The sequence below is a fragment of the Pristis pectinata genome, chromosome 3 (assembly GCF_009764475.1).
Source record: "Pristis pectinata isolate sPriPec2 chromosome 3, sPriPec2.1.pri, whole genome shotgun sequence".
Classification (NCBI taxonomy): domain Eukaryota; kingdom Metazoa; phylum Chordata; class Chondrichthyes; order Rhinopristiformes; family Pristidae; genus Pristis; species Pristis pectinata.
In genome coordinates this window covers 9539940-9828297 of record NC_067407.1, presented here as the reverse complement: position 1 = coordinate 9828297, position 288358 = coordinate 9539940, and the positions used below count along the sequence as shown (strand labels likewise).

The 288358-nt window shown below is 45.0% G+C and overlaps 2 protein-coding genes across 3 annotated transcripts; one reads left to right on the top strand and one right to left on the bottom strand.

Moving 5' to 3' along the window:
* Window positions 1-79469: 79469 nt before the first annotated feature.
* Window positions 79470-131460, top strand: st6galnac5a (ST6 (alpha-N-acetyl-neuraminyl-2,3-beta-galactosyl-1,3)-N-acetylgalactosaminide alpha-2,6-sialyltransferase 5a). Its single transcript, XM_052010706.1, is given in 6 exon segments — window positions 79470-79611; window positions 79860-80048; window positions 112478-112861; window positions 112863-112888; window positions 122041-122148; window positions 130534-131460. Coding segments are annotated over 6 exon segments (960 nt in total). The 5' UTR covers window positions 79470-79596; the 3' UTR covers window positions 130772-131460.
* Window positions 131461-169270: 37810 nt separating this feature from the next.
* Window positions 169271-285111, bottom strand: pigk (phosphatidylinositol glycan anchor biosynthesis, class K). Of its 2 annotated transcripts, none has more exons than XM_052010703.1 (11): window positions 284988-285111; window positions 274582-274635; window positions 273661-273752; window positions 271574-271709; window positions 270198-270309; window positions 267435-267531; window positions 266673-266790; window positions 264787-264897; window positions 248098-248270; window positions 229544-229619; window positions 169271-169879 (listed from the first exon to the last, which is right to left on the bottom strand). In XM_052010703.1, exons 1-11 carry the CDS (start codon window positions 285087-285089, stop codon window positions 169763-169765), a joined length of 1188 nt encoding a protein of 395 aa, XP_051866663.1. In that variant the 5' UTR covers window positions 285090-285111; the 3' UTR covers window positions 169271-169762. The 2 variants fall into 2 exon arrangements, with proteins under 2 accessions (XP_051866663.1, XP_051866664.1); XM_052010704.1 differs by lacking the exon at window positions 284988-285111 and adding an exon at window positions 283352-283619.
* Window positions 285112-288358: the final 3247 nt, after the last annotated feature.

Sequence of the window (288358 nt, the reverse complement as noted above, 5' to 3'; positions counted from 1 at the left end):
AGGTTGTGCTGGCTGCTTTCCTGAGGCAGTGGGAAGTGAAGACAGAGTCCATGGAGGGGTGGCTGGTTTGAGTGATAGACTGAACTGTGTTCACAACTCTCTGCAATTTTTTGTGGTCTTGGGTAGAGCTTGGCCATTTGGATAGAATGCTTTCTATGGTGCATCTATAAAAATTAGTAAGAGTCATCAGGGATATGCCAAATTTCCTTAGCCTTCTGAAGAAGTAGGGGCACTGGTGAGCTTTCTTGGCCATAGCGTTCACATGGCTGGACCACGACAAATTGTAGGTGACATTTATACCTGGGAACTTGAAGCTCTCAACCATCTCAACCAAGATTGCAGAGGGATATTGATAGGATGCAGAGCTGGGCTGAGAAGCGGCAGATGGAGTTCAATCTGAAGAAGTGTGAGGTGGTACACTTTGGAAGGACAAACTCCAAGGCGGAATACAAGGTTAATGGCAGGATTCTGGGTAGTGTGTATGAGCAGAGGGATCTGGGGGTTCATATCCACAGATCACTGAATGTTGCCTCACAGGTGGATAGAGTAGTTAAGAAAGCTTATGGGATGTTAGCTTTCATAAATCGTGGGATTGAGTTTAAGAGCTGCGAGGTAATGATGCAGCTCTATAAAACTCTGGTTAGACCACACTTGGAGTACTGTGTCTAGTTCTGGTTGCCTCATTATAGGAAGGATGTGGAAGCGTTAGAAAATGTGCAGAGGAGATTTACCAGGATGCTGCCTGGTTTGGAGACTATGGATTATGAGGAGAGACTAAGGGAGCTAGGGCTTTACTCTTTGGAGAGAAGGAGGATGAGGGGAGACATGATAGAGGTACACAAAATATTAAGAGGAATAGATAGAGTAGACAACCAGCGCCTCTTTCCCAGGGCACCAATGCTCAATACAAGAGGGCATGGCTTTAAAGTAATGGGTGGGAAGTTCAAGGGAGATATCAGAGGGAGGTTTTTCACCCAGAGAGTGATTGGTGCATGGAATGAGCTGCCTGTGATAGTCGTGGAGGCAGGTACGTTGGTCAAGTTCAAGAAATTGTTAGATAAGCATGTGGAGGAATTTAAAATAGGAGGATATGTGGGAGGAAAGGGTTAGATAGTCTTAGGTGTGGTTTAAAGGTCGGCACAACATGGTGGGCCGAAGGGCCTGTATTGTGCTGTATTGTTCTATGTTTCTATCTCCACTCAGGGTCCAAAAGTCAGGAGACACTAGCACAGCTCTGGTGATAAGTAGCCATGGAAGGGTGCTCCACTGACTGAGATGATACAATTGCATTTATCCAGGATCCAAACTCACATATGGTCACCCAAGTCCAGTTCCTAAGCCTTAAAACCAAAAGTGGAGGAACTGAGCAAATGAAAACTGAAGGGTGTTGCTGAAGGTCCAACATGGTGATTGGGGAGCTGCACTGGTGATTGGGAAACTCCATCGGTAGTGATGCCCAAGGTGGACTCGAAAGTGCGGATATGTGGAAAGTTACCCAGAGTCGATCTGTTGATGATGCACTTCCCACCCCACAGAAATTTTCACGGAGTTGGCAGCTCAGGATATTTAGTGATCTGGACCTGTCCCATGCCCACATGTGGTTAGATGTGGATTCAAGGAGTCTACCCAACCATCAATACACACCAGTGCTTACACCAAGTTGCCATAACGAGCTAAGGTCTTTCAAAACCCTGCAAGATGTTACAAAGGTGCATATAGAAGTGCATCCATGCACAATAAATATGAATTGTTCATTTGAAAGAAATAGCCAGAGGTTTTGGCGCTGGCCTGGGATTGATCCATTGATCCAGGACGTTGGTATTGGTATTGGTTTCTTATTGTCATGTGTACCAGGATACGGTGAAAAGCTTTTGTTTGCATGCCATCTAGGCAGATGATGCCAAACATAAGTACACTGAGGTAGTAGAAAGAAAACAGAATGAGAATATACTGTTACAGCTACAGAGAAAGTACGGTGCAAGTAAACAAATAAAGTGCAAGAGCCACAATGATTAGAAGATCAAGAAGTCATCTTTAGCGTATGAGAGGTCCATTTAAGAGTCTGATAACAGCGAGGTAGAAACTGTCCTTGAGTCTGGTGGTTCCTACTTTCAAGTCTTTGTATTTTCTGCCCGATGGGAGAGGGGAGAAGAGGGAATCATGGGTGGGATTGTAGATCTGGTGAAGTCCTGCTTGGTGTGTCAGGACTCTAGACCATAACTGCTCACATTTCAGTGTAAATTGAGGTGGCCAACTCATCCCTTCCAATGAACGCACATTGACATTGACTTCTACACAGGATGGACAGAAGTTTTGAGGTCAGTTATTGGGAAACAATGGCTTTAACCCATTGACTCTATCACATATAGAACATAGAACAATTACAGCACAATTCAGGCCCTTTGGCCCACAAAGCTGTGCCGAACATGTTCCTACCCTAGAAATTACTAGGCTTACCCATAGCCCTCTGTTTTATTCAGCTCCATATACCAATCTAACAGTCTCTTGAAAGACCCTATCGTATCAGCCTCCACCACCGTTTCCGGCAGCCCATTCCACGCACTCACCACTGTCTGAGTAAAAAACTTACCCCTGACATCTCCTCTATATCTACTCCCCAGCACCTTAAACCTATATAGCCTCCTAGAGGAACTGGTTTCTGATTATCATTTGGGCTATATGTCAGCACAATCTATTAAGTTCCTTTATTCCAATGGAATCCAACATCTCCCTGCTCACCAGTGTTTAATGTGGTCACTGAACATTCACTCCTTGCGATGAACCAAAGAACATCATGACAGTAATTGGACAAGGGCTCCAAGGAGCCTTTGAGTCAATGGCTGGCATTGTCTCCGAATATGTACAGGACATCCCCCACACCACCAGAAGACCCTAGCGGAGGTGCTGATGGATCACTGATTGCGGACATGGCTGAGGTTGGTGCAGCCGAATTTGGAAGGAGAAGGAGATGAGCCGAAAGGAATGGCACAAGTCACAAGATCGGGTGAGCTGAGGTGACTGAGAGTGTTCTGACCACCGACCATGATGGGTGGCAAGATGGATCCAAGTGGAGGTTGTAGATTTAGAAACAGTATGGTGAAGATGAGTGATAGGTGTCAGAAGATGCATGTAGATCAACAGGTGAATGCATGTAAAGGGTGCGTGTGATACCCAAGAAGGCGGTGATTAAAAACGTGATGTGCAGGATGAGCTTGGGGTCAGATTGCAGGGTTGGTTGTATAATACAGTCGAGACATGGATCAGGAGTCGCTGGGAACTGAAACCCAGTGCATGGCACATTGCTTACAGATCCCTCAGAACTAGAGTGGGTACTTCAAGAGTAACAATAAGAAGATCATGTAGATTAAGAAAAGCCATAGATCGAATGAATTTATAATAAATAGCAATGGAAATTTAAACCTATGTGTAATTCCTTGTTTGTAAATAGTTACTGAATGTAAGTAATATATGTAGCTAGGGGTCTAACGCAGGCCTGCAATTTTTTTGTTAAGAAGAAGGTTTGTGACAAATATGGATTTGAGTGTGCCTTTAAGAGCTCTGTGCACCATGTGGTAGAATTTTGATACACTGTTGAGCCAGCCACTGCTACTGGTTGAGCACTGACTATTTTATTGGCGGGAGGGGTCCTTGATTATGTTGGCTGCTTTCCCGAGACAGCAAGAAGTGTAGTCGGAGTCAATGGAGGGGAGGCTGGTTTGCGCGATGGACTGGGCTGCATTCACAACTCTCTGCAGTTTCTTGCGGTCTTGGGCAGAGCAGTTGCCATGCCAAGCTGTGACGCATCCAGGTAGGATGCTTACTATGGTGCATCTATAAAAATTAGTAAGAGTCATCAGGGACATGCCAAATTTCCTTGTTATTTGCTGCAGTAAACAGCAACACAAAAGAGCTGATGGAGGTTGCCAGCAATATAATTCTGAAGTCAACCAAGCAACTCAGGAAGACCATCCATTTGGTCAATGTTACTCACCTTGGCTTTGACAACCTATGCATCGTATGCCTTTGCATCACAAAGACTAGGTCTGAAAAGCACACAGGCTGGTCTATCAATGTTCCTTAGCATCTTATTTCTTTATTTTAAAATCGGTAAATTGGTTTATTATTGTCACGTACCGAGGTACGGTGAAAAAACTTGTCTTGCATACTGTCCATACACATCAATGTATTACAACAGTGCATTGAGGTAGTACAAGGTAAAACAATAACAGAGTGCAGAATAAAGTGTTACAATACAGATTGTAAGGTGCAAGGTAGACAGTAAGGTGCAAGGTCACAACAAGGTAGATTGTGAGGTCAAGAGTCCATCTTATCATACTAGGGGACCATTCGATTGTCTTATAACAGCGGGATAGAAGCTGTCCTTGAGGCTGGTGGTATGTGCTTTCAGGTTTTTGCATCTTCTGCCCGATGGGAGAGGGGAGAAGAGAGAATGTCTGGGGTGGGTGGGACCTTTGTTTATGTTGGCTGCTTTACCGAGGCAGCAAGAAGCGTAGACAGAGTCTACGGAGGGGAGGCTGGTTTCCGTGATGTGCTGAGCTGTGTCCACAACTCTCTGCAGTTTCTTACGGTCCTGAGCAGAGCAGTTGCCATACCAAGCCATGATGCATCCAGATAGGATGCTTTCTATGGTGCATCGATAAAAGTTGGTGAGGGTCGACGGGGACATGCCAAGTTTCTTTATCTGTAATAGCTATAATCTCAAGGGAAGACTGATGTTATCAGTCATGCTTTCCCAACAGCAAAGGCTATAGCTGGAGAGATGAGCTACATGAAAGTCTGTGTCCACTACTACATAGTGATTTATCACCTGCTTATACAGGGAATAACAGGGCTGAAAGGTCAGCTCAGGGTCAAACCAGACTGGGTATGCAATCAACCTAGTTTAGCTGATAGCTTGCAATAGCTTTTCATCCATTAAAAGGAAAAGGCAGAAGAGGAGAAAATGGTATTAGGTCTGAAAAGGTCCAATAAAATGCAGCATAATGTAATACTTACGCAAGAGAGCATTATCTTGGAAAAACTCCACAAACCATTTCAAATACTGATCCAATCTTCTCAAATTGTCCTCAATAGCAGCTGCACTTGGATAACATAGTTTGAACAAATTACATTTTAATATTTTGGATCAGGCATCGAATTATTTCTTGACAGCCTCAGGGGGAAATGATGATGTAAATCTTGTTCAGAAATTGAGTGCCATGCATCAGCAGAAATATAATCCCAACCACACTGCATGTCAGGGCAGGGAAGGATTACTGAGAGGTCAACTTCATTAGCACAAGATTGGAGACAGTTTGTTACTGTGAAACGAGGTCATGCTTATAGCTGAAGTTGTATTAAGAAATCATCATGGATCCAACTTGTATTTTGCAACTGTAATAACAAAAAGTTAGGGATGAACTGATACAAAAACATATGAAAGCATGAGACAAATAAAGACCATAGGATGTAGACACAAGACTGCAGATGCTGGAATCTGGAGCAACACACGAGATGCTGGAGGAACTTAGCAGGTCAGGCAGCATCTGTGGAGGGAAATGGACAGTCAATGTTTCAAGTTGAGACCCTTCATCTGGACTGAAAGATAGAGGGGAGATGGCCAGTGTAATAAGGTGGAGCGAAGGGGTGGAGCAAGAGCTGGCTGGCGATAGGTGGAAGTGAGGCGGCGGGGAGGGGGTGTGTGATGATAGGCACATGGAGGACAGGAGAGTAAGAATGGCGTCAGAAGCTGGGAGGTGGCAGGTGGAGGTGACAAAGGGCTGAAGATGATGGAATCTGATAGGAGAGGAAGGTGGAGCGTGGAATCGAGGGAGGGAGGTAGGGATGGCAGAGGGGAGTAGTGGGGGAGAGGAACCAGTGTGTGGGTGATGGGCAGATGGTGAGGGTGGAGGAGGGGAAAGAGACAGAGTGACGTGGTTGGGGTGAGTGTAGGAGAAATTGGGTGGATCAGGAGGGGAGAGAATAAGAACAGAGGGGGAGTAGTTACCAATATTCACACCACCAGGTTGTAGGCTACCCAGGCAGAATATAAGGTGCTGTTCCTCTAGTGTGCTGTAGAATGTATTGGTATTGGTTTATTATTGTCATTTGTACCGAGGTACAGTGAAAAACTTGTCTTACAAACCGATCGTGCAGGTCAATTCATTACACAGTGCAGTTACATTGAGTTGGTACAGAGTGCATTGAGGTAGTACAGGTAAAAACAATAACAGTACAGAGTAAAGTGTCACAGCTACAGAGAAAGTGCAGTGCAATAAGGTGCAAGGTCACAACAAGGTAGATCGTGAGGTCAGAGTCCATCTCATTGTATAAGGGAACTGTTCAATAGTCTTATCACAGTGGGGTAGAAGCTGTCCTTAAGTCTGGTGGTATGTGCCCTCAGGCTCCTGTATCTTCTACCCAATGGAAGAGGAGAGAAGGGAGAATGTCCCGGGTGGGTGGGGTCTTTGATTATGCTGGCTGCTTCACCAAGACAACGAGAGGTAAAGACAAGAGTCCAAGGAGGGGAGGCTGGTGTCCGTGATGCAATGGGCTGTGTTCACAACTCTCTGCAGCTTCTTGCGGTCCTGGGCGGAGCAGTTGCCGTACCAAGCCGTGATGCATCTAGATAGGATGCTTTCTATGGTGCATCGGTAAAAGTTGGTGAGAGTCAAAGGGGACAAACCAAATTTCTTTCGCCTCCTGAGGAACTAGAGGTGCTGGTGAGCTTTCTTGGCCATGGCATCTACATGATTTGACCAGGACAGGCTGTTGGTGATGTTCACTCCCAGGAACTTGAAGCTCTCAACCCTTTCAACATCAGCACCATTGATGTAGACAGGTGCGTGTACACCGCCCCCTTTCCTGAAGTCAATGACCAGCTCTTTAGTCTTGTTGACATTGAGGGAAAGGTTGTTGTCATGACACCATTCCACTAAGCTCTCTATCTCCTTCCTGTACTCCGACTCATCACTGTTTGAGGTACGGCCTACAACGGCGGTATCATCTGCAAACTTGTAGATGGAGTTAGAGCAGAATCTGGCCACGCAGTCATGAGTGTATAGGGAGTACAGTAGAGGGCTGAGGACACAGCCTTGTGGGGCACCAGTATTGAGAATAATCGTGCCGGAGGTTTTGCTGCCTATCCTCACTGATTGTGGTCTGTAGAATGTCAGATCAATCAAAAAGAGAGAAAGTGAAAAGAAATTGTAGGCAGAAAGTGTGAATTCACTAGAATCCTGTAAAAGATGTAGCATCATTTTGTGGTGATGCAGCAGTTGTGAGCATCATGGTTTTCCAAGTCAAAGGGTGTTGCCAAGATGGAGATCAACCACACTAAAAGCTTCTGAATAGCTCAGAAATAATCTTCTACCCTGACTCATTATGAACTCATAGAATGTGGCAATCAGAACTTCAATTAAGGGAAGACAAGCTATTGGCAAATGACATCCCAACTTTCATGCCTCTAGGACAATGCTTTAAGTTTCAGGAAGGGTGGTGTAGGATAAGGGATGGGCAGTGGTGGTTGGGATGAGGGTGGTTGGGTGTGCATTCATGAACTTAGTGACGAGCAAGTTATCGCTTGAGTTAAGGCTGACACAAACAGCAACCTGAACTCTGCTACATATCCCAAGCATGCAACATGCTGCCAGGAGAGGTGGTGGAAACAGATACAATTACTACGTTTAAGAGATATTTAGACAGGCGCTTAAATAAGCAAAAAACAAACTGCTGGAGGAGCCCAGTGGGTCAAGCAGCGTCTGTGGAGGGAAAGGAATTGTTGACGATTCAGGTCAAGACCTGCATCAGGACTGGTCTAGTTCCATTGCCTCCACACATGCTGTTCATCCCGCTGAGTTCCTCCAGCAGTGAGCTTTTGGTTCCAAATTGCAGCATCTGCAGTCTCTTGTGTCTCCACTTAAATAGGCAGGGCACAGAAGGATGCAGAACTAATGAGATCAGTGTAGATGGCCAAAAAGATTGGCATGGATGTGGTGGGCCAAAGGTCCTGTTTCTGTGCTGTATGACTCTATGACTCATGGGGCCAATATTACAGAAAGACAATGTCCATAACAAATGTAATAATTCCATTTGCAAATTAAAGAGAAAAAGGAGATGTGGTGCATGGATTTAATTATTACAGTGAACCATTGACACCACAAAATCTATTGCAACTTTTCCCAATGAAAGAACAGCTTCCCCAGAAAATGCAGAGTGTGGATGATTGTCACATTCAAATCACATGCATAAAGATCAGTCTTACACAGTGGTGTCATTAACTTTGACTGATGGGGTAATTACCAATCTGCCTGACTGTTGCATTCTCATTATGCAGGCAAGGTAGTGCAGCGGTTAGCGCAACGCTATTACAGCGCCAGCAACCCGGGTTCAATTCCGGCCACTGTCTGTAAGGAGTTTGTACGTTCTCCCTGTGACTGCGTGGGTTTCCTCCGGGTGCTCCGGTTTCCTCCCACATTCCAAAGACGTACGGGTTAGGAAGTTGTGGGCATGCTATGTTGGCGCCGGAAGCGTGGTGACACTTGTGGGCTGCCCCCAGGACACTCTATGCAAATGATGCAATTCACTGTGTGTTTTGATGTACATGTGACTAATCAAGATATCTTATTGGATTGGTTGGATTGGTTTATTATTGACACTTGTACCAAGAAACAGTGAAAAGATTTTGTTTGCATGCCACCCAAGCAGAGAAGGTGCAGTGCAGGTAAATAAACTGCAAGGTAGATTGGAAGATCAAGAATTCAAGAGGAGATTGGGAGATCAAGAGTTTAAGAGTTCTTCTTTTAGCATATGAGAGATCCATTCAAGAGTCCAATAATCGCAAGATAGAAGCTGTCCTTGAGTCTGGTGATTTGTGTTCTCAAGCTTTTGTATCTTCTGCCCGATGGGAAGGGGGAGAAAAGAGAATCACCAGGCTGGGACGGGTCCTTGATTATGTTGGCTGCTTTCCTGAGACAGCAGGAAGTGTAGACAGAGTCAGTGGAGGGGAGGCTGCCTTGTGTGATGAATTGGGCTGCGTTCACAACTCTGCAATTTCGTGCAGTCTTGGGCAGAGCAGATGCCATACCGAGCTGCGATGCATCCAGATAGGATGCTTTCTTTGATGCATCTGTCAAAATAGGCGGACAACGTTGTCAGTGGAACTTCAAAGGATTCAGAGGAAGAGAAAGCCGTTAAGCCTATTAGAGTTCAAGGCTGACTACATTTCTCTTAAAGTCCTCCTTAGCTTACTCCATCACTTTTTGCCTTCTCCTACGTCATGCTCTGAAGAGTCAGCAGTGAGATAATGGGCTGAATGGTTTCATGTCCCATGATTAATGAACTTCTTTTCCCTCTTTCTCCTGATTAACAAAATATCAAACTGTCAGCCAGTGACCTCTGCTCTGAGAAGGTAAGAAGTGTTTATCGAATCTTGGCAAGGCAGTTGGAGAAGGCAGAGAACAATTCTGAACCAGACTGTGAAGGATGCAGGGAACTCATTTTGAGGAGTCTGGCATTTCTTCCAGACAATGTCAGGAGGGCAAGAGAGACGTGTTGAAAAGGAGAGTTTGGAGTATGTCCAGAGAGTGGTATCTATGTTTTAAAAGTGGATAGAGTACTACTAAGTATTGATGCAGGCAGCAATGGATTAAAAAAATTACATTTGCATTGCATTTTGTCATTATCTCTCATACACCTCAAAGCACTTCCTGTTCATTGAACTACCTTCAAGTGCTGTGATTTATGGGGGCAAGTCCCAGCCATTTTGTGCTCAGGCAGAACAGAGAAATAAGATGAATAATCACAATCTGTTTTGTTTAATGGTGTTTCTTATTACAGTTATGGCTCTTTTCCAATCTTCCCTGATCTGGAATACATTGCTTGAAAGGATGGTAGAGAGAGATTCATCAAAAGAGATTTTAATTTATAAACAGAAGAAAAAAATTGCAGAACCAAGGAGAAAAAGTAGAGGAGTGGGATCTAAGCGGGGGATTGTGGAATTATTTAAATGGCACTTTCCAACATAATGAGCCAATGGCTGCTTTAGAACATAGAACACTATAGCACAGTACAGGCCCTTTGGCCCACAATGTCGTGCCAACATTTTATCCTGCTCTAAGATGTAACTAACCCTTCTCTCCCACATAGTCCCCCATTTCTCTATCATTCATGTGGCTATCTAAGAGTCTCTTAAATGTTCCCAATGTATCTGCCCTCACCACCTCTGTCAGCAGTGCGTTCCACACACCTGCCACTCTCTGTGTAAAAACTTGCCTCTGATATCCCCCCTATAACCTTCCTCCAATCACCTTAAAATTATGCCCCCTCGTGTTAGCCATTTTCGCCCTGGGAAAAAGTCTCTGACTGTCCACTCGATCTATGCCTCTTATCATCTTGTACACCTCTATCAAGTCACCTCTCATCCTCCTTCTCTCCAATGAGAAAAGCCCTAATGCACTCAACCTATCCTCATAAGACATGCTCTCCAATCCAGAAAGCATCCTGGTAAATCTCCTCTGCACCCTCTCTAAAGCTTCCACATCCTTCTTTACGTTGTCTGATATTCTTTGATATTCCTCAAAGATGAGCAGGAAAGGATTGTTCCAAAAAACTCCAGGAGCCATGTCAGAAAAAAATTGACTCAAAGCTGCATCAAGAGATATAAGCGCAGATGGTGAAAAATTTAGCCAAAGAGATATATTTTAAAGAGAATCTTAGAGGAAGGAGAGGTAGGGTGGCAGAGATGTTTCAGAACTTCAGGCTTGGAGAATTGAAATGTGGCTCCAATGTACCCAGTTCTCTCGAGTGAAGGGGATGGAATGGATTACCAGGAGTGTGAAGCAAAGACCACTAAATTGGTATATTGGTTTATTATAGTCACATGTACCAAGGTACAGTGAAAATCTTTGTTTTGCACACCATCCATACAAATCATTTAATCACATCAGTGCATTTAGATAGTACAAGAGAAAACAATAACAGAATGCAGAATAAAGTATAACAGTTACAAAGAAAGTGCAGTGCAGGCAGACAATAAGGTGCAAGGCCATAACGAGGTAAATTGTAAGGTCAAGAGTCCATCTTATTGTACTAGGGGACCATTCAATCATCTTTTAACAGTGGGATAGAAGCTCTCCTTGAGCCTGGTGGTACATGCTTTCAGACTTTTGTATCTTATGCCCGATGGGAGAGGGGAGAAGAGAGAATTTCCAGGGTGGGGAGCGCCTTTGATTATGTTGGCTGATTTTACTGAGGCAGCGGGAAGTGTAGACAGAGTCCATGGAGGGGAGGCTGGTTTCCGTGACGTGCTGAGCTGTATCCGCAACTTGCTGCCCCCACCATCTCCCCGACCCCACCAGTCAGGTGTTGGCCCACCTGCTCACCTCTAACAGAGCTCTAGAGGTGCCAACCTCCGAATGGCTGGCAGAAATCAGAATGGTCTACATGTATTTGGCTCCGAGGTTCTTTCACCATCTCAGTTCATCCCAAACATTTTTTATTCTCTGAAATACTTTTGCGGCATGGTCACTGTTTTACTTCAGGAGGTGCACTGACCAATGTGTGCACTGCAAACTCACGCAGAGAGGTATTGACCAGATAATCTTTCTTTTAGTGATTGGTAAATTGGTTTATTATCACATGTTTTGCATGCTATCTATACAGATCATATTATCACATCAGTGTATTGAGGTAATAAAAGTAAGGAGCAGATCTGATGAAGGGTCCTGACCCGTAAGGTCGACTGTTCGTTTCCCTCCATAGATGCTGCCTGACCTGCTGAGTTCCTCCAGCATTTTGTGTGTGTTGCTTATTCAAATATCCACACTTCCAAATGACCAACATTGCCTACAGGTCCTATTGCGCAGTGCGATGTTTTCAGCTGGAGAATTGAATCTTGCTTTTGGTTACCTGCTGAAAGAACAGGATTCTCATTTTGACATGTCACCTCAGTATCTGACACATGGAAACCCTGACCACAATGAATAATCTTCAAACCAGTTTGAAACGGGTGGATCTGTTCTGAATCTATTCTCCTTGTCAATGAGATTGCTTCCATCATTAGATAAGAGCTGGGAAAATTCCTAGATGATTGCAGTTTTCAGTTCTGTTCTTAACTTCACACATATTGAGGCAATCTGTGTAGCAGGACATGGACACCGTCAAGCATGGGGTGCTAATTAGCAAATAACGGCAAAAAGTGTGTTCAATGCAAAGGAAAGGCAGCACAGTGGTGCAGCAGGTGGTGTCACTGTCCCTCAGCTCTTGTGATCTGGGCTCAGTCCTGATCTCTGCTGTTGTCTATGTGGAGCTTGTATCTTTTGTTCCACATCTCAAAGGTATGCAGGTTGGTAGGTTAATTGGCAACCGTAAAATACCTCTTGTGCAGGTGGATGCTCGGAGAATCAGGGTGGTAGGGAAGAGGAGGTCCTTTTCTTAGGGTCAAAATGTCTAATACCAGAGGGCATGCATTTAAGGTGAGAGGGGGTAAGGTCAAAGGAGATGTGCGGGGCAAGTTTTTTTTACTTAGAGAGTGGTGGGTGCCTGGAATGTGCTGCCAGGGGTGGTGGTGGAGGCAGATACGACAGAGATGTTTAAGAGGCTCTTAGATAGACACATGAATGTGCAGAGAATGGAGGGATATGGATATTTTGTAGGCAGAAGGTACTAGTTTAGTTAGGTGTTTAATTCCTCGTTTAATTAGTTCAGCACAACATTATGGACCAAGGGACCTGTTCCAGTGCTGTACTGTTCTATGTTCCAGAACAGATTGCTGTGAGGGCTGGCATAGACCTTTTCTTCTTCGTTTTGTTTTTCTTCCCCCCCTCCCCACTCCTTTGTCTTCCCTTATTCCTGTGGTTCACTTCCCCTGCCTTGATGACCTGCCCATCTCCTCCCCTCTCCTCCCCCATCCTTGATTCCATGGTCCACTGCCCTCTCCTACCGAATTCCTTCTTCTTCAGCCCTTTGCCTCTTCTACCTATCACCTCTCAGCTTATTACATTTTCTCCCCCTCCCCCTTCTAACCTGGACTCACCTATCACCTGAACTCACCTGTCCCCTGCCTGCGTGTGCTCCTCCCCCTCCCCCACCTTCTTATTCTGGCTTCTGCCCTCTTCCTTTCCAGTCCTGATGAAGGGTCTCAACCCGAAACATTGACTGTTTATTTCCCTCCACGGATGCTGCCTGACCTGCTGAGTTCCTCCAGCACTTTTTGTGTATTGCTCCAGATTCCAGCATCTGCAGAATTTCTTGTGTCTGCTACCTTTTTTTTAAAACTTTATTTATACAGCACAATAACAGGCCCTTCCAACCCAAAGAGCCTGTGCCACCCAATTACACTCATGTTAACCTACTAACCCATATGTCTTTGAAACATGGGAGGAAACCGGAGCACCTGGAGGATACCCACGCAGTCACACGGAGAACGTACAAACTCCTTACAGACAGCAGTGGGAATTGAACCCCAATCGCTGGCGCTGTAATAGTGTTAAACCGCTGCTCTACCGTGCCAGCCTACCTGATGGGCCAAATAGCCTCCTCCTTTGTCGTAAGAAAATATGAGAAAATATAGGAACTTGTCTCCACAAGGAATGTACAGTGGTCACTCCTACCAGTGTTGACAAGGACAGATGCGTCTACACTATGGGAGCAGGTTGGGACAGAGGAGTTCAAATAAGTTTAAAGAAGCTGCCCAGCCACTTTTGCAATAGAGTTTGAAGCATCCCACACTTGAGTACATTTTGTGACCTTGATACTTCCGGCCTTCTACTATGTATGCTAAGCATGGTGGTGTACAAATAGACCCAGGTATCTTCAGCTATTCCATCAATGACCTTCTTGTGCCTGACATAGTGCTATAGGGCCTAACAGGGTCAGAGTCAATATTGAGGAATTCTGCACACCATTGTGCAGTCACCTCCTTGTTTATGTCCTGCAAGGATTAGCAAAAAGATCAGAGATTACAAATTAATCCAGGTAATCTGCCTCACCATGAAAAGATCTGTCCACATGATAAGTTACGTGAGTGAGGACTGACATCCTTGACTGATTGGTAAGGGACATGGCATGGCAAAATTAACAAGTTTGCTAATGATACTAAATTAGGGGGTCTTGTTGATAGTGAAGCAGGTTACAATGAATTGCAAAGAGATCTTGATCAGTCAGGGAGATGGACTGAGGAATGGCAAGTGAATTTCAATTTAGATAAGTGTGAGGTAATGCATTTTGGACAGAAACCAGGGTAGGACTCATACAGTAAATGGCAGGGCACTGACGAGTGTTGCGGAACAGAGGGACCTGGAATACAAGTGCACAGTTTGCGGAAATCGGCTGCACAAGTAGGCAGGGTGGTGAAGAGGGTGTTTAGTATGCTGGCCTTCATCAGTCAGGGCATCGAGTTTAGGAGTAGGGACATTATGTTGCAATTATGTAAGTCGTTGGTGAGACTGCACTTGGAGTACTGTGTAGTTTTGATCACCCTGTTATAGGAAACACATTGTCAAGCTGGAGAGAGTGCAGAAGAGATCTATGAGGATGCTGCCTGGACTGGAGAGCCTCAGTTATAGGGAGAGGTTGGCCACGCTAGATCTTTATTCCTTGGAGCGCAGGAGAATAAGGGGTGAACACAGAAGTTTACAAAACCATGAGGGGTTTGGAGAAGGTGGACAGTTATAGTCTTTTCCCCAGGGTTGGGGAGCCCATAACCAGAGGGCACAGATACAAGATAAGAGGGAAGAGATTTAAAAGAGACCTGAGAAGTAACTTCTTTACACAGAGGGACTAGCAGGGAGGATGCTGTGGTCGGTATGGCCCAGTTGGGCTGAAGGGCCTGTTTCCATGCTGTATTACTCTATGACGCTATTTCATCGATCACTGTGTCACTGGGGCACTGAGTGCAATTTCCACCTGTTGAAGCTGAAGTGCAAAAACCTTCTCTGGTATTGTGATGAATTGCATTGGCATCTCAGTGTGTAGATGGAATTTCCCTCAGCAACAGAACTCTGTGGACCACCTCTTCCACTACCATGAACTCTGTTTATTTTTGCTCTAATGTCTTGTTTTGCACTATCTTCTTCACTGTCTTGTATAATTTATGTATAACTTATGGTCTGAGTGTTATCTGAATCTGTGTGCTGGTGATCAAAGTCAAAGCTGAGTTTATTGTCATCTGCAGGTCCACGTGTGCACAGGTGCAATGAAAAACTTACCTGCAGCAGCATCACAGGCACAGAGCATCAGATAAGCGGGACTCACAAGGAAAAGACTAAATTATACACAATTTTTACAAGAAAGAATACAAATAGAACAAAAAAAGTCCTTTTTAGTGCAAAGTGGTCATAGTGATGCTAAACTGTAGTGATTAGGGTTGTGCCGATTGGTTCAAGGACCAAATGGTTGAAGGGAAGTAGCCGCTGCAAGCAATTTTTTTACTGTACCTGTACCTCACCATAGTTATTAAAATAAACTCAACTTGACGACTTGACTTTCTACAGATGATGGTCAGGATGACAAGCTGAGAGAGCTTGAGACAAGAGGAAAGGTGCAGAGGGATCCTGGGTGGCACTGGCACTGGCACATCGAGGAGAGCCGCTGCTTCACAACTCCTGCGACCTGGGGTCAAACCAGACCTCAGGTCCTGCCCGTGTGGAGTTTGCCCATTCGCCTGTGGGTTTCCTCCTGATGCTCCGGTTCCCCCCCACATCTCAAAGACGTGTGGATTGGTAGGTTGATTGGCCATTGTAAATTGCCCCTAGTGTGTAGGTGAGTGGTAGAATCTGGGGGGAGGTCTGGTGAGAATGTGGGGAGATTTTAAAAAGTGGGATTGATGTAGGATTAGTGTAAATGCATGATGGTCAGCAAGGGCTTGGTGGACTGAATGGCCTATTTCCTTGCTTTATGTCTCTAGGACGATGTCTCCAACCAGTTGGACTATGTCTCCAATCGGACTTCTTCCCAGTCCGACCAATGGCTAACACGAGGGGACATAATTTTAAGGTGATTGGAGGAAGGTGTAAGGGGGATGTCAGGGGTAAGTTTTTGTACACAGAGAGTGGTGGGTGCGTGGAACACACTGCCTGCAGAGGTTGTGGGGGCAGACACATTAGGGACATTTAAGAGACTCTTAGATAGACACATGAATGATTGAAAAATAGGGGGCTATGTGAGAATGGAAAGGTTAGATAGATCTTAGAGCAGGATAAAACATCGGCACAACATTGTGGGCCAAAGAGCCTGTACTGTGCTGTAGTGTTCTATGTTCAGGTACAGGACAATGTATGGGCCATGGGTTAGCTCTATGTTCAGATCTTTGGCCTGGCCAATAACTGTTTCGTCTCTCTTTGGACAGAGAAGCTGCAGCTACCACACCGGCCAAAAAAACCATAACTAAACTTATTTAGCCTGGAGCAGTTTAGGATCACACCTGAAGGCTGGCACTTGCAGCCACACACCCCGCCACAACCTACATGTTAAAGCTAGGTCAGGACTTCAAAGAACAAGGTTCTCCGATGAGAATGGCCACATCAGTGACTGAGAGGAACTGCTGCCAACTTGGCCCCAGTGCATTTGTTTAGCAATGCACTGCTGAGGGTGAAGGAGATGAGCTACATGGTCGACCAACCAAGCCTTAATTTCTAACAGCTTTGAGCGTGATCAGCCTTTTCATATTCATCTGTTATTCTCCCTTATGCAATATTACAAGCTTCATTGCTGATTGCATTTGTGACCAACATGCAAAATTTTATACTTTGATGCATTGTATTAAACTGGACAGGCTGGTAGTGAAGTTAATTTGTTGCATTAGTATAAATGTCATCTCTGTGCTTTCCAGGCCATTTTAATCTTTGATTCCAGAGGCTGCAGTCTGTGAGGAGTTCTTGCATTCAGTATAACTGTGACTAGACTGTAATGCATTTTAAACAATTTAAAGCTAAGGTTATTTTGTACCATTCTCACCTACTGAGACAGAAGATTGTGGGTTGAAGTCTTCAGACACTGGAGGACAAAGTCTAAGCTGACATGCCAGTGCAGCACTGAGGGATTGCAGTGCTGTTGGAGATGTTACCTTCCAGGTGGGATATGCCACTGAGCCCAGAGTTGCTCACTAAAGATGCCAGGGCACAATTTGAGAAAGGCCGCAACATCCAGGCCAATTTTTATCCCTCAAACATATTGTATGGTCTGCTATTTATGGAAGTTTGCTGTGTGAAAACTGGCTGCTGTTATAACCAACGTGCTACATTACAACCGGCTGCTCTTGAAAAATATTTAATTGCATTAAAGTGCCGAGACCATGTAAGGCAGCACCTAAGTTCAATCCTTCATTCCTCTCTATGCAACTGACAGTAAACAGCAGGCACTCCCAATAGTTCCCAGTCCCTGTGGGAACACAAAGCTTTTCTGGTTTTGTGTTGCAGTCTCATCAAAGGTTAGATGTTTCTTTTTATTGGCCTAAAACTGCAAGAGATTGCAGGGAGTTGTGAACGCAGCCCAGTCCATCACACAAACCAACCTCCCCTCCATTGCCTCCGTCTACACTTCCTGCTGCCTTGGGAAAGCAACCAACATGATCAAGGACACCTCCCACCCCGGTCATTCTCTCTTCTCCCCTCTCCTGCCAGGCAGAAGATACAAAGGTCTGAGAGAACGAACCACCAGACTCGAGGACAGCATCCATACTGCTGTCTTGAAAGGACCTCTGATACCCTTAACTCTTGAACTCTTGATCTCCCAATCTACATTGCCATTGCCCTTGTACCTTATTGTCTACCTGCACTTTCTCTGTAACTGTAACAATATATTCTGTTTTCTTTCTACTACCTCGATGTACTGATGTATGGCATGATCTGTCTAGATATCATGCAAAACAAAAGCTTTTCACTGTCTCTTGGTACATGTGACAAGAATAAACCGTTACCAATTATTATGCAGCAAAGCAGGGTGGCAATACTGACAAATTATCTCCAGTGAGCATAGAGAGTCATAGAATCACACAGCACAGAGAGAGGCCCTTCAGCCCATCAAGTATACACTGACCATCAAGCACCCATTTACACTAATCCTACACTGATTCCATTTTATTCTCCCCTAATTCCCATAAATTTCTCCCAGATTCTGCCACCCACTTACATACTGAGGGCAATTTAAAGTATCTAATTAACCTACCAACCCACACCTCTTTGGGATGTGGGAAGAAACCAGAGCACCCTGAGGAAAGCAACACAATCACAGGGAGAATGTGCAAACTCCACACAGGCGGCACCCGAGGTCACGATTGAACCCGGGTCACTGGAGCTGTGAGGCAGCGGCTCTATGGTGTGCCTCCGTGCTGCCTAGGAACCAGATCTCAATGGGAGCCAGAAGAAAATCTTTTTAATTGGAGAATAAATTTCAGGTGGGAAAATAAGATTTCCTATGAGATTTCAAGCTTAAGGTACCCTCCAGCAAATTCATTCGTATGGCGAAAATCCCAAATTTTATTACAACATAGAAGGAGACCATTTGGTCCATTGAGTCTATGTTGGTTCTCAGAGCAATCCATTCAATCCCATTCTCCCACTTATTTCCCTGTAACCTATTCTCTCTCACATTCCCAGCAAGCCTCACACCCCCCCCCACCCACCCAGATTCTACCACTCATTTGCATCAGAGGCAGTTTACAGCAGACAATTATCCTATCAACGGGCACATCAACCAGCAGGCACGTTCATGTAGCAGTTAACATAGCACTATCACAGCGTCGGTGACCCGGGTTCAATTCTGGCCACTGTCTGTAAGGAGTTTGTACGTTCTTCCTCCGTCTGCGTGGGTTTCCTCCGGGTGCTCCGGTTTCCTCCCACATTCCAAAGATATACGGGTTAGGAAGTTGTGTGCATGCCATGTTGGCGCCAGAAGCGTGGCAACACCTGTGGGCTGCCCCCAGAACACTCTATGCAAAATGATGCATTTCATTGTGTGTTTTGATGTACATGTGACTAATAAAGATATCTTATCTTATCTTACTGGTTTATTATTGTCACATGAACAGAGAAACAGTGAAAATCTTTTGCTTGTATGCCATCCAGACAGATCATTCCATACATAAGTATTATGTATTAAAACTAAATTATTAAAAAGAATTAGAAAGAACATGTATTAAAAAGAAAAACAGAATGCAGAATATGGTGTTGCAGTTACGGAGAAGGTGCAGTGCAGGTGCAAGGTCCATGATGAGGTAGCAGCAAACTATCTGCAGGAAGAACTCAGTGGGTCAAGCAACATCTGTGGAAGGAACGGAATTGTCGATGTTTCGGGTCGAAACTCTACCCAAAACGTTGACAATTCCTTTCTTCCCACAGAAGCTGCTCGACCCGCTGAGTTCTTCCAGCAGATTGTTTGTTACTCCAGATTCCAGAATATACAGTCTCTTGTGTCTCCGTAATGACATAGATTGAGAGTTCAACTTTAGCAGATCCATTCAAGAGTTTGAGAACAGCAGGATAGAAGCTGTCCTTGAGCCTGGTGGTACACGCTCTTAAGTTTTTGTATCTTCTGCCCAATGGAAAGGGGAGAAGAGAGAATGTCCAGGGTGGGAGGGGTCCTTGATTATGTTGGCTGCTTTCCCATGGCAGAGTGAATTATGTCTCTGAGGGGAGGCTGGTTTCCATGATGTGCTCAGCTGCGTCCACAACTCTCTGCAATTTCTTGCAGTCTTGGGCAGAGCAGTTGCCATACCAAGCTGTGATGCAGCCAGATAGGACACTTTCTATGGTGCATCTGTAGAAATTGGTAAGGAGTCATCGGGGACATGCCAAATTTCCTTAGCCTTCTGAGGAAGTGGAGGCGCTAGTGTGCTTTCTTGGCCATAGTGTCCATGTAGCTGGACCAGGACAAATTGTTGGTGATATTTACACCTGGGAACTTGAAGCTCTCAACCATCTCCACCTCAGCAGTGTAAAACTTTATTATTTTATTCAATTAATATAGAGCACTTCAGAAAACCCTAATGTAGTCTACACCAATGAAGTAGCTCTGAAATGTAGTCACTATTGTGACACAGGAAATATGACCACCGATAGGATACAAGGCGAGCTCTTTACAATCAACAATATGATTGATCTGTTTTTAGCTTTGTTGATTGGAGGCATAAATATTGGCCAGAACACTGAGGTCTCTTTTCCCCCTCTTCAACTCGTTTTGCGGGATCTTTCACTTGGGTCTGACGGGGTTAACTTTCAAAATACAGCACATCCCAAATTATCAGCCTGGATTTTTGCTCACACAACCTTTTCATTTCAGAAGCCAGTGCTGCCAACTCAACCACAGCTTACTTCTTATCAATTGTTTTTTAGTTGTTGGTAGTTGAAGTGTTGACTTAAGGGACTGCATGGCAACAAATAAAATTTACATGACTGATGCTGGCACATATGAAAAATCACTCTGAACCAAGAACACATAAATTCAAGACAACAATAAGTCAATGCTGAGACCTCAGTACTGATCGTACTCAGATGGATCCAGACAGATTGACTGAAGTTGCTGAGGTTAAAAGTGTGATCACTACTGAAAATTCCAGATACCATGTCCAGAATTTTTTCTTACAGCTTGAACTGGAAGGAAAATGGAAGCATTTTGCATTTATATAGCACCTTAAATCAGGCAACACATGGCACCTACTCAAAAAAGGGGGAACTACAATGGGTGTTTGAACACTTGGTTAAAAGAGTAGATTTTAAGCAGTGAACAGAAGAAGGAATAAGAGATGAGAGGTTCAGGAGGGTAATTCTGTAATGTATAACCCAGATACGGGCACCAATGATAGGTGAAGGTAGTCAGGAAAGGAGAACTGGCCAGTGCAAGACATAAAATTACAATAAATTACAGAACTAAATAAATAGAGCAAAAAAAGGAATAACGAGGAAGTGTTCATGGGTTCATGGACCATTCAGAAATCTGATGGCAGAGGGGAAAAAGTTGTTTCTGAATCATTGAGTGTGGGTCTTCAGGCTCCTGGACCTCCTCTCCAATGGTAGTAACGAGAAGAGGGCACGTCCCAGATGGTGAGGGTCCTTAGTGATAGATGCTATCTTCTTGAGGCACCGCCTCTTGAAGATGTCCTCGATGGGTTGTGCCCGTGATGGAGCTGGCTGAGCCTATAACCCACTGCAGCCTCTTGTGATCCTGTGCATTGGAGCCGCCATACCAGGCGGTGATACAACCAATCAGAATGCTCTCCACTGTACACCTATAGAAATTTGCAAGAGTCTTTGATGACATACCAAATCTCCTCAAACTCCTAATGAGGTAGAGCCACTGGCGTGCCTTCTTCATGATTGCATCAATGTGTTGGGCCCAGGATAGATCCTCTAAGATGTTGATGCCCAGGAACTTGAAGCTGCTGACCCTTTCCACCGCTGACCCCTCAATGAGGACTGGGGTGTGTTCTCCTGACTTCCCCTTCCTGAAGTCCACAATCAACTCCTTGGTCTCACTGACATTGAGTGCGAGGTTGTTGTTGCAACACCACTCAACCAGCCGATCTATCTCACTCCTGTACGCCTCCTCATCGCTATCTGAGATTCTGCCATCAACAGTGGTGTCATCGGTGAACTTATAGATGCCATTTGAAGTTGTTATTGAAAAATAAGCTCCTTTTTATTTTGACATGCCGAAGAAGATATATATTGTGATCGTGTATTTTTTTGTTGCAGCATTTATGGGAAACAGCAGGCAATCACTTTGCATATGCAGTAAGCAAATTGTCTGGAATTGAAAACATTGTGTTTTAAATTGAGAACGTTTTCACAAGATCACAAGACAAGGGAGCAGAAGTAGGCCAATCTTCTTTTCTTGTCCGCCGTTTGATCCACTTCCCACTGTGAATGAGACCAAGCGTCACCAACTCACCAGACCCCACGCCCGCCCCTCCATCTCAGACTCTGATTGTGTTCATAAGGATTGTGTGTCTGCATGAGCTGGATGTAAGAGATAATTGATATTGACTCTGACAGTGCAGCAAGCTACAATCAGCAAATGCCGGAAATGCTCAGGTAACATCTGTGGAGAGAGAAAGAGAGTTAATGTTCCAAGCTGACGACAAAAAGAATACAGATAAAATACCTTCAAGGTTCCAGAAGAATGGAAATGGCTGCATCCATTTACCAGGGCCGAGCACGGACTCAGTGGGCTGAAGGGTCTTCTGCTGTGCTGCAAAGACATTATGATTCAGAGCTAGGGAAAGTAGGAAGGCAAGGAGAGAGTGCAAAGCGATGCCAGTGATAGGGTGAAAGGCAGGAGATCAAAGACAAAGGGAACGAGCGCAGGCCACAGCAGGGATTGAAACAAAACAGTGGATATATCGAGCACAGTTGTAAAAAGCAGTGGTAGAATCATTGCAATCTCCTCATACAGCGGGAGCAGTGATTATCTGAAATCATAAGAAAACTGAAGTCCACCGATAAGGTCAGAAGCGGGGATGTTCGCTGCTGTTTGCACAATGTTCCATTTGCATTTGCATCTCCTTTGCAGATGGGGCAGTCCATGTCCGCGGGCAGCATGGCCCAGACAACATTCGGGCATGAAGACAAAAGAGCTGGCAGATGCTGGAATCTGCAACAAAATACAGAACACTGAAAGAACTCAGTGGGTCGGTCAGCAGCTGTGGAGGCAAAAGCTGGAGACCCTACATCAGGACTGAGAGAGAAAAGGAAAGGTTGCCAGTATATAGCAGTATGAGGTGGATGGATCAAGGTCAATAGGTGATAGGTGGTACCAAATGGGGAGGAGACGATGGGCAGGTGGAACCAGGTTGGGGGGGGATGGAGAAGGTGAACAAAGGGAGATGAAAACTAGGTGGACAGGTGAGTGTGGGAGGAGAGCAAGGAGAGCACCAGGGGTGTGGGTTACCTGACAGGATGGGGCTGAGAAGTAGCAAGTGACATCCGTGCCACAAATGAGGTGGTCAATGACCACATCCAGCAAGAGACGGTCGAACCACTTAAAGGATAGCACGTAGAACAGTGCAGTGGTGACACAAGAGACTGCAGCCGCTGGAATCTGGAGCAACAAACAACCTGCTGGAGGAACTCAGCAAGTCGAGCAGCATCCATGGGGGGGGGGGGGGGGAGTGGTGGGGGGGTGGTGTAAGGACCTGTCGACGCTTTGGGTCAAAACCCTGATTGGAACAGCACAACACAGGAATGGGGCCTTCGGCTCACGACCGTGATTGTACCTGCTTGCACCACACCTCAATGTGCACAGTCGTTTTCCCAGCGTTGGGGATTCAAGAACTAAGGTGAGAGGGGAAAGATTCAATAGGAACCTGAGGGGCAACTTTTTCACCCAGAGAGTGGTCAGTAGATGAAATGAGGAAGTGGTTGAAGCAAGTCCATTAACGACATTTAAAAGGTACTTGGACAGGTAGATGGATAGGAAAGGTTTAGAGGGCTATGGGCCAAATGCAGGCAAACAGGACTAGCTGAGGTCAGAAACTTGATCGACATGGACGAGTTGGGCTGAAGCGCCTGTTTCTATGCTGTATGACTCTATGACTCTGAAGACTACAGCGGTTCAGGAATGTGGCTCACCGCCAACTTCTCATGGGCAATCAGGGAAGACCCAGAACCCAACAATTCAAGACAAAATGTTGCTAAAGCTTCCACCCAATAGTGAATCAATAACTTTAGACTTTGATCTCTGCTCCTGTCTGCCTGGACACCAGGTGAATGGTAATGCCTCTGCTGTTCACCTACTCTTTCCTACCTTCTACCCAATCATAGGCCTTGTCTTTCGTTCACTTCTCTCCAACTTTCCTTGCCTTGAAATTTGCTAAAATCTGTTACATCCTCAACAATTTCCAGTTCTGATGAATAGTCACTCGCTGAAAGATTCTGTCTGCTTTTCCCTCCACAGATCCCGATTGAGTTGCTGAATATTTCCAGTATTTGTTTTCATACTTCTAGTTTCCATATTCTGCAGAATTTTGTCCTGATATTACCATGGTTCTGGGGCTCTTTTCTAAGATATTACAGAATATTTCTCATGGAGATTGAGAGACTTACAGCTGGGTTAGTAACTTAACTGAAATTGTAGAAGGCACTTTACAGCCTCCTGGGCTTAACACTTATAGCAATTTTGGATCACAATCATCACTCACAATCTCACTTGGAGATTCTGTAACCATTTACAGCTCCTCAGCACCCGTCTACATTTATTATCATTATCACCACCATAGTAGGCAATCTTTCCTGCCCTGCACCATGTCACAGACCTTCCGAAAAGATACTGTGAATGCTGGAAGTGTGACGTATAGCAAGCAACAATCAATCTGCTGCGTCCACATCTCTGCAGTTTCTTGCGGTCCTGGGCAGAGCAGCTGCCATACCAAGCCGTGATGCATCCAGATAGGATGCTTTCTATGGTGCATCGTTAAAAATTGGTGAGGGTCAAAGGGGACATGCCAAATTTCTTTAGCCTCCTGAGGAAGTAGAGGCGCTGGTGAGCTTTCTTGGCCGTGGCGTCCACGTGGTTGGACCAGGACAGGCTATTGGTGATGTTCACTCCTAGGAACTTGAAGCTCTCAACCCTCTCGACCTCAGCAACATTGACGTAGACAGATGATGTGCACATGCACCACTCCCCTTCCTGAAGTCAATGACCAGTTCTTTTGTTTTGCTGACATTGGGGGAAAGGTTGTTGCCGTGACACCATGTCACTAAGCTCTCTATCTCCTTCCTGTACTCTGACACATTGTTATTTGAGATACAGCCCACTACTGTGGCATCATCTGCAAACTTGTAGATGGAGTTAGAGCAGAATCTGGCCACACAGTCATGGGTATATAGGGAGTAGAGTAGGGGGCTGAGGACGCAGCCATGTGGGACACCAGTGTTGAGAATAATCGTGCTGGAGGTGTTGCTGCCTATCCTCACTGATTGCGGTCTGTTGGTCAGGAAGTCAAGGATCCAGTTGCAAAGGGAGGTGTTGAGTCCCAGGTCTCGGAGTTTGGTGATGAGTTAGTGACAGGAGACTGGAAGCTCAAGAGTCTCCCTTGCAGACTGAACAGAGGCGCAAACTACAAGCTCCATTTGGTTTCCCCGATGCTGTGATGATATTGAGTTTACCCGTTCTAGAGCCCTAAACTAAACTCAAGGCCTTAAGCCTTATCAGTCATATGTATCTGCTGATGCCCTCACTTTAGGGAGATTATACTGTATCAACTTAAGTTTTTCAAAGACTAATGTACTTAACTAGTTCAGTCTCTTTTCTGAAGGGGTTTAGCTGTCAATAATCATTATTTTGAGCAGTGGGTCCCCCCTCCCAACCAAAGAGAAGATAGTTGCAGCTAATGAAGCAGTTTAAACAGTTATTTTGTTTTAATTGGAGCACATTTTATTTTGAGGAGTAAATTCTAACAGATTATAATTCTACAAAGGGTTTCCAAAACACAAGTCCAATTCTTACAAACCAGAAAAACGTACCAATGAGTTGCAGAAGAACAAGTCGTCCATCACAGAAGGATGGACCTAGGGAGAGATCCCTTGCGGACCGAGGCTGAGGAGTGGATTCTGTGTCTTCATCTCTGTAACTCCAGACAAGCCTTACTGCCTTCTAACATTTATATTACTCTTTGACCAGTCATCTCGTAATGACCTCGTCTGCCAGTAATGTCGTTTCTGCTGATTAGGTAAACAGGATAAGCAAAGAGTACCAGTTAGGAATTTAAATTATTTAATGATAAACAATTTAATCCTTGGACTGTTCTTCTGTTGATAAGCACCTTAATCTCTGGCCAGTCTTTTCTGCTGTGCTAAGAAGCTGATGCTCGCAGTAAGCATCCGGGGCCTGGAGAGTGAATATCCATCAGAATGCAGGGGGCGCCGCATCGTGAACTCTGGGCACTAGAATAGAAGTACAATCGCTGCGTCGCCTGGGAAAAGCGTTTGTGTTTCTGAGTGTCTGGAAGGGAAGAGATAGATAAGATAAGATATCTTTATTAGTTAAATGTACATTGAAGCACACAGTGAAATGCATCTTTTGTGTAGAGTGTTCTAGGAGCAGCCCACAAGTGTTGCCACACTTCCGGCGCCAACATAGCATGCCCACAACTTCCTAACCCGTACGTCTTTGGAATGTGGGAGGAAACCGGAGCACCCGGAGGAAACCCACGCAGACACACAGGGAGAACGTACGAACTCCTTACAGACAGTGGCCGGAATTGAACCCGCTGTAATACCGTTACGTTAAGGACAAGTGTTCCATCTCACATGGTGGAATGGGAAGAAGGTGGAAGTAGGGGGGGTGAGTGTTGGCTGAGAAGGAAGAGTAGAGCAGGGCTCGGAGGAGGGAATGGTCCCTTTGGAGTGTTGGATAGGGAGGGGAAGAAGTGTTGATGATGGCATCACGTTGGAAGCGTAGACAATTACAGAGGATGGAATGCTGAATGTGGAGTCTAGTGGGGTGGAAAGTGTAGACAAGGGGAACCCTAAACCCCCTGGGTCAGAACAGGCATGAAGTGGAGGGAGGCACTGGGAGAATGGACTAGGTGGGAGGAAGTGCAGTCAACCCGCAGGAGTCCATGGACTTGTAGTGGATATGGTCTCCAAATTATCCCCTGGAGTAGAGACGTTCAGAAAGAAAAGTTCAGAAGTGGACCAGGTGGAAATGAAACAATGGCGGAAACTTAACTTGAAGAATGAAAAATACGCTGATGCTGGAGGAACTCAGCAGGCCAGGCAGCATCCGTGGAGAAAAGCAAGTGATCAATGTTTCGGGTCAGGACCCTTCTTCAGGACTGAAGATAGGAGAAGCCCAATATATAGGAGGGAAAAGCAGAGCAGTGACCCGAAACACTGACCGCCTGCTTTTCTCCACGGATGCTGCCTGGCCTGCTGAGTTCCTCCAGCATCATCGTGTTTTTCATCTAGATTCCAGCATCTGCAGTCCTTTGTTTCTCCAGAAACTTAACTTGCTCATATTTCTTTACAGCACAGGAGGCTACTTGCCCCATCAAGTCTATGCTGGCTCTCAAGAGTATTTCCATCAGTTCCATTTCTTCACTTATCTCCCTGTCGCTGGTGCTGTAATAGCATTATGCTATCCGCTACACTACCGCGCCTTCCCTGCCCTGCCCTGCCCTACTGCGTCTGCTGTTTTCCCAATGAAAGCAGAACAGCTTCCCCAGAAAATGCAGTGAAAATGACATGCAGAAAAATCAGTCAATGTTATTTCCGTTGTGGTGTCATTAAGCTTGACTGACAGGGGGATAGCCAATCAGCCTGACTGTTACATTGTCATTATGTTGGATTGGATTGGTTGGGTTGGTTTATTATTGCCACATGTACCGACATCCAATGAAAAGCTTTGGTTTGCGTGCCACCCATACAGATCATTCCATAGATAAGTACATCAAGGTAGTAAAATAAGAAAAACAGAATGCAAAATACATTGTTGCAGTTACAGAGAAAGTGCAGTGCAGGTAGACAAATAAAGTGCAAGGGCCACGACGAGGTGGACTGAGAGATCAAGAGTTCATCTTTAGCATATAAGAGGTCCGTTCAAGAGTGATAAGTGGGGGATAAAAGCTGTCATTGAGCCTGGTGGTACATGCTTTCAGGCTTTGGTAACTTCTGTCCGATGGAAGAGGGGAGTAGAGAAAATGATTGGGGTGAGAAGGGTTCTTGATTATTTTGGCTGTTTTCCCGAGGCAGTGGGAAGTTTAGACGGAATTCATAGTGGGGAGCCTGGTTTGCGTAATGGCCTGGACTATGTTCACAACTGTCTACAATTTCTTGCGGTCTTGGGCAGAGCAGTTGCTGACCCAAGGTGTGATGCATCTGGGTAGGATGCTTTCTATGGTGCATCTGTAAAAATCGGTGCGAGTCATCGGGGACATGCTGAATTTCCTTAGACTTCAGAGGAAGTAGAGACGCTGGTGAGCTTTCTTGGCCATAGTGTCCACATGGCTGGACCAAGACAAATTGTTGGTGATACTTACGCCTTGGAACTTGAAGTTTTCAGCCCTCTCCACCTCAGCACCATTGATACAGACAGAGGCGTGTACTCCACCCCGCTTCCTGAAGTCAGTGACCACCTCTTTTGTTTTGTTGACATTGAAGGACATTGAAAACTGGTGTATCGATATTTCAGTGGAACAAAGGAAATTACAATGGTATGAGAGAGGAGTTGGCCCTAATTGATTGGAAGAGTAAGCTGGCTGGAGGGACGGCAGAGGAGAAATGGAAGGAATTTCTACAGGAAGTAAGGAAATTGCAGGATAGATATATTCCAAGAAAAAAGGTTTTTAATGGAAAAAAGGCACAAATGTGGATAATGAGAGAGGTGAAGGCTAAAATAAAAGCAAAAGGGGCGGCGTACAAAGAAGCAAAAATTAGTGGGAAACCAGAAGACTGGGAAGCTTTTAGAAACCTGCAGAGAGAAACTAAGAAGGTCATTAGGAAAGAAAAGATGAATTATGAAAGGAAGTTGGCGGATAACATTCGAAAGGATACTAAGAGTTTTTTTAAATACATAAGGTGTAAAAGAGAGACATGGGTTGATATAGGACCAATTGATAACGGTGCAGGAGCTATTATAATGGACGATAGAGAGATGGCAGAGGAATTGAATGAATATTTTGCATCAGTCTTCACCGTGGAGGACATCAGCAATGTGCCAGTTAGTCAGGAGTCTCACGAAATGGAATTGAGTTCAGTTAAGATTACTAGGGAGAAGGTGCCAGGAAAACTAAATGGACTAAAGACTGATAAGTCTCCCGGACAGGATGAGGTGCATCCCCGGGTTCTGAAGGAGGTGGCTTTAGAGATAGCGGAGGCATTGGCAATAATTTTCCAGAAATCGATAGATTCCGGCGTGGTTCCGGAGGACTGGAGGGTCGCAAATGTAGTTCCGTTGTATAAGAAAGGTGGAAGGCAGCATAAAGGAAATTACAGACCTATTAGTCTGACGTCAGTGGTGGGAAAGTTATTGGAATCTATCCTCAAAGACGGGGTTACAGAATACCTAGAGGTGCAGGGCAGGATAGGTCCTAGCCAACGTGGTTTTGTGAATGGAAGATCCTGCCTGACCAACCTATTGGAGTTTTTTGAAGAAATCACAGGTAAGGTGGATAAGGGAGAGGCGGTAGATGTTGTGTATTTAGACTTTCAAAAGGCCTTTGATAAGGTGCCTCACAAGAGACTGATTAATAAGGTCATGGAATTACAGGTAGGATAACAGAATGGGTGGAGCATTGGCTGGTTGACAGGAAGCAAAGAATGGAAATAAAAAGATCTCGATCTGGTTGGTTACCGGTTACTAGTGGTGTGCCGCAGGGGTCAGTGTTGGGACCACTCCCTTTTACCTTGTACATTAATGATTTGGATGATGGAATAAATGGTTTTGTGGCTAAATTTGCGGATGACACCAAGATAGGGGGAGGAGTAGGGAGTATTGAAGAGATAGGAAGGTTGCAGAGGGACCTAGACAGTTTAGGAGAATGGGCAAGGAAATGGCAGATGAGATTCAATGTAGGGAAATGTGCAGTTGTACACTTTGGAAGCAGAAATAAGCGGGCAGATTATTATCTAGGAGGAGAGAAAATCCAAAGCACGGAAGTACAAAGGGACTTGGGGGTACTCGTGCAGGATACCTTAAAGGTTAACCACCAGGTCGGATCGGTGGTAAAGAAAGCGAATGCTATGTTGGCATTCATTTCGAGAGGTATAGTGTATAAAAGTAAGGAAGTGTTGAGGCTCTACGGGGCACTAGTGAGGCCTCATTTGGAATATTGCGCGCAGTTTTGGGCCCCACATCTTAGGAAGGATGTGTTGACGTTGGAGAGGGTTCAGAGGAGATTTACAAGGATGATTCTAGGAATGAAAGGGCTTAAATATGAGGAGCGTTTGTCGGCTCTTGGACTGTACTCGCTGGAGTACAGAAGAATGAGAGGGGACCTCATAGCGACATTTAAAATATTGATAGGAAAGGACAGAGTAAATGTGGCTAGGCTGTTGCCCTTGGTGGGTGAGTCCAGGACCAGAGGGCACAATCTTAGAATTAGAGGGTACAGTTTCAAAACAGAGATGAGGAAAAATTTCTTTAGCCAGAGGGTGGTGAATTTGTGGAACTCCTTGCCACGTACAGCAGTGGAGGCCAGATCAGTGGGGGCGTTCAAGGAGGAGATAGCTAGATATCTAAATGGTCAGGATATCAAGGGATATGGGGATAAGGCCGGTAATTGGGACTAGAATAGTTTTTTTTTTCTTCTTCTTCTTCCCCCATTCCCCATTTCTCATTTCTATTTCCCTTTCCTTGGAGCAGACTCGATGGGCCGAATGGCCTGCTTCTGCTCCCTTGTCTTGTGATCTTGTGAAGGAAAGCTTATTGTCTTGACACCATGCCACTAGGATCTCTATCTCCTTCCTGTACTCCAACTCATTGTTGATTGAGATCCTGCCCTTAGGGTGGCGTCAGCTGTAAACTTATAAATAGAGTTAGAGCAGAATCTGGCCACACAGTCGTGAGTGTATAGGGAGCAAAGTAAAGGGCTGAGGATCCAGTTTTACGGGGTACCGGTGTTGAGGGTAATCGTGGAGGAGGTGTTGCCACCCATGCTTACTGATTGCAGTTGTTGGTCAGGAAGTCAAGTTCCACAGCAACTTCTTCTCATAGACGGCAGTGGAATTCCCTACCCTGAGAGGTTGTGGAGGTTAGATTACTGGGGGTACTTAAAGAGGAAGTAAATACTTTTTTGAAAGATATCAGGGAATTGAGGGCTATGAGGAACTAGTACAGAAAAGGAGATGAGGCTTGGGCAGATCAGCCATGATCATATTGAATGAGGCAGCAGGCTTGAGGGCCGAATGGCCTATCTGCTCTATTTTCTTATGTCCTGGTGTTCTAACATCTATGATGCCCCAATGGTTGAAAATGTTGATCACAAGCGTTTTTTTCCAGTTCTGTATGACCTGAAACATTAACTTTTATTTGCCTGTCCAGAGATGTTGCCCAATCCACTGAACGATTCCAGTATTCTGCTCGTCTCTCAGGTTCCCAATATCCACAATATTTGACTTTTGTTTTACTTAGCTTGCATAGCTTTGCATATTAACAAGAATGACCTAAGGCAGGCCTATGGGTAAGCACAGCAGTGGAAGATTAAGCTATACACAGAGAGAAAAATGCTTAGTAGCTCTCATGATTAATTATCTAAAAACACATAGAAATATGAGATGGGTTTTATTCTATAAATGTAAAATGCACTCGTTTTTGAACTTGTGGAATTAAACCACCTCCCTGTGGCTGTGAAGTAGATATTTTAAAGGAATGAAAAGGATTCTGCAGAAACATATTGGATCTTTGTGCAAACGAAACAAGGTGTCAGTGGTTGATACCCGCTGTACAGACCAAATAACAAGCAGAAGGGATTAAGGGATTCTTTTCAAGAGGTGCACGGCCCCAGAGTTCACTGGTCAACTTATACCACTGGGCCATTTGCTTTGCGCAGGCAGTGTCAGTCCCTCAGCTTCCCTGTCATTTCTAACAGCTTGTTGGATTTGCATGTTGATTGCCCATTAAGCTCACCGCAGTACGAAGTCAGGTACTAGCTGCACAAGTACCTCCTTCACTGTTAGAGCTGGTTGAGAAATTTAAACTGTTGAATCTCATTCCAGAACTGAGTGATTTTTTTCTAAAAGCATTTATAAATATTAATTGTTTAAAAAATCTTATTTTTTCCTTTCAGTATCTTTTTGCTTTCTCTTAGTCCAATCTATCTTTTGTTTTATCTTTTCCCCTGGTTCTACTTAACTCTTCTTGATTGTCGAGTCATAGAGTGATACAGCACAGAAACAGGCACTCAGAAGCACACTGACCATTTACTGACTTGCACTGAATTGACCACGAACTGACCCCTTTAAACTAATCCTACATTAATCTCATTTTTTAAAGTCTCCCCACATTCTCATCAACTCCCCCCAGATTCTACCACTCACCTACACAGTAGGAGCAATTTACAGTGACAAATTAACCTACTGACCCACATGTCTTTGGGATGTGAGAGGAAAATGGGAGTACCCAGGGGAAGCACACATGGTCACAGGGAGAATGTGCAAACGCCACGCAGGCAGCAGCCAAGGTCAGGATTAAACCCAAGTTTCTGGTGCTGTGAGGCTGTGCCACTGTGCTGTCCACAGCAACATATTTGTTTCTTTTCCGTATCTTCAACCTCAGTAGCCAGAGATTGGTCCCACAGCTCAAGAGCGAAGCCGCCGTCACCACATCATTCAGCCATACTTCCAGCATTTTGTAGTTCAATATCTTTTATCAACTGAAGGATACTGAAATAGATCAAACTAACTGGCCACACCACTAGGTGTGTTGGAATTTGGAATTAGAATTGGTTTATTATTGTCACATGTGGAAGAGGGATGGTGTACATGCTCCTGCCTACATCAATGGTGCTGAGGTTGAGAGCTTCAAGTTCACCAATAGTCTGTCCTGGTCCAATCACGTGGACGCCACGACCAAGAAAGCTCACCAGCGCCTCTACTTCCTCAGGAGGCTAAAGAAATTTGGCATGTCCCCTTTGACACTCACCAACTTTTATCGATGCACCATAGAAAACATCCTATCTGGATGTATCACAGCTTGGTACGGCAACTGGTCTGCCCAGGACTGCAAGAAACTGCAGAGAGTTGTGGACACAGCCCAGCATATCATGGAAACCAGCCTCTCCTCCATGGACTCTGTCTATACCTCTTGCTGCCTTGGTGAAGCAGCCAGCATAATCAAAGACCCCACCCAGCCAGGTCATTCTCTCTTCTCTCCTCTTCCATCAGGCAGAAGATACAGGAACCTGAGGGCACATACCACCAGGCTCAAGGACAGCTTCTAACCCACGGTGATAAGACTATTGAACGGTTGCCCTATAGGGTGAGATGGACTCCTGAGCTCACAATCTACCTTGTTACGACCTTGCACCTTATTGTCTACCTGCAATGCACTTCCCTGTAGCTGTGACACTTTACTCTGTATTCCGTTATTGTTTTTACCCTATACTACCTCAATGCACTGTGTAATGAATTGATCTGTACGCATGGTATGCAAGACAAGTTTTTCACTGTACCTCAGTACAAGTGACAATAATAAACCAATTCCAATACCAATACAGTGAAAAACTTGTCTTGCATACTGTTCGTATGGATCAATTCATTACAACAGTGCATCGAGGTAGTAAAAGGTAAAACAAAAACAGAATGCAGAATAAAGTGTAACTGCTACAGAGAAAGTGCTGTGGGGGTAGACAATGAGGTGCAAGGTCATAACGAGGTAGATTGTGTTGTAATAAAGCTGACATGAGGCCAGAACTGAAGTACCGTTATTCCTGCAGGATTACAGAACCTGCACTGTATCCGTACTGGGATCGCCACTAACCCACTAACCCAGTATGAAGCAGAGTTTAGAAATCCAAAATGAAAACAGAAAATGCTGTAACACTCAGCAGGTCAGGAAGCACCTTTGGAAGTAGAAATAGTTAATGTTTTTGACTAATTTGAAACAATAACTCTGTTTCTCTTCCCACTGAGTCACAGTCTTTGAGTCATACAGCACAGAAACAGGCTCTTCGGCCCAATTGGTCCATGCTGACCAAGATCCCCCATCTAAGCTAATCCAAATTGCCCGTGTTTGGCCCATATCCCTTAAACCTTTCCTACCCATGTACCTGTCCAAGTACCTTTTAAATGCTGTTAATGTACCTGCCTCAACCGCTTCCTCTGGCAGCTCATTCCATATACGGAATACCATCTGGGTGAAAAAGTTGCCCCTCAGGTTCCTATTAAATCTCTCCCTTCTCACCTTAAACCTACGCCCTCTAGTTCTTGATTCCCCAACACTGGGAAAAAGTCTGTGCACATTAACCCTATCTATGCCCCTCATGATTTTATACACCTCTATAAGATTACCCCTCATTCTCTTACGTTCCAATGAAAAAGTCCCAACCTGTTTCCAGGATTTCCAAGAGTATTTCTAACATTTTCTGTTTTTACACCAACAGGGCTCAAACTGAGCACAGATCAATCAGAAAGACTAATAGAGTGATTGTCTTTACTCATGTATCTGTAATAAAAAGGAGAGGAGGAATTGGAATTGGTTTACTATTGTCACATGTACCAAGGTACAGTGAAAATCTTGTCTTGCACACTGTTTATACAGATCAATTCATTACACAGTGCAATGAGGTAGAACGAGATATAACAATGACATAATGCAGAATAAAGTGTAACAGCTACAGAGAAAATGCAATACAGGCAAACAATAAGGTGCGAGGTCATAGAGATTCTTGCTTAGACACAGTCTGGAGAATTTTGTTCATCCTTGGCACTGCAGGAAGGATGATTGGATTTGCTGTGGGTGCAGCATAGATTCACAGGGATGAAACTGTGGCCTAAAGAGTTAAATTATGAGGAATCTTGGCCAGGAGATTAGGGATTGGGGAGAAATGTTTAAAATGTTGAAAGAGTTCAGTCAGGTAGATGGAGAGAAACCCTTTCCTCCAATTGGAGATTTCAGAGGGAGATGATAATCATAAAATTAGAGCAAAAACAAACTGCTGGTGGAACTCAGCAGGCCGAGCAGCATCTGTGGAGGGAAATGGGCACTCAAGACCCTTCATCTGGACTGAAAGATAGAGGGGAGATAGCCAGTATAAATAGGTAAGGGGAAGGGGTGGAGAAAGAGCTGGCAAGGGATAGGTGGATCCAGGTGAGGAGGGGTGACGGACAGATGATGAGAGAGGGGAGAGTGGATAAGCCCCCATCAGCTCCATCTGCCCATCACCCAGATACTCCTCCCACTGTGCCCCCTCCACATACTGTTCCCATCTGCCCACCTCACCTCCTTTATATGGTTCCATCATCTACAACCCTTTGTCACCTCCACCTATCACCTCCCAGCCTCTGTCGCTATGTCCACTCTTCCCTCCCCTCTGGAATAAGAAGAAATTAAAACCAGACTTTGAGAAAATAGAAAATATTCCTGCCTGCTGGAGATGGTCAAAATTTGGAACACATTTCTGCAAAAAAGAATTTTTATTCTGGATTTCCAACATCCGCAGTATTTTGACTCACCTCCAGCTTCCATTGTGCTCTGGTGTGACTGAAGCCCGTTAGTGGTGCCAACAAGCTCGGAGCTCTGCATGTGTAATTCTAATCTGCATTACCACCCAAAAGAGAGGATTTTTTGTGAAATTCTCTTGGCCTTCCTTTCCGCAAGGATTCGTCAGCCTGTCACACAGATTTAATTGTTGGCGACGATTTCATTATAAATAATAGAAAGGTAATTAGTCTCTCTTTTGAATCGTACTCAATTCCAAACTGTGGGTGGTTTGGAGATATTAAAGAGACCGTAGATAGACAACACATGTGTGTAATCTGTGATATTTATCTACATCTACACCACTGTTATCCAGGCATTACTCTGCTTTGAACTAATTGACTTAACAGTCACAGCACTCTGAAAGATGTTCACTGAGTGAAGTGGTGATACATATTTTCAATATGCAATAATGCATGACAGAACTGAACATTTTAGGTGTGAGGGCTGGATAAACTTGATTTAACTTGTTACATTGTCAGGGTCATGGACACACTTCCTGGTCAATAGTGAGTGACTTCATGTGGTATCTGATTTTGATGTAACGGTCAGAACCAGCGGATGCTCAATGTGGCCTCAGACCCAAGGCGATAGGGTGATTGATGAGCCGGTCTGTTGTAGTGGTGGCCTCAAGTTCCAGCTTCTTTGGTTCCCAGTTCACCATGCATCAAATACTCAAGTCCTCATCCTTATGAGCATCATCCAACATGACTTCCATAAGCTCCCGCAGCCCTGCTTCTCTCCTGACTCTCTCGTCTCTTCCAATTCAGGCATCTTCTGTGTCTATGATTTTTCTCAGGCACAAGTTTGCCTTCAGATTCCTAGATCCACCAGACCACGCCCTCAATCTGCTAAACCTTTCTGTCATATCTCCCTCTCTAATGGTATCGTCAAGGATGCCCGTCACCCTGGCCATCCCCTTTTCTGTCTTCTACCTTCTGGGAGAAGATACAGGACCTTGAAAGCCCGGATATCCAGACTTAAGAACAGCTTCTTCCCCACTGCTGTCAGACTTCTGAACCAATCACCTCTTTTACATCCCCTTCCCAGTGGTGCTGCCACGTTCTTGGACTCTTAATTCCACCTCTCTCAGTTATCCCATTATTGCCACTTTAGCACTTCTTTTTGCACTACTTCAGATTGAACCACAATATCTGCATCATTCTGCTGTTTTGTGCTTGTCAGTGTATTTATTGTTGTATTTATTATCACCATGTACACTATTTACTCCATGAGCTTCATGCAAACTATGAACTTCATTGCACCCTGGTGTATGTGAGAATAAACTGATCTAATCTAATCATGTTTGGTACGTTGCTCCTTAAAACCTAACCTTTGGTCAGTATCTTGTCATCCTTTATGTTGCTCAGTGTTAAACATTGGTTGAGAATGGACCAGCGGCACTCCTTGGGTATTTTGCCATTTAGAGGTGTTGAGGGAGGAATGTTGATCAAGGTACTTGGATAACTAATATTCTATATGCTGGAAATCTGAAATAAAAACAGGAAATGCTGGAAATACCCAGCAGGTCTCTGGAGTGAGAAGTAGATTTAACATTTCAGGTTGATGGTCTTTCCTCAGAACTATGAACGATTTCTCTTTCCATGAGTGCTGTTAGACCTGAGAAATAATTCCATCAGTTCCACTTGACTTCCAGTATTTGCAGTGTTGAAACTTTTAATTTATTTTAAATACTTTATTAAAAAGGACAGGCAAACAAAAACACTGTAACTGTATAATGCAATATCAACCTTGAGTCCTACCTTGTAGGCAGTGACCGCTGACCTCAAATGCTTAGTATATCATGTTTGAAACTATTTGATAGATAGTGTGTCCATTTATATGCTCCAGTGATCTACTTATTTTGCTGCTGCTTCACTTCAACAGTACTTTCCAACACTTGTGTGTGGAAATCATTCTCCTGCTGCTCGCTATGATAAGCTCTTTGTTGCCTTTCCTTTGTTTATCACCACCTTGAACTACATTGCATTTCCCAATACCAGAACCACAATAAACTGAATAATTTTATTTATTCATTGTTACAGCTTGTGTTTACAGGCCAGCGTGTATTACCATCCTTATTTGTCCTTGAGAAGATGGTAGTATGGCATCTTCTGGAACTGCTGTGTTCCTTCTGGTGAGGATACTCCCACATTGCTGTAGGGTAGAGTTCCTGGATTTAGACTCAGCCACAACGAAGGTATGGCAAAATCTTTCCAAATCACGATGATGTGTGACTTGAAGTGTTCTCCTCTCATGTTGATGTTCCTATGTGCCAACCTCCCCTGTCCATATTGGTAGTAGAGGTCACGGGTTTGTAGCATCTACAGGATGCACCGCAGCAACTCACCAAGGCTCCTCAGACAGCACCTTCTAAACCCACCACCTCTACCAGCTGGAAGGAGAAGGGCAGCAAAAACACAGGGAACACCACCCCCTGGAAGTTGCCCTCCAAGCCACACACCATCCTGACATGGAAATATATCGTCATTCCTCCACCGTTGCTGGGTCAGAATCCTGGAACTCCCTCCCTAACAGCATTGAGGGTACACCCACACCTCAAGGACTGCAGTGGTTCAAGAAGGCAGCTCATCACCACCTTCTCAAGGGTAACTAGGGATGGGCAATTAAATGCTGGCTCAGCCAGGAAAGCCAACATCCCTTCAATAAATTTTTAAAAAATCAAGAACATAATTTACTTGACACAGATTTGTTCTGGGAATATTCCCAATAATTGTGAAGAGAAATTCTAGTTCATTAAAATTCATTAATTTCTAAGCAAGTATTTTGAGACAGTGACCTTTCATTCCCTTTACTTCTGATTTTAAAATATTCAAAGACTGATTCCACTGTCATTTGAGGAAGAGAGTTCTGAAGACTCACGACCTTCTGAGAGAAAATAATGATCACCTTCCCTTTGTTTGAAATGGGTGACAACTGGTTCATCTCAACTTATCTGGTTAAAAAATGTTGTTAGTGAAAATGTAAAAGAAAATGTTGTATTTCCATGACACCCTTCACCACATGGATTTTTCCATGTAGGGTGATCCAGTCCTGATGCAGGGTTTCAACCCGAAACGTCGACAATCCACTTCCCCCCACCGAGGCTTCTCAACCCACTGACTTCCTGCAGCAGTTTGTTTTTTGCCCCATTCCTGCAGCCTCTTGTGTCTCCATGGAGAAGTCCCAAACTGCTTTACTGCAAATTAACTACTTGTGTAAAAGGCACAGTAGTACACATCACAGCTCTAGAAGCCCAGCCTCGATCTTGATCTCCAGTGCCGTCTGCGTGGAGTTCGTGTTTTCTCCTTGTGACTGCATGGGTTTCCCCTGGGTTCTCAGATTTCATCCTACATCTCAAAGACATGCAGATTACAGATGAATTATCCATGGTAAATTGCCACTAGTTCAAAGCTGAGTTGTGGAATCTCGGGGGAGCTAATGGGAACATGAGTAAAATAGGTTACAGGAAAAATTAATGGGGAATGGGATTGCTCTGGGAGCTGGCACAAACTTGTCTGAAATGGCCTCCTTCTATGTCATTATGAAACATAACACAGCCCCTGATTTAAGACAGAAAACTCTTCCAAACAACAATGTAGTCGGATGAGCTACTTCCATCATCTACAGACCTTTGTCGCTTCTACCTATCACCTCCCAGCCTCTGTCACTACTCCCACTCTCCCCTCCTCCATCTGCACATCACCCCTCCTCACCTGGAGCCACCCATCACTTGCTAGCTCTTGCCTCACCCCCACTCTTCACCTTTTTATACTGGCTGTGTATCTTTCTATCTTTCAGTTCATCTAACTATCTATCTTGTGAGGGGCAGGTCGTGCCTCAGGAGCCTGATTGAATTCTTTGAGGATGTGAAAAAGCACATTGATGAAGGTAGAGCAGTGGATGTGGTCTACATGGAAAGGTGTTTGATAAGTTTCCTCACGGAAGGCTTATTCAGAAAGTCAGGAGGCATGTGATCCAGGGAAACTTGGCTGTGTGGATTCAGAATTGGCTCGCCCATAGAAGACAGAGGGTGGTTGTAGATGGAGTGTATTCTGCCTGGAGGTCGGTGACCAGTGGTGTTCCACAGGGATCTGTTCTGGGACCCCTGCTCTTTGTGATTTTTATAAATGACTTGGATGAGGATGTGGAAGGGTGGGTTAGTAAGTTTGCTGATGATACAAAGGTTGGTGGTGTAGTGGATGGTGTAGAAGGGTGCTGTAGATTACAACAGGATTGATAGAATGCAGACCTGGGCTGAGAAGTGGCAGATGGAGTTCAACCCGGATAAGTGTGAAGTGATACACTTCAGGAAATCAAATTTGAAGGCAGAATACAAGGTTATTGGCAGGACTCTTAGCAGTGTGGAGGAACAGAGGGATCTTGGGGTCCACATCCATAGATCCTTCAAGGTTGCCATGCAGTTCAATAGGGTTGTTAAGAAGGCGTATGGTGTGTTGACCTTCATTAGTCGGGATATTGAGTTCAAGAGCCGCAATGTAATGTTGCAGCTCTATAAAACTTTGTTTAGACCACACTTGGAGTATTGCGTTCAGTTCTGGTGGTCTCATTATAGAAAGGATGTGGAAGCTTTAGAGAGGGTGCAGAGGAGATTTACCAGGATATTGCCTGGATTGAAGAGCATGTCTTATGACGATAGGTTAAGTGAGCTGGTCTCTTTGGAGAGAAGGAGGTTGAGAGGTGACTTGATAGAGGTGTACAAAATGATAAGAGGCATACAGTAGATCAAGTGGACAGTCGGAGACTTTTTCCCAGGGAAGGTATAGGGGGGACGTCAGCGGTAAGTTTTTTACTCAGAGAGTGGTGGGTGCATGGAACACACTGCCAGCAGAGGTTGTGGGGGCAGATACATTAGGGACATTTAAGATACTCTTAGATAGACACATGAATGATAGAGAAATGGGGAGCTATGTGGGAGGGAAGGGTTAGATAGATCTTTGTGCAGGATAAAATGGCAGCACAACATTGTGGGCCAAAGGGCCTGTATTGTGCTGTGGTGTTCTATGTCCTATGTTCTATTCTTCAGTGAAGATGAAGGGTCTCAACCTGAAATGTTGACTGTCCATTTCCCTCCACAAATGCTGCCTGACCCGCTGAGTTCCTCCAGCATCTTGCTTATTGCTCCAGATTCCAGCATCTGCAGTCTCTAGTTACGTTAATTGAGGAATAAATCCTGATTAGCAGTGGTGTGAACAAGGCTGGGTTCTCAAAGGAAAACTGACCTCCTTCTTCCAACAATCTTCTTCAATGCTGTGTCTCTGATGCTCTGTGCCTGTGATGCTGCTGCAAAGTTTTTCATTGCACCTGTGCATACACAGGTACTTGTGCACTTGACAATAAACTTGACTTTGACTTCAAAGTATCAGATTATGGACACCATTGCACATTATCACTTTATAACATTAAATATGCACAAGTCCCTCCAAAAGCTGGCAAATTTGAATTCCCACATGTGCCCCACTGATCAGGAGAGCAGGAGGAATTTCCCTGTCATTCAAGCAGTGCCTTGGGACTTTCATCAGCAGTCTGCTAGGTTCAAGGATGACTTGCCTCCACTCTGACTCCGTGGGCTCTGAAGTAGTTGATGCACTATGGTATCAGACAGATTCCTACACTTAAGTGTACAGAGTGGGATTTGAGCCCAGACCTTGCAGAACAATACCAACTAAACCATACCATTACAAGGGAAGGTCAACCTTAAGATTGCATTATTAATTCTGAACAGCTTATGAAATCCGCACAAAGAATCAGAGCTGACTGAAGACTCAGCGATGAAAATCTGCCTTCAGACCTCGTGCTCAGCAATCATCTGGCTTCCTGGTGAGAAAGTAACGGCTTGCTTTTTCTGAAGTAATTGTCTCAAAGCAGTCGTGGAGGGAACAGGCAGAGCCTCATCCAAATTACATCTCGAGCAGATGTGTTGCTGCTTGTCCACAAATTAAAGCATGGAACATTGAGTTTAAAGCTACAAACATCTTTACAGCCTGCAGGCTTGAGTTTAACAGCTTTAGATCTTAACCATCCTTGACCACCTGCTTTGTTTATCTTATAGCACCTCCACCCGCAGCCCCTCACACCCCCTGATTTCCTTCGGCTCCTTATATTTTAAAAGTTCTTCATGTCAAACAGCTCCCATCCTGTTGAAAATAAACCTTCTCTCTTCTGAAGTTGTAAAACATGCTAAGTAACAAGCAATCTGCTGAAGGAACTCAAGGGGTCGAGCAGCATCTGTGGGAGAAAAGTAATTGTCGACGTTTTAGGTCAAAACCCTGCATCACAACTGCTCCAAATTTGTTGTTCCAGATTCCAGCATCTGTCGCATCTTTTGTTTCTTACATTTTCTATTCTGATTTCAGACTCCCAGCAGTACTTTTCTTCCGTTTTGTGGAAAATCAGGTTTGCAGAATAATGCTGACTGCTAGGGAGATCAATCGTTGCTTCTCAATAGGAGCCGCAAGACATCAGCAGGGAAGAAAAAAACTTCTGAAAAGTCTAAGTTTTTAAACTTCTCCCCACTCTCCCAAGAAATGAATATGCCAACTGAATTTTGCAAATGGCAATTATTGGTATTGGTATTGGTTTATTATTGTCACTTGTACCGAGGTACAGTGAAAAACTTGTCTTGCAAACCGATCATACAGGTCAATTCATTACACAGTGCAGTTACATTGAGTTAGTACAGAGTGCATTGAGGTAGTACAGGTAAAAACAATAACAGTACAGAGTAAAGTGTCACAGCTACAGAGAAAATGCAGTGCAATAAGGTGCAAGGTCACAAGGTAGATCATGAGGTCATAGTCCATCTCGTTGTATAAGGGAACCGTTCAATAGTCTTATCACAGTGGGGTAGAAGCTGTCCTTAAGTCTGGTGGTACGTGCCCTCGGGCTCCTGTATCTTCTACCTGATGGGAGAGGAATTATCAATAAAAAGTCAATGTTATTTCTCCACAATGTCGTCCATCTTGTCCACAAGACATTTACGGTTGATTAAAGTTCGTCCTGTGTCTTAGGTGGGGCCTTCATAATAGTGTTAGTGTTGGAGGAGCAAAGAAGTGCCAGGAGAGAGTGCAGAAATAGGGAGGGATGCAGCCATCTAAAACTGTCCAGCCGCAACACAGATTCATAGTGAACCTCTGTTCAGCAACATATCTCTTAATGATCCCCCTCCTTGAACATTCATTTCTCCTAATTCTTTCTGACATCTCAGTTGTCAATAGCCCATCTACATCAGACCCTTTCATTGCTTTAGAACCTCAATGCAACACTCTGAAAATCTGAACCTTGTTATTGCAGCAATTAGCCAAGAGGGAATGATGGCCAATAACTGCAGTACTTGCTCTGAGTTATCACTGACTGTCCTCCCTGTTCTGTAGGTGAGGAACTGAGCAGCCTATTCAGGACCAACTTCAAATGCTGGCACTCGGGGAAAAGGAGACAGAGTGATCAGCCACGGTGTGAGAAGTCTCCCCTCTAACAAAAAGTTGCTCCAAAAGCCCCTACCTTCAAATGCTGACAATGTTATCAGTGGGTATAACAATGCTTTTAAGAAATAGGGTAAGTTTTAAGCTGTTCCCCACACCTCCCCCTGAAATGAATATGCCAACTGAATTTTGCAAATGACGTCAATAAAACTCAATATTACTTCTTTGCAATATCATTCATCTTATCTGCAAATATGCCACAATTTTTAAAGTCCATCCTGTGTCTTAGACAGAGCTTATAAATAGACCCAGGATTGTTAGAGTACAGAGATTTCAGAGAATTGTTCAAGGCAATTCTCAATACTAGAGTGTATTTTTTATTTTAATTCCATTGTCTTTAATGAAAGCAGGACAGCAACCACGATGTCGTTCCTTTACTTGTGCTAATCATGGTTTTAGACTTCAAATGAGAGTTGGCAGTGGAGTTAGGAAGTAGAGTGAAGGAGGTACCAGAGGCAAGGAGGGAAGGGTTGACTCTAAAGCTCGAAGCAGTGTGGAGAAATGGTTTAAGAAAGGTAGTTCACAGAGTGCTGATGGTGGAGTTGAAATGGACTGCCCAGTCTGCCAAGGATAGTGAAGTGGCAAGTGATTAATATCAGGAATTCTGCACCGAAGTTAAAAAAACATTCCACACAATGATGAGTTGACTTTCTTATTGTTTTCAAACCCCAGCATCTCATTTCAGTAAAATTAAACTGTCACTGATAAAAAATGGACTGCAAGTTTACAACGGGGATTGAACAGTCATAAGGATTAGTAAAAAGGTCAGGGATAACAAATTAATCCAGATAATTACTCAATCTGCCTCACCATGAAAAGATCTGTCCACATTATAAATTATGTGAGGACCTATTCCACTGGTGAAATTAACTGAGCAGGGAGTGATCCTCGAAAGGCCGGTTAAGGGACATTTCATCAACCATTGTGTCACTGGGGCACTGAATGCAATTCCCCACTTGTTAAAGTTGAAGTGCTAATGCCTTTTCTGGTATTGTGATGAATTGCATTGGCATCTCAGTGTGTGTTTTGCACTATTATTTGTTTATTTATTTATTTAACTTTTTGTACTTTTTATATTTTACACTGTCCTGCTGCTGCAAAACAGGTTTCACAACATATGTCAGTGGTAATAAACCTGATTCTGCTTCTGATTTCTTGACACAGGCGTTCGTCAGGGTGACAAATTTGGGAGGCTTGAGACGTGAGGAAAGGTGCAGAGAGATCCTGGAGTAAGTCCTGGTGAGGTTATTAGATCGGCTAACCCCACAGGTCCAGTGATCTGGGTTCAATCCTGACGTCCAGTGCTGCCTGTGTGAAGTTTGCCCATTCTTCCTTTGACCTCCCACTGCTCTGGTTTCCTCCCATGTCCCAAGACTGTGGGTTAAATGGTCACTGTAAATTGCTCCCAGTGTGTAGGGCAAGGGTAGAATTTGTGATTAGGGTTGGAGGTGAGTGGGGTAGTGGTTGATAGGAAAGTGGGGAGGCTCAGGCACTGATCTCATTTAAAAAGGAGATCAATAGATTTTTGAGTATTAAGGGAAACAAGAGATATGGGTTTAGTGCAGCAAAATGGAACTGAGGTAAAAGATCAGCCTTGATCTTTTTGAAGAGCAAAGCAGGCACAAGGAACCAAGGAGCCTATTCTTGCTTCTGTTTCTCAAGTCCTTGTGTGTTTTTATATTCTGGCTGAGAGATGAGATGGGGTGTAAAGGATATATTTTATGAACTCCACACATTGCAAAGAGCTTGAGCATCTCAAGACACTTTGCATTTTCTCGTGCCTCCATTCCAAATAGCTTTACATAGAACACTACAGCAAAGTACAGGCCCTTCGGCCCACAATGTTGTGCCGACATTCTGTCCTGCTCTAATATCTATCTAACACTTCCCTCCCACATAGCCCTCCATTTCTCTATCATTCGTGTGGCTATCTAAGAGTCTCTCAAATATCCCTAATGTATCTGCCCCCACAACCTCTGCAGGCAGTGCGTTCCACGCACCCACCACTCTCTGTGTAAAAAAACTTACCTCTGACATCCCCTTTTATACCTTCCTCTAATCACCTTAAAATTATGTCCCCTCGTGTTAGCCATTTTCACCCTGGGGAAAAGTCTCTGACTGTCCACTCAATCTATGCCTCTTATCATCTTGTACACCTCTATCAAGTCACCTCTCAACCTCCTTCTCTTCAAAGAGAAAAGCCCTAATGCACTCAACCTGTCCTCATAAGACATGCTCTCCAATCCAGGCAGCATCCTGGTAAATTTCCTCTGCACACTCTCTAAAGCTTCCACATCCTTCCTATAATGAGGTGACCAGAACTGAACACAATACTCCAAGTGTGGTCCAAACAGAGTTCTATAGAGCTGCAACATTACCTCACAGCTCTTGAACTCAGTACCCTGACTAATGAAGGCCAACACACCATAAGCCTTCTTAACAACCCTATCGACCTGCGCGGCAACCTTGAGAGGTCTATGGACATGGACTCCCTCTGTTCCTCCACACTGCTAAGAGTCCTGCCATTAACCTTGTATTCTGCCTTCAAATTTGATCTTCCAAAGTGTGTCACTTGACAGTTTTCCTGGTTGAACTCCATCTGCCACTTCTCAGCCCAGCTCTGCATCTGTTTTCTAGCCAGTGAAGAGCAGGTCAGGGTTGCAATGTAAGATTTGTCTGGAATGAAGAAATACAAGACACTCCTAAGAAGGTCTTGTATTTCTACAGCACCTCTCACTGCACCAATGGCTCCTAATGCATTCTACATCTCTGAATAGCCGTTATTTTTTATAAGAAATCCAGTACCCACTTGTACACAAACAGCAATGCAATATTAACAAGATCATGTATTTTATTGACATTGGTTGAGAAGCAAACATTGAGCTCTGTATTCTCCAAAATAGTGCCTTAGGATTTATTAAAGTAGCAGAATTTAAGAGAAGTTTCGACAGCTACATGGATGGGAGGGGTTTGGAGGGATATGGACCAGGTGCAGATAGATGGGACTAGGCAGAAGATCAGGTCAGCATGGACTGGATGGGCCAAAGGGCCTGTTTCTGTGCTGTAGTGCTCTATGACTCTATTAGTCCAGCACTGGAGCGTGAGCCTAGATGTTGCGCATTAGTCTGCGGACTGGGATTTGAACCGGCAATGAACTGATCAGGAGGGAATGCTACAACTGAGGCAGAACTAACACTTCTTTATGGCTGTGGTCAAGCTGGTTCTGAGAACAGGTCTTCAACCTGACTGGAAGGTACTGAAGTGGAGCTTTGGATAAAAGACAATCCAGGGAGAGAGCACAATAAAGGATAACAAACCAAAATAAAACAACCAAGCTGGCATATGGAAGATGCTGGTGAATTTCGTCAGTGATATCCGCCTTCACTGACAGGTGGCTCCTGAGGTATGAGAAGTGGGCCACACTTTCCAGGGCCTCACTAAGAACTTTTAATTGTAGGAGGGTGGAGTTATGGAGTCATACAGCACAGCACTACTGCCCCTGGCCCATTGGTTCTGTGTTGACCATCAACCACTACTCCTATACTGATCCTATTTTACTCTCCCTGCATTCCCACCAACTCCCCTGACATCCTACCACTGACCTACAGACTAAGGGCAATTTGCAGTGGCCAATTACCCAACCGAGCTGCATGCCTAAGGTGGTTGTGCAGTGGGGCCATGTTGGTAGGGGAAATTTGTCTTGCTCATATTGAGTGTGAGCTGCATCTTTTTGTATGCTTCATTCAGCAGTGGCTTGGGGCTCAGCCTTTGACTGGGCACAAATGCAAACTTTGTCTGCATGCTGCAGCTCATTAAACTCAACCGTAATCTGACACCAGACTCCTGAAACAGACAACCTATTCTGAGTATTGGTATTGGAATTGGTTTATTATTGTCACTTATACTGAGTTCCAGTGAAAAACTTGTCTTCCGTACCGTTCACACAGATCAATTCATTACACAGTGCATTGAGGTAGTACAAGGTAAAACAATACAAAACAAAGTGTAACAGCTACAGAGAAAGTGCAGTTTTGGTGTTGGTTTATTGTCACATGTTGCAGGAGACAGGGAAAAATTTTATTTTGCAAGCTATTCATACAGATCATTCCATACATAAGTGCATTGAGGTAATACAAAGGGAAACCAATAACAGAATGTAGAATATAGTGTTACAGTTACAGAGAAAGTGCAGTGAAGGCAGACAAATAAAGTGCAATGGCCACAACGAGGTAGATTGAGAGATCAAGAGTTTGTCTTTATTGTACAAGAGGTCCATTCATAAGTCTTATAACAGGGGGTTAAAAGCTGTCCTTGAGCCTGGTGGCATGTGTTTTCAAACGTTTCTGTCTTGAAAGGGGGACAAGAGAGAATGACTGTGGTGGGGGGGGGGGGGGGGGGGGGTCCTTGATTTTGTTGGCTGCTTTTTGGAGGCAGCAGGAAGTGTAGAGGGGAGGCCAGTTTTCATGATGGACTGGGCTGCATTCACAACTCTCTGCAATTTGGTATTGGTATTGGTTTATTTTTGTACAGTGAAAAACTTGCCTTGCATACCGTTCGTACAGATCAATTCATTACACAGTGCATTGAGGTAGTACAGGGTTAAAACAATAACAGAATGCAGAGTAAACTGTCACAGCTACAGGGAAGTGCATTGCAGGTAGACAATAAGGTGCAAGGTCAGACAAGGTAGTTTGTGAGGTCACGATTCCATCTCATCATATAAGGGAACTGTTCAATAGTCTTATTACTGTGGGATATAAGCTGTCCTTGAGCCTGGTGGTATGTGCCCTCAGGCTCCTGTATCTTCTGCTTGATGGGAGAGGAGAGAAGAGAGAATGACCCGGCTGGCTGCTTCACCAAGGCAGCGAGAAGTATAGACAGATGATTTCTTGTGGTATTGGGCAGAGCAGTTGCTGTACCAAGCCGTGGTGCATCCAGATGCATCTATAAAATTGATGAGTGTCATTGGGGTCATGCTGAATTTCCTATTTCGGAACTTCTTCCTCAAAAAGGTGGCGACACTGGAGTTCTCTATCCCAGAGGAGTGTGCAGGTTATGGTTTCAGATGCTTTCATGATGCTTTCAGGGTCCTAGGTCTAAGAGTTTGGAGAAGAGTTTGTTTGGAATGATGGTGTTGAAGGTAGAGCTCTGGTCAAATAGTTCAGTCACAGAAAGAAACTGACAGGTGGAAAAACTCAAGAATGTCCTCAAATCCTACTTGAAAAATGCCCCACCACCCTGACTCCTGGAAATCTCTTGGCCCATGACCTCTCAAAGTGGAAAAGGAGCAAGCAGAATGGTATTGGGAACCTCAAGTCCTTGATCAGGAGCACACAAAAGCCCAGCATAAACGGCGGAAGGAATGCACCACCTCACAAACATCCCACCCACCCACCCATCCTCCCCCGTGTATGGAACAGTCTGTGGTTCCCACATCGGTCTCATCAGTCACCTCAGAACCCACAGACCTCCATCCCATAGGACTACATAAAAAGATTGAAAGTAAAATATTGTCCATAGGCTTTCAATAGAATTGTGGACAAGTTAAGCTCTATGGAATTAAAGAGATCTTGGCAGTAGAGTTATATAATAAGCTGAAGAATGAAAACAAACAGTAGCAATGAACAATTGTTTTCAGACTGGAGGGAAGTATTGAGCAAAGTTCAACAAGGTTCAGTATTAGGACTACTGTCCTTTTGATATACAGGCCGCCCCTAGGTAATGAACAGGTTCCACTTTTACATACATCCATAGGTCGATTTTGTCCATCATAGGTCCATCTATGAGGGTCATACAGCACAGAAAAAGGCCCTTCGGCCCAACTCATCAACGCCAACCAAGGTGCCCACCTAAGCTAGTCCCACTTGCCTACGTTTGGATCATGTCCCTCTAACCTTTTCCTATCCAAATGGCTTTTAAATATTATTATTGTATCTGTTTCAGTCACCTCCTCTGGCAGCTCATTCCACACACGCACCACCCTTTGCGTGAAGAAGTTGTCGCTCAGGTACCTTTTAAATGTTTCCCCCCACTTTAAACTGTAAGTCGGAAAATACACAAAAAAAATCACTTGCTATAGTAACCATCCCTCCACAATACTGTTATGAATGGCATCAAAAGTACAAAAGGCTGATAAGAAAGAATAATCACTATGAGTGGAGAGAGAGAGGAAACTAGAGAAACAAAGGACTGCAGATGCTGGAATCTAGATTAAAAAACACAATGATGCTGGAGGAACTCAGCAGGCCAGGCAGCATCCGTGGAGAAAAGCAGGCGGTCAACGTTTGGGGTCAGGACCCTTCTTCAGGACTGAAGATAGGAAAAGGGGAAGCCCAATACATAGGAGGGAAAAGCAGAGCAGTGATAGGTGGACAGAAGGGGGGGAGGCGGGGTGGGCTCAAGGTGGTGATAGGTAGATGCAGGTGAGAGATAGTGATAGGCAGGTGTGGGGGAGGAGGGGAGAGCAGATCCACTGGGGGATGGGTCAAAGGTAAGGAGAGAGAAAAAAAAGGGGGTAGAAAAAGAGAGAGAGGCTAGGAAAGGGAAGAAAAGAAGAAGCATGTTTGGGGGGTGCGAAAGGGGTGTGGGGATTACTTAAAGTGGAAGAATTCAATGTTCATGCCAAGAGAAGAAAGTAGTTCTGCCATTTGTATGAACAAACATGTGCACGTACATCAGACTTTTGATTTTAAAAATGTTATGGGTGTTCATTCATATGAAGGGGTGTCAGGAAGTCAGGTGTTTGTAACCCAGGGACAGCCAGTATATTAGTGCCTAGTATGTGCTGTAGAATTTCAAAATTAGCAGATGACATGTGGTAAAGAGTCAGCTGGAAGTGGAAAGACTCACGGCAGATGAACTTTAGTGTAGAGAAGTGTGAAGTAATACTTCCAAGTCAGAAGAATGAAGTGATGCAATTTGAACGGGATGGTACAACCACAAAGTGAGAAACGCAGAACCAGAGACCTGGAAATAAATGTGCACAATCTTTGTAGGTGAGCAGACAATTTGTAGTTGCTAACTAAAGCACATGACATGGCTTTATTAATAGTACAAATAAAGTAATTATTGACAACACTACATCTGACAATGAGTTACACTTGAGGAGGTGTGACTCTCTCTACACTCATGACTGTGTGGCTAAGCACAGCTCAAACACCATCTGTAAATTCACCGATGACACCACTGTTGTTGGTAGAATCTCAAATGGTGATGAGGAGGTGTACAGGAGTGAGATAGATCGGCTGGTTGAGTGGTGTCACAACAACAACCTTGCACTCAATGTCAGCAAGACCAAGGAACTGATTGTGGACTTCAGGAAGGGGAAGTCAGGAGAACACACACCAGTCCTCATTGAGGGGTCAGCAGTGGAAAGGGTGAGCAGCTTCAAGTTCCTGGGCATCAACATCTCTGAGGATCTATCCTGAGCCCAACAGACTGATGCAATCGTGAAGAAGTACACCAGTGGCTCTATTTCATTTGGAGTTTGAGGAGATTCGGTATGTCACCAAAGACTCTTACGAATTTCTATAGATGTACAGTGGAGAGCATTTTGACTGGTTGCATCACCGCCTGGTATGGAGGCTCCAATGCACAGGATTGGAAGAGGCTGCAGAGGGTTGTAGACTCAGCCAGCTCCATCACGGGCACAACCCTCCCCACCATCGAGGACATCTTCAAGAGGCGGTGCCTCAAGAAGGTGGCATCTATCATTAAGGACCCTTGCCATCTGGGACGTGCCCTCTTCTCATTACTACCATCAGGGAGGAAGTACAGGAACCTGAAGACACACACTCAACGATTCAAGAACAACTTCTTCTCCTCTGCCATCAGATTTCTGAACGGTCCATGAACCCATGAACACTACCTCGTTATTCCTTTTTTTTACACTATTTATTTATTTTTGTAATTTATAGATTTTTCTGTCTTTGCACTGTACTGCTGCTGCAAAATGACACATTTTATGTCATATGTCAGTGATGATGAATCTGATTCTGATTCTGAATCTGACTCATGTTGTTCACCAAACAACATCAACTTACCCAGAAAAGGGTGCATTTAAAAAGTGGCCGAGACACAAACAGCAGCAGCTCCCAGTCAAAACGGGATAATTTCTCCAAAAATGTGGTGCATGGAGGATAGTTACATATAAATCATGTGTATGAGAAACAGTATCAGTGTGGTCAACAAGCATGTCTGGAAAGGGATCAGGAAGCTCTTATAAAAGGTCACTGACCTGAAAAGGTAGCTCTGCTTATCTCACCATAGACAGTCCTGACCTGTTGGGTAACCCTGGTATTTTCTATTTAATTTCAGAATTCTAATATCTGTAGTATTTTAGGTTGATTGCCACTAGGTGAGGCATAGTACAAAAGCAAGAAAGTTATGACAAACTCTCATTAAACACTGGATAGGCTTTCAAGGTCTTAGAAAAGTTGAAGAGGAGATTTACTACAATAGAACCAGGCAAGCGGGACTATGGAGAGCCTTGGGCAATTTTCATCCCGCAGTGGAGTTAAAAGGAAATTTGGCAGGGGTGTTGATAATGAGCAGCTCTGCTGTTTTTTTTGTTTAATTTAAGGAGAAACCATAACTAGTAGCAAAATGTTTAGATGCACACTTGAACTGGTTGATAAGGAAACTGAAGTGATATGAGGACACTTCAGCAGTGCATTGGCAGAGAATACCAAAGAACTAACATGGAAAAACAGGCTGAATGGCCTCTTTTGAGGTAACTTATTCTAGGGTTAAAGTTTGAAACTGTGTTTAAAGTCAAGGTCAAAGTCGAGTTTATTGTCATATGCACAAATACACGTATGCACAGGTGCAATGAAAAACTTATTTGCAGCAGCATTGCAGGCACATAGCATTGTATAAGCAGCATTCACAAAAAAAACATAAATTAAACATAAATTATACACAATTTTGCAAGAAAAACATAATTAGAACAAAAAAAAAGTCCATCAGCTGTTGGTTAAAACAGCTGCTTTTGTGCATTAGTCTGTGTAATAAGATAATCTAAATATAGCTTTTGAATATAATATTTATGACAAGTGCCCATTCAAACTTGCAATTGTTTTAGCAACAGACCGACTCGAGTATTTTACGATGTGCATGCATGGGTGTGTGCGCATGTGTCCGTGCGCAAGTCTGTGTCCGTGTCCGTGTCCGTGTGTGTGTGTGTGTGTAAGAGAGAGAGACAGAAAGAAGGAGCGAGAAAAGGAGAACTGTGTGCATATGGTAAAACAACTAAACAGAAGAACAAAGGGTTCCCTTGACGGTAGCGTGCGGAGGTGCAGGGTGTGAATCCAAGCCAGAGTGCGAATGGGATAAATTGTGAGGGATGAGATGAACATTAGCTCAATAATGTATGCCAGACTTTTGCACAGACTGTAGAAGAAGGTTTTGTATTTTATATCACAGAGAGAAGCCAGACAATAAGTATGAAGCTAATCTCACTTTGCACTGTGAATGGATTTATCCATGCTCATAATGCAAACACAGCCTAGTTACTGATTAATGTTACTGCATTGAAAGGAATAAATCTGTTTCTTTATTTAGATTTTCTCTGTGAGTCAGGCATCCATCACTGATGTCATCTGTGTCTCAGTGGGAAGCACTCTCATCTCTGATGTAGGAGGTCATGGGTTTAATTCCCACCCCAAAGACTTGCATGCACAACCTCAGCTGAGTCTACAGTTGTGAGCTTCACTATATTTCAGATGTTATTGTTAAACTTAGGTCCTGCCTTCTATCTCATGTAGGTGCAAGAGACCCCTGAGCATTTTCTTCACTATTTATAATTCGTTATTGGGATCTGGGCATCGCTGTCCCTAATTGCCCTTGAGAAGATGATGAGCAGCATCCTTGAACCGCTGTAGTGCCTCCAGTGAAGGTGCTCCCACAGTAATGCTGTCTCAGACAACACTCATAAAGCCATAAGGAGATACAGCATGGATACAAGCCCTTCGGCCCATTGAGTCTGTGCTGACCATCAACCACCTGCTTTACACTAATCCTACCCCAGCCCATTTTATTTTACCCACATCCATCCAGATGCATCACGGCTTGGTACGGCAACTGCTCTGCCCAACACTGCAAGAAACTGCAGCAAGTTGTGGACACAGCTCAGCACATCGCAAAAACCAGTTTCTCTTCCATAGGCTCCGTCAACATTTTCCACTGCCACAGTAAAGCAGCCAACATAATCAAGGACCCCACCCAGCCCAGACATTCTCTCTTCTCCCCCCTTCCATCAGACAGAAGATACCACCAGGCTCAAGGACAGCTTCTACCCCGCTGTTGTAAGACAATTGAACGGTTCCCTAGTATGATAAAATGAACTCTTGATCTCACAATCTACCCCGTTATGGCCTTGCACCTTACTGTATACCTGCACTACACTTTCTCTTTTACTATATTCTTCATTCTGTTATTGTTTTTACCTTGTACTACCTCAATGCACTGTGTAATGAATTGACCTGTACGATCGGTATGCAAGACAAGTTTTTCATTGTACCTCGGTACATGTGACAATAATGAACCAATTTACCAATTTTCCAATTTACTAGATACATCTTCCCCTTCCTAATCATGCAACCATAGGAGATGCAACAACTTCCCTTTTACCACTTCCCTTCCCACCCATCAGGGACCTAAACACTTCCTCCAGGTGAAGCAGTGATTCAGTTGTATTTCTTCCGAATCTACTGTCCTGCATTTGGTGTTATCAACGTGGTCTCCTCAACATTGGAGAAACCAAGCACTGATTGGCTGATCACTTTGCAGAACACCACCATTCCATCTGCAAAAACAACCCTGAACTTGCAGTTGCCTGTCGCTTTAATTCTCCATCTCACTCCCACTCTGACCTCTCTGCGTGGACTACTCTATAAGTTTGACAGTCTGCTATCTGACTGTTCATCATCTGGCTAAGCAGCTAATGTTTACTGTGTTCTCTCTCCATTCACTGGGACCCTGGCTCCCACACCCTCTTTCCACTCACCAACGCCCATTTCCCATGTTCATTTTCCACTCAGAGTGGCCCCAGCTCCTGTGCTCCCTTTTAACTTACCTGGTTCACTGGAAAATTTATTATCATTCTCTCTAACATCGAAAAATCGTGACTTAATAGAGTGTTGAGGTATCAATAGAAATAACATCTAATAGTCCAGAAAATCGGCCAATCCAGCACCACTAAAGTCCTGTGTGCTGGATTACTGGAGTTTTATCGTATTATACTGTACTAATGAAGACAAGGCTGGTGGCGTAAAAGGGAGGACAGGTTCTGGGTGGGAGCAGGAGGCCTGATGGAGTGGAACCCGGAGGTGAGGTAAAATGAAGATGTACCAAATGCATTGGTGTGGGAGATGTCATTGTTGGAACAACTGTGATGGAGATACAGAAACTGGGAGGACAGAGTGGAGTCCTTAGCGGAAGCATGTAGGAGGAAATATCGTCAAGGGAGCTGTGTGAGTGTTCAGTAATGGATATTGAAATGGAGATATAGAGGAGTCAAGATCACAAGATCACAAGACAAAGGAGCAGAAGTAGGCCATTCAGCCCATCGAGTCTGCTCCATGAGCTAAACTAAAACTATTCCTATCTAGCCCCAATTTCCCGCCATATCCCCATATCCCTTGATACCTTGACTAATTAGATACCTATCAATCTCCTCCTTAAATGCCCCCAGTGGTCGGGCCTCCACAGCTGTACGTGGCAAAGAATTCTATAATTTCACTACCCTCTGGCTAAAGAAGTTTCTCCTCATTTCTGTTTTAAACCGGTACCCTCTAATTCTAAGACTGTGCCCTCTAGTCCTGGACTCACCCACCAAGGGAAACAGCTTAACCACATCTACATTGTCCAGTCCTTTCAACGTTCTAAATGTTTCTATGAGGTCCCCTCTCATTCTTCTGTACTCCAGTGAGTACAGTCCAAGAGCCGACAAACGCTTATCGTATGTAAGCCCTTTCATTCCGGGCATCATCCTCGTAAATCTCTTCATAACCCTCTCCAACATCAGCACATCCTTCCTAAGATATGGGGCCCAAAACTGGACACAGTATTCCAAATGAGGCCTCACCAGTGCCCCATAAAGTCTCATCAGCACTTCCTTACTTTTATACATTATACCTTTCAAAATGAATGCCAACATAGCATTCGCTTTCTTTACCGCCGATCCGACCTGGTGGTTAACCTTTAGGGTATCCTGCACGAGTACCCCCAAGTCCCTTTGTACTTCTGTACTTTGAATTTTCTCCCCATCTAGATAATAATCTGCCCATTTATTTCTTTTTCCAAAGTGTACAACGGCACATTTCTCAACATTGAATCTCATCTGCCATTTCTTTGCCCATTCTCCTAAACTATCTAGGTCTCTCTGCAACCTTCCTGTTTCTTCAATACTCCCTACTCCTCCACCTGTCTTAGTGTCATCTGCAAACTTAGCCACAAAACCATTTACTCCATCATCCAAATCATTAATGTACAAGGTAAAAAGGAGCGGTCCCAACACCGACCCCTGCGGAACACCACTAGTAACTGGTAGCCAACCAGAACAGGATCCCTTTATTCCCATCCTTTGCTTTCTGCCAACCAGCCAATGCTGCACCCATTCTACTATCCTACCTGTAATTCCATGACCTCTCATCTTATTAATTAGCCTCTTGTGCGGCACCTTGTCGAAAGCCTTTTCAAGTCTAAATACACAACATCCACAGCCTCTCCCTTATCCACCCTACCTGAGATTTCCTCAAAAAACTCCAATAGGTTGGTCAGGCAGGATCTTCCCTTCACAGAACCATGCTGGCTTGGACCTATCTTGCCTTGCACCTCTAGGTATTCCATAACCTCATCCCTGAGGATTGATTCCAATAAACTTCCCACCACCGATGTCAGACTAATAGGTCTGTAATTTCCTTTATGCTGCCTCCCACCTTTCTTATACAGCGGAACTACATTTACAACCCTCCAGTCCTCCGGAACATAGCCGGAGTCTATTGTTTCCTGGGAAATTATCACCAATGCCTCTGCAATCTCTAAAGCCACCTCCTTCAGAACCTGGGGGTGCACCTCATCCGGTCTGGGAGACTTATCTGTCTTTAGTCTATTTAGCTTCCCTAGCACCTTCTCCCTAGTAATCTTAACTGAACTCAGATCTATCCCCTGAGACCCCTGACTCTCAGGTATATTGCTGACGTCCTCCACAGTGAAGACCGATGCAAAATACTCATTTAGTTCCTCTGCCATCTCTTTATTATCCATTATAATCTCTTCTGCACCGTTTTCAATTGATCCTATATCAACCCGTGTCTCTCTTTTACTCTTCATATATTTAAAAGAAGCTCTTAGAATCTTTTTGAATATTATCTGCCAACTTTCTTTCATAATTCATCTTTTCTTTCCTAATGACCTTCTTAGTTTCTTTCTGTAAGTTTTTAAAAGTTTCCCAGTCTTCTGTTTTCCCACTAATTTTTGCTTCCTTGTTTGCCCTCCCTTTTGCTTTTATTTTAGCCTTCACCTCTCTCGTTATCCACATTTGTGCCATTTTTCCATTTCTAATCTTCAAGGGAACAATGAGAGGTGGAGCAGTGACTCTGAGAGAAGGCAGCAACATTGATAAGGGCATGACAGAAAATATAGAAGCAGGAGGGGAGGCCATTTGGCCCTTTCATGCCTGCTTCATCATTCAACAAGCTCAGAGGGGAAAGATTTAAAAGGGACCTGAAGGGCAACTTCTTCACACAGAGGGTGGTACATATACAGATGGAAAGAGCTGTCAGAGGAGTGGTAGAGGCAGATGCAATAACAACATTAGCGCAACGCTATTACAGCGCCAGCGATCGGGGTTCGATTCCCGTCGCTGTCTGTAAGGAGTTTGTACGTTCTCCCCGTGTCTGCGTGGGTTTCCTCCGGGTGCTCCGGTTTCCTCCCACATTGCAAAGACGTACGGGTAGGTTAATTTGGGTTTAAAATGGGCGGCGCGGACTCGTTGGGCTGGAAGGGCCTGTTACCACGCTGAACATAAATAAATTAATAAATAAGATTTAAAAGACATTTGGACAGGTACATAGATAGGAAAGGTTTAGAGGGATATGGGTCAAATGTGGGCAAAAGGGACTAGCTTAGAGGGGCATTTTGGTTGGCATGGACAAGTTGGGCTAAAGGGCCTATTTCCATTCTGTATTACCCTCTGACTCTTTGCGAGCAGGAAGCAGAACTAATAACAGAGGCACTTAAAATCTTTCCAAATATATTCAAATAATTTAAAAAAACATGAAATACTAACAAATAATTAAAAACAATGAAATAAAGTGAAATCAGTCAATCACATGCCTACTCTTACTTTTCTGACAGGATTCCATTCAATGAGCAGTGTTGCCATTTGTATACTAGCCTTCCCTGGCGTGCAGTGTCTGGGACTGGCTGATGTGTAGAGTCTGTACTCAATCAGTGGGAGCATCCTGCCAGAATTACAGAGGGAGCCAAGCAGTGGGGAATGCCAAGCAGTTTCAGGTCAATTGCTGTCTCATTGGCTCCTGGAGAATAAGTAAACAATGACTTGTGTTCATACGGCACCTCGTGCAACTACAGGGGACTCCAAGAATCGGATGAACCATGTGACACGACAGTGGAAAAAACAAAGTCTGTGCACAGCAAAGTCCCACAAACAGCAATGACCAGGTAATGTGTTTGCAAGGCTATACTTTGAGGGATGAGCATGGGCGGCACAGTGGCACAGCCAGTGGAGCTGCTGCCTCACCGCTCCAGTGACCTCTGCTGCTGTCTGTGTGGAGTTTGCATGTTCTTCCTGTGACTGCGTGAGCTTGCTCTGAGTGCTCCAGCTTTCTCCCACATCTCAAAAATGTGCGCTTGGTAGGTTAATTGCCTTCAATGTGTAGACAAGTGGTAGAATCTGAGGGAGAACTGATGGATAAATTGGTAAAATTGGTTTATTATTGTCACATGGACCGACATGCAGTGAAAAACTTTAGGATTCCACCCATACAAATTGTTACACCACGTCAGTACATTGAGGTAGTACAAGGGAAAACAATAACAGAATGCAGAATGAAGTGTTATAGTTACAGAGAAAATGCAGTGCAGGCAGATAATAAGGTGCAAGGCCATAACGAGGTAGATTGTAAGGTCAAGAGTCCATTTTCTCGTACAATCTATTCAATAGTCTTATAACAGTGGGGTAGAGGCTGTCCATGAGCCTGGTGGCACGTGCTTTCAGGCTTTTGTATCTTCTGCTTGATGGGAGAGGGAGGAAGAGAGAATGTCCAGGGTGGGCGGGGTCTTTGATGATGCTGGCTGCTGTACCGAGGCAGCAAGAAGTGTGGACAGAGTCCATGGAGGGGAGGCTGGTTTCCGTGATGTGCTGAACTGCTTGACCTGCTGAGTATTTCCAACATTTTCTGCTTTATTTCTGATTTCACTGTACCTCGGTACAAGTGACAATAATAAACCAATACCAATACCAGTACCAATTTCAAGAGTCTGCAGCAATTTGCTTTAGATCAGGGGATTATCTGTTATTCAAAGAAGACATAGAATTAAGACAGTTAATAAAGGGGATGCTGATTTATTACATCCTAAAAAGGTAGTGGGAGTGGTTTCAGACAATAACTTTCAAAACAGATCTGGTTGAGCACTTCAACTGGAAACATGTTCAGTGCTGCGGGGAAAGAGAAGGGGATTGTTCTTTCAAAGATCTGACAATTGTACAATGGGCCAGGTGGCATCTTATATCATTCTGTGATTGTGATACCATTGTTATTGAACCAATTCAGGGAAGAATGAATTGGAGATCCCTCCCGATGTGGATCGTCCACACTCGGTACACAAGGACCGGCGCAGGTCCATACATGGTAACACCTGCAGGGGGCCCATGACCTGCCTCGTTGGGTGAAGTACTTAGTTATTACAACACAGAAAGAGACCATTCAGCCCATGGGGTCCATGCTAGTTCTCAAAGGAACAGCCCTATCAGTGCCATTCCCCTTCTTATCTCTGTCACCCTGCGATGTACATCACCATTCCCCCCCCCCCTCGTGATTCATAGAATGTAGAACACTACAGCACAGTACAGGCCCTTCGGCCCATAATGTTGTGCCGACATTTTATCCTGCTCTAAGATCTATCTAACCCTTCCCTCCCATATAACCCGCCATTTTTCTATCATTCATGTGGCTATCTATCTATTCTTTTCCTACTCAGCTGTACTAGGGGTAACTTACAGTAGCCAAAACCCACAAGTACATCTTTGAAATCTGCAGGAAACCAGAGCACCCAAGGGAAACCAAAGCAGTCACAGAGAAAATGTGCAAACTCCACACAGACAGCACAGGAGATCAGGATCAAACCTAAGTCACTGGAACTGTGCAGCAGCAATACTAACTATTGCAGTGTTGTGTCCCTGGCCCCCAATGCAGAGGCACCCATAGAACCATCAATCACAGGAGGGTGTAGGGATGGGTGTTAAATGAACAACAGGAAGTGAAGAACTTTAAGGTTTTTCCTTGCTCCACTTACAACCAGTAGCCCACACACAGGCATAGACAAGGTGAATGGTCACAGTCTTTTCCCCAGGGTTGGGGAGTCTAAAACTAGACGGCATAGTTTTAAGGTGAGAGGGGAAAATCTTAAAAGGGATCTGAGGGGCAACCTTTTCACACAGAGGGTGATGGAGATGGGTACAATTACAACATTTTCAAGACATTTAGACAAGTACATGGATAGGAAAGGTTTAGAGGCATATGGGCCAAATGCAGGCAAATGGGACTAGCTCAGCTGGGCAACTTGGTTGGCATGGACAAGTTGGGCCGAAGGGCCTGTGTCTGTGCTGTATGACACTGTGACTCTATTACACTGGTGTAAAAACTACTCACAACATTTGAGATCTGAACCAATTAACTGCTCTGTAAAATAAAGTCCTCTGTGCTTGCACATGATAAATTCACAACTTCAGAATGTGATAATTAAATTTATGGCAATATCTGCCTTATCTCTGTGGGTAGCACACACACCTCAAAGTTAGGAGGTTAAGGTTGAAATCCTACTTCCAAGATTTCAGTAAAAAATCTCGGATGAGGCAGCACAGAGAGGCTGTACCAACAGCAGGGCTGTCATCAGATGGGGCTTTTAATCTGCCCTTTAGCTGTCTGCATTTGAATCAGAACTGTCTACTTCCGCTGTGGGTCACCCACCTGTAATAAGTTTTGCTCTTTCACTACCATGGTTTGACTTGCTGAACATGTCCTACAGATCCATATTTCACAGCTTTTTCACATATCAAAGATCCCCACCATCCGGGCCATGCCACCTTCTCGCAGCTACCATCAGGCAGGAGATACAGAAGCCCGAAGTCCCACACCACCAGGTTCAAGAACAGCAACTTCCCTTTAACCATTCGGTTCTTGAACCAACCAACACAACTCTAATCACTACAGTTTAGCATCACTATGACCTCTTTGATCACTTTTGCACTACAATGGACTTATTTTATTCTAGTCTTATTTCTTGTCAAAATTGTGCATAATTTATGTTTAATTTATGTTTTTCTTGTGAATGATGCTATGTGCCTGTGATGCTGCTATAAGTTTTTCATTGCACCTGTGCATATGACAATAAACTTGATTTCGAGTTTGTCTTTGACTTTACCTTTGCTTCTGTTCTCTCACTTTCTAATCAACCCCATTATGTTATCAACCAAATGGCTTCATCAGCAGCTTATCCCATGGCAACCCTGGCCTCACCCTGTCAGAGATATTCCCTTTCTCCTTTCCATCCCTTCCCCTTACTTCACTGCAACTTCAAACTAACTTCCGAATTTCCTAATGAAGGATCTTCATCCCGAAGAGTTTACATTTGCTTCCCTTTCCACAGATGTTGCCTGACCTACCATCACTTTCCGTCTTTATTTTAAATCTGTTCTCTTGGGTTTATGTAAGCAATGCTTTACACTACTTCAAAAGAGAAAAAGAGAGTTCCTGCAGATGGCCTGGCAATAATGAACATCAGTAATAAACCACAAGTTCTTGCCGTTATCCTATTGCCATTTGTGGAACCTTGCTGTGTGTAAATTGCTATGATTCCTAATTAAAACATTGACTAACTTCAAAAAGTATTTGGTAGACTGTAAAATGCCTGGGGCAAATTGAGGCCATGAAGCACGCTGGAGAGTAGAAGTCTTTCCTTACTGCCTGCATCGGAAATCCTCACAGCTGTACAAACTTCCATGATCTCCTTGTTTTTCCATTCCTGGCATCCTGTGCCTCCTTGATTTAAGACCATTTGGCCCTCAAGCCTGCTCCACCTTTCAACAGGATCATGGCTAATCTGACATTTCTCACGTGCACCATCCTGCCATTTCTCCATGACCTTTAATTCCCTTATGGATTAGATATCCACCTCAGCCTTAAATATGGCCAAGGACTCTGACCCTACAGCCCCCTGTAACAACCCATTCAAAAAACTTGCCACACTCAGGGAAGAAATCCTTCTTTATCCAGTCATAACTGGGCTCCCACTTATTCTGAATCCATGCCCCCTGATTCTGGATTCCCTCATGAAAGAAAGCATCCTCTCTGCATTACCCTGCGGGCAGGCACGGTAGTGTAGCAGTTAGCGTAACGCTATTACAGCACCAGCAACCCGGGTTCAATTCCAACTGCTGTCTGCAAGAAGTTTGTACATTCTCCCCGTGCTTGCATGGGTTTCCTCCAGATGCACCAGTTTCCTCCTACATTCCAAAGACGTACAGGTTAGGAAGTCGTGGGCATGCTATGTTGGCGCCAGAAGCGTGGCGACACATGCGGGCTGCCCCCAGAACACTCTACGCAAAAGATGCATTTCACTGTGTGTTTCGATGTACATGTGACTAATAAAGAAATCTTATCTTATCTTAGTCCGGGTAAGAACCTTACATGTTTCAATACGATTGCCCCTCATTCTTCTAAAATACAATGAGAGGCAATCGTATTGAAACATGTAAGATTCGTCAACCCCTCCTTACCAACGGAGATACGGGCAAACCTCCTCTGAACACCTCCAGTGAAATAATATCTTTCCTTAAATAGGGAGACCAAAGTTGTTCACAGTGCACAAATGTGGTTCTCCTAGTGCCTTGTAAGTTCCAGACAGACTTCCTCGCTTTTAGACTCCTATCTCTTTGAAATAAGGGCCAACATTCCATTGGTGCTCTCCATTACCTTCTACACTTGTGTGCTAGCTTTCTGTTTTTCATGCACAAGGCCTCACCGACCTCCTTGTGCTGAAGTCTCCAGCAATTTTTCTTCATTGAATAGTCCTCCGTTCTTTTGTTCTTCTGTGGGAAAAGCTCCTTTAAGTTTCTCCCCTCTCACCTTCAACCTGGCCCCTCTAGTTCTTAAACCCCTGCCCTGGGAAAAAGACTGTGACTCTCTATTCTATCTATGCCCCTCATAATTTTATAATCCTTTATAAGGTCAACCCCAGCCTCCTATGTTCCAAGGAGAACAAACCCAGCCTCTCCAATCTCTCTTTATAACTACAGCCCTCCATTCCAGGCAACGTCCTCCTGCATCTCTTCTGCACTCTCTCTATTGCTACCACATCCTTCCTGTAGTGTGGTGACCAAAACTGTATGTAATATTCCAGATGCCATCTAACCCTTTGGGCTCCTTATTTAAGAAAGGATGTGCTGACGTTGGAGAGGGTTCAGTGAAGATTCTCTAGAATGATTCCGGGAATGAGAGGGTTAACGTATGAGGAATGTTTGACGGCTCTTGTGTTGTACTCCTTGGAGTTCAGAAGAATGAGGGGGGACCTCATAGAAACATTTCGAATGTTACAAGGCCTGGACAGAGTAGATGTGGCAAAGTTGTTTCCCATGGTAGGGGAGTCTAGTACAAGAGGGCACGACTTCAGGATTGAAGGGCGCCCATTCAGAACAGAGATGCGGAGGAATTTCTTTAACCAGAAAGTGGTGAATCTGTGGAATATGTTGCCACGGGCAGCTATGGAGGTAAAGTCATTGGGTGTGTTTAAGGCAGAGATTGATAGGTATCTGAGTAGCCAGGGCATCAAAGATTATGGTGAGAAGGCAGGGGAGTGGGGCTAAATGGGAGAATGGATCAGCTCATGATAGAATGGCGGAGCAGACTCAATGGGCTGAATGGCCAGCTTCTGCTCCTTTGTTTTATGGCCTTATGGTCGAACCAATGGTTTGTACAGCTGCAACATGACATCCCAACTCTTATACTGAATGCCTCAGCCTATGAAGGCAAGCCTTCTTCACTACCCTGTCCACCTGTGAAGCTGCTTTCAGCAAGTTTTGGACTTTACATCAATGCTGCTGAGGTCCCTGCCATTTGCTCTATATGTCCAACCAGAATTTGACTTCCCAAAGTGCATTATTTCAGACTTGTCTGGATTAAACTACATCTACCACTAGTCCACCCAACTTTCCAGCTGATCTATGACCCTCAGTATCCTTCGACAACTTTCTTCGCTATCTAAAACTCCACCTATTTTCTTTTCATCTACAGACTTACCAATCAGACCACCTACATTCTCATCCAAGTCAGTTATGCATATTACAAACGACAAAGGTCCCAACACTGGTCCCTGCAGTATACCCTTGATAACAGACTTCCAATCAGAAAAACACCCATCCGCCACTACCAGAGAAATAAAGGACTGCAGATGCTGGAATCTAGATGAAAAACACGATGATGCTGGAGGAACTCAGCAGGCCAGGCAGCATCCGTGGAGAAAAGCAGGTGGTCAATATTATATTGAGCTACCCTTTTCCTAACTTCAGTCCTGAAGACGAGTCCTGACCCGAAACGTTGACCGCCTGCTCTTCTCCACGGATGCTGCCTGGCCTGCTGAGTTCGTCCAGCATCATCGTGTTTTTCATCCACCACTACCCTCTGTCTCCAATCACCAAGCCAGTTTTGGATCCAACACGCCTTAACCTTCTGAACCAGTTGACCATGCATGACCTCTTCAAAAGCCTTACTGAAGCCCCTGTAAATCACTTCCAACACTCTGCCCTCAATTTTCTTTATTACCTCTTCAAAAAACTCGATCAGATTTGGGAGGCACGATCTCCCCTGCACAAAACCATTTTGACTCCCACCCGATCAGTCCCTGCCTTTCCAAGTGAACATAGATCCTGTTCCTCAGAATCTTTTACTCTGATGTCATTTATTAAACCTGCTTCATGAGCCAATACCAGGTCTGAGCTAGACTGTTCCCTAGTTGCACAATAACATATTGGTTTTGGTTTTTTGGTTTTGGCTTATTATTGTCACTTGTACCAAGGTACAGTGAAAAACTTGTCTTGCATGCCATTCATACAGATCAATTCATTACACAGCGCATTGAGGTAGTACAAGGTAAAACAATGCAGAATGCAGGGTAAAGTGTCACAGCTACAGGGAAAGCACTGTGCAGGTAGACGATGAGGCACAAGGTTATAAAGAGGTAAATTGCGAGGTCAATAGTTCATCTTATCGTACTAAGAGACCATTCAATAGTCTTATAAAAGCAGGATGGAAGCTGGAGGTACGTGCTTTCAGACGTTTGTATTTCCTGCCTGATGGGAGGGGGGAGAAGAGAGAATATCCAGGGTGGGTGGGATCTTTGATTATGCTGGCTTCTTTACCGAGGCATCGAGAAGTATAGATAGAGTCCATGGAGAGGAGGCTGGTTTCCGTGATGTGCTGAGCTGTGTCCACAACTCTCAGCAGTTTCTTGCGGTCGCAGGCAGAGCAGTTGCCATACCAAGCCATGATGCATCCAGATAGGATGCTTTCTATGGTGCATCAGTAAAAGTTGGTGAGTGTCAAAGGGGACGTGCCAAATTTCTTTAGCCTCCTGAGGAAGTAGAGGCACTGGTGATCTTTCTTGGCTGTGGCGTCTACACGGTTGGACCAGGATAGTCTATTGGTGATGTTCACTCCAAGGAAGCTCTCAACCCTCTCGACCTCAGCACCATTGATGTAGACAGGTGTATGTGCACCGCCCCCTTTCCTGAAGTCAATGACCAGCTCTTTTGTTTTGTTGACATTGAGGGAAAGGTTGTTGTCATGACACCATGTCACTGAGCTCTCTATCTCCTTCCTGTATTCTGACTCATTGTTATTTGGGATATGGCCCACTACGGTGGTATCATCTGCCAACTTGTAGATGGAGTTAGAGCAGAATCTGGCCACACAGTCATGAGTATATAGGGAGTAGAGTAGAGGGCTGAGGACGCAGCCTTGTGGGACACCAGTGTTGAGAATAATCGTGCTGGAGGTGTTGCTGCCTATCCTCACTGATTGCGGTCTGTTGGTCAGAAAGTCAAGGATCCAGTTGCAAAAGGAGGTGTTGAGTCCCAGGTCTCGGAGTTTGGTGATGAGTTTGCTTGGAGTTATAGTATTGAGGCAGAGCTGTAGTCAATAGACAATAGTCTAATGTAGGTGTCTTTACTGTCCAGATGCTCCAGAGATGAGTGTAGGGCCAGGGAGATGGAATCTGCCGCAGACCTGTTTCGGCGGTAAGCAAATTGCAGTGGGTTGAGGTTGTCTGGGAGACTGGAGTTGATGCGTGCCATGACCAGCCTCTCAAAGCACTTCACAATGGTGGATGTCAGAGCCACTGAGTGGTAGTCATTAAGGCACGTTACCTTGTTTTTCTTAGATACCAGTATGATAGTGGTCTTCTTATTGCTCTAGGATGGCGATGAGGAGGTACAGGAGTGAGATAGATCAGCTGGTTGAGTGGTGTTGCAACAACCACATTACTACCATCGGGGAGGAGGTACAGGAGCCTGAAGACCCACACTCAACGTTTCAGGAACAGCTTCTTCCCCTCTGCCATCAGATTTCTGAACGGTCCATGAACACTACCTCGTTATTCCTCTTTTGCACTATTTATTTATTCTTGTAACTTATAGTAACTTTTCTATCTTGCACTGTACTGCTGCCGCAAAACAACAAATTTCACGACATATGTCAGTGATAATAAACCTGATTCTGGTTCTGATTCTGAGGAAACTACCTGAATCTGTTCTGGTAGCTACCATTTCCAATGTGATTAACCCAATCTACACGATGATTAGTTTCCCGTAATTATTGTGCTGCTCTCTTTGTATACTCCCATAATTTATCCCTTTCCTACCATTGAGGGGTGCAAACATTACTCTTACCAGTGATTCTTTTGCATTTTATACATCCACTCAAAAGGATTCAACATCTCTGAATCTTTTACAACTGTACCTACTTCATCTCTCACTAACAGTACTCACCCCACCCCTGACCTTTTCCTGCCTGCCTGTCCTTCCTAAAAGTCAAATATCCCTGAATATTAAATACCCTGCTTTTGATCTTTATGCAAACATGTCTCTGTAATGGCTATCAGATCATAAACATTCACCTCTATTTGTGTCCGCAGTTCATCTGGCTTGATGCAAATGCTTCATGCATTAAGATGCACAGGGTGTCGGTTTGTCTTTTTGCCATTTTTAATCATCTTACCAATTTTTATACTGTGGCCCTATTTGCCTCTTGCATTTGATTTCCTGCTGTTTTGCTTTGGAATCTAGCTATTCTTTCATTCCTGAATTTGTTTCTCCCTCCTTTGTCATTCTGTTCAGGATCCCATTCTGTGTCATTCCAGTTCAATCCCTTTCCAACAGCGCTAGCAAACACCCCCACTCGGACATTGGTCCCCGTAATGCCTACTGCATATACAGGTCCTACCATCTGCAAAACTGGTTCCGGTGCCCTAGAACTGTCTTCAGCCACACATTCATCTGGTCTGCTCTCCTGCACATATACTCATCAGCACATCACACTGGAAATAATCCTGAGATTACTTCTTTGAGGTCCTCTGTAATAGCTTATCTCCCAACTTCTTAAATTCACCTTACAGGACCTTATCTCTTTTCTTACCTATGTCATTGGTATCGATATGTACAATGGCTCTCTTCAACCAGCCCATTCAGGATTCTCTCAGCAGTTCCATGACATTCTTGACCCCAGGACCAGGGAGGCAACATATCATTCTGGAATCACAGAGTCATAGAGTCAGGCAGCATGGAGACAGGCCCTTCAGCCCAACTCGTCCATGCCGACCAAGATGCTCATCTAAACTAGTCCCATTTGCCTGTGTTTCACCCATATCCCTCTCAACCTTTCCTGTCTATGTACCTGTCCAAAAGTCTCTCAAATCATTGTTATTGTACCTGCCTCAACCATTTCCTCGGCTGCTCATTCCATAAACACACCACCCTCTGTGGAAGTAAGTGGCCTCTTGGATTCCTCTTAACTCTTTGCCCTCTCATCTTAAACCTGTGCCCTCTAGTTCTTGATTCCCCAACCCAAGGAAAAAGAATGAGTGCATTCACCCTATCTATGACCCTCATGATTTTACACACCTCTATAAGATCACCTCTCAGTCTCCTACACTTCGAGGAGTAAAGTCCGAGCCTGTCCAATCTCTCCCTATAGCCCAGTCCCTCAAGTCCTGGCAACATCCTCATAAATCTTTTCTGCACACTATCCAGCTTAATGGCATCTTTCCTATAGTAGGGTGACCAAAACCATGCCCAAGTCATGCCAGAAACGCCCAACTCTTCCCCTTCCAATGGAATCCCTCTCACTACAGCTGCATCACTCTTTACCTTCTCCTCCCATACAGCTGACCCACCCCCAGTGCCTTGCACTTCCCTCTTGCTGCATTCCCTGAGAGACCAATAGTATACATAGCAGTACATCTTTGGGAGAGTGGGACGGCCCCAAGAGATTCATGCACCATCTGCCTTCCTCTACTCTGCCTGGCAGTCACCCATTCCCTTCCTGCCTGTGCAGCCTTTACCTGCCACATGACCACCCCAATAAACGCGTTATCCACATACATCTCAGCATCGTGGACGCACCACAGTGAATCCATCCACCTCCGTAATGCAGTTAGCCAATAAATGCAGCTGGATGCACTTCCTACACACATGGTCGCCATGGACACTGGAAGCATCCCTAACTTCCCACATTGTGCAGGAGGAGCATTCCGCAGGTTTGAGTTCTCCTGCCGTGAATTATCCTTACATTAAGCTCCTTAGTCACCTTCCTTAATTAAAGAATATTAGTTATGCTAGAAGCTTTATTTCACTTCAAACATTGATTACTATAATACCTTCCACTTCAGCTAATGAACTACAGAATTGGTAAAAATACCTACGTGATCATATTCACCCATCATCAGCCTGAAAGTTTTCTACAGATGTGCTGTTGGAAGTATCCTGACTGATTGCATCATGGTCTGGTACAGCAATTTGAGTGTGCAGGAACGTAAGAAGCTGCAGAGAGTAATGGACTCAGTCCGCTACATCATGGGCACATCCCTCCCCGCCATCGGTAGTACTTACAGGAAACACTGTTTCAAGAAGGCAACATCCATCATCAAAGGTCCCCACCATCTGGGCCATGCCATCTCCTCACAGCTACCATTGGGCAGGAGGTACAGAAGCCTGAAGTCCCACACCACCAGGTTCAAGAACAGCTACTTCCCTTCAACCATTCAGTTCTTGAACTAACCGGCACAACCCTAATCACTACAGTTTGGCGACACTGACCACCTTGATCACTTAGCACTAAAATGGACTGGTTTTTTGTTCTAATTGTGTTCTTTCTTGTAAAACTTGTCTGTGATTTACCTTAATTTATGTTTTTCTTGTGAATGCTGCTTACATGATGCTATGTGCCTGTGATGCTGCTGCAAGTAAGTTTTTCATTGCACCTGTGCACACATGGACTTGTGCAGATGACAATAAACTCGTGATTTTGAAATGTGTCATTTTTTTGAATCCTGACATCACCTCTGGGGTTTTGTCTCCTAAGTCAGTGAGGGTGTGTCGCACCGATCTTTTCGACTGCCCTCCATTGCAAAGTCACAAGTGTGCAATGCATCCTGGCCTCACACTACCAGATTCCCAGATTCCGTATGGAGCTGCACTCTGCAGCAGAGCAACCGATGCTGGAAAAACTGTCCTTCTCATACAGAAAACCAGTTCAAACCAGTTTCCCAATTAACTATGGCTGCTTTTTTATCTCCTACCAATAAATCTAAACTAGATGTACTGGAAGATTAAACCTTCAAACCTTCGCTCCACCACTGTTTTCATTGCTCAGAGCCTAGGCTCTGGAATATCTTCCCCTAAACCTCTCTTCCTTGCTCTCCTCCTCAAGTCATTCCTCAAACCTACATCCTTAGAACATAGAACAGGACAGCACAGGAACAGGCCCTTCGGCCCACAATGTCTGCGCCGAACACAATACCGAATCTAAATACCAATACTAAATCTCTTCTGCCTGTAGATGATCCATATCCCTCCATTCCCTGCATATTCATGCATCTAACAGCCTCTTAAACATCACTGTCGTATCTGCTTCCACCACTACTCTTAGCAGTGCATTCTAGGAGCCCAGTACTCTCTGTGTTAAACACTTGACAAAGCTATTGGTTAGGCTGTGAACTCATTAGAGAGGGTCCAGAGGAGATTTCCGACAATGGTTCCTGAGATGTGGGACTACAGTTACAAGGGATAGATTGGAGAGGCTTGGACGGTTTTCCTCGGAGGAAGATGAGGGGAGGTTTGATGGAAGTAGATAAAATGGTGGGAGGTCTGGATAGAGAGGAAAGTGGAGGGCCAAGGACGTGGGGAGGGGGGTCACAGGTATAAAACAAAGGAGAAACAAATTAAGAGTGACATGTGGTAATACTTCGTTGCTCCAAATATCCGGTGTCAGATGTTTTCTAGCAATGTTCCTGTGAAGTGCCTCAGAATGTTAAAGGTGCTATAGAAATGCAGGCTTTGGTTTTAAAGTCTTGGATTGCATGATTCATTCCAGACATCTGTTCATGGAGCCCACTGATAGAACAAGTGGAACATTGCACCTCTCACACTATGACAGATGTTCTAATCACATCCCACAGAAATATACAATTCTGAGGAGCGCAAACATATATTTAGCTGAGCAGATCCACTTTGAGGATAATGATGCAACCCTGTCTTCTCTCTTGAAACTTACTTGCTATTAATTATCATTCTGCCAGGTTGAAGCACTTGGCCTTCTGATATTTAATGTCAATCTCTGTCGTGGTTTAGTGGATAGTTTCTGAGACAAGGAATTGTGTGTTCAAGTCCCCTGCCAGAGACTGAAGCACATAAAGTATAGGTTATAACATGAAAATATTAGTAACCAGACAAGGCTACTGGAGGATTGCCAGTCATTTAAAGGAACAAAATGCTTTGTTAAATGCAAGGACTTACAGAAAGATAAGCAGTGTTTCTCTACCGCATCCCTGCTATTTCTCCCCAGAAATAAAAACAGGAGTTGCAGGTCAGGCAGCATCTGCAGAGAGAGTTAATATCTCAGGTTGATGATCTCCATCAGAACTCATTAGAAAGTCATCAACCTGAAATGTTAACCCCACTTCTCATAGCACCACACAGATGCTGCCCGACTTCCTAAGTATTTCAAGTATTTTCTATTTTTGTTTCAGATTTCCAGGATCCTTTTGATTTGCTTCTCCCCAAATGCAGATAAGGAGTTTCTGGAACATTCTGTCCATAACATCATTGCAATAAAAGCACAGCAAGCAATTTGATGATCTCGTATGATTCTTATAAGATAAGATTTCTTTATTAGTCACATGTACATTGAAACACACAATGAAATACATCTTTTTTGTGTAGAGTGTTCTGGGGGCAGCCTGCAAGTGTCCACTGCCAACATAGCATGCCCACAACTTCCTAACCCGTACGTCTTTGGAATGTGGGAAGAAACCGGAGCACCCGGAGGAAACCCACACAGACACGGGGAGAACGTACAAATTCCTTACAGACAGTGGTCAGAATTGAACCCAGGTCGCTGGCACTATAATAGTGTCACGCCAACCGCTACACTACCGTGCGTGCCTTCCAGTACTATATAAGCTACAAGCTCATGCATAAGTCACAAGCTTGATTCAACACTCATTAGACCTTGTCTAATCTATACCTCAGTTTTGTACCTCTTACCAAACACAACAAAATTTATCTTAAAATATCTGGGATCCTCTGCAGAAATGAATTCCAAATCTCAACTATCCTTTTTGTATAAAAACACTTCCTAATTTTTCTCCGAAAAGATTGAGCTCTAATTTGAAGATTATTTCCTCATTTTTGATCCTTCAATTAAAATGTTTCTCTTCATATCTTCTACTGAATCCTCCTAAAAATTTAAACATCTTGGTCTGATCTCCCCTTCATCTTCTATAATTCCAATTCAAATTGATGAAGTCCACCTCATGATTTAATTCCTTTACTTCCTGGGTCACTCTGTCTTGCCTCCCCACCAGCACCACCCCACCTCTAATCCTAACACACCCACCTGAGTCACAATGTCCAGACGTGAAATCATGTCTCCAGATGGGATTTTGACCAAGTATGAAACCTAAACTTCCTCCCTTTTGCAGTCTAGCTCCCAAGGGAAAATTGAGTGTAGTTAATTAAGTTTAACTCAGAAAATGTGAGGTGTTGCATTTCGCAAGTGAGAGAAAGATGACACATAAACAATGAAATGTGTAAACAGGCGATGAGACCGAGAGATACAGAACACTTCAATTATCGGAGGATATGCTAACAAAGCTGTCTAAAGTTGTGCATTGGATCCAAGTTTGCATTAACAGGAAGCAACAATGCTAAAGTAAAAGAAGTTGCAATAAATATAAACAAATATTAATCTGAGATAAGATGCAGTCGGAATGTCAGTGCCAGGTTTATGCATAGGATGGAACCCAAGGGGGGCATAACGCCCTGTTCTTGTTCCTAAGTGGTCCATCAGGATCAAGAATGAGTTCCTTCCACTTCAGGTTTGTGAATTTTGAGTTGACTGATGAAGCCAATCTGGAAACTGCAGACTCGTCCACAGATGGGGCAAGATGTGACCGATCAAGTGGGAAGGTGAATAGCTTATCAGTTGGTGCACTCTTTCCACCATTTACACTGTGCTTTTGCCAGTCAAAGCCTTACTGTGATTAGCTTAAGTGAGATCTTCATTAAAGATAATGTCCCTCGTTGTATGTACTTCAGTTCCCAGTCCAGGTGACACGAGGGAATGCAGACGCTGAAATCTGGAGCAACAATCGGCTGGAGACTCAATGCATCTGTGAGGGGAAAAGAATTGTTGATGCTTCAGATCAAAATCCTGAACAAAGTTATAAAGCAAAGTTATTGTTAGCTCAGCTGCTTTTGGAAGCATCAAGGCTAAGTCTTTAGAAGCACAAGAGAGACTGCAGATGCTGGAAATCTGGAGCAACACACACAGACACACACAAAATGCTGGAGGAACTCAGCAGGTTAGGCAGCATCCATGGAGGGAAACGAACAGTCGACGTTTCCGCCCGAGACCCTTCAGCAGGGCACAACAGTCCTGCCTGACCTACTGAGTTCCTCCAGCAGTTTGTGTGTGTTACTTCAATCTTTAGAGGTGTTCCAACACCTATTCAAAATTCTCATCCTCATGTTGAATCTCTCCTAACCCCCAGTTACCTCACCACTGACCAGCTCTACAAATTCTTAGAACTGCAGCACCCCCAGTAACTGTACATCTCCTTGCTCTAGGGCTTTGTGCACATCACCTACCCAAGAAAGATCCCGCATCATTCAGTTACATCTAGTGGCTCTACCCAGGCCTTAAGTACCTGATTTCTCACCTAAAACCTTTCCAGATGCAGCCATAATAATGAGCTTTGGTTTGATTGATTCTTGAGCTATGGCTTACATCAGCTTGTGTTTGAGGGAGTCTAGGTCAGAGTTGACATGCAGTTATTGGTATTGATATCACAATCAGAATCAGGTTTATTATCACTGTCATGAAATTTGTTGTTTTGTGGCAGTAGTACAGTGCAAAGGCATGAAAATTACAAAATAAATAAATAGTGTAAAAAAAGGAATAACGAGGTAGTGTTCATGGACCCATTCAGAAATCTGATGGCAGAGGGGAAGAAGCTGTTCTTAAGTCATTGAGTGTGGGTCTTCAGGCTCCTGTACCTCCTCCCCGATGGTAATAATGAGAAGGGGGCATGTCCCGGATGGCGAGGGTCCTTAGTGATGGATGCCGCCTCCTTGAGGCACCGCCTCTTGAGGATGTTCTCGATGTTGGGGAGGGTTGTGCCATGATGGAGCTGGCTGAGTGTACAACCCACTGCGGCCTCTTTCGATCCTGTGCATCGGAGCCTCCATACCAGGCGGTGATGCAACCAGTCAGAATGCTCTCCACTGTACATCATAGAAATTTGCAAGTCTTTGGTGACGTACCGAATTTACTATTGTCATATGTACTGAGGTACAGTGAAAAGCTTGTGTTTTACGTGCTATTCAGACAGATCATGCCACACAAGTTTATCAAGGTAGTAAAAAGAAAAATAGAATGCAGAATATAAGGAAAAAGAAAATCGTAATGCAGTGACCTCAACTCCCTGAACTTTACCCTTGCCTTGGAGAGGAATAGGAGTAGTCGGTATGGCAAAGTATTTAACTGGGGGAAGGGGAATTATGATGCTATTAGGCAGGAACTTGGGAGTGTAAATTGGGAGCAGATATACTCAGGGAAATGCACAATGGGAATGTGGAGGTTGTTTAGAGATCACTTGCATGGGGTTCTGGATAGGTTTGTCCCACTGAGGCAGGAAAAGGATGGTAGAGTGAAGGAACCATGGTTAACAAGAGACTTATAATATCTTGTCAAGAGGAAGAAAATGCTTTCCTAAGGTATAGAAAGCATGGATCAGACAGGGCTCTGGAGAATTGCAAGGTAACCAGGAGGGAGCTTAAGAATGGACTTAGGAAAGCTAGAAGGGAGCATGAGAAGGCCTTGGTGAGTAAGATTAAGGAAAACCCTAAGGTGTTCTACTCATATGTGAGGGACAGGAGGATGACTAGAGTGAAGGTAGGACTGATCAGGACAGAGGAGGAAACATGTGCCTGGAGTCGGAAGAGGTAGGGGAGATCCTTAATGAATACTTTGCTTCAGTATTCACCAGTGAGAGAGACCTTGACGTTTGTGAGGATGGCGTACGACAGGCTGATACACTAGGGCATGTCGACGTGAGGAAAGAGGATGTGCTGGAACTTTTGAAAAACATTAGGATAGATAAGTCACCGGGGCCAGACGGGATATATCCAAGGTTATAATGGGAAGCGAGGGAAGAGATTGCTGCACCTTTGGTGACATTCTTTGCGTCCTCACTGGCCACAGGGTAGTGCCGGATGATTGGAGGGTGGCAAATGTTGTTCCTTTGTTTAAGAAAGGGAGTAGGGATAACCCTGGGAATTATAGACCACTGAGTCTTACTTCAGTGGTGGGAAAATTACCGGAGAAGATTCATAGAGACAGGATTAATGGGCATTTAGAGAAGCATAGGCTGATTAGGGACAGTCAGCATGGCTTTGTGAGGGGCAGGTCGTGCCTCAGGAGCCTGATTGAATTCTTTGAGGAGGTAACAAAGCGCATTGATGAAGGTAGAGCAGTGAATGTGGTGTATATGGATTTTAGTAAGGCGTTTGATGATGTTCCTCATGGAAGGCTTATTCAGAAAGTCGGGAGGCATGGAATCCAGGGAAACTTGGCTGTGTGGATTCAGAATTGGCAGGACTCTTAGCAGTATACAGGAACAGAGGGATCTTGGGGTCCACGTCCATAGATCCCTCAAGGTTGCCGCGCAAGTTGTTAGGGTTGTTAAGAAGGTGTATGGTGTGTTGGCCTTCATTAGTTGGGGTATTGAGTTCAAGAGCCATGAGGTAATGTTGCAGCTCTACTGAACTCTGGTTAGACCACACTTAGAATATTGTGTTCATTTCTGGTTGCTTCATTATAGGAAGGATGTGGAAGCTTTAAAAAGGGTGCAGAGCAGATTAACCAGGATGCTGCCTGGATTGGAGAGCATGTCTTATGAGGATAGGTTGAGTGAGCTCGGGCTTTTCTCTTTGGAGAGCAGGAGGATGAGAGGTGACTTGATAGAGGTGTACAAGATGATAAGAGGCATAGATCAAGTGGACAGCCAGAGCCTTTTTTCCAGGGCAGAAATGGCTAACACGAGGGGACATAATTTGATCAGAGGAAAGTACAGGGGGGGATGTCAGAGGTAAGTTTTTTACTCAGAGAGTGGTGGGTGTGTGGAACGCACTGCTGGGGTGCTGGTAGAGGCAGATACATTAGGGGCATTCAAGAGACACTTAGATAGGCACATGGATGATAGAAAAATGGAGGGTATGTGGGAGGGAATGGTTAGATTGATCTTAGGGTAGGTTAAAAGGTCGGCACAACATTGTGGGCTGAAGGGCCTGTACTGTGCTATAATGTTCTATCTTCTGATATAGTGTTACAGTACAGAGAAAGTGCAGTGCAGGTGGACAAATAAAGTGCAAGGGCCATGATGAGGTAGATTGGGAGATCAAAGTTCAAGAGTTCATCTTTTAGCTTATAAGAAGTCCATTCAGGAGTCTGATAACAGCAGGACAGAAGCTGTCCTTGAGCCTGGTGGTACACGCTTTCAAGCTTTTGTATCTTTGCCTGACAGGAGAGGGGAAAAGAGAGAATGACCAGGGTAGGAGGTGTCCTTTATTATGTTGGCTGCTTTCCTGAGGCAGCAGGAAATGTAGATGCAGTCAATGGAGGGGAGGATGGTTTTCGTGATAGACTGGGCTGCGTTCACAATCTGCATTTTCCCATGGTCTTGGGCAGGGCAGGTGCCATCCCAAGCTGCGATGCATCCAGATGGGACACTTTCTATGGTGCATCTGTAAAAATTGGTAAGAGTCATCAGGGACATGCCAAATTTCCATAGCCTTCTGAGGAAGTCAAGGCGTTGATGTGCTTTCTTGGCTTTAGCATCCACATTGCTGGACCAGGAGAATTTGTTGCTGATATTTACACCCAGGAACTTGAAGCTCTCAACCATCTCCGCCTCAGCACCATTGATACAGACAGGGGTGTTTACTCCACCCTGCTTGCTGAAGTCAAGGACCAGCTCCTACATTGTGCTGGCATTGAGGGAGAGGCTGTTGTCTTGACACCATGCCACTGGACTCTCTATCTCTTTCCTGTACTCTTGTCTCATTGTTATTTGAGATGCAGGACCTGGAAAGCAATGTGTCTGCAGTCAATGCAACCTTGCATCACAGGGAGTCCAGCATTACTAGAAAGGTCTCTTTTCTCTCTACATGCTGGGGTCTACCAAGAAATAATAAAATATTGTTATCTCCCTTAGATAAAACATCTCAGTGCCTTCCCTTATCCAACAGTGGACATCATATCGTAAGGTGTTGTTCATATCAGCAGTTCCACTTTAGAAGGAGCCAGATGCATAAAAATGGTCACAGTCACTGCCACAGCAACTGACAATGCGGTCATTGCTCTGGTCTGATATTACAGTGGTTGCTACTACAGCTGGCAGCTGGCAGCTAGCAGTGAGGAAGTCCAACTTTAAGCCTGGAGGTTTACTGTTGAGATTTAAGGAAGAGAATTGCCTCCTAAACCAAGCTGGGCAGAGGCAACCTCCTGCTGAGAGGCTTCAACCCCTGCCTCCTCCTCTCTCTTCCAGAAGCCTGTCCTACTTGGTCTTCCCTCTGCAACTCTCCCAGTCATGGTCTGCTCCAAGCAGGATGTCTACCAATGCTTTTACATTGGAGAGCAATGGGATTGAAGTCAGCAAATGATCCTTCAGCACCTCACACAGCACTCCCTGTATGCTTCTGAAACTTTAAACAGGAGAAGGATTTGTTAGAATGGCACATTGGTGCACTTGGTAGAGCTACTGCCTCACAGCACTGGTGACCAGGTTCAATCCCAACCTCTGGTAATGTCCATGTGGAGTTTGCATGTTCTGCCTGTGACTGCGTGGGTTTCCCTTAGGTGCTCCAGTTTCCTCCCGCCTCCCAAAGACGTGCAGGTTGACAGTTTAATTGGCTGCTGTAAATTTCTCCTAGTGTGTGGGAGAGGGGTAAGATAAGATAAGATTTCTTTATTGCTCACATGTACATCGAAACACACAGTGAAATGCACCTTTTGCATAGAGTGTTCTGGGGGCAGCCCACAAGTGTCGCCACGCTTCCGGCTCCAACATAGCATACCCACAACTTCCTAACCCGTACGTCTTTGGAATGTGGGAGGAAACCGGAGCACCCGGAGGAAACCCACGCAGACACACGGGGAGAACATGAAAATGTGAGGACAACAGGTTACAGGGGAAGTTAGTGGGGGAATAGAATTACTCTATGAGCTGGCATAGACTCGATGGGCTGAATCACCTCCTTAGGTGGTCATAAGGAATTATAAAAATATGGAACCAAACACTTGTGGAATCATGTAATAACCAAAAAAAATCAACTAGCAATAATCCCTTTGAATAGTGCAAGAGGAGTCTTCTGGTGAACATGTAGTCTGCTAATGCAAGGTTAAGGGAGATTTGCTGTGAACACTGAGCTCTTAAATAGTTGTGCTTCCATCCTCCAAGTGTTGCATGTTGATTGATATTGTGATCAGGTACTCTGCTTACTTCTACTGCACACTCCTTGCCAATAATACCAGTGGTGTGAATTGTCTGCATGCGTGCCTTGGGTGCCATTTTGGAGCTCAGAGGGAAATTAAGTTCTAGTTTCTTTACGTGAGAGTGTCATCAGAAACTGTGGTAGAAGCAAAATGCAAAGCAGGTTTTAAAAGAGAAGTGGGAAAATAATTTTTAAAAAAGGATACAACACAGAGGAATGGAATTTAGTGGATCATTTTTTGGTGGGTTTCACACAGGTCTCAGCAGACCAGTGCAGTAACACAGTGTAGTTCAAACATCATGGTCTGTCATTGTTCCTTTGCCAGTTCTGCTTCACATTTCAGATGCAATTTTCGAATGCCTTCTTTTTTTTAAGAAAACAGCTGAAAGATGGATAGAAAATCTCCCCATCTCATTAACCACCTCAAATCTCGCTCGGATCCTGTCTGAAGAGATAAAGCTGGACCGTGCACTGAGATAGCACCTTTCAGAGCCACAGGATATCTGAGAGTCCTTCCAATCAAGGAACTACTTCCGATGTATAGTTGCTGTTGCAATTTGGAAAAAATGGCAGGCAATTTGCAAGCAGTAATATCCCACAAATGGCAATGTGATTACATTGAGTGAGTTGGAGCAATTTTTCCACAGAAAGCTGCATGTATTACATTGTCCTGAACTCAACAGTTTCAGATAATGATTCTGCCTATTCCTATTTACATCTCATCTCGACCCATCTTTTTTTGTCTTTACTTACCTCCTCCCCCACTTTTACCTTGAACTATCACCCTTTGTATCTTTTTATTAACCAAAATAAACTTTATTCATCATAAAGAACAAACTATATACAACGATAAAACTGCAAACCCTTACATTCGTGTACGGATCAATCATTAGTGTTACCTTTTTTATATAAAAAACCCAGCACCGATGCCACTCATGTGGCTCCCTGGGGGCTACCCCAATCCTGTATTTACAATATTTAAGGAGCTTTCTTGCCTGACCCCACCCCTCCCTCTCCAGTGGCAGAAGAACCCTACACTCTAGTCCTTCCCCACTGAGCCCTTGCGTTGGCTGCACCCAGCTTCAGTGCGTCCCTCAGCACGTACTCCTGCAGCCTGGAATGTGCCAGTCAGCAGCATCGCTCCTGCCTATCTCAGATCTTCCCTTTCATTCTTCTTGCCACTCCATCCTCTGTACCTCTGACTGAACCGGATTCAGTGATGGTGACTGAGGGCTAAGCACCAGGTCAGGATACCAGAGTGACAGCCGCTGCACCTCTTTGATATATGTTGCGGGATTCACATGAGTGGGCAGCCTGCCCCTCTGTTTAATGTCTCATCCACAGATAGGATCCATTTGTAAAGGATGCAATTAACCCAGGATATTGCAATAAACTGGACAGATCACTGACTGCAAATGAGTGATGAACAAAGGGTGAGATCAGAGCTGCTGGCTTTCACTCATCTTTCAGCAGTCACATGACCTCTTTATCCACATTTGAAACATTGCTGCATCCATCTTAATAGATCAGACACCCTTCCAACGTCTGCTCAGTAGATGATGTGAATGATTAGTACCAGACTGGCAAATTCTCACTAGGCTTGTAATTAAAGACAGTTTGATTGCACACATGCATGGGAATGGTTGGGGGTTTCAGGAAGGATTTGATGTGACATATTCTTCTGATTATTGAAAGACATCCTCTACTGCATCTCTTTAAGTTGCTCTCTCCGGGTAAAGTTAATAAATTTACTTTGCAACATGTTACCATAATGTAGCAATATGTCCAGGCCCTTCCTGAGAGGGTAATATAGATAGATAAGCTTATCACATTAAAAACACATTAAAATTCTTGAATGATGTTCTTGAAGAGTCAAGATTTGCAAAGCAAAGGATCAAGGTTTGTGCCATAAATCTGTGCCATAAATTTCTATATTCTGAGTCTTAATCCTTTTTTAAAGTACTTTACCATTGTCAGTGTTGAAATTAAGAGTGAAAACACTATTATTTTCCCTTATTTTACACAGGAGAGTTGTATTTTCTTCTTTTATTATGTAATCAAGGCAGGCAGTACTGGCTGTATTGTCTCTGGAAACAAAAGGTGTGACTAACGCATTTATTGCAATGCGTCCGTGTTGCAGCCGGGCGCTGGGACCCCGCGGAGTCCTGACGACTTCCCGAGTCCAGAGGGTTGAGTCTGCAGCATGAAGCGTGGAGATGCTGTTGGAAGAGAGAGAGAGGCAACAGTGCGAGATTCTCTGGCAGCCTGCTTCTCATCGCATCGAGTGCAATATTTGCAGAATGAGCGTGTGATTTTTCTGTGCAACCACTGCCGAAAAGCCAGCGGATGGAGAGGTGCAGGTAGAGAGATGGGATCGAAACCCAGGAGCAGAGAAACAGAATGAAGAAACTGGTGGTAATTTGTATACAATGTTTACCGGAAAAAAACTACTTTTTGATTGTAATTTGCTCCTTTTATTGCATTCATTGTTAGAATATAACACGTTAATTCACTCAATGCAAATTAAACTTTTTAAAATGCAATTTATGTAAACGGGTGGACGAATGCCTTTTGAAACTCACTTTGCATGTTTTCATTTGCAATATCAAACTGACTTTTGTGCTTGCAATTTTCCCATGTGTTGTGTGCGCACGTTTGTTTAGCGACCTCTAATCGCAGTGTTTTTGGGGCTTTCCACGTGCGGGACCCTACTGGTGCTGTACACCGCTAAAGGCGAGCGGGGTGCCGGCTCCAAGCCACCCTACAGTGCAGAGGGAGCCAGCAGAGTGACAGATGGGCATCCGGAGCCAGTGCCAGTGCTAACGGGATACATCAATTTCATCGACCGTAAGGTAATGGGGAGGGGGGAAAGGCACCCGCCTCGATTCGGGATGCCTTGTTTGAGTGCAAAGCTTAAACAAGACAGACTAGCAAGGTGCCAGGGATATTAGGCTTGGGAGTTGTTCTGCTTTTAGAGCGGTGGAAGATTAAGATGAGCAGGGTCGGTCAAAACTGTGAACGGTTTGTGAATTAGAACTGTTCCCGCTGGTGAGAGGAGCAGTAACCAGGAGGGACGCAGCTTGTAGACAACAGCAAGCCCAAGGGAGATATTGAGAACATATTCTCACTGTGTCTCTGTTCTCACTGAACCAGTAAGGGTGATCACTCTTCAGGATTGGTGAAGGCAGATGTAACTTTAGGTAGAGAATAGGGCATGAAGTGTCATAGAGGTGTACAAGATGATAAGAGGCATAGATCGAGTGGACAGTCGGAGACTTTTTCCCAGGGCGACAATGGCTCACACGAGGGGACATAATTTTAAGGTGATTGGAGGAAGTTATAAGGGGGATGTCAGGGGTAAGTTTTTTTACACAGAGAGTGGTGGGTGGAACGCACTGCCAGCAGAGGTTGTGGGGGCAGATACATGAGGGACATTTAAGAGACTCTTAGACACATGAATGATAGAGAAATGGTGGGGGGGGGAGGGCGATGTGGGAGGGAAGGGTTAGTTAGATCTTCGAGCAGGATAAAATGTCGGCATAACATTGTGGGCCGAAGTGCCTGTACTGTGCTGTAGTGTTCTATGTTCTATGAAGTTGGAAAATATAACCATCTGGAGGTCCTTTGGAGTGGGGGTAGGGGACTAATTGTAACCATTAAATGGTCTTCCTCTAATAGGGGAGGGGGGTGTAGACTGGGCCATGACAGCAAATGCAAAGGGGACTGGAGATTTACAAACCACTTGCCCTCCAAAACTGTTGATCAGCCAATGATTTCAAAATACAACGTAAAGAAAATAGGAGCAGAGTAAGCCACTCGGCCCCTCAAACCTGCCCTGCCATTCAGTATGATCACGGCGGACCTGCCCCAGGTCTCAACTCCCCTTCTGTGCCAGTTCTCCACAGCCCTCATCACAGGATGGTGGGTTTTAGTTGGGCACTGAAAACACGGTGGGTAAATGAAGTCAAAGTCGAGTTTATTGTCATATGTACAAATAAGAGGGGAGAGATTTAAAAGAAACCTGAGAGGTAATTTCTTTACACAGAGGGTGGTGAGTGCCTTGAATGAGCTGCCAGAGGAAGTGGTCTAGGCGGGTACAATTGCAACATTTAAGAGGCATTTGGATAGGAACATGGAGGGGAGGGGAGGGGCTTGGAGGGTTATGGGCCGAACGTGAGCAACTGGGATTAGTAGGGAGGATGCTGTGGTTGGCATGGACCAGTTGGGCTGAAGGGCCTGTTTCCGTGCTGTATTACTCTATGACTTTAAGTACATGTATGAACAGGTGCAATGAAAAACTCAGAGACAGAGCAGGCTTGGTCTGAATGAAGAGGAGGCAAATTCCCATGTTTCTGTGATGTCGGGGTTATCGGGAAGTATGGCAGTGTTCATGGAACGTGCTGTTGTTTGTGGTGTCCCTGACATCATGTGGCTGTTTTGAAGGGACTCTCAGAACGTGTGGACACACACGAGACTGCAGATGCTGGAATCTGGAGCAACGAACGATCTGCTGGAGGAACTCAGCAGGTCGAGCAGCATCCGCAGGGTGAAAAGGAATTGTCGACATTTTGAGTCGAAATTCTGCATCAGGATGTGTCACTATTTTGGGGAAAGTGACATGCTTCTCAGGAAATATTTACCAGGAGCCTGTGGAATTGATAAAGCGTCGTGAACCTTGGGAAACCAATATTTTCAGGAGTCCTGGGAGTGCATTGGTATTTACAAGATCTTGTGCCAGTATTTTCTCCTAGCTTCCTGCTATTGTCACTGAGGGCTCATGGTACCATACCAGTATTTACTGTGGTGTGTGTGTGTGTGTGTGTGTGTGTGTGTGTGTGTGTGTGTGTGTGTGTGTGTGTGTGTGTGTGTGTGTGTGTGTGTGTGTGTGTTCGTTCGTTCCTGGGAGTGCATCAGTAACTTTGAGCGTTCTTACATATGTCAATGTTTACAAGGGCCAGTGTGGGTCAATGTACTAGGTAGGGATAACAGATTTCCTACCCTGCAGACGTCAGTGAATGACATGGGTTTATACAACAATCCATGATTTCTGTTACTGAGACTTGATTTTCTTTTGTGTAATTATTTGATTTTAAGCTTCCCCAGCTACCGTGGTGGGATTTGCACTCATGACTCTGGATCAATGATCCAGAACACCGGTTGTTCATCCAGTAACTTAACCCCTATGTTGCTGCACCTGCTATGATTAGCCAGCACATCGAACTTCTAAGTTTAGAAATTATATCATTTGAATTATTGCTTAACATCAAAACGTAAGAATTAGGAGCAGGAGTAGGCCAGTCAAGTGTGTTCCACCATTTGTAAAACCATTGACTAATGCTCTACCTTAGCGCTTTTTTCCTGCACCATCTCCCTTGATCCATTTACTATCCAAAAATCTCTCAATCTTTGTTATGAATTAATTCACTGACATGTACTCGATAGCCGTCGGAGCTGGAGAATTTCAAAAGGTTCACCACCCTGCGCATGAAGGAGTTTCCCCTCATCTCAGTCCTAAATGGACTCCTCCTCATTCGAAAGCTGTGCTCCCCAGTCCTGGACTCCTCACCTGAGGAAAACATCCTCCCTGCGTCTGGCCCTGTTGAGCCTTAGAAGTATTTTGTGCAAATCTTTTCAGTCAGCTAAAACTCTACAGAATAAGACCATAAGACATAGGAACAGAATTAGGCCATTCAGCCCATCAAATCTGCTCCACCATTCGATCGTGGCTGATTTACTTTTCCATCTCAACCCCATTCTCCTGCCTTCTCCCCGTAACCTTTGACGACCTCACTAATCAAGAATTTATCAGTCTCCGCTTTAAATATACCCAATGACTTGTCCTCCACAGCCATCTGTGGCAATGAATTCCACAGATTCACCACCTCATCTCTGTTCTAAAGGCACGTCCTTTTATTCTGAGGCTGTGCCCTCTGGTCCTAGACTCTCCCACTACTGGAAACATCCTCTCCTCATCCACTGTATCCAGGCCTTTCAATATTCAGTAGGTTTCAATGAGATCCCCCCTCGTCCTTCTAAACTCCAGCGAGTACAGGCCCAGAGCCATCAAACTCTCCTCATACGTTAACTCCTTCATTCCTGGGGTCATTCTCATAAGCCTCCTCTGGACCATCTCCAACGCCAGCACCTCCTTCTTAGATATAGGGCCCAGTACAGGCCTATTCTGCTCATTCTTTTCTCATATTGCAAATTCTCCATCCTGAAATCAGTCCAGTGAATCTTTGCTGCATCCCCTCTGTGTCAAATGAATCCTTTTTTTAGGTAAGGCAACTAAAACTGCTAGATGTAGTCTCACCATGACCCTATATAATTGCAGTAAGACATAGAACATAGAACATTACAGCGCAGTACAGGCCCTTCGGCCCACAGTGTTGTGCCAACATTTTATGCTGCTCTAACGTCTATTGAACCCTTCCCTCCCACATAGCCCTCCATTTCTCTATCATTCATGTGGCTATCTAAGAGTCTCTTAAATGTCCCTAATGTATCTGCCCCCACAACCTCTGCTGGCAGTGCGTTCCACACACCCACCACTCTCTGTGTAAAAAACTTACCTCTGACATCCCCCTTATACCTTCCTCCAATCATCTTAAAATTATGCCCCCTTGTGTTAGCCATTGTCACCCTGGGAAAAAGTCTCTGACTGTCCACTCGATCTATGCCTCTTATCATCTTGTACACCTCTATCAAGTCACCTCTCATCCTCCTTCTCTCCAAAGAGAAAAGCCCTAATGAAGCCATTCAGGCAGATCATTCTATACGTAAGTACATTGAGGTAGTACACAGGGAAAAGCAAAAACAGAATGCAGAATATAACGTTACATTTACAGAGAAAGTGCAAGGTAGGCAAATAGAACGCACAGGGCCATAACGAGGTAGATTCAGAGATCAAGAATTTGTCTTTATTGTGCAAGAGGTCTGTTCAGGAGTCTTATAACAGCAGGGTAGAAGCTGTCCTTAAGCCTGGTGATCCATGCTTTCAGGCTTCTGTATCTTCTGCCCGATGGAAGGGGAGGGAAGAGAGATGACCAGGGTGGGGGGGGTGGGGGTCCTTGATTATGTCGGCTGCTTTTATGAGGTAGTGGGAAGTGTAGCCAGAGTCAGTGGAGGGGAGGCTGATTTTTGTAATAGACTGAGCTGTGTTCACAACCCTCTGCAGTTTCTTGCGGTCCTGGGCAGAGCAGTTGCCATACCAAGCCGTGATGCATCCGGATAGGATGCTTTCTATGGTGCATCTATAAAATTGGTGAGGGTCACTGGGGACATGCTGAATTTCCTATTTAGGAACTTCTTCCTATGAAAGGTTGTGACTCTGGAATTCTCTAAGCCCGGAGGACTGTGGAGGTTAGATCATTAGGGGCACTTAAAAAGGAAGTGGATACATTTTTGAAAGATCGGGCAATTGAGAGCGATAGGAAACTGGAGCTGAAGAGAAGTTGAGGCCCGGGGTAGATCAGCATGATCATATTGAACGGTGGGGCAGGTCTGAGGGTCCGAATGGCCTACTGCTTCTAGTTTCCAATGTCCTTATGTTCTCAATGATAGCAGTGCCCTTGAATGTCAAAGGTAGGTAGTTAGACCTTCTGCTGGTGAGGGATAGTTTTTTCACTGACAGTCTTTTAGCACTGTTAATACTCAGCCCAAGCCTGAATGTTGTCTAGGTCTTGCTGCATGCAGGCATGGACTGCTTCATCTGCTGAGCAGTAGTGAATAGAATTGAACATTGTGCAATCGTCAGCAGACATCCCCACTCCTGACCTTATGATAGAAGGAAGGTCATTGATGAAGCAGCTGAAGATGGCTGGACCTCGGACGTTGCCCTGAGGAACTCTTGCAGTGTTGGGGCTGGGACGATTAACCATCAACTACCACAGCCTAGGCATCCTGTATGGTTTTAAGAGTGGAAGGTCATGAACGATGAGTGAGTTGTATTTGTTTGAGGAAGCGACTGATCCTGTAGTCAGTGGGGAGGCAGTAATTGTTTTAAGGATTTGAGGAGGCTCTTGACACAGCTGCAGTACATGAACAACTCCACAAAACCCATTGAATAGCTGATAGTGGATGGGTAAATTGTTGATATATAATTATGTGCAAAAGTATGTGAGCTCGTACTTGACAGACAGTTAATAGTGGGAGTGCCTTTTGTTTCAGGGTTGTTCTTTATACATCTTACAAGTGATTTGGAGGAAGGAATTGTGTGTGGACCTGTGCACCTCATCAAATTGGAAGGAGAGACAGACATTGAGTATCAAATGCATACAAATTTAAAAAGACCTCATCAAGGTCAATCAGTAAATCTGGTTTCTGAAGTCTTCACCGTAGTTTTCCCAGGCAGATGATCAAGAAGCAAACAGGATCTTGAGGTGGGTGGAGAGGGCTGAGTTGGAGCACCATATCTGTAATACAGTGTGCATGTTTGGGATCAAAGAAAGTCACAGAGGAGTGATTCCAAAGCCTTAGACACTGACCTACAAGGAAAGACTGATCACCCTGCTAAAAACAAAAGATTGTGAGGTGCGATCTGTAAAGGTGCTTAGACCTATTAAATACTGAGATTTTTAACCCAGCACAGTGGTACAGCTGGTAGAACCATTGCCTCGCAGCCCCAGAGACCCGGGTTCAATCCTGACCTCTGGTGTTGTCTGCATGAAGTTTGCACATCTCTCTGTGACTGCGAAGGTTTCCTCTGGGTGCTCCAGTTTCCTCCCACGTCCCAAAGACGTGCAGGTTGGTAAGTTAATTGGCTGCTGTACATTGTCCGTATTGAGTGCTAGAATCTCGGAGGAGTTGTTGAGAATGTGGGAAGAATAAAAAATAGGATTAGTGTAAGATTCGTGGAAATGGGTGGTTGATAGTTGGCATGGACTAAGTGTGGCTGAAGGGCCTGTTTCCATGCTATGATACTTAGCCCGTGACCTTCAGACTCAGAGGCAAGAGGGCTATCACTGAGTTACAGCTGACTTAGTCCGGGCACCCCTGCCTAGATTCAGCAGCATGCTGCAGTTGCAACATCATTCCTTGACATGCTCAAGTCACTTTTCATCACCCTATTCTGATTCCCAGTTTAGGAACAATCTCCTGCTGTAGACTCACTGAATAGTCACAACTGTTTCAACAGCCAGCAGACATCAAGGTTTTCATCCTACTGGTGTCTCTATTGAATTCAGATCCAGTTATAGTGTATTGCTCCCCACCCCCCTTTTAACCTTAACTTCACTGATATACCTACTCAAAACTTGTTGCTCCAAATCATTGCCCACATACTTGAATTGCTCTCTCCATATTCTGGGGATTGTACTGAAGGATGTACAGTGCAGGCTTGTTAATGTTGTACCCTGTGCAGAACAGAATATTTATTGACAATACTGTGTTAGCTGATGTGTTTGGCAATGGAGTAGGACATATGACTTGAAGCAAACTGTCGGTCGTACAGTAAACATGGTCAATAATAGCTTGTCTATTCAAAGAGCAGAGAAAACAGGAATTATAACAACTTCTCCCAATAAAAGCTTGGTAATTACTCTGAGAAAAAATATGGTGAATGGAGGATAATTAAGTTAGTTGATTAGAGAGGTGTGGTCACCAAGCTTGAATAATGGGGTAATTGGTTAATTATCTGCACTCTGGCTGGCTACCGTCACTATAAACTACACGTTTTTAAATAAAATCAGAGCACAAGGGATAAGGGGTGATGTACTGGTATGAATGGAGGAATAATTAATGCACAAGAAACAGAGTACAACATTAACTGCACAGGGTACAACATTAACAAGCCTGCACTGTACATCCTTCAGTACAATCCCCAGAATATGGAGAGAGCAATTCAAGTATGTGGGCAATACATTACAACAGCATTACAACATTACAACAGCAGGCAGATAGGGCTAGTTCAGATGGACATCTTGGTCGGCATGGACGAGTTGGGCTGAAGGGCCTGTTTCCGTGCTGTATGACTCGAAGTGATCATCTTCACATTGGGAAGCAGTGATCAGAGAGTTGCTAAAGGAATCAGTGGCGGGGCCCCAGCTGTTCACAATCTTCATCGGTTGCTTGTATGAGTGGATCATGTGTAATATATCCAAGATGTGCTGATATATTTATACCAAGCTGGGTGGTTGACTGGGTTTGAGGAGGATACAGGCAGGCTTATACAGAGACTAAATGAATGGGCAAAACCATGGTAGGTGGAACATAAAGTGGTTGAATGAGAGGTCATCCACTTGAAATACAGAGTATTTTTCAAATGGTGAGAGATAGAAAGGTGTTCGTGTTCAGAGGAATCCGGGTGACATTGTAAATTGGTAAATTGATTTATTATTGTCATGTGTACTGAGGTACAGTGAAAAACTTGTCTTGCATACCGTTCATACAGATCAATTCATTACAATAGTGCGTTGAGGTAGTACAAGGTAAGACAATAACAGAGTGCAGAATAAAGTGTTACAGTTACAGAGAAAGTGCAGTGCAGGCAGACAATAAGGTGCAAGGTCATAATGAGGTAGATTGTGAGGTCAAGAGTCCATCTTATTGTACTAGGGAACCATTCGTAGTCTTATAACAGCAGGATAGCTGTCCTTGAGCCTGGTGGTACATGCTTTCAGGCTTTTGTACCTTCTGTCCAATGGGGGGTGGGGGAGGAGGGGGGAGGGAGAGAGGATGTCTGGGGTGGGTGGGGTCTTTGATTATGCTGGCTGGAGGGGAGGCTGGTTTCAATGATGTGCTGAGCTGTGTCCACAATGCTCTGCAGTTACTTGCGGCCACACACAGAACATACCAAGCTGTGTTGCATCTGGATAGAATGCTTTCTGTGGTGCATCAATAAAAATTGGTGAGGGTCAAAGTGGACATGGCAAATTTCTTTAACCTCCTGAGGAAGTAGAGGCACTGGTGAACTTTCTTGGCTGTGGCATCTACGTGGTTGGACCAGGACAGGCTATTTGTGATTTCACTCCTAGGAACTTGAAGCTCTGAACCCTCTCAACCTCAGCACCGTTGATGTAAACAGGAACATGTGCACTGCCATTGTAACAAATTACTAAAAGTTAACATGTGCTCAATTAACTGCAAGAGCATTTGGATACAGGAATAAAGATGCCATCCAACTACTTGGAAATCTTGATAGTCTGGTATCTAGCTCACCAGGTAATCTTTCCCTTCCCTCTCGCCAGGAACCCGGGTACTGTGCTCCCTTTAAACTTACTGGGGCCCTTGTACCCTCATTTTCTTTAAATTTGTCCAAGCTCCTTCACCTGATGAAGGGTGTTGGAGCTGAAACAGTAATTCTGTTTCTCCCTCCACAGATGCTGCCTGACCTGCAGAGTGCTTCCAGTATTTTCTATTTCAGATTTCCAACATTCATTTTTATTTTAATGGACCTATACACTCTTGAGTTTAGAAGAAAGGGAGAGATGACCCTACTGAAACATAAAACATCCGTACAAGCACAGGGAGTCTAGTACAGGGATCACAGTCTCAAAATAAGGATTCTCAACCAAGGTGACAAATTTCCTTACCAGAGGGTCGCAATTCATTGAAATTCTGCACCTAACAAGGCCACAGAGGTCCAGTCGCTGAGTATACTCAAGAGAGAGCTCAATAGATTTTTGCAGGAAAGCGGTTTTGAGCTCAACCATAATCTTTCAGCTGTGAGGAGAATGTGGATAGTCCAGCTTCGTTTACCTTGGAGCGGAGAAGGCTGGGAGGGGAGCTACAAAATTACGAGGGATAGATGGGTTAGAAGGAGAGGTGAGTGGGATCCGAACTGGAGAGACTGAGGAAGAGGTGTTTGGCTCTCAAATAGAGAAAGCTAGTAGTAGGTACGATAGGCAGGTGATAGAGAAGGGACGTGCTCAGACAGGTTTGAGATGTGTCTATTTTAACACGAGTATTGTGAACAAGGCAGATGAGCTTAGAGCTTGGATCAATACTTGGAGCTATGATGTGGTGGCCATTACAGAGACTTGGATGGCTCAGGGATTGGAATGGTTGCTTCAAGTGCTGGGTTTTAGATGTTTCAGAAAGGACAGGGAGGGAGGTAAAAGAGGTGGGGGAGTGGCACTGTTGATCAGAGATAGTGTCACGGCTGCGGAAAAGGTGGACGTCGTGGAGGGACTGTCTACAGAGTCTCTGTGGGTGGAAGTCAGGAACAGGAAGGGGTCAATTACTTTACTGGGTGTTTTTTATAGGCTGCCCAATAGTAACAGGGATATTGAGGAGCAGATAGGGAAGCAGATCCTAGAAAGGTGTGAGAATAACAGAGTTGTTGAGATGGGGGATTTTAATTTCCCAAACGTCAATTGGCATTTCCAGACAGTAAGGGGTTTAGATGGGGAGGAGTTTGTTAAGTGTGTTCAGGAAGGATTCTTGACACAATATGTAGATAGGCCTACAATAGGAGAGGCTGGGCTTGATTTGGTATTGGGAAATGAACCTGGTCAGGTGTCAGATCTCTCAGTGGGTGAACATTTTGGTGATAGTGATCATAATTCTATCTCCTTTACGTTAGCACTGGAGGGAGATAGGAACAAACAGGCTAGAAAGACGTTTACTTGGAGTAAAGGGAATTATGAGGCTCTCAGGCAGGAAATTGGAAGATTAGATTGGGAACAGATGTACTCAGGGAAAAGTACGGAAGAAATGTGGCAAATATTCATGGGATATTTGTGTGGAGTTCTGCATAGGCATGCTCCAATGAGACAGGGGAGTCACGAGAGGATACAGGAACCGTGGTGTACAAAGGCTATAATGAATCTAGTCAAAAGGAAAAGAAAAGCTTACAAAAGGTACAGAGAGCTAGGTAATGTTAGAGATCTGGAAGGGTATAAGGCTAATAGCAAGGAGCTTAAGAAGGAGATTAGGAGAGCCAGAAGGGGGCTTGGCGGGCAGGATTAAGGAAAACCCCAAGGCATTCTACAGGTATGTGAAGAGCAAGAGGATGAGATGCAAAAGAATAGGGCCTGTCAAGTGCAGTAGTGGGAAAGTGTGTATGGATCCAGAAGAAATGGCAGAGGTACTTAATGAATACTTAATGTCGGTATTCGCTACGGAAAAAGATCTGGGGGATTGTAGTGGGGACTTGCAACGGGTTGAAAAGCTTGAGCATGTAGATATTAGGAAAGAGGAGGTGCTGAAATTTTTGGAAAGCATCAAGTTGGCTAAGTCGCCAGGACCAGATGAGATGTACCCCAGGCTGCTGTGGGAGGTGAGGGAAGAGATTGCGGAATCTCTGACGATGATTTTTGCATCGTCGATGGAGATGGGAGAGGTTCCGGAAGATTGGAGGGTTGCGGATGTTGTTCCCTTATTCAAGAAAGGGAGTAGGGATAGCCCAAGGAATTATAGACTGGTGAGTCTTACCTCAGTGGTTGGTAAGCTGATGGAGAAGATCCTGAGAGGCAGGATTTATGAACATTTGGAAAGGTATAATATGATTAGGAATAGTCAGCATGGCTTTGTCAAGGGCAGGTCCTGCCTTACGAGCCTGATTGAATTTTTTGAGGATGTGACTAAACACATCGATGAAGGGAGAGCAGTAGATGTAGTGTATATGGATTTCAGCAAGGCGTTTGATAAGGTACCCCATGCGAAGCTTATGGAGAAGGTGAGGAGACATGAGATCTAAGGGGACATTGCAGTGTGGATCCAGAACTGGCTGGCCCACAGAAGGCAAAGAGTGGTTGTTGAAGGGTCGTATTCTGAGTAGAGGTCGGTGACCAGTGGTGTGCCTCAGGGATCTGTACTGGGACCCTTGCTCTTTGTGATTTTTATAAATGACCTGGATGAGGAAGTGGAGAGGTGGGTTAGTAAGTTTGCGGATGACACAAAGGTTGGGGATGTTGTGGATAGTTTGGAGGGCTGTCAGAGGTTACAGAGGGACATAGATAGGATGCAAAGTTGGGCTGAGAAGTGGCAGATGCAGTTCAACCCAGATAAGTGTGAAGTGGTTCATTTTGGTAGGTCAGATATGATGGCAGAATATAGTCTTAGTGGTAGGACTCTTGGCAGTGTGGAGGATCAGAGGGATCTTGGGGTCCGAGTCCATAGGACACTCAAAGCGGCTGCACAGGTTGACCCTGTGGTTAAGAAGGCATATGGTGTATTGTCCTTCATCAATCGGGGAATTGAATTTAGGAGCCGAGAGGTATTGTTGCAGCTATATAGGTCCCTGGTCAGACCCCACTTGGAGTACTGTGCTCAGTTCTGGTCACCTCACTACAGGAAGGATGTGGAAGCCATAGAAAGGGTGCAGAGGAGATTTACTAGGATGCTGCCTGGAATGCGGAGCATGCCTTATGAAAGTAGGTTGATGGAACTCGGCCTTTTCTCCTTGGAGTGACGGAGGATGAGGGGGGACCTGATAGAGGTATATAAGATGATGAGGGGTATTGATCAGGTAGATAGTCAGAGGCTTTTCTCCAGGGCTGAAATGGTGGCCACAAGAGGACATAGGTTCAAGGTGCTGGGGAGTAGGTATAGGGGAGATGTCAGGGGTAAGTTTTTTACTCAGAGAGTGGTGAGTGTGTAGAATGGGCTGCCGGCAATGGTGGTGGAAGCAGATACGATAGGGTCTTTTAAGAGACTGTTGGATAGGTACATGGAGCTGAGAAGAATAGAGGGCTAGGGGTAAGCCTAGTAATTTCTAGGGTAGGGACATGTTCGGCACAGCTTTGTGGGCCGAAGGGCCTGAATTGTGCTGTAGTTTTTCTATGTTCTATGTTCTAGAAACCTTTCCCCTTAGCAGAGGTGTCCATAACCAGAGATGGGGTGGGAGATTTAAAGGGGACTTGAGGAAAACCACCTTCACCCAGATGGTTACCCACTTGCTGCTCCCTCACCTGGCTCCATCTACCTGCCCCCACTGTTCCCATCTGCCCAGCACCCCTCCTTTTTCTGGTTTGACTCATCACCTTCCTTTCATCATCTGCAGCCCTTTGCTGCCTCCATGTATCGCCTCCCAGCCTCTGTCACTGTCCCCACCCCTCCCTCCCCCGCCTGACTTCATCTGCCCATCGACCTCTCCTCACCTGGGTTCACCTATCACTTCCCAGCTTTTGCCTCGCCCCTCCCCCCCCCCAACCTCTTCACACTGGCTCTGTCCCCCTTATACCCCCAGCCCTGATGCAGGGTCTCGGCCCGAAACACCGACTGTCCCTTCGCCTCCACGGACGTTGGCTGACCGGCCAAGTTCCTCCAGATCCCAGTACCTGCAGTCCCTTGTGTCTCTGACCCAGATGGTTGAAATCTGGACCGCACAGCCTGAGCAGGGTGACGGAGGCAGAGACTCTGGCAACAGTTATTTAGATGAGTACTTGAAACACTGTGGCACAGAATGCTAATGGGCCAACTGTTAAAGTGAGGTTAGTGTAGACAGATACTCAATAGCTGGCACAGCCATAGCAGGCAAGAGCCTTGTCTCTGTGCTGCAGGTCTCTATGAAGACATTCAACACAGATCAGCCATCAGCTGGATTGTTGGATGAAGAAAGGAAAGTTTATTTAGTTTGCCTCTAATTAACCTGGTACCACATGAAAGAAAGTGTTTGATAAGTGATGGCATTTGGCCTCTGTCGAGGAGTCTGGCCCAAGCACAAAGTGTGAAGATTCCAGTAGTGGAGATCTTTGGAAAGCAGAGCTTCAAAGTCACGCAGACGCCAACAAAATCCCGCAGAGGCTAGGAAGGTGAAATAAGAGGAGGATATGCTGGAAGAACTCAGCAGATCGGGAAGCATCAGCCGAGGGAGAAACAGTTTGAAGACATCTCAAAATCAATAACCCTTCATTTCAAAGTCAATGACCCTTCATCACAAGTAAGGACGTCAAAATTCTCTCTCTTTACATCTCTCTCTCTCTCTCTCTCTCTCTCTCTCTCTCTCTCTCTCTCTCTCTCTCTCTCGCTCTCTCTCTCTCTCTCTCTCTCTCTCTCTATCTCTCTCTCTCCAGATTCTGCCTGACCTGCGAGTATTTCCAGCATTTTCTGTTCTTAGTCCAAAGTCACCAATTCCTCCCAAGCACACTATACTTGTCCTGTGTCTTTCTTATATCACGTGTATTCTGCATCCCAAAATGTTATTTTTTGGAGGAAGCCTAACCAATTTATGTATTAATGAATCTGCACCGACTGTGTCACCTGTATCACAGCCTGACCGGTTCACCCACTGAAGCACTCTTTCCTTTTGTCAGTTTTGAATTCACACTCTCACCCCCACTTCAAGCACAGGTCACATCCTCTGCTTCTTACTGCTCTGGATAAGGTGAAACAGCTTGTCAAAGTCTACATTATCTAGTTCGTTTAGCAATCACATCACCGGTGAATAGATTTCTACTTTGTATTACTGTCACTTGTTACCTCTCTGTGCATTTGGGACCAGCACGTTTAAGTTACATGCTTTTTATGTTAAAAAGGAAAACAAATGCCCAGCAGTTTAATCTACCAGGGTGTATTTCTGAAATACGGTGGTTCCCTGTGGACACTGAGGCTAATTGACACCAAGGAATCTTCATATAAGAATTGTTATTAACATATTTATCAAGGTCTGTTTAAGGATTTGCTTTGTTCTAACCAACACAGTTGAGGTCTGTGTCCTGTTATGTGGGGCAACGCAAAAGTGTAACTTCAACCAAATCCAACTCTTCCCTCATTCAGAAAAATCACTGAAGGATTTTTCAAAGTTAAAAGCACGTTTTCAATAGAAGTGAAATCTGGAGCACGTTTACTCTGTCCGATCGCAGCAAGGGGAAAACACTCACTCACGGGAAGATGGTTGTTGTTGTTGGATGTCAATCATTCCGCCCCAGGACATCACAGCTGGAGTTCTTTGGGGCTGTTTCTTAGGCCTAGTGTTATTTTTAGCTGCTTCATCAATGACCTTCTTTCTGTCAGAAGGTCAGGTGAAGATATTTGCCGATGATTGCACGATGTTTAATTCAGCTCACAAGTTCTCAGCAAATGGGCAGTCCATGTCTGTGTGCAGCAAGACCTAGACAACATTCAGACCGGAACAGATAAGTGACAAGTAATGATCATTGTCAACAGGAGAGTCTAACCAACCAGCTCTTATATAGAATGACAGTACCGTTGCTTGGTCCCTCACCATCAGTATGCTGGGGTCACCATTGACCAGAAACTAGACCAGCCACAAGTACCATTGCTATAAGAACAGGTCGGACAGGTGGGTGTCCAGTGACAAATGATTCACCGCTTGATATCTCAAAGCCTTTCCACTACCTACAAGACTCAAGTCAGTATTGTGCTGAAATACTCTCCACTTCCTGAGAGAATGCAATGCCAACAGCTCTCAAGAAGTGTGATACGATGCAACCTGCTTGATTGGCAGCCCGTCCACCACTGTAAATACTTACTGCGTCCACCTCCCATGCAGTGTGTACCATCAACAAAATGCACTGCAGTTACTCACCTAGACTACCCTGGCAGTGGCAACTAGACAAAAGTCTGTACCATTAAGAGCAGGATCAACATTGAGAAGATCACCACCTGCAGCTTCCCCTACAAATCACACAGCATCCTGACTTGGAAATATATCACAGCTCCTTCATTTTGTTGGGTCGAAATCTTGGAACTCCCTCCCTAGCAGTACTGTGGGAGCGTCTTCAACAGAAGGACGACAGTGACTCAAAAAAGCAGCTCATCACCACCTCCTCAACGGCAGTTACCGATGGTCAATAAATGCTGGCCTCAATGATGCACTGATCCCAAAGGTTTTATTTTTACCTATTTATTTTTGCCTACTGTAAATAGTCAGAATGACCAATGGCCGTGGTTTAGGTATGAGTTAAACTCCCATATTCCAAAGAATGCAATTTCTGTGAGTCTGCCCAACAAATCCTGTTGTTTTCTTTTTGAGGCAGTCACATTTCTACCAACTAGGTTCTTCCCAGAGAAGGCCGCTACAAAATTCAGTGTTCTTATGAAGTGTTTATGGGGGAAGGGGCATAAGGGGCCAGTGCTAATGAAGAGCCAGCACAGAGAGAATGGGCTGTGTGATCTCTTACGGGAAAACTCCTTCAGCTTGAAGTTCCGAGAAACTGGCTGCAGTTGCGATGTTGAGAGGAGACCACTGTCCAACCACCTGTGGAGTCTTCTGTCCCAAAGCGATCATGTTTTGTCCCTTTGGTCGAGCTAAGGACTACCATCCTCCTGCTCTTTCCCCAAGGCTCTGCAAGATTATACCTATTCGTTTTCTACAAGTTATCATTGAATCTGTTGCCTCCCTGTCGGCAGTGAATTCCAGATCAGAGTACAAGAAATTCACCTCATCTCACATCCGTCCCTTTGGCCAAACTTGTCAAATCCATGTCTTCTTGTCACCAACCTTCCTGCCAGTGAAAACACTTCCGCTTGATATCCTCTGTCAAACCAATTGTAAGTTTCATTGCCTTTTTGATCTTCTCTGCTCCACAAAGAGCAGTGCCAGCCCTTTCAAATTCCTCATCCTGGATTATTTCTTTGTGAAACTGACAGCAGCTTTGGGATTTGCACTTGTGGGTAGAGTCCAGATCCCTAAACCTTGGGTGGCTGTCAGTGATCCATCGCACATTCATTGGCTTCCCTGTCTTCAGCCTTCACATATATAAAATCATGAGGGGCATAGACAGGGTAACTGCACACAGTCGTTTTCCCAGGGTTGGAGAATCAAGAACCAAGGGTGTAGGTTTAGGGTGAGAGGGGAGAAATTTAATAGGAACCAGAGGGGCAACTTTTTCACCCAGAGAGTGGTCAATGTATGGAACGAGCTGCCAGAGGAAATGTTAAGGCAGGTACATTAACAACATTTAAAAGGTACTTGGACAGGTCCATGGATAGGAAAGGTTTAGAGGGATATGGGCCAAATGCTGGCAAATGGGACTAGCTTAGATGGGAATCATGGTCAACATGGACCAGTTGGGCCGAAGGGCCCGTTTCCATGCTGTATGACTGCGATTCTGTCTCTAGTGCATCAACTGTCATAAACTTAAGCTATTCATGTACCAGTACCACTGTAAAATACCCTGAAAGTCTTACATACAGTAACATGAGGTCTGTGAGTGTTTTATGAGGCACTAAACTATAATTAGTGTTTAGCTGAGTATCTGATCCTAAACGCTAAATTCATGTTTAAATATTGTAAATTCCTGATGTATTTCAAAACATTACTTTTAAAGCTTTATTTTTAAATTATTTGCAATATTTTAAATTCTTCTGTCATCTACATTTAGTACTCTGATTGGTTTATCTTCTCTTTTAATGACAGAGAAGGTGGCCATTCAGCCCATAGGGTCTATGCTCACTCTCAGAGGAGCAATCCCATTAGTTCCCCCTTCCCTATACTCTTGCAACGTATCCTCTCTTGCACATGTCCATTAACTCCCCTCTGATTCATCCTGCTTTTGTAACCTACACCAAGGGCTAATTCATATGAGCCAATCAACCAGCATGTCTTTAGAAGGTAGGAGGAAGCCGGAGCACCTGGAGATTATCTTCGAGGTAACAGAGAGAACATGCAAACTCCACAGAGACACTACCTGAGGTCAGGCTTGAACCCATGTCCCTGGAGCTGTGAGGCAACAGCAGTAACTATTATGTCACCGTGCTTACAAAGTTAATTAAAAATTGGTTGCTCTCAGTGAGAATTCTTTCATCAGCGATGTCAGGAGTACTTCACAATTGGTGAGTCCCAGGTATCTTACGGAACTGATACCTGACAGTAGCAAGAAGTGGACAGAAATTAGATTTTTACAGGGAGCCTTCTTTAAGGTCAGTTGAAAGGGCTATCGCTTTGCTGGTTATTTCAAATTCAGGGTCATGACATTTATAAAAAATCTGTCGGAACAATTTACTTTGTGCAGGAATGAGACTCCACTGTGTCATTTGTTCCTTTCCTTTGCCGTTAATCTCATCATTGAAAAGCCCCTTCCTTCGTTAGGCAACACACCAGGTTTCTTTTGCAGGGATTTTGTTTTTGTTGTTTAACAGCATAAAAGGTAGCAATTTCCTGAAACTCTTGGGAAGGCTGACTTCAAACCCTTGCTTTGATGAGTCTAGTGGTAGGGTGACACCTATCATGCAGCAGCTTGTGTGATTGACAGCTCACAGTGTCCCCCTTCAACAACCTGATGAGCAACATTCACCCTGTCAACAGCACACTGACCAAATAATTGGGGTATTTTACTTTAAAAGAAACTATGACTCCTGAAATTATAGTTGCAGTTGACAGAGTCTAAACTTACATAGAAATATTTATTTTTCCAAATTAAAATACTTGGCAACAGATGACTAAACATGATTTTACAAAACCAGACACCCATGCATGTTGGATAAAAATTGACAGTGAATGCATGCCTTTTGGGAGTGTGACTTTGCAAAGCTACTCTCTTCTAATTTAGTTCATGGGCATACTATAAATCAGGAATTAGAGGTGCACAGAACAACGACAGCACAGTGATCATTAGAGACTTCAATTTACAGAGACCAGAGAAACCAAATTAGCAGGAGTTGCATGGAGGACAAATTGGTGGTGTGATAAAGGGATTCTTTGCTAGATCAGTATATTAAGGAACAGGCAATTTTAGAGCTAGCACTATACAGTAAGAAAGGAAAAAGTGATCATAATACAATCAAGTGTTTATATAAAGACAGAAAGTGATTTAGTTCAATCTGAAACTCAGGTCTTTAATCTAAACAAAGCAAACTACAAAGATATGAGTGGAACTTGAAGCCACATTAGAAGATATAGCAGTTAACTGGCAATTGCTTGTTTAAAGAATTAATACATAGTTTACAATAAATGTATATTCCTTGGAGGCCCAAAAAGCTTTCAAGAGAAGGGATCTAGCCATGGCTAACAAGAAAAGATAAAAACAGTATTAAATCAAAGGAAAAGACTTAAAATGTTGCTAAAAAGAGCAGTAAGGTTCTGAAAAATACAGAATTTGGCAAAAGAAGACAAAGAAATTGATAAGGAAAGCCAAAGAAGAATTAAAGAGAAATCTGATAAAGACAGATTGTAGGAGTTTCTATAGTTATAGAGTCATGGAGTCATACAGCGCGGAAACAGGCCCTTCAGCCCAACTGGTCCATGCCGACCAAGTTGCCCCATCCAAGCTAGTCCCATTTGTCAGTGTCTGGCCCATAACCTTCTAAACCTTTCTGATCCATGTAACCTGTCCAACTTTTAAAAGTGGTTATTGTACCTGCCTCAACCACTTCCTCTGGCAGCTTATTCCACGTAGGTATCATCCATTGTGTAAAAAAAGTTGCCCCTCAAGTTCATTAAATCTTTCCTCTCTCACCTTAAACCTATGCCCTCTAGTTCTTGATTCCCCAACCCTGGGAAAAAGACCGAGTGCATTGACCATATCCATGCCCCTCAGGTATGTTCAAACCAGAGCAGGCACAGTAGTTTAGTGGTTAGCGTAATGCTTTACAGCCCCCGCGACCCAGGTTCAATTCCGGCCACTGTCTGTCAGGAGTTTGTACGTTCTCCCCGTGTCTGTGTGGGTTTCCTCCAGGTGCTCTGGTTTCCTCCCACATTCCAAGGACGTACAGGTTAGGAAGTTGTGGGCATGCTATGTTGGCGCCGGAAGCGTGGCGACACTTGCGAGCTGCCCCCAGAACACTACACAAAAGATGTATTTCACTGTGTGTTTTAATGTACATGTGACTAATAAAGATATCTCATGAAAATGGAAAAAAGCAAAATGTAACATAAACACAAAGGAAAACTTATAATTGAGGAATGTGAAAATGGCAGTGAAATTAAATATATTTAGGACCTGTCTCCTGGAAATAATGGAGGCCTAGAGTGATTGAGCAGCTGAATGAAATTAGCACCAGTGAAAAACAGTAGTGGAGAAATTAAAGAGATTGAAAGCTGATGAATCCTTGAGACCTGGTGAGCTGCATCCTAAGGTTTAGAAAGAGGTAGCTACGAAGACAGTGGATGTACTGGTTGTCATCTTCCAAACCTCCATGGACTCTAGAAAGGTTCCCACAGATTGGAAGATAACTGGAGTATTTAGGGAAGGTGAGAAGGATAAAATTGGGAGCTGTGGAACATTAGCCTGACCTAAATAGAAGGAAAGAAAGCTAAAATCTATCATTAAGAAAGTGCAAAAAAGGAGACTTGTGTACAGGACAGGGTGGAGTTGGCATTGATTGATGAAAGGAAAGGCGTGTTTGACCATTCTGCCAGGGTTTTTGATGTTATAACCAGCAGAAAAGATAAAGGTGAACAGTTGTGATGTATTTGGCTTTCAAGAGGCACTAAATACGATGTCCCATAAGAGGTTATTAAACAAAATTAAACATGATGGGATTACAATCAGAATCAGATTTATTATCACTGACATATGCTGTGAAATATGTTGTTTTGCGGCAGCAGTACGGTGCAAGGCATAAAATTACCATAAATTACAAAAAATAAGTAAATAGGGCAAACATAAAGGAATAACGAGCCAGTGATCATGGACTGTTCAGAAATCTGATGGCGGAGGGGAAGAAGCTATCTCTGAATCGTTGAGTGTGGGTCTTCGGGCTCCTGTGCCTCCTCCCTGATGGTAGTAACGAGAAGGGGGCATGTCCCGGATGGTGAGGGCCCTTCGTAATGGCTGTGCCTTCTTGAGGCACCGTCTATTGAAGCTGTCCTCGATGGAAGGGAGGGTTGTGCCCGTGATGGAGCTGGCTGAGTCTACAACCCTCTGCAGCCTCTTGCGATCCTGTGCTCTTGAGCCTCCATATCAGGTCGTGATGCAACCAATCAGAATGCTCTCCACTGTACATCTATAGATATTTACAATCAATATATTGTTATGGATTGATGGTTAAGTCAGAAAAATGACAGAGATTTTAAGTAATTATTTTGGATCAGTCTATATGTAGAAGACACTAAAAAATATCCCAAGAATGATAGGCAATCAAGGGGCTAAAGGGTGCAAGAAACTTAAAACAATCTCTGTACCAGAAAAAAAGCTAGCCAGCTAAAGGCTGCCAAGTCCCCTGGTCTGATGCCCAGCATTCTATGTCCTTAAAGAAAGTGGCTTCAGAGGTAGTGGATACATCGGTTGCAATCTACTAAAGTTCCCTGGATTCTGGAGAGGTGCCAGAAGATTGGAAAGCTGCCAATATAATACACTATTCAAGAAGGGAGGAACTCAGAAAGCAGGAGAGTGAAGACCAATTAGTCACTGGGAATGCTGGACTCCACTACTAAGGCAGACAATGGCAGTATATTCAGAGAATCAGAAGGCAATATGGAAGGGAAATCGTGCTTGACAAATTTGTTAGAGCCTTTTGAGGATCTGACAAAGAGGATAGATAAAGGGGAACAAGTAAAGGTAACGTATTTGTATTTCCAGAAGGCATTTTATAAGCTGCCACAGAAAAGGTTCCTGCACAAGGTACAAGTGCTTAGGATCAGGGCTAATACATTGGGTTAGGGTTAGGATATATAGGGGACTAATTAACAAATAGAAACATTTGGGATAAATGGGTCATTTTCGGATTGTCAGTCAGTAAGTAGTGCAGCGCCACAGGGATCTCTGCAGGGGTATCAACGACTTATAATCTATATTGATAATTGGTGTATTATTGTCACAGGTACTGACATACAGTGAAAACTTTGTTTTGCCTGCCATCCATGCAGATCATTTCAAAACATAAGAATATCGAGGTAGTACAAAGGAAAAGTAGTAACGGAATATAGTGTTGCAGTTACAGAGAGAGTGCAGTGAAGGGAGATGAATAAGGCGCAAGGGCCACGATGAGGTAGATTGAGAGATCACGAGTTCATCTTTATCATACAAGAGGTCCTCCTAAGAGTCTTATAACAGTGGAATAGAAGCTGTCCTTGAGCCTAGTGGTGCGTGTTTTGAAGCTTTTTATCTTCTGCCCAATGGAAGTGGGTAGATGAGAGAATAACCAGGATGGGAGGGGTCCTTGATTATATTGGCTGCTTTCGCAAAATAGCAGGAAGCATAAATAGAGGCAATGGAGGGGAGGCTGGTTCTCCCGATGGACTGGGCTGTGTCCACAACTCTTTGCAATTTCTTGCAGTCTTGGGCAGACCAGTTGCCATACCAAGCTGTGATGCATCCAGTTAGGATGCTTTCTGTGGTGCATCTATTGATCACTTGGATGAAGAGAGCAAGGGCACTGTCGATAAATTTGCTGTTAATACAATGAAAGATGGGTTAGCAAGTTGTGAGGAGAACACAGAACCTGAGAGAGATATAGATAGGTTAAACGAATGGGCAAGTAGTTGGCAGATGGAGTATCATGTGGGAGAATGTGAGGTTATCCACCTTGGAAGGAAGCATGAAAAAGAAAATAATTATTTACATTTAATGAGACTACAAAAGGTTATGGTGCAAAGGAATCTGAGAGCCCTAGAGCATGAAACGCAAAGGGTTAGTTTGCAGGTACAGCAAGTAATTATGAAGACGAATGGAATATTGGCCTTTATTGCAAGTGCTGTGCTGTATAGATCTAGGGAAGTTCTGATGCACCTTTCCGGGCCAGATATGAAGAACTGCACGTGGCTTTGATCTCCATTTTGAGGAATGATACACTTTCATCAGAGACAGTGCAAAGAAGGTTCACAAGGCTGATTCCTGGTGTGAAGGGGGTGACATTTGAAGAGAGTTTGAGCAGGTTTGGACCTGCACATTGAAGAATGAGAGATGATCGTATTGAAACATGGAAGATGCTGTGAAGGTGGTCGCTGAGATGTTTTCCTCGGAGTGGGTACATGGAACTAAGGGGCACAGTTTCAGAATAAGGGCTTGCTCATTTCAGATGGAAAAGAGGAGGAATTTCTTCTCTCAAAGGGTCGTGAGTCTTTGGAATCCTCTACCCCAGTGAGCTGTGGAGACAGTCATTGAATCCATCCAAGGTAGAGATTATCCAGTGTTTGAACTATAATGGAGTCCAGGCGTATTGGGAAAGTAGTGTTGAGCCTAAGGTTATCCACGATCTTATTGAATGGCGGAACTGGCTCAACAGGCTGGCTTCTGCCTCTTTTTTATGTTACTATAAACTAACATTGCCACTCAAGTCTACAAACACAAGACCAACTTTGAGAGATAGAAGTAATGCTTATAAAATCATCTTAGGAATGTGCTGACATTGGCTTCATAGCAGGATCCTTAGTGAACAAATACATTTGTGGTTTGGTCAGCAGAGTCCTTCATCTCTGTGTTAAATCCAGACAGCCTTTCCAACATCTACAGTGTGTGTTCCCTTTGTCTCCTGGAATCCTTCACTGTGATTGCATTTCCATTTTCAGATCGTCGCTCTCTTTGATCGATTTGAGTTTTTACATCCTGTCATGCACTTCAAGTAACTCCCTTCTGTCTCACAGTGATCCTGTGAAAGAGATTACTTTATAATCACAGGAGCTTGCTGGGAGCACTCTAGCCTCTGAATTGGAAGATTAGAGTTCAGGTTTGAGTCCAGAGACATCAACACAAAATCCAGCCCAATGCATCAGTGCAGACACTGAGGGAGGTGGGTCACTGAGGGAGAGACTCCCTAAGGAAGGTGTGATGCTGAGAGGGGTTTGGCACTAGGGGTGGCACTGGGGTTGTACTGGGGAGGCACGTCTCTGGTTAAGGTGGGACACTAAGGGGGTGTTTCTCTGAGGGATGTGGCACACTGAGGGGGAGTGTGGGTGAGGTGGCACACTGAGGGAGGTGGGTCACAGGGTGAGGGGTGTCTGAGTGAGATGGGACACTGAGTGATGTGGGATACTGAGGGAGAGGTACCTCTGAGTGAGGTGGGACTCTGAGTGAGGTGGGACACTGAGGGGGAGGTACCTCTGAGTGAGGTGGGTCACTGAGGGAGATGTATCACTGAGTGAGGTGGGTCACTGAGGGAGTTGTACCTCTGAGTGAGGTGGGTCAGTGAGTGAGGTGGGACACTGAAGGAGATGTACCACTGAGTGATGTGGGACACTGAGGGAGATGTACCTCTGAGTGAGGAGGGTCACTGAGGGAGTTGTACCTCTGAGTGAGGTGGGTCAGTGAGTGAGGTGGGACACAGGGAGATGTACCACTGAGTGAGGTGGGTCACTGAAGAGCTTGGGGCACTGAGGGGCTGCTGTGCTGACTGGAACGTGACACTGAGGGAGATGGACCTCTGAGTGAGGAGGGACACTGAGTGATGTAGGACACTGAGGGAGTTGTACCTCTGAGTGAGGTGGGACACTGAGTGAGGTGGGACACAGAGAGATGTATCACTGAGTGAGGTGGGTCACTGAGGGAGTTGTACCTCTGAGTGAGGTGGGACACTGAGTGAGGTGGGACACAGAGAGATGTATCACTGAGTGAGGTGGGACACTGAGTGAGGTGGGACACGGAGATGTACCACTGAGTGAGGTGGGACACTGAGTGAGGTGGGACACGGAGATGTACCACTGAGTGATGTGGGACACTGAGGGAGATGTACCTCTGAGTGAGGAGGGTCACTGAGGGAGATGTACCTCTGAGTGAGGTGGGTCACTGAGGGAGATGTACCTCTGAGTGAGGTGGGTCACTGAGGGAGATGTACCTCTGAGTGAGGAGGGTCACTGAGGGAGTTGTACCTCTGAGTGAGGTGGGACACTGAGTGAGGTGGGACACAGGGAGATGTACCGCTGAGTGATGTGGGACACTGAAGAGCTTGGGGCACTGAGGGGCTGCTGTGCTGACTGGAACGGGACACTGAGGGTGGTCTCGCCTTTCAGACGAAGCAGAAAAATCTGCCCGTCCTCTTGAGTAGATGTAAAAATTTCCAAGACACTTGAAGCAAACGCGAGAGCTCAACCTGCCTCCATTCATTCCTCAGTCAACACCTGGAAAATATATTGTCTGGTTCTTCAATGAGTACAAATGCCTCCAGCATTAGAACAGATGGGAGAGTATTGGTCGCCCTTTTGTACTTCCCTTCTCCTGCATTTGTTGTGAATTGTAAGGCCTTCAAATACTGGAGATGCAAATGTAACAAACCTTTATTCATTGGACACAAGCATACAGCAGAGAGCGCTGACGAGAATGCACTGTACTGCTGCTGCAAAACAACAAAACTTCACAACATATCAGTCAGTGATTCTCCCCAAGAGTTGGAACATACTGAGTTTTATACTGCTCAAAGTAACCACAATGATTGACAACCAATCGGATGCTGACGTAGCCATTTACGGACTAGGAACAAGTAACCATTTGATCAATCATTTGTCCTGCCCATCGGTCTGAGACCAAGGGTTTACTCCCCTCCTCCCTCTTGTTATCCTGAAGTCTCCCTGGTAGGACTTGGACTCTGTCTTTACCTCTCGTTGTCTTGGTGAAGCAGCCAGCATAATCAAAGACCCCACTCACCTGGGTCATTCTCTCTTCTCTCCTCTTGCATCGGGTAGAAGATACAGGAGCCTGAGGGCACGTACCACCAGACTTAAGGACAGCTTCTACCCCACTGTGATAAGACTGTTGAACGGTTCCCTTATACAATGAGATGGACTCTGACCTCACAGTCTACCTTGTTGTGACCTTGCACCTTATTGCACTGCACTTTCTCTGTAGCTGTGACACTTTACTCTGTACTGTTATTGTTTTTACCTGTACTACATCAATGCACTCTGTACCAACTCCATGTAACTGCACTGTGTAATGAATTGACCTGTATGATCGGTTTGTAAGACGAGCTTTTCATTGTACATCAGTACAAGTGACAATAATAAACCAATACCAATGGCAGAGACCTTCATTTTCACATGTAACCATACCACCCAGCCCATTCACTTACAGCCCACCCAATATCTGTGCCTCGTCCATTTTGATGAAGAGTCATTGAGCTGAAGCGTTAACTGTTATTCTTTCCCCAGGTACTCGTTGACCTGTTGGGTGTTTCCAGCTGTCGTTCCTGATCCTTATCTCTGGCTCTGGCTCCAGTGTGGAGTCTCACTCTTGCGCTGTGCTGCTGAACCTGCTGTTTCAGGTTTCTTACTGCTGGCCAAGCCTCCCACCTTGCTCCCTCACTTTCATATTCACAAGTGTTATAGTGCGGAGTTTATATTTCAGACTGAGATTTTTACCATGTGTTTAAATACGATTCATTGTATTTTTAACTTTTTTATTTCTAGTGCCTTTCTCACTAAACCATATCTATGAGCTGCATTGCTGCTGACATTTTCCACCAAAGCCCATGCACACTGAGTTAAAGTTACAGTTGTCCCTAGGTAACAAATGGGTTCTGTTTTCACAGATGTCCATAAGCTGCAAAATACACTTGATGTGGTAACCAGAGCTCCACAGTATTGTAAATGAATGGCATCAAAAGCACTACAGACTGATAAGAAAGAACAATTCCTAAAGATGGAAAGAGAGAGAGAGAGAGAGGAAATGAGTTCTGCCATTTGTAGGAATGAATATATGTTGGACTTTTGAGTTTCATAATATTATTTGGAGCGGGACCTTTGAAAAGAGGTGAGTCTCTGTGCCTGTGCTTGTGAGTTTCACCTTGTAAGAGTCTAAACGAGGTACCTTTGCAAATTGTTACCAGTTGACTGGCTCATCAAATAAAGGAAGGTCAGTATCAGCGGAGTGGCCATTGTGTGAGTGGGCTGGTGTTTGAGTGGGGAGCTGAGGCTTTGGTTCAAGAAGCAAAGGTAAATTCTCTGGTAAGTGTCCTTCTTTCTTGCTTTAGTGTTCCCTTTAGTGCCAGGCCAGAGTTGTGAGAGTGGCTCCAGGGTCAGTGGTGTATTCAGCTTGTGAGATGTGGGAGTTCTGGGAGACATGCAGTCTCCCTGATAACTACATCTGCATGAGGTGCATCCAGCTGCATCTGCTTACAGACCGTGTTAGGTAACTGGAGCTGCAGCTGGATGACCTTCAGCTCCTATGGGATAATGAGGAGTACATAGATAAAGAGCTACAGTGAGGCAGTCACTACAAAGCTGCAGGAGGCAGGTAGCTGGGTGACTGTCAGGGGAAGGACGGAGAATAGGCAGGTAGTGCAGAGTACCCCTGTAGCTGTTCCCTCAGTAACAAGTATACCGCTTTGGATACTGTTGGGGTGTGCGGGAACCTACTGGGGAAAGCTGCAGTGACCAGGTCTCTGGCACTAAGCCTGATCGTGTGGCGCAGAAGGGAAGGGGGGAGAAGAGTAGAGAAGTAGTGATAGGGGATTCCATAGTAAGGGGACAGACAGGAGATTCTGTGGATGTGAAAGAGACTCCCGGATGGTACGTTGCCTCCCTGGTGTCAGGGTCAGGGACGTCTTGGATCGGGTACACAGCATTCTGAAGGGGGAGGGTGAACAGCCAGAGGTCGTGCTACATATTGGTACCAATGACATAGGTAGGAAAAGAGATGAGGTCCTGAAGAGGGAATACAGGGAGCTTGGTAGGAAGCTGAAAAGCAGGACCTCAAGGGTAGTAATCTCTGAATTGCTGCCTGTACCACGTGCCAGTGAGGGTAAGAATAGGTTGATTTGGCAGATGAATGCATGGCTGAGGAGTTGGTGCAGGGGGCAGTGTTTCAGATTTGTTGATCATTGGGATCTCTTCTAGGGAAGGTACGACCTGTACAAACAGGATGGCTTACACCTGAACTGGAGGGGGACCAATATTGTTGCGGGCAGGTTTGCTAGAACTGTTGGAGGGTTTAAACCAGTTTGGCAGGGGGATGGGAACCAGAGTGATGGGTCAGAGGTTGGAGAGTGTGGGTGAGTACGTGGAACTATGACGTGGTGGCCATTACAGAGACTTGGCTGTCACAAGGGCAGGAATGGCTGCTGGATATTCCGGGGTTTAGATGTTTCAGAAAGGATAGGGTTGGACGTAAAAGAGGTGGGGGAGTGGCTTTGCTGATCAGGGACAATGTCACAGCTGTAGCAAGGGAGGACGTCCTGGAGGGATCGTCCACTGAGTCAGTGTGGGTGGAAGTCAGGAACAGGAAGGGAGCAATCTCTCTATTGGGAGTATTCTACAGACACCCCCCCCCCCCCTCCCCATAGCAGCAGAGATGCTGAGGAGCTGATTGGGAGGCAGATTTTGGAGAGATGCAAAAATAGCAGGGTTCTTGCCATGCGTGATTTCAACTTCCCTAATATTGATTGGCACCTCCTTAGTGTATAAGGGATTGATGGGCCAGAGTTTGTTAGGTGTGTGCAGGAAGGATTCCTGACACAGTATGTGGACAGGCCGATTGAGGAGAGGCTGTACTGGACCTGGCACTAGGCAGTGAGCCTGATAAGGTTTCAGATCTCTCAGTGGGAGAGCATTTTGGAGACAGTGACCATAACTCCTTGACCTTTACCACAGCCTTGGAGAGGGATAGGAGCAGACGATATGGGAAAGTATTTAATTGAGGAAGAGGGAATTACGATGCTATTAGGCAGGAACTTGGGAGCATAAATTGGGAACAGATGTTCTTGGGGGAGTGCACAGTGGAAATGTGGAGGTTGTTTAGGGAGTACTTGCATGGGCTTCTGGACAGGTTTGTCCCATTGAGGCAGAGTAAAGATGGTAGAGTGAAGGAACCGTGGTTGACAAGAGACATGGAATATCTTGTCAAGAGATAGAAAGAAGCTTACCTGAGGTTTAGAAAGCATGGATCAGACAGGGCTCTGGAGAGTTACAAGGTAACCAGGAGGGAGCTTAAGAATGGACTTAGGAGAGCTAGAAGGGGCATGAGAAGGCGAGTAGGATTAAAGGACCGATCAGGGATAAAAGAGGAAACATGTCTGGAGTCAGAAGAGAGATGGGAGATCCTTAATGAATACTTTGCTTCAGTATTCACTAGTGAGAGTGACCTTGACGTTTGTGAGGATGGTGTATGACAGGCTGATACACTAGGGCATGTTGACGTGAGGAAAGAGGATGTGCTGGAACTTTTGGAAAACATTAGGATAGATAAGTCATCAGCGCCAGACGGGATATATCCAAGGTTATTATGGGAAGTGAGGGAAGAGAGTGCTGCACCTTTGGCGACGATCTTTGCGTCCTCACTGGCCACAGGAGTAGTGCCAGATGATTGGAGGGTGGCAAATGTTGTTCATTTTGTTCAAGAAAGGGAGTTGGGATAACCCTGGGAATTACAGACCAGTGAGTCTTACTTCAGTGGTGGGAAAATTACTGGAGAAGATTCTTAGAGACAGGATCTATGGGGATTTGGAGAAACACAGGCTGATTTGGGACAGTCGGCATGGCTTTGTGAGGGGCAGGTCGTGCCTCAGGAGCCTGATTGAATTCTTTGAGGATGTGACAAAGCACATTGATGAAGGTAGAGCAGTGGATGTGGTGTACATGGACTTTAGTAAGGCATTTGATAAGGTTCCTCATGGAAGGCTAATTCAGAAAGTCAGGAGGCATGGGATCCAGGGAAACTTGACTGTGTGGATTCAGAATTGGCTCGCCCATAGACAGAGGGTGGTGGTAGATGGAGCGTATTCTGCCTGCAGGCCGGTGACCAGTGGTGTTCCACAGGGATTTGTTCTGGGACCCCTGCTCTTTGTGATTTTCATAAATAACTTGGATGAGGATGTGGAAGGGTGGGTTAATAAGTTTGCTGATGACACGAAGGTTGGTGGTGTTGTGGATAATGTAGAAAGTTGCTGTAGGTTACACAGGATATTGATAGAATGCAGACCTGGGCTGAGAAGTGGCAGATGGAGTTCAACCCGGAAAACTGTGAAGTGATACACTTCAGAAGATCGAATTTGAAGGCAGAATACAAGATTAATGGCGTGAGTCTTAGCAGTGTGGAGGAACAGAGGGATCTTGGGGTCCATGTCCATAGATCCCTCAAGGTTACCACGCAGGTCGATAGGGTTGTTAAGAAGGCGTGTGGTGTGTTGGCCTTCATTAGTCGGGGTATTGAGTTCAAGAGCCATGAGGTAATGTTGCAGTTCTATAGAACTCTGGTTAGACCACACTTGGAGTCGTGTGTTCAGTTCTGGTCGCCTCATTATAAGAAGGATTTGGAAGCTTTAGAGAAGGTGCAGAGGAGATTTACCAGGATGCTGCCTGGATTGGAGAGCATGTCTTATGAGGATAGGTTGAGTGAGCTAGGGTTTTTCTCTTTGGAGAGGAGGAGGATGAGAGGTGCCTTGATAGAGGTGTACAAGATGATAAGAGGCATAGATTGAGTGGACAGTCAGAGACTTTTTCCCAGGGTGAAAATGGCTAACACGAGGGGACATAATTTTAAGGTGATAGGAGGAAGATATAAGGGACTGTGGTTTTTGCTCTTCTTGGTATGAAGTCATTGTGTGAATAACAAAGACGATGGTATAAAGTCTTGTAAAGATTGTGTTAATAGCAGTGACATTTTGTAAAGATTTAGTGTATTAGAACATAGAACATGGAACATAGAACACTACAGCACAGTACGGGCCCTTCAGCCCACAATGTTGTGCCGACATTTTATCCTGCTCTAAGATTAGCAGGAATTTGGTATGGAATGTTACTTGTAAAGTTTGGCTTGGTTAATTTTAAAGTCTTTCTTGTTTAGAGTGGGCTAGTTGGGAATCGGACAGTGGGCTCACTCCTTCCTTTCCCAGTTAAAAACTGGGAAAGACAGTCAGCTCTCTTGGGCTGAAACCATTCCTCAATTTGATCACAGTATCCACCTCCATCCTCTTGTTGAGCTACAGGTAAATACTTCCCACCAGCATGAAATCAAAGACCACCTTAGATTTTGAAGTCAGTGATGAAGTTTCAAGCTGCCATTTCAGTAACTAGCCACGTCCAGTTCACTTTTACAAGTACAGGCAGCGCGAAGATTATGACAGGGTTCCATTTGTGAGAACTCTTCTTCGCAGAGTCAAAATGTCTAATACTAGAGGGCACACATTTAAGGTGAGAGGGAGAAAGTTCAAAGGAGATGTGTGGGGCAAGTTTTTTTTACACAGAGTGGTAGGTGCCTGGAATGAGCTGCCAGGGGTGGCAGTGGAGGCAAATACGATAGAAGTGTTTAAGAAGCGCTTAGGTAGGCACATGACTATGCAGAGAATGGAGGGGTATGGACATTGTGTAGGCAGAAGGGATTAGTTTAGTTAGGCATTTAATTACTAGTTTAATTAGCTCGGCACAACATTGTGGGCTGAAGGGCCTGTTCCTGTATTGTACTGTTCTATGTTCTAACTTTCCGTAACCCGAATTGTTTGTTAGTCAGAAGTGTACAGCAGCAGTGGGAGAGGATCACAGCAGGAGCTGTGACAGGAGGGCGAGCAGGCTCAGGAAGAGCAGCCGCCCGCCCGCCTCACTGACTCAGCGAGTGAGTCTGCTCAGCGCTCCCGGCTCTGCTCGGCCCCACGCAGCTCCTGATTGTTGCAGCTCGGTGGGGGAGGAGGAAGGGTTGGGAAGACGAGGCGCACGGAAATGGCCCACTCCCACTTCGGCAGCAGATGCCTGCAAGCCTTGCAGCAGCCGTCAAATCCCTCCCCACCTATCCCGCCGTTCTCCCAGACACTCATTCGTATGCACAAGGTGGGTGTTTGTAACCTGGGGAGGACTTCCAGTGTGAAGCCATGCCCAGAGAATCTGTTTACCATGCTTACAGTTCAATTCATTCAATGTTTTGCCTTGTCAGCCTCGCTCTGTGTGAAATGTCACTGGAAGAATTACTTCAGAATAGCATTTTCACACTGATGTGTGCAGTACATCAAAGTTCCTCGCAATTGCTTAGAGGGAACTGAATGTGACTATTATATTGACAACTTCCATTTAGGAATAATGAACATTTTGTTTCATTTAAGTCAAATCGTAAATGACACACTAAATCAGTGTAAGAATTTATTGAACTTCCATCTCTTAGAATATTTGCTAGAATTCTGTTAGCGTTGAGGGATTTTGTTTTTATGGAGAGGCTGGGTTTGTTCTTGGAATGGATGAAGGTTAGGGGAAGCTTATGGACAAAGTGTATAGAGTAATACAGCAAGGAAGCAGGCCCTTCAGCCCAAGTCGTCCATGCCAACCAAGGTGCCCATCTAAGCTAGTCCCATTCGCTCACATTTGGGCCATATCCCTCTAAGCCTTCCCTATACATGTACTTATCCAATGGTCTTTTAAATGTTATTGTACCTGCCTCAGCCACTTCCTCTGCAGCTCGTTCCATATACGCATCACCCTCTGTGTGAAGAAGTTGCCCCTCAGGTCCCTTGCACCTTAACCCTGTGCCCTCTAGCTTTTGGTTCCCTTACTTTGGGATAAACACTGTGCGTTCACCCTATCTATGCCCCTTATGATTTTATACACCTCTTTAAGGTCACCCCTCATTGTCCAAAGAATAGAGACGTAGCCTGCCCAACCTCTCTCTATAACTGAGGCCCTTGAGTCTTGGCAACATTCTCGTAAATCTTCTTTCCAGCTTAATGACGTCTTTCCCAGCACAGGGCGACCAAACCTGTGTACAATACTCCAGGTGAGGTCTCATCAGTGTTCTGTACAACTGCAACATTAGTGCTGGGAAATGTGATTAGTGTAGATGGGTGGGCATGGAGATGATGGGCTACAGGGCTTGTTTGTCTGCTGTACAACAGCCAGACCATTCCAGGTAACACTCGAGTTAACCTTCTCTGAATTGTTTCCAAAGCATGAAGATCCTTCCTTATTGAAATGCAATGGCTTTGAGTCACTGAACTACACCTGGACATGAAGTGCTCTGGGGCAGTTGTAAGAATGGAGGTCTCCCCATTTAAGGCAAACTATTAACTCTTGAGGGACCCTTGACCTCACAATCTACCTTGTTACGACCTCACACCTTATTGTCTACCTGCAATGCACTTCCCTGTAGCTGTGACACTTTACTCTGTATTCTGTTATTGTTTTTACCCTGTACCACCTCCGTGCACTCTGTACTAATTCAATGCACTGTGTAATGCACTGAGGGCAGGCACAGTAGTGTAGCGGTTAGCGTAATGCTATTACAGCGCCAGCAACCCGGGTTCAATTCTGGCCGCTGTCTGTAAGGAGTTTGTACGTTCTCCCCGTGTCTGTGTGGGTTTCCTCCGGGTGCTCCGGTTTCCTCCCAACGTTCCAAAGACGTACGGGTTAGGAAGTTGTGGGCATGCCATGTTGGCGCCAGAAGCATGGTGACACTTGCGGGCTGCCCCCAGAACACTCTACACAAAAAGATGCATTTCACTGTGTGTTTCGATGTACATGTGACTAATAAAGAAATCTTATCTCTTAATGAATCGATCTGTACGAACGAGATGCAAGATAAGTTTTCACTGTACCTCAGTACAAGTGACAATAATAAACCAATTCCAATACCTTCCCTCTTTGATGTTACAGGGTCTGCAGGTGCACTGTAACAGCTGTGCTCTGGTCACCAGCTCTGGACACCTCATCAGGAGCAGGCGAGGGGCAGAGATCGACCGCGCGGAGTGCGTCATCAGGATGAACGACGCGCCAACACGGGGCTACCAAGAGGACGTGGGCCGGAGGACCAGCCTGCGGGTGGTGGCTCACTCCAGCATCCAGCGGCTGCTGCAGAAGGGCGGCGAGCTGCTCAACGCCAGCCAGGACCCGGCCTTCATCTTCTGGGGCCCCAGCAGCTACATGAGGAGGGACGGCAAGGGGCGGCTGTACAACCAGCTGCAGCTCATCCATCGCATCGTGCCCCGGCTGAAGCTGCACACCATCACCCGGCAGAAGATGCTGCACTTTGACCAGCTCTTTTGAGAGAGAGACCGGCAAGGACAGGTATGGCGGAGCAGGGAGAAACAAGACATTCCATCCATTCTCGCTCCCTCCCCACCTGTGCTCACCAACTCACCTTGGCTCCCAGTACAGTAACGCCTCAACTTTAAAATTTGTGGCCTCTTGTTCAAATCCTTCCCTACCTCCTCCCCTCCTACAAGCCCCTCCCCATCCTCTGAAACCACAGTGGGACCCCAGTTCTGGTCGCACAGATCCCCCATTCTTGTAGCTTCACATCTGACCCCCCCCCCCAGCTTTCTGACGCTCTGGAACTCCCTTCTCCACAGCAACCAGTTTTCTCCATAAAACCTCCCTCATCATTTCTCTCCTGTGGATTCTTAACTTTTCACTCTCCCGAAAAGTGCCAGATTTGGAGTCCTTATTTTAAGAATCAATTCTCCCCCCCCCGACCACCACCCCCCCCGCCAACACTCATAGCTCCCACAACGCTATACTTCTTTTAAGGTGCTGTTTAAATGCAGAGTGTTGTTTTTGAAGGGATCTTAACGGGAATGGAATGCAGGAGCTAGTTCTGAAGCACTAGCATTAGGATAAGGGCTGAATGTCCTCCTCTCTACTTTTATTCACCTTATCCACCAATAAGGCACCAATTGTATAAAACTTTGGTTCAGACGCATTTGGAGTATTGTGTGCAGTTCTGGTCACCCCATTACAAGGAGGATGTGGAGGATTTGGAGAGGGTGCAGAAGAGGTTCAACCAGGATGCTGCCCTGGATTAGAGGGTATTAGCTTTAAGGAGAGGTTGGACAAACTTGGATTGTTTTCTCTGAAGCGTCAGAGGCTGAGGGGAGACCTGATAGAAGTTTATAAAATGATGACAGGCATGGATAGGGTAGACAGTCAGTCTCTTCTCCGGGGTAGAAAAGTCAAATGCCTAGAGGGCATAACTTTAAGGTGAGTGGGGGGAAAGTTTAAGGGAGGTGCGTAGGGCGAGGTTTTTCTTACACAGAGTGGTGGGTGCCTGAAACAAGCTGTCAGGGGTCGTGGTGGAAGCAGATACAAAAGTGGCATTTTCGAGGCATTTAGACAGACACATGAACAAGAAGGGAGTGGAGGGATATGGATCACGTGCAGGCAGATGGGATTAGTTTCATTTGGCATCATGGTCTGCACAGACGTTATGGGCCAAAAGGACTGTTCCCAGTTCTGTCTTCCCCTTCCAGGCCTCCATCTTAGCCACTGCACTTAAACCCACATCATAGTTACACTTGTCAGACCATTCACACTGACTGGATTGCTCTCTGAAGGGCTAGCACAGATTCAGTGGGCCAAATGGCCTCCATTTCTGCTCTGACTGTTCTGATTCTGTGACCTGTGTCTTGTCTTCAGGCTCCTGAGCCTCTGAGCTTTGATCACCTGAGTTTAGAGGGCTAGGGAACTTTCATTTTAATTCTTAACCGTTCCCCACCTGACTGTCTTTGAATCTTTTGGAATGGGCTGGCCTGAAGTGATTTGTTCTTAAGAGTAGATAAAGAGTTGGACCTAGATCCTTTGGAGTTTAAAACAATGAGTGGTGATCTTACTTAATATAATATTCTGAGGGGATGTCTGTGTAGAAGTTGAGATGTTTCCATTAGTGGGACAATCACAAACAAGGGGATGTGGTTACAAGCTAAGGGGGTGGCTATTTAATACTGAGGTGTATAGGAATTTCTTCTGGCAGAGGGTGGTGAATCTATGGAATTCTCACCCCAGATATTTGTGGAGGCTGGATCATTGGAAGTATTTAAGGAGAACATCAATGTTTTGAAAGGTGGGCGAATTGAGGGCTGAGGGGCACTGGCATGGAAGAGGAGGCCCTTGGCAGATCAGCCACGGTTATACTAAATGATGGGGCAGATCTGAAGGGCCAAGGGGCTTATTCCTGCTCCTGTTCTCTTGTGTAAGTAGTCAGAGTTGGAGGAATGCAGAGATTGTGGAGGTCTTGAGGAGGCTGCAGCAAAATGGAGTGAATTGCAAAATGAGGGTGAGGGTCAACAAGCCCGTTGGTAGAAGGCAATGGAGAAGTTGTGTCAGCATGGACACAGGTGGTAGAATTTGGTATTGGTTTATTATTGTCACTTGTACCAAGGTACAGTGAAAAACTTGTCTTGCATACCGATCGTACAGGTCAATTTATTACACAGTGCAGTTACATTGAGTTAGTACAGAGTGCATTGATGTAGTACAGGTAAAAAACAATAACAGTACAGAGGAAAGTGTCACAGCTACAGAGAAAGTGCAGTGCAATAAGGTGCAAGGTCACAACAAGGTAGATCGTGAGGTCAGAGTCCATCTCATCATGTAAGGGAACCGTTCAATAGTCTTATCACAGTGGGGTTAGAAGCTGTCCTTAAGTCTGGTGGTACGTGCCCTCAGGCTCCTGTATCTTCTACCTGATGGAAGAGGAGAGAAGAGAGAATGACCTGGGTGGGTGGGTGGGTCTTTGATTATGCTGGCTGCTTTGCCAAGACAGCAGAGGTAAAGAGTCCAAGGAGGGCGGCTGGTTTCTGTGACACGCTGGGCTGTGTCCACAACTCTCTGCAGCTTCTTGCGGTCCTGGGCAGAGCAGTTGCCGTACCAAGCTGTGATGCATCTGGATAGGATGCTTTCTGTTGTGCAGCGATAAAAGTTGGTGAGTGCCAAAGGGGACATATCGAATTTCTTTAGCCTCCTGAGGAAGTAGAGGCGCTGGTGAGCTTTCTTGGCCGTGGCGTCTATGTGATTTGACCAGGACAGGCTATAGCTCCCAAGCGCAGAGTCCTTTCAAAGAATCGTTCCTCTACTCACTCCTCATTAGCAGCACCCCCAACAACATCCATCAACCACCTCACACTGGCACTTAATAGGATACGTGGCAGGAAGAGAACGACGTGGCAGTGATCAGGGAGCCATGAGCTTAGTACCAATTTCAAGTGACATCGTCATTATGGGCATAAACATGGGACGAGTGAGGAATATCTCCCTCAGCCCTTGTTGTAAATCACTGGGATACCATGTTCCCATGACAACAGAGAAGCCTTTACCTCAGGCAAAGTGTTTAGAGAAGGAATTGATGGTGCTCACCTGATTTAATTAAAAACACATCTCAGTTCCCATCAACCTGGTGCATACCAAGCATGCCAGATGATTGCAGGTTTACAGTGATAAATGTTCTCAGCTGTTAGAGGAGAAGTAATGAGCATGGTTTATTCTTCTCGAAGGATTACTTTGGATGTAAACTTCAATTCCGTTGTCTCCATGCTTGATTCCTGCTTTTATGCATCCCTAAGCGCAGTGTTGAGGAAAGGCAAAACCCTCCAAGGATTACTAAACATTTTTCCTGTTGAAGATGCAGTCTTGTGGAGATCGACGAGGAATGGATTGGTCTCAGCCAAGGTATCCTCTTCCTCTGGCCCATTGTCTTTTGACTCTGGAGCACACTGGGGTACCCCACCTCCCCTCTTTTGTCCACCTATCACTGCTCTGCTTTTCCCTCCTATATATCGGGCTTCCCCTTTTCCTATCTATCTTCAGTCCTGAAGAAGGGTCCTGACCCGAAACGTTTGACCACCTGCTTTTCTCCACGGATGCTGCCTGGCCTGCTGAGTTCCTCCAGCATCATCGTGATTTTCATCACACTGGGGTGTTTGTATAATGGTCACTTGAGTGAGACTCTTTACAGTCACCAGTACTAATCAAACAGGGCGGGATATTTTGCAAAGAACATTGAAACAAAGGAAAAGGGCATTCAGCCTGTTGAACCTGATCCTTCATTCAGTTAGATCCATGTCCTAACTCCATTTACCAACCTATTTCATCTTGTATTTTCTTACGACACAGTAGGCTGTTTGGCCCATTGAGTCTATGCCAGGTCTCATTGCATTCCTATCTGTCCTGCTTCCCCACCTATTTCCCTGTAACATATTCTGTCTTACATGCCCTTCAGCTCCCCCCAACTTTCCTGCTACCTGCCTACACGAGCAGCAGTTTACAGCGACAGATTAACCTCCCAACCAGTGTATGGGATGTGGGCAGAAACCAGAGCACTAGGAGGAAACCCACATGGTCACAGGAAGAATGTGCACGCTCCACACTGATAACACCACAGGTCAGGATTGAACCCAGGTCACCGGAGCTGTTAGGCATTAGCACCAACTTCTGCACCACTGTTAGACATGCCATCCACCTTCACCCCACCTAAACCTCCTTCACAGCCCTTCCTCCCCCACGATCTACTGGTTATAGTTCTGCAATTTTAAATTAACCTCAGGCCCAGTTGGTTTGTTGGGGGAATGAGTTCCATTTTTCCACTGCTTTTCCTTTGAAGTAAGATTTCCTGACCACCCCTGAACAGACTCACTCTTAATTTTAAATTTTTAAATTTATCCCTCATCCTCACGTCAGAGGAAATCTATCTGCCCTAATAAATCCCTTAATCATCTTCAACATTGAAAATCCAAGCCTCATTCTATTTAGACATCTAAAATACAAGGAATACAAATGACTTGTTCATCGATGAGGAGCATTGCGAACTTTATTTAAGGAATGCAAAGGTTGGAACAGTTGTGTTGCATCATAGGTGGAGCAAGTAAAATGACTTAACCTTTATATAGAGCCTTCAACAGCTCAGTGGGTCCAAAAGTGCTTCACAGCCAAGTTAGTCCTTTCAAGATATTGTCACTGTTGTGAATGCAGGGGCAGCTCCCAACAACGGCAACAGAATGTTGGTGTCAGATGATAATTATTGACTAGAGTATCGTGGAGCCTCCCCTCCCACACACTTCCTGAAGTGTTCTTGGGATCTGTAAACTCGGTTTAAGCTCTTGACTCAGACGTGTCAGTTGAAATTAAAACAGAAAATAATGGAAACAGTCAGTAGGTCAGGCAGCATCTTTGGAAAAAGAAGTAAGGATAACGTTTCAGGTTAAAAATCCTCCATCAGAACTGGGAAAGAGAAAGTACAAGTTAGTTTTAAGGTGCAGAGAGAGTGTGGAAGGCTGTGGTGATGAGCTGTTGATGAAGTCGTCGAGTTGATAGATTAATGAGAGCAGATGTTCATGTAAAGGCTGTGAAATGCAGGTTGGAGCTGCAGGAAGTGCCCAGCAGATCAGTCAGTGGAGAGAGAAAGACTGAGGTGGAGGAGTGAACCAGGGAACCACAAAGGTAACGCTCCTCTCAGAATGCTGAAATGGGAAAAACTGTGTCCGATATTGGAGTCTCATTAACAGTGGCGGAAATAGCGAAGGGTGATCCATTGTATTTGGCGCTGGTTATAGATAGATAACCTCAAGCAGAACTAATGAGTGTTAACACAAATGGAGAAAGTGAGTTGCCTGAAGTTGTTGATTTTGATATTGAGTGCGGAAGGCTGCAATGCTCCCTGTCAGAAGATGAGGTGGTGTCCCTCAAGCTTGCTTTGGGTTGCTAAAACAGTGCAGGAGACGACAGTCCGATATGTCAGGGTATGAGTTGGGTGGAGAGGAGGGGGGAAGAGAATGTAGTGCACCAGGCCGGAACAGTGCAGGTGAATCACTGGCTCACTGGTCCCTAGATAGTGGGAAGTGAAGAGATAAAAGGTCAGTTGTTGCATCTCCTGCAGTTGCATGGAAGGTGCCAAGAGAAGGGCAGAGGGAAGCTCCCTTCAGCATGCTTACGTGGGAGGGAGCGCATCTGGTCGTGGAGTCTCATTGAAGGTGATGGAAATTGTGAAGGATGATCCACCTGAACGTGGAGGCTGGAGCAACAGATAAGATGAGATTTCTTTATTAGTCACATGTACATCGAAACACACAGTGAAATGCGTCTCTTGCGTAGAGTGTTCTGGAGCAGCCCGCAAGTGTCGCCGCGCTTCTGGCACCAACATAGCCTGCCCACAACTTCAGAACTCGTACATTTTTGGAATGTGGGAGGAAACCCACACAGACACGGGGAGAACGTACAAACTCCTTACAGACAGTGGCGGGAATTGAACCCGAGTCGCTGGTGCTGTAATAGCGTTATGCTAACCGCTACACTACCATATCTTCCTCACTACCACAGGACTCAGCAGGTCAAGCATTATTATGTTTAATTTACGTTTTTCTTGTGAATGTTGTGACTGTGATGCTATGTGCCTGTGATGCTGCTGCAAGTAAGTTTTTCATTGCCCCTGTGCACACATGGACTTGTGCAGATGGCAATAAACTCGGCTTCGACTTGAGCAGCATCCGTGGGGGGGGAGAGGAATTGTCAACGTCCCCTCATCAGGACAGAGAGGGGAGATGGCCAGTATAAAGAGGAGAGGGAGAGTGGTGAGATAGGGATCAAAGGTGATTGGGAGACTGAGGGGTGAGGGGAGGGGGTTGAAGGATGATGGGCAGAGCAAGCCAGGTAGGGGAGGGGTGGTTTAGGAGACAGGCGGGTGGACAATAGATGGAGGCAGACAAAAAGAGGAAGATGGGGCCCAGGAGGGGGATGGGGGATGGGGAGGGTGAAGGTGGAGACAGGTCCTGGAGGCACTTGTGTATGGTGGCTGGTTGGGTGGAAAGTGAACACTGGGGGATCTCTATCCTTCCTCTGCCTATTGACACTGCAGCAGTCCCTCAGCACTTCAGTAAAGCATCAGTGTAAGTCTGGTGCTCACACCCTGGATGTGACCCAAAAAGTAAACTGCTGGAGGAACCCAACCTGTCAAGGCAGCATCTGTGGAGGGAAATGGACAGTCGACGTTTCGGATCAAGACCCTTCATTGGTCCACCTCCCTCCACAGATGCTGCCTGGCCTGCTGAGTTCCTCCAGCAGTTAGTTTTTTGATCCACCTTCCAGCATCTGCAGTCTCTTGTGTCTCCAGCCCCATGTCCCAAGCAGGGAGAGGGCAGTTTTCAGCCCCTAGTGTATGAACAACAATGCATTTGCCTGAAAAGTCGACCCTTATTTACTGTGAACAGTTTTGTGCCTCCTTTGGAACATTATGGACCCATTTTCAAAGAGGACATTATGTTGCATCAGCTGAAATTGCCAACAGTGGGAAGGAGAGAACATGTATTTCTCCAGCACTTGACACTTTGTCAAATGTGAAGGCGTGCTTCCGAAGCTAATGGATTACTTCTGACTCAGAGTTATTCCTTCTATGTCGGTATTTTAGGCTGAGATAGATAAGATTATTGTATAGCACCCTTTGGAATCTCAGGCAGTTCCAAACTACACAACCAACAAAGTACCTTTGAGGTCTATTATTGTGGCAATGCATCGCCAGCTAATTTTCCAGCTTATGAGAAAAAAACTGCCCTAAAATGCATCACGCAAACTGCTGAAGGAACTCAGCAGGTCAGCCGGCATCTATGGAGGGAGATGGATAGCTGACGTTCCGGGTCAACCCCAAACGCCAGCTGTCCATTCCCCTCCATAGACGCTGCCTGACCCGCTGAGCTCCTCCAGTGCTTTGTGTCTTACTCCAGATTCCAGCATCTGTAGTCTCTTGTGTGTACCCCAAAATGCATTATGTTTTTGGAAGGATATTAGCAAAGCAAAATTCTGCAGATGGTGGAAATGCTGAAATTTAACAGAAATTGCTAGAAGTACTCAGTATGTCAGGATTCTTTCTGGTGAAAGCAAAGCCTAAACAGACAGACTAGCAAGGTGCCAGGGATATTAGGCTTGGGAGTTGTTCTGCTTTTAGAGCGGTGGGAGATTAAGATGGCAGGGTCGGTCAAACTGTGAACGGTTTGTGAATTAGAACTGTTCCCACTGGTGAGAGGAGCAGTAACCAGGAGGGACGCAGCTTGTAGACAACAGCAAGCCCAAGGGAGATATTGAGAACATATTCTCACTGTGTCTCTGTTCTCACTGAACCAGTAAGGGTGATCACTCTTAAGGATTGTGAAGGCAGATGTAACTTTAGGTAGAGAATAGGGCATGAAGTGTCATAGAGGTGTACAAGATGATAAGAGGCATAGATCGAGTGGACAGTCGGAGACTTTTTCCCAGGGCGACATTGGCTAACACGAGGGGACATAATTTTAAGGTGATTGGAGGAAGTTATAAGGGGGATGTCAGGGGTAAGTTTTTTACACAGAGAGTGGGTGCATGGAACGCACTGCCAGCAGAGGTTGTGGGGGCAGATACATGAGGGACATTTAAGAGACTCTTAGACACATGAATGATAGATAAATGGTGGGGGGGGGGGGGAGGGCGATGTGGGATGGAAGGGTTAGATAGATCTTAGAGCAGGATAAAATGTCGGCACAACATTGTGGGCCGAAGGGCCTGTACTGTGCTGTAGTGTTCTATGTTCTATGAAAGCTCACTTCTCTTTCCACAGCTGCTGCCTGCCCTGCTGAGCATTTCCAATGTTTTCAGTTCTATTTAAGTATTCCCATTAGTTCTGCCCAGTGCAACAGCCCCCGCACTTTCTGAATCGTGGTTGTGGGGTCTTTCACATCCACCTGAGAAGGCAGACAGGGCCTCAGTTTAAAGTTTCATCCAAAGGCAGCACTACTGGTGCTGGAGTGTTAGCCAGGATGTTGTGTTCAGGAGTGGGACTTGACCCAGCAGCTGTCTGGCTCAGGGACCAGAGTGCTCCCCTGAGCCACCAGCTGAGACTAATTGTGTTTGTATTTCCTGATCTTGTTCTGCTATACTTTTCTTCTTTCCCACCATTTCATCATAGATCTGAAAACTTTTATGCCATTCAATAGAGTCACAGAGTCACACAGCATGGGTAAACAGACCTTTCAGCCCATCGAGTCCCTGCCAACCCATTTAACACTAATCCCATTTTATGCTCCCCACATTCGTATCAACTTCCCCCAGCATCCTACCTCTCACTCGTACATGGGGGGGACCTTACAGCGGCCAACTAACTACCAACCGTTACATCTTTGGGATGTGGGGGGTGGGGGTGGAGTACTGGAGCACCCAGAGAAAATCCAGGTGGTCACAGGGAGAACGTGCAAACTCCACACAGACAGCACCAGAGGTTGGGATTGAACCCGGATCGCTGGAGCTGTGAGGCAGCAGCTCTACCAGGTGCACCATTGTACTGCCCTGAAACCAATAAAATGATGGCCAATCTTTTACCTCAGCTCCACCTCTCTGTGCTCACCCCATATCCCTTCCTGCCCTTAAAAGCATTTATTGACTAATTAGATATTGCCACTACACTGATACAGGAAAACAGAATGTTTATTTTCTAGGAAAACCTCCAATTCATGGTTGAGTACTGGCTGGTTCACCATGATCATCGCTCTTGAACTTTGTGACAGAATTGATGTCTACGGCATGGTCCCACCTAACCTCTGCAGGTAGGTCCTTACCCATTGCTTTGGTGTTGTTGCATCAGAGAAGGGCATGAGGTCCTTATGTTGGCTTCCTGACCCATTCCTCCAGTTCCCGATCCTGTTAAACAAGCCTTGAAGTGTAGGTGGTTCCTCCGGACTAGTTTCAATCCCCTTGATGCACTGGAGAGGATTTTCCTGGTCTTTTCTTCTTACTGGCTTGAATTTTTGATGTCTGTTTTGTGTTCTCCTCCCCTTTGGCTTTGGGTAAATTACAGAGGGTAAATATTGTGCCAAATAATGATGTGGGACAAGCCAAATAGATCAGAGGCCTCTTCCTGTCCATTATTCTTTACAGGTAATTTGGAAGGAATCATAGACAACTCTGCTAGCCCCTTTGCCCAAAGGCACTTTTCTACTGCTATTATTTGACATCAATCCAAAACTGGGGACTGGGCCAAACAGCCTGTCAAATAACCCTACCTCAAGTAATGAATTCAGGACCTTCCAATCTGTTTTTTTAATTCATTCTTGGGATGCGGGCATTGCTGGCAAGTATTAGACTCACTTCCTCATCGTCCTTGATGGGGCTGGTGACTTGGCTTCTTGAACAACTGCAGTCCTTGTAGTGAGGAGGTTCCACAATGCCGGAATAGTGACATATTTCCAAGGCAGGATCATGTGTGACTTAAAATCTGCCACAGTCAGAAATCCGCCTTCCAGCACTGGGTCCAGGTAATGGCCCTTCAAGTGCACATCCAAGACCTGTTGAATTGTATTGACAGTTTCTGAAAGTCGGGTGGGGGAGGTCTTGGTGTGGTTGTACGGGACGCTGGTGAGGCCACACTTGGAGTACTGTGTTCAGTTTTGGTCACCCTGCTATAGGAAAGATGTTATTAAACTGGAAAGATTGCAGACAAGATTTACAAGGATGCTGCCAGGACTTGAGGAGAGGTTGGACATGCTAGGAGTTTATTCCTTAGAGTTTAGGAGACTGAGAAGTGACCTTATAGAGATGTATAGAATCATGAGGGGCATAGATAGGGTGAACGCACACAGTCTTTTTCCCAGTGTCGGGGAATCAAGAGCTAGAGGGCATAGGTTTAAGGTGAGATGGGAAAGATTTAATAGGAACTTGAGGGGCAACTTTTTTTACACAAAGGGTGGTATGTATGTGGAATGAGCTGTCAGAGGAAGTAGTTGAGGCAGGTACGATAACAACTTTCTTAAAAGTTGGACAGGTACATGGAAAGCAAAGGTTTAGAGGGCCAAACATGGGCAAGCAGGACTAGCTTGGATGGGGCGTCTTGGTTGGCATGGACCAGTTGGGCCAAAGGGCCTGTTTCCATGCTGTATGACTCTATGATATTCCCTCCATTTAAGGCAGTGAGTTCCTGACCCCCTCCACACTTTGGGTGAAAAATCCTTTTCCTCATCTCCCTTCTAATCCTTCTACCAATCACTTAAAATCTGTGCCATCTGGTTTTTGACCTCTACAAAGGGAAAGATGTCCTCTCCTTAGCCCTTATACCGGTTATATCAGGGATTCGTCGAGGTATACAGGATGGAAACAGGCCCTCTGGCCAAACTCATCCATACTGACCAAGATGTCTTTCCAGGCTAATCCTATTTGCCTGCATTTGCCCTGTATCTCTCTAAACCTATTCTATCCAGGTACCTGTATAAAGGAGAGCTTGGAAGCAATGGTGTTCCTATGCAACTGTTACCAGATTATTGTTCTGGGTGGAGAAGATAGTGGTTTGGGAGATAGAACATAGAACATAACAGCACAGTACAGGCCCTTCGGCCCACGATGTTGTGCCGACATTTTATCCTGCTCTAATATCTATCCCTTCCCTCCCACATAGCCCTCCATCTTTCTATCATTCATGTGGCAATCTAAGTCTCAAATGTCCCTAATGTATCTGCCCCACAACCTCTGCAGGCAGTGCGTTCCACACACCACCACTCTCTGTGTATATAAAAAAAACCTCTGACATCCCCTTTATACCTTCCTCCAATCACCTTAAAATGATGCCCCCTCATGTTAGCCATTGTCGCTCTGGGAAAAAGTCTCTGACTATCCACTCAATCTATGCCTCTTATCATCTTGTACACCTCTATCAAGTCACCTCTCAACCTCCTCCTCTCCAAACAGACTAGCTCACTAAACCTATCCTCATAAGACATGCTCTCCAATCCAGGCAGCATCCTATTAAATCTCCTCTGCACCCTCTCTAAAGCTTCCACATCCTTCCTATAATGAGGCAACCAGAATTGAACACAAGACTCCAAGTGTGGTCTAACCAGAGTTCTATAGAGCTGCAACATTACCTCGCGGCTCTTGAACTCAATACCCCAACTTATGAAGGCCAACACTCCATATGCCTTCTTAACAACCCTCTCAACCTGCGTGGCAACCTTGAGGGATCTATGGACGTGGACCCCAAGATCCCTCTGTTCCTCCACACTACTAAGAGCCCTGCCATTAACCTTGTCTTCTGCCTTCAAATTTGATCTCCCAAAGTGTGTCACTGCACATCTTTTCCGGGTTGAACTCCATCTGCCACTTCTCAGCCCAGCTCTGCATCCTATCAATGTCCTGTTGTAATCTTCAGCAACCTTCTACACCATCCACAACACCACGAACCTTCGTGTCATCTGCAAACTTACTAACCCACCCTTCCACATCCTCATCCAAGTTATTTATAAAAATCACAAAGAGGAGGGGTCCCAGAACACATCCCTGCAGAACACCACTGGTCACCGACCTCCAGGCAGACAGATGCTGTCAAAAAAGCCTTGAAGATTTGCAGACTGTTCATCTGCAGCCTACTGAAGCTACATTGTACTATGATGGAGTGAGTGAAGCTGTCTGTCCAGTGCACTGCCTTGTCTTGGATGTTGCTGAGATTCCAGAGTGCACCTTAGGTGGTAGGAAGGCTGTGAAGAGTCAGTAGGTGTGTAATTCACTTGCCATCCACCTCAGTTATCAGAGAATATATGGAGATGTGTTTGACGTAACTCATAAAGTACCAGTTGGTGCATACGTGAGAGGGAATGCACTTGTACGTAACCGTACTCCGCAAATTTCTGTTAAGTGACTGTTCACGCATGTCACTAAACTGATGTGTTAGGAAATTGATTTTACATTAATGCTTGATTACAAGCAAAAAAAAAGAACTTTCATTTGTACAGCCAATGAAGCACTTCAGAGCTGCATTTGTCAATGTAATCAGGCCGCTAATTAAACTAAGTATATTCTTTAATAATTGCAATTCTTAATATTCACCCCAACGGAATTGAATCGCAGCTAAGAAACCATTGCTGGGACCCTCCAAAATTAAATAGCCTGTGGTACAAACTGAAATATTTAAGATGTGTAATGAACATTTTTCTAAAGCACAGTTGACAAACTGAAGGTCCCACAGTGAAAGATTCCGACTGAACATTTGTTCTAATTGGCAGCTTTCGTTCTAATTATCGAAGGACATGAGAACAAAATGGTGATGCCTGTCTATTGTGGCAGCTTTCACATTGATAACACTCCTGCACGTTTCACCCTGTCATTGGCCCCCTTGGGATCACTTTTTTTAAAATGTTTTAAGCCGCACTTAAACCATTCATCTGAATTCAGTGGGCCACACTTGTAATCATTTGTATGGGGGTAGGAGTATTTCATTCACTAATAGTCTTGTCACGCCCCCATATACAGGGCTTTGTGGAAATCTACTAAGGCAATAGGACTGTGTTTATATTGATGTAGAGGGAATTTAACTGGAACTATATCTTTCAAGCACTTCCTTCTCATAATAAGGATTTCATTAAGGCATAAAGGATAGACAGAGGGAAAATTCCAGTCGTCCCACAGTGGAGACAGGTGAGACTGCAGATGCTGGAATCTGGAGCAACCTGTCCTGATGCAGTTTCGACCCGAAACATCGATCATTCCTTCCTCCACCCCCCCCCCCCCCCCCCACAGGTGTTGCTTGACCCACTGAGTTTCTCCAGCAGATTGTTCATTACTCATCCCACAATTTTCACTCCAGGCTACATGGCCTGTCCCAACCTCTGCACCTTTCTATCTGATCACGACTGATCCTTGCATTCTGCTTGTGGCCCCCTTTTGCTATCACCTTCACCCTTAGTCCTCTGGTCACCAGTCACTTTCTCAGGAGAAATCGTTCTTGCCCTAGTTACTCCGTCCAACCTTCTCGTCCAAGTGGAGCACTCTATCGGATCTACTAGAGAATCAGCTTAATCGATACCAGCAAGTCTTTGGGCACAGCACAATCCCACAGTGTTTTGGCAGAGCTATGAATAAAGACAACAAAGACAGAGCTATGAATAATTACTGATGGAACATTACACAAAAAAAACTCAAATTGAAGCAAGTTGGACTTTTAATTCAACAACAACACTCTTAGCAGTGTGGAGGAACAGAGGGATCTTGGGGTCCACGTCCATAGATCCCTCAAGGTTGCCACGCAGGTCAATAGGGTTGTTAAGAAGGCGTATGGTGTGTTGGCCTTCATTAGTCAGGGTACTGAGTTCAAGAGCCGCGAGGTGATGTTGCAGCTCTGTAGAACTCTGGTTAGGCCAACTTAGAGTATTGTGTTCAATTCTGGTCGCCTCATTATAGGAAGGATGTGGAAGCTTTAGAGAGGGTGCAGAGATTTACCAGGATGTTGCCTGGATTAGAGAGCATGTCTTATGAGGATAGGTTGAGTGAGCTAGGGCTTTTCTCTTTGGAGAGGAGGAGGATAAGAGGTGTACAAGATGATAAGAGGCATAGATCGAGTGGACAGTCAGAGACTTTTTCCCAGGGTGAAAATGGCTCACACAAGGGGCATAATTTTAAGGTGATTGGAGGAAGGTATAAGGGGGATGTCAGGGGTAAGTTTTTTTTACATAGTGGTGGGTGGGTGGAACGCACTGCCGGCAGAGGTTGTGGGGGCAGATACATTAGGGACATTTAAGAGGATCTTAGATAGCCGCATGAATAATAGAGAAATGGGGTGCTATGTGGGAGGGAAGGGTTAGATAGATCTTAGAGCAGGATAAAATGTCGGCACGACATTGTGGGCCGAAGGGCCTGTACTGTGCTGTAGTGTTCTCTGTGATGTGGCAGTACAGCCCAGGGTGCTTCACAGTCAAACACAGGCAGATGGGATGAACTCAGATAGACGTCATGGTCAACATGGATGAGTTGGACCGAAGGGCCTGTTTCTGTGTTGTATTACTCTATGACTCTGGCAATGCTATCAAGCCAAAATTGACACCATAAGGAGATATTAGGGCATGGGACCAGGAACTTGGTCAATGAGACAGATTTTAATGAGCAGCTTAAAGAGGAAAGAGAGGTGGAGAGGTTTGGGTGGCGGTTGCTTTGTTTGAGGCCTTTGCAGCTGATGACACAGTCAGTGATGGAGCAATTAAATTCAGGATGATTAAGAGGCCAGAGTTAGAGAACTGCAGATAGCTGGGAGGACTGTGGGAATTTACAGGAATTGGAAGGGTGAGACACAGGAAAGATTTGAAAATATAACATTTTAAATGTTTTTAAAACATTTTCCTATCTTCAGCCCTGAAGAAGGGTCCTGACCCGAAACGTTGACCGCCTGCTTTTCTCCACGGATGCTGCCTGGCCTGCTGAGTTCCTCCAGCATCATCGTGTTTTTCATCTAGATTCCAGCGTCTGCAGCCCTTTGTTTCTCTGTAACATTTTAAAATTGCGGCATTGCTTAAGTGGGAGCTGTTGCAAGTCAGCAACTTTGCCTTTTAAGTTGGTGTGCTTTGGGACTAAGGTGTTGGAGTTTTCATTCACTTAAGTTTTCTTTCATGGAGAAACAGAAAGTTAATCCAGATGAGTCATCAAAGGCAAATCAGAAGAGACCTCAGAGGCACAAAATCTTGTCCATATCATGGAGGCGAAATCTAATCCAAGCTCATTAAGTATATCCCTCTAGGCCTTTCCTATCCATGTACCTGTCTAAATGTCCTTTAAATATTGCAATTGTACCCAGCTGTACCACTTCCTCTGGCAGCTCATTCCACATACCTAACACCCTCTGCGTGAAAAAGTTGCCTCTCAGGTCCCTGGTGAATCTTCCCCCTCTCACCCTGAACTTATACCTTCTAGTGTTAGACTCCCCTACCCTGTGAAAAAGATTGTGAGCATTCATCTTATCTGTGCCCTTCATGATTTTACATACCTCTATAAGATCACCCCTCAGCCTCCTACGCTGTAGGTAATTGCCTTCCAAAACCTCCCTCTCCACCCTTGTTGAAGATATGTAGACTCGCATCAATACCTTGTCTCTGGAGTGACTCTTGAAAGTTTAACCCTCTACCTCAGAGGCAAGCACTCTACCCATTGAGCCATGATGTACCATAAGGAACAGGGATGAACCTTTAGACCAGGTCCTAAAGGACAACAATGGACTTTACATCTTCAAGATGGAAGGGAAACTGAACTGGAACATTGGACGCTGGTTTAACAGAGACAGAATCGCACAACACAGAAACGGGCCCTTCAACTAACTGGGTTTGTGCTGACCACCAACCACCCATTTATGCTCATCCCTTTTTATTCTCCCCACATTCTCATCAACTCCCCTCACATTTTCCCACTCACCTCCATACTAGAGGCAGTTTTCAGGGCCCAACCAACAGCTTTTTGGGATGTGGAAGGAAACCGGAGCACTTGGAAGTTCTCCCAGGGAGAACGTGCAAACTCTACACAGACGGCAGGATTGAACCCGGGTCTCTGGAGCTGTGAGGCATTGTGCTTTCCATGACACCAAATACAGCTCAGAGCATTTTTTTAGCCAATTAAGTATGCAGGAAGTGTAGTCAATGTAATGACGTTGAAGATGGTATCAGCTTCAGGAAAATAGCCAATGTAATCAAGGATCCCTCCCACCCCAGTCATTCGCTCTTCTCCCACCTTCCTGTCGGGCAGAAGATACAAAAGCTTGAGAGCACGTATCACTAACCCAGGGACAGCTTCCTTTCTACTCATAGAGTCATAGAAACACAACAGCATGGAAACAGGCCCTTCGGCCCAACTCGTCCATGCCAATTAGTCCCATCTGCCTGCACTTGGCCTAAAGCCCTCTGAACCTCTCCCATCCATGTACTTATCTAGATGGCTTTTAACTGTTGCTAAAACCACTATTTCTGGCAGCTCATTCCAAATACACACCGTCCTTTGCATTAAGAAGCTGTCCCTAATATCACTTTTAAATCTCTCGGCTCTGATCTTAAACCTATGCCCTCTTGTTTTTAGCATCCCCTCCCTAGGAAAGACTATGTGCTTTCACTCTATCTACGCCCCTCATGATCTCATATAACTCTATCAGGTCACCCCTCAATCTCCTACATTCCAGGGAATAAAGTCCTAGTCTACACAACCTCTCCTTGTAACTCAGGCTCCCAAGTCCAAGCAACATCCTGGGAAATACCTTCTGCATTTGTTCTAGTTTAATAACATCTTTCTTGTAACAGGGTGACCAAAACTGTGCACAATACTCCAACTGCAGCCTCACCAATGTCTGATATAACTGCAACATAACTTCCCAACTCAGTGGCCTGACTGACACCACCCTGTCTACCTGTGACACCACTTTCAGCGAACTATGCACTTGCACTCCTAGGCCCCTCTGTTCCGTAACACTCCCTGGGGCCCTACCATTCACTTCCCAGTCCTACCCTGGTTTGATCTCCCAAAAAGCAATACCTCACATGTATCCGGATTAAAATCCATTTGCCAATCCTCAGCCCACATACCCAATTGATCAAGATCCCTCTAATTTTTCATAACCTTCTACACTATCTACACCACCACCTATTTTTGTATCATCTGCATCCAGATATCAGACTCTTGAACGGACCTCTCATCTGCTACAAGAAGAACTCTAGATCTCGCAGTCTATTTTATTTGTCTACATGCACTGCACTTTCTCTGCAACTGTAACACTATATCCTGCATTCTGTTTTCCTTTGGGCAGGCACGGTAGTGTAGTGGTTAGCGTAACGCTATTACAGCGCCAGCGACCCAGGTTCAATTCCGGCCGCTGTCTGTAAGGAGTTTGTACGTTCTCCCTGTGGGTTTCCTCCGGGTGCTCTGGTTTCCTCCAAAGTTCCAAAGACATACGGGTTAGGAAGTTGTGGGCATGCCATGTTAGCACCTGAAATGTGGCTGCCCTCAGAACACTCTACGCAAAAGATGCATTTCACTGTGTGTTTCAATGTACATGTGACTAGCAAAGAAATCTTATCTTTCTACTATCAGTGTACTTAAGTATGGACTGATCTGTCTAGATGGCACACAGACAAAAGCTTTTCACTGTATCTTGGTACATGTGACAATGAGATTCCAATTCCAATAACTGTTTTTATCTCCTCCAGGGACCCCACTCACCAACAGGTGCCCTACCATTACTACGAGCCCTCAGGAATCGACGAGTGTACGATGTACATGTCACACGAGCTCGGCCGCAAGGGGAGCCACCATCGCTTCATCACGGAGAAGCGCGTGTTTGCCAGGTGGGCAAAGAAATACAGCATCCACTTCCACCAGCCGGACTGGGAGCCAGACTCAGAGTCGGCAGCTGCCAATCGCACAGACGCTGAAGCCAGCCAATGAGAAGGAAACGCAGCACTCGGAACGACCAGCTGAGCGCCAGGCTCGAGGGACTGTCCACCGATTTCTTTCTTATAAACCACTATCCTGTGAAAGACAGAGAAGCTGCGTTTATAAGACGCCTTTCACAGCCAGAGATGTGCTTCAGAGGTGTCATGATATGATTAAATGGCTGAGGGGATTGCTGGATAGCCACTCCATTCCAACAAAGACGCCCTCGAGGCAGGGACCAGGAACACAACGGCTGTTTTTTTTAAAATCGTGAGGGACAATGTTTGAATTATTAATACTGACTTTGTTAATCTTGCATGCAGCCTTTTACAATTCTTGCAGGGTATTTTTGGATTTATGTGTGTGTGTGTGTGTGTGTGTGTGTGATGTCCCTTTCCCCAATCACTGACCTGTAATACTATTTATATCAAAGGACGTTTATTATCGTACTGGGCTGCAATGCATCACTTTTGAACTTTTGCTGACATTTTAACCAAATACCATGGACTGCTCGGAGTTGTAGCAACTAATTAATCTTCCTGTGTGCCAAGGACTCCTTTCACTGTGAGAAAATATGTTGGGGAAATAAAAGTATCTGCTGAGTAACTCAGAACCAATAGATGGTCTGTTCTGAAGTTTGGGAAAGGAGGAGGCAGTTCAGGCCCCTCTTTCCTATTCTGTCCTTCAACTTGATCAACAGTGATCTCATTTTAAAGCCATCCAACCTTTAATGCTCCAATCACCTAATCATAGTTTTGAAATCACAAGTTCAACACATCTATCAACACCCACACACCCCCACCAACCGCTGATCCCATCACCAGCTCATCGAGATGAGTTCCAGATTTTCAGAAACCCCGAAGAAGCAAAAACCCGCAGATGCTGGATCCCCGAAAACAAAAGCACAAAATGCTGGAAACAGCAAGTTCGAACAGCGTCTGTTGGGAGGGACAAAACAGCTTAACGGTTCAGGTCAATGAATCTTCGTCAAAATTGGAAAAGTGAACAAACAAGCGTGATTTAAGTTGCAGAGAGGGGAGGGCGGAGAGAAGTGGTAATTCTGTGATAGGGGGAGACCAAAGTTGCCAAGGGAGTAAATTAGCAACCAGCGGATGGGGATAGAAAAGAAACAAGTTGAAACAGAAAGGTATCACATCTGTGGAGAGAGGAAAAAAAAGGTTGATACCTGAAAATTGTTGAATCCAATATTGAGTCCCAAGGTCTGGCTCAGATGGAAAGATGGGCTCTTGTTGTTGAGCTTGTTCTTGGCATCGTTGGAGCAATGTGGGAGACCAAAGATACAAGAGTGAGAGGGGAGCAATTAATTAAGTTGAGGGATAACTGGAAGCTCTAGATCACCCTGGAGGATTGAACAGAGTGATGTGCAAAGGATCACCCAATCCTTGTTCATCCCCCAGTGTAGAGGAGACTTAACTGTGCCTACTGAATGCAACACACAGCATTGGAAGGAGTGCAAATGAATTGCTGCTTCACCTGGAAGAACTGTTTGGATCCCTTGACGACGAGAGGAGGTGAAAAGAGGAGCAGCACAGTGGTGGGCCAGTAGAGCCGCTGTCTCATGGCACCAGAGACCCGGTTCAATCCTGAACTCCAGTGCTGCCTGCGTGGAGTTTGCATGTTCTCTCTCTGACCGTGTGGGTTTCCCAGGGTGGTTTCCCCCCACATCCAAAAGACCTGCAGGTTGATAGGTTAATTGACAGTACCATTACAACGTTTAAAAGACGTTTGGACAGATACATGGATAGGAAAGATTTAGAGGGATATGGGCCAAATGCAGGCAACTGAGACTGGCATCTTGGCTGGCATGGATGTTTTGGGCCTGTTTCCGTGCTATGGCACTGTAAGTTGCCCCAGTTGTGTCGATGAGTCACAGAATCGGGGGGGGGAGTTGAGAATAGGGCAAAATAAAAATGGGATTAGTGGGAATGCGTTGTTGATGGTAGGTGCAGACTCGGTGAGTTTAAGGGTCTGTATTGCTGCTCTATTTCCTTGTTAGATGTCCCACGGTTCCATGGAAAAGTGCTGTGAGAAGGGGAGTGGTTGGTGAGATGGACGAGCGGGCCAGGGAGCTGTGGAGGGAACTGTTCCCATGGAAAACTGGCAGCGGAGGGAAGGCAAAGATGCATCTAGTGATGGAAACTCGTTGAAGGCTCAAATCACTGAGGATGAGCCATTGAATATGGAGACTGACAAGTGGAAGATAGACACTATCCCTGTTCAGGCTGGGAGGGGAAGGAGTAACATAGAGGTACGGGAAATAAGGGAGCCACGAGGGCAGCTGGTGCCTTAGAAACCCAACATGCAGCTGAAAACTTCAGCAAAGGGATCAAGCAGTGGGTGAGAGAATATAACTATGGAGCCTTTAAAAAATGAAAATGAGAGCAAATAAAATATCTTTTGGCACATATTATAAATACAGTGTTCTTAATATGTTTGAATGTCTCACCACAGTTCCTGTTTGCATTCAGCAGTAATACTCTTAAGTGCATCAAATCCAAAATCTATGTGCAGCAACATAGCTCATCGCAAGGTCCCAGTTGTTGCATCTGATCTCGTTCCATTGACTTTCAGGGGCTGCTTCAGCAGATAGTTTGCTAGCTCTCCCTTGGATCCAACAAGGCCTCATCAATAAAACTGGTCCCATGTAAGCCAGTGAGACTTTTCCCAATCAAACAACAGCCACCTCTGGCCTGTAAAGTATGTCTGATTTCAGTGTGAGGTACAAACGATGAACCTGATGTCCTTGTCAGGAGTCCAAAACCAAAGGCCATCACTGTTAAGATAGAGTAGGTGATTCAAGGGTTGCCTTAACCAGGCTGCAGTTAGAATGCAGAACTCACTATCTCAATAGAGCTTTGTAGATGCATGGACCCGAGATTTGGGGATCAGTTGTGAAAGTGGGTGAGGTGAGAGATCAGCTCTGGTCTTATTGAATGATTAAACAAGTTTAAGGAATCCTATAGCCTTGTCCTGCTTCTGAAGATTCTTATAAGGGGTGCTTGCTGTCATGCATGTAGAGAACACTACATAAACAGATAAGTGCCTGTGATGCTGCTGCAATTAAGTTTTTCATTGCACCTGTGCACACATGTACTTGTGTATATGACAATAAACTCAACTTTGACTTTAAAAAAGGAAGCGTTAGATGACAAGAGGTAGAGGAGCCTTTTATAGATCATAAACGGCGGCAAATACTTGTTAGATCCAAATGGCTGTTTGGTAGTTCTGTGCTTCTGTGTAATTTTTTTCCAGTGCGACAATGGCTAACACGAGTGGACATAATTTTAAGGTGATTGGAGGAAGGTATAAGGGGGATGTCAGGAGTAGGTTTTTTACACAGAGAGTGGTGGGTGCGTGGAACGCACTGCCGGCAGAGGTTGTGGGGGCAGATACGTTAGGGACATTTAAGAGACTCTTAGACACATGAATGATAGAAAAATAGGGGGCTATGTGGGAGGGAAGGGTTAGATAGATCTGAGAGCAGGATAAAATGTCGGCACAACATTGTGGGCCGAAGGGCCTGTACTGTGCTGTTAGTGTTCTATGTTCTAAGTAAGACAGATCTATACCTTAAAAGTAGACACAATTTCTCTCTCTCTCTCTCTCTCTCTCTCTCTTTGCCCCCGCCCCCTTTCTCTCTATCATTCACTCACTCACTCATATCTCGGCTCTGTAGGTGGAGAGACCATGTGATTGATCCAAGGAGCCAAATCTGAGTCCCCTTCTGGGTCGAGCCAGCTGATCTCAACCAATGAATTAATCGCTACCACCCCACCACTCCTAACCCTGCCTCCATTCTCTCAGCCACCCTCCTTGTAAGGGAATCTTTGCTGAGATCGAATTCAGTCACTCCTATCTGTCTATCCTATGTAACTCCATGTATGCTGAATCTTCTTTCTCATGGCCGTTTATCCAGACAGGCTTCTCTTTTGAAACTCCTTGGTCTAGATCGTTTGCTTATAATCCACAGGGGAGCTAAACCCTCTGCCAAATCATTGTTGAGGGCATAGAGCAGTCAAGTGGGCAGAGGGGAAGGTGTTGGGGATTTAGGAGAGGGACGAGGGGAAGGAGATAGAGAAAGGGAGAAAACAATTGGAAGAGTTAGAGGGAGTGGAGGAGGAGGTAGAGGAGGGCGCAGAGATGGAGGGAAGGAGATAGGAGGGAGTGCAGAGTGCAGAGGTGATAGAATTGAAGAGACAGGTAGATGTAATTGAGGTCATGGAAAGAGGGAGGGAAGGAGGAGAGAGTGAGTGGAGAACAAGAGGAAATGGTGAATGGAAAGGGAGGGAGAGGTGAACGAAGTGAAGGAGGCTGGAGAAGAAAGGTGGAGGGAGGGAAAATCGAGGAAACATGGATATAAAAGAGATGTGAATGGAACAGAGGAAGAAGGGAATATAGAGGAGAATGAAATGAAATAGAGAACAGGGAAGTGACAGTAAAGAGGAGCTGATACCACATCACATGCAGGATAATGTACAGTATGGGTGGAAGGTAGCCTCGGTCTCCTGAGTACTCCTGGAATCTCAGGATAATGCTCACCGCCACAGAGAATTTAGGAGCTGAGATTATGTTGTCAATCTTGTATGAATATTCAGGAGTCTTTAGGAATTAAATATTAATCTCCAGGATACTTCTCCGAGTAGGGAGATAAATCATTGGAACATTAAACCAAATGATGAGGCTTTTTTCTTGTTCAGTTATCTGTGATTAAAAAGTTTGGAGGATGATGAAAAAAATGTTGCTGTTCTAATGGTCAAGGATTAATTGAATCAAGCGGTAAAGGGGTTTGCTCTCTTTCCAAATGACCGAGAGCTATTTCTGTGCTTTCCTCCATGGTTGCTTAGATATATGAGGTTCCCGTTGCTAAGGAATGGAAGGTTGGGAGAGATGGTTTGCACAATTCACTGGTGATTGGACCAGCCATATAATGGTGGATGGGCCAATGGGGAGGAGTGTAGGAATAGGCTCCTGCAAGGTGGAAGGTCATGTGATGAAAAATACAGCCATTCACCAACAAGAGTATATAAATTAGAAGCAGGAATGGGCCGTGGCCCCTCAGACCTGCTCCACCATTGTATACGTTCACAGCTGATCTGAGCATAACCTTAACTCTGCATCTTCACCCAAAGGGTGGTGAGTATGTGGAACGAGCTGCCAGAGGAAGTGGTTGAGGCAGGTACATTAACAACTCTTAAAAGGCACTTGGACAGGTAAACGGATAGGAAAGGGTTAGAGGGCCATGGGCCAAATGCGGGAAAATGGGACTAACGTAGATGGGAATCTTGGTCGGCATGGACCAATTGGGCCGAAGGACCTGTTGGTATTGGCATTGGTATTGGTTTATTATTGTCACTTGTACCGAGATACAGTGAAAAACTTGTCTTGCATACCAATCGTACAGATCAATTCATTACACAGTACAGTTACATTGAGTTAGTACAGAGTGCATTGATGTAGTACAGGTAAAAAAGGGAACCGTTCAATAGTCTTATCACAGTGGGGTAGAAGCTGTCCTTAAGCCTGGTGGTATGTGCCCTCAGCCTCCTGTATCTTCTACCTGATGGAAGAGGAGAGAAGAGAGAATGACCCAGGCAGGTGGGGTCTTTCATTATGCTGGCCACTTCGCCAAGGCAGCGAGAGGTAAAGACAAGGAGGGGAGGCTGGTTTCCGTGACGCGCTGGGCTGTGTCCACAACTCTCTGCAGTTTCTTGTGGTCCTAGGCAGAGCAGTTGCCATACCAAGCTGTGATGCATACTGATACGTAGGATGTTTCTGTGCTGTATGAATATGATTCCTGCCTACTCACAGTAATCTTTCACCCCCTTACTTATCAGAAATATATCCAAATCTCCCTAACAAATATTCAAAGACTCTGCTTCCACTGCCATTTGAGGAAGAGAGTTTCAAAGACTCACCACCCTCTGAGAGAAAGAGCTTTGCGTCATCTCTATTGCAAATGGATGACCCAAAGTACTTAAACAGTGACTCCAAGTTTGAAATTCTCCCACAAGACGAAAGATGCTCTCCACATCAACGATGTCAAGAGCCCTCAGAACCTTTCACCTTTTAACCAAGTGATAAGATAAGATAGCTTTATTAGTCACATGTACATTGAAGCACACAGTGAAATGCATCTTTTGCGTAGAATGTTAAGGGGGCAGCCCGCAAGTGTCACCACATTTCCAGCGCCAACCTAGCATGCCCACAACTTCCTAACCCGTACGACTTTGAAATGTGGGAGGAAACCGGAGCACCCGGAGGAAACGCACGAAGACATGGGAAGAACGTACAAACTCCTTACAGACAGCAGGGGAATTGAACCCGGGTCGCTGGTGCTGTAATAGTGTTACGCTAACCGCTACACTACCATGCCTGCTCTTAGGAGAAGTGCTCTCCTAACCTCCAGCAGGTACAAGGCTGCTTCAGGCCGGGAGCAGATCACTGAATGTAGGTGAACCCTCAGGTGCAAAGTTTTCACCCAAACTCAGTCATAAGGTGGTGAAAGAAGCAAGATTGACCCAAGTTGTGACTGGAGACTCTCCTTCCACAGTCCGTCAACAAAGCCTAGCCACAACCCTCTTGTTCCATGTGGGAAAGGTATGGGCATCTGATGATCTTATCCAAAGGGGTAGAACTCCCTCAGTGGGGAGGGGGGTTTCAGTCTCCTGATGTCTCAGTGAACTCCTGTGGGGAAGAGACGCAGACCACGGATAAAGAGCAGAATCTCCCGCATTCCTGGTGTGAATGCTTCCAACTGAAGGGGATTTGGTAGGATTAGTGCAGTAGTAAGTAGAATCTAAAGAAGAAAAAGGTGAAAAGCTGCCACAGACACAAAAACATTTGCAGCGTTACTGCGGAGAGTTGAGCCATCTCGGTGATCGAGGGAGTGGGATCACTGAGCTGAGGGATGTGGGGGTTGTACACAGGCAGGTTCAACTTCATTTATCCAGGGAGAGGGATGAAGTCAGTGGCTTGGGAATGGATTTATGCAAGGGCATGAAGACAATGGATTCCTTCATCCCAATATTTAACAGGAGGAAATTTACACTAGTCCGGTTCTGGGTGTAACATAGAACATAGAACAGTGAAGCACAAGAACAGGCCCTTCGGCCCACGATGTTGTGCCAAACTAATTAAACTAGTAATAAACCCCCTAACTAAACTTATCCCTTCTGCCTACACAATGTCCATGTCCTTCCATTCTCTGCGCATTCATGTGCCTGGATGAGGAAGTGGAGGGGTGGGTTAGTAAGTTTGCGGATGACACGAAGGTTGGGGGTGTTGTGGATAGTTTGGAGGGCTGTCAGAAGTTACAGAGGGACATAGATAGGATGCAGAGTTGGGCTGAGAAGTGGCAGATGCAGTTCAACTCAGATAAGTGTGAAGTGGTTCATTTTGGTAGGTCAAGTATGTTGGCGGAATATAGTATTAATGGGAGGACTCTTGGCAGTGTGGAGGATCAGAGGGATCTTGGGGTCCGAGTCCATAGGACGCTCAAAGCAGCTGCGCAGGTTGACTCTGTGGTTAAGAAAACATATGGTGTATTGTCCTTCATCAATCTGGGAATTGAATTTAGAAGCCGTGAGGCATTGTTGCAGCTATATAGGTCCCTGGTCAGACCCCACTTGGAGTACTGTGCTCAGTTCTGGTCGCCTCACTACAGGAAGGATGTGGAAGCCATAGAGAGGATGCAGAGGATATTTACAAGGATGCTGCCTAGAATGCGGAGCATGCCTTATGAAAGCAGGTTGAGGGAACTCGGCCTTTTCTCCTTGGAGAGACAGAGGATGAGGGGGGACCTGATTGAGATGTATAAGATGATGAGAGGTATTGATAGGGTAGATAGTCAGAGGCTTTTCCCCAGGGCTGAAATGGTGGCCACAAGAGGACATAGGTTTAAGGTGTTGGGGAGTAGACATAGAGGAGATGTCAGGGGTGAGTTTTTTACTCAGAGAGTGGTGAGTGCATGGAATGGGCTGCCGGAAACGGTGGTGGAGGCGGATACGATAGGGTCTTTCAAGAGACTGTTAGATAGGCACATAGAGCTGAGAAGAATAGAGGGCTGTAGGTGAGCCTAGTAATTTCTAGGGTGGGGACATGTTCAGCACAGCTTTGTGGGCTGAAGGGCCTGAATTGTGCTGTGATTGTTCTATGTTCTATGTCCTATATATGAGTCTTTTAAACACCCCCATCATGTTTGCCTCCACCACCACCCCGGCAGCGCATTCCAGGCACCCACCATTTTGTGTAAAAAACTTGCCCCACACATCTCCTTCAAACCTACGCCCTTTCAACTTAAATGGATACCCTCTGGTATTAGACATTTCGACCCTGGGAAAAAGATACTGGCTGTCTATCTATGTTTCTCATAATCTTATAAACTTGTTCTCCCCTCAGCCTCTGCCACTCCAGAGAAAACAACCCAAGTTTGTCCAACCTCTCCTCAAAGCGCATGCCCTCTAATCCAGGCAGCATCCTGGTAAACCTCTTCTGCATCCTCTCCAAAGCCTCCACATCCATAATGGGGTGACCAGAATCGAATGCAATACTCCAGACGCAGCCTAACCAGAGTTTTATAAAGTTGCAACATAATTTCCTGACTCTGGAAGTCATTGTCTTGACTAATAAAGGCAAGCGTGCCACATGCCTTTTTTACCACCCAATCAATCTATGTTGGACAAACAGTGGTGAGCGAGAGCCATTGTAAGCATAAGTCATAAGGTCATACAGCAAAGGAACAGGCCTTGCAGCCCACCATGTCCATGCAGACCATCAAGCTGTTATTCCCATTTGCAAGTACTTGATCGATAGCTTTCAATGCCTTGGCTGTTCAAATGCTTGTCCAGAGACGCTTCTTAAATGTTGTGCGATCAGCTGCCTCCACTCCCCCTCAGCACTGTGCTCCAGATTGCAACCACCCACAGGGTAAAAAAATTCTTTCTCAGATCCCCTCTAAGCTTCTTACTCCTCTCCTTAAACCTTTTCCCTCTAGCCTTAGACACTTCTGCTCTGGGGAGAACCTTACTAAGATAACATAAGATATCTTTATTAGTCACAGGTACAACGAAACAGTGAAATGCACCTTTTGCGTAGAGTGTTCTGGGGGCAGCCCGCAAGTGTCACCACGCTTCCGGTGCCGACATAGCATGCCCACAACTTCCTAACTCATATGTCTTTTTTTTTGAATGTGTGAGGAGACCAGAGCACCAGGAAGAAACCCACGCAGACACGGGGAGAACATACAAACTCCTTACAGACAGCGGCAGGAATTGAACCCGGGTCACTGGCGCTGTAATGGTGTTACACTAACCGGTACACTACTGTGCCTGCCCTCTCGTCCACTATCCGCCCTCTCATAATTTAGCATACCTCTGTTAGGTTCCCCTCAGCCTTCTCCACTCCAAGGGAAACAAACACACCTCAGGGCAGGTAGTGTAGCAGTTAGCGTAACACTATTACAGCGCCAGCGACCCGGGTTCAATTCCGGCTGCTGTCTGTAAGGAGTTTGTACGTCCTCCCTGTGTCTTGCATGGGTTTCCTCCGGGTGCTCTGGTTTCCTCCCACATTTCAAAGGCGTACCGGTTAGGAAGTTGTGGGCATGCTACGATGGCGCTGGAAGCGTGGCGACACTTGCGGGCTGCCCCCAGAACTCTCTATGCAGAAGATGTATTTCACTGTGTGTTTCGATGTACATGTGACTAATAAAGATATCTTATCTTATCCTCATAACATAAACACTTCCTCCCAGGCAACATCCTGGTGAAGCTCCTCTGCACCCTCTCCAGTGCAGTCCTATCATGTTGTCAGCACTGTTACAGTCACTATAACTGAGGGACTTGGTATAGATCGACATCGTCACCCTACCTCAGCTCATCTGCTGCTCAAACCCCTATTCAAGCCTTTACTACCTCCAGATTTGGTCATTCCAATTCTTTCCCATTTCACAAATGTGCTCTATCCTAAACTCCACAGCACATGCTCTACCTTGCACCAAACCTCACTCAGCTGCTGTGCTCACAGACCTACAATGGCCTAAGGTCTAACCAGACCTCAGTTTTATATCCTCACCTAATAATTTAAAGCACTCCTGCCTTGGCTGTCTGTGTACATGGGCACAGGCTGTTGCAGGTGAGAACCAAACTAGTGACAAGGTGAAATGGGAGGGACAGTATTATCAGAAGATCCTGATCGTGAATGTAGAAGCTGTCAAATTCAGATTCAGTTAATTTATTGTTATATAAACCAGGGTGCAAAGAAATTCCTTGCTTGGGTGAAGCTCACAGAGTAAACAGTGTACATGGTAAGATAAGATCTCTTTATTAGTCACATGTACATCGAAACACACAGTGAAATGCACCTTTTGCGTAGAGTATTCTGGGGGCAGCCCGTAAGTGTCGCCACGCTTCCGGCACCAACGCAGCATGCCCACAACTTCCTAGCCCGTACGTCTTTGGAATGTGGGAAGAAACCGGAGCACCCGGAGGAAACCCTCGCAAACACGGGGAGAATGCTAAGGCTTCTTACAGAGAGTGGCCGGAATTGAACCTGGGTCGCTGGCGCTGTAAAGTGTTACGCTAACCACTAAAATAAAACAATAAATACAGTGACAAATGCAAAAACAACAGAATAGTGCAAAGTACAGTAGTGCAAACTGAGGCAGTGCAAAAAGAAATGCTGAAGTGACAATAACGGAAGAGGTAGAATTAAGGGTTCGAGAACGTGGCAGCCCCACCGGGAAGGGGATGTGAAGGAGGTGATTGGTTCAGGAGTCTGACAGCAGTGGGGAAGAAGCTGTTCTTGAGTCTGGGTGTCCGGGCTTTCGAGCTCCTGTATCTTCTCCCGGAAGGTAGAAGAGAGAACAGGGAACGGCCAGGGTGGCAGACATCCTTGACAACACCGTTAGCCTTCCTGAAGCAACGCACAGTGAAGGTGGACTGGATGAAAGAAGTAATGAACCTGTGACGGACTGGGCTGTGTTTACCACTCTCCGCAGGTTCTGGGAAGTGTCAGGGCAGGATGCTCTTTCCATAGTGTCCCAGGTCACTTTATGCAACGTGTACACACCAAACAAAAAATGAGTTTTCTTCCCATTAGACACACCACTTCCTCCTGCAATTCCACACATCCCTTCCAAATTTTACTGGGAATCAGCAAATGTTCCTTCTTCCAAATGTAATGCTCAGCAAGTGCTAACCGTTAGGCCATCTGTGGTAATCTAAACAAGGTTCCTCTCGCTTTGTAAGAACAGATCGCATCTTTAACACATAGAGATACTGGAAAAGGTGCAAAACAGATTTAAACGGAATATGCTAAAACTGAGATATCATGAAAAGTTGAGCAGGCTGAGGTTCCTTTTGAAAAGGGACTGGATTGATGTCTCAAAAATGATGCAAAGATTTGACAGGGTAAATATTTCCATTTGCGAGGAGACCAAAGCTGAGTTAATCATTAATAAATCCAATAAGGATTTCAGAGGAAACTGCTTTATTCACAGAGCAACGCACACTAAGTGCTGGAGGAACTCAGCAGGTCAGGCAGCATCTATGGAGGGAAATAAAGACTCGACATTCCGGGCGAGACCCTTCATCAGGACCGGGAAAGAAGAGGGCAGAAGCCAGAATAAGAAGGTGGGGGGGAGGGGGAGGAGCACAGGCAGGCAGGGGATAGGTGAGTCCAGGTGAGGGGGGGGAGGTAGGAGGGTGGGGGAGGGGGGAGATATAAGAAGCTGAGAGGTGATAGGTCGAAGAGGGCTGAAGGAGGAGGAATCCGGTAGGGAAGGGCAGTGGTCCATGGAATAAAGGGAAGGAGGTGGGGAATAGATGGGCAGGTCGTGAGGGCAGGGGAGGGGAAAGACAAGGGGTGAGGGGGCCACAGGGATGAGGGAGTGGGGGGTTGGAGGAAAAAAAGGGGAGAGAGAAGAGGGGAGGGGTTACCAGAAGTTAGAGAAATCGATGTTGAGGCCAACAGGTTGGAGACTCCCAAGATGGAAGATGAGGTATTGTTCCTCCAACCTACGTCTGGCAGTAGAGGAGGCCGTGGACAGACATGTCAGTATGGGAACTATATCAGTGGGTAGACATATATGGAATGTCTCACCTGGATTCACACCTGGTCTCTCACCTGGACTCACCTATTACCTGCCGGCTCATGCTCCTCCCCCTCCCCTGACCTTCCTATTCTGGCTTCTTCCCTCTTCCTTTCCAGTCCTGATGAAGAGTCTCGACCCGAAACGTCGACTGTTTATTTCCCTCCATGGATGCTGCCTGACCTGCTGAGTTCCTGCAGCACTTTGTGAGTGTTGCTCCAGCTTCCAGCATCTGCAGAATCTCTTGTGTCTCCGTTTATCCACAGAGTGGTGAGATTTCTTTAATTCAGCCATGGCCTGAAAAGTTAACTCAGTTTCTCTGTCCACAGGTCTATCGAGAATTTCTAGCAGTCTGTGTTTTATTACGCAAGGTAAACGACCACTTCCAGCCCACCCCCACCATTCCCCCCACGAGCCACAGTGAGACCCTGGGAAATGTGGCTGTCTTTCGGGAGCTGCCTCTCAGCGAGGGCAGAAATTAGGGTGGAAATTCCTCATTGCCCTCCAGTGCACTGGTACAGCCCTCGGACACCTGAGGAAAATGCTGTTTTGAAGACCAGGACCACATGCTGTGGATGTAGTGAGCGAGTGTACTGTTGACAAATTTGCTACTAATACCAAGATGGGTGAGCTAGCAAGTTGTGGGGAGGTCACAGAGCATGAGAGGGGATATAATTAGAGTCAGAATCAGGTTTATTATCACTGATATATATCGTGAAATTTGTTGTTTTGCGGCAGCAGTACAGTGCAAGACATAAAATTACTATAAGTTACCAAGTATAAATAAATAGTGCAAAAGAGGAATAACAGGTAGAGTTTATGGGTTCATGGACTGTTCAGAAATCTGACGGCAGAGGGGAAGAAGCTGTTCCTGTATTGTTGACTGTGGGTCTTCAGGCTTCTGTACCTCCTCCCCGATGGTATTAACGAGAAGAGGGCATGTCCCAGATGGTGAGGGTCCTTGATGATGGATGCTTCCATCTTGAGGCACCGCCTCTTGAAGATGTCCTCAATGGTGGGGAGGGTTGTGCCTGTGATGGAGCTGGCTGAGTCTACAACCCTCTGCAGCCTCCTTCGATCCTGTGCATTGGAGCCTCCATACCAGACAGTGATGCAACCAGTCAGAATGCTCACCACCGTACATCTGTACATACATCTCTAATGAAGTAGAGCCGCTGGCATGCCTTCTTTGTGATCGCATCAATATGTTGGGCCCAGGATCGATCCTCTGAGATGTTGACGCCTGGGAACTTAAAGCTGTTCACCCTTTCCACTGCTGACCCCTCAATGAGGACTGGTGTGTGTTCCCCCCACTTTCCCTTCCTGACGTCCACAGTCAATTCCTTAGTCTTGCTGACGTTGAGTGTGAGGCTGTTGTTGCGACACCACTCAACCAGCCAATCTATCTCACTCCTGTACACCTCCTCATCGCCATCTGAGGTTCTGCCAACAACAGTGGTGTCATCAGCGAACTTATAGATGGCATGTGAGCGGTGCCTAGCCACACGGTCATGAGTATAGAGACAGTAGAGCAATGGGCTAAGCATGCATCCTTGAGGTGCATCTGTGTTGATTGTCAGCAAGGAGGAGATATTATTACCGATCCGCACTGACTGTGGTCTCCCGATAAGGAAGTCAAGGATCAAGTTGCAGAGGGAGGTACAGAGGCCCAGGTTTTGAAGCTTGTTGATTAGTACTGAGGGGATGATGGTGTTGAATGCCATCAGCCTGACGTATGTATTGCTGTTGTCTAGGTGCTCCAAAGCCGAGTGAAGAGCTAGTGAGATTGCATCCGCTGCAGACCTGTTGTGGTGGTCGGCAGATTGCAACAGGTCCAGGTCTTTGCTCAGGCAGGCCTTAATCCTAGCCATGACCAACCTCTCAAGGTACTTCATCACAGTAGATGTGAGTGCTACCGGGTGATAGTCGTTGAGGCAGCTCACCCTGCTCTTCTTGGGCACCGGTATGATTGATGCCCTTTTGAGGTGGGAACCTCCGACTGTAGCAGTGAGAGGTTGAGAGGAGTGAGAGGTGTAGTGTTATTCTTCCTTTCAAAACATGCATAAAAGGCATTGAGCTCATTGGGGAGTGAAGCATCACTGCCATTTATACTGTTAGGTTTCGCCTTATAGGAAGTAATGGCATGCAAACCCTGCCACAGCTGTCGTGCATCCGGTTGTGTCTCTGGTTTCAATTGGAATTGCCTTTTTGCTCTCACGACGGCCTTCCGTAGGTCATACCTGGACTTCTTGTAGGGTTCTAGATCGCCGGTTTTGAATACCACAGATCTAGCCCTCAGCAAACTGCAAATCTCCTGGTTCATCCAGGGTTTCTGGTTTGGGAAAACTCGGTATGTTCTTGATGGCACACACACATCCATTCAGGTCTTGATGAAGTCGGTGACGGCCGTACCATATTCATTTGGATTTGACGATGAATCCCTGAATGTGGTCCAGTCCACCGATTCAAAGCAGTCCTGTAAATACTCCTCCGCCTCCCTTGACCAGACCTTCACAGTCCTCACCACTGGTGCTGGGGTCCTCAGTCTCTGCCTATATGTCGGGTAGAAGTACAGCCAAGTGATTGGACTTGTCAAACTGCGGGTGCGGGATGGCACGGTGAGCGTTCTTGATGGTGGTGTAACAGCGATCGAGTGTGTTGGCTCCTCTGGTTCCACAGGTGACATGTTGGTGATAGTTGGTCAGAGACTCCTTCACGCTGGCCTGGTTGAAGTCCCCCGTGATGATTGGGAAGGCATCAGGGTGCACTGTCTCGTGACTGTTGATCGCGGTGCTCAGCTCCACCAGTGTAGGTTTGACATTTGCCAGGGGTGGAATGTACACTGCTCCCAGGATGACAGCAAAGGACTCCCTCCGGTTAGGTTAAGTGAGTGGGAAAGAGGTTGGCAAATGGAATATAATGCAGGAAAATGTGTGGTTATCCACCTCAGAAGGTAGAATGAAAAATGTTTTGAACAGATCAAGACTAATGTTGCAGTACAAAATATGAGATTTCTTTATTAGTCACATGTACATTGAAACACACAGTGAAATGCATCTTTTGCGTAGAGTGTTCTGGGGGCAGCCCACAAGTGTCGCCACGCTTCCAGCACCAACATAGCACGCCCACAACTTCCTAACCTGTATGTCTTTGGAATGTGGGAGGAGACCGGAGCAGGAATCCTAGTACATGAAATATAAAAGGTTGATATTTAGTTACAACACTATATTCTGCATTCTGTTTTCCGTTTTACTACCTCAATGTACTTATGTATGACATCACCTGCCTGAATGGCATGCAAACAAAGTTTTTCACTGTATCTCAGTACACATGACAATAGACCAACAATTAAGAAGTGTATTGGAATGTTGTCCTTTATTGTAAAGGGTAAAAAAAATATAAAGTTAGGCATGTTCTGATGCAGGGCTCTAGACCTTACCTGGATCACTGCATAGGTTTTGGTCTCCGGAGTGAGGGGAGGAGAGGAGAATGAGAGATATATAAGGTTCTGAGGGTGAGGTGACAGGGTGGATGCTGACAGCATATTTCCCCTAATGTGGATAATTGGAACTTGAGGGGGGGGGGAGGTGGGGGGGGGCTTAGTTTCATATTAAAAGGCTGTCCATTTCACATAGAAATGAGGAAATGTTTTTTTTCTCTGGGAGGGTTGTGAATCTTTGAAATTCTCTACTTGAGTCATTGACTATATTGAAAATGGCAGTTGATAAATATTTGAACTACAGGGGGAGTTAGGGGGAGAGCAGTAAAGTGGACTCAAGGCCAGGATTAGATCAGCCATGAACTTATTGAGTGGCGCAGCAGGCTCAAGGGGCCAGTTGGCCTACTCCTGCTCCTAACCTGATTCCAGGCTCATTGTCCACCGGGCCGCAGTTGTCTCTGCCCTCCTGCATGCTTTGGAAGCCCAGACAGTCTACAGCAGGCAGCTGAAAGCATTGGAAAGATGCCACCAATGCTGCATCTGCAAAATCCTCCCAAACCATTGGTAGGACAAGTGAGCCAACAGTAATTTCCTCCCCCAGGCCAACATCGCCAGTGATGAGGCTCTGGTTACACAAAACCTACTCTACGCTGTACACACGCCTGACACCAGACTCCCAAAACTCCAAGCTTCATAACAACCAAAGCACTTCACGGATGTCCACCTTGAGATCGTGTAACATCCTCACTGACTCCTGGAGTTGACCACTCACACTGGAGGAGAAGTACTCAGAAAGGCTCTGAACACTCCATGACTCAACAACACACAAAAAATGGAAGTGACACACAGACTTCCAAACAATATCACCCACCCAGCCAGCTAATCACCACCCGCACACGATTCACCGCCACTTGGATCAGCTGAAGTGAATTGTGTGGCTATATTTTAGGAGTAACTCTAATTATAGGAGGGAGAAAGGATCAGGAAGTACACAATTTGATGAGATGATGTAGGGTGGCTCATGTTGAGCAAAATCCGCAGTGTGGACATGGTGTTTCAGTGGGCTGTCTCTGTGTTGTAAATACGATGCACCTCTTGTTTGATTCAGATACTATGTCCTCCATTTTGATTGCAAATGGAGGAGGCTGACAAAATCAACAAAGTCAGTGGAAAACCAGGTTCAGCGAGGGGCAGTGAATACCACTCCACTTAATCAATGCTTATCCTGCAGCTGCAGCGTGAGAGTTTCAGATACCACTGCACCACTTGATGAAAGCCAATAAATCCAGGAGGAAGCAGTCAAACTGTATTAATCTCTTATTTGACTGGAGTTCTGGCAATGGTAAATACGACTTCTCTATACTTAAACGCCTCCTCGCTAATCAGCTCAGCGGGCAGAGTGCTACGCAAGGAGAGAAAATAAATCACGCAGAGAAGCAACTGTCAAAATAACTAAATTAATGTTCATATTGCACTGTATTTGCAAATGTACGAAGCAACACTTCCTGTATTGGACTGCCTGATTCTAACTCTCTGCGTGCCCTTCCTAAAGTCATCTTGTCCAACAACCCCACCCCTGTTCCCCTGACCTTACTCCCACGAAACTGCTGGGCACCATTTTTAGTTTCAACTTAAGGTGATAATCTTACACATTCTCCTTCTAGAACCTAGAACAGTACAACACGGGAACAGGCCCTTCAGCCCACAATGTTGTGCCGAACTAATTAAGCTTAATGATGCCCAATTACACTTATCCCTTCTGCCTGCACAAGGCCCATATCCCTCCATCCTCTGCACATTCATATGCCTAAGAGTCTCTTAAATACCTTTATCGTATCTGCCTCCACCACCTCCCCCCCCGGCAGTGCATTCCAGGCACCCACCATTATGTGTGTAAAAAACCTGCCCCACACATCTCCTTTGAACTTTCCCCCTCTCACCTTAAATGCATGCCCTCTACTATTAGACATTTTGACCATGGGGTAAAAATACAAGCTGTCTACTCTAACTATGTCTCTCATAATTTTATAGACTTCTATCAGGTCTCCCCTCAGCCTCTGCTTCATTTTAGGTTCCCTTTCAAATCTGCCACCACCAATGTCCTCCAATAATCCATCGTGACCACTCAATCCATGCAAACCACCACCTCTCCAAACTCCTTAAAGGTACAGCAGCAACAAACAATCTGCTGAAGGAACTCAGTGGGGGGGGAAAGGAATTGTCAATGATTTGGGTTGAAACCCTGCATCAGACCCCGTTTCCAGCATCTGAAGTCTCTTGTCTCTCCTTAAATATACTGATGGATTCAACAACACAGCGATTAGATGACTGAGTATTGTCCGGAGGCTAAGACAGTTATGGAAAGAGGTGAGTTCAAATCCTACCACAGCAACTGGAATTTAAATTCGAGTAGTTAAATAAATCTCGATTATTTTAAAAGAAGTCTAGTATCAGTAATGGTTGTCTTTTTTTTAACTCATTTGGTTCACTAATTTCTTTGTCTTCATGGAAGGAAATCTGCCTTGTCTCTCCAGATCCAACAACTATGTAGACTCTTGACTCCTCAATTAGCAATGCCAAATTCTGCAAATACATTAAGTAAAACCTTCCCAACTACCACATTTCTGGGGATACAAGAGACTGCAGATGCTGGATGTTGATAATTCCTTTTCGCCGACAGAAGCTTCTCGACCTGCTGAGTTCCTCCAGCAGGTCGTTTGCTGCACTAAACTCCATGACTGAATACTTCCAATCACAATTCCACCCCTGCCAATGCACTGAAGATAATGCATTCAATGTGCTTGTGACAAAAGTTCACCACACTATTCTTCAATCGCTGACCAGCTGCAAACAACTGGATCTCCTGTCCCATACCTACCTGACCCAATCATCAACTATAAAACCATAGAACCATACAGCACAAAACAGGCCCTTCAGCCCACCATGTTGTGCCGTCCATCAAACCACCCTCACACTACCTAACCCCTTCCTCCCGCATATCCCCCCATCCCACACTCCTCCATATGCCTATCCAACAAGCTCTTGAACCTGTCCAATGTATCTACCTCCGTGCACCAACCACTCTCTGGGTGAAAAACCTCCCCCTGACATCTCCCCTGAACCTCCCACCCATAACCTTAAAGCCATGCCCTCTCGTCTTGAGCATTGGTGCCCTGGGAAGGAGGCACTGACTGTCTACTCTATCTATTCTTCTCAATATTTTATATACCTCTATCATGTCTCCTCTCATCCTCCTCCTTTCCAGTGAATAAAGCCCTAGCACCTTAAGCCTCTCCTCATATTCAATACTCTCTAATCCAGGCAGCATCCTGGTAAATCTCCTCTGCACCCTCTCCAAAGCCTCCACATCCTTCCTATAATGAGGCGACCAGAACTGAACACAGTACTCTAAGTGTGGCCTAACTAGAGTTTTGTAAAGCTGCATCATCACCTCGCGGCTCTTAAACTCAATCCCGCGACTTATGAAAGCCAACATCCCATTGGCCTTCTTAACTGCTCTTTCCACCTGTGAGGCAACTTTCAATCAACTGTGAATATGAACCCCCAGATCGCTCTGCTCCTCCACACTGCCAAGTACCTTGCCATTTACCCAGTACTCTGCCCTGGAGTTTGTCCTTCCAAAGTGTACCACCTCACACTTCTCCGGGTTGAACTCCATCTGCCACTTGTCAGCCCAGCTCTGCATCCTATCAATATCCCTCTGTAAGCTCTGACAGCCCTCCACACTATCCACAACACCGCCGATCTTAGTGTCGTCCACAAACTTACTAACCCAGCCCTCCACCCCCTCATCTAAGTCATCTATAAATATCACAAAAAGTAGAGGTCCCAGAACCGATCCCCGCAGGACACCACTAGTCACTGCCCTCCAATCCGAGGGCACTCCTTCCACCACAACCCTCTGCTTTCTACATGCAAGCCAATTCCTAATCCACACAGCCAAGCTTTCTTGGATCCCTTGGCCTCTGACCTTCTGAAGAAGCCTACCATGAGGAACCTTATCAAACGCCTTACTAAAATCCATGTAAACCACATCCACCGCACTGCCCTCATCAATCTTCCTGGTCACCTCCTCAAAGAACTCTATCAGGCTTGTGAGGCAAGATCTTCCCTTCACAAAGCCATGCTGGCTGTCCCTAATCAGTCTATGAATCTCTAGGTGTTCATAAATCCTATCCCTTAGAATCCTTTCTAACAGCTCACCCACCACAGACGTGAGACTCACCGGTCTATAATTCCCTGGCCTATCCCTATTACCTTTTTTGAACAAGGGGACAACATTCACAACCCTCCAATCCTCCGGCACCATCCCCGTGGACAACGAGGACTCAAAGATCCTTACCAGCGGTTCAGCAATCTCCTCCCTAGCCTCTCAAAGCAGCCTGGGGAAAATCCCGTCAGGGCCCGGAGATTTATCTGTATTAATATTATTTAACAACTTCAACACATCCTCTCTCTTGATATCTACAACCTCGAGAACATTACCCCTACCAGCACTCCCTTCCGCGTCATCAAGACCCCTCTCCCTGGTGAATACCGAAGAGAAGTACTCATTGAGAACTTCTCCCACTTCCGCTGCCTCCAGGCAAATTCTCCCACCTTTGTCCTTAATCGGACCTACCTTTACCCTAGCCATCCTCCTACCCTTCACGTACTTGAAAAAGGCCTTGGGATTTTCCTTAACCCTACTAGCCAACGCCTTTTCATGTCCCCTTCTAGCTCTCCTCAGCCCTTTCTTAAGTTCCTTCCTCACTACCCTATATTCCTCACGGGCCCTGTCTGAACCTTGCTGCTTATACCTCATGTACGCTACCTTCTTCTCCCTAACAAGTCGTTCCACCTCTCTCATCACCCACTGTTCCTTCACCCTGTCATTCCTTCTCTGCCTCACCGGGACATATTTATCCCTAACATCCTGCATAAGATCCCTGAACATCGACCACATCTCCATGGTACATTTTCCTTCAAAACGGACATCCCAATTTACTCTCCCAAGTTCTCTCCTTATAGCCTCATAGTTCGCCCTTCCCCAATTAAAAATCCTCTGGTCCTCTCTGCACCTGTCCCTGTCCATGACAATTTTAAAGGTTATGGAGCAGTGGTCACTGTCCCCCAAATGCTCACCCACCAATAGATCCATCACCTGTCCCGGTTCATTTCCTAAAACTAGATCTAACATGGCATTCCCTCTAGTCGGCCTGTCAACATACTGTGTCAGGAATCCCTCCTGGACACATTTAACAAATTCCGTCCCATCTAAACCTTTGGCACTAAGCAGGTTCCAGTCTATATTTGGGATCAATAATCACTCCACCTCCTGCCCTTACCTCTGATATACTCCATGGCTCCCACTTACCTGCTGAATCTCCACAATGTCATCTCAAGACACGGAGTCCGTTTCTACAAGTGCACTGATGAACCAGTACTTTCTCTCCACTGCCTCTGAATCAGAATCAGATTTACATGATATGATATCTTTATTAGTCACATGTAAATCTCTGATTTGGGGACTAAAACGCAGATATTAGCTGACACTGTTATGTTTTTTTAAGGTTTTTCCTTGCTGTTTCTTCTTTCTAACAGCTTCGGGTTTTGGTAGTGGGGGTAGATTTCTTTTTGTAATAAAATATTTCAATTTTTTCTTTCCTTATTAACTAACTACTATATGTGATTATTGATTTAGAGTATTGTAATCCTAAGTACAACTTATTACAATGTATTCTGTAGTATTTTTACTTTCTTTTTTGATGCATGTACTCTGTATTTTTTTCATGGGTTTAATAAAAATATTGTAAAGGAAGAAACACACAGTGAAATGCATCTTTTGCGTAGAGTGTTATGGGGGCAGCCCGCAAGTGTCGCCAGGCTTCTGGCGCCAACATAGCATGCCCACAGCTTCCTAACCCGTACGTCTTTTTGGAATGTGGGAGGAAACCGGAGCACCCGGAGGAAACTCATGCAGACAAGGGGAAAACGTACAAACTCCTTACAGACGGTGGCCGGAATTGAACCTGGGTCACTGGCACTGTAATTGCATTATGTTAACTGCTACACTACCGTGCCTGACTCACTGACTTATATTGAAAAATCTGATGATGGAGGGGAAGAAGCTGTTCCTGAGTCATTGTGAGTCTTCAGGCTCCTGTACCTCCTCCCCGGTGGTAGCAATGAGAAGAGGGCAAGTCCCGGATTGGTATTAGTATTGGTATTGGTTTATTATTGTCACTTGTACCGAGGTACAGTGAAAAACTTGTCTTGCATACCGATCGTACAGGTCAATTCATTACACAGTGCAGTTAAAATGAGTTAGTACAGAGTGCATTGAGGTAGTACAGGTAAAAACAATAACAGTACAAAGTAAAGTGTCACAGCTACAGAGAAAGTGCAGTGCAATAAGGTGCAAGGTCATAACAAGGTAGATCATGTGGTCAGAGTCCATCTCATCGTATAAGGGAACCGTTCAATAGTCTTATCACAGTGGGATAGAAGCTGTCTTTAAGCCTGGCGGTACTTGCCCTCAGGCTCCTGTATCTTCTACCTGATGGAAGAGGAGAGAAGGGAGAATGACCTGGGTGGGTGGGGTCTTTGATTACGCTGGCTATTTCACCCTGGCAGCGAGAGGTAAAGGCAGAGTCCAAGGAGGGGAGGCTGGTTTCTGTGATGTGCTGGACTGCGTCCACAACTCTCTGCAGTTTCTTGCAGTCCTGGGCAGAGCAGTTGCCATATCAAGCCATGATGCATCCTGATAGGATGCTTTCGATGGTGCATCGATAAAAATTGGTGAGTGTCAAAGGGGACATACCGAATTTCTTTAGCCTCCTGAGGAAGTAGAGGCTCTGATGAGCTTTCTTGGCCCTTAGTGATGGATGCCGCCTTCTTGAGGCACCGCCTCTTGAAGATGTCCTCGATGGTGGGGAAGGTTGTGCCCGTGATGGAGTTGGCTGAGCTCCATCATCAATGTCGGACAAGCTGATACTTCCTCCAACAAAACTCCAGGAAGACATCAGACTGCCGGCACAATGGCACACCTAGTAACATCTCCGCCTCACAGCACCAGAGGCAACCCTGACCTCTGACGTTCTCCCTGTGACTACGTGGGTTTCCAGTGAGTGCTCTTGTTTCCTCCCACATCCAAAGGCATGTAGGTTGGCAGGTTAATTGGCTGCTGTAAATTGCCCCGAGTGTGTCGGTGAGCGGTAGAATCAGGAGGCAGTTGATGGGAATGTGGCAAGAATTAAAAATGGGATTAATGCAGGGTTAGTGTACACTGGTGTTTTGTGGTTGATACAGACCCAGTGGGCCAGGACTGGTTCCATGCTGTATCTCTCTCTGACTCTATAACTTGATTTGTTGGTCCGAGACTCTTTTCCTGAGGTCTGCTTGGAATTCAATCAAACATGTCTGCAATCTTAGTGTTATATTTGACCCTGAAATGCGCTTTGCACCACATATCCATGCCTATATTAAGGCAGTCTGTTTTTACCACAGTAACAACACCAGAGGACACACAAGAGACTGTAGACGATGGAATCTGGAGCAACAAACAATCTGCTGGAGGAACTCAGCGGGTCGAGCAGCATCTGTGGGAGGGAAAGGAATTGTCAATGTTTCTGGTCGAGACCATGTTTCAGAACGGTAACAATTCCTTTCCTCCCGCATATGCTGTCTGACCCACTGAGTTCCTCCAACAGATTAGTTGTTGCATGGTAATGACACCAGTCTCTCTAGCCCCCTGATAGAACATCCATGCTTGTATTACATCTTGACTTGACTATTCCAATGGATTGCTGCCCAACCTCCCATTTTCTACCTTCTGTAAACCCAAGGTCATCCACAACCCTGTTGCCCATTCCCTAACTCAATCCGAGCCCCATTCACCCATCACCACTGGGCTTGTTGTTCTACAGCAGTTAAGGAATACTTCCTCATCATTTTCAAATCTCACAAGGCCTCTCCATCTCCACAGTTTCCAACAAACCCAAAACCCTCCCAGACATCAGTGCATTACTTCTGGCTGTGAACTAACCAGAGCCTCCCTGATTTTAATGAGATTAAAAGAAATAGAAGCAGGACTAGATCATTCAACCCCATGAGACTGCTCTGACATTCAATAAGATCATGGCTGATCTTTTACCTCAGTCCAATTTTCCTGCACCAATCCCAATCCTCTTAATTCCTTTAATATCTAAAAATCCCTTCTTTGAATCGTTGTGGCTATCCCTCGAGCTCGAGGATGATGGTCTTCATTCCATTGATCTATTTGTGAGCTCTCAAGTGGCTTATGAGTCCAAGAAGTAGCCCACAGAGCGAAGACACCTGTGTGTGTATTTGTTTAACATGTACTTGATGTTGCACTACAAAAAGCACACGATACTTCACAAATCAACTGATTCCAATGGGATAGAAACCACGACGATTGGAGCTGATGGATTTGTTGCAGCCTTCATCCGCCTTCACAGCCGTTGAGTTCGTAGTAACTTCGTTCGCCTGATCCACCGTTGAGGTCTTGGTTGGATTGTTCTTTTTCAGGGACCTCACCATCAACCTTACCGCTATGGGTGACCCTACCAGGATCATAGCTCCAGATGGCATCGTTCTTGGGATTTCAGGACCACACAAGCTTCTCCACCACAACAAGGTGACAATCCATGGAGAAGCTTCTTTGAATATACTCAGTAACAGAGTCCCCATAGCCTTCTTGGGTAGATTATTCAGAAGATTTACATTATTCCAGGTGAAGAAATTTCTCCTCATCTCAGTCTCTGACCCCCTGAGTTGAGACCATGACCACTGGCAGTAAACCTGACCAAGGGAAACATCAGAGAGACGCAAGAGGTTGCAGATGTCAGAATCTGGAGCAAAACACAAACTGCTGGAGGAACTCAGCAGGTCGGGCAGCATTTGGAGGGGGAAAGGAATTGTCGACGTTTTGAGTCAAGGCACTGTATCAGCAGTTTGCTTTTTGCTGCGAGGGAAATATCAACTGCACATTGCTGCACTATGGTGATTGGTTTTCCAATTATCTGGGCACTGAGCTCTGTAATTCCCTCACTAAAATTCTCCATGTTATTTCCTCTTTTAACACACTTCCTAAAAACTACCTCTGTGACCAAGAGATTGGCCATCTGTCTTAATGTCTCCTTTAATAGCTCAGTATCAAATTTTGTTTGCTAGCACTCTCAGAAAGCACCTTTGGGATGTTTAATGACATTGAGGAATGCTTAAAAGCACAAATCGCTGTCCCATTTACAGTGGCCTCAGATGTCAGCTGCAGTTCAGTGGTATGACTCATCTCTACGCAGTAGGATTGAGGGTGCAATGCATTCCAACAACTCGATATGTTTACAAGTCTTTATATCCTTTCGCATGTCTGTGGAATAAGTATATTAAAGCAACCTTTCCCTCAATGGCAGCAAAACAGAAGAGCTGGTCATTGACTTCAGGAAGGGGGGCAGTGCACATGCACCTGTTTACGTCAATGGTGCTGAGGTCGAGAGGGTTGAGAACCTGTCTGGTCCAACCATCTTGATGCCATGGCCAAGAAAGCTCACCACCACCTCTACTTCCTCAGGAAGCTAAAGAAATTTGGCATGTCCCCATTGACACTCACCAATTTTTATCAATGCACCATAGCAAGCATCTTATCCGGATGCATCACGGCTCAGTATGGCAAATGGTCTGCCTGGGACTGCAAGAAACTGCAGAGAGTTGTGGACACAGCTCAGCACATCACGGAAACCAGCCTCCCCTCTGTGGACTCTGTCTATACTTTTTGCTGCCCCGGTAAAGCAGCCAACATAATCAAAGACCCTCCCACCCCAGATATTCTCTCTTCTCCCGTCTCACATCAGGCAGAAGATACAAAAGCCTGAAAGCACCTACTGCCAGGCTCAAGGACAGCTTCTATCCTGCTGTTATAAGACTATTGAACGGTCTCCTAGTACAATAAGATGGACTCTTGACCTCACAATCTACCTAGTTCTGACCTTGCACTTTATTGTCTACCTGCACTGCATTTTCTCTGTAGCTGTGACACTTTACTCTGCATTCTGTATTGTTTTACCTTGTACTACCTCAATGCACTGTGTAATGAATTGATCTGTATGAATGGCATGCAAGACAAGTTTTTCACTGTACCTCAGTACAAGTGACAATAATAAACCAATTATTTTTATATATCAAAATAAACTTTATTCATAATAAAAGAAACTATATACAATAATAAAAAACTGTTCAAACCTTTACATTCGTGTACAGTTCAATTCTTAGTGTTACCTTTTTATATAAAAAACACAGCACCAATGCCACTCATGTGGCTCCCTGAGGTGATACCCCAATATTTACAACATTTGAGCGGCTTCCTCGCCTGACCCCGCCCCTCATTCTCCTGTGGCAGAAGAACCCTGAACTGTCGTCCTTCCCCACCAAGCCCTCGCGCTGGCTGCAGCCAGCTTCAGTGCGCCCCTCAGCACGTACTCCTGCAGCCTGGAATGTGCCAGCCGGCAGCATTCCCCTATGGACATCTCACAGTGCTGGGAAACCAACAATTTTCGGGCAGACCAAAGGGCGTCTTTCACCGAGTTGATGACCTTCCAGCAGCACTTGATGTCCGTCTCTGTGTGTGTCCCCGGGAACAGCCCGTAGATCAGAGAATCCTCTGTTACGCTGCTGCTTGGGATGAAACGTGACAAGGACCCCTGCATCTTTCGCCACACCCTCCTCGCAAACCCACAGCCCGCAAAGAGGTGGGCGACCGTCTCGTCCCCGGCGCGGTCCTCCCGGGGGCAGCGCGCGCTGGGGGTGATGCCCCAACCGTGCAGGACAGATCTTACTGGGAGGGCACCTCTCACCGCCAGCCAAGTGAGGTCTTGGTGCTTGTTGGTGAGTTCTGGCGATGAGGTGTTCTGCCAGATGGTCTGGACAGTCTGCTCAGGGAACCACCCCACAGTGTCCATCGAGTCCTTCTCCTGCAGTGTCTGTAGGATGTTCCGTGCTGACCACTTCCGGATTGGTCAGGAAGAACTTTTCTACGAAGGACAGGTAGCGCGGCAGCGTCCAGCTGACTGGGACGCCGTGTGGCCACGGGGCCAGGCCCATCCTTCGCAACAGCCGGGTCAGGTAGAACCTCAGTACGTAGTGACGCTTGGTGCCCACGTACTTGGGTTCCACGCGGAGCCTGATGCAGCCACAGACGAAGGTGGTCATCAGCATGAGGGCGACGTTGGGGACACCTTTACCCCCATTGTCCAGGGACTTGTGCATGGTGACCCGTCGGACCCGCTCCATCTTGGATCCCCAGACGAACCAGAAAACGGCCCGGGTGATTTCCAAGCCAGAGGAGCGAGGAACAGGCCACACCTGCGCCAAGTACAGCAGCCCTGAGAGCACCTCACACCTGATGACCAGGTTCTTCCCAGTTATCGATAGGGAGCGCCGTTCCCACAGTCCCAGTTTCTGCTTCACCTTCCCAATCTGCTCCTGTCAATTTTTGTTGCACGCCCCGGCCCCTCCGAACCAGATCCCCAGCACCTTCAGATAGTCAGTTTCCAGTTCCAAGATTTCCATTTATACAAAGACTTTAATACTGCAGGTTGTCCAACAGCACTCACATCCAAGGCACGGTGGCACAGAAATTAGTTCAGAGCTCACAGCTCCAGCAACCTAGGTTTATTCTCAACTTCCAATGCTGTCTGTGTGGAGTTTGCATGTCCTCCCTGTGACTGCATGGGTTTCCTCCGGCGCCAACATAACAATGCCCACAACTTCCTAACCCGTACGTCTTTGGAATGTGGGAGGAAACCGGAGCACCTGGAGGAAACCCACGCAGACACACAGGGAGGACGTAAAAACTCCTTACAGAGAGTGGTCGGAATTGAACCCGGCTTGCTGGTGCTGTAATAGTGTTAGGCTAACTGCTATGTCCTGCACTGAGTGTGCCAGCCTCACGTTTTGCATTCAGGACCCTAGACCTGAATTCACAACCTCCTGAATCAGAGGTGGGAGAGTTACCAGTTAACACTAAAATAGGAAACGTTGTCAGAATTAAGCTGCATGAAAATGCCATTGGCGTGCTTAAAATGGCCATCAGTAACTGCTCACTGCAAGAGTGGCAGTGCTCACTGAGCACTGAAGTGAAAGCTGAAAGCTCTGACCCCAATTAAGGATTTACATTGCAGCTGACAATTAACATGTTAAAAGAATGCTCAGTTATTGCTGATCCATAATACATGGAATAACAGGAAGATTATAGAAGGAAGAGGTCAAACCATGTCCCGAACCCAAACTCTGACTCGTCAATCACTCCTCAGGATCTACACAGTATGAAGAATACCTTGCAGATTAAGTCGTAGCTTCATCATGAGTGCTGTCAACGCAGTGAGAAACTGCAGACTCCCCAGTCAAGGATCTGCTGTTTATTTGGGCACTTTAAAACCTGTGAGGATCCCACTGAGAGTTAACAACTTGACTGTAGAAAACACAGGAATAACATCTTGAACTTAGTTGATACGGCAACTGCTCTGCCCGGGATCGCAAGAAACTGCAGAGAGTTGTGGACCCGGCCCAGCGCGTCACGGAAACCAGCCTCCCTTCCATGGACTCTGCCTTTACCTCTCACTACCTTGGTGAAGCAGCCAGCATAATCAAAGACCCCACATACCCAGTACATTCTCTCTTCTCTCCTCTTCCATCTGGTAGAAGATTCAGGAGCCTGAGGGCACGTACCACCAGGATTAAGGACAGCTTCTATCCCACTGTGATAAGACTACTGAACGGTTCCCTTATACGATGAGATGGACTCTGACCTCATGATCTACCTTGTTGTGACCTTGCACCTTATTGCACTGCACTTTATCTGTAGCTGTGACAATTTACTCTGTACTGCTATTGTTTTTACTTGTACTACCTCAATACACTCTGTACTAACTCAATGTAACTGCACTGTGTAATGAATTGACCTGCACGATCGGTATGCAAAACAAGCTTTTCACTGTGCCTCGGCACAGGTGACAATAATAAACCAATACCAATACCAATCTTATTGACCAGCCAGTGGAAATCCACAGTAAAGCAATTTCTTTGTCAATCTTTCAGATAAGTTGCTATGTACACCTTCCATTTCAGTAGTGAACCTTCTATCTTCCCATTCTCCGTTCACCCCACCACAGACCCTTCAGTCATTTATGACCTATGATCTTCAGTTCCCTCCATAATATTCTCCATCTTACTAGGGTCCTCTACTCTGATAAAACTCTTCTGAAAACCCTTTTGCTACTTTCTCCTCAGCTGTGCCCTTTTGCTTCTGAGCCAGAAGACGTTGAGTTTAGGTCCTGCTCCAGTCACCCAGTACAAAATCTAGGCCAACTCTCCAATGCTCCAAATCTGTGACCCCTACCATCTAGGACAATGATCCCAGGGACATGAGAACTCCATTAAGTACGTTCCCTTCCTCACGTTCAACATCAGCAAGACCAAGGAATTGATTGTGGACTTCAGGAAGGGGAACTCGGGAGATTGCACACCAATCCTCAGCGGTGGAAAGGGTGAGCAGCTTCAAGTTCCTGGGCATCAACATCCAGAGGATCTGTCCTGGACACAACACATTGATGCAATCCTGAAGAAGGCACGCCAGCGGCTCTACTTCGTTCGGAGTTTGAGGAAATTTGGTACGTCGCCAAAGACTCTTGCAAATGTGTGGTGGAGAGCACTCTGACTGGTTGCATCACCGCCTGGTATGGAGGCTCCAATGCACAGGATCGCAAGAGGCTGCAGAGGGTTGTAGACTCAGCCAGCTCCATCACGGGCATAACCCTCGCCACCATCGAGGACATCTTCAAGAGGTGGTGCCTCAAGAAGACGGCATCCATCACTAAAGACACTAACCACCCAGGACATACCCTCTTCTCGTTACTACCATTGGGGAGGAGGTACAGGAGCCTGAAGACCCACACTCAATGTTTCAGGAACAGCTTCTTCCCCTCTGCCATCAGATTTCTGAACGGTCCATGAAATGAAGAAAATTACCTCATTATTCCTTTTTTTGCACTATTTATTTTGTAATTTAAAGTAATTTTATGTCTTTGCACTGTACTGCTGCCATAAAACAATAAATTTCACATCATATAAAACAGTGATAATAAACCTGATTCTGATTCTGAATCCCAGTCACACATCCACTTGGAAATATACCACCAGTCCTTCATGGTCACTGACCCTAGATTCTTAACAACACCATAGGGGCACCACATGGTCTACAGCAGACCAAAGCAGCTGCTCACTACCACCTTCTCAGGAGACATTAGGGATGGACAATGAATATTAGGGAGGGTCAATAAATGCTGACCACACCAATGTTCCTCATGGCCTGTGTATGAATAAAACTAAAATAATGTGAGATGTTGATTGGTCCAGCAAGAAGCTGTCACATGTCCAGCAGCACCTTGTGATGATGAAAACTTCAGAGGTTTTAATTAATTCCGAGCTAACAACCATTAGATATTGATTCAAATTTAAATTCAGATAACATTGATTAAGGCAGCGTACATTACAAAAGAAACCTGTGATAATTTTGGAGACACAAGAGACTGCAGGTGCTGGAATCTGGAGCAAAGAACAGACTGCCAGAGGAACTCAGCTGGTCAGGCAGCATCTGTGGAGGGAAATGGACAGTCCAGTCCTGTCCAGTCGAAGGGTCTCAACCCAAAACGTTGACTGTCCATTTCCCTCCACGGGTGCTGCCTGACCCGCTGAATTCCTCCAGCAGTTTGTTTTTTTCTGTGAAAATTTTGGCTTTTTTAAAATTCATTTGTGTGTCACTGACATGGAAGTGTGCAGCACAGAATCAGGCCCTTCAGCCCGTCATGTCTATGCTGACCAAAGTACCTCTGCCTTTACATGGTCCATATCCCTCTATTCCTTGCCTGTTTGTATGTCTGTCTAAATGCCTCATAAACGTTCCCAGCATATCAGCCTCCCCCACCACCCCTGGCAGTGCATTCCAGGCACCCCCCACTCTCTGTGTAAAACAACCTGCCTTGCAAATCTCCTTTAAACTTTCCCGCTCTCACCTTAAATCCATGACCTCTAGTATTTGATATAGCCACCCTGGGAAAAAGACTCTACCTACTGTCATGCATCTCATAATTTTATAAACCTCTATCAGGTCACCCCTCAGCCTCCAACACTCCAGAGAAAACATTCCAAGTTTGTCCAACCTCTCCTTATAGCTAATACTCTGGCAACATCTGGGTGAACCTCTTCTGCACCCTCTCCAAAACCTCCACATCCTTCCAATAGTGTGGTGACCAGAACTGCACACAACACTCCAAATGTGACCTAACCAAAGTTTTATACTGCTGCAACATGACTTCCCGACTTTTATACTCAGTGCCCCAACTGATGAAGGCAAGCATGCCAGATGTCTTCTTTACTCCTCTCTCCACTTGGTTGCTTTTTCAAGGAGCTATGAACCTGCACCCCAAGATTCTTCTGAACAGCAATGCTTCGGAGGGGCCTGCCATTTATTGTATACTTCCCTCTTGTGTTTAATCTTCTAAAATGCATAACCTCACACGTGTCTGGATTAATCTCCACCTGCCCAAGTTTCCAACTGATCTACATCTGACTGGCTTTCTCGCTATTCACAACTCTGCCAATCTTCATGTTTTCTGCAGACTCATCAGACCACCGACATTTTCATCACTATTTTATTCCAAACAACCGAGGTGCCAGCACTGATCCTTGCCTTTCCAAGGCATTTTGTACTTACGGTAAAAGCAAGAGGGTTACTAGGGAGAGGGTAGAACCATTCAAGGACAAAGGAAGGGATTTATGCCTGGAGGCAGAGGAATGAGCAAGGTACTGAACGAGTACTTCACGTTGGTATTCACCAAGGAGAAAGACATGCGGAATTCCAGCAATCCTTCTCCTGCTTTCCCTTTACTTTTCCTGTTTTTTTTAATTTACAGCGTGGTAACAGGCCCTTCCGGCCCAACGAGTCCGCGCCGCCCATTTTAAACCCCAAATTAACCTACCCGTATGTCTTTAGGATGTGGGAGGAAACCGGAGCACCCGGCGGAAACCCATGCAGACATGGGAGAACGTACAAACTCCTTACAGACAGCGACGGGAATCGAACCCCGACCTTGTGTTGTGGAGATGCTTTCAGCAGAAAGACACGGAGGATAAAGAGATCAGGGACGGATATGCTGAAGAAACAAAGGACTGCAGATGCTGGAATCCAGATGAAAAACGCGATGATGCTGGAGGAACTCAGCAGGCCAGGCAGCATCCGTGGAGAAAAGCAGGCGGTCAACGTTTCGGGTCAGGACCCTTCTTCAGGACTGAAGATAGGAAAAGGGGAAGCCCAATATACAGGAGGGAAAAGCAGAGCAGTGATAGGTGGACAAAAGACGGGAGGCTGGGTGGGCACAAGGTGGTGATAGGTAGATGCAGGTGAGAGATAGTGATAGGCAGGTGCGGGGGAGGAGGGGAGAGCAGATCCACCGGGGGATGGGTCACAGGTAAGGAGAGAAAGGGGAAAAAAGGGGATTTGCTGATATTCTAGGGCCTGTTGTTGTCAAGAAGGTCAAGGTGTTGGGTCTCTTGAAGAATATTAAGATGGATAAATCCCAGGGCCTGATGGAATCTATCCCAGGTTATTAAGAGATCCAAGAAAGGAGATTGCTGGGGCCTTGACAGAGATCTTTGTATCCTCTTTGGTCACAGGCAAGGTCCCAGAGGTTGTTCCCTTGTTTAAGAAGGGCAATAGGGCAAACCAGGATATTACAGTCCCAATAAGTCCATGCTTTCCCTGATGTGAGTGGATCCTATCTCTCAGAATCTTCTCCAATAATTTCCCTACCACTGATGCAAGGCCCACTGGGTTCTTCCCCGTTACCCTTCTTTAATATTGACTATTGTTTATTGACTACAGCTCTGCCTTCAGTACTATAATTCCAAGCAAACTCATCACCAAACTCCAAGACCTGGGACTCAACACCTCCCTCTGTAACTGGATCCTTGACTTTCTGACCAACAGACCGCAATCGGTGAGGATAGGCAGCAACACCTCCGGAACGATTATTCTCAACACTGGCGCACCACAAGGCTGCGTCCTCAGCCCTCTACTCTACTGCCTATACACTCATGACTGTGTGGCCAGATTCTGCTCTAACTCCATCTACAAGTTTGCAGATGATACCACCATAGCGGGCTGCATCTCAAGTAATGATGAGTCAGAGTACAGAAAGGAGATAGAGAGCTTAGTGACATGGTGTCATGACAACAACCTTTGCCTCAATGTCAGCAAAACAAAAGAGCTGGTCATTGACTTCAGGGAAGGGGGTGGTGTACATGCACCCGTCTACATCAACAGCGCTTAGATCGAGAGGGTTGACAGCTTCAATTCCAAGGAGTGAGCATCACCAATAGCCTGTCCTGCTCCAACCATGTAGATGCCATGGCCAAAAAAGCTCACCAGTGCCTCTACTTCCTCAGGAGGCTAGAGAAATTTGGCATGTCCCTTTTGACCCTCACCAATTTTTACCGATTCACCATAGAAAGCATCCTATCTGGATGCATCACGGCTTGGTATGGCAACTGCTCTGCCCATGACTGCAAGAATCTGCAGAGAGTTGTGGACACAGCCCAGCACATCATGGAAACCAGCCTCCCCTCCATGGAATGTCTACACTTCTTGCTGCCTCAGTAAAGCAGCCAGCATAATCAAAGACCCCACCCACCCCAGACATTCTCTCTTCTCCCTCCTCCTATCGGGCAGAAGATACAAAAGCCTGAAAGTACGTACCACCAGGCTCAAGGGCAGCTTCTACCCTGCTGTTTTAAGACTATTGAACAGTTCCCTAGTACGATAAGCTGGACCTCACAATCTACCTCATTGTGAACTTGCACCTTACTGTCTACCTGCACTGCACTTTCTCTGTAACTGTGACACTTTATTCTGCATTCTGTTATTGTTCTACTTTGTACTACCTCAGTGCAATGTTGTAATGAATTAATCTGTATGAACGGTATGCAAGACAAGTTTTTCACTGTACCTCGGTACGTGACAATAATAAACCAATTTACTGATTTAATTACGTTAACGCTTTCTCTGTTCCCAAAAGCTGCCTGACCTGCTGAGCGCTTTCAACATTTTCTGATTTTAGTTCAACATTTTTTAAAACTCGTTTCAAATTCTCAAATATTAAAAAGATCTATGAATGCAATATTTAATGGGTGATGCCTTTACCTTGGACTGACTAAAGCACTCAATTAAACAGAATAGCAATGAGTAGAGACGCTCTGAGTGTATATTCTACAGCCGTTCTCCAGATGTCTGGATAAAATAACCATTTCCAAAATTACAACATGAAACAAATAAATCATTTGTGCAAATATGATGGCTAATTAAGGCACTGCTTGTTAGATAAATTAATCTAGCAACAATTTTCAGTGTTGCAAGTGCTTTTAATATCGACAAGATATGGTACATCAGTTTTATTTCTAAGTAAATAGCATATTTCACATCAGAGGGGAAAAAAAATTCCTCTGCACTTCAGCGAGCAGCACAAAAGATTTTTTTTTACACAGATTTATTGTCACACGGGTTACTAGCTTGCATTTGTCCAGATACCACAAACCATGGTTCGAAGGCCAAGGACACAGCAATTCAAATTAGTTCAACACACAAAAATGCTGGAGGAACTCAGCGGGTCAGGCAGCATTTATGGAGGGAAATGGACAGACAACGTTTCGGGCCGAGACCCTTCATCAGGAGCGGAAAGAAAGACGGGGGTTAGCCAGTATAAAAGGGTGGGGGGAAGGGGTGGAGCAAGAGCTGGTGGGTGATAGGTGGATCCAGGTGAGGGGGGTGATAGGCTGGTGAGGGAGGGGGGAGAGTGGGAATGATATAAAAAGCTGGAAGGTGACAGGTGGAAGTGACAAAGGGCTGAAGAAGATGGAATCTGATAGGAGAGGACAGTGGACCACGGAATAGAGGAGGTGAGGAGGGGAACCGGAGGGAGGAAGGTGTGGGTGATGGGCAAAGCAAGAGGGTGGAGGAGGGGAAAGAGAAGGGGTGATTGGGCTGGTCGGACAAGGGGAAACAGAAGGGAGGGGTACAGACAGTTCCCAATAGGTTCCCAACTCTGCCTATAAGCAGGGAGTGAACCATTCACACATCGTACTATTAGTCTTCACTGATCTATAACTGTTATCTACCCAACATAGCTTTATAGTTCTTCATATCCTTGCATAAGAGTCTCTCGAATGTTTTACCTTTGCAAATTGGGTTTGAAAGTTTATCTGCCCAGTTGCATTATATTCTTCCAGAATATTAATCATACCATCTCCACATAATCAATCTCCTATACATTTAATAACTTGACCCTAACCAGGCCCAACTTTTCCTCTCAAAAATGAAAGTTATAAATTGGTCTTGTGAAAGGGAATCTTTAAATTCTCTAAGCTCAAGGCCAGAGCAGCCAAGTAATCAGTGGAGGTAAAAAAAAACATATATCAGTGCAACAATTTTTCTCCATTTGATTGCTGCTCTGAAAATCCACAGAGCGTCAAAAATACTTTGATCCCAACGTGCCACAGCTATTCTTGACAACTGAGAAAATGGAAAATGCTTCCCTGCATCTAGTAGTTTTAGTGAAGAACTGACAAATGGAGAATAGGCAGAAGGTGAGCAGTGGAGTTAGGGAAAATGGCTTTTATTCGGAGAATTTGTGGAGCATGGTATATATGCCTGCAGGAACAGATGAGTGACAGAACATTGCACCTTCTGAGAGAACTTGGAATATGCAGAACAGTGGGGATCTCCTCAGCATCGGTGAGACCAAGTGCAGACTAGGCAACCGCTTTGCCAAGCACCGGCGGTCTGTCCGCAACGTCCATCTCGAGCTCGCGGTTGCCGGCCATTTAATTCCCCTTCCCACTCCCGCACTGACCAGTCTGCCCTCGGCCTCCTCCACTGCTAGGGTGAGAGTGAGCACAAACTAAAGGAACAGCACCTCGTATATTCTGCCTGGGTAGCCTACAACCCGACAGCACAGACATCGAATTCCCCAGTTTCAGGTTGCTCCACTTCTGTCCCTTTATCTCTCCTCCTGATCTACCCAGGTCCTCTCACACGCCCTTATCTTCCCAAACTCACCCCCCCCCCAGCCCACCCATCACCCAGTTTCGTCTCCCCCACCTATTCCACACACTCCCCCCACTGTTCCCCACCCCCACCATCCCTCCCTTATCTGGTTGCACTCTCCTCTCCATCTGCAAGCTCTTTGTTGCCTCCACCGATCACCTCCCAGCCTCTGTCACTGTCTCCACCCTTCCCTCCCCCACCTGACTCCACCTGCCCATCGACCCCACCTCACCTGGATCCACCTATCGCCTGCCAGCTCTTGCCTCACCCGTTCCCCCTCACCTCTTTACACTGGCCATCTCCCCTCTTGCAGTCCAGATGAAGGGTCTCGACCTGAAACGTCAACTGTCCATTTCCCTCCACAGATGCTGCCTGACCCGCTGAGTTTCCCCAGCAGCCCGTTTTTTTGCTCAGTTTGTCAGGATGGACATATTTACCGAATGGTCAACACATGGAATGATCTCTGTATACTTGGGAACTGTTGGCCATTAAATACCTTGAGCCAATTTTGCCATTTAGTTAAATTACATCTCCATTTATCTACATCATTTCCCCTACAGAGGTAAAAGCCAAGGGGAATCTAAATACTCTCCAATTCCATAATGTTGACGACCATGGAGGTCTGAATGGCATAAATCTGTTCTGGTGGACATACTGAGAGGATAACCAGAGGCTTCTGTGGAAGTCTGAAAGCTTTCCTCATTTGTAGAGGTCAATGTTTGGAAGCATGAAGCACATTGGTGATGTAGATGCCAGCTGTGCTTTGGTGAGGAGCACTCTGAGCCAAAGGTGAAAGGTTCAGGTTTCACTTCGTAACGTTAAGCACATTACGCAAGCTATGCTATCAGAGGGACATCTTCCTGAGTTATAAGGAGAGATTGGATAGGCTGAGACTTTTCGCCAAGGAGCGAAGGAAGCAGAGCGGTGACTTTATAAAATTATGAGGGGCAGGGTAGGGGAGTCTACAACTAGAGGGTGCAGGTTTAAGGTGAGAGTGGAAAGGTTTAAAAGGGATTTGAGGGGCAAATTTCTCACACAGTGTGGTGGGTATATGGAACAAGCTGCCAAAGGCGGTGGAGGCAGGTACAATTACAACTTTAAAAAAATACATCTGGATGGGTACAGGGATAGGAGAAGTTTAGAGGGATATGGGCCAAACACAGGCAAATGGGATTAGCTTAGACAGGCATATTGGCTGGTATGGACAGGTTGGGCTGAAGGGCCTGTCTCTGTGCTGTATAAGGCTCTGATTCTCTGAATCTTTAAAACAAGACATTAAGCCAAGGTCCAATCTATCCTCTGAGAGATGGAAAAGATCCCACGTCAGTAGTTTGAAGAGGAAACAAGGTGTTCTCCCGTGACCTGGACAACGTTCAGCCCTTGACCAACATTTCCAAGACATATCATTGTTTGTGGGGCTCTTGTGTAAGCAAAGTAGATGCTGTGTTTCTGGGTTTACAACAATCTCTACACAAGAAATACTTATTGACAGCAGAGCATTTTAGGACTCCAAAAGTCATGATAAGAGCTATATAAATGCAAGAATTTCCTTCCTAAATGTGTATTTACTCTGATGATATATTTTACTGCATGCTTCGATTAGGATCACACTCCAGTATTTGTTGACAACCACTCAAGCTGCACCTTATTGTTGAATATTCTGTGTCACATTGGGGTAGGGATCTCAAGCCTTTGTATTTATGTGAACTGTGCTTTAAATCTGATGGTTGGGATGGTGGGGTGGAGGGGGGTAGGTGGGAAGGGAAGGACAGTAGCACGGTGTTACGATGATACAAATTTGAAGAGAGAGCAACAATGACTGAATTTTATTTATCTGAAATCAAATTACATCCAAGGAATTATCTACTTTGTGCCCTTAGTGACTGTGTATAGGGTGATCTGATGGCCAATTTATGGGCAATAAGATCCTATTAGAATGTATAACTGTTCTGCTAATCTCTGCTTTTAGTTGCTTTGTTTGGCCATGATACAGGGAGAACCCTGCTCTCCCTCAAAGTAGTGTCACTGGACTTTAGTGTCAGCTCACCTTGACGTGACAGCACTCGTTCAGTACTGCAAGGGAACAGCTGGGAATGAAATCCAGGCTGAGAAGTCAACTCCTGCTTTAGAGGCAAGAATGTCACCAACTGTGGAGACACAAGAGGCTGCAATTGCTGGAATCTGCAGCGACAAACATCTGCTGGAGGAACAGCGGGTTGAGCAGCATCTGTGGGAGCAGAGGAAATGTCGACATGTCTCCACCTTTCCCACCCCACTTCTTATTCCATCTTCCTTCTTTTCTGTCTGCCTCCCTCTGTCATGTCTCCCAACTCCATGCCTCCCCCTCCTAGCTCGATCTGCCCATCATCTTTCAACTCACCCCCCCCCCCCCCCCATCAATCCACCTATCACCTCTGGCCTCAGTCTCACCACTCTCCCTCTCCTCTTTATACCGGCCATCTCCCCCTCTCAGTCCTGAGGCAGGGTTTCAACCCGAAACGTCAACAATTCCTCCCCCCCCCCCCCCCCCCCCCCCCCCCCCCCCCCCCCCCCCACCACAGATGCTGCTCAACCCACTGAGCTCCCCACAGTGGATGTTTGTGCCAAGTTAACATTATCAGAAATGTTTGTAAAATCGGAGCCCTCTGCGGGAGTGACCAAATCTTCAGAGCCGCAGGACCTCAGTACAGCAGGAGTGCTGCCCAGTTTATATGGCATGCAGCCCTGGAAAGAGTGTGGCCACACCAATTAACATTACATGTAGAAAATGGAACAAACAAGCAGGCCACTATCAGCAAGTATTCCATTCCTTTTTTATTACGCAAGAGGATAAAACAGAAATTAAACTGTGTGCATGTTATTGTTGCATTGTCTTTTTTAGAACAAATTTTATTTTCACAACCAAATTGTAATTAACCTACATTCAAAGCTCTTTCTTTTCCCTTTTGCCATAATCCAGAGGAAACTAATAGGATAAATGTGATGTCACCCTCCACTTCTAAACAACACAACACAGCTCGAATCCAGTCACACCCTGACTTAAGGGAGACGCCCTGCTCTATCCTTTGCTTCAACCAGAAATTCTCAACCCACCTACACTCTACAAGTTTAGCTTTGCCCCAACTTTAAATGAGATGAGCAAATATATCCTCAGACTCGCCACTCCCTCCATCTTTCACCCTCCCCGGTAGACTGCAAACAAACAAAAACCCCACAAGAATCAATGAGAAATAATTTACAGCAGTGCATTGAGGAATCTGGCTCTTGCTGCCAGCTCAGTAACGCCTCTCAAAATATATGCTTGAGGTGCTTCAGTCCGTAGCTTTTGAAGAAGACCAGGAGGATCAGTGTCCACAGACCCAGGATGAACCCATCCGGAGGGTGCCAGTCTTTCCTCTTCGGCTTCTGCAAGACAAGTCGACACAAACAATTGCAATCAAAAAAACTGCAGATCCTGGAAATCTGAATTAAAGACAGAAAATGCTACAAACTCCCAGCAGGTCAGGCAGCATCTGTGGAGAAAGGAGCAGAATTAATGTTTCAGATCAGGAAACTTTCATCAGCACCTGCTGAGTGATGCCCTCAACATCGACTTCTCTCCAATCTGATGGCCTCAACAATGACTTCTCTAACCTCCGGTAACCCCACCCCTTTTTACCCCACCCGCCCCCACCCCCCAATTCCTTTGTCTTCCCTTATTCCTGTGACTCCCTCCCCCCACCTTGATGACCTGCCCACCTCCTCTCCTCCCCCATCCTTGATTCCATGGTCCACTGCCCTCTCTTACCGGATTCCTTCTTCTTCAGCCCTTTGCCTGTTCTACCTATCACCTCTCAGCTTATTGTGTCTTCCTCCCACCTACCTACCTTCCCCCTCTCACCCGAACTCGCCTATCCCCTGCCTGCGTGTGCTCCTCCCCCTCCCCCCACCTTCTTATTCTGGCTTCTACCCTCTTCCTTTCCAGTCCTGGTGAAGGGTCTCGGCTCGAAATGTCGACTGTTTATTTCCCTCCATGGATGCTGCCTGACCTGCTGAGTTCCTCCAGCACTTTTTGTGTATTGTTTCTATCACTTTCTGTTTTTAGCACAAATAATCAGTTGACGTTAAAACGAACTATTTATGTAGGATTTGGGGGATTCTAATATTCGATTATAAGGTCTCAAAGTATGATAGGCCATAAGTTTGAATTATTTGTTAGAAGACCTGGGATTGGTCAAAGATTTTGGCAATGAAAGAGAGAGAGGGAACTATTGGCTAACCTGGACCAAAAGCTGAAGGCACGTTGGGAAACATGGCTAAGTTTGAAAAGGCAGCAGGAATGCATGAACGATGGAAATTACAGCAGAAAATGCGGAAGATACTTTGACAGGTCAGGTCATATCACTGAAGCGTGAAACAGAGTTAACAATTCAGATCAAAGACCTCACATCAGAATCAGTTCTGACAATAGGTCATTAGTCTATAAAACATTAACTATTTCTCTTCCCCCCAAATGCAACCTGATCTTCTGAATGGAGACACAAGAGACTGCAGAAGCTGGAATCTGGAATCTGGGTCACGAAACAAGCCGCTGGAGGAACTCAGGGGGTCAGGCTGCATCTGTGGAGGCAAAGGGATAGTTGACGTTTCAGGTCGAGACCCTGCATCAGGACTGGGGCAGGCAGTTCCGATCTGCTAACTGCTTTTCTTTCAGATTTCCAGCATCTGCTGTGTTTTGATTTTCCAGCAGGGATTGTTGCTGCATCCAGCTGTTAGAACTCATTTCTGCCAGATTTACTCTTTGGGGAAAGTGAGAACAAAGTTTAGAGATAAGATCTGTCTATCTGGGCCTTGGGAAAATTAACAAGCATATGAAAAGTATTGAGAACAACACATTCTCAAATAGCATCTTTGTTATAAATGCTTCTTATAATAATCATATTATTCATTGTTGGGATATATGCATCATCAATAAGGCCAGCATTTATTGCTCATGCATAATTACCCTTGAGACGCTACCTCCTTGAACCACTGCAATCACCTCCCTGGCCCTACACTCATCTCTGGAGCACTTGGATACAAAGACAAGTTCCCACATTAGCAGCATTAACCAAATCAGTATCCAGAAATTCATCCTCAATCCCAAGGGATTGCCTTCGAAGAAGAAGATGATTCCATCATATCCCTAACTTGCAGATGGGAGAAAAACTTTAAGATGTCAGGATGTAAATCACTGCAGGAAACCCAGACAGGGACCTGCTTTTGTAGCCACAGTATTTCTGTGGCTGGTCCAGTTAAGTTTCTGGTCAATGACAATTCCACGGGCTAATGGAGTTGACAGTGGAGCACTGAACCACGGCAATACCATTGTATGTCAAAAGGCAGGCAGTTAGACTGTTTCTGTAGGAGATGATCATTGCTTGGTACTTCTGTGGGGCAAGTGTTACTTGACACTTATTAGCCTGTGCTCAATTGTCATCAAGCTCTTGCTGTATGCCGACTTAGAGTTGTGGAGTCATTCAGTGCGGAGTGGGGCCATTTGCTTCACCATGTTATTACTGACCAGTGGGCATCGGTCCGTATTATTTCCTGAGGAGTTGTGAATGGAATTGAACATTGTGCCATTATCACTGAGCATTTCCATTTCTAACTATACAATGGAAGGAAGATCTTGGTGAAGCAGCTGAAGATGGTTGGACCCCAAGACACAGTTCAATTGTCGGCTGGGATGATTGACATCCGCCTTCCAAAACCAAAACCACAACCACTTTCTGATGAGCAAGGTGTAACCCCTAGCTAGTGGAGTGCTTTCCCCTTGGTGCTCATTGACTTCAATTCGAACAGGGTCCTTAATTCCACATTCAGCCAAACGCTTCCCCAACTGTCAAACAGTTATGCTCACCACCCTCCTGGCATTCAGCTCCTTATTCAAACATCAACCAATGCAATGAGGTCAGGAGACAAGTGGTCCTGGTGAAATCTAAATTGGGCAGTGGGACAGATTATTTTGGAGTAAGTACAACCCATCACTTTGCTGAGTAGATCGATAGGGCAGTGATGATTCAGACGGCTTTTAGTGAAGACCATGTGCCTGGGCAATTTTCCACATTGTTTGGTAGAGGGACACTATTGTAACTATACTGCAATGGCTTAGTTTAGATACACAACCATTTCTATAGCTAAAGTCTTCAGTACCACAGCTGGGATGTTGTCTGATCCCTTAGCCTTTGCTGCATCCAGTGCCCTCAGCATTTCTTCAGATATGACATGGAATTGGAATTGGTTTATAATTGTCACATGTACCAGGTACAGTGAAAAACTTATCTTGCACACCGTTCATACAGATCAATTCATTACACAGTGCATTGAGGTAGTACAAGCAAAAACAATAACAGAATGCAGAATAAAGTGTAACAGCTACAGAGAAAGTGCAGTGCAGGCAGACAATAAGGTGCAAGGTCATAACTAGGTAGATTGTGAGTTCAAGAGTCCATCTTATCATACTAGGGACCATTCAATAGTCTTATAACAGTGGGATGGAAGCTGTCCTCGAGCCTGGTGGTACATGCTTTCAGGCTTTTGTATCTACTGCCCGATGGGAGAAGGGCTGCTTTACTGAGGCAGCGAGAAGTATAGACAGTCCATGGAGGGGAGGCTGGTTTCCATGATGTGCTGAGCTGTGTTCACAACTCTCTGCAGTTTCTTGCAGTCACAGGCAGAGCAGTTGCCATACCGAGCCATGATGCATCCAGGTTGGATGCTTTCTATAGTGCCTTGATAAATGTTAGTGAAGGTCGATGAGACATGTCAAAGTTCTTTAGCCTCCTGAGGAAGTAGAGGCGCTGGTGAGCTTTCTTGGCCATGGTGTCTACATCATTGTACCAGGACAGGCTATTGGTGATTTCACTCCTAGGAGTGAATAGAATTGGTCTCTGATGGTAGGGATTTCAGGAATCTGGGGTGGATCATCTACTTGGTTGTTTTGGCTGACTAGAGTTTCAAAATATCAGAGCAGAAAGGGGAGTCTGATAAAAGAGGAGAGAGAACCAGAGGTATTTCCAGTGCCTGGGGCTTACAGCTGAAGGAACACCCAATAATTACTTCATGGATGCTCAAGAAACTAGAATTGGCAGAGTGCACAGTTCTTGGAGTTTTACGCAGCTGTAGGAGATTACAGAGATATAAAAACATAAACCCTAGCCCAATGAATACAAATACTAGAACTGGAACACTGCTTACCAGAAGCCAATGAGTCAGCAAGTACAGGGGTCTGGTGGTGAACAGTACTGGCTGTGTGTTAGGAGAGGAGCAGTACAGTTTAATTTGACCTCAGGTATACAGTAGGTACAAAGTCGGAGACTGCTCAGGCCTGCGTTGGAATAATTTATAAGCGGTAACAATGCCAAGGATGAGGGTTTCGGCAGCTCAGCAGCAGGCAAGTCAAGACGAATCTTGGAGGAGGGTGGTGTGTTCAGTTGCAGAGAAAAACAAGTAGTAAAGATATGCCAAATACATATCAGCTTGACCATATCAGCTATTGTCTTTGGGTTGAAGTGGCGGTGGGGCTGGTCAACAAATTAACCCTTCACTTGCCCAGGAGGAAAGCAGTGACTACCTCTGCATCATAATCATCATCTTCTTCAGCTCTACAGGTCTCCAACATACTTGCATTCCTCCAATTCTACATCTGATCTTAATCACCACAAAAGTGCTGATTGTGCCTTCAGGTGACTTGGCCTTGAAATCTAGAATTCCCATCTTAAACCTGTTTATCTAACTCTCTCTCTATTTCCTCCTTCTAACCAGTCTAACCAAACATTTGGTCATTTCTCAACAAATTACACTGTGTTGAATTTGTGAATGTTCATTACATTAAAAGCAATGTATAATTGTATGCTGTTGTTGCGGTAATATTCCTGTATAAAGCTATAATCATTTTTATCAATGTAAGTGCTGTGCCTTAATATCATTAAAGGCAATTTGTAATCGAGGTTGTTTTCATTTCCCATGCACTGAAGAGCTTTAAAACAAAACAGATTCTGGAGAGAAGCAAAGCAGAAATTAGACCGTTTTATGGATGGGGTGTTGGAATAGTTCAGCCATTGAAAGCAGCAAGTCAGCACATGCTGCTTAAACAGATAGCATCGTACTCATTGGAGTCCAATCTAGTCTGTAGGGAGCTGGCTGCAACACGCAATTCAACCACATTCGACAGGAGATTGCCTTTTAAAATACCGTGTGCTCGTTGAGGGGCACAGAATATGTTTATCCCTGAATGCATTTTAAATCCTGTTGTGGGATTAAATTGAACTTCAGCTCCAATTATACAGCAGCAGGCACCTGCTTTCATTGCCACGCATCACACTTCAAACACTTTCAAAAATTGTGCATATATGTGAAGGGAGGGTGGGGGAGGAGGAGGAAAAGGAAATCAGAAGTCACAGCCCATTAACATTCCGTCAGAATAGCCAGTCTCAAACAGTAATCTATATTTATGCGACTGCCGCATTTAAAATCTTCCAATTAACATGCCAGTCCATTGTTCAGGTTGCTTGCACTTTTCATCATCCACTTGGTCCCATCAATCATTCTATTATTAGCAGCAGATGGTGCACTCCCCCAATAAGTGCCACCCGACCTCGCTGACAAATTGCCTCTACTCTTGGCCATTTTACTGCTAAGCACCTTTGCATGGCATGGCCCAACTTGTCTAATCGGCACCCTTTCATCCAAGCCTCTCTCCTAAGCCAGCCTCGTGGATGGATCCAAGTATTATTGTTTCATTTCTCTGCGCAGATGATTGAGTTTAACCACTCAAGGCATCAAAGCTGATTTTTGATGAAAGAGAAAAGTATTAGTTTTTATATGGCTTCAGGCCGTCCCAAAGTACTGTGTATTCAATGAGGTACATGAATGAGTAGAATCACCATTGCAATGCTGGAGAACAAAGCAGTCAAATTTGCATATGGCAAGCTCGCATGAGAAGCAAGGAGCAGAAAACTCACATTTTTGTGGTTGTTGATAAACAAGTATTGGCCAGGACTTGAGGCGGAATTCCCCTGTCCTTCTCTAAAGTGACACCATCCGATCACTTAACCCACACTGAAGGACAGAACGGTCCTCAGTTTAAACCTCTCATCCTAAACACTGGACTTCCAACAGTGCTGCACTCTGTACAGAGCAGGAAATCAAGCTAGATTTTGTGGTGGTCTTTCTAGAGTTGGAGCAACCCCCACCCAACCTTCCTTCTGACCCAGAGCAGAGAGCGTCCCACTGAGCCATGGCTGTATATATGGAAGTAAGGCCACAAAGGGTTGACATAGAACAGTACGGGCCCTTCGGCCCACAATGTTGTGCCGACCTGTATAAACACCCATATAGGGACATTTAAGAGACTCTTAGATAGACACATGAATGATAGAGAAATGGGGAGCTATGTGGGAGGGAAGGGTTAGATAGATCTTAGAGCAGGATAAGATGTTGGCACAACATTGTGGGCCGAAGGGCCTGTACTGTGCTGTAGTGTTCTATGTTCTAAACACCTATTCCCTGATCAACCTAACCCTTCCCTCCTCCACAGCCCATAACCCTCCATTTTACTCACTTCCATGTGCCTGTATAAGAATCTTTTAAATGTCCTTCATAAATAATAATAAAATAATAGTAAAAAAGAAAAACAGAATGCAGAATATAGTGTTGCAGTTACAGAGAAAATGCAGTGTGGGGCAGACAATAAGGTGCAAGGGCCACGGCAAGGTAGATTCATCATTTAGCATATGAGAGGTCTGTTGAAGAGTCTGATAACAGTGGGATAGAAGCTGTCCTTGAGAATGGTACTACATGCACTCAGGCTGTTGTATCTTCTGCCCGACGGGATAGTGGAGAAGAGAGAATGACTGGGGTTGCAAGGGTCCTTGATTATGTTGGCTGCTTTCCCGATACATCAAAAAGGCTATGGGACTGTTAGGCTTAATCATAAAAGGCACTGGATTAGAACAGATCTATTGCCAATGTACCCTGTAGCTTCTCTGTGTAATAACTGCAGGTATTACTACACAGGATAAAAAAAAAATTCTTCTGCCATATCACTTAAACATGCCTCCTTAAACAAGTGAACAGAAGGGGATTGGTTTGTCACCACCCAGCCTGACAGCCTCCAGTGCACCTGAACCCATTGAGGACGTAAGATCAGTCTTCCGGAGAGTGAACCCACGGAAAGCATCTGGCGCCGATGGTATCCCTGGCAGTGTGCTCAGCTACTGTGCTGATCAGCTGGCGGGGCGTATTTGCAGACATATTTAACCTCTCCCTGGTCAAATCTGAGGTTCCCACCTGTTTTTAAGAAGATCCACTATCAATCCGGTACCTAAGAAAAGCAAGGTAACATGCTCAATGACTACTGACCGTTGGTTCTGACATCCACCATCATGAAGTGGCTTCGAGAGGCTGGTCATGCCACACATCAACTCCAGCCTCCCAGAAAACCTCAACCACTGCAATTCACCTACCACCGAAACAGGTCTAGAGTGGACACCATCTCCCTGGCCCTATACTCAGCTCTGGAGCATCTGGTCAGTAAGACACCTATGTTAGACTATTGTTTATTGACTACAGCTCCGGCTTCAATACTATAATTCCAAGCAAACTCATCACCGAACTCCGAGACCTGGGACTCAACACCTCCCTCTGCAACTGGATCCTCGACTTTCTGACCAACAGACTGCAATCAGTGAGGATAGGCAGCAACACCCCCACCATGATTATTCTCAACACCAGTGCCCCACAAGGCTGCGTCCTCAGCCCTCTACTTCTACTCCCTATACTGCGTGGGCCAGATTCTGCTCTAACTCCATCTACAAGTTTGCAGATGATACACTGTAGTGGGCCGTATCTCAAATAACGATGAGTCAGAGTATAGGAAGGAGATAGAGAGCTTAGTGGAATGGTGTCATGACAAACAACCTTTCCCTCAATGTCAGCAAAACAAAAGAGCTGGTCATTGACTTCAGGAAAGGGGGCGGTGGTACATACCCTGTCTACATCAACGGTGCTGAGGTCGAGAGGGTTGAGAGCTTCAAGTTCCTTGGAGTGAACATCACCAATAGCCTGTCCTGGTCCAACCACATAGATGCTTATGGCCAAGAAAGCTGACCAGTGCCTCTACTTCCTCAGACGCTAAAGAAATTTTGGCATGTCCCTTTTGACACTTATCAACTTTTATCGATGCACCATAGAAAACATCCTATCTGGATGCATCACAGCTTGGTATGGCAACTGTTCTGCCCAGGACCGCAAGAAACTCCAGAGAGTTATGGACACAGCCCAGCATATCATGGAAACCAGCCTGCTCTCCATCGACTCTGTCTATACCTCTTGCTGCCTTGGTGAAGCAGCCAGCATAATCAAAGACCCCACCCACCTGAGACATTCTCTCTTCCCCCCTCTCCCATCAGGTAGAAGATACAGGAGCATGAGGGCACATACCACCAGGCTCAAGGACAGCCTCCATCCCGCTGTTATAAGAACAATTGAACGGTTCCCTTATACGATGAGATGGACTCTTGACCTCACAGTCTACCTTGTTATGACCTTGCACCTTAGTGTCTACCTACACTGCACTTCCTCTTGTAGCTGTGACACTTTACTCTGTACTCTGTTATTGTTTTTACCCTGTACTACCTCAATGCACTGTGTAATGAAATTGACCTGTACGATCGGTATGCAAGACAAGTTTTTTCCGGTACAAGTGACAGTAATAAACCAATACCTCTGTCCTGATACCTGATTAGGGCACCATATTAAAATGCAGTAAACACACAGAAAGTGCGGCAAGTTTTTTTGAAAAAACCTGCAGATGTTGGAAATCTGAAATAAAACAATAGAAACAGAGCTAATGCATCAAGTCCGAGACATGGGTGTCAGTTCTGATGAAGGGTCTTGGACTGCAATGTTCATTGTATCTTTTTCCATAAATGCTACCTGAATCTGCTGAGTGTTTTCCTGCATGTTCTGAGAAAATGTGAAACTGTAATCCATATTGTCATGTCTCACCAAGACTTTGGTCTCCCTGAGTGGCTCTGAATCAGTTTGAGTACAATATTTCTCATGAAGCACCTTGGGATATTTTGGTCTGGTAAAGGTTCTATATAGTTATAAGCTGCTGCTGTGAAGGTGACACAGTGATCACATACGGCCAACTTAGAACTGTCAAAGTGAGGAAGAACTACCCCAAGCTACGTGTAGTGTGGGGAGATCCAGAGGCCAGGATGTCAATAGGTGAACCAAGGGTCCTACAGCTCTTTGGAGCTGAAAGATTTTCAATTGCCCTGGCATAAAGGCTCAGGCTGCAGTGGTTCATGTACTATACCAAGGAGAGGGCTTCCCACATGGAGAACAGACAACCTGAAGTTGATGGATACACAGTGGAATCATCAGGGAGTGAATGGACTTGGATAATGATTGTGCTCATCAGGACAAACAGAACCAGGGGCTTTAGAGACTGCTGAGTTAATGCACAGAGTCAGAAGATGAAATATCACCACAGACACAACTGGGCTGAATGAGAGACAACCACAATGCCAGAAGCATAGTTTTTGTGCACAACTGTGTGATGATAATGTGCCTGGTCGTGAATGGTATCAGACCCAGTTGAAGGCTTTTTAATACCCAAGTAGACAGGTAGACAATTCAGTGTATGCGTGTATAACCGAACAACGGTCTTTACTTACAGAAAACTATATGCAATACCAAAGCAAAATGCTGGGAAATCAAAAAACAACATAAAATGCTCAGCAGGTCAGGCAGCAACTGTGGAGAGAGAAAGTGAGTGGACATTTTGTTCCAGTGCTAGGTCATTTTCTCATCTCCACAGGTTCTGCATGTGCTGCTGAGCATTTCCAGACTTTTCTGAACTAAATTGCAATAGACATCAGTCGTTGCTCAGTAACACTATCCCCAAGTCAGAAGGCTCAAAGAGATTTGAACAGGGCCTCCCAGACTGATGTCTCAGTATAGCATTCATTAGTATTGAATTTTCAAAAGATGTTGTTTTTCATTGAGACACTATATCTAGTTCTCATGTGGATGTAAAAGATCCCATAGCACTATTTTATAAAAACCCTATTCTCCAATTCTCCAGTTCCTCTGTTTCAGTCACATTTGCTTTGATGATGAGAGTGTTTCCACGGACGCTTCTGAAATGTCTTCCTTCTTACTGAACCACGGTTCTCTCTCTAACCTTGTGGACAGAGCCTTTGACTGCATCTGATCTGTTTTCCACACTTCTGCTCTCACTCTCCGTCTTCCTGGGCAGAGCAAAGACAAGAGTTCCCCTGGACCTCACCTTCCAACTCACCAGCTTCCACATTCAGATCCTCCTTTGCAATTCCTCTCTGCTCTTGTAAGATTCCACCACCTGACACAAAACTCCGTTCCCCTTTCAGCTGCCTTCTCGACTTGCTGCTCTGCTCTTCTGTCCCCACCATCCACTCCACATCTTAGGGCACTTTCCCATGCAACTGCAGGAGATGCAAACACCGGACCTCTCTTTTCCCTCTGCACCATTCACTGCACTGCACAAGGTGTTCACAAAGTGGTCCTCCTCTACATTGGAGAAATCAATGCAGATTGAGTGACCGTTTGCGGAATGCCTGAGTTCAGTCACAGGGAGTGACCCTGAGGTTTCGGTTTCCTGCCACTTTAATTCACCATCCCTCCCTGACCTTTCTGTTTGTGGACTCCTGCAATGTTATGAGGCCCAAATGCAACACCTCATCTTGCATCTTTCCAGTCTCAATACTGAATTCTACAAACTTTAGGCTTCCTTTCTGTCTGTTTCTGAACTAGCCATTTCTGCCAGTCATCCATTTGTGATTTCAGCTCGGTTTTTCTCTCTACATCAGTGCAATATAGATTGATGGGCACATCCCACAACTCACTATTAGTAACACATAACACAAAGAATCATAATCTGCTTCCCTCTGACGTGCTGTCTGTTTCCAGCATTCATTTTTTTTAAAGTTATACTCTCCTACAGCCAATATTTGTCAATCAAAAAAATGCACTTTGGGAGGTCAAATGGAAGGTGAAAGTATACAGTAAATGGCAGAACCCTGAGGAGCACTGATGTACAGAGGGGATCTTGTTTGCAAGTCCATAGCTCCCTGAAAGTGGCAATGCAAATGGATAGGGTGGTAAAGGTGGCGTACGGCATACCTTGTCTTCATTGGCCGGGGTGTTGGGTATAAAATTCAGGTCATGTTGCAGTTGTATAAACCTTTGGTTAGGCCACACTTGGAGCACTGTGTGCAGTTCTCGTTGCCGCATTACAGGAAGGATGTGGAGGCTTTGGAGAGGATGCAGAAGATTTTATGCTATAGGTCCTAAACATAGAGGGCATAGGTTTAAGGTGAGAGGGGAAAGATTTAATAGGAACCTGAGAGGCAACTTTTTCACTCAGAGTGTGGTCTATATATGGAATGAGCTGCCAGAGGAAGTGGTTGAGACAGGTCAAACACACCAACATTCAAAAGACAGTCGGACAGGTACATGGATGTGAAAGATTTAGAGGGATATCGGTTGAAAGCAGGCAAATGGGAATCTTGGTCAGTATGGATGAGTTGGGCTGAAGGGCCTGTTTCCGTGCTGTGTGACTCTATGGGTTTAAGACGTTCACCAGCATGTTGCCTGGATTAGAGAGCACTAGCTAAATGGAGAGATTGGTCGAACTTGGATTTCTTGCTCTGAAGCACTGCAGGCTTAGGGGTGACGATAGAAGTGTATAAAATAATCAGAGAGTGTAGGATAAGTAGGTAGTCAGAGACTTTCATCCAGAGTGGAAATGTCAAATTCTAGAGGACAAAACTTAAGATAAAAGGGGGAAAGGTTAAAGGATATTTACGAGGCAATTTCTTTTACACAGAGTGGTTGGGTGCCTGGAACACCACTGCAAGGGAAGTGGTGGAAGCAGATACGATAACAACATTTTAAAGGCATTTAGACAGGAGCATGAACAGGGAATGGAGGGATATAGGAGCATTGCGCAAGCAGATGGGATTAGTTTGGACTGGCACAGAACATCATGGCCAAAGGGCCTGTTGCTGTGCTGTACCGTTCAACATCACTGTAACAGACTAGTTCGTCATCATAGCAAACTCCCACAGATAACAATGTGATGCACACATTGGCTGCCACCTTCCCTGCATTACAACAGTGTCATACTTCACTGATGCAACAGGCTTTGGGGACATTCTGAAACAATAAACAACAACAATACAGAAATGCTTTTTATTAATTTCCTCATGGAGCCATACAGCATGGAAACACACCCCTCAGCCCACACAGCCCACACTGACTGTTAAATACCTATTTATTCTAATCTACATTAATCCCATTTTTTATAACCCGCCCATTTCTCATCATATCTTCCCAGATTCTACCGCTCACCTACGTACTTGGGACAACTTACGCCAGCCACTTAGCCCACCATCCCGCACATCATTGGGATGTGGGAGGAAACTGGAGCACCCGGAGGAAACCCACACAGTCACTGGGAGAACTCCACACCGATGGCACCTGAGGTCAGGATTGAACCCGGGTCACTGGTGCTAGTGAGGCAGTGGCTCTACCAGTTGCACCACTGTGCTGTCCTAAAATCCTTTGACAATTGGCTTGTTCTTGTACACAGAATATAGTACAGTATACCCCAGGAACAGGCCCTTTGGCACGATGTCTATGCCAAACATGATGCCAAATTAAACTAAACCTACCTGCATGTGATCCATCCCTCCATTCCCTGAATGTTCATGTGTCTGTGTAAGTGTCTCTTAAACGCCACTGTGGTATCTGCTTCCGCCACTTTCCCTGGCAGTGCATTTCAGGCACCTATACTCTCTGTGTAAAAAACCTACCCTGCACATCTGCTTTAAGCTTTTTCCCTCTACTTTAAGGCTAAGCCCTCTAGTACTTGATATTTCTACAGAGTGTATTGCATATTCTCAGCAACAAAATAAACTTCAGCCAGTGTGGAAGGATATCTCTGATTACTGGCCTCTCAAACTGTGTCTCCCATCAATTTCTCTCACCGTGGCCACTCTGCACTTGCAGGAACACAGAAGTGTCTGATTTGTTTGCTCAGCAGGTCTTAGTCTTATTGCTTCCAAGAAATAAATCAAAAATGACTCAAACAGCAGGAATCCAGCCCAGTTTTCCAATCAATTGTGTTCGGATTTGTCCATGAATCAAAACAACATAATTATACAAAAGGACCTGCATACAAAGGCTCAGCTACCTGAGTAGATTTTTTTTTAAAGTCTCAGCACATTTCTTTTACTTATCACAAGTTGCTCAGTTGCTACAGCTGACTGCCACTTCAAAGGGCTGTTAAGATCGACCCTATTGGCAAGGGACTGGACTCAGAAAGGGCCAAACGAGGTAAGAACAGCAGATTTCCTTCCCTGAAGGACTCATGAACCAATTTACAACAATCCAATGGTTCCAAAGCCATTTCAGTGCAGTCTAAGCTATAGCAGGCAATTAGGAAGGAAACAATATGTTGGCTTTTATTTAAGGAGTACAGCTCCTGTAATGGGTACAGCTCTTCCCACCATTGAGGACATCTACAAGAGGCGATGTCTCAGGAGACCCCCACCTTCCGGGCCATGCCCTCTTCTCGATGCTGCCATTAGGCAGGAGGTACAGAAGCCTGAAGACCCACACCTCAAGGTTCGACAACAGCTTCTTCCCCACTGCCATCAGTTCTTGACCTGATTTGAAAAACCTAACACTACCTCGGACTATATTTCTTTTCCTCTCTCTCAATTTGCACTAGTGTCGTTATGCTTATTTTGTTGTTTACTTTTGCGCAGGTGTAAGTTATGTACATTTATGTCATTTGAAAGTTTATGTTAACTTATGTTCGTCCTTGTCTCGTATGTACTGTCCTGTTGCTGCAAAAAGCTAATTTGCATGGCATTTCTACCCTGTGTATGTATGACAATAAAGTTGAACTTGAACACAAACTTGAAGGAGGATATGATTTTGATCGAATTATACATACCCTGGTGAGCCCATATCCGGAATACCATGTACTATCTAAGGAAGGTATACTTGCAAAAAGAGGGAGTGCAAGCAAAGGTTTGCCAAATAGAGTACTAGAATGGTAGGTCTGTCAAACAAAGAAAGCTTAGAAGAATGAGGCACACAGGAGACGGCAGATGCTGGAATCTGGAGCAACAAACAATCTGCTGAAGGAACTCAGCAGGTCGAGCAGCATCTGTGGGAGGAAAGGAATTGTCAACGTTTCGGGTTGAGACCCTACAAAGTTCTCATAAGGATTGACAAAGCAGATGAGGAGATGATAACTCCCCTGGCTAGGGTGTCTAGAATCAGGGGATCAAAAATAAGGGTCAGCCATAGAGGACAGAGATGAGAAGAAATTTCTTCATCCACAGGACAATGATTCTTTGGAACTCTCAACCCAAAGGGGCTCAAGAGAAAGATCAACTGATTTTTAGATATTAAAATAGGGAAGGATGTGGAAGCGTTAGAGAGGGTGCAGAGGAGATTTACCAGGATGTTGCCCCGGATTGGAGAGCATGTCTTACGAGGATAGGTTGAGTGAGCTAGGGCATTTCTCTTTGGAGAGGAGGTGTTTGAAAGGTGACTTGATCGAGGTGTACAAGATAATAAGAGGCATAGATCGAGTGGACAGTCAGAGACTTTCTCCCAATGCAGCAATGGCTAACACGAGGGGACATAATTTTAAGGTGATTGAAGCAAGGTATAAGAGGGATGTCAGGGGTAATTTTTTTACACAGAGAGTGGTGGGTGCGTGGAACGCACTGCTGACAGAGGTTGTGGGGAAGATACATAGGGACATTTAAGAGACTTTTAGATAGACACATGAATGATAGAGAAAATGGGGAGCTATGTGGGAGGGAAGGGTTAGATTAGATCTTAGAGCAGGATAAAATGTCAGCACACATTGTGGGCCAAAGGGCCTGTACAGTGCTGTAGTGTTCTATGTTCTAAGAAATCGAGGGGGGTTGGGTATTAGTGCAAGAAAATTGCACTGAGGTAAAAGATCAGTCATAATCCAATTGAATGGTGGAATAAGCGAGAGGAACAAAATGGGTGATTCCTGTTTTTATTTCTCACATTCTAACGAAGGAAGGTCTGAGGTGTGGGGAGTTGGCGAATTTTAGAGGACCCATTAAACCAAAGTTCCAGGTTGATCGTAAAGATCTTTTTGCACCATTTTGAAAAGAAACAGTGGAGTAATTTCCGGTGTTCATCCCTCAATCAACAGTACCAAACTAAATTCTCACCTTGTGGTCAGAATGGAGGTCTGTGGCAGCCAAGAGCACATGAACTTTATATCAACTGCTCTGGAAACCTTTAGGATGTCCAGAGGCCAAGAAAGACACTATTTAATTTCACTTTTTCCCCTTTCCTCACTGATACCAGATTTTTACAGGCATATTTTATTTTCAAATCAAATTCTCAAACCCTCCTGGCAGGATTTGAACTTATGTCCTCTTGATCGATAATCCAGCAACAAAGCCCCGACGCAACTGTGCCCTGACATGCCCTTGTGAACTTCTCTACTCTTGAAGGTGTTTACTCCACTGGGCCAGCACCCTGGGGACGATGTATTGAATGGATACAATACATTACAGTAATAGCTGCTCTTGGCTCCTATCCCCTCTCTAATTATATCATCCCACATTAAAGCCCTTGATGTGCTACTTCCTTTGCTCCTTGGCGACAATTACTTCACCTGCTCCCTGAAGGCCAAGTGACATCCTCAAGTTACTTCACATGATTTAAGTATTCAGATTCATAAAATTCCGCATTCTTCCCCTGTTCCTTCTAATCACACCTTTTCGTGAGTTGCCACCTTTCCTTGAAAGTTGATGTTCAGGATTAGGTGGATGGTAACTAAGGTGGAGGGTAACAGTCTTTTCCCCAGGGTAGGGGAGACCAAAACTAGTGGGCATAGGTTTAGGGTGAGAGGAGAAAGATTTAAATGGGACCTGAGGGGCAACTTTTTCTTGCAGAGGGTGGTGGGTATACGGAACAAGCTGCCAGACGAAGTGTGAGGCAGGTTCAATAGTATCATTTAAGAAGCACTTGGATAGGTACATGGAGCGGTGGGGCTTAGAGGGATGGAGGCCGAACTCAGGAAATTGGGACTAGCTGGGTGGGCACTGTGGTTTGCCATGGACTGGTTAGGCCGAAGGGCCTGTATCCATGCTGTATTGCTCTATGACTCTATAAAAAAACAAGGAAAAACAAGGATGCATTTGGGAAGGGCTAAAAAGAGTAGGTCATACACCATGAACAGTAGGGGCCTGGGGAGTACTGAGGAACAAAGGTATCTTGATGTACAAGTCCAAAGATCCCTGAAGGTGGTAGCACAGGCAAACAGGGTGATGAAGAGGGCACACAGGATGCTTGTTTTCGTTAGCTGGGCCAGAGGGTACAAGAGAAGGGAGGTCTTGGTATGACTTTATAAACTATTGGTTAAGCTGCAGTTTGAATATCATGTGCAGTTCTGATCGCTACGCTATAGGAAGGACATGATTGCACTGGAGAGGGTGCAGAGGAGATTCACCAGGATGTTGCCTGGGATGAATTGTTTCTTTTATGAGGAGAGACTGGGGCAGAGGAGGCTGAGGAGAGATGTGATAGAAGTATAAAAAAATTAGGAGACACATTGATAGGGTAGATAGTAAGAAACTTTTCCAGTTGGCAGAGGTGCCTAAGACTTGAGGGCATAGGTTTAAGGTGATGAGTAAGAGATTTAGAGGGGATATCAGGAGGATATTTTTTCACCCAGAGGCTGGAATGCACTGCCCAAGAATGTCGGGGAGGCAGGTACTCACAAAACATTTAAAAAGCATCTGAATAAACATTCGAATCACCAAGGCACAGTAGGGTACGGACCAAGTGCTGATAAACAGTACAGGTCTAGATAGGACTTGATAGCTGGCATAGACATGGTGGGCCAAGCAGCCTGTATGATCTGGGACTATAAAAGCTTCTTTCCCCCACATTTAAAATGCTGTAAGGTACCCATACACAAACTCAATTAAAATCATTTAACAATACCTTAAACAAATGCATAACCGCCTATCTTTCTCCCGGGAGCCTCGAACTCCTATTCATTTGAACGGAGGCAGCTGAGTTTTCCATTAGTATTCCAGTAGTTTCAAGATAATTATGGAAAAAGATAGGACTGGTCCTAGGGTTAAGATTCTAAACCGGAGGAAGGCCAATTTTGATGGCATCAGAAGGAATCTGGAATGTGTGGATTGGGATAGGTTGTTTTCCGGCAAAGAGATGCTTGGTAAGTGGGAGGCCTTTAAGAGTGGAATATTGAGAATACAGAATCTGTACATTCCTGTTAGGATAAAGGGCAAGGTTAACAGGTTTAGGAACCTTTATAAGAGGTAATTGGCTCTTATAATGCCAACTGAAGGATGAATATTGGATAAAACACGAGATAAAACTCAACAGATCTTATTCAAAATAGCACATGAGATCTTTTACTTCTAATCCAAAAGGCAGATGGAACCTTGAAAATAACACCTCACCAAAGAAGACATCTCCAACAGAACAGTACTCCTTCAACACTGCATTGAGACCTGGGTTGTTCTGCTCTAATCTCTGTAGTGAGATTTGGACCCACAACTTTCTGCTTTGGGCTAAGTTGGCATTAAGTTTTATGTGTGTTATAAGCTATAAACTAAGCTATGAGCTACATCAACGACTGCATTGGTGCCACCTCTTGCACTTGTGCAGAACTCGACAGTTTCATAAATTTTCGCCACAAATTTTCACCCTGCTCTCCAATTCACTTGGACTATCTCTGACACCTCTTTCTCCTTCCTTGATCTTTCCATCTCCATCTCAGGAGATTCCTTATCGATTGACATCCTCTACAAACCCACTGATGCCCACAGCTACCTCGATTACAGCTCCTCCCACCCTGTCTCTTGCAAGGACGCTATCCCTTTTTCTCAATTTCTCCGCCTCTGCCGCATCTGGTCCCACGATGAGGCTTTCCACTCCAGGACGTCCAAGATGTCCAACTTCTTTACTAACCGTGGCTTCCCCCCGACTGTGGTCGAGAGTGCTCGCACTTGTATTTCTGCCATTTCCCGCACCTCTGCTCTCACCCCCATCCCTCCCAGACCCAAGAGGGATAGGGTCCCCCTTGTCCTCACATTTCATCCTACCAGCCTACGTATCCAACACATCATTCTCCCCCACTTCCACCATCTCCAATGGGACCCCATTACCAAACATATCTTCCCCTCCCCACCCCTTTCTGCCTTTCGCAGGGACCGCTCTCTCCGCAACTCCCTAGTTCACTCCTCCCCCCACGCGCCCACCCATCCTGCTCCCACCCTGGGAACTTTCCACTGCCCCCACCATATGTAGGTGCAACACTTGCCTCTCCACCACCTTCATCCAGGGACCCAAACAGTCCTTCCAGATGAGACAGAGATTCACCTGCACCTCCCTTAATATCATCCACTGCATTCGGTGCTCCAAGTGTGGCTTCCTCTACACTGGCAAGACCAAACGCAGACTAGGTGACCACTTCGCCGAACACCTGCGCTCCATCCGTAACCGCGATCTGAATCTCCCTGTTGCCAGTCACTTCAACTCCCCCTCCCACACTATCACTGATATGTCAGTCCTCGACCTCCTCCACTGCCAGGAGAATTCCAAGCACAAACTGGAGAAACAGCACCTCACTTTCCATCTTAGAACCTTGCAGCCTAATGACATGAACATTGAATTCTCCCACTTTAGGTAATCCCCACACCAGCACAATCCCCCCCACACCCATCTCCAACCACGCCTCTTCTTTTCTTCCCTTTCCTACCCTCTCTCTCTTTTTCCTATCCCTTTTTTTCCTCCTTACCTTTGACCCATCCCCCTATGGATCTGCTCTCACCTCCTCCCCGCACCTGCCTATCACTGTCTCTTACCTGCATCTACCTATCACCACCTTGTGCCCACCTCAGCGCAGTGGTTAGCACAATGCTTTACAGCGCCAGCGACCCGGGTTCAAATCCGGCTACTGTCTGTAAGGAGTTTGTACGTTCTCCCCATATCTGTGTGGGTTTCCTCCGGGAGCTCAGGTTTCCTCCCACATTCCAAAGACATACAGGTTAGGAAGGTATGGGCATGCCATGTTGGCGCTGGAAGTGTGGCGACACTTGCGGGCTGCCCCCCAAAAGCACTACGCAAAAGATGTATTTCACTGTGTGTTTCAATGTACATGTGACTAATAAAGATCTTATCTTATCTTACCCTGCCTCCCCTCTTTTGTCCACCTATCGTAGAACATTACATCACAGTAGAGGCCCTTTGGCCCACAATGTTGTGCTGACATTTTATCCTGCTCTAAGATCTATCTAACCCTTCCCTCCCACATAGCCCCCATTTCTCTGTCATTCATGTGTCTAAGAGTCTCTAAAATGTCCATAATGTATCTGCCCCCACAAACTCTGCTGGCAGTGCATTCTATGCACCAACCACTCTCTGTGTAAAAAACTTACCTCTGACATCCCCCCCATACCTTCCTCCAATCATTTAAAATTATGCCCCCTCATGTGAGCCATTTTCACCCTGGGATAAAGTCTCTGGCTGTCCACTCGATCTATGCCTCTTATCATCTTGTACACCTCTATCAAGTCACCTTCTCATCCTCCTTCAATCCAAAGAGACTAGCTCACTCAACCTATCCTCATAAGATATGCTCTCCAATCCAGGCAGCTTCCTGGTAAATCTCTTCTGCACCCTCTCTAAAGCTGCCACATCCTTCCTATAATGAGGCGACCAGAACTGAACACAATACTCCAACTGTGGTCTAATCAGAGTTCTATAGAGCTGCAACATTACCTCATGGCTCTTGAACTCAATACCCCAACTAATGAAGACCAACACACCATTACCTTCTTAACAACTCTATCAACCTGCATGGCAACCTTGAGGGATCTATGGATGTGGACCCCAAAATCCCTCTGTTCCTCCACACTGCTAAGAGTCCTGCCATTAATGTTGTATTCTGCCTTCAATTTTGATCTTCCAAAGTGTATCACTTCACACTTTTCCGGGTTGAACTGCATCTGCCACTTCTCAGCCCAGCTCTGCATCCTATCAATGTCCTGATGTAATCTCCAGCAACCTTCTACACTATCCACAACACCACCAACGTTCGTGTCATCTGCAAACTTACTAACCCACCCTTCCACATCCTCATCCAAGTCATTTATAAAAATCACAACGAACAGGGGTCCCAGAACAGATCCCTGCAGAACACCGACTTCCAGGTAGAATACACTCCATCTACAACCACCCTCTGACTTCTATGGGTGAGCCAATTCTGAATCCACACAGTCAAGTTTCCCTGGATCCCATGCCTCCTGACTTTCTGAATGAGCCTTCCATGAGGAACCTTATCAAACACCTTACTAAAATCCATGTACACCACATCCACTACTCTACCTTCATCAATGTGCTTCGTCACATCCTCATAGAATTCAATCAGGCTCGTGAGGCATGACATGCCCCTCACAAAGCCATGCTGACTGTCCCTAATCAGCCTATGCTTATCCAAATGCCTATAAATCCTGTCTCTAAAAATCTTGTCCAGTAATTTGCCCACCACTGAAGTAAGACTCACTGGTCTGTAATTCCCCGGGTTATCCTTACTTCCTTTCTTAAACAAAGGAACAACATTTGCCACCCTCCAATCATCTGGCACTACTCCTGTGGCCAGTAAGGACACAAAGATCATCGCCAAAGGTGCAGCAATCTCTTCCCTAGCTTCCCTTAATAACCTTAGGTATATCCCGTCTGGCACCGGTGACTTAGCTATCCTAATGTTTTTCAGAAGTTCCAGCACATCCTCTTTCCTCACATTAACATGCCCTAGTGTATCAGCCTGTTGTACGCCATCCTCACAAATGTCAAGGTCTCTCTCTCTGGTGAATACCGAAGCAAAGTGTTCATTAAGGACCTCCCCTACCTCTTCCGACTCCAGGCACATGTTTCCTCTTTTATCCCTGATTGGTCCTACCCTCACTCTAGTCATCCTCCTATTCTTCACATACAGTACGTGTAGAATTCCTTGGGGTTTTCCTTCATCCTACTCGCCAAGGCCTTCTCATGCCCCCTTCTAGCTCTACTAAGTCCATTCCTAAGCTCCCTCCTGGCTACCTTGTAACTCTCCACAGCCCTGTCTGGTCCATGGTTTCTAAACCTTAGGCAAGTTTCTTTCTTCTCTTGACAAGATATTCTATGTCTCTTGTCAACCACGGTGCCTTCACTCTACCATCCTTACCCTGCCTCAATGGGACAAACCTATCCAGAACCCCATGCAAGTACTCCCTAAACAACCTCCACATTTCCACTGTGCACTCCCCCAAGAACATCTGTTCCAAATCTATGCTCCCAAGGTCCTGTCTAATAGCTTCTGGATGCATCACGGCTTGGTATGACATCGGCTCTACCCAGGACCGCAAGAAACTGCAGAGAGTTGTGGACACAGCCCAGCATATCACAGAAACCAGACTTCCCTCCATGGACTCTGTCTATACCTCTCGCTGCCTTGGCGAAGCAGCCAGCATAATCAAACACCCCACCCACCTGGGTCATTCTCTCTTCTCCCATCAGGCAGAAGATACAAGACCTGAGGGCACATACCACCAGACTCAAGGACAGCTTCTATCCCACGGTGATAAGACTATTGAATGGTTCCCTTATACGATGAGATGGACTCTTGACCTCACAATCTACCTTGCTTGACCTTGTACCTTATTGTTTACCTGTAATGCACGTCCCTGTAGCTGTGACAGTTTACTCTGTATTCTGTTATTGTTTTTACCCTGTACTACCTCAATGCACTCTGCACTACCTCAATGCATGTGTAATGGGAAATTTCAAAAGCTGAGAGATTACATTAAACTTGGCCATGCAACATTTGCATTGTTCTGGTCTCCAAGATTACAAAAAAAACATTGTAGCAAAAGCACAAAATGATAATACCACAACAGACAGAGTTTAACCAGCCAGTCTGACCAGACAGGCTGGTGTATTCCTGACGGTGTTCTGATAGACATGTTTAAACTTATGAAGGGGTTTGACAGGATAGATGCAGATAAGAGATGTCCACTTTGGGGTCACTCCAGAATTAAATATAAACAGCTGCAAATTAACCTTGATAAGTAATTCACAACAAGAGTACGAGCAGGCCATTCAGCCTTTTAAGCTAGTTCTATCATTCATAAATCATGGCTGATTGTCTGTATCAATACCAATTTTCCACACTATGCATCCCTTAATTCTTCAGGAGACTGCTCAGAATGTGGTATTCACTGCAACGTGGAATAGAGGAGACCAATAACATAGATGCATTTCAGAAGTTTGATAAGCATGAGGGAGTAAAAGAAATGCAAGGATATGGTGAAAGGAGTAAATGAAGTGCGCTGGAATGAGGTCTATGTCGAGCAAAGTCACCAACAAGGTCCTGTTGGGTGAAGTCCCACACCACCAGGTTCAAGAACAGCTACTTCCCTTCAACCATTCAGTTCTTGAACCAACCGGCAGTTTAGCACCACTACCACCACTTTGCACTAAAATGGACTTTGTTTTCTTTTGTTCTATTTGTGCTTTTCCTTGTAAAAACTGCATACAATTTATGTTTAATTAATGTTTGTCTTGTGAATGCTTCTTATATAATGCTGCTGCAAGTAAGTTTTTCATTGCACCTGTGCATACGTGTACTTGTGCATATGACAATAAACTCGACTTTGACTTTGAAATCACCAATGCAGTAATTCTAACTAATTCTGCAATTACCAAGTTCCTTAGTGGAACAAGAATAAACACTGTGAGCAAATACTGTCCTGGTCAACCAGGGAAAACACATTTGGATCACTTTCACCTGAGCAAGTTACACTTGCTGATGACGGATGTTGAGGGTCATCCAAGTGAAGAGCCCAAACTTTCAGATCTATCCTCAGTGATAAACAATGGTGTCTCAAAGCTACCTCTGCGGTCCCTGGACCCTTTAAATATCGATTATTTAGCAATCAATGTTTTTTGCAGCCTCAGCAAAAAGTGTAGTTAATCATCCCTACATATTATGCATTCAACTCCTATTGTGCTCAATCCTTCACAAAAGAAATTGAACAGTATCCCTGATGGCTCCAAGTGGTGTGGCACATTTCTAGCTATGAACAGATTTAAACCAGGCAAGCTCAACCTCCCTGCTACCTACTAACTCACCAAATTCCTCTAACAGAAGGCAGCACACTCAGATGCAAATCTGGCTCCATGTCAGCATCACATCTCTTTCACTCTCTCTCATTTAGATCTTCATGATTTTTCAAGATCATGAAGAAACCCCCAGGGATCCCTACCCCTGAAGCAGATTAGAAACGAGCATGACTTCGACAAATCTCAGGGATGGGCAATATTGGAAGGGCTGGGCAACATGTATTGTCCTCTCCACCTCACAGCTATAACAACTTCAAAACAAAAGAATCACAAACATAATTTTCAGAAGCTGAGGTATAATTTTAGCATGCATGCTAAGCTGGTTAAAAGAATCCAGAGAACCTCCTTTGCACAAAGGAATGGAAAATTAGGAGATGAAGGAAGATTTGCTCAGAGGAAAGATGCAGTTGAGATCAATCAAACCAATGGGGATGGAAAACAGCCTGAGCTTGCTTTGTTGGCCTATTTCTGCTCCTGTATCACCAAGCAACATGGATGAGCATAGGGCTTAAAATGTCAAGATGAGGGATTGGGCTTTGTGTGACTCAGTAAATCCAATAACAAGTTAGGCACAGTCGTGATGGATTTCTCCTCCAGTTATTCCCATTGTTCTCCCCATCTCTCCCCCTCCCTTCACTTCACTTCTCACTTTTCCAGTTCTGGTGAAACTTTAACTCTTGTTTCCCTCTCCACAGATGCTGCCTGACCTACTATTTCCAGCATTTTGTGATTTTATTATTGGCTGGTTAATACTTGTTTCAACAGAAACAAAGAAAACAGAAGTAGATTATTTGGCCCTTTAAGCCTATTCTGCCATTCAGTATGATCATGACTGATCCTCCAAATTCAGTACCCTGTTTCAGTTTTCTCCCCATGCCTATCTAAGAGTCTCTTAAATGACCCTATCGTATCAGCCCCTATCCCCCCCACCTCCACCCGGCAATGCATTCCAGGCACCCACCACTCTCTGTAAAAAAAAGTTACCTCAACACTCTCCCCTGAACTTTCCCTCCACGCACCTTAAACGAGTGACCTCTAGTATGGACATTCCCACCCTGGTAAAAGTGCTGGCTGTCTATGGCATCTCATAATCTATAACCCTCTATCAAGTCTCCTCTCATTCTCCATCTCTCCAAAGCGTAAAAGCCCTAATTGCTCAGCTCTCCTCATAAGAGGTGTCCTCCAATCAGGCAGCATTTAAGTAATTCTCCACTGCATCCTCTTTCAAGCTTCCACATCCTTCCTATAACGTGGCAACCAGAACTGGTAACACAATATTCCAGATGTGGTCTAAACAGGGACTTATAGAGCTGCAACATTACCTCTTCGCTCTTGAACTCAATCCCCGGCTAATGAAGGCCAGCACACCGTTTGCCTTTTTAATTACCCTGTCGACTTGTGCGGCAACTTTGAGGGATTCTATGTACTAGAACCCAAGATCCCTCTGTTCCTCCACACTGCTAAGAATCCTGTCGTTAACCATGTACTCTGCCTTCAAGTTAGATCTTCCAAAGTGTATCACTTCACACTTCTCCGGATTGAACTCCATCTGCCACTTCTCTGCCCAGATCTGCATCCTGTCTATATTCCACTGCAACCTATAACAACCTTCTGGGACTATCTACTACACCACCAACTTTCATATCATCTGCAAACTTACAATCCACCCTTCCACTTCTTCATCCAAGTCATTTATAAAAATCACAAAGAGTAGGAGTCCCAGAACAGATCCCTGCAGAACATCACTAGTCACGACCTCCAGGTCAAATACTCCCCTTCTATAACCACTCTCTGCCTTCTGTGGGCAAGCCAATGCCGAATCCACACAGCCAATTTTCCATGGAACCCATACCTCATGACCTTCTGGATGCGTCTACCATGGGAACCTTGTCAAATGCCTTGCTAAATCCTTGCATCAATCTGTCTTGTCACTTCCTCAAAAAACTCTATTAGGCTCATGAAGCACGACCTGCCCCTCACAAAGCCATGTTGACTATCACTTATAAGACTAGGTGTCTCCAAATGCTCATAAATCTTGTCCCTAAGAATCCTCTCCAATAGCTTGCCCACCACTGACATAAGACTAACTGGTCTATAATTCCCAGGATTATCCCTTTTACCTTTCTTGAACAATGGAACAATATTTGCCATCCTCCAATCCTCCGGTACCACTCCTGTGGCCAGGGAGGACTCGAAGATCATTGTTAACGCTCCAGCAATCTCTTCCCTTGCTTCCCATAGTACCCTGGGGTATATCCAATCCAACCCCAGGGACTTGTCTATCCTAATGCTTTTCCAACACTGCTTCTTTCTTAACCTTGACATGCTCCAACACATTTGCCTGTTCTACACTAACCTCATATTTGTCTAAGTCCCTCTCCTCGGTGAACACTGAAGCAAAATATTCATTCAGGACGTCCCCTACCTCTTTTGTCTCCAGACACATTTTTACGCCCTTATCCCTGAGCAGTCCTACCCTCACCCTAGTCATATTCTTGTTCCTCACATGCATGTAGAACAGCTTAGGGTTTTCCTTAACCTTACTTGGCAAGGCATTCTCATGCCCCCTTCTAGCTCTCCTAAGTCCCTTCCTGAGCTCCTTCCTGGCAACCTTATAATTCTCAAGACTCCTGACTGATTTTTGCTTCCTAAACCTTAAATAAGCTTCCACCGCTCTTGGTAACTATGGTTCCTTCACCCAACCATCCTTTCCCTGTCTCAGTGGGACAAACCTATCTAGAACCCCATGCAGGTGGTCCCTAAACAATCTCCACATTTCTGCAGTGCATTTACCAGAGAACATCTGTTCCCAATTTACGCTCCCAGGTTACTGCCTAATACCATCGTAATTTGTTCTCTCTGAATTAAATACTTTCCCATAATATCTGCTCCTATCCTTGTCCATGGCTATGCTGAAGGTCAGGGAGTTGTGATCACTGTCCCCAAAATGCTCGCGCACCAAGAGGTCTGTCACCTGACCAGGTTCATTGCCTAGTACCAGATCCAGCATGGCCTTTCCTCTAGCCGGCCTGTCCACATACTGTGTCAGGAATCCTTTCTGGCAAATTCTGCCCCATCTAAACCTTTTGCACTAAGGAGGTGCCAATCAATATTAGGAAAGTTGAAGTCACCCATGACGATAACCCTGCTATTTTTGCACCTTTCCAAAATCTGCCTACTTATCTGCTCCTCACTGTCCCAGTGGCTATTTGGGGGCCTATAGAATACTCCCAATAGCGTGATTGCTCCCTTCCTGTTTCTGATTTCCACCCACACTGACTCAGTAGACGATCCCTCTATGATGTCCTCCCTTCCTACAGCTGTGATACTATCCCTGATTACCAATGCCACCCTCCCCCCCCCCCCCCCACCCCTTCTACCTCCCTCCTTATCTCTTTTGAAACATCTAAACGCCGGAACATCAAGCAGCCACTCCTGTTCTTGCAACAGCCAAGTCTCTGTAATGGCCACAACATCATAATTCCATGTACTGATCCATGCTCTAAGTTCATCACCCTTATTCTTAACACTTCTCACATTAAAGTAAACACATTTCAACCCATCTAACTGATTGCATTTATGCGCCATCCCTTGCCTATTGTTCCTCACACTCTCTGTACACATTGCATCTACTTCTACACCAACTGATCCATCAACTAATCTAACACTCTGGTTCCCATCCCCCTGCCCAACAGCTCTAGCAAACCTGCCCACAAGGACATTGGTCCCTCTCGAGTTCAAGTGTAACCTGTCCCTTCTGTACAGGTCGTATCTACCCCAGAAGAGATCCCAATGATCCACAAATCTGAACCCCTGGATCCTGCACCAATTCTTCAGCCACTCATTTATCTGCCTTATCCTCCTATTCTTTCCCTCCCTGGCGCGTGGCACAGGCAGCAATCCAGAGATTACTGCCCTTGAGGTCCTGCTTTTTAACTTCCTTCCTAACTCCCAAAACTTTCTCTTCAGGACCTCATCCCTTATCTTACCTGTCGTTGGTGCCAATGTGTACCACAACTTCTGCCTGCTCACCCTCCCCTTTAAGAACCTAGCCCTAACCTTAATAAGGTAAGAACCCACACTAACCCTTACCTTAGACTGATCCTGGACTCCCACACTATTGAGAACATCCTTCCTGCATCTGGTCTGTCCAGTCCTTTTAGAATTTTGTAAGTTTCTATGAGATCTCATTTTATTGAATACAGCCACTATATGCTTCTGGCATAATACTCCTTCCATTACAAACACACAGTATCTCTAATACCACCCTTATGGGAAGCTTTGATTGTGGTACCATCCTGTGTAAACTGGCTGCTAAGTTTTCTACATAACGACAGTGCCAATGGTTCTAAAGGTCCTGAGCTTCAAGTACTCTTTGACGTCCTGAGTTTATGATGGTCCTGCAGAAAGGGATAACTGTTCAATAATAGGAGATCTCATAGAAACTAACAAAATTCTAAAAGAACTGGACAGACTAGGTACAGGACGGGATGCCAGTCAGGAAGCAGCTAACCGATTAGCAGAGTGAGAAAGAATGAATAGACCCAAAGAAACCCAAATGCCAAACATGAAAATATCAAATTCATTAGAGTCCAGCTGTGATGTTCCTCGTTTATAGATCTTTCGCTTCAGACCTGCCAATTCTATTCTTTTTTAAACACAGTTATCCATCCACGTCAGAAGAGCTTGCTCCAATAAATACCAGAGGCTTCAAATCACAAAAATTTGCAGTCATCCTTCTGAATGCTACAAATTGGATGAGTGACCTTGCAAGAGACGAGATCAATAGTGAGCGAGGAGATTAAAAAATCATCCATCCTACCCTTCCTGAGGCAGTCTGCAACAATCACCAGTGAATAATTCGAGAAAGAACCTGCCAGAAAGTTTACAGAACTGTGGCAGCAGGCCATCAAATCTAAGATCCTTACACATATATCCTTTCAAATGTCAAACAGCACGCATTAGAGAGGATCCCAACAATCCGCCTGGCAGCCTTCTCTGCTCTACTGGGATTGGTTTTATGGTTGTGCAGTTAACTCTGCCTTTGATGGGGATTTATAAATCAGTGGAATTGTTTTCTGGCACACATGCCTGCAGAATGCTCTGAAAATTGTTAATCATTGTCAGTACTTTCACCATTAGTTTAACACACTTATCTCTTTATTCAAAATGGGATGAACTGCAACATTCCAGTATTTTGGCTACAGGAAACTCTACAGTCAATTTGTGTAGAGAAAGATTCCATAAAGAGCAATGCGACAATAACCAGTTCTGACTGAGGAATGAACATCAGGTAGGAGATCTGTGAGCGTTCTCCACACCTCCTTTGACACAGTGCAATGAGATCATTTACATCTTCCAGAGATAGCAAAGGGCTTCCTGACTTAACCAAAAAACTTCACCTGGCAAAGCTTTGCCCAGAACTACACTGGAATGCCAGTCTCAATTTTGCACCCACAACCTTCTAATTTAGAGGGAGGAGTTACAACTGAGCCACGGCTGACAAAGATTAATGCAACAACCCTGGAAATACTTTTTTTGATTATGTATCTCACATAATTGGAGAGCCATCTAATGACATGGCAACATGGACTTTCATTTGACTGCAATAGCTTCAAACCATTCAATCAAGTCTCACTAACATGGCTTTGCATGAAATTGGTTAACCACCTTGCTAACTTGTTCATGCTTGCTAACCACCAAGCATGAAATTGGTTACAACTAGATAAGATTCAAGATGTCTGCTTGCAGGGCCTTTGATCTTCTGCTGTACCTGCAAACCACTGAAATTAAATTTCAGGTACAGCAATCTGCGAGCTTTGCAAAATCTCAACAGAAATGTATTTTTGTGCTCACTGAAGCAGGAGATGTTCGTCCTGGGAAATGGAACAATTCCCATTTCAGGCACCCGTCATCCACGGCAGGGACTGCACCATTAGATGCAGAGTGAAGTCTGCTTTATCATTCCCAGCTATGTGGCACAGTCGCAACCTCGGCTTCAGCAGGTTGCCTCCTCATTTCCCATTCTGTGGCCACTTGGTGCACGGTTATCAATTTAGCACAGCTTTAGGGACAGCTTTGTGCTGGATTGAAAATGCCTAACACATTTCACAGAGCATGCTCACAGCAAACAAACGCAGAAGGTTTCCAACCCATAGGACACGGAAAGACAAAGAAAAATTTGCATTTATATAGCACCTTTCATGGTAAATTAAATACTTTTAAGGTTAGCCACTACCGTAAGGTATGAAAATAAGAAAACTAATTTCTTTAACAAGGGGCTAGGTAACCAGATAATCTATTTGCATGATATGAGACAATAAACGTTGGCAGGACGTGAGGTGAATGCTTTGCCCGTCTTTAAACACCACTTTATATCTTTATAGATAGAGAGAAGATGAAGAGGCTGTTTAATATTTTACCAAGAGCTGCTACTACGAGTAGATCCAAGTGGAAGTGTCACCTTAGCTTGTGTATTCTGGAGTGAGGCATGAACCTGCAACTTCCATGACTCAAGGATGCTACCCCAATAAAACTTGTAGGCAACGGCAACAAACATTCTGCTGGAGGAACTCAGTGGATCGAGCAGCATCTGTGGAGCAAGAGGGATTGTCGACATTTAGGGCCCAAACCCTGCAAGGGTGGAGAGGAGAGATAGCTAGTGCAGAGTGGTGAGACAGAAGCTAGAGGTGATTGGTGTGCTAGGGGGTGGGGAGTGGGTGAAGGATGATGGGCAGAAGGTACCAGGTAGGGGAGGGGGAGGGGTTGAGTTGGGAGACGGAGGCAGGTGGATGGGAGATGGAGGCAACAAAAAAAAAGAGCAGATGGAGCCAGGTGTTGTGGTGGGGAGGGATGGGGGTTGGAGGAGGGGGTGAAGGTGGAGACAGCTAAGAGGGTGATGAGCAGAAACACAAAGACTATCAGTGCTGGAATCTGATAAGCAAGGAAGGTGAGAATGGGAACCATTAGGGGAGAGGTGAAGAGCAGATGGAACCAGAACCAGATAGGGGGGTGGGTGCAGGGGAAGAGCCAGTGCGTCGAGTGTAGGTGGTAGGTGGATGGAACCAGGAGAAGGGGAAACCTAGGTGATTGGGGACTGGAGGAAGGTATGGGAAAGGGGACAAAAATGGGAGGGCCAGAGGAGGAATGGAAGGGGGGATGGGGGGGGAGGTGGACACACCAGGGGTGAGGGTTACCTGAGATTGAAAAATTCATACTATTGAGTTGTAGACGACCCAGGCAGAATATGAGGTGTTGCTCCTCTAGTTTGCATTGGGCCTCACGGCAGTGGGTTTTAAGCAAAGTCTCTGCCTTTAAGTTACAGACTGTAAGTAGATCTCAAAATTTAAGTATCTGCAAGCCATTACCTGCAGTAGTCCTAAGTAATGCTCCCTTCAATCATGAAGCACAGTTTCAGTTCCGAGAAACCAAACTGAGCAATGATCCCACTGCACATTACACATGTTCCATTCCAATTACTTGCTATAGCAGGATAGCGTTTGCAGCTGTTACTCACCACTCATTCCTCGCCGTTCTCAATATCTACACTATTCTCTCGAGCGCTTTCAAATTATAAGCTGATCCAATCAACCTGTCTTTTAACAACTCCAAAACCAATATCTGTTATACTTTTATGGCTTAGTTAAAAGTGCAGTTTAGGTGGACATCTGGCAAACTGGCTCAGTTAGCACAGAATGATAACCATAGAACAGTGATGAAAAACACGATGATGCTGGAGGAACTCAGCAGGCCAGGCAGCATCCGTGGAGAAAAGCAGACGGTCAACATTTCGGGTCAGGACCCTTCTTCAGGACTGAAGATAGGAAAAGGGGGAAACCCAATATATAGGAGGGAAAAGCAGAGCAGTGATAGGTGGACAAGAGAGGGGAGGCGGGATGTTTCTATTTTTTGGGTAGGTTTACTTTTCAGTGCACGAGCTGTTCCTTCCTGGACAGGAACAAACTCTTCATGAAATTTAAAAAAAAGAAAAGCAAAAAGGGAGCTGCCAATGGGACATATTCATATCCTCTTTGTTATTTAATCTGCCTCAGAACAGGCCTTCTTTTCAGATCTTTTGCCCCTCTGCCCCCTTCCCTCCTTTTTTTAACACCCAATCCACCTTTTAATTTTCTTTTTCCCTATACTTGCCAAATGAACTGAATTCAGCATTTCCAGAACTTTGTTCTTTCTCCAAGTAGACGTTCCTATGAGACTAAAGGCGTCAAGCGACATAGGGCAAGAATAAGTAAATGAAGAGAGAGACATCACAGCCATGATCTAAGTGAATGGCAGAGAAAGCTTAATGGCCTGAATGGGTTCTGTCATTCACTGTGACATCCCAAAAAAGAGAGTCCCTTCCTCTTATGACTGAGTAGGCACAATGTACATTAATAGTGGAAGTTTGCTTAGAAAGCCAATGCCCCCTACCTCCCCGCCCCCATCCCCAACAACTTCTATTAATATTGTTGGCATTGTAAAATCTCAGGCTCTTTTTAAGGCCATTATCAACAACATTTAACACCGAACCACACATAGAAACAATAGGTCAAGTGGACAAAAGATTGAACAAAGATGCTCAAGGTTGCAGCTTTATAAAACTTTAGCCAGACTGCACTTGGAGTATTGCGTGCAGTTCTGGTCACCCCATTATAGCAAGGATGTGGAGACTGTGGAGAGGGGTGCAGAAGAGGTTTACCAGGATGCTGCCTGGATTAGACGGTATGAGTTATAAGGAAAGGCTGAAAAAAACTTGGGTTGTTCTCCCTGGAGCATTGGAGGCTGAGGGGAGACCTGATAGAGGTTTTTAAAATTATGAGAGGCATAGATAGGGTAGACAGTCAGAATCTTTTCCCCAGGGTAGAAATGTCAAACACCAGAGGACATGCTTTTAAGGTTAAAGGTGGGGAAGTTTAAAGGTGACGTGAGGGGCAAGTTTTTTTTAAAAACAGAGAGTGGTAGTTGCTTGGAATAGGTTACCAGCGGTAGCAGTGGAAGTAGGCAGTTTGGTGGAGTTTAAGGGGCTTTTAGATAAACAAATGAATATGAAGAGAATGGAGGGGTATGGATGATACATAGGACATTTGGTATATATTTGTATAAGATTGGCATGACATTGTGGGCCGAATGGCCTGTCCAGTGCTCTACTGTTCCATGTTCTTAAGGAAGTGTGTCTTAAGGAGCAACTTACAAAAGGAGAGAGAGGGGTACAGAGACAGAGGTGTTTGGGGAGGCAACTGCTGAACTTAGTGCTTTGGCATCAGAAGCCACAGCTGCCTAGGAGCAAAGGAATCTAGGGATGCACACAAAAACAGAATTGAAGTAACAGAGAAATCCTGGAAGTTACAGATACAGGCAAGGCCATGGACAGGGAGGGATATAAACTCAAGGATGAGAATACTAACTTTCATGGAGTTGTCCTACTATTGGCCATTATTGCTTAGTTCCTTCTCCCCAATGTATGACCACATTTGTATTACCAGCACTGACAGCTAGAGGCAAGACATGTTAAGATCTAAATCCTTTGGATAAAGTATACTTTATTTTAAAATGCAATCCTGCCACAACCACAAACATTAATTAACATACTGCTGTCAGCCCAGTAATCCTGTTTTATGTTTCCAAACAAATCAGTGGCCAGACTTCTCAAATAAGGGGAATAAAAGCATCTCCTCACTTCACAGCTCCTTTAGTCTCTGAGCCTTTCCAAATTCTTAATGTCAAATGGGGGACAGCTATCCTCTCCTGTGGTTTGTTAGTTTAAGCAGAGTTTATATCTTACCAGAGATGTATCAGGTCTGAATTATGCATGCTCTCTCCTTTAAGAGATCCCATGGCACTACTCCAAGAAGAAAGCAAATTCTTTCCACATCCTTAGCTTCACTTATTATTTATCTCAATGATGCTCTGAGGACAAATTGGTCACCATGTCTGCCTGTATAACAATAAATCACTATAATGACACCTATAGAAGGAAATCAATGGTTGTCAGGCAGTTTTGGACATCTGGTGTAATAGGAGAGGGTTAAACGAGTGCATGTTTACTGTTAAGTTACTCCCTAAGTCATTAGGGTCCATCATTTTGAGCAGGACAGCTTTATCAAGTATATAGCACTGAAATGTACACAATGACGAAATAAAACCTTGACATGTTAGGGGATTTAAAGGCGTAAGGCCCTTTATAAATCAAGTCTGTTTTATCTTTCTTGAGGATAAGGAATATATAGCAAGTATGTATACTTATTCCTGAAAGTATAATCTGCCCTCAACTGCTTACATACAAAAGTGCTTAATGAGATAATAGAAGAACACTCTATAACAAACATCTATAGATGTACTGCTGAAAGTATCTTGACTGGTTGCATCATGGTCTGGTACGGAAATTCAAATGCACAGGAATGTAAGAAGCTGAAGAGAGGAGTGGACTCAGTTTGCTACATCACTGGCACATTCTTCCCCTCCATCGGTAGTATCTACGAGGCATTGCCTCAAAAAGGTAAAATCGATCATCAAAGATCCCCACTATCCGGGCCATGCCATCTTCTCATAGCTACCATCAGGCAGGAGCCTGAAGTCCCACATCACCAGGTTCAAGAACAGCTACTTCCCTTCAACCATTCAGTTCTTGAACCAACCTGCACAACCCTAATCATTACCTCAGTATTGCAACACTATGACTACTTTGATCACTTTGCACTACAGTGGACTTTGTATTTTTTGTTTCAATTGTGTTCTTTCTTGTAAAGATTGTGCATAATTTATATTTTTCTTGTGAATGTTGTGCTATGTGCCTGTGATGCTGCTGCAAGTAAGATTTTCATTGTACCTGTGCATACATGTACTTGTGCATATGACAATAAACTTGACTTTGGAACTTTGGAAGAAGGCTACTTAGCTCTTTGAACTTACTTCACCATGCAATACAAACATGGCTGATCCTCTATCTAAAATAATGAATCATGTGCAGTCTGCCAACTGTTTTCTTCAGTAAATAACCCATATCAAATAATAAGTGGAATTGCTGAGGTAAACTGAGGATATTACATCCAATTAAGCCAAGCAAACATTACCAAACAAGGCATAGAGTCACAGAACAGTAACGGCATGGAAGGAAGTCATGCAGCCGTTTGAGTCAATGTGTAAGAGCAATCTGGCTGCTTCTGCACCCCCACCCTGCGTTCTCTTCCCCTTCAAGTATTGATCCTATTCTCTTTCAAAAGGCATGATCTGATCACCCTTCAGCATCCTGTCAGTTTAGACACTAACCACTCACTATTTACAAAATTGTTTATCCTGACGTTGCCTTTGGCTCATTTGCCAATCATCTTAAATTTGTGTTGTCGACCATTCCACCATTCTCCCTATCAACTGTCTAGATCCCTCATTAGTCGGGGCATTTCTCAAACTTTGCTGCTCTAAGGAGGATCTCAGTTTCTCCAGCCTCTTTCCCATAATAAGTCTCTCAGCTCTGGAACCATTCTGGAAAATGTCTTCTCTACCCTCTTCAAGGAATTAGCATCCATAGACATTAGATGAACCTTATACATTAGAAATGCTTGGAATAATCTATCAGAAAGTTGTAAATGAGGCAAAATTAATGGAAGTATTCAAAATACTGCTGCATTTGCATTAAAAGAGTTCACATCACAACTCTTGGCCATCAAAACTTCCATCAGTACTCCCGCTGACAACACATTGGGAGTGAGCAGATAATCTAGCTTTAGGTCAAAAACAAAATACAACGAATGTAGGAAATCTGAAATACAAACAAAAAATGAAGAAATATTGAATTTCAGGCTGTGTTTGTGGAGAGAGCAATCAGGCCAATATTCCAGGTCAACTGGTTCTCACTAGCTAACCGTTTCTCTCTGCGCAAAGATACTGATCGATCAGTTTTTGTTTGGTAATGGCCAAGGGAGAAATATTGGCCAGGACACCAGGGGGAAATCTGGAGTAAAATGGCACCACAGCATGCAGTTAGAGCTTTGTTTTAATGTCTCATTGGAAAGGCAACACTTCCAGAATTGCAGCTTCTGTCAGTACTCCTTTGAGGCACAGACTAGAGTGTGTACTCATGGTTTTGAAGTGGAACTTGAACCCACAAAGTTCTAACTTACAGGCAAGGGTGTTAGTGAGTCATGGTTTATGCTGTAACCTGGCAGATGTTTCCTAGGAAGTAGAGAGAAATACTATTGATCTAGAAATCGCTGCCTGTAAGGGCGGTGGCAGCTGAGTAAATGAGGGCTTTCAAAAAGGAATTGGATAGACACTTGAAGGAAAATAGTTTACAAGAGGTCCACAGGGAAAGAGCAGTTGAACTGGCCTAGATGTAATGCTCTACAGGGAGTCTGTGTAGAAAGAGTAGGCAGAATGGATTCCTTCTGTGCTGTAATGATTCTATGCTCAGTAAACTTGTGTTCTCCTAATGAAGACAATGCAAAACTGGGCCAAACAGATCAGAAACTGGAGACACAAGAGATTGCAGATGCTGGAATCCAGAGCAACACACAAAGTGTTGGAGGAACTCAGCAGGTCAGGCAATATCTAAGGAGGGAAGTGGACAGCCAGTGTTTTGGGTTAAGAGCCTTCATCGGGACCTGAAGGGCTGCGACCCAAAATGTCGACTGTCCACGTCCCTCTATAGATGCTGCCTGACCCGCTGAGTTCCTCCAGAGCTTTGTGTGTTGCTACAGATCAGAAACTCACAGGTTCAATCCCTAGCTCATAGATGTGGCCATGTGGATTAATCAGCTTTTAGCTTAGAAGAAGAGAATTCCCCCACATTACCTACTTGCGCCTCCATAACACCAGCCACTTTTTCCTCTGCTTCAGTCCATCTGGTGATGAAAGTCATTTGTTCCCACCAGACCTGCTTCAGTGCACTTCAGCTAGAGCTCCTGCTGACCAACCTCCATGGATGTGAACTTTCCCAAAACTCTGCTGCCCTTCTCCCAATGTACACCAGTCCTCTATCATCCACCGCCCAATGTCTGCAGGCCTACAACGACTCCTGTTCCAGTAGCACCTTCAGTTAAAATTCCCAGCTGTGCCTTCACACACTTGCCCTAATCCCATGATCCACAACCTGCAGCAGCTCTACAGTTCTGAACTCCCTGCACTCCTCCAAATCTGATCTGCACACACACACCCCTCACCCATCTTATTCACCCCTCAACAAATGGTGCCACGTTGTTGGCCACCTGCCAGCCATGTCCTTAAATGAAGAATTCACTCCCTTGGGGCTCCCATTAAATTATTCTTTAATATATGGCTCTGTGGTCTAATCTGATGTCTCTGTGTTATTCCTCAGCAACTACCTACACTGTTAAAGATGTCAAATAAATGCAAGTGCAGCAAACAATCTGCTGGAGGAACTCTGGGGGTCAAGCAGCATCTGTGGGAGGAACTGTCGACGTTTCGGGTCAAAACCGTGCATCAGGACTCACAAGTAAGTGCAGGTTACTGAGAGTAGTGGGGCCAGGCAGACAGTGGAAGGGGAATGTTATCCAGTAAAAATGATAAATCTGCCAGTTAAAATCTGAAATAAAACACAAAATACTGGAAACACTCAGCTGGTCAGGCAGCATCTGTGGAAGGAGAAACAGACTTCAGGAAAGGGAAGTTGGGAGAACACACACCAGTCCTCATTGAGGGGTCAGCAGTGGAAAGGGTGAGCAGCTTCAAGTTCCTGGGCGTCAGCATCTCGGAGGATCTATTCTAGGCCCAAAACTTTGAAGCAATCATGAAGAAGGCACGAAAAATGAAGCTCAGTTGCAGACCACTGACCCACAAAGAACTCGTAGCCTGTTTGTCTTGGCAAAGCATATAGGAAAGTGGGGCATTTCTGCGACCTTCTGGGCTCTACTTCATTAGGAGTTTGAGGAGGTTTGGTATGTCACCAAAGACTCTTACAAATTTTGATGTGGAGTGGAGAGCACTATGACTGGTTGCATTACAGCCTGGTATGGAGGCTCCAATGCACAGAATCGCAAGAGGCTGCAGAGGCTTGTAGACTCAGCCAGCTCTATCACAGGCACAACCCTCCCCATCATTGAGGCGGTGCCTCAAGAAGGCAGCATCCATCACTAAGGACCCTCACCATCTGGGACATGCCCTCTTCTCATTACCACCATCAGGGAGAAGGTACAGGAGCCTGAAGACCCACACTCAATGATTCAGAAACAGCTGCTTCCCCTCTGCTATCAGATTTCTGAACTGTCCATGAACACTACCTCGTTATTCCTTTTTGTTTGCACAATTTATTTAGTTTTGTAACTCATAGTAACTTTATGTCTTTGCACTGTACTGCTGCCACAAAACAACAAATTTCATGTCATATAAGAAAGTGATAATAAATCTGATTCTAATTCCAAGAGTTGAAGTTTTGGGCCCCAGACCCTTTGTTAGAACTGGGAAAGAAAGAAAACATAACAGCTTTCAGTAGCAGAAAAGATTGAGGAGGAGTGAGCAGAACAAGTGGAATATCTCTGATAGAGTGAGACCAAATGGATTAATGTGGCAGTTAGAAGCTGATTATGTGGTGCATAAACAACATACTTGGCTATTCTCTCTCCATTAGTGCAGCCTGACCTGCTGTGTATGTGTTACAGCTCTGGTGTAAACTACACATAACAACAGTGACCCACCTGGTCTCACCCTATCAGAGATACTTTCTTTGTTCTACCCATCCCTTCCACACCTTCTCTGCTGCTCAATATTAACTTGCTTTCTACCTGCCTCAATTCTGACAAAGGGTCTTCAACCTGAAACTTTAACTCTGTTTCTTTTTCCAGTATGTTACCTGACCTGCGGAGTGTTTCTGTCATCTTGTTTTTATAACCTTACCTAGTGAGCCCTACTTGCACACGCTAGTATGCATCTCAGGTCTAATTGACCTTTGCTTCTCCTTTCCTGCCCAACACCTCCCATGCTGTGGTCAAATACCCTGTCTACATTTTAGCGTGAAATGCAACCATCAAAGCAGGGAGGCACCCATAGGATTTCCAGGAAAACAACGATACCGTGAACCTGCTAATAGGCAGGACTGTCATAGACTCATACAGCACAGAAACAGGCCCTTCGGCCCAACTGGTCCATGCTGACCAAGATGCCCATCCAAGCTAGTCCCGTTTGGCCCATAACCTTCTAAACCTTTCCAATCCATGTACCTGTCAAAGTGTCTTATAAAAGTTGTTATTGTACCTGCCTCAACCACTTCCTGTGGCAGCTCATTCCACCTATGTGGCACCCTCTGTGTGAAGAAGCTGCCTCTCCAGTTCTTATTAAATCTTTCCTCTCTCAACTTAAACCTATGCCCTCTAGTTCTTGGTTCCCCAACCCTGGGAAAAAAACTGAGTGCATTTGCCCTATCTATGCCACCGATGATTTTATATACCTCTGACCCCCAATCACCCTCCTCATTTTGTATAAAATGTCAGCACAGAACAAAGGAGAAAGCAAGGAACACAAGTGTGTAGAGGATGGCAGAAGACATTTCCCCCAGTAGCTTGCCACTTCATGGGAAAGTAAATGTAAACCTCCTTCCACCACAGGTGATGTTAGAGTACATTTTCAGCTGTCTCAAAACAAGGCCAACAGTGACTTCAAATGCAACAAATGCTTGTAAATCTTCCTGCCGTCAGTGATATCTAACTACCCAGGCTTCTATGCGTAATAACTTTTAAAACCAGCCTCAAGCTATGATAATGACAAATGTGAGTGTAATTCGCTGCTGTTGAAATTCTAATGTGATACGAAACCAAAGTTGCGATCCTAATCTATCATTAAGGAAAAAAGGTATTATTTCACAGTTGACAATTTAATAGTAATTATCTTTTTTTTCTTAAGCTATGACTGCCCGAAGCAGTGTTGGGAATTGGTAGTTAATTGCAATATAATTAGCTATTTAGACGAACGCTAAATTCTGACATGGTAAGCGCCATTCATTTTAACCTGCTGACAGCTTCAATTGAAACCTGTACATTGCTAAGAAATAATTAAAGAACTTGAACCTGGCACTGTCCTTCGTAGATACCAAGTCCTGATTGGATCCACAATATGCCAGAGCTTGCATTGTTCACCAAAATCTTCATGTCACAGAGTTCCGCCTAATATTAGAACATAGAATGGTACAGCACAGAGCAGGCCCTTTGGCCCACAATGTTGTGCTGACATAGCTAGTCCCTCTTGCCTACAGAATGCCCATATCCCTCTATTTTCCTCTTGTTCATGTGTCCACCCAAGCCCCTCTTAAAAGCCCCCAATGAATTTGACTCCACCACGCTATTAGACAACGCATTCCAGGCATCCACCACTCTCTGAGTAAAGAATGTACCCCTCAAGTCTGTTCTGAACCTACCTCCTCTCACCTTAAATGCATGCTCTCTTGCACTGGATCGCTCAATAGTGGGAAAAAGATATTGCTTGTCCACCCTATCTATGCCCCTCATAATTTTATACACTTCCAACAGTTCACCCCCTTTTATGATTTTATAATAAATAAAATTGATATTGTATATTTGCATATTACATTAATCTCACACATCCACAGCATTCTTTGCCTGACTACCGGTAGTTATACCAAGGCACTAAACTCTGGAATTCACACCCTAAACATGCCCCTCCAGCTCTCCTCCTTCAGAACTACTTAACTGGTCACAAGTTCTGTTATCCCCATGCAACCTTGTCGAATGCATGCATGTAAAGAACCCTTTGCTATGCTGTATAGACCCAGCCCTAGTGGAATTTCCTCTACTTTCTCTTCCATCTTTCCACTATCATCCAATTGGGTGGACACCACTTGCCTGGCTCCATTTTCAATTATCCATTGGAGCTGAAGAAACATCAGTAGTTGTTTCTCTTCTTGTGTCTACACCATTCCTCCAGGATCTATCCTCAGAATCCTTCTATTTCTCACCTACATGCTGCTTCTCGAGAACATCTATTTGTATGCTCACTGCATCCCATTCTACACTAGCATCACCTTACTTGAACCCTCAGTCTCTATGTAGTCTGACATGTCTGAAACAACACAGGACGAGCTAATCGACTCAAAATACCTACTGCCATTGTCTTTGATTCACATCACCAGTTACTGGCCATCGTTCCCCTCTGCGGTTTCTGTCCGAAACTGAATCAGACTATTTGCAAACTTGATGCTATACACAACCGAATGAGCTTTGGACTATATTATTGTCAGCATTAATTTCTCCTGTTTCCATCTCCACAGCTTTGTCCACTCCACCCATCTCAACCTCTTTACTAAGGAACCCTTCACTGACTAGAAAGCACCCCCGTCTCCACAGAAGCGGCTTGACCTGATGAGCTTTTTCAGCATTTTTGAATTTCTGCATACCTTCATTGCTTCTAGACCAAGCGATTCCAATACATGCCATTTCCTTACCTGAAACACTGCTGCTCAGGTGCCAACTTGTACCGATCCTCTTCCACCCCTGCGCATGGTGGCCAACATTATCTTCTGCCTAAACAATGCCCTACATTTAAAAGTCTTCCGTTTTCAAATCCCACCTCTCCCTTTCTCTAGACTTCTCCAGCTCAATAACCCCACAAACCCCCACCACACTACCACCACCACCACCACTCCCCCCCCCCCCCCCCCCCCCACCACCCCTGACCACTTTTTCCTGAGGCATCCACTTCCATCCAATAGTGGCTTCTCGAGCATCCCAAGTTTATGCCCTCCACCAGTGGCATCCCTCCTTTCAGCTGTTTTGGAATTCCCTCCCTTAACAACTTCTACCTCATTTTCCTCCTTTAAGATGCTCCTTAAGACCTCTTTATGAACAAGCATTTTGCTGTCAGCCTCAACATTTCCTCATGATATATTGGTCTGATGTTGTCTATTATACTCCCTTAAATTGCCTAGCAATGTTTTGCTGCATTCAAAGTGCTATATAATGAGTTGTTATTGGTGGTATTACATTAATGCAATTATTGTTCGACTTTCATTGAAGTCTGGTGGTGTATTGGTCTTGTGACCTGAGGGTCGCAAGTTCAAATCCTCCTGAGGTAAGCAACAAATCGAGTAATAAAGCTGGTAATTTGTGAGCCGGTACCAGAAATTTTTTTTTTCTTTTGTAAATCAAAAATGTGTTCACTCATATCCGCCAAAGGGAAGTTGCCACCAGAACCCACTCTGCCCTACATACCACTTGCTGGGATCAATTCCAAATGCCCTCAAGTGGCTGAGCAAGCTTCACTGTTGTCAAGCCAATTTATGCTGCTTTGCTACCTTCAACTACGCCATGAGAACACATCGCTGAAACCTCCTTTCTTGCCCAGCAAAACATCATGAACCCTCATACAGGCAACCACCGCATAACGGGGGCGTGTTGTGTTCCTAGAAAAAAGTCTCTATCACGAATTTCCATAATGCAAAGCTGCGCCAAGAAATGCGAGTGGGAAAAGAACATAAATTGTACTTTTTTTTTTACTTATTTTCCCACATAAATTTCATGAGAGTGAATTTTATTCCATATGTCAAATTTTTGGGTAGTGATTTGGGAATTCTGTAAGGGTGAATTTCCATTACCAAAGTGGTTGTAATGCAGGGGGTGACCTGTTTTTGCATTGCACCTGTTCAATCCTGCGTCGTACGTTTCAGACCAAAATTTGGATCCCAAGGTTGGGATGAGATGCAATGCCAACTGGATGCTCATTACTACAGTTTGCAAAGTGTAGTTTATCTGTTATGTAAGTCAGTTAAACTTCACTCTATAGAAAGGCCCACTATGCAATTGGCACTCTAAGTCCGAAAGTGCATCCCAATTCCCTTACCTCCCCTCTGTGATCCAGGTACAATCCAGGCCCAGGTTTCAAAATCAGCTGTTTCAGCTTTGGGTTAGGAGGCCTTCTCTTACCCAAGTTAGAAGGTCAAGAGTTCAAAACCGCATTATAATAGTGGCTAGACTTTCAGTCAAGTCGAGTTTATAGTCCTTTGCACAAGTACAGGGAAGTACAGGTATAATGGAAAAAGTTGCTTGTAGCAGCATCACAAGCACTTAGGTACAGACAATACACAGAATATAAATTATACAAGACAGTGAAGGGAGAGAATAAAAACTGTGCAAAAATAAGACATTAGTGCAAAAAAAGACACAATCAGAGACAAGTCCATGGTAGTCCAATGGACTTTAAGTAGGTTAGGATTAGGGTTGTGCAGCTCGGTTGGGGGAGGGAAAAAAAGAAAAAAAACCAGAGGCTTCGTGGGCTTCACTTCGGAGCAGATAAGGTTTTCTTTTTATTAAGTTTAAAGTATAAGGCTTAGTTTTTAATAGGGTTAGAATTTACTAGGGTTAGTACTTTTTATTTTTTATAATTGTTTTAAAATTTTTAGTGTTCGAGTGGGGGCTGGACTGTGCAGGTGTGGTGCGGGCAGTTTAAAAAGCCAACTGCCTATAGAGCGGGCAGCAGAGTGAGTGGAAGCAGAGTGTTCTGGGCTTTGGCTCAAGGGGCTTTGGCGAAAAGGGGTAAGGCAGGTGAGTAGCTGGTAAGTAGGCAAAGGTAAGGTTACCTGTTATCTGTGATAAATATTTAAGTAGAATATCAGGAGGGGTAATAAGAGGAGCAGCCAGTGTGTGAGAGGCTCAGGGTAGGGGTGGAGCCTTGAGGCTTTGGCTAAAGAGGCTTCGGCGAGCAGAGGGTGAGAAAGAGCTAGCACCCTGAGAGGTAAGGCCAGTAAGTTCCTTTAAGCTAATTAAAGTCAGATTGGGTAATGAAGGCAACAGCTAGGGCAGTTTTGTGCTCCGAATGCGGTATGTGGGAAGTTAGGGACAGCACGCTTGTCCCTGATGACTACACCTGTAAAAGGTGCATCCAGCTGCAGCTCCTGGCAAACTGTGTTAGGGAACTGGAGCTAGATGAACTTCGGATCATTCGGGAGGTAGAGGCAGACATAGATAGGAGTTTCAGGGAGATAGTTACACCTGAAAGTCAGGAGGCAGGTAACTGGGTGACAGTTAGGAAAGGGAAGGGGATTAGACAGAAGGACCAGAGCACCCCTGTGGCTGTTCCCATCAACAATAAGTATACCGTTCTGGGATACTGCTGGTGGGGACGACCTACCAGGGACAAGTTGTAGTGGTCGAGTCTCTGGCACTGAGGCGGGGCCCTCATCTCAGATAGGAGGGAGGGTAAAGAGGAGAGCAGTAGTGATAGGGGATTCAGTAGTTAGTGGGACAGATAGGAGATTCTGTGGGAGAGATCGAGAATCCCGGATGGCCTGTTGCCTCCCTGGGTGATATCTCAGATCGAGTTCTTGATATTCTCAGAAGGGAGGGTGAGCAGCCAGATGTCGTGGTCCATGTTGGGACCAATGATGTGGATAGGAAGAAGGAAGAGGTCCTGCAAAGAGAGTTCAGGGAATTAGGTGCAAAGTTGAAGGACAGGACCTCCAAGGTTGCAATCTCAGGATTGCTACCAGTGCCATGTGCTAGTGAGGCTAGAAATAGGAGGATCATGCAGCTAAATACGTGGCTAAGGAGTTGGTGCAGGAGGGAGGGCTTCAGGTTTCTGGATAATTGGGCTTTGTTCCAGGGAAGGTGGGATCTGTTCCGAAGGGACGGTTTACACCTGAACTGGAAGGGGACTAGCATACTTGCGGGTAGATTTGCTAGTGCTGCTCCGGTGGGTTTAAACTAGATTTGCAGGGGGAGGGGAACCAGAGTGTTCGAGAAGAAAGTGAGGAGGAAAATGATCGTGCGAGGTCTGCAGGTATGGACAGAAATCAAAGGTTTGTACATGATGGTAATGCTCTCAGGTGCATCTATTTCAATGCAAGGAGTATTGTAGGTAAAGCGGATGAGTTTAGGGCATGGATTGGCACGTGGGATTACGATGTTATTGCTACTAGTGAGACATGGTTGCAGGAGGGGTAGGACTGGCAGCTTAATGTTCCGGGCTTCCGTTGTTTCAGACGTGATAGAGGGGGAGGGATGAAAGGGGGAGGAGTGGCATTACTGGTCAGGGAACAGATCATGGCTGTGTGTAGACAGGACAGCCCGGAGGACTCATCTACAGAGGCCATATGGGTGGAGCTGAGGAACAGGAAAGGTGTGGCCACACTAATAGGGTCGTATTACAGACCACCCAATAGTCAGAGAGAATTGGAGGAACAAATCTGTCGTGAGATAGCAGACCGATGTAAGAAACAGAAAGTTGTAATAGTTGGGGGTTTTAACTTTCCACATATTGACTGGGACTCCCAAACTGTGAAAGGGTTGGATGGCTTGGAATTTGTCAAATGTGTTCAGGAAAGTTTTCTAAATCAATATATAGAGGTACCAACGAGAGAGAAGGCAATACTTGATCTCCTTCCTATTAGGGAACCAGGCAGGTCAGGTGACAGAAGTATGTGTAGGTGAGCATTTTGGGTCCAGTGACCATAATGCAATTAGTTTCAAGATAATTATGGATAAGGATAGGTCTGGTCCTCGAGTGGAGGTTCTAAATTGGAGAAAGACCAATTTTGTGGAAATGAGAAAGGATCTAGGAACAGTGGATTGGGATAAGTTGTTTTCTGGCAAGGATGTGCTCAGTAAATGGAAAGCCTTCAAAGACGAAATTTTGAGAGTGCAGAGTTTGTATGTTCCTGTCAGGATTAAAGGCAAGGGTGACAAGCATAGGGAACCTTGGTTTTCAAGGGATATTGGTGAGCTGGTTAAGAAGAAGAGAGAGGTGTATAGCAGGTATAGGCAACTAGGAACGGATGAGGTACTTGAAGAATATAGGAAATGTAAGAAAATACTAAAAAAGGAAATCAGGAAGGCAAAAAGAAAACATGAGGCTGCTTTGGCAGATAATGTGAAGGTAAACCCAAAGGTTTTCTACAGGTATATTAAGAGCAAAAGGATAGTAAGAGACAGAATTGGTCCCCTAGAAGATCAGAGTGGTCGTATATGTGTGGAGCCTCAGGAGATGGGGGAGGTCTTAAACAGTTTTTTTGCATCAGTATTTACTCAGGAAACTGGCATCGTGGATATGGAAGGAAGGGAAACAAGCACTAGTGTCATGGAACGTATAGAGATTATAAAGGAGGAGGTACTTGATGCTTTACAGCGAATAAAGGTAGATAAATCCCCAGGGCCTGACAAGATATTTCCTCGGACCTCGAGAGAGACTAGTGTAGAAATTGCAGGGGCCCTGGCAGATATATTTAAAATGTCCTTAGCCACGGGTGCGGTGCCAGGGGACTGGAGGATAGCTCATGTTGTTCCATTGTTTAAGAAAGGCTCGAAGAGTAAACCGGGTAATTACAGGCCAGTGAGCCTGACGTCAGTAGTGGGTAAATTATTGGAAGGTGTAGTGTGAGATAGGACATATAAGTATTTGGACAGCCAAGGGTTGATTAAGGATAGTTAACATGGCTTTGTGCGTGGTAGATCATGTTTAACGAATCTTGTGGAGTTTTTTGAGGAGGTCACTAAGAAAGTAGATGAAGGTAAGGCTGTGGATGTTGTCTACATGGACTTTAGTAAGACCTTTGACAAGGTCCCACATGGGAGATTAGTTCAGAAGGTTCAGTCAATGGGTATCCATGGAAAGGTTGTAAACTGGATTCGAAATTGGCTGAGTGGGAGAAGACAGAGAGTGGTTGTGGATGGTTGTTTCTCAGATTGGAGGCCTGTGACTAGTGGTGTGCCTCAGGGATCTGTGTTGGGGCCATTGTTGTTTGTTGTATATATCAATGATCTAGACGATAATGTGGTAAATTGGATTAGTAAGTTTGTGGATGACACTAAGATTGCAGGTGTAGTGGACAGTGAGGAAGGCTTTCAAAGCTTGCAGAGGGATCTGGACCAAATGGAAAAATGGTCCAGAAAATGGCAGATGGAATTTAATGCAGACAAGTGTGAGGTGTTGCATTTTGGAAGGACAAATCAAGGGAGGACATACACAGTAAATGATAGAGCACTGAGGAGTGCGGAGGAACAAAGGGATCTGGGAGTTCAGATACATAATTCCTTGAAAGTAGAGTCACAGGTAGACAGGGTTGTAAAAAAGGCTTTTGGCATCCTGGCATTTATAAATCAAAGTATTGAGTATAGGAGTTGGAATGTTTTGGTGAGGTTGTATAAGTCACTGGTGAGACCAAATTTAGAATATTGTGTGCAGTTCTGGTCGCCGAACTACAGGAAGGATGTCAGTAAGATTGAAAGAGTGCAGAGGAGATTTACAAGAATGTTGCCAGGTCTTCAGGATTTGAGTTATAAGGAAAGATTGAGCATGTTAGGACTTTATTCCTTGGAGCGGAGAAGAATGAGGGGAGATATGATAGAGGTTTATAAAATGATGAGGGGCATAGACAGGGTTAATGCAAGTAGGCTCTTTCCACCTAGATTAGGAGAGATAAGTGCGAGAGGACATGGCTTTAGGGTGAAAGGGGAAAGGTTTAGGGGGAACATTAGGGGGAACTTCTTCACTCAAAGAGTGGTGGGAGTGTGGAATGGGCTGCCATCTGATGTGATAAATGCGGGCTTGTTCTTAACTTTTAAGAGTAAATTGGATAGATACATGGACGAGAGAGGTCTGGAGGGGTATGGGCTGGGGGCAGGTAAATGGGACTAGCCGAATAATGTTTCGGCACAGACTAGAAGGGCCGAATGGCCTGTTTTTCTGTGCTGTAGTTTTTCTATGGTTCTATGGTTCAAGAACCTGATGGTTGTAGGAAAGAAGTCGCTCCTGAACCTGGTGGTGTGGGACTTCGGGCATCTGTACCTCCTGCCTGACAGTAGCAACAAAGTACTTTGAAAATATTTTACTGGCACAAACACATACAAGGACATAAGAAACAGGAGGAAATCTGCTCTGCCATTCTAAGATCACAGAAGATCTTCTGGATGAGCCCCATTTTCCTGCACTATCCCCAATAATCCCATGATTCTCTTAATGTCCATCAACCTGTTTGGAATGAACTCAATGACTAAAGCCTCCAGTGTCCTCCAGGGTAGAAAATCTCAAAGATTCACCACTGTCTGCATGAAGAAACCTCTATTCTCCATCCTAAACATCTTAGTACTAATTCTGAGACTAACCCCTGACTTTAGACTCCTCAACCAAAGGAAACATCCTCCCTGCATCCAGCCTGCAGTCTTCTAAGAATTTTGCAAGTTTCAATGAGATCTCTAAACCCTAGACCACAGGACTGTTCTACTCAATTTCTCCTTAAACAACAAACTCCTCATCCCCAGAATCAGTCAAGTGAATCTTCTACATTCACTCTTTGTCATTTATATCCTTTTTTTAGGTGAAGAGACTTAACCTGTACATAAAACTCCAGATGTGGTCTCACCAAGATCCAACATAATTTCAGTAAGACATGCTTACTCCTGCAATCAAACCTCTCGGTAGAATGGCAAACACAGATTCCTAATCGATTCCTGCACTTGTATGTTAGCTTTCGATGACTTACATATTGACTCAGTTACACAGCATGGAATCAGGCCCTTCGGCCCACCATATCTGTGCCATCCATTGTACCCATCTATATAAATCCTATTTTCCAGCATTCCGCCCAAACCTTCTATGCCCTGGCATTCTAACTGCTCATCTAAATGCTGCTTTAATGTTGTAAGAGCACATGCTTCCAGCAACCCCTCATGTATGGTCTAGATTCCAACCACCATCAAGGTGAAAAAAAAATGCCTCAAATCCTTTCTAAATCTCCTACTCTTTACATGAAATCCATGGCCCCTGGTTAAAGACACTCCTGTTAAATCAAATAACTACTCACTATCTGCCCTATCAATGTTCCCTCATAATTTTCTACATCTCAGTTAGGTCCCTCCTCAGCTTCAAGGAACACAAACTGAGCCTATCTTGTCTCCCCTCGTAGCTGAATTGCTCTGTCCCAGCCTCTACCTCCTTGCTTTTACACCTGTGCTCAGCTAATCCCATATGCCTTCCTAACCACCTTATCTATCTGGGCTGCTGACTTCAGGAATCCTTGGCCACTTACACCAAGGTCCTTCTGCTGCTCAGAACTTCCTAGGGTCGTTCCTTTCATTGTATTATAGACAGGTGACCCCTGCATTACAGGGGATTGCATTCCTAGAAAATGGTGCTTATTGTGATTTTCCATACCGCGAGGCTGCTTCATCTGCCCATGCGTTCAGAAACATGAGTTGAAAACAAAAATCGTGTTTATTTATTTACCTTTTTTCACTTAAATTCTGCGAGAGTGAATTTTATTCTGTATCTCAAAATTTTGGGTAGTGATTTGTGAATTCTGTAAGGGTGAATTTCCATTAACTGAACTGCCGTAACACAAGGGCCATCTGTGCTGTGTATATTCAAGCCTTACTGATTGTCACAAAATGCTTCATATCACATTTTTCAGAATTAAATTCCATCTACCATTGCTCTGCCCGTCACCTAACTCATCAACATCATTCTGTAGCTGAAAACTACCATCCACACCATCAACAATACCACCAGCTTTCATTTCTTCTGCAAAGTTACTAATTATACTCCCTACATTAATGTTCAGATTGCTAATGCATGTAACAGTAAGCAAGGACCCCAGTACCGATCTCTGTGGCACACCACTGGTCACAGGTTTCCAAGTGCAAAAACAACCCTCCAGCATAGCTCTCCCTCGTATCACGAAGCCAATTTCTGATCCGATTTGCCACATTGGCCTGGAAGCCACAGGCTCTTAACTTTTGCACCAGGATGCTGTGCAAGACCAGAATGCCTTGTTAAAGGCTTTACTGAAATCTTTGCAGACTACTTCAACTGCACCACCCTCGTGGCATCGCTCCTTAGTGAACTAACTCCACTTAGTTACCTATTCAAAAAATTCAGTCAGATTAGTCAGACAGGATCTCCCCTTCACAAAATCATGAGCACTATCCTTAATTAATCCCAAAGTGTGGATTAATCCTGTCCCTCAGAACTTTTTCCAATAATTTCCCTACCACTGATTTTAAACTCACCAGCCTGTAATTAATTAGCTGGCTTTTCCCTTCTACCCTGTGGTCAATAGTGCACCTCTTCCACAGCTAGAGGAGATTTGAAAATTTTTGTCAGAGCCCAGGCATTCTCCTCTGTTGCCTCCCATGTACAAGGTCAACCTTTCAACATCAATCTCTCATAGTTTAAAAAATACTTTGTGGACACAACTCAGCATATCACAGAAAACAGCCTCCACTCCATGGACTCTGTCTACACTCCTCACTGCCTCAGTAAAGCAGCCAACATAATCAAAGACCCCACCCACCCTGGACATTCTCTCTTCTCCCCTCTCCCATCAGGTAGAAGATACAAAAGCCTGAAAGCACATACCACCAGGCTCAAGGACAGCTTCTATCCCACTGTTATAAGACAACTGAACAGTTCCCTAGTATAAGATAGACTCTTGACTTCACAATCTACCTCATGATGACCTTGCATCTTATTGTCTACCTGCACTGCACTTTCTCTGTAGCTGTTACACTTTATTCTGCATTCTGTATTGTTTTACCTTGTACTACCTCAATGCGCTGTGTAATGAATTGATCTGTATGAATGGTATGCAAGACAAGTTTTTCACTATACCTTGGTACAAGTGACAATAATAAACCAGTTCCAATTCCAAATACTTTGCTTTCCCCAAATTAGAGAAAGGTGCTGCATAAACAGGAGGCATTTCTGTGCATGGTTTGGAGAAGGGGTAGCTCTGTCCAATATCAATCCATGAGGCAGCACCAACTGAAAAAGATTTTAATTGCCTTTTGTGGGATCATAACTAGCTCTCATTTCCTACACTACATATAACAAAAGAGCCATGGAATGAAAGGAAGACAAAAAACAATGAACGATGCAACATGCTTAGTTCCTTTCTGAGTCTCAGGATGCACTTTACACCCAATAAGATATGTCTGAAATTTAGTCACCATTGTACTCTAGGAAACACAGCACACACAGAGAAATTGTCATACTGCTTCATTGGTTTTCATTATTGATGAATCCACATTAATGCAATGAACTGAATTTAAGATTGAAGAAAACCTTCAGCCTAGAGGTAGCATGGAATGCAATTATATTCTACCGTCAAAACAGTCCCCAAATCTTATTAAATTCATTTATCCCTTCCGATTTATACAGAAATTTCTCTAAAGGCATCATTTCAAATTGTTACTCAACCATAACTGAAGGAGATCCTCGATACCAAAACTATTCCTGGGGGCAAAACACAGGAACAGCCTAGCTGAAACATGGGACTCAAGCAATTCTGTGGAGTCATCCATTATCCCTAAATGTGATCAATTATCATCCGAGTCCACAAGAAAATATTAGGTCCTCCCATTCTCCCGGTTTTGCATAGACTGGTATCGTTGATGCTCTTCCACCAAGCACTATGAGAGAGAACTTAGAGGAGGGTAGGAGGTATGTTTAAGTTTTAGGTAGGCTGCATAAAATGATGAAAATAGAGATGACAGGCTCCCCCGTCAATCATGCCTGGACACCATGCTGTTATAAATGATTTGGATTGATTTTATACACATCATTTGTATCATGCAACTACCTCCACTCACTGGATTTACTGGACAATTGATCCTGCTGCACTCAGACTCACTAGTTTTGACCAGGAGTTCAAAGACAGGGTTTGTTGCAGTTCGTAAGTTAATTAAACAAGATAACTACCAGCTGTCTTGATCTGTCAGTTCAAGCACAGCAAGCACTCGGAGACAGTAATGTGATAAGCTGCTTCAAGTCATGTTTGAGGAGGAGATATTGGTCAGAACACCATGCAAAGCGCCCTTGTTTATCAAATAGTCAGACTGGAGGACGACCAGGAGCTCATTAACAGCAATCATAAAGTATTCCTGGACTTCAACATCCACTGCGCCTCGAGGGAAAAGAAAAAGCATTTCAGACACTCGAAGCCTGAGGTCCAGCAGAAAATCTATGACCTGAGGAACAGACGGGGTGGGTGGGAAGAGCACAGAAAGCCCAGCACCTTGCTGACAGACATGACATCCACAGGTTCTTCATCCCAATCAAGGCGCCATCCCCCCACTGTATTCCTGCTGCAGTTCTGAAACTTGGCATGAGGACCTTCTGTCACAAATCTACAAACCTGTTCCCCCACTGGAAGCGGAAGGATGTGCCAAAGTAGATCATCAGTGCTATCCATAATCACGACCACCTTCAAGAACAGAGACAAATTTAACTACAGTGCCACACTATGGCCTGCTGCAGGGAAAGTCACCGCCAGGGTGCTCATCAACCACCTCAACCCAGTGGCTGAAGAACTACATCTAGAATCATTATGTGGATTCCGTCTGTCTACAGGCACAGTGGACATGATATTCACTGCGTAAAAGAAAAGCAGGGAGGAGCAGCAAGCTGCAATCTCCGCAAAACCCTCCAAATGCACGAAGCAAATCAACATCAGAATCCTTAATTACATTCTGTTGGATCCTTTGGAACGACCACATCGTTCGTATGGACAACGCTCAACTCCCAAAGTAGGCACTCTGTTCTGAGCTCTGTCACAGAGAAGTGATTACCAAATGTACAGAGGTAAAGAGTCCAAGATATTCTCAAAACATCTTTGGAAAAAATACGCAATACCACCAACTCATGGGAATCCCTGGTGACTACCCAGAGTGGAGGGGCAGCATTCAGGATGGCACTGAGAGCCTCGGTTCCACGCACTGGAAGCACATAGCAGCTCAGCACAATTGCCGGAGGAGAGCACCACCTCCCAAACTACCCAGCCACCCATCCCGTCACACAATTCCTGCCCCGTGTAAGGTAGAGTCAGTGGGTACCACATAGGCCTCATCAGAACTAGGTTGGAAGCAAGTCATCCTCCATCCTGAGGGACCACCCAAGAAGACACCAAGTTTTGCTATGGGATCATTACCATATTTGAAAGATAGCACCTCCAACACGATCGGACTGTGATAATAGAAAGCATCCTATCTGGATATATCACAGCTTGATACGGCAACTGCTCTGCCCAGGACAGCAAAAAACTGCAGAGAGTTGTCAACACAGCCCAGTGCATCACGGAAGCCAGCCTCCCCTCCATGCGTCTTTACCTCTCATTGTCTTGGTGAAGCAGCCAGCATAATTAAAGACCCCACCCACATGGGTCATTCCCTCTTCTCTCCTCTTCCATCGGGTAGAAGATACAGGAGCCTGAGGGAACGTACCACCACACTTAAGGACAGCTTCTACCCCACTGTGATAAGATTATTGAACGGTTCCCTTATACAATGAGATGGACTCTGACCTCACAGTCTACCTTGTTGTGACCTTGCACCTTATCACACTGCACTTTCTCTGTAGCTGTGACACTTTACTTTGTACTATTATTGTTTTTACCTGTACTACATCAATGGACTCTGTACTAACTCAATGTAACTGCACTATGTAATGAATTGACCTGTACGATCAGTTTGTAAGACAAGCTTTTCACTGTACCTTGGTACAAGTGACAATAATAAACCAATACTAATAATACTGAATATCAGATTTGATTAACTTTCTCTATTAGAACATAGAACAGTAGAGCATAGGAATAGGCCCTTCGGCCCACAATGCCTGTGCTGCCCATGATGCCAATCTAAACAAATCCTATCTGCCTGCACAAGGTCTATATCCCTCTGTTCCTTGCCTGCATGTGTCTGCCTGAATCGTTGCTATCATATCTGCTCCACTTCCCCTGGGTACACACTGGACCAGAGGATGTCCAACAGGAGGACCAAGAGCAGAAGGATGGCTAGAGTAAGGGTAGGTCCGATTAAAGACAAAGGTGGGAGGATGTGCCTGGAAGCTGTGGAAGTGGGTGAGGTTCTGAATGAATACTTCCCTTCAGTATTCACCAAGGAGAGGGGTCTTGATGATGCTGAGGACAGTGTTGGTAAGGGTAATGTTCTAGAGTATGTAGATATCAAGAGAGAGGATGTGTTGGAGTTGTTAGAAAATATTAGGACAGATAAGTCCCCGGGGCCGGACAGAATATTTCCCAGGCTGCTTTGGGAGGCGAGGGAGGAGATTGCTGAACCATTGGTTAGGATCTTTGAGTCCTCGTTGTCAATGGGGATGGTATCGGAGGATTGGAGGGTGGCAAATGTTGTCCCCTTATTCAAAAAAGGTAGTAGGAATAGTCCAGGGAATTACAGACCAGTGAGCCTTACGTGGTGGGTAAGCTGTTAGAAAGGATTCTAAGAGATAGGATCTATGAGCATTTAGAGAATCATGGACTGTTTAGGGACAGCCAGCATGGCTTTGTGAAGGGAAGATCTTGCCTCACAAGCCTGATAGGGTTCTTTGAGGAGGTGACCAGGAAGATTGATGAGGGTAGTGCAGTGGATGTCGTCTACGTGGATTTTAGTAAGGCATTTGACAAGGTTCCACATGGTAGGCTTCTTCAGAAGGTCAGAGGCCAAGGGATCCATGGAGGAATGGCCATGTGGATTCAGAATTGGCTTGCCTGTAGAAAGCAGAGGGTTGTGGTGGAGGGAGTGCATTCGGATTGGTGGGCTGTGACTAGTGGTGTCCCGCAGGGATCGGTTCTGGTTCCTCTACTTTTTGTGATAGTTATTAATGACTTAGATGAGGGGGTGGAAGGGTGGGTTAGCAAGTTTGCAGATGACACAAAGATCGGTGGTGTTGTGGATAGTGTGGAGGGCTGTCGAAGCTTACAGAGGGATATTGATAGGATGCAGAGCTGGGCTGACAAGTGGCAGATGGAGTTCAATCCAGAGAAGTGTGAGGTGGTACACTTTGGAAGGACAAACTCCAAGGCGGAGTACAAGGTAAATGGCAGGATTCTGGGCAGTGTGGAGGAGCAGAGGGATCTGGGGGTTCAGATCCACAGATCACTGAAAGTCGCCTCACAGGTAGATAGGGTAGTTAAGAAAGCTTATGGGATGTTAGCTTTCATAACTCATGGGATCGAGCTTAAGAGCCGCGAAGTAATGATGCAGCTTTACAAAACTCTGGTTAGGTCACACTTAAGTATTGTGTCCAGTTCTGGTCGCCTCATTATAGGAAGGATGTGGAGACATTGGAAAGGGTGAAGAGGAGATTTACCAGGATGCTGCCTGGATTAGAGAGTATGGATTATGAGGAGAGACTAAAGGAGCTAGGGCTTTACTCATTGGAGAGGAGGAGGATGAGGGGAGACATGATAGAGGTATACAAGATATTAAGAGGAATAGATAGAATGGACAGCCAGCGCCTCTTTCCCAGGGCACCAATGCTCAACACAAGAGGACATGGCTTTAAAGTAATGGGTGGGAAGTTCAAGGGAGATGTCAGAGGGAGGTTTTTCACCCAGAGAGTGGTTGGTGCATGGAATGTGCTGCCTGGGGTGGTGGTGGAGGCTGATACGTTGGTCAGGTTCAAGAGATTGTTAGATAAGCATATGGAGGAATTTAAGATAGAGGGATATGTGGGAGGAAGGGGTTAGATAGTCTTAGGTGTGGTTTGAAGGGTGGCACAACATGGTGGGCCGAAGGGCCTGTATTGTGCTCTGGGTACACACTGGACCACATTCTGGACCCCAGCTCTTGGTACACACTGGACCACACTCTGGACCCCAGCTCTGGGTACACACTGGACCACACTCTGGGCACACACTGGACCACACTCTGGACCCCAGCTCTGGGTACACACTGGACCACACTCTGGACCCCAGCTCTGGGTACACACTGGACCCCAGCTCTGGGTACACACTGGACCACACTCTGAACCCCAGCTCTGGGTACACACTGGACCACACTCTGGACCCCAGCTCTGGGTACACACTGGACCACACTCTGGACCCCAGCTCTGGGTACACACTGGACCACACTCTGGACCCCAGCTCTGGGTACACACTGGACCACACTCTGAACCCCAGCTCTGGGTACACACTGGACCACACTCTGGACCCCAGCTCTGGGTACACACTGGACCCCAGCTCTGGGTACACACTGGACCACACTCTGAACCCCAGCTCTGGGTACACACTGGACCACACTCTGGACCCCAGCTCTGGGTACACACTGGACCACGCTCTGAACCCCAGCTCTGGGTACACACTGGACCACATTCTGGACCCCAGCTCTGGGTACACACTGGACCACACTCTGAACCCCAGCTCTGGGTACACACTGGACCACACTCTGAACCCCAGCTCTGGGCACACACTGGACCACACTCTGAACCCCAGCTCTGGGCACACACTGGACCACACTCTGGACCCCAGCTCTGGGTACACACTGGACCCCAGCTCTGGACCCCAGCTCTGGGTACACACTGAACCACACTCTTGACCCCAGCTCTGGGTACACACTGGACCCCAGCTCTGGGTACACACTGGACCACATTCTGGACCCCAGCTCTAGGTACACACTGGACCACACTCTGGTCACACACTGGACCACACTCTGGACCCCAGCTCTGGGTACACACTGGACCACACTCTGGACCCCAGCTCTGGGTACACACTGGACCACACTCTGGACCCCAGCTCTGGGTACACACTGGACCCCAGCTCTGGGCACACACTGGACCCCAGCTCTGGGCACACACTGGACCCCAGCTCTGGGCACACACCTGGCCCTGCACTCCGGACAAACCTCACCAATACAGATACACATTCCTACTCTTTTGGTGCCTCTGTAACAAAATTAAAATGGAGCCTTGGACAGACCTCACGAGTACACGAATCCACAGATAAAAAGTCAGCAGATAACGAGGACAATAGTATAACCAAGTACTTACACTTAATCCTCTTCGACTACCAACATTAAGCACGAACGCTTCAAGTTCCAGCAGACTATCAAACAAGATAAGATTTCTTTACTAGTCACATGTACATCAAAACACACAGTGAAATGCATCTTTTGCGTCGAGTGTTCTGCATCAGTAGTTAGTTTTGACAATATTAAGTTGTCTGTACTAGGGTCAAGTCATGGATTAATAACACGTTTGGTAAGCAGATCTCTGGTCAAACTAATTGAGAGGTCCTGGTGTGGGCACAGCAGAATCCCTACCTCAATGCTGCATCAGCTGACTTCTGCTTGTAATTCCAGAAGCAAAGTTGCATCTTTGACACTGGTCGGCCCTGATACATAGTTTAATGACATCTCCAATTCCCTCGGTGACACAGCGCAGTCACAGCAAGACTACTATTTTCCATGGTTGTGCAATCCATTACTATTTTCACTTTTGCTTATGAAAATGTATTGACAATTCGCCTGTTCCACTCTTTGTTCCATTTATCAGTTGATCCAGGCTTGACGAGTGAATTTTAAGCAAGTGACATTTTACAGCGGGTTAGGTCACTGGAAGCTCCAAGAACCTCAGTTTCTGTCACACAAGATGTCTCAGATTTTCAATCATCTATTTGCTGGGCATAGAAATCATTTTCTCTGAGGTGAAACTGTCAGTCAAAGGCCTGAGAAAACCTGGAGTCAACAGTTTCAAGTAATGGACTTAACACACACTTTACATTAACCTAACTTAATCTCACAAAATCTATATCCACCCTCACTTCAGTGCCTTCTGAGAGAAAGGTTTGTTTTGAGACCTGATCACCATCTCAGAGAAATGTACCAAAGCAACTTCGTGGATGATGAATTACCATCAAGTGTTAGCCAGGTTCCTTATGGAAGCCATTAATCTCGACTGTTCCATTCTCAGCCAGTCTGACCCCGTCTCCTGGATTCCCTGAAGCAAGGCTCCACTCAATGGTACTCATCTAATTCTTCTGCATTTAAACAAATCTGATATTTGATGGGTAATCCAGCAGATTGTGATTCAGATCCAACAAACGCCTCACATACTGGAGTACCAACTCAACAAGATTTGGCCCAGGGCATCATCCAACAGTCCTTCAGTGAGCATTTCAAACATGGCAAATGTCCACACCAGTAAACGCTCCACACAGGATTGTGGAATGAGTCAAGTCGTCAAGTCTGTCATATGCACAAATACATGTACGCACAGGTACAATGAAAAACTCACTTGCAGTAGTATCACAGGCACGTAGCATAAGAGACACAACATTCAAAAGAAAAACATAAATTATACAAGAGAGAACACAATTAGAACAAAAAAATCAAAGTGCACTGCAGTGCAAAATTGTCAGTGTGTTGTTATACTGAGGTAGGGATTAGAGTGGTGCTGATCGGTTCAAGAACTGAATGGTTGAAGGGAAGTAGCTGTTCTTGAACCTGGCAGTGTGGGACTTCAGGCTTCTGAACCTTCTGCCCAATGATAGTTGCAAGAAGGTGACATGGCTTGGATGGTGGGGGTCTTTGATGATGGATGCTGCCTTCCTGAATCACCATTAATCTGCTTTTGTCAATGTCGGTCAAGTGAGGAACTCAATGCCCTTCTAATAAACAACCACAAGAGGAAATTGGCAGTGTTGTTCATAGTGAAGAGGATAGTCTTGGGTCAGAGGACAATATTGATCAGCTGGTAAATCGAGCAGAGCAATGGCAAATGGAATTTAATCCCGATAACCGTGAGGTGATGCATCTTGCATGGCAGCACAGCTAGATAAGGTGGTGAAGAAAGCATAAGGGAGACACAAGAGACTGCAGCTGCTGGAATCTGGAGCAACAAACAATCTTCTGGAGGAACTCAGCAGGTCGAGCTGCATCCGTGGGGGGGAATGGAACTGTCAACGCTTCAGGTTGAAACCCTGCATCAGGACCAAGAGTGGAGTGGGAAGATAGCCAGTAATAAAGAGAGGGGGAGTGGTGAGACAGGAGCCCAAGGTGGTTAACGGACTGCGGGGTCGGGAGGGTGGGGAGGAAGGACGACAGACAGATCAAGCCATGTAGGGGAGGGGAGGGAGGGGTGGAGTCGGGAGACAGAGGCGGGTGGATGATGGATGGAGGCAGGTGGAGAAAAAGGAGAGGCAGATGGAGCGAGGTGGGAGGGAGGGGAGGGTGAAGGTGGAGACAGCTTGGGAGGGTGATGCGCAGGAACACACAGGCTGCCAGTGAGGGATGCTGGCCTTCATTAGTCAAGGCATAGAAGAGCATGGAGGCCATGGTACAACTTTATAAAACTTTATGTTGTATTGTGTACACATATTGTGTGTAGTTCTGTTTACCACAGTAAAGGAAGGACAAGTATGCATTGGAGAAGGTGTAAAGGGGATTTACCAGGACATTGCCTGGGAGGGAAGACTTCAGGTGCAAGGATAGGCTGGGTTTGTTTCTCTCACTGTGGAGAAGGCTGAGGAGGAAGGTCCTGTTAGAGATACACAGAATTATTAAGGCACTGATGGGGTGGATAGTGAGAAACATTTTCCTATAGCAGAGCTGTCTAAAACCAGAAGGCATGGGTTTGAGGTACAGAGTAAGACAGTCAGAGGGGATCAGAAGAAAAATATTTTTCATCCAGAGGGTTGTTGCAATCTGGAATGCACTGCCTGAAAAGGTGGTGGAGGCAGGTGCTCGCATGACATTGAAGCAGCATCTGGATAAGCACTTGAATTGCCAAGGCATTGAAGCCCACAGAGCTAGTGCTGGTAAATGGGATTAGTATACAATGATCAGCATGGAAATGGTGGGCCGAAGGACCTGGTTCTGTGCCGTACGACCCTATGAAAAGCAGCTTGCTGCCTGCTATAGATCAGCACCATCACTGTCATCACTGACAAAGGAGGTCATGGGTTCAAATCCCGCTGGAGATTTCCTGACACCCCATTGCAATACTGAGAGAGTCTATCATGAGAAAAATCAAAGCCCTGTCTACCCATCTCAGGTGCATGTGAAAGACCCCACAGATGATGAGCAGAGAATTGTCACTGATGCCCTACTCAGCTGGACCAGTAGCCAAGGTACAGGAGGGTGAATAGAACATAGAACAGTACAGCACAGAACAGGCCCTTCAGCCCACAATGTTGTGCCGATATAGCTAATTCCTCCTAACTACAGAATGCCCATCTCCCTCTATTTTCCTCTCATTCATGTGCCCATCCAAGCCCCTTTTAAAAGCCCCCAATGAATTTGCCTCCACCACCCTATCAGGCAACGCATTCCAGGCATCATCCACTCTGAGGAAAAATCTTACCCCTCACATCTCTTCTGAACCTATTGCTTCTCACCTTAAATTCACGCCCTCTGGTATTGGATCACTCAAGAATGGGAAAAAGATATTGCTTGTCCACCCTATCTATGCCCCTCATAATTTTATACACTTCCAACAGATCATCCCTCAGCCTCCGCCGCTCCAGAGAAAAGAGCCCAAGTTTGTCCAGATAGCACATGCCCTCTAATCCAGGCAGCATCCTAGTAAACCTCCTCTGCACCCTCTCTAAAGCCTCGACATCCTTCTTATAGTACGGTGACCAGAATCGCACGCATTACTCTAAATGCTAATACTGTGCCAAATATCAAGGGCTGCAGATGGACGGGGAGAAACGGGCACCATAGTCACGGTGGTACAGGATGTACATCAAAGCTTTACATTAAGGCCACTTCAAAGCCTGGTCCTGGGAAAGGTAGGATCAGATCTGGGAGGCAGTAACACATTCAGGGGCTCTTTCAGGGGCAATTTGGCAGAGAAAAACGAGGCTGGAGATGCAAGGATATAAGATTCAGAGGAATTTTAAGCTCCAGCAGAACTAACAGAACTGGTAATCAAGACTTATTTTCTTATTCCATTTATAGAGCTTCTATGCAAAAAAAAATCAGTGTTTTGAACTCATTGTCATAAACCTCCAAGATAAGGAAGTGAATGATGTGTGAAACAGAATCCTTTTAAAGAACAGATGATCCCCAGAGTTAAATCAACTGCTACAACCTTTATAAAAAGGATTAATTGTACCTGATGAATTATCTGTGCCACCGCAAGCTGGTCCACATATCTCAGTGCTTGAGTCGGCTGGCTCTCCGGGATATGGCTAAAAATAAGCAGAAATAACACAATCGTATATCAGTACACTGCAACACTTGTCCACAGTTGAAACAAAGTCTTAAATCGTTTTCACATCTGAGTCTTTCTGAGTCTTTGCAACTCATCCCCAGTAGGTGCAGTGCAAAATGGCTTTTGTTTGGAAATACTTTGCAAATTATATTTTACAAGTTTTTCCTCCCTGGGTGGAAATGTCAAATACTGGATGGCATAGACTTAAGGTGAGAGGGAGAAAGTTTAAAGGAGATTTGCGAAGCACTTTTTTTTACACTCAGTAGAGTGATAGATGCCTGCAACACACAGCCAAGCGAAGTGATGGGCGCAGATACAATAGCAACATTTAAGCATTTAGAACAGGCACATGAACAGACAAAAAATGGAGGGATATAGACCACATGCAGGCAGATGGTCTCAGATGAAGTTGGCATCGTGGTCAGCACAGACATCATGGGCCGAAGGGCCTGTTCCTGTGCTGTACTCTTCTATGTTCTATGTGAGCATCAGATGGGATGACACTAGGTGGATTAAATTACATGCTGGTATTGGTTTATTATTGTCACTTCTGGCCAGGTACAGTAAAAAAACTTGTCTTGCATACCGTTCGTACAGATCAATTCATTACACAGTGCATTGAGGCAGTACAGGGTAAAAACAATAACAGAATACAGAGTAAAGTGTCACAGCTACAGGGAAGTGCATTGCAGGTAGACAATAAGGTGCAAGGTCACAACAAGGTAGATTGTGAGGTCAGAGTCCATCTCATCGTATAAGGGAACCATTCAATAGCCTTATCACAGTGGGGTAGAAGCTGTCCTTGAGCCTGGTGGTACGTGCCCTCAGGCTCCTGTATCTTCTGCCTGATGGGAGAGGGGAGAAGAGAGAATGACCCGGGTGGATGAGGTCTTTGATTATGCTGGCTGCTCCACCAAGGCAGTGAGAGGTATAGGCACTAGGGTGGTGAGGGATGGGAAGGGAGACACACACTGGGGTATTTTTGAGTAGAGGAGGAACCTTCAATTTGCATTCAGTGTTGCCCAATGAGCTGCATGGAGGGAACTTTCTTCAGTATTGAAGGAACATTGCAGAGTAATTGGCCAAGTGTGTCAGGGCTAAGTGTTGGGGGAGGAGAGGCACTGGGGGAGAGATCCCAAGGCTTCCCCCTATAGCCTGGAGGAGAATTCCTGCATCCAGCGGCCCACAAAGAAACACATGCTTAAGTTTTTTTTTACTTGTCTTCTCATCTCCCTTCTGAGCCACATCCTTGGCAAGGGTGTCAAACTCAGGTTACAACCTCTGCAAGGCTTGAATGGTTTCACCAGGGCCCAACATTTGCACATCGATGAAGCAAACACCTGTCTAAGTGGATGTGAATGTAGTGATCTGAATTCTTGTTAAAAACCTCAGATGTGCCCATTCTCATTGGATGAATATGACAGAAGAGAGGAAGATGGAGACACAAGAGACTGCAGCTGCTGGAACCTGGAGCAACAAACAAGATGCTGGAGGAACTCAGCGGGTTGGGCAGCATCTGTGGGGGGAAATGGACAGTCGACGTTTCGTGTTGAGACCCTTCATTTGGACTGAAAGACAGACGGAAGAGAGCCAGTATAAGGAGGTGGGGGGAAGCATGGAGCTTCATGTGAGGTGAGGTGATAGGCAGATGGGGGAGGGGAGAGTGGAAATAGTGACGGGAGCTGGGACGTGATAGGTGGGGGGGGGGGGGTGAAAAAGGGCTGCAGATGATGGAAGTGGGGAGCAGTAGGAAGAGGAGTGACAGCTGGGCTCAGCAGTTGGCGTTGGGAGGGAGGGGGGTAAAACCAGGCTTAGGGGTACCCCAGCAGTCAAGAGTATCATTTCCTATCATCAACATCCATCACTGTGATACTGCTGCACAACATTTCTAATAAATTTAACAATTTTTTTTTGTTTATGTAAAGGAAAAATAAAATGGAAATCAAAGCACTGAATTTTGCAGGCTGCATCTATTTATAATAAACTCACTGTGGAAAAGACGCAATTATATTTCTGTGGCTTGCAGAAATGCACAGACGTTTGCTTAAGGTTAAGACAAATAGCTCGAAGGGAAATAATTCCAATGATCCATTGCACGTGCATTAGTCTTGATATTTTCCTTCTATTTAATTCCTGATTCAGCTAACATCGCAAAGCTATGGCTGCAGAGGAGAGAAAATGCTGCAGCACACTCAGGGTTGAAAGTTAAAAATGAGGCCCACTGACACCAACATCTCACTGTCCCCACCCACACCAAGTCTTTCACTAAACCGGCACTTGGAGAATCAATTCTCGAGGCAACTGATGCTACCCCAGCTTGTGAAAGATCAGGAACCAGTTACTTCTAAACACAGCTTACCAAGCTTTGAGGAATTTCATTCCGAATTTGAATGAGCTCTTTTAAATAAATGTAATGATGGATGGGTGGAAGCCAATCACTACAGATAATTGTTTTTGCTGCATGCAGCATGTGACCTGTTTCACTCAATTTTGTAAACACATAGAGTAAATCAACATTATTGATGACCCATCCCAGTGGATTTTTTTTATTAAAAAACTAGATCTTATTACCTTTTCCCACAAGCTGATACATTTTCTAGTTACCGTGACTGATGGGAGAATTGTACACTTGTTAAATTCTTTTAAAATAAAACCATGGACACACACGCGCACACACACACAGCCTGTTCTGCTCATTGGGTTATCTTGGGCTCTCTTCCCTCTGAGAGGCTCGGTTTACTTCACGTTTCTTCCCGGTCTCAAGGTCCCACAAGCTGAGAGGAAGGACAAAGTGTTTTATCTGAAGGGGAATCAAGCAAATACCTTTTCTAGACTGCAAAATGGGAGAAAGTCTGTGTAATGTTGCTAAGGTTTCCAGTTTGGATACCAGAGCACCATCTCTGAATGCCACACAACGTTCAAAGACTCAAATCATTAATGCATTCAGGTCACCTTCTCCCAGAACCTCAGACTGTTTCGAAGACAACATCTTTACAATGACATCTTCAAGCCCCACAAGACATCACAGGAGTGTTATCGCACAACATTCGATAATGGAGGGAGATTTTGCAGATGGCCAAAAGCTACGATAAAGTGACAGGTTTTAAGGAGCAAGAAAGGTGAAGTGGTTTATGGCAGGAATTCCTAACTTTAAGTGTCTAAGCAATGAAGGCACAAACCACTTTTTTTTGAAAGTTTCTCACTGCAGGTGGAGTGTGAATGAACTGAATAATGCAGAAGAGTACAGCCCTGCTTGGGTATAAAACTAAACCCAACCAGACAGCAGCCAATCTGAACCCAACCCGATCACAATTATTTTTCTATACCCATCTCCACTATGGATGTAAATATAACGGCCTCAAACACATTATCTACATGCAGCAATATTAAGCAAATCACCCCGAACTGGGTCGGCACAGCATGACTCAACCTATACCCAAACATATTAGCAGAATGCGTATCCTACCTAATCCTGGCAACTGGCAGGTCAAGTTCAAGTTCAAATTTATTGTCATGTGTGTACATACCCAGGGTATAAATTCCATGAAAATTAGCTTTTTGCAGCAGCAGCACAGTACATAACAAACATGACAAATATAAATTATGCAAACTTTAATTAACATACATAACTTACACGACACAATAAACAAAAACAACGTTACAACATTAGTGCAAGTTGAGGGAAAGATTGTCTGAGGTAGAATTAAGGTTTTTCAGGTCGGTTGAAGAACCTGACGGCAGTGGGGAAGAAGCTGTTGTTGAACCTTGAGGTGTGGGTCTTCAGGCTCCTGTACCTCCTGCCTGATGGCAGCATCGAGAAGAAGGCATGGACGGTGGGGGTCCTTAATGAAGGATGTTGCCTTCCTGAGGCATCGCATCTTGTAGATGTCCTCGATGGTGAGGAGAGCTGTACCCCTGATGGAACTGGCTGAGTCCACCACTCTCTGTAGCCTCTTTCATTCCTGTGCATTGGAGTTCCCATACCAGGCTGTGCTGCTACCAGTCAGAATGCTTTCCACTGTACGTACGTACGTAGAAGTTCATCAGACTCTTCAGAGAGATGCCGAATCTCCTTAAACTTCCAGGAAAGTCGAGATGCTGGCGCACCTTCTTCATGGTTGCATTTATGTGCTGGGCCCTGGACAGATCCTCCAAGATGTTGACACCCAGGAATTTGAAGCTTCTCACCCTTTCCACTGCAGACCCTTCAATGAGGATTGGTGCTAGTTCACCTGACTTCCTCTTTCTAATGTCCATAATCAGTTCCCTAGTTTCTCAAGTCAGGTACCCAGGCAACAGAGAGGAGATTGGAGGGAGGAGGTTTGTGTGAAGGTTCCAGAGGTAGGGTGATGACGGGGCCATGGAGGCAACGGGAGCAGAATTGAAAATGCAAAGCAACTGACAAGAATGGCGAGCCAGATAAAGTGCTTACAGACTAAAGTTCCTGATCTATTCCTTGCTTGTGGATGATGAGACTGATAACCCTTCAAAATAAAACATCCATCTCCTTATAGGATTTTCTGTGCTGTTCCCAATGGGTGTTACAAAGCTGGTACACTAATGTATTTGTTTTTGTTCTAACCTGCCAATAAATGCTGTGGTGCTTAGCTGGAGAATAATGGCTACTTTAAACTCCTGCCTTGCAGCTGCTCTTAATCAGATGAGGTCATAAACTAGAATAGCAACGTTTAGAATTGGTGCTGCAGTCAGGTGTACAGATTGAAGTGAATACGTAACAAATCAGGAGCAAGCAGTGGGTAAATCAATTGCCCAAGGCCATAGAGGTCAGCCTCAAAAACAGGAAAACTGGTCTCAGAAACCACGTCGATATTAGCAGAGTTTAAGGCCACAGGACAAGGGTTTTGTAAGACCGCATACAGGCTACACAACATACGATAAACTGGTCAAGTCCTTACAATGACTGCCACCCCCAAGATGTGTGGTGCTCAAGTGTACAAGTGTCAAATTAACTTTGCAGTACCAGGGCGAAACACAGAAGGTATAAGAGAATGATCGCAAGCTGGATTAAAGGTCAATCTCATCTGTGCAGAACGTTTATGTCTAAGGGGCAGCCCTCTTGCCACAAGTCAGAAGAATCCAGAGAGTGAGACACAAAATCAAGGGCATGCTTCCCCACCCAGTGCCCAAGCTAAACATTTATCCTTCATTCCACCATCACTAAAACAGATCATCTGGCCACAGTCACATGGCTATGGCTGTGTGTGTGTGTGTGTGTGTGTGTGTGTGTGTGTGTGTGTGTGTGTGTGTGTGTGTGTGAGAGAGACTGAGTGAGTGAGAGTGAGAGTGAGAGAGAGTGAGAGAGAGAAAGAGAGAGAGAGAGAACACTTGCTGCTTGAAAAATGACTGCCACATTTCCTCCATTACAATTGAGCTAATGCTTCTAAAGTTTTTGCTTGGCTGCGAGGTATAACGTTCCACAAACCTTCACCTGACTGCCTGCTATGCACCAGGACTGCCAAGGAATTCAGTTGGAACCTCCCACTGCTAAAAGTCGCATTTACCTTGGCACACCCAGAAGACACGCCAGACAGTGAGCCCAGTGGCAGCAGCTCATTAGATCTCCAAAACTAACCAACATTAATGAAGCTCCCCGTGCAAACTGAAATTGAAGTTCTCCAAGAAGACAGATGAACCAGAGCAGATGCATCTACTAATCTTCATCTAAACCCCACATTACAGCAATTAGAATTAAATGAAGAGCATCTGGCATGTCATTTACTGCACCACTTTGCCTTTGAGATGATTCGACATTGCCAGGCATGGGTAGAATATCAATCGTGCCCCATTAATTGCAGGATTTTACTGTTTCCTAATTCCTCCTCTGCCAAAAGGTGCCAGTTCCCAACTGGCTACAGATCCAGATCCATCCCCTCCTTCAAAGATCAATCTTCATGCACACAGTGCCTTTGGAGGTTGTTCAACTATTAAGACCGTCGAATGATAACCCAACCCTCATTCAGTCGTTGATAGAGTGGACAGCCAGCGTCTCTTTCCCAGGGCACCGATGCTCAACACAAGAGGGCATGGCTTTAAGGTAATGGGGGGGGGGGGGGGGGTTCGAGGGAGACGTCAGAGGGAGGTTTTTCACCCAGAGAGTGGTTGGTGCATAGAATGCACTGCCTGGAGTGGTGAAGGAGGCTGATACGTTGGTCAAGTTCAAGAGATTGTTAGATAAGCATATGGAGGAATTTAAGATAGAGGGATATGTGGGAGGAAGGGGGTTAGGAGTGGTTTGAAGGTCGGCACAACATGGTGGGCCAAAGGGCCTGTATTGTTCTTTGGTTCTATGGAATGCAACCAAACATTGGGCAGCATCAGTCAGGAGAGGACAACCTGGACAAAGTTTCTTTTGAGACACGTCAAATGAACTCAGCGCACCTGGTATTGACAGCTATGCCAGGGGCTTAAAATACTCGAGTCTAACAGTGGATCATTCTGAGTAATGGGTAACCTCACATTTCTCAATCATTGCAGTGGGTAGAGGGACAGTAAAGGTGCAGATAAGCTGAAGATGGAGGTAGAAGAGATGAGGGGGAAGAGAGGTTTCAAATTAGATGGGGTAGCAGAGAGAGAGAGAGAGAGAGAGGGGGGGGGAATGAGGGAGCTAACAACTGTAGCTCAGGCAGGCTGAAGCAGCAGCAAGGACAAACTGTATCACTGTGATGAAATGAGTGAACCTTGACAATGGAGAAAGGCATCCTCTGCTGCACCCACAGATGCCGAATGCAAATCAACATTATATCTGCCAAACAGGAGGGTGAACCTGGGACCTCCTGGTTCGTGAGGTTCAGCTGTGTGCCGCTTTCACAGGAGGTCACCAAGTTGTGGAACAGCAGGAGCATGTCAGTGCAAGGTCTCGGCAGTTCCTGCCGGTTTACAGCGTCAGTCACAGCTCAGTGAGCAGCACATTCAGCTCTGCATTACAAGGTCATGGGTTCAAGGCCCGTTCAGAGGCTTGAACACAAAATTTCTAGCCAACACGGAGGCAGTGCTGTCCTTTCAATGCGAGGTTCCACTCACCCAGCTTGACAGTATGTTTCCTACGTGACATTTTCTGAAGAGCAGAGAGTTCTCCCCACTACCCTGGCCAATACTTTACAAAACAAAATGCTCGTTATGTTGCTGCTTGCAGGAACTTGCTGTGCACTAATATGCGGGGAATGGAGGGATATGGATCACGCACAGGCAGAAGAGATTTAGTTTCATTTGGCATCGTGTTCGCCACAGACATTGTGGGCTGAAGGTCCTGTTCCTGTGCTGTACTGTTCTATATTCTAAATGGCTGCCTCATTCCCGACATCAGTGACTTCACTTTAAAGATAAGGGAGTGCATTTAAGGCTACAATCTGTAATGGCATGGTTGGAAGATCAGAAAGACAGTCAGACTGAAGTTCGCTTTGATTTACTGAGTTAGACAAGTTCTCCTGCAGGGCACAGCCTGAAGAAACAGGGGAAACTTAAAGACAGGTCAGTCCAGCAGAGAAGACATCAGAACCACGATGCACACAAGACAAACTGGAAGCAATGTCTTGGGCGATCTCCCAGAATGCTTGTTAGGAAAACTGACAAGCTAGTCATTCCAAATGCTCAAGATAAAACAAGAAGACAAATGCAACTGAATTTTTAATTCACAATGCAGCCCAAGTGAAATATCAAGAGCCACATAAGAGATACAAAACAAAGTAATGATTTTATTAAACAAGCCATCAGCACCAATAAATCATTTGCTCTGTAACTGCAAGTGAGTTATAAACCTGACTCCGAGGGACCTGTTCCCAGGGAAACCATTGCCTCCCTCTATGCATTATAAATAGCAAAATAATCTCAATGCCATCTCACTTTAAGAGAAAAATTGTTTATTTTAAATTATAAATCATTCTCAAGTCATTCAGAAGCCTACAATTATGTAAGCGAGTTTTCTAAGATTATGAAAGGGTAGATTTAAAGATGCAGTAGACCAGGTCTACAGGGTATAAATACAGTCATTAATAAAATCTAACAGGGAATTCAAGAGAAGCTACATGACCCAGAAAATGCTGACAATGTGGAATTCCCCTCCACAACCAGTTGTGAAAAATTGTATATAAGCACTTTAGGGGGAAGCTGGATCAAAAATGTACAGTATTTACAGCAGCAAAACTGGCCATTTGGTCCAACAAGTGTTTGCCAGTTTTTCTGTTCCAACCTGACGGTTCGGTTGATTGAAGGCAATGTTAAAAGGTCTCATCTCACTGTTCAAGAAGGGCAGAATCACAGGATAAAGGGGCAGCCATGTAGGCCTGGGAAGAGGAGAAATTCCTTTACTCATATGGTTGTGAATTATGTTCTTTATCCCATGGATTTTGATTGAGAATTGAGGGAAATAGGGCTTGTATGGAAAAGCGGAGTTGGGATTGAGTATCAACCAAGGCCTTAATAAAATTATGCCCCTCATGATTTTGTGCACCTCTACAAGGTCACCCCTTCAGTCTCCTACATTCCTAGGAGATTTTGCAAGAATGTCTGTAGATTTCTTCAAGTCTCTAAATTTTTGTCTATAAGCTTCAGGTACCAATTCATAGGCTTTCAACACAGCTTGTTTTACCTTTGTATAATCAGCTGCATCCTCAACAGACAAAGCAGAATAAGCTTCTTGAGCTTTACCTTTAATTACACTCTGTAACATAAGAGCCCATCGTTCCTTTGGCCAGTTTGAACTCTCAGCAACCTTTTCAAAATGTTGGAAATACTGATCAACCTGATCTTCCTCAAAAAGAGGGACTAATCGAACCTCCCTACTGGCTAGGAATTAAGTCCTAGCCTTCCCAACCTCTCCTTACAACTCCGGCCCTCGAGTCTTGGCAGTATTCTCATAAATCTTCTCTACACTCTTTCCAGTTTAATGACATCTTTCCCATAACAAGGTAACCAAAACTGTACACAGTACCCCAAGTGCAGTCTCACCAACAACTCACACAACTGCAACATAACATCCCAACTCCTAAGCTCAATGCTCTGACTGAAGGCCAACATACCAAATGCCTTCTTCACCACCCTATTTCTACCTGTGACACTGCTTTCAGTGAACTATTACTTGTACTCCTAGGTTCCTCTTTTCTTCAAAGAGCTGAAGAAAATGGGTGAAATACAAAACACAACCAGTTTCTCACCCACCCTGGGAAAAATGTGCTGCTGTCAACGCCATCTATTCCTCTCATAATCTTATACACCTCTATCAAGTCGCCTCTCATCCTGCGTCACTCCGAATAGAAAAGCCCTAGCTCGCTCAACCTTTTCTCATAAGACATGTTCTCTAATCCAGGCAGCATCCTGGTAAATCTGCTCTGCACCCTCTCTAAAGCTTCCACATCTTTCCTGTAATGAGGTGACCAGAACTGAACACAATACTCCAAGTGTGGTCTAAGCAGGGTTTTATAGAGCTGCAACATTACCTTGCGGCTCTTGAACTCAATCCCCCGACTAATGAAGACCAGCACACCACATGCCTTCTTAACCACCCTTTAAAGTTTAAAGTGAGTGGAGTAAAGTCTAGGGGAGATGTCAGAGGTAGGTGTTTTTTTGTTTTACACAGAGAGTAGTGGGTGCCTGGAACGCACTGCCGGGGGTGGTGGTAGAGGTTGATACAACAGGGACATTTCAAAGACTCTTAGATAGGCACATGGATGTAAGAGAAATGGAGGGTTATGGGCTGCGTAGGAGGGAAGGGTTAGATTGATCGTGGAGGAGGTTTATGTGCACAACATCGTGGGCTGAAGGGCCTGTACTGTTCTATGTTCTATGAAAAAGCAAACACTGCAGGTGCTGGAAATCTGAATTAAAAGAGAGAATGCTGAAAACAGTCAACAGGTCAGTTTGTGGTCAAGATCTCCTCTGTGAACACAGGAAACTGCAGATCCTGGAATCTGTAGCAACACACAAAGTACTGGAGGAATTCAGCGGGTCAGGTAGCATCAATGAGGGAAGTGGACAGTTGACGTTTCAGACTCAGACCCTTCATTTGGACTGCAGAACCTCTGCACCCTGCCCTTCTCACCGTTTTACTCTTTGGCATTCCGGAACACACGTCAGCTGTCATGAAGGGTCTTGGATCCGAAACGTTAACTGTTCCCCTCTCTATAGATGCTGCCCAATCGGCTGAGTTTTCCCAGCATTTCACGTTTTATTTCAGATTTCCATCATCTGCACTTTTTCATCCACTCTATTGGTGACCATAGCAGCCTCGGTCACAGCAAGTGAATGAGCTCTACTGAAAAAAAATTGTTTTATGAAAATCATTTGAGCTTTTGTTTAAATCTGCCCAGAGGAAATAAGATTGTAGGGCATGGACTTAACTGAGTGAGAAATGAAGTTAACAGCAGATACCAAGAACATTTTCTCTCTCAAATGTTAATAAACATTTTGAATAATCTTCAAAAATGGAAATGCAGACAGAAATTCTGGGGTCATCCTAAATTTAATTCCTTGCTATTCTGAATGTGTGATCCCACAGCAACCCTCCTCCATCACAGACCAAAGCTTCTTCGTCCCCTACTTCCTTCACCCCACAACTGACAGCTGGCTCCTCAGCTGTCTAGTCCCTATACCCTAGAATTCCTTCCCTCAGCTTCTCTCTATGGTGCCTCTGCACCTTTGACCAAGCTTTTAGTTGCTTGTCTCAATATCACTTCCTTTGGTTTAAATACATCCCCGTGAAGCCCCATCACAACTGCTTTTTGTGGTTTTTATAAGTGACTTAGATGAGGAAGCGGAGGCGTGGGTTAGTAAGTTTGCAGATGACATGAAGGTTGGAGGTGTTGTGGATAGTAATAGAAGGTTGTCATAGGTTACAACGGGATATAGACAGGACGCAGAGTTGGGCAGAGAAGTGCCAGATGGAGTTCAATCTGGAAAAGTGTGAAGTGATGCACTTTGGAAGATCGAACTTGAAGGCGGAGTACAAGGTTAGTGGCAGGATTCTTAGCAGTGTGGAGGAACAGAGGGATCTTGGGGTCCAAGTCCATAGATCCCTCAAAGTTGCCACGTAAGTTGATAGGGTGGGTAAGAAGGTGTATGGTGTGCTGGCCTTCATTAGTAGGGGGACTGAATTTAAGAGCTGCGAGATAATGTTGCAGCTCCACAAAACTCTGGTTAGACCACACACGGAGTATTGTGTTCAGTTCTGGTTACCTTATTATAAGAAGGATGTGGAAGCTTTGGAGAGGGTGCAGAGGAGATTTACCAGGATGCTGCCTGGATTAGAGAGCATGTCTTATGAGGAAAAGTTGAGCGAGCTACGGCTTTTCTCTTTGGAGCGACGCAAGACGAGAGGCGACTTGACAGAGGTGTATAAGATTATGAGGGGGATACTCAGAGTGGACAGCCAGCACCATTTTCCCAGGGCGCAATGGCCAATATCAGACGACATCTGTTTATGGTGAGTGGGGAAAAGTTTAGGGAAGATATCAGAGGTAGTTTTTTTTTTACACAGAGAGTGGTGGGTGCCTGCAACCCGCTGCCGGGGGTGGTGGTAGAGGCTGATACAACAGGACATTTCAAAGACTCTTAGATAGGCACATGGATGTAAGAGAAATGGAGGGTTATGGGCTGCGTAGGAGGGAAGGGTTAGATTGATCATGGGGTAGGTTTATATAGGTCTGCGCAACATTGTGGGCTAAAGGACCTGTACTGTGCTGTACTGTTCTATCTGTTTATCTATGTTTACAGGACCAAATCATGCCAACATATGTACATATACACATGTGAATTAACAGAAGTAGAGACTGCTCCTCCATTTAATAAGATTATGAGTGATCTGATTGTGACCTCAACCCTGCATCTCCATTTACCCACAGTAACCTTATGTCTCCTTGCTTACTTACCTACAATAAATTAAAACTTTTCTTAAGACCCTGCTTCCACTGCCCTTTGAAGAACAGCGTTCCAAAAACTTACAACCCTGTGAGAGAAAAAAAATTGCCTCATCTGCCTTAAATAAGTGACTGTTTATTTCTAAGCCGTCAGCCCTAGTTCTGGGTTCTCCCACAAGAGGAAACATTCTCCCGACATCCACCAATTCAAGACCTCTCAGGACCTTGTATGTTTAAATCAAGTCTCCTCTCACTCTTCTAAACACCAGCAGATAAGATTGCCTGTCCAACTTTTCCCCATCAAACAACTCATCCATAACAGTTATTAGTCTAGTTAACATTCTCTGAACTGCTTCTTACATCCTTCCTTGAGTAAGGAGACCAATACTGTACACAGTACCCCAGATATGGCCTCACCAATCCTCTATATAAATGACACACAACCTCCCTACTTTTGCATTCAATTCCCCTAGTAAAAAAAGATAACACTATTTGTTTTCCTCATTACAGGTGACCCCCACATTCCAGAGGGGTTGCATTCTCTGAAAACAGTCCACATTGCAATTTTCCATAATGTGAAGCTACATCATCTGCCCATGTGCCAAGAAATGAGAATTGAAAATAAAATAAAAATTGACACACAAATTCCGAGAGAGCAAATTTTATTCCATATCTCAGATTTTTGGGTAATGATTTGTGAATTCCGTAAGGGAAAATTTCCCTTACCTGAACGGCTATAACGTGGAGGTCATCTGTACTTGCCTTTTGCAAATCATGCATGAGGATACCCAGTTCTCACTGCATCCTCTCACCAGTTATATATGATTCTTTTTTATTTTTCTTGCCAAAATGGCCATTTCACACTTTCCCACATAACACTCTATTTGCCTGATCCTTGCCCACTCACTTACCCTTATACCTTTGTTGTCCCCCATATCCTCTTCACAACTTCAATCAACACACTCTTTCATTGATTCAAGGCAAATAACATTTAGCTGGCCAAATTATTGTTTCATATCATCAACTTCTCACATCCTGATGTTTGAAACCTTGCTCCAATGTCTCCTATTGTGAAGAGTTTGAGAGTTTAGCTACCCTACGGAACACTGCAGACCATATCTTGCTCTACCATGGACTTGCCTCTGATGATTTTTTTTTGCACTAATGTTGTGTTTTGCACACCTTTTTTCTTATAAGATACCTTTATTAATCACAAGTACATTGAAACACACAGTGACCTGGGTTCAAATCCGGCCACTGTCTGTAAGGATTCTGTACATTCTCCTCATGTCTACGTGGGTTTCCTCCGGGTGCTCCGGTTTCCCCTCACATTTCAAAGACGTTTGGGTTAGGAAGTTGTGGGCATGCTATGTTGGCACCGGAAGCGTGGCGACACTTGCGGGCTGCCCCCAGAACACTACGCAAAAAAGTCTTGTATAATTTATGTGTAAGTTATTATCTTCCATGTGTTGTTATCTGAACCTATGTGATTGTGATGATGCTGCAAGCAAGTTTTTCATTGTGCTGTACCTCACTGTACTTCTGCACATGACAATAAACTCGACTTGACTTGAAAACATATAGTATCTGAAAATAGGGGTGATATGGCCATCTACTGTACAGCAGATGCAAGTGCAAGATTAGATGCACTGCAGTGATTATATTCCTTGAGTTAGAAATTCATCTCAACTGATGGCATGTAATGGGCATTCTCCAAACAGTACCGACTGTACATTGCACGTGTTATTTAATTCGATAGTGGATAATGTAATTAAATATCAAGTAATGCCTGCTACAGGCCCCCAATTCAATAGTACTGTTGGGGACCACGAAGACTAATTCTGAACCTATTAGTTTATATCTTGTGTCACATAAAAGTAGATTTCTGTCCGTGACACTTGAAAGTAATTTTGGCACGTCATCCAATAATAGAAACTACACAGCACAACAGGAGGCCATTCCACCTTTCACCTAAAACCTTGAAAGACCTTTCCCAATTAGTCTCACTTCTCTACTCCAATTAAATATACAATTACCTTTTAACAGTTATTATTCAATCTTTCTGATCATCACTTCAGAGAATAGCCCACTGTATAAAAATATTCTCCCCCTCCTCCCTGCTGGTTCATTGTGAATTAAATTGGTCCCCACTGACCTCCAGCTCTACTGCCAAGTGGAAGACAATCTCCCCTCCTTTGCTCTCACAAAACATCTTGTGACTCTGAACACCTCTTCAAATCTGCAACTTAACTGATAAGAAAGTCGAAACTGGATTTTAATTTTTAATTTCTTTAACCAGTTTCGATGTTCACTCAACTGTTGTTTTGTTGATCTATTCGACGTCCTTGATTGTTTTTGAAATGAGATTCAGAATAAAATTTGCATTTCTTAAGTAGCACTTGCTTCTCTTTACATTAGAATCTGCACGCTGTAGATATTGGAGAGCAGTCGAGCTTATTAGCCAGGACTGATAAGAGGAGAAAGATTGATTCCAATTACAGAGCACCCATCACGATCCCAGGACACCCCACAGCATTTTACAGCCAATGAAATACTTTAGAAGTATTTCACCATTATGGTCTAAGTACAGTCTAATGCTGGAGGGCATTTAAGATGAGAGGGGGAAAGTTCAAAGGAGATGTGCTCACTCCACCACCGATGCACAGCAGCTGCAGTTTGAACCATCTACAGGATGCACTGCAACAACTCACCAAGACTCCTTAGAAGCACCTTCCAAACCCACCACCTCTACCAGCTAGAATTTCAAGGGCAGCAGAAGCACAGGGAACATCACCACCTGGAAGTTGCCCTCCAAGCCACGCACCATCCTGACTTGGAAATATATCGCCGTTCCTCCAGCGTCGCTGGGTCGAAATCCTGGAATCCCTCCCTAAAGCACTATGGGTACACCCACACCACAAGGATTGCAGTGGTTCAAGAAGGCAGCTCACCACCAGCTTCCCAAGGGCAACTAGGGATGGGCAATTAAATGCTGGCTCAGCCTGTGAAGCCCACATCCCTTGAATGAATTTTAAAAAATTAACATTATCTTTCTCAAAGTTGAGATAACAAACAGAATTGACAATAAGAGTCTTAAAGGGTTGAAATAAACACAAAGTGTGTACACTAGCGATTGAAAGTATTCATTCCAGAGCATCAATGGGACAGAAGATGCGCAACAATGATTCTCATTACAAGAACTACTAGACTCTGCAAAGGTATCCAATAGATTGAAAACAGGGTAATGCATTGTTCAACAATGGACAGAAAAACAGACTTAGCATTCCAATTCTTTTTTTTAAATCCCCGAGTGAAACAATTGAATTAATTAGCATGCACAAGCTTGGGAAATACCAATGCAAAAAAAAACAGTAAAAATTATTTAGGAGTTTTTGTAGAGTTGGAAGAACATCATTAAGCTGGAAAGCATGCAGAAAAGATTCACAATGTTACCAGGACTGAAGGACTTGAGTTATAAGGAGAGGTTTTTCCTCCCTGGAGTATCGGAGGCTGAGGCATGACATCATAGAGGTTTATAAATTGATGAAGGGCATATGTAAAGTGAATGGTCACAGTGGTTTTACCAGAGTAGAGAAGTCTAAAACACAGAGGTTTAAGGTGAGAGGGGAAAGATTTAAAGGAGACCTGAGGGGCAACTTTTTCCACACAGAGGGTGGTCTACGTATGGAACGAGCTGCCAGAGGTAGAAGTGGATACAATTACAATGTTTAAAAGACATTTAGACCAGTACATGGATAGGAACAGTCCAGAGGGATTCAGGCTAAACACTGTGACTACGCAATTGCAGAATCCTCAGTAACATCATAAGAAACTGCAAACTTTTCAGATATAGAAATGAAACAGAATGAACTATCGCAGGCTGCAACAAAAACAAAATGAAATTTGTTTGTAAATATTTACAACAGTATCACACTAGAGGGAGCTATTCACGCTGCTCTCCACACCCTTTCTTGAAACTATATCCAAAGATCATTTTCTAAAATTAAATATATTTGTAAAACAATATGTTTTTCTTCCATCTCCCCTTTGTGGCCTGTCTGGTTGGATCTTTTACACACATCTTTCATGGGTCATTATTTTCCCTTTTCTGCTGTCAGTCCACATGCAATGAACTGAATTTCACATTTTGAATTCCAGCATCTGCAGTCTCTTGTGTCTGAATATCACATTTACTGGACCACCCAAGTATTGTGGCTACAAAAACAGATCTAAAGGTGGAAAACCTGAAGTGAGTGACCTGCCGACCGACCAAAACCTTTCCACCAGCTACAAAGCACAAGTCAGGATAATATTGAATGCTTACCTGGAAGAATGGAAGGAGGCAGCCACAATACTATGAGCTTAATACAATCCAGAACAAATGTCTGTTTGAATGGCATCCTATGCACACTACGGCTACACTACGGCTGCAGTGTACACCATCTACAAGACCACTGAAGTAACTTGTCAAGTCTTCACCAACAGCACCTCGCAATTCTGCGGTCTCTACAGCTCAGAATGATAAAGACAACAGCAGCATAAGAATGCCATCAACTACAAGCTCTTGTGACTTGGAAATATTCTTCACCATCACTGTTTAAACACTGGAACTCCCCACCCAACACAACTTTGAAAATACTTCACTGCAGGAACTGCACCGAATCAAGGTAAGTAGAATCAAGAATCACAGAAAGTAGTCACCTTCTCCAGGGCAATTAGGAACGAGAGTTAAATGCTAACTTTGTCGTTAATGCACAAAGCCCAAAAGAGAATAAAATTATTTATCCAGTATTGTAACCACTTTTAACACCACCTGTACATTATGGCTTAATAATATCACTGCTTTCAGCTGAGCCACTGAGGCAACCTTGGTCTTGGCATACTATTCACAGGCTATCCCCAGGTTAGGAACACCAAATTATGGACAACCCTTACATACAAGCGAGCTCCCATAACATTGTTAAATTCAAAAGTTCAACATACTTGCATACGTTTGTTCCTATGAAAGGCAGAACAAGTTTCCTCTCTCCCTCTCCACTTTTAGTAATTGTTCTTTCTTATCAGTCTTATGTGCTTTTGATGCCATTCATTACAATTCTGGGGAGATACAGTCACCATATCGAGTGATTTTTGTTTATTTTCCGACTTATGAACAAAATCAACTTGTGGACATCTGTAAAACCAGAACCCTGTTGTTACCCGGGGTCGGCCTGTAGTCCAATATCTGCTGTAATGTGCTCTTGATTGAATTAAGTTCTATTAGCATCTGTAGTACATGTTGGGTCATTACAGAAAATGGTCATCCATGCATATTGCCCTTGGCTAGGCATGGTCCAACATCCTGTACTTCTAATGAGGAGGACTAGGAAACACTGAAGCTCCTGGTTTGGATTTTAATTAAATCAAATCAATCATAGATTAACTTAATCCCTCAAATTAAAAAATGTTCAATTCTGGGTTCTGATTGATTTATGAAGCCTCAACTTGACACATTACTCTATTAATTAAAATCAATGCCAACTGATTTAGACAATGTTAGTCAGTCAATGGTTGATATAGATGGGACACATGGCAGTGTTTGGATGGCACCCAACCTCGCACTCAAGGTCAACAAGACCAAGGAACTGATTGTGGACTTCAGGAAGTCAGGAGAACATGCATCAGTCCTCATTGAGGGGTCAGCAGTGGAAAGGGTGAGCAGCTTCAAGTTCCTGGGTGTCAACATCTCAGAGGATCTATCCTGGGCCCAACACATTGATGCAATCACGAAGAAGGCTCTACTTTGTTTGGAGTTTGAGGAGATTTGGTATGTCACCAAAGACTCTTACTAAGACTAAGGCCCTTGTGGTTGGGCATGTTCAACCATTCATTCAATATTCAAAGAGAAGATATCCAACAAAGTTAGAGTCTCGCTGAGTTTCTCCCTGATGGTGGTAACAAGAAGAGGGTATTTCCCAGATGGTGAGGGTCATTAAGATGTACGATGGAGAGCAAAGACTCAGACTCGGGGGGCAGATGTACGGTGGAGAACATTCTGACTGGTTGTATCACAGCCTGGTATGGAGGCTCCAATGCACAGGATCGCAAGAGGTTGCAGAGGGTGTAGACTCAGCCAGCTCCATCACAGGCTCAACCCTCCCCACCATCGAGGACATCTTCAAGAGGCGGTGCCTCAAGAAGGTGGCATCCATCATTAATGACCCTCACCATCTGGGAAATACCCTCTTCTTGTTACCACCATCAGGGAGAAACTCAACGAGACTCTAACTTTGTTGGATATCTTCTCTTTGAATATTGAATGAATGGTTGAACATGCCCAACCACAAGGGCCTTAGTCTTATCAATAATCCTGTTCCATTGTCGAAAGTTATCATCCTTTTAGACAGTGCTCAGCTGCCTTTGTACACATCTGGTGGAATATCTCCCTGGCAACTTACTACTTTTATCCTACTCCCAATTCTTGTATTTGTCATTCTGCCATTGGATCAGTTTAGGAAAAAAAAATGCAAAAAGCAAATGTAATTATTTCCCATCAGCAGCTCATTGCAGACATCCAACAGTGTATACAGACACAGACAGCACACTCACCTCTGTTCAATTTCAGTGTCATTTGGCATCAACCGGATGACGTCGGTTGTTATTTCCACCTTGCGCACACTGCCGAAGAAATCTGTAATGAGAACATCGCTGGGGTTCCTTTGAAACAGGTCAGTCCTGTGCCCCGGGGTAGAAACACACAGACTCGGGGGGCAGACTTTGAACTGGAAGACATCAGAAACCATCAGTTATTATGGAGGAAAAGAACTCGTCATGAATTAGAACAAAGTTCAAGTGTTCAAAGGCTTATAAGTGCACAGGATGCAAAGCCCACAGTTGGCCCTGACTTAAGTGGCAATATTCATGTTAGCAAGTTGAGCCAAAACATTTAGTAAAGGAAAAAGCTATTCAGACTATTGAACCTATTCTGCCAGGCACTTAGGTCAACCATCCCTCAATGCACTGTTCCCTCGCTGCTGAATCAAGTCATGGGTTCGAGTTCCATTGCAGAGAAGATTAAAATCCTTGTTCACACTACTGGTGCAATACAGTGCTACGCTATGGGAAATGCTGACTTTTAAATAAATCATTGAACCAAAAACCTGCCTGGTCTGGGCATGCACAACATAAATCTCAGGGCACTGTTTCACAGAGCAGTGGTATCATCCTTCTCGTCCAAACCAATTTAATCATCAATCAATGCCAGAGAGCCACTCTTATTTGGCAAGTTTACACTGCCACTGTGGACGTTTGGCACATGTCCTATTTTACAACAGTACTTCAAGTAAAGCACTTAATTGGTTGCAAAGTGCTTTCATGCACAATATAAATGTAAATCTAACTTAAATGTCAGTCATTTTGGAGTTTAAAACCAGGACTTGAGGCTCTCACTTGGAATACAGTGTTATCAATGGCCTTGCGTAATGGAGGAATGCAATGGCCTGATAATTCCAAAGGCTTTGAATGTGAAGAACATCATGGCTTTGTTTGAAGAATGGGGTTAATTAAAACCTGAACCAATATTCCTTCACAAAACAAGTACAAATTAATCAGCCACTGCTATTTCCAAGACCTAGTACTCTGTTAAATGGCTAATACAATTATGTATGCCACAAATTACTAAACAAAGCAATTCATTTTATATACTTCTGAAACATTAAATGCACAATTATTCCACTTTTAACAGCTTCTTAAAAAATCCAAATAGTCTACTTATTTATAATTTACTGATCAATAAACGACTATTACCACAAGGATCTACTAAAGCAAAGATACTTTGATCTTCGATTCAGTTAAATATCAAAACCATGCCCACTTTGAAAGAATCCGTTTCACTGTAACATACTTCAATACAAAAGGACAATTGAAAGCTTTCTGTTCTGACTGCTCACACATTCCTTTTCATCCAAAGTAGAAAGCAAGCATTACGACTGTCATCTTCCCTTCAGAAGCAGGAGTTGATGAGTATATGTGTGTACGTATGCATCATGGACAAAACTGAGCCATTTTGCCTCCTCCCCAGGTCAACCAACACTCCCTGACCAACCTCACATGCTGGTTAGTCACAACTCACACCAAGTGGTTAGCTTGGTGAACGAATAGAGGGTGACTAACAAAAGCAAGGAGGCAAGATGAAAATCACAATATTAGGGAAACACATAGGGGACCAAAGCCATTCAGTTCATCCCTCCCCCCCTAAATCAGTTATTTACCCGTCCTGGATCTACAGGTCTCTTAATAACTTCAACATTACAGGACCCGAAAACATTTGGCATTCAGGAGCTAAAATATTCAGTCATCAAATGTTGCTCTCTGCGAGACCCAAAATGCCTCCCCAACCAATACCTTGTCTCGAAAACTGGCATGAAAACAAAGTCAAAAGTTGGTAATTTTGCTTACTTTCAGTACCATCTTGACCAGAATTAGCAAGAAGCCATTGTAATCCTCATAACCAGCAATGTGGCACCATTGAAATGGTGCAATATGGAAAGTAAGAGAAAGAGGAAAGTAAAGGACTTGCTTTTACATTGTCACATTCATGTCTTTAGGCAAGCCTGTTATAGTTTTCAGCTACAGAAATAGTACAGTGACTACTCCTGTGCAGGTAGACGGGGTAAAAATATTGGCACACACACGATGGCATCGTGTGAGAGAGTAATGTTGACTAGGACCTCAACTAATACTGACATAGAGGTACTTCAAATGATTAAAAGATCTGACAGGAAATGTCAAATACTAGAGGGCATAGGTTTAAGATGACAGCAGGAAAGTTTAAAGGAAAGCTGCGATGCAAGTTTTTTTGTTTACACAGAGAGTGTAGGTGCCTGGAATGTGCTGCCGGGGTGGTGGTGGAAGAAGGTACAATAGCAACATTTAAGGGGCATCTAGACAGACACATGAGCACGCAGGGCACAGGCAGATGGGATCAGTTTAGATTGTCATCCTGGTCGGCACAGACATGGGGGGCTAAAGGGCTTGTTCCTGTGCCGTACTGTTTTGTGTTTTATACAGGACAGACAACATCTACTTCTTCAGATTACTCATATTTGTCCTCCCAGAGAGAAAGGAACCATTCAGCCCATCAAGTCAATGCCAGATCTTGGAGAAATCCCATTCCCCCACTTACTTCCCTGTAAACTATTCTCTTTCATATAGCCATGAACCCCTGCCATCACTGCCTATACATAGAGGGATGAGGGAGGAAACTGGAGCACCCAAGAGGAATCCTTTTCGAGACAGAGAGGGAGACAGAGAAGGACAGAAAATGACAGTTCAGAATGAGACACTTGTGTTGGCAAATAATTAAGAGGCTTAGATTAACAATCCAGAGATGCAAATTCAAATCCTACTATGTCAGCTATGGAATTTAAAGTTTTGCTAAAAATTTAAAAAACAACTTAATTTAGTTTTGATAACCACAAAATTACTGAATTGTTGCAGAAACCCTTCTGGTTCACTTCAGAAAAGGAAATCTGCTGTTATCACCACCTCTGGTTTGTACGAAACTCCAGACCCGCAGCATGTGGTTGAATTGAATATTCTCTGAAAAGGTCCAACAAGCCACTCAGGCAGCTGTAGACTGGAGCTTACACAGGAAGGAATAGTCCTGCATCAACGTTGCCTCCAGACTCCATGAAATCCCAAGGTATCAAGGAAAACAGAGTCAGCCACCTGGCCCTTCAAGCCTGCCCCACCCTGGCTGATCTGTGCTGGCCTCAACCCCTGTTCTTGCCAATTCCCTGTTACCCCCAATTCCTCAATCTTTCAAATATTTTTCTATCTCTATCTTAAATATATCTAATGATCTACCACCCTCAGGGGCAGGGAATTCCTGAGATTCACTACCTGCAGTGAAGAAACTTCTGAGCACCTAAAAATTGGCCTTTTATCGGGTCTAATATGGGCAAGAAAACTTCCTCCGATTACCACCCACCTTCCTCTTTCAGCCGATGTGTCAGTGATCCTCCACATTGAACAACATTTGGAAGAATGCTAAATGTAGTAAGGGCACAGAACATACTCTGAACGGGGGACTTCAACATACATTGCCAATAGCAGCTTAAGAGCATCACCACCATCCAGATTAGACAGTCTGCGTTTGCACCAGGTAGTAAGAAACCTATCATAAAAGATAAACCTACACTCCCATCAGGCAGAAGATACAGGATCCTGAAGGCACGTACCACCAGGCTCAAGGACAGCTTCTATCCCACAGTGATAAGACTATTGAATGGTTCCCCTATACCTTGAGATGGACTCTTAACCTCACAATCTACCTTGTTATGACCTTGCACCTTACTGTCTACCTGCGATGCACTTCCCTGTAGCTGTGACAGCTTACTCTGTATTCTGTTATTGTTTTTACCCTGTACTACCTCAATGCACTGTGTAATGAATTGACCTGTACAAATGGTATGCAAGACAAGTTTTTCAAGTGACAATAATAAACCAATACCAACCTCATCCTGACCAGTCTACCAGTCTACCAGCTACAGACCAATCTCCCATGAAACCGCTGGTGGGAGTGACCACCATACAGTCCTTGTGAAGACAAAGTGCTATGTTCACACCAAGGACACACTCCACCATGTTATGTAACACTGCAATCATGGTAAATGGGACAGACTCACAAATCTAGGCAACTGTGGCCAATCAGCGACAGCAGTAAAGTACACCCCAAAAATCTATAACCTCTTTGCTCATCTATTAGAATCAAGCCAGAGAATCAACCGCAGTTCTAGGAGAGCTGTGGAACACACCAGGGTCAGCACCAGACTGAGCACCAACCCAGTGAACCTGTAATGCAGGGAACACATGTGCTAAATGGGAAAATTTTGATCCCCTCCACTGACTGTGTGTACACTTACTGTTGCCTCGAGAAAGCAGCCAACATAATCAAGGACCCCTCCCACCCCGGTCATTCTCTCTTCTCTTCTCCCCTCTTCCATCGGACACAATCAGAATCAGAATTATTATCACTGACGTGAAATTTGGTATTGGTATTGGTTTATTATTGTCACTTGTACCGAGGTACAGTGGAAAGCTTGTCTTACAAACCGATTGTACAGGTCAATTCATTACACAGTGCAGTTACATTGAGTCAGTACAAAGTGCATTGAGGTAGTACAGGTAAAAACAATAACAGTACAGAGTAAAGTGTCACAGCTACAGAGCAAGTGCAGTGCAATAAGGTGCGAGGTCACGACAAGGTAGGTCGTGAGGTCATAGTCCAATTTGTTGTCTTGTGGCAGCAGTACAGTGCAAAGACATAAAATCTATAAATTACAAAAATAAATAAATAGTGCAAAAACAAGGAATAATGAGGTGGTGTTCATGAATGGTTCAGAAATCTGATAGCAGAGGGGAAGAAGCGGTTCCTGAATCATTGAGTTTGGGTCTTCAGGCTCCTGTACCTCCTCCCTGATGGTAGAGGAGAACACGTACCATCAGGTTGAAGGACAGCTTCTATCCCACTATTATAAGACTCTTGAATGGACCTCTTTTACGATAAAGATGAACTCTTGATCTCTCACTCTACATCATTATGGCCCTTGCACTTTATTTGTCTACCTGCACTGCACTTTCTCTGTAACTGTAATGCTACATTCTGCATTTTGTTTCCTTTTGTACCACCTGAATGTACTTGTGCATTGCATGATCTGTCTGGATCGCATGCAAACAAAAGCATTTCACTGTATCTCAGTACATGTGACAACAATAAACCAATTACCAATAGCTGACAGCACTGGATACAAGAAGGCAATAGGACCAGACAAGAAAATCAAAAAAACTGCAAAATGCTGGAAGTCAGAATAAAAAACAAAAAATTCTGAAAGCACTCAGCAGCATTTGTGGAGAGAGAGAAAAACAGTTAATTTTTCAAGCAAGAGCCCCTTTTGTCAGAACGCTAGTGGGATTAGACAACATCACCACTGCAGCACTAACGATGTGTGCTTCAGAACTAGCCACAGTTCTAACAAACTGTTCCTGTACAATTATAACACTGGCATCTACCTAATAATGTGGAAAATTGCCCAGGTGTTCCTTGTTCACAAACAAAAAGCAGGACAAATCCAAATCTGGCTAATTAACTCCCAATCAGTCTGGTTTCAGTTATCAGCAACATAATGAAAGGCATCATTGACAGTGCTATCAAGTGGCGACTACTGTCCAATAATTTGTCACCAATGCCCAAATTAGGTTTCACCAGGAACACTCAACTGCAGAACTCATCAAAGCCACCACAATGTAAACATCTACAAAGATGAATTTCAGAGTTCAGGTGAGGTCCTCTGTCCTTGACATCAAGGTAGTATTTGATCAAGCATTAAGGAGCCCTGGTAAATCCAAACACACTGTGAATCAACGGGAAAACACTCAAATGGTTAGAATTACATCTGACAGAAAGAAGGATGGTTGTGGTCCTCAGCACAATGTCCTAGGGCTAATCATCTTCAGCTGCTTCATCAATGATCTTCCTTCTATCACAAGGTCAGAAGTGAGATTTACCGATGATTGAACAACATTCAATTCTATTTGCAACTCTTCGGCAAAAGAAACAATCCATGCCTGCAGGCAGCAAAACCTGAATGATAAATGATAAATGACAAGTAATGTTCACATCACAGAAGTTCCAGGCAATAATCATCTCCAACGAGAGAGGGGGAAGGATGTAGAGAGAGGTAGGGAGAGAGCAAAGTGGAGAGAGAGTGGAGAGAGCACAAGATCGAATGAGAGAGAGAGCCAGAGAGAGAAAGACTTACCATCAACCTTGAAGGTCAACAACATTACCATTGCTGAGACCCCCACCATCAATATCATGGGGAAGTTACTACTGACCAGAAACAACAGGATATATGGCATTTAGACTCCATTTAGGAGTCACTTGCTGCAGGATACCCAGCCTCTAAACTATTCTTGTAGCCATAGTATTTATGTGACCAGTCCCGTTAGAAACAAGGGATGTAGAAAAGTAGTAGGAGTCAGCCATTTGGCCCCTCAAGCCTGCTGTGCCAATCAACACAACCCACTCTCTCCCCACATTCCTCGAGGCCTTTAGTTTCCAGAAATCTGTCGATCTCCTCCCTAAATACATTTAGTGACACAGCCTCCACAGCCTTTTCTTCATTCTGTAGGGCAGTGAACCTGTGGGATTACCTCCTGCAGCTACTTTACTACACTCCATGTTTCTAACTGGATGAGCCACGTAAACACTATGCATTCGAGAACAGGTCAGACACTGGGTACTGTGCAGTGAGTGACTCACCTCCTGAGCCTCTTCACCATCTACAAGGCACAAGTTCAGAGCATGATGGCAGGTGATGTCTGCAGCTCCAACAACATTCAAGTCAACACCATTCAGACAAAACAACTCACTTGACTGATGCCCCATCCATCATCTGAAACATACACTCCTTCCACCAGTAGCACAGCATGGCTGGAGTGTGTACCAGCAGCACCTCTCAATCCCATAATCTCAACCGTCAAGGACAAGCGATCCAGGCACATGGGAACACCATTGCGCACCGTCCTGATTTGGAAATATTTTGCCATTTCTTCACCCTCGCTGGGTCTAAATGCTGGAACTCCTTGCCAAAATAGTGGGAGTAGCTTCACTAGAAGGACTGCAGCTGTTCAAGAAAGCAGCTCACCACTACCTTCTGCAAGGCAATTAGGAATGAGCAATAAATGCTGGCCTTGCCTGCAATGCCCACATCCTGAAAATTGAATAAAAACCTTAAAACCATTGAAGGGTGATAGCAGGAAGTACTTCCTCACTCAGTGACTGAAATATAGAACTGAATCCTCAAAACACTGCTGAGTATGTTCGTAGAAAACTTGAGATTACATTGCAACAGTGACAATACTTCCAAAGTCTTTAAACGCTCTGGGGCATCTAGGCATTGCACAAAATGACAATTAAATGCAGGTTTTTTCTTTTTTATTCTTATATCCAACCTTATCTTTATTTTATAAATTAGTAAATTGGTTTATTATTGTCACATGTATTGAGGTACAGTAAAAAACTTTGTTTTGCATGCCATCCATAGAAATCATTTCAAAACATCAGTACATTGAGGTAGTAGAAAGGAAAACAATAACAGAATGCAGAATAAAGTGTCACAGCTACAGAGAAAGTGCAGTACAGGCAGACAATAAGACGCAAGGCCATGATGAGGTAGATTGTGAGGTCAAGAGACCATCTTATCATACTAGAAGATCGTTCAATAGTCATAACAGTGGGATAGAAGCTGTCCTTGAGCCTGGTGGTACGTGCTTTCAGGCTTTTGTATCTTCTACCCAATGGGAGGGGGGAGAAGAAAGAATATCCAGGGTGGGTGGGGTCTTTGATTATGCTGGCTGATTTACCAAGGCAGTGAGAAGTATAGACAGAGTCCATGGAGGGGAGGCTGGTGTCCGTGATGTGTTGAGCTATGTCCACAACTCGCTGCAGTTTCTTGCGGTCCTGGGCAGAGCAGTTGCCGTACCAAGCCATGATGTATCCGCATAGGATGCTTTCTATGTGCATCGATAAAAATTGGTAAGGGTCGACGGGGTCATGCTGAATTTCCCTAGCATCCTGATGAAGTAGAGTCGCTGGTGAGCTTTCTTGGCCGTGATGTCCAAGTGCTTGGACCAGGACAGGCTATTGGTGATGTTCACTCCGAGGAACTTGAAGCTCTCAACCCTCTTGACCTCAGCACCATTGATGTAGACAGAAATATATGCATCACCACACACCCCCCCCCTTTCTGAAGTCAATGACCAGCTCTTTTGTTTTGCTGACATTGAGGGAAAGGTTGTTGTCATGACACCATGTCACTAGATAGCAATGTACTCCAGTATGTGCAAGGCATTTAAAAATTACACTGAGAAAACCTGTTTCCTTAAGAAAGCCAAGAACATTCAAACTGTGAAATGACAAGATGCAAATACCATTTCTGGACAACGTTTTTTAGCATCAGGTTCCTCACTAAACCCTCCCCATTTCAATCCCCATTTCCGCCACTAGACTTATCTCTCTTATCCTAGGATTTCTCAGGAAGGGAGGCATCATGGAATCAGAAATAACATGAGCCAGTTTTAAAGGTCGAATGGGCTCCAGAGTAACTTGCATCTACACATCACTGCTCAGCAAACCAACTGCCTCAGTGCATCAGGTGATGCTTTGGGGATTAGTTGTGCTTAAGGACATCCAGTGAGGGTTTTAACTTCACTGTATGTTTTTCACTTAAAAGTAGGTCATTTTTGGAAGAATTATACCACACTCAGACTGAGCTCTGGAGCTTTCTGCTGGCAGAATGATATCTTCTCTTTCAGACTATATCACTTTTGTCAAGACAACCCAGCTTGGTACTAATGGAGGGCAGCAGGTGGGCAATTGGTCACTAAGCAACACTTGAATTGATGGCACTAATATAGTCACCATTTGTGCCACTGCATAGTCACGGCAGATTCCTGGAATAATGCTCAATTCACAAAATGTTCTTTTGGTTAATGATGAATCATCTGATAGCTATGGCTGGTAGCAATTTTGCTGCCTAGTCAGATAGATCTAGGTTCAAGCCCGATTTTGCAAACCACTCACCCTACCTCAGCACAGTATTGAGGTATAGCTACACTGATGGACATGGTGCTTTTGGATGAGATGTGAAACCCAGGCTTTGTTTGCCCATTCAAGTGGGTGTTTAAAGAAGGAAATAATCTGCAAAAAAAAAAGGCAGGGGAGTTATCCCTTGTGTCAGGTCAATAATTAGCCCCTTATGAACATTATCTTAAACTATGCAGTCATTATTACTTTGCTATTTGTGGGACCTCGTTCCATGCAAGTTGGCTCCTAGAGCAATAGATAGAGTAGACAGCCAGCGCCTCTTTCCCAGGGCACCAATGTTCAATACAAGAGGGCATGGCTTTAAAGTAATGGGTGGGAAGTTCAAGGGGGATATCAGAGAAGGTTTTTTACCCAGAGAGTGGTTGGGGCATGGAATGCGCTGCCTGGGGTGGTGGTGGAGGCAGGTACATTGGGTAAATTCAAGATATTACTAGTTAAGCATGTGGAGGAATTTAAAATAGAGGGATATGTGGGAGGAAGGGGTTAGATAGTCTTAGGTGACGTTTAAAGGTCAGCACAACATTGTGGGCCGAAGGGCCTGCATTGTGCTGTACTGTTCTATGTATGTTCTAGGTACATTACAATAGTGAGTACATTTCTGGCTGCAAAGCACTTTCAGTTGTGTTGACACTGTAAAGGATGTGACGTAATTGCAAGTCCTTTCAATTAGTTTCACACAACCACTCGATTGCACACAAATACTCAAATTGTCATTCTACATTCACTTCTCACTAGGTTTATACCAAAATGTATAAAAGTGCCTTAGCACACAAACCCCTGGATGGCTAGCTCAGGCACAAAACAAAGGGTGCCCTGGAATTTGAACTTGAGAAACACGTCTATGATACAGTGGTGGTATCTCTATCACCTGAATTGACCAGGGATTATTTGATGCAACATTGGCTCCATAAAACAGAACGTGCACCGTTTCCCTGGCTCAATTTGAGCATGAAATTAATAAAATCTATGACTGTGTCTACAACCTTATTAACAGTGGGATTGAAATCAGCTAATTAAACCAGGGTTCAGTTAATAACTTTAATCCAAAGTCTATATTGTCAATTCATCAAGTTTTTAAAATAACCTACTGTAATGAATACTGCTCAAGGAATTTAAAGACACAAACCTTACAGTAAAATCCCATTGAAGGACCATGCCCTGGATTTTGCTGGCATGGGTCTGATGTCCACAATCATTTCCCCACTGCCACCTCACACCTTGCCAGGATGTGGAGCATCACCCTTGCTGGCCTGTAATGCCATGGACTCCTGCAGTGCATTCAGAAAACCCCACCCTAACTTCAGCAGCTGTCAAAACCCAGAGAGTCTGTAACAGAAACAGGAGCACTTGGCTGGAAACACTCAACAAGTCAGGCAGCATCCTCACAGACAGAAACCTTGTTATCATTTCAGACTGAAGATCCCATGTCATAAATGTTTCTCTTTCCACAGATGCAGCCTGACCTGCTGACTGCATCCACCATTTTCTGTTTTTATTTCAGACTTCCAGGGCCTGCAGCTTGTTTTTCCCAATTTGCATTTACTGAGAAGGCTTGTTTGAATGTCTCTGACATTCAGGAACATTTAACTATTAAAAATGAAATGTTTAAAAATTTTCAATGACAAGCAAATCAGCTCATGAAGACACATAAGTAATTAAGGTCACAAGAGCAAACCAAAACATCCCGAGTCAATACCCCAGTGTAAATGCTGGACACTAATCCAATCAACCTGGAAGTAAAAGCAAATAGTAGTAATGGTGACCAAGAAACTGAAAGATCTAGTTCATTGATGTCCCACTCCAGGACTGGAAAATCCTGATAGAACCTGATGGAAAGGAAGTTACTCAATCAGAAGATTGGGTGGCGATTCTCTCCCACTTTTCAGATGAGAGATAAAATTCCTTTGACACTACTTGGGGAACACAGGAGCAGCTAAACTACCAACCTTACCCTGGGCACATATGTAACTCTACCCCACAGCAACATGGTTGCCTCTCAACTGCCCTCTGATATGGCCCTGCAACCCACTCAGTTGAAATCTGGTTACAGAAGGACAACAAACACTGGCCCCACCAGCAACCCCCATATTCTTGATTGAATGGCAAAAAGTGCAGCATGCTGGAGAGGTACAGATGACTTTTGGACCTCTGCTTTCCAAAGCTCTCCACCTCGGAGGTTTTCCTTGCCTCGTGTCCAGATCTTTAGCGAGAGTTCGTTTGAGGTTGATTGCCACAATTGGCCACAAAAGGAAAAACCACTGGTACTCAGTGCTAAATTGCATCTAAAATTTTCTCTACAGCAGGAATCGAGGATAATGATGATTCATGTTTTGTGACTCAAAGGCTGTTACCAGTGTGCTTCCACAAGTGTCAGGCCCGTCCCTTCCTTTTTGCTTTACATGTTAAAGTTGCCTAAGATGGAGCATTTCAGTTACGAGGAGCTACTAGGTCCATTTTCCCTGGTGTGAAGGAGGCAATGGAGGGACATGATTGAGCTATATACAATTATGAGGAGCATAGATAGGGTGGACTGCAGGAAATGTCCCCCCATATAAGAGGTAGATAAAACTAGAGGACATCGGTTTAGTATAAGAGGTAAGAGTTTTAGGGGGGGGATCTGAGGGGGACTTTTTTCACCCAGAGAGTGGCAGAGTCATTGACAGCATTTAAGAAGTATCTAGACAAGCACTTGAGTCACCTTGCGGGAAGATGAGAGTAAAATAGATGAGTGTCAATGGTTGGCATGAACACAGTGGCTTGTTTCCATGCTGTGTGACTCTATGGTTTAGATTTAAACATAAGAGGAAGATTAAAGAAGTTTGCAGACAATTTTTAAAAAATTATCTGTAAGGTTGATAGAAAGAAGAAAGCTTTTGACTTCAGAAAGATGTAAATGGTCTGGTCAGTTACTCAGGAAAATGGCCAAATGGAATGTAATGAGAAGTATGAGGTAGTGCACAGGAAGGCGTAACAAGGCAGGGAAATATAAAATAAATGGAAGGATATCGAGAAGTCCTGAAACATAGTGATGTCCACAGATCCCAAAGGTATTCGGACAAAAGGATAAAGATGGTTAATACTTTATAAGTTGGGGTTTAGAATATAAAACCAGAGAGGCTGTGATTGAATTGTACACAAGGTTCATTGGGCTACAGCTTGAGAACTGCATACAGTTCTGGTCACCGTGTTATATGAGAAGGCACTGGAAAAGATATCTTTTATTAGTCACATGTACATCAAAACACACAGTGAAATGCATCTTTGCGCAAAGTGTTCTGGGGGCAGCCTGCAAGTGTCGCCATGCTTCCAGCGCCAACATAGCATGCCCACAACTTCTTAACACATACGTCTTTGGAATGTGGGAGGAAACCGGAGCACCCGGAGGAAACCCACGCAGACACGGGGAGAACGTACAAACTCTTTACAGACAGCAGCCAGAATTGAACCCAGGTTGCTGGCACTGTAATAACATTACGCTAACTAATACACTACCGTGCCTGCAGAGGATGCAGAGGAGAACTACAAGGATGTTGTCCTGGAAAATTTTAGCTACGAGGAATGATGGGCTAGACCGGGGTTGTTCACTTCGGAATAGGGAACGCTGAGGATAGACTTAATTGAGATGTATAAAATTATTAAGGAACTAGATAGAGCAGATGGAAAGGACTTATTTCTCTTGGCTGAGATTAAAAGTAACTAGCAGAAGGATCAGAGGGAATATGAGGAAATTTGCTTTCACCAAGAGAGAGGTATGTTGTGGAACTCACTGCCTGAAAGGTAGATGAAGGCAGAAACCTTTACCACATTTTAGTAGCAACACACACAAAATGTTGGAGGAACTCAGTAGGTCAGGCAGCATCTATGGAGGGGAATAAACAGTCAACGTTTTGGGTCGAGACCCTTCATCAGGACTGGAAAGGAAGAGGGCAGAAGCCAGAATAAGAAGGTTGGGGGAGGGTGAGGAGAGCATGCAGGCAGGTGATAGGTGAGTCCAGGTGAGAGGGGGAACGGAGGAGGGTGGGGGAGGGGGGAGATGTAAGAAGCTGAGAGGTGATAGGTAGAAGAGGCAAAGGGCTGAAGGAGGAGGAATCTGGTAGGGAAGGGCAGTGGACCATGGAATAAAGGGAAGGAGGTGGGGAATAGATGGGCAGGTCATGAGAGTGAGGGAAGGGATGGGCAGGTCATGATGGCAGGGGGAGGGGAAAAAGGAGGAGGAAGTGGGCCTCAGGAATGAGGGAAAACAAAGGAAAAAAAAAGAGGAGGGGGGGGAAGGAAGAAGAGGGGAGGGGTTACTAGAAGTTAGAGAAACCAATGTTGAGGCAGTCAGGTTGGAGACTACCAAGGCGAAATATGAGGTGGTTGTTCTTCCAACCTGTGACTGGCCTCAACGTGGCAGTAGTGGCGGCCATGGATAGACATGTCGGTATGGGAGTGGGATGTGGAATTGAAGTGGGTGGCCACTGGGAGATCCTTCCTTTTGTGGCGGACGGAGCAAAGGTGCTCGACGAAGCGGTCACCCAATCTGCGTCGGGTCTCACCGATGTAGAGGAGGCCACATCAGGAGCGCTCCCCCTTCTCTTTCCCCTTGCCCCGCCCTCACGACCTGCCCATCTATTCCCCACCTCCTTCCCTTTATTCCATGGTCCACGGCCCTGTCCTACCAGATTCCTTCTTCTTCAGCCCTTTGCCTCTTCTGCCTATCACCTCTCAGCTTCTTACTTCTCCCCCCTCCTCCACCCCAAACCTCCTACCTTCCCCCTCTCACCTGGACTCACCTGTCACCTGCCTGCGTGTACTCCTCCCCCTCCCCCCACCTTCTTATTCTGGCTTCTGCCCTCTTCCTTTCCAGTCCTGATGAAGGGTCTCGACCCAAAACGTCGACTGTTTATTTCCCTCCATAGATGCTGCCTGACCTGCTGAGTTCCTCCAGCAGTTTGTGTGTTGCTCCAGATTCCAGCATCTGCAGAATCTCTTGTATGTCCACATTTTAGTAGTATTTGAAAATGTACTAGAAGAGCTCTCTCCTTAAGAGCTATTGATCAAATTCTCAAAGTTTAGGTAGCTCTTTTTCAGTCAGCATAGACACTAGGCCAAATGGCCTCCTCCTCACTTTTCTATGGACACTGCTGTTCTTTTAACTACTAGAATGAGGCACAAGAATATCAGAAATAGAGGGGGCAGACCAAATAGACCTAAAGAGCATGAGAATATAAGAATTAGGAGGAATAAGCATCAGTTCTTCAAGCCTGCACTGCCATTCATCAAGATGTCTGATCTTCCATCTCATTTCTATTATCCTGCACAATCCCCATATCCCGCACAATCCCCATATCCCTTCATTTTGCAGAGATCTTCATTTTGAATGGATTCAATGACTTCACAGCCTTCTGGCGTACAGAATTCCAAAGTTTCATCACTCTCTGCATGGATAAATTTCCCCTCATCCCAATCCCAAATGGCCCATATCCCTCATTGTCAGACTGTGAACCCCGGTTATAGACTCCCCAACTGGAGGTAACGCCTTCCCTATATCGACCCTGTTCAGTCCGTTCTTCCATTCAAAAAGATCACAGTTGATCCTGTCCCTCAAATCCACCTTCCTACTCATTTCCACTTGCTCTGATCTATTTGATGTCCAAAATTTTATCAGCTTCAGCCTCGAACATGCTTAATGACTGAGTGTCCACTGCCTTGAAGTAGAGCAATCTAAAGATTTATAATCCTGGTTGAAAAAATTGCTCATCGCATGGTACAAAGTAAACAAAATGACTTGGTCTTTTATCATCTAGCAATACTTACATTCTTCAAATAGAACCGAAGAACCTTCCAGCAGGACAGCCAGAGAAGCACTGATAGACAAACACCAAACTCTCTCCAATCTCAACAGTAAGTAGTCTCCTTGTGTTAAGTACTCCATTCCTGGAGTGAGGTTCAAACCCACAACCTCCCCCTGGCTCAGGACTAAGTGAGATTTCAAGTAAACTCATCTGACGCACTCAGAATTGCAGTAGACTCAGGGGACAACCAGCAACCTAGAATGACCACTGGGTCCTGACTGTATTGGTATTGGTTTATTATTGTCACTTGTACGGAGGTACAGTGGAAAAACTTGTCTTGCATACCGATCGTACAGATCAATTCATTACATGGGGCAGTTACAATGAGTTAGTACAGAGTGCATTGATGTAGTACAGGTAAGAACAATAACAGTACAGAGTAAAGTGTCACAGCAACAGAGAAAGAGCATTGAAATAAGGTGCAAGGTCACAACAACGTAGTGTTCATTACTGTAAGTCACAAAAATAAATAAATAATGCAAAAGAGGAATAATGAGGTAGTGTTCATGGACCATTCAGAAATCTGATGGTGGAGGGGAAGCTTTCCTGAAACATTGAGTGTCAGCCTTCAAGCCTGTTCTGCTATTCAGTCAGATCACAACTAATCTTCAACCTCGTCCACTTTCTCATTTAATCCCCACAGCCCTCAATTCCTTTAAAATCCAAAACTCTGATGATGTCAGCCTTAAATACAGTCAACAGCTGCGCATACATAGCGTTCCAAGGTAGAGAAATATCAAAGATTCATATCCCTCTGACTAAAGAGATTTCTCCCCATCTCAATGCAAGATGGCGCTCCCTTATCTTAAGTCAATGTCTGCTGGTTCAGGACTTTCAGGCAATGGGAACAGTCTCTTAGAATCCACCCTGTCAATCCTGTTCATTAGTTTATGGTTCAGATATTAGCCAGTACAGATTCTGATCCCATAACCCTACTAAGAGAATGGAAGTATTCTAGTCCCAGTATCAAAATTGTATGTTCATGGAAAAGGACAGACTTGTACTGAAATAGCAACTCACACTCTGTCAGTATATCCCTAAATGCTTCACACTTGATGAAGCACGGTGGAAACATTGCAGGGATGCAAACAGCACAGCCAAATTGCAAACAGCAAAGTCCCATTTAAAAAATGACCAGTTGACCTGTTTTAACAACAGCCCTAGCGACCCGGGTTCGATCCTGACCTCTGGTGCTATCTGGGTAGAGCTTGCATGTTGTCACGGTGACTGCTGGATTTCCTCCGGGCACTCAGGTATCCTCCTGCCTCCCAAAGACGTGCAGGTTGGTAGGTTAATTGGCCACTGTAAATTGCCCCTTGTGTGTAGGTAAATGATGAATTTTCTGGGAATTTATGGGAATGTGGGGAGAATAATAAATAGGATTTTAATGCAAACGAATGCATGATGGTCTATGTGGACTCGATGGACCAAAAGGCTTGTTTCTGTGCTGTATGACTCTATGATTCTTCAACATCTTGAGAGATAATTAACAACATTATTTTTCATATGATGCTATGGAAAATTTTACAACCATCTAAAAGGGCAAATAGAACCCTTATTTAATGCCTCATCCAGAAAATAGCATCTCTGACACTGTATGAGTATACCACCGAACGTCACCCAGACTATGTAATCAAGTCTCTAGTGTGGAACTAGAACCAACAAGGTCCTGGCAAAGGTGCAAACGTGTAATCACGAACAAAATCCTGACAAGTGTGCGATCAACTAATTGATGACCAATACCTTCAAAGGCAAAACCCAATCAAGTCTCCCAACATTAAGGTTACTTACCAAATCAATCATGCTATCCTGGCTGGCTGGACGAATATCTTCCAAAAACTCAAGGAGATAGTATGTGTACCTGTCCATCAGATGGACCCCGATGGCAAGATCAGGCTGGTGCTATTTGAAAGGAAGATAAAATATTCAGTTACCTATGGTAGAAAGACGTGAGTTTTCTATCAGTATGAAAATCTATGAATTAATAATCTTAAACTCACCCCAAACTGTTCTCTACTGAATACACCTGATGAACTTTCCAGTCTCTCCTAATGATAACAGCAGGAATCAGCTATAAATGATATTAAGTATGACTGTCTTCCAATCCTGCCATTTAACCCATCCTTTTTTTTATATAATCTTTCTTCAGACAGGAGGCATAGTGATCAGAACCATCCTTCCTAGGTAACTGACATCCTTGTAGATCTGCTGTCATTACAGCACTGAGGCTATACCTTCATCTTGAACCTTAGTTCTGGAATTTGCTTGTTGGACATCGGTTTTCATCCCTCTCACTTCCTTTAAGTGCTTCACCCCGAAAGCCTATCTGAAAAATTGCTTTCTCCACTAATAAAACTATGTGCTGGCAATAAGTATCAATAATGCAGCATTTACACCTATATTTTGCTTTAAGGTTGCCACAGTGGCTTTCAAAATGTTCAAGATGGTCATTAGGTTATTGACCAATCCTATCTGTTGTGGAATGTGTTGGTCAGTGGCACGATGGAGGCGAAAAATGCTTTAAGAGCAAAAGCATGGATAGAAATGGAGTAAAAAACAAATGCCATTTATTATTACATGGAAGAAAACAAAGATTTTGTTGAATTAAAGCTTGTACTCGTCTTTAATTCTTATCACTGATTATGCTTAAGTTGCACTTCACCATTACCAAAACTTGCATCTTGTGACTTTATTTTGTAAATCAACAGAAAGTACCTGCTTTTGCCAAACACTATACAAAAACAGAATACACCTTGTAAACCAAAAATAAAAATTATTTAAGAATTCAAGTCCTACTTAAAACCTACCTCTTTCACCAAGCTTCTATTCACCTATCCTAAGCTCCCTGTGCCTTGATATCAACAATCCACTCAGTTGTCAGGATCTGAAACAGCTTGTGAAAAAGTGGAGGAATCTGACTTTAATATTTATTTGAAAAAGTTGAATGATGGGACTGGGATAGACATCTTGGTCAGCATGGACGAGTTGGGCCGAAGGGCCTGTTTCCGTGCTGTATAACTCTCTGAGTCTTTGATTCAGTACTTGATTTTAACCTCTCAAGGGAGGAGAGTAACACAGCTAAGTTCTACCCCATGGCATCCAGATATGTGGCCCAAATAAGCTTCATGTTGTACTCTATAACTATTTAAGACTAATGAAATTAAAGTCATTGGTTAGCGTAACACTATTACAGCGCCAGCGACCCGGGTTCAATTCCAGCCACTGTCTGTAAGGAGTTTCTACGTTCTCCCCGTGTGTCTGCGTGGGTTTCCTCTGGGTGCTCCGGTTTCCTCCCACATTCCAAAGATGTATGGGTTAGGAAGTTGTGGGCATGCTATGCTGGCGCTGAAAGCGTGGCGACACTTGCGGGCTGCCCCCAGAACATTCTACACAAAAGATGCATTTCACTGTGTGTTTTGATGGACATGTGACTAATAAAGAAATCTTATCTTATCTTATGGGCAAAAAACTGGGGTACAGGATTAAGCAAAACTGCACTTTCAAAGAGCCAGCAGAGGCAGAATAGCTCAAATGACTTCCTTCTGTGCATTAGGATTCTGAAGGCAAGAAATAGAAACATTATTCTTTTCACTCTAAAGATGCTTGTTGCGTTTTTTTATTCTCTGTTTTTATCCCCGTTATCGTCAATCATATATTTAACTGAGCTGCAAACTTACCGAAAGGGAGTCCTCCCCAACCTGGCTGCTGGCCAGAGCCATTATGTTTGGAGAATAGAATTTTTCATACATGGAGGCCCCCTGGCAAGTGTCAATGATGAAAAGCAATTCATGGTACCTGGAGAAACAAATACTCATCAGTCTCACTGCAAAGCTGATGCCTCACTTCAATCTACACACACAAGCAAACCTCCGTAGGCTCCCCTAGTTCCCAGACCACTGAATCAGGAAAGAAAACAGCTGGCAGCTTTTTCAGTGATGAAGCAACTTGCATTTGTAGCACCCTTCGTGACCTCGGGATGTCCCAGAGCACCTTAAGCTTCAGAAGTGTGTTCACAGTTACAGCACTGGAAATGCAGCAGCCAAATTAGCACGCGGTGAGCTTCAACAAACTGCACTGGCTCTACAGGGTTTTCCACATCCACCCGCGAGGGAGCCTCGACTCGACAGCCCAAAAGCACCCAACTTTTGGACATGGGTCAGAAGGAACGTGCAGTGCCACAGATATCTCAGTGCCTCTGCACTCCTGGGGGAGAACAGTGTCTGATTTAACACATCTGAGAAGAACTGCCCATGGATAACCAGTGACATTCTACCACTCAATGTCAACCACTGGGAGAAAAAAAAACAAATCACAGGCTGCCTGCCAACATTGCCTGTGAGCTCATTGTCCTCTGAGAGGACCTAACTGCAGAAGTACTCCATCTATGCCAATCCACGCTGCAATGTCTTGTTCGTCAAGCAGCACTCCCAATCTTTTACCTTCTCTTCTGCCACATCTGTTCAAATGCATCTCCAAGTTCCACATTTGTAATTTCCTCAGAATCCTGGAATTTTAGGAATCCGTTGCCACCGTGCCCTTCAAATAAAATAAAGATTATTTATTTGCGACTGCAAAGCTCGACAACTGGATCCTTGACTTCTTCATCAGAAGACCACAGTCAGTGCAGATCGGTAATAACATCTCCTCCTCGCTGACAATCAATACAGGCGCATCTCAAAAATGCGTGCTTAGCCCACTGCTCTACTGTCTCTACACTCATGCCTGTGCGGCTAAGCACAGCTCAAACACCAATTATAAATTCGTAGACAACACCACTGTTGTTGATAAAATCTCAGATGGTGATGAGGAGGCGTACAGGAGTGAGATAGGTCAGCTGGTTGAGTGGTGTTGCAACAACAACCTCGCACTCAACGTCAGCAAGACCAAGGAATTGATTGTGGACTTCAGGAAGGGGAAGTCAGGAGAACACACCCCAGTCCTCATTGAGGGGTCAGTGGTGGAAAGGGTGAGCAACTTCAAGTTCCTGGGTGTCAACATCTCAGAGGAGCTATCCTGGGCCCAACATATTGATGCAATCACGAAGAAGGCATGCCAGCGGCTCTACTTCATTTGTAGTTTGAGGAGATTCAGTATGTCACCAAAGACTCTTGCAAATTTCTATAGATGTACGGTGGAGAGCATTCTGACTGGTTGCATCATAGCCTGGTATGGAGGTTCCAATGCACAGGATCTCAAGGGACTGCAGAGGGTTGTAGACTCAGCCAGCTCCATCACAGGCACAACCCTCCCCACCATCGAGGACATCTTCAAGAGGCGATGCCTTAAGAAGGTGGTATCCATCATTAACGACCCTCATCACCTGGGACATGCCCTCTTCTCATTACTACCATCAGAGAGGAGATACAGGAGCCTAAAGACCCTAAATGATTCAGAAACAGCTTCTTCCCCTCTGCCATCAAATTTCTGAATGATCCATGAACACTTCCTCATTATTCCTTTTTTGCACTATTTATTTTGTAATTTATAGTAATGTTATGCCTTTGCACTGTACTGCTGCCACAAAACAACTAATTTCACATCATATAAGAGAGCAATAATAAACCTGATTCTGAATCAGAAATTATGCATGAAAAGATCATCCTGTCAGTACAGGTCCTACCCAGGTTACGGCAGGGTTCCGTTCCTGGGAACTGTTCATAAGGCAGGCAGTTCACAAGCCGGAAATGCAGCCGCGATCCAAGTTCCCAGGCGGCAGAAGATGCCCGCAGCAGCCATCAAATCCTCCCAAATGCTTGTTCGTACGTACGGGCTGTACATAAATTGGGTGTTCGTAACCTGGGGAGGACCAGTAGATAAAATTCTTGATCCTTGGTGAGAAGGTTGTGGGAGCCAATCTCACATCAATAGTTGTCCACAATCAAAGCTGACATTTGGTTCAACACACAAAGGTGTCAGCAGATGAAACATCGAGCTAAAATCCTAGTCTCTGTGTTTAGACTGACACTAATGGGAAGGTGGTATTATTGACATTCTGAGAAGAGATCACGTTTGCTTAAAGTTTGTTCATTAATTCTCCCTGTAGTTCATTCCTGTTTTGAAATCTGCAGCAGAAGGTGTTTGTAAATATATTGTGCTTTTGACATCCCAGAGACTGGAATTCTGCCTGAGTCCAAAATTAAAACCCAATCATTGCTGGTTCCTGACCAACCAGACCCAGAGGTATTTTCAGAAAAGCTTAATGAAGAGACTTGCTATAGTGCACAAACATTGCAATTGATCAAAGACAGAGGACATCTGCATTAATACTAAACAAATTATCCGGACTTGGACAAAGTACTGAGTCAGGCTGGCACAGAACAGCCCCACGCATCCTGAGCGTTTATCGAAACATTTTAGCAGACACATGTCCTGAATTTGACACGTCCTATCAGGTTCCACTGAGGACATTTCAAAAAGTGTTTTACATCAACTGCAGTTTGCTAGTCCATTAATTTGACCAGTTGAACACTTGCATTTCAATAGCTCCATTCAGGATATTCCAAAGCACTTTATTACCACTGAGGTACTGATCGAACTGCAGTCATCATGGCAATGTTGGAAACACAACAGGCAATTTACACACAGCAAGATCCAACAGACAGTTACAAGATACCTGACCAGATAATCTGATTTCAGTGATCTATCTGTTGGATAATTATTGGCCAGAACTCCAGGGAGACTCTATGACTCTTGTTCGAAATAGTACCATAGGTTCTTCATCATTCACCCAAGAGGATGTGCAGCCTCTGCTCATTCAACAAACAGCACCTTCGGTATTGTACTGAAGTTGACAGCCTAGATTTTGTGCTCAAAATCTCTGGAATTAGATTTTTAAATGGGAAGTTGCTGAATTTATATATCAGAGTAGGCACAGGCTGTAGAATGCAAGACTCAAGGCAGAGTGACTTAAAATGCCTTCACTCATATCTATTGACATTTTACAAAGAGAAGCTTATGTAGTTCACGGGCCTTGCCTGCACAATATGCTACGGGCATGTGTGCTGACATTACATTCTTTGGTCATCAGTGAGCAAGTTCAGTTAATGAGTCCTATTAAATTAGGTGTAAATACAACAAGTACAGCAGCAGCTTATTAGAACAGACTTAAAAAGAGATTGTACTGAAACCAGCAATTCAACTGACAAACCCTGGGTTGCTAACCGAGTACGGTGTTTGTACCCCACCACCATCATTATACTTACCCGTCATGTAGATCAGAATGTTACTTCTGTCATCTGAAAGTAGACGCTTGGATCGGGGAGTACTGGGAGGTAAGCGGCCTGTTAACACCCGCAAAAAGTTTTCAACAGTAACCTGAGAATAAAGTGCAAGTAATTGAAGCCAACATTTTCCACGGTATCCAAGTCAACATGCTGCCTTTAACCAACACTACCAGCAGTCGAGTCCTGGGATTCGCCCCAGTGTTGCTCGCAGGATATAGAGACTGTCCACCTTTAATTGTCCCTGAACTGAGGAGGGAATTAAGAGTGAACCACAAAAGTGGATCTGGAGTCAAATTTGGGCCAGACTGGATAATGGTGAAAGCTTTCCATTCCTGAAGGACTTCAGTGAACCAGATTGGTTTTTCAACTGCCTAGGACTACTGCACCCCTACCACAACATTGACACAAGCAATGACTAGTAAAGAGAGTTCCCATGTGCCATCAATCTGCACAGTCTCCCATATCTAGAAACCATGCGATCACCTGGGACTAATGAAATTTCAGATTTAAAAACTCAGGCCAATTTGGGAACAGCTGGAGTCAATTCTGAGGAATATTCTGATCTCCTGAGGCGATTGTAATTAGTCCAGGAGATCCCTCTGACACCCATTATTGTTACCAGGTACCATTCTTTTGTACAAAGTTTTGGACTCTTGTCTACGCTTCTCGCTGCCTCGGTAAAGCAGCCCACATAATCAAAGACCCTACCCACCCCAGACATACACTCTTCTTCCCACCTCCGTCCCCCCCCCCCCCCACCAATCGGGGAGAAGATACAAAAGCCTGAAAGCATGTACCACCAGGTTGAGGGACAGCTTCTATCGCGTGTTATGAGACTATCGAATGGTCCCCTAGTACGATAAGATAGACTCTTGACCTCACAATCTACCTCGTTATGGCCTTGCACCTTTTGTCTGCCTGCACTGCACTTTCTCTGTAACTGTAACACTTTATTCTGCATTCTGTTATTGTTTTACCTTGTACTACCTCAATGCACTGTGTAATGAATTAATCTGTACGATCGGTATGCAAGACAAGTTTTTCACTGCACCTTGGTACGTGACAGTAATAAACCAATAATAATAATAATAAATAATAATAAAAAGTGAATTAATCCCAGCTAGAAACAACTGAAACTCACACAGGAAGGAATTTTGCAAATTTGCTAAAGTCATTACATAGCAAACCCACAGAGATGTGACTGGTTTCACTTCTAGTTCTCCAAAGATGAAAGCCCACTGTCTTAAGCCACTGCCCCATATCGTTCCAGAATTGTACATTCTATTATTATTAGATGAGGAACACCAGCAACTTTCATTCCATACACAGCATCACCATACAGTGAGTTCTCTGACCTCATAGCCTCGGTAGTCAACCTCGACACTGTCTCCATAAACATTCAGCTCCATGTTCCTGTGACTGAAAATGGTGGCAGGTTTTGGGTTTCGTGGGTTGCACGCCATGTCATCTGCGAGCATCAGCACAATGTGACTGAAAGAGAAACAAGTTAGCAACTGAATTCAGTGAGTAGCTGATGATCTCAAGTATAGGAGCAAAATCCACCTCTAGTATATCTCCAACCATTGTACATCTTCTTCAGCTATAGCCTTGCACAGTACTCTGAGCTATGCAACATTAGAGCAATGCACTGGCGGTGACAGCAGAGGCTATGATTTAGCATAACTAGCATCTTAAGTGAAACGTAGGTATAATGGCTCGAACCCTACCACAGCAGCTATTGCATTGTCAGGGGTACAGCCCAATGCAGGAGCTGTCAGATCAAATACCCATCTATAAAATATTTCATTTGGTGATTAACAACTATAGAGAACTGCTTCATTATTTGTCACACCAGATCTTGCAGCAAAGACTTTACTGCCAGCTTTTAAAGATTCAAATGGTTTCAAAGTCTCAACATGAGACTTGAAATCAGCTAGTGGATTTATGGAATGCTCTTCAGAAATATTACCAAACAATTCACAAATGGGCATTAGCAAGGCTGTTACAAGTTTCCCATCTGGGAGAGAGGAGAATAACCCATGGCTGTCGCCCCAAATCATTACCCAACAAGTCCCCGCCAGATGAACAAGCAAACATCGACAATGTTAAGGTCAGGATGGAGGGGTAGGGCATGACCAAGTTCAGTGATGGCACTTCCCACTAACATCTGATCATTTTACTGATATCTGTTTATGGTGTCTTGCTGTGCACACATCAACTGCCACATTTCCTACATTGATTTCCTACATTTCCTTGGATGAGGATGTGGAAGGGTGGGTTATTAAATTTGCAGATGACACAAAGGTTGGTGTTGTTGTTGATAGTGTAGAAGGTTGCTGCAGGTTACAACAGGACACTGATAGGATACAGAGCTGGACTGAGAAATGGCAGATGGAGTTCAACCCAGAAAAGTGTGAAGTGATACACTTTGAAAGATCGAATTTGAAGGCAGAATACAAGGTTAATAGCAGGACTCCTAGCAGTGTGGAGGAACAGAGGGATCTTGGGGCCCACATCCATCGATCCCTCAAGGTTGCCACGCAGGTTGATTGGGTTGTGAAGAAGACGTATGGTGTATTGGCCTTCATTAGTCGGGGTATCGAGTTCAAGAGCCGCGGGGTAATGTTGCAGCTCTATAAAACTCAGGTTAGACCACACTTGGAGTATTGAATTCAGTTCTGGTCGCCATAGATCGAGTGGACAGTCAGAGACTTTTTCCCAGGGCGAAAATGGCTAACATGAGAGGGCATAATTTTAAGGTGATTGGAGGAAGGTATAGGGGAGATGTCAGAGCTAAGTTTTTTTTACACAGAGAGTGGTGGGTACGCAGAGGTTGTGGGGGCAGATACATTAGGGACATTTAAGAGACTCTTAGATAGCCACATGAATGATAGAGAAATGGGCTATGTGGGAGGGAAGGGTTAGATAGATCTTAGAGCAGGATAAAATGTCGGCACAACATCATGGGCCGAAGGGCCTGCACAGTGCTGTAAAGTTCTATGTTCTATGTTCTACATTAGACAGTTGGCTATAAAGCATTTTAGGATCAACACACAAAGGTGCTGGAGGAACTCAGTGGGTCAGGCAGCATTTATGGAGGGACACGGACAGTCAACGTTTTGGGTCGAGACCCTTCATTGGGACCTGATGCTGCCTGACCCGCTGAGTTTCTCCAGCGCCTTTGTGTGTTGCTCCAGATTTCCAGTATCTGCAGTCTCTTGTGTCTCCAGGAATTTTAGGATGATTTCCCAAGTTTGAAGAAGACTTTATATAAAAGCAAGTTCTCTCTTTTTCTCCTCAATTAAATCAAGCACTCTGTAGGTGGTGAAAATTTTAAAAATCCAACACTGGACTGCAGTATGCAATTACAGCATCGTCAAAGCTCTGCTTTTCATACATCTTTCCTAAGTGGGGGTGCAGCTTCCAGTGCAGCCGTTCCTACCTGTCTGGGATCCCCAACCTCTTGACGCTCCTATAAATTGACAACGTATTGGCGACATGGCGATAGTTGAACCAGAATCTGGATGTACACACCTTGGGAGCAAGAACCAGAGAAGCACACCAATTAACACGCATCACAGGGAATCCATTGCCTTCTGACAAGATGCAGAAACAAAATGCACTGCAGCATTTGTTTTTTTAAGAACAGAACTATCAGAAAGGATTTTATATAATCAACCATATTGACTAGTCCTAGAGTCATGGAGCAAAGGTACAGGCCCTTCAGGCCAGCATGTCTATACTGACCATCTATACTATTCTCATTTACAACACTGGATCCATGGCATTCTATGCCCTGGAGATTCAGGTGCTCATCCAGATACTTTTTAAATGTTCTGAGAGTACCTGCCACCACCACTTCTTCAGGCAGTACACTCCAGACTTCAACCACTCTCTGGATGTAAAAATACTTCCTCAGATCCTCTCTAAACCTCTTTCTCCTCACCTTAAACCTAAACACCTCTGCCATTGGGAAAAACTTCTTACTATCTGCCCTACCTATGCCTTTCATATTATATCAGGTCCCCCCTCAGCCTCCTCTGCTCCAAAGAAAGTAAACCCAGCTTATCCAGTCTAATAACTGAAATGGTCCGTCCCAGGTAATGTTCTGGTGAACCTGGCTGGGCAGACAAGAGGCAACAGAGCATGTTGGCTTCCACCCTCTTTGTTCTGATGGTGCTCCCTTGGTTGAGCCTGTGTTGAGGGAGCTCTTCACTGAGCTCCATTGGCTGTAGCACTGTACAGAAAGCTTGATTTTACATCCTGCCATGTAAACAGAGGTTGCACAGACAAGCCTCTAATAGGTGTTCCATCGAACACTGCAGAAGTACTTTGAATCTTCTAGTAGTTTATGTAATCTTACCAGCACAGCCCAATTGTTTGTGTGACCACTTCTGAAGAACTGCTTTACTTGAACCTGTATAACCAAGAAATAAATTCATATTAGGAAATATTCTAAAGTCTATTACAAATGGAAAGCTGAACATTACCTGTGGTTTGTTCACTTCTGCTTATTTGTAAACTGGCTTATCACAATCAGTCATTTATACTTAAAAATCAGAACACAGAACAATACGGCACAGGAACAGTCCCTTCCGCCCAAGATGTCTGTGCCAACCATGATGCATGCACACGGTCCAATAGAACATCAATCTTAAGAGAACACAGAGGTCTAACAGAGCATGGAACCTTGGACAATGAATAACTTTCACTTAGATCTACATGTGGCTCTGGCGTCATTAGTTTAAAAACCCAAACTTAAGATGAGACCTGGCTGAGCAGACTTTGCTATGTTCATTCAGCTGCCACCCAAGAGTTTACACTACTGCCCGCTCTCCAATAAATTTCAAAACAAAGATTTTTTGATAGAAACTCTTGCATCAGGCTGCAGCTGATACAAGCCCTGAAAGACTGACCATCCTCCAACAGTGGCATTATGCCACCTTAACACAGGATCCAGTACAGCAACATCTCCAGCACAATTACTCTCAACACTGGTGCCCCACAAGGCTGCATCCTCAGCCCTCTACTCTATATTCATGACTGCATGGCCAGATTCTGCTCTAACTCCATCTACAAGTTTGCAGATGATACCACCATAGTGGGCCGTATCTCAAATGATGAGGAGTCAGAGTACGGGAAGGAGATAGAGAACTTAGTGACATAGTGTCATGACAACAACCTTTCCCTCAATGTCAGCAAAACAAAAGAGCTGATCATTGACTTCACAAAAGGGGGCAGTGTACATGCACCTGTCTACATCAATGGTGCTGAGGTCGAAAGGGTTGAGAGCTTCAAGTTCCTAGGAGTGAACATCCAACCACGTAGAAACCATGGCCAAGAAAGCTCACCAGGCGCTTCTACTTCATCAGGAGGCTAAAGAAATTTGGCATGTCCCCTTTGACACTCACCAATTTTTATCAATGCACCATAGAAAGCATCCTATCTGGATGCATCACAGCTTGGTATGGCAACTGCTCTGCCCAGGACTGCAAGAAACTGCAGAGAGTTGTGGACACAGCCCAGCGCATCACGGACACCAGCCTCCCCTCCATGGACTCTGTGTATACCTCACACTGCCTTGGTGAAGCAGCCAGCATAATCAAAGACCCCACCCACCCGGGTCATTCTCTCTTCTCCCCTCTCCCATCAGGCAGAAGATACAGGAGCCTGAGGGCATACACCATCAGGCTCAAGGACAGCTTCTATCCCACCGTGATGAGACTATTGAACGGTTCCCTTATACAATGAGATGGACTCTTGACCTCACAATCTACCTTGTTTGACCTTGCACCTTATTGTCTACCTGCAATGCACTTCCCTGTCGCTGTGACACTTTACTCTGCATTCTGTTATTGTTTTTACCCTGTACTACCTCAATGCACTCTGTACTAACTCAATGCACTGTGTAATGAATTGATCTGTACGAACGGTATGCAAGACAAGTTTTTCACTGTACCTTGATACAAGTGACTAATAAACTAATACAATCACCAACCATATTCAGAGTTTATAATGAAGCGGAATTGGGCTATTGATTGATTGGTTCCTGGATTGTCTGACAAAGAGTGATGAGTTACACAGCATGGAAACAGGCCCTTCGGCCCAACTGGTCCATGCTGACCAAGATGTCCCATTCAAGCAAGTCTCATTTGCCAGCATTTGGCCCATAACCTTCTAAACCTTTCCTATCCATGTACCTGTCCAACTGTCTTTTAAAAGTTGTTATTGTACCTGCCTCAACCACTTCCTCTGGCAGCTCATTCCACACAGATACAACTCTTTGTGTAAAAAAAAAGTTGCCCTTCAAGTTCCTATTAAATCTTTCCCCTCTCACCTTAAACCTATGCCCACTAGTTCTTGATACCCCAACTCTGGGAAAAAGACTAAGTGCATTCACCCTGTCTATGCCCCTCATGATAAGGAAGAAGATTGGCATGTACTTATTGGAATTATCAAGAATAAGAGCTGATCCCTATTTTAGCAATGTGTTTGTCAAACTCCCACAAGGCTGATTGACCAGAAAAATAAATGCCAGAGGATCCAAAGGAGGGTTGCAGGTTAGTTTCAAAATTGACTCAGTCGGAAAAAGCAAACGATAATAGCTGCCAGGTGTTGAGTGAATGCGGTGGGGGTTCACAAGGCCCCATGATGAAAGCCATGCACTTTGGGATATATAAAATGACATGGACTTAAAGGTATGGGTTAAACTGGCAGTTGGTCGATAGTGAGGAAGGAAGTTTTTGTCTTCAGGAATTTACCAACAGACTGGCACATAGAACATAGAACACTGCAGCACAGTACAGGCCCTTCGGCCCACAATGTTGTGCCGACATTTTATCCTGCTCTAAGATCTATCTAACCCATCCCTCCCATCTAACCCATAGCTCCCCATTTCTCTATCATTCATGCGTCTATCTACAAGTCTCTTAAATGTCCCTAATGTATCTGCCCTCACAGCCTCTGCCGGCAGTGCATTCACGCACCCACCACTCTCTGTGTAAAAAAACTTACCCCTGACATCCCCCTTATACCTTCCTCCAATCACCTTAAAATTATGTCCCCTCGTGGTAGCCACGTGGACAGAAAAGTAGCAAATGGGATTCAATCCAGAGAATTTCAAGGGAATGTACTTGGAGAAGAAAATAAAGGCAAGGGAAGACATAATAAATACAAAATAAAGGCAGTAAGGACATATTAAACCTGCATAAAACATTAGAATCCAGCAGTGACCCAGCTCCTTACTGTTCTGGTCACTAAACTAGAGAAGGGATGTAATTGTTTTAGAGAGAATACGTCAGAGATTTAAATGGATATCGTTCTGACCAGAGAACTTATAAAAGACTGGCTAGGTTGAGGTACCTTCTTTTAAGAACAAAAGAGGCTGAGAGATGGTTTAATCAAGAATATACAATAATGAGAAGCTCAGACTGTCTGAACAAGGAGGGCTTATTTTCCTTAGCAGAATAACTGGTTTTAATTAGCAGTGGGGTCCGAAAGGAGTTAAGGAAAAAAGAGATGGAAGTTTGGAATTCACTGTCAGAGAGCAGGTCTAGGCAAAAACATTTAACAAGTACACTGCTGGGCACTTGAAGTATCTTAACTTACAAGGCTATGAATCAAGAGCTGAACTGCAGTAGTCTAAATAGGGGGGCATGTTAGAGTAATGGTTAGCGTAATGCTATTACAGCGCCAGCGACCCGGATTCAATTCCCGCCGCTGTCTGTCAGGAGTTTGTACGTTCTCCCCGTGTCTGTGTGGGTTTCCTCTGGGTGCTCCAGTTTCCTCTCACATTCCAAAGACGTACGGGTTAGGAGCTGCGGGCATGCTATGTTGGCGCCGGAAGCGGGGCGACACTTGCAGGCTGCCCCCAGAACATTCTCAGTCATGCAAAAAGACGCATTTCACTGTGTGTTTCGATGTACAGGTGACAAATAAATATCTTATCTTTTTTTTAAATGTTGCCTGGCATAGATTGATATTTCTGTCCCAGAAACTTCTATGACTCCATATGATTTCACTGATCATTTAAGAGTTATGAGGGAAGATGGTGAGAAGCTCTACTTCAGTGTAGAGTGGCAAGAGCCAGGGACAACGGTTCAGGATAAATGTCCATTATTTTGGATTGAGATGATTCTTTCCTTAAAGGATTAAAAATCTTTGTTATTCTCTATCCTTGGGGGCTATGATTGGTCAGACACTGAGCACATTCAAGAGCTTAATAAATATTTGGGCATTTAAAATGTATTGAAAAAAATTCAGAGGATATGGGGATCAAGCAAGAAGCTGGATGAAATACAGGACCAGCCATTATCTTACTGATTCTTCGTGCGGGCTCAAATAGGCACATGACCTGTGTATATTCCTTATGTGCTGAACAATGGAGTTTTGCATCAGTGCACTTGAGAGACACCTTCACCAGAGCAGAACTGATAAATGAAACTGACTGCTTAGGCACCATCCGCTTGGAAGAAGGTCACTATTTCAAAACGTGCCTATACTAGCCACTTTAATCTTGTAAAATGTTTCAAGTCATGGGAGATGGGCAACCATAGGGTCCATCAAAGAAACAGGTTTTAAAAGGAGAGAGGGGGGAACGAGTCTTGAGAAAAGAATTCCAGGTCTCTACTTCTGTGTGAAGATCAGCTGCATCAACTCTTGATGAACTCTGACCAAGATTGAATCAACAAAGCCATAAAATTCAAACCTCAATTTACAACATCATCAATAAATACACCAAACAGATCTAACAAATAACTCTTAAAGTAAATTAAGGTCACTGCAGCTAGGCTTATCTATGCCTCATCAGTTCCCAAGGCATGAGATTCTGAGTTTAATTTCAGGAGGGGATTCATTTCTCTGGTGATCCACTACCTCATTAATATGGTGGCAATTTGATTAACTCCAGGCAGCTGGGCTCTCTCCAGTAATTACCACAGATTGTTTAAACCTCTTATACAAATCCAATTAGGTTCTTAATAATATATCTCAAGAACTACATTCTTTAACAAGTGAATTATTTAAAAACTTTTCATCACTATACCAATCCCTGGAGCTCCACTATCAAACTATACCTTATTGGTGGGTGGGCTGGTAATGAGAAGGGGATTGCTAACTGCCTTACATTCAGGTTTCTGAATGCCACCCAATTCTCCCATTTATTGTGTCCTTCTGTATTCCGGGCAGGTCAAATCAATTCAACAACTGCAGCTTTCGAAGTTATCATACGATTCTCATGAGTTCTTTAATATTCATCTATCTTCCTTACAATTCATTTGTTTCAATTTAAGCAGATTTCATTCAGTCATTTGCATAGGCTCTCCATTGAGGGTTGCAGTCAGAGCAAATGTCACTGACTCAATTTTGACTGGCAAATATCTCCAGGGCAGGTACACCATGGGTGAGATGCAAAATAAACCTCCCTCCACACCAGGAGTACCCAAACTTTTATGCTTGGAGTCACGGAGTCATATATGGCACAGAAACTGGCCCTTTGGCCCAACTGGTCTATGCCAACCAAGATGCCCCATCCAAGCGAGTCCTATTTACCTGCCTTTGGCCCATAACCTTCTAAACCTTTCCTATCCGTGTACCTGTCCAACTGTCTTTTAAAAGTTGTTATTGCACCTGACTTAACCACTTCCTCTGGCAGCTCATTCCACACACATACCATCCTCAGTGTAAAAAAAGTTACCCCTCAAATTCCTAATAAATCTTTCCCCTCTCACCTTAAACCTATGCCCTCTAGCTCTTGATTCCCCAACCCTGGGAAAAAGACTGAGTGCTTTCACCCTGTCTATGCCCCTCATGATTTTATACACCTCTGTAAGGTCACCTCTCAGTCTCCTACGCTCCAAGGAATAAAGTCCCAGCCTGTGCAACCTCTCCCAATAACTCAGTCCCTCAAGTCCTGGCAACATCCTTGTAAATCTCTTCTGCACTTTTTCCAGTTTAATGACATCTTTCCTATAGCAGAGTGACCAAAACTAAACACAATACTCCAAGTGCAGCCTCACCAGATGGAGAGCCACTTTCGTTCAACACAATCATCCTATCCAAACTCATCATCAAGCTTCAAGACCTGGGTCTCTGTACCTCCCTCTGCAACTGAATACTCAACTTCCTCATCGGCAGACCTCAATCAGTGACGATCGGTAACAACATTTCCTCCACACTGACCATCAACGTAGGTGCACCCCAAGGCTGTGTGCTTAGCCCCCTGCTCTACTCCCTATACACACATGACTGTGGCTAAGCACAGCTCCAAGGCCACATACAAATTCGCCGATACTGTCATTGGATGAATCACAAGTGATGATGAGTCAGTTTATTGGAGCAAGATAGGACACCTGGTTGAATGGGGCTGCTACAACATCTCGCTCAATGTCAGCAAAGCTAAAGAGATGATTGTTGATTTCAGGAAAGGGAAGGAGGCGAACATGCGCCAGTCTGCACTGGGGGGATCAGCAGTGGAGGGAGTCAGCAGCTTTAGCAACTCCTGGGCATTAACATATCAGATAACCTGTCCTGAGCCCAGCACATAATGCAATCATAAGAAAGGTGTGCGCCAGCATCTTTACTTTCTTCGGAGGTTCGGCTTGTCACTGAACACTCAAACAAACGTCCACAGATGTACTGTTGAAAGTATCCTGACTGGTTACAACATGGTCTGGTACGGCAATTCGAATGTGCAGGAATGCAAGAAGCTGCAGAGAGTAGTGGACCCAGCCCAATACATCACGGGCACATCCCTCCCCACCATCGGTAGCAACTACAGGAGGCTCTGCCTCAAGAAGGCAACATCCATCATCAAAGATCCCCACCATCTGGGCCGAACCATCTTCTCACAGGGCAGGAGGTACAGAAGCCTGAAGTTCCACACCACTACTTTCAAGAACAGCTGCCTCCCTTCAACCATTTGGTTCTTGAACCAACCGGCACAACCCTAATCCCTACAGTTCAGCATCACTATGACCACTTTGATCACTTTACACTAAAATAGATCCACCTATCACCCACCAGTTTTTGCTCCATCCCTTCCAACCACCTTTTTATATCGGCCATCTCCCCACTTTCTTTCCAGCCCTGATGAAGCGTCTTGATCTGAGACATCGACTGTCCATTTCCCTCCATAGATGCTGCCTGGCCCACTGAGTTCCTCCAACTTTTTTGTATGTTGCTCCAGATTTCCAGCATCTGCATCTCTTGTATCTCCAGTTTGCTTTTTTTTGTTTTGTGTTTTCTTGTAAAAAAAAATTATCTATAATTTATGCTTATGGTTTCCTTGTGAATGCTGTCATGTGCCTGTGATGCTGCCGCAAGTTTTTCACTGCACCTGTGCACAGATACATAAACTCAAATTTACTTTGAAGTTGGGACAGAGACTGTGGACCGAAATGGTCACCAGTTCAGGTTAGGTACACAGCAAGACCCCATCTGCAATGTTTCTTCAAACACTCCCTGGCCAGGTATAAATTGTATAGGTGAGAATCCAAGCAAACAACATGCTAGACTACCCCATCAAATACTCCCAAGGCAGATAAAGCATAAGTAAAACTCCCTGAAGGTCAAACATTCTCAGAGCAGGTTCAGCATAGGTTAAATATAGATTAAATCTGTCCATAATGCTAAGATGCGTCCTACTCTAATGAAAAGGCATCCAGCAAAAAGGGAATCATTATGTACCACTGGAACCTTTCATCAGAGTAAGCATAAAAAGAGAAATACAAAATATACATGTCAAATGAAAAAGAAAGTTTTGAAAAATTGCCTGTCATGGTCTGTGTAATTATACTGTCCTTGGTACATAATTTGTTGCCTCATTCTGCAGCTGGTTTCCACACGACACAATCATTCACTAAAAGATAGCAAGTATGCATACAGATCATTATCACTGAATCACGTAGGACAAGAGGCCCTTTAACCTGTCATGTCTTTGTAGCTCTTATTTTTCTAATTCCCTGTTGAAAATTATTACTGAATCTACTTCCATCACCCTTTCAGACAATGCATTTCAGATAACAACCCACGGTGAAAAAATTAAATTACACATTTCTTTCTGCTATGTTTGCCAATTAACTTAAATTTGTGTCTCTGTGCCAGCTGACATTCAGTTGGTTGCATTTTCATTTCAGACAGAAGGTTGTAGGTTCAAATTCCACATTGGAGTCAGGAGCAGAAAAATTGAGACAAACTTTCCAGTTCATTCCTGAAGGAAAGCAGTACTATCATGAAAGCAACACTGCTCCAGCTCTCTGATATGAAGGCAAAATATTTTGAGCAGGAGCTCTCTACCTAGATAATAAACCTTGTTTCATCAAAATCACTAAACAGATTATCTTATCAAATAAGGATGGGAGAGTGTTTCAGAGGGGGAAGGGGAAAGATTGGGGTCAGGGGAGGTACGGAAAGGGGCTCGGGGGGGGAGGGAAAGAAGGAGGCTTGGGTGGGGGATGGAAGGGGCTCGGGGGGAAGGGGGAGGATGGAAGGGGGCTCGGGGGTGGGGGAGGACGGAAGGGGGCTCGGGGGTGGGGGAGGACGGAAGGGGGCTCGGGGGTGGGACGGAGGGATGGAAAGGGGATCAGGGGGAGGGGGGACAGAAGGGGGATCAGCGAGGACGGAAGGGGGATCGAGGGGGACGGAAACGGACGGGGGGAGGGGGGGGAGGGAGGGACAGGGGCTCAGGGGGACGGATGGTAGGGGGCTTGTTGGGGGTATGATAGGGGGCTCAGGGGTGGGGCATACAGACAGGGGGGGTGAGGGGAGGGAAAGGGAGTGTCATAGCGTCATTTTGATCCACGCCAACCAAGCTTCCCATCTAAGCCAGTCCCATTTGCCCGTGTTTGGACCATACCCCTCTAAACCTTTCCTGTCCACGTACCTATTCAAGTGCCTTTTCAATATTGTCAACGTACCTGTCTCAAACACTTTCTCTGGCAGCTCATTCCACATACATACCATCCTCTGGGTGAAAAAGTTGCCTTCAGGTTCCTATTAAATCTTTCTCCCTCATCTTAAACCTATGCCCTCTAGTTCTTGATTCCCCAACCCTGTGAAAAAGACTGTGTGCATTCCCTCTATCTATGCCCCTCATGATTTGTCCACCTCTACCCTCCAATGAATAAAGTCCCAACCTGCTCAACCTCTCTCCATAATTCAGCAACCTCGAGTCCCGGCAATGTCCTCATAAATCACCTCAGCAGTCTTTTAGTTTGATGGCATCTTTTCTGCAGCAGGGTGACCAAGACTGTACACAATATTCCAAATGTGGCAAAGAAATGGGATCAAAGGAGAGGGAGGGGTTGAGAAGAGGGGAGTGTTGGGGAGAGGGGATAAAAGGGGAGGGTTGCGAAGAGGACAGGATTGGGGAGAGAGTATCGGAGGGGATGGTGGGAGGGGATCGGAGGGGACGGTGGGAGGGGATGTGGGGAGGGGGGATTGGGGGGAGGGGACGGGGAGGGGATCGGAGGGGATGGGGGGGAGGAGATGGAGGGGACGGGATCCGAGAGGGCGGGGGGGGGGGAGAGGGGATCCGAGAGGGCGGGGAGGGGGGGAGAGGGGATCCGAGAGGGCGGGTGGGGGGGGAGAGGGGATCCGAGAGGGCGGGTGGGGGGGGAGAGGGGATCCGAGAGGGCGGGTGGGGGGGGAGAGAGGGGATCCGAGAGGGCGGGGGGGGGGGGGAGAGAGGGGATCCGAGAGGGCGGGGGGGGGGGGGGAGAGAGGGGATCCGAGAGGGCGGGGGGGGGGGGAGAGAGGGGATCCGAGAGGGCGGGGGGGGGGGAGAGAGGGGATCCGAGAGGGCGGGGGGGGGGGGGGAGAGGGGATCCGAGAGGGCGGGGGGGGGGGAGAGGGGATCCGAGAGGGCGGGGGGGGGGGGGGAGAGGGGATGAGAGGATCCGAGAGGGCGGGGGGGGGGGGGGAAGAGAGGATCCGAGAGGGCGGGGGGGGGGGGGGGGGGGGAAGAGAGGATCCGAGAGGGCGGGGGGGGGGTTGGGGGGGGGAGAGGGGATCCGAGGGGGCGGGGGGGGGAGGGGGGAGAGGGGATCCGAGAGGGCGGGGGGGGAGGGGGGAGAGGGGATCCGAGAGGGCGGGGGGGGGGGGAGAGAGGGGATCCGAGAGGGCGGGGGGGGGGGGGGAAGAGAGGATCCGAGAGGGCGGGGGGGGGGGTTGGGGGGGGAGAGGGATCCGAGGGGGCGGGGGGGGAGGGGGGAGAGGGGATCCGAGGGGGCGGGGGGGGGAGGGGGGAGAGGGGATCCGAGGGGGCGGGGGGGGGAGGGGGGAGAGGGGATCCGAGGGGGCGGGGGGGGAGGGGGGAGAGGGGATCCGAGGGGGGCGGGGGGGGAGGGGGGAGAGGGGATCCGAGAGGGCGGGGGGGGGGAGAGGGGATCCGAGAGGGCGGGGGGGGGGGGGAAGAGGGGATCCGAGAGGGCGGGGGGGGGGGGGGGGAGAGGGGATCCGAGAGGGCGGGGGGGGGGAGAGGGGATCCGAGAGGGCGGGGGGGGGGACCGGGGATGGGAGGGGACGGGGGGTGAATGAGGAGGGGTTCGGAGGGAACGTGGGGGAGGGAATATGAGGGGGGGAGGGGGGAGGGGGAGGGGATCCGATGGGACGGGGAGGGGGGAGGGGACGGGGGTTGGAGTTTTGGGGGGGCGGTGGGACGGTGAATGTGTTCCGGGTTCCCCATTTCCTGTCCGCTCGGTAATTCAAACGGAGCTGGTTTTCCCGGCCGCGCTGACAACCGAACGCCGGTCCCGGCGCCGCGCCCTGTACCTGCGCCTCCTCAGAGCCGCCGCGGCCGCTTCCTGCGACCAACAAAACCGCCAGAAACCACAGGGCGACGGGCGGCCTCCCACCGGCTCCGGGGGCCGCCATCTTCACCGGAAGTAGGTCCGTCCCTGCTGCTTCCGGCCACCTCCAGTCCATCAAACGTTGGTTCCGTGCTGGCGCCAGCCCCTTCCATTCATTCCGTCTCCATCCATTTCCTATCATTTTCCCCCGCAAAATTTCTATTGCGATAGTCTGTAAAGAGTTTTATTCCATATTTTTAAGTTTTAAATTATGTGCAATAAATTTTTAAAGGATAACAGTGCACCCAAGATAACTGTGTGTCCACATGATGTGCCATGGAAGGCCCCATATAGTGTTAATAATTTGTGATAAATCCTGTATTCTCATTATTATCACCCTATCTGCAGAGTCTGATCGATTTGACTATCCATCCAACACCTCTGCCCCGTTTTGCATCTGGAAGCATTTCCTGTTAGGTTCCATCCCTAAGTATTAGAATGCAGCCATTTCTCCAATCCCCCAACATCACCTCTGGATCTTTCCAAAGTTCCCTTCCTTTTTTCATCTTTGCGCTCCCCCTTGTCAACAATGGAAGGCACATCATCTTTCACTTGTATCATGGATATTTATTGCATAGCAGGCCATTTAGCCCTTGCCAGCCAAAACCAGATGTCAAATACTTTTTAAATACTGTTATGGTTTCTGCCTCCACCACCCTTTTGCGCACATAACTCCCACCAATATCTGCATCTAAATCAAACTAGCCCAGCTCCACCTGCGCCCTTAACCCTTCCACCATTTTCTTTCTTCTTAGGCCATCTAGGATCTAGGATGACCTGCTTCAATTCCAGTTTTGTGGGTTCTGAGATGACTCATGAATGTAGGAACTGAAGACAGGGCAGGGAGGTGCCTGACCGGGCATGTGGGAGGTGTGCCACCTACACCGGGCTTCTGTGTGCTTGTGATGCCATAAGGTTCTCAATGCCATCCAAAATACCTCTCCACGTCATGCCACCATGGATTCCTAGGAGTCAGTGGTCATGTGGTTTTTTAATCAAGGAGGCTGCCTGGTTATCTCTTCCAATGAGAGAGCTCAGAATAGACTTGCTGTTTTGGAAGTCTGGTGTAAAGTATGTAAAAGACCTGACCTGCCCAATGGAGCTGACTAGGACCTCAACACTGGGGATGTTGGTCTGGAAGAGCACATTACATTGGTTCATTTAACCCCCACCCCCACAACCTTCCCCACTCCCCATTTGCTTCTATGCCCACTTTAACAACCTCAAGATTTTATACACATCTATTAAATTTCCTCTCAGTCTCATCTCTCCAAGATAACAAAACCAGGCTCTCCAATCACAACTTGTAGTTAAAATTCTCCAACATCCTTGATAACTTCCTCTGTATCCTACTTGCTCCAGATGTAACCTTCCTGTAATGTGGAGACCAGAACAATACACATTGATCTAGCCATGGCCTAACCGGAGTTTTGTTAAGTTTTATGTAACCCCTCTAGCTTTAAACTCCATACTTTGACAAATGAGAGAATACATCTCAAGTTCCTTCCTGTCCACTCTATCAAACTCCTGCTACTTCTGGGATCTGCAGGTTGGTACTCGAAGGTCCTCAGTTCCACTATACTTGGGCAGGCATGGTAGTGTAGCAGTTAGCGTAATGCTATTACAGCACCAGCAACCCGGGTTCAATGCCGGCCACTGTCTGTAAGAAGTTTGTACGTTCTCCCCGTGTCTGCGTGGGTTTCCTCTGGGTGCTCCAGTTTCCTCCCACATTCCAAAGACATACGGGTTAGGAAGTTGTGGGCATGCTGTGTTGGCGCTAGAAGAGTGGTGACACTTGTGGGCTGCCCCCAGAACACTCTATGCAAAAGATGCATTTCACTGTGTTTTGATGTACATGTGACTAATAAAGAAATCTTATCTGCTGTATTATATTTATTGTACATTCTCTTTGTGTGTTCCCCAAAAACATTACTTCATAACATCTCCAGGCTGAATTCCATCAGTTATTTTTCTGCCCAGCTGACCAATCCACTGCTATCTTCTTGTAGTCTAGCCACAGTAACACTATGGCTAAGAAAGCACACCTACACCTCTACTTCCTCAGAAGGTTAAAGAATTTCAGCATGTCTCTGAAGACTCTAACCAATTTTTACAAATGCACCATAGAAAGCATCCTATCCAAATGCATCACACCTTGGTATGGCAACTGCTCTGCCAAAGACAGCAAGAAATTGCAGAGAGTTGTGAACGCAGCCCAGTCCATCACACAAACCAGCCTCCCCTCCATTGGCTCCCTTTACACTTCCCACTGCCTCAGGAAAGCAACCAACAGAATCAAGGACCCTTCCCACCCTGGTCACTCTCTCTCCTCTCCCATTGGGCAGAAGATACAAAAGCTTGAGAACATGCATCATCAGGCTCAAGGACAGCTTCTATCCCGCTGTTATCAGACTCTTGAACAGACCTCTCATACACTAAAGATTAATTCCTAATCTCCCAATCTACCTCGTCGTGTCCCTTGCTCTTTATTTGTTTACCTGCGCTGCACTTTCTCTGTAACTGCAACACTATATTCTGCATTCTGTTTTCTTTTTACAACATCGATATAATTATGTCTGGCAAGTTCTGTCTGGATGGCAGGCAGACAACAGTTTTTCACTGTATCTCGGTATGTGTGAAAAACCAGTAATAATAGTCTGCAGCTTTCTAACTCACTGCCAATTCTAAGACCAGTTGTTGGATGATCTCAATAGTGCCCCCTGCAATTGACCAACACAGTCTTTTTCCCAGAGTAGGGGAATCTAAAACTAGAGGGCACAGGTATAAGGAGAAAGGGGAACAATTTAAAGGGGATGATGAGGAGCAAGTTTACCACGCAGAAGGTGGTGTGTTTATAGAACGAGCTGCCAGAGGAAGTGGTAGAAGCGGGAACAATTACAACGGTTAAAAGACACTTGGGCAGGTACATGGATAGGAAAGGTTTAGAGGGATATGGGCTTAACTGGAGACCAATGGGATTAGCTTAGATCGGCATATTGGTCGGTATGGATAAGTAGGGATAAAAGGCCTGTTTCTGTGCTGTATAACCCTATGAATCTATGAGAACAAAAGAACGGACCCAGAATGACTCTTGCAGAACCCTCAGGGAACGGTCTTCCATCTAATGACCATCATTGCCCTTTTCTTTTTGCTACTGAGACAGTCTTGAATTCAACCTGCTTCTCTCCCTTGGACCCCTTGAGCTTTTAGATCATGCACCAGCCTCACAGCCAGTGCTGTCAAAAGACCTGCTGTGTCTCAGGTCTGCTTTCTCACCCGATACCCATAACCTTT

Coding starts and splice junctions, on each gene's coding strand:
- pigk (XM_052010703.1), bottom strand. CDS start 285,089: ATGGCGGCCCCCGGAGCCGGTGGGAGGCCGCCCGTCGCCCTGTGGTTT. Junction 271,710..273,660: donor AGGTTGGGGATCCCAGACAG/GTAGGAACGGCT, acceptor TTTCTCTTTCAG/TCACATTGTGCTGATGCTCG. Junction 169,880..229,543: donor TGGCACAGATAATTCATCAG/GTACAATTAATC, acceptor CTTGTCTTGCAG/AAGCCGAAGAGGAAAGACTG.